Source organism: Asterias rubens, chromosome 20, assembly GCF_902459465.1.
Source record: "Asterias rubens chromosome 20, eAstRub1.3, whole genome shotgun sequence".
NCBI lineage: Eukaryota > Metazoa > Echinodermata > Asteroidea > Forcipulatida > Asteriidae > Asterias > Asterias rubens.
In genome coordinates, this window is record NC_047081.1 from 5,165 (window position 1) to 290,706 (window position 285,542).

At 38.6% G+C, this 285,542-nt stretch overlaps 21 protein-coding genes and 1 long non-coding RNA gene across 33 annotated transcripts; 7 read left to right on the plus strand and 15 right to left on the minus strand.

Annotated features, from left to right (window-relative positions):
• Positions 1-619: 619 nt before the first annotated feature.
• Positions 620-9,144, minus strand: LOC117303731. Of its 4 annotated transcripts, XR_004520538.1 has the most exons (6): positions 8,980-9,144; positions 8,291-8,358; positions 5,441-5,522; positions 3,705-3,883; positions 3,055-3,419; positions 620-2,927 (listed from the first exon to the last, which is right to left on the minus strand). It is a non-coding gene; the product is annotated as an uncharacterized LOC117303731 (long non-coding RNA). The 4 variants fall into 4 exon arrangements; XR_004520539.1 differs by lacking the exons at positions 8,291-8,358; positions 8,980-9,144 and adding an exon at positions 7,421-7,628 and having other exon boundaries at positions 3,714-3,883; XR_004520536.1 differs by lacking the exons at positions 8,291-8,358; positions 8,980-9,144 and adding an exon at positions 7,421-7,627.
• A 4,157-nt stretch (positions 9,145-13,301) lies between these two features.
• LOC117303730 (DNA-binding transcriptional regulator BolA-like) lies at positions 13,302-16,863 on the plus strand. The gene is made up of 4 exons (XM_033788032.1): positions 13,302-13,554; positions 14,324-14,457; positions 15,095-15,280; positions 15,403-16,863. Exons 1-4 carry the CDS (start codon positions 13,536-13,538, stop codon positions 15,505-15,507), a joined length of 444 nt encoding a protein of 147 aa, XP_033643923.1. The 5' UTR covers positions 13,302-13,535; the 3' UTR covers positions 15,508-16,863.
• A 392-nt stretch (positions 16,864-17,255) lies between these two features.
• Positions 17,256-38,138, minus strand: LOC117304061 (A disintegrin and metalloproteinase with thrombospondin motifs 3-like). The gene is made up of 23 exons (XM_033788548.1): positions 37,990-38,138; positions 35,368-35,416; positions 33,949-34,364; positions 33,542-33,695; positions 32,482-32,684; positions 32,160-32,243; positions 31,692-31,839; positions 31,164-31,269; positions 30,503-30,646; positions 28,645-28,777; positions 24,192-24,305; positions 23,749-23,888; positions 23,534-23,597; positions 23,070-23,181; positions 22,804-22,937; positions 22,376-22,496; positions 21,891-21,971; positions 21,494-21,648; positions 20,793-21,006; positions 19,972-20,107; positions 18,498-19,167; positions 18,014-18,155; positions 17,256-17,839 (listed from the first exon to the last, which is right to left on the minus strand). Exons 1-23 carry the CDS (start codon positions 38,077-38,079, stop codon positions 17,616-17,618), a joined length of 3,834 nt encoding a protein of 1,277 aa, XP_033644439.1. The 5' UTR covers positions 38,080-38,138; the 3' UTR covers positions 17,256-17,615.
• Positions 38,139-40,324: 2,186 nt separating this feature from the next.
• Positions 40,325-50,207, minus strand: LOC117304082 (A disintegrin and metalloproteinase with thrombospondin motifs 3-like). The gene is made up of 19 exons (XM_033788578.1): positions 49,660-50,207; positions 48,468-48,516; positions 47,895-48,310; positions 47,622-47,778; positions 46,576-46,787; positions 46,349-46,432; positions 45,821-45,947; positions 45,283-45,388; positions 44,860-44,997; positions 44,591-44,723; positions 44,282-44,395; positions 43,916-44,052; positions 43,456-43,519; positions 42,968-43,076; positions 42,703-42,836; positions 42,320-42,440; positions 42,087-42,167; positions 41,797-41,948; positions 40,325-41,517 (listed from the first exon to the last, which is right to left on the minus strand). Exons 1-19 carry the CDS (start codon positions 49,711-49,713, stop codon positions 41,245-41,247), a joined length of 2,661 nt encoding a protein of 886 aa, XP_033644469.1. The 5' UTR covers positions 49,714-50,207; the 3' UTR covers positions 40,325-41,244.
• Positions 50,208-52,176: 1,969 nt separating this feature from the next.
• On the minus strand, positions 52,177-59,020 carry LOC117304068 (gelsolin-like protein 2). The gene is made up of 11 exons (XM_033788559.1): positions 58,900-59,020; positions 56,714-56,891; positions 56,512-56,607; positions 56,071-56,142; positions 55,842-55,969; positions 55,442-55,550; positions 55,030-55,140; positions 54,687-54,859; positions 54,276-54,351; positions 54,077-54,172; positions 52,177-53,523 (listed from the first exon to the last, which is right to left on the minus strand). Exons 2-11 carry the CDS (start codon positions 56,873-56,875, stop codon positions 53,431-53,433), a joined length of 1,116 nt encoding a protein of 371 aa, XP_033644450.1. The 5' UTR covers positions 56,876-56,891; positions 58,900-59,020; the 3' UTR covers positions 52,177-53,430.
• A 2,337-nt stretch (positions 59,021-61,357) lies between these two features.
• Positions 61,358-68,607, minus strand: LOC117304115 (gelsolin-like protein 2). The gene is made up of 11 exons (XM_033788616.1): positions 68,470-68,607; positions 67,460-67,616; positions 66,990-67,085; positions 66,730-66,795; positions 66,339-66,466; positions 65,800-65,908; positions 65,118-65,228; positions 64,733-64,905; positions 64,410-64,488; positions 62,065-62,160; positions 61,358-61,848 (listed from the first exon to the last, which is right to left on the minus strand). Exons 2-11 carry the CDS (start codon positions 67,595-67,597, stop codon positions 61,756-61,758), a joined length of 1,089 nt encoding a protein of 362 aa, XP_033644507.1. The 5' UTR covers positions 67,598-67,616; positions 68,470-68,607; the 3' UTR covers positions 61,358-61,755.
• A 483-nt stretch (positions 68,608-69,090) lies between these two features.
• Positions 69,091-90,832, minus strand: LOC117303716 (gelsolin-like protein 2). Of its 3 annotated transcripts, none has more exons than XM_033788011.1 (10): positions 90,726-90,832; positions 77,804-78,107; positions 77,549-77,614; positions 76,872-76,999; positions 76,204-76,312; positions 75,621-75,731; positions 74,569-74,732; positions 73,530-73,611; positions 72,870-72,965; positions 69,091-72,474 (listed from the first exon to the last, which is right to left on the minus strand). In XM_033788011.1, the coding sequence occupies exons 2-10, from the start codon at positions 78,044-78,046 to the stop codon at positions 72,379-72,381; spliced, it is 1,095 nt and encodes a 364-aa protein (XP_033643902.1). In that variant the 5' UTR covers positions 78,047-78,107; positions 90,726-90,832; the 3' UTR covers positions 69,091-72,378. The 3 variants fall into 3 exon arrangements, with proteins under 3 accessions (XP_033643902.1, XP_033643901.1, XP_033643903.1); XM_033788010.1 differs by having other exon boundaries at positions 90,715-90,822; XM_033788012.1 differs by lacking the exon at positions 90,726-90,832 and adding an exon at positions 81,524-81,627.
• Positions 90,833-91,722: 890 nt separating this feature from the next.
• On the minus strand, positions 91,723-113,818 carry LOC117303591 (protein ZGRF1-like). Of its 3 annotated transcripts, none has more exons than XM_033787796.1 (23): positions 113,677-113,818; positions 113,219-113,359; positions 112,747-113,004; positions 111,224-112,361; positions 102,599-102,693; positions 101,992-102,130; positions 101,602-101,840; positions 101,071-101,259; positions 100,701-100,800; positions 100,458-100,604; positions 100,028-100,142; positions 99,680-99,782; positions 99,400-99,535; positions 97,017-97,185; positions 96,521-96,598; positions 96,189-96,402; positions 95,135-95,320; positions 94,878-95,006; positions 94,182-94,393; positions 93,712-93,840; positions 93,463-93,572; positions 92,940-93,167; positions 91,723-92,673 (listed from the first exon to the last, which is right to left on the minus strand). In XM_033787796.1, exons 1-23 carry the CDS (start codon positions 113,704-113,706, stop codon positions 92,402-92,404), a joined length of 4,557 nt encoding a protein of 1,518 aa, XP_033643687.1. In that variant the 5' UTR covers positions 113,707-113,818; the 3' UTR covers positions 91,723-92,401. The 3 variants fall into 3 exon arrangements, with proteins under 3 accessions (XP_033643687.1, XP_033643686.1, XP_033643688.1); XM_033787795.1 differs by having other exon boundaries at positions 102,599-102,696; XM_033787797.1 differs by lacking the exons at positions 111,224-112,361; positions 112,747-113,004; positions 113,219-113,359; positions 113,677-113,818 and adding an exon at positions 103,056-103,870.
• Positions 113,819-114,366: 548 nt separating this feature from the next.
• LOC117303595 (28S ribosomal protein S24-A, mitochondrial-like) lies at positions 114,367-116,567 on the plus strand. Its single transcript, XM_033787801.1, has 3 exons — positions 114,367-114,472; positions 115,092-115,269; positions 115,793-116,567. Exons 1-3 carry the CDS (start codon positions 114,401-114,403, stop codon positions 116,074-116,076), a joined length of 534 nt encoding a protein of 177 aa, XP_033643692.1. The 5' UTR covers positions 114,367-114,400; the 3' UTR covers positions 116,077-116,567.
• A 238-nt stretch (positions 116,568-116,805) lies between these two features.
• LOC117303594 (SPARC-like) lies at positions 116,806-122,004 on the minus strand. The gene is made up of 6 exons (XM_033787800.1): positions 121,773-122,004; positions 119,206-119,350; positions 118,357-118,590; positions 117,936-118,155; positions 117,582-117,730; positions 116,806-117,397 (listed from the first exon to the last, which is right to left on the minus strand). The coding sequence occupies exons 1-6, from the start codon at positions 121,845-121,847 to the stop codon at positions 117,381-117,383; spliced, it is 840 nt and encodes a 279-aa protein (XP_033643691.1). The 5' UTR covers positions 121,848-122,004; the 3' UTR covers positions 116,806-117,380.
• A 143-nt stretch (positions 122,005-122,147) lies between these two features.
• On the minus strand, positions 122,148-157,043 carry LOC117303592 (tachykinin-like peptides receptor 99D). Of its 2 annotated transcripts, none has more exons than XM_033787798.1 (7): positions 156,651-157,043; positions 139,726-140,654; positions 129,246-129,659; positions 127,579-127,788; positions 126,071-126,190; positions 125,722-125,846; positions 122,148-124,785 (listed from the first exon to the last, which is right to left on the minus strand). In XM_033787798.1, the coding sequence occupies exons 2-7, from the start codon at positions 140,185-140,187 to the stop codon at positions 124,743-124,745; spliced, it is 1,374 nt and encodes a 457-aa protein (XP_033643689.1). In that variant the 5' UTR covers positions 140,188-140,654; positions 156,651-157,043; the 3' UTR covers positions 122,148-124,742. The 2 variants fall into 2 exon arrangements, with proteins under 2 accessions (XP_033643689.1, XP_033643690.1); XM_033787799.1 differs by lacking the exon at positions 156,651-157,043 and adding an exon at positions 141,539-141,598.
• Positions 157,044-164,380: 7,337 nt separating this feature from the next.
• LOC117303659 (long-chain-fatty-acid--CoA ligase 1-like) lies at positions 164,381-181,144 on the minus strand. The gene is made up of 20 exons (XM_033787901.1): positions 180,850-181,144; positions 180,215-180,306; positions 179,975-180,092; positions 179,495-179,562; positions 178,531-178,632; positions 177,809-177,908; positions 176,630-176,802; positions 175,897-175,929; positions 175,558-175,683; positions 174,976-175,059; positions 174,357-174,491; positions 173,588-173,673; positions 172,616-172,667; positions 169,556-169,651; positions 168,455-168,616; positions 168,047-168,163; positions 167,290-167,433; positions 166,715-166,816; positions 166,021-166,092; positions 164,381-165,390 (listed from the first exon to the last, which is right to left on the minus strand). Exons 2-20 carry the CDS (start codon positions 180,296-180,298, stop codon positions 165,253-165,255), a joined length of 1,992 nt encoding a protein of 663 aa, XP_033643792.1. The 5' UTR covers positions 180,299-180,306; positions 180,850-181,144; the 3' UTR covers positions 164,381-165,252.
• A 1,704-nt stretch (positions 181,145-182,848) lies between these two features.
• LOC117303660 (acyl-CoA desaturase-like) lies at positions 182,849-190,471 on the minus strand. The gene is made up of 5 exons (XM_033787902.1): positions 190,273-190,471; positions 186,032-186,323; positions 185,598-185,728; positions 184,887-185,092; positions 182,849-184,652 (listed from the first exon to the last, which is right to left on the minus strand). The coding sequence occupies exons 2-5, from the start codon at positions 186,294-186,296 to the stop codon at positions 184,214-184,216; spliced, it is 1,041 nt and encodes a 346-aa protein (XP_033643793.1). The 5' UTR covers positions 186,297-186,323; positions 190,273-190,471; the 3' UTR covers positions 182,849-184,213.
• Positions 190,472-193,628: 3,157 nt separating this feature from the next.
• Positions 193,629-197,739, plus strand: LOC117303900 (acyl-CoA desaturase-like). Its single transcript, XM_033788348.1, has 5 exons — positions 193,629-194,011; positions 194,734-195,002; positions 195,850-195,980; positions 196,429-196,634; positions 196,823-197,739. Exons 2-5 carry the CDS (start codon positions 194,756-194,758, stop codon positions 197,259-197,261), a joined length of 1,023 nt encoding a protein of 340 aa, XP_033644239.1. The 5' UTR covers positions 193,629-194,011; positions 194,734-194,755; the 3' UTR covers positions 197,262-197,739.
• A 2,495-nt stretch (positions 197,740-200,234) lies between these two features.
• On the plus strand, positions 200,235-206,308 carry LOC117303717 (cytochrome P450 1A1-like). The gene is made up of 9 exons (XM_033788013.1): positions 200,235-200,391; positions 200,867-201,046; positions 201,514-201,604; positions 202,074-202,232; positions 202,714-202,922; positions 203,214-203,339; positions 203,775-204,014; positions 204,358-204,456; positions 204,867-206,308. The coding sequence occupies exons 1-9, from the start codon at positions 200,235-200,237 to the stop codon at positions 205,127-205,129; spliced, it is 1,524 nt and encodes a 507-aa protein (XP_033643904.1). The 3' UTR covers positions 205,130-206,308.
• A 52-nt stretch (positions 206,309-206,360) lies between these two features.
• Positions 206,361-211,507, minus strand: LOC117303783 (steroid 17-alpha-hydroxylase/17,20 lyase-like). Its single transcript, XM_033788139.1, has 9 exons — positions 211,057-211,507; positions 210,346-210,525; positions 209,673-209,766; positions 209,292-209,450; positions 208,964-209,172; positions 208,555-208,680; positions 207,977-208,216; positions 207,317-207,415; positions 206,361-206,863 (listed from the first exon to the last, which is right to left on the minus strand). The coding sequence occupies exons 1-9, from the start codon at positions 211,202-211,204 to the stop codon at positions 206,592-206,594; spliced, it is 1,527 nt and encodes a 508-aa protein (XP_033644030.1). The 5' UTR covers positions 211,205-211,507; the 3' UTR covers positions 206,361-206,591.
• Positions 211,508-215,342: 3,835 nt separating this feature from the next.
• On the minus strand, positions 215,343-217,667 carry LOC117303930 (leucine-rich repeats and immunoglobulin-like domains protein 2). Its single transcript, XM_033788395.1, has one exon. The coding sequence runs from the start codon at positions 217,665-217,667 to the stop codon at positions 215,343-215,345; it is 2,325 nt and encodes a 774-aa protein (XP_033644286.1).
• Positions 217,668-220,497: 2,830 nt separating this feature from the next.
• LOC117303845 (gastrotropin-like) lies at positions 220,498-223,501 on the plus strand. Its single transcript, XM_033788233.1, has 3 exons — positions 220,498-220,543; positions 222,444-222,665; positions 223,291-223,501. Exons 2-3 carry the CDS (start codon positions 222,467-222,469, stop codon positions 223,488-223,490), a joined length of 399 nt encoding a protein of 132 aa, XP_033644124.1. The 5' UTR covers positions 220,498-220,543; positions 222,444-222,466; the 3' UTR covers positions 223,491-223,501.
• Positions 223,502-223,562: 61 nt separating this feature from the next.
• On the minus strand, positions 223,563-228,598 carry LOC117303844 (phenazine biosynthesis-like domain-containing protein 1). Its single transcript, XM_033788232.1, has 8 exons — positions 228,449-228,598; positions 227,729-227,828; positions 227,164-227,372; positions 226,920-226,949; positions 226,435-226,523; positions 225,974-226,167; positions 225,640-225,702; positions 223,563-224,316 (listed from the first exon to the last, which is right to left on the minus strand). Exons 1-8 carry the CDS (start codon positions 228,575-228,577, stop codon positions 224,204-224,206), a joined length of 927 nt encoding a protein of 308 aa, XP_033644123.1. The 5' UTR covers positions 228,578-228,598; the 3' UTR covers positions 223,563-224,203.
• Positions 228,599-228,963: 365 nt separating this feature from the next.
• On the minus strand, positions 228,964-242,465 carry LOC117303952 (calcium uptake protein 1, mitochondrial-like). 2 transcript variants are annotated; one of them, XM_033788420.1, is made up of 12 exons: positions 242,377-242,465; positions 241,942-242,138; positions 241,394-241,526; positions 241,104-241,266; positions 240,927-240,964; positions 233,910-234,021; positions 233,517-233,599; positions 232,907-233,104; positions 231,888-232,037; positions 231,356-231,464; positions 230,793-230,882; positions 228,964-230,468 (listed from the first exon to the last, which is right to left on the minus strand). In XM_033788420.1, exons 2-12 carry the CDS (start codon positions 242,112-242,114, stop codon positions 230,311-230,313), a joined length of 1,407 nt encoding a protein of 468 aa, XP_033644311.1. In that variant the 5' UTR covers positions 242,115-242,138; positions 242,377-242,465; the 3' UTR covers positions 228,964-230,310. The 2 variants fall into 2 exon arrangements, with proteins under 2 accessions (XP_033644311.1, XP_033644312.1); XM_033788421.1 differs by having other exon boundaries at positions 242,319-242,381.
• A 149-nt stretch (positions 242,466-242,614) lies between these two features.
• Positions 242,615-260,205, plus strand: LOC117303855 (calcium uniporter protein, mitochondrial-like). Its single transcript, XM_033788249.1, has 8 exons — positions 242,615-242,712; positions 243,444-243,516; positions 248,236-248,406; positions 250,695-250,799; positions 255,375-255,535; positions 255,897-256,100; positions 256,996-257,112; positions 257,415-260,205. Exons 1-8 carry the CDS (start codon positions 242,626-242,628, stop codon positions 257,499-257,501), a joined length of 1,005 nt encoding a protein of 334 aa, XP_033644140.1. The 5' UTR covers positions 242,615-242,625; the 3' UTR covers positions 257,502-260,205.
• Positions 260,206-261,162: 957 nt separating this feature from the next.
• Positions 261,163-277,419, plus strand: LOC117303893 (protein transport protein Sec31A-like). Of its 3 annotated transcripts, none has more exons than XM_033788336.1 (20): positions 261,163-261,331; positions 263,642-263,854; positions 264,486-264,639; positions 265,229-265,366; positions 265,614-265,754; positions 266,127-266,269; positions 266,523-266,802; positions 267,170-267,298; positions 267,484-267,693; positions 268,061-268,297; positions 268,604-268,742; positions 269,114-269,292; positions 269,689-269,815; positions 270,155-270,303; positions 270,669-270,980; positions 271,251-271,769; positions 274,704-274,919; positions 275,732-275,842; positions 276,462-276,533; positions 276,806-277,419. In XM_033788336.1, exons 2-20 carry the CDS (start codon positions 263,652-263,654, stop codon positions 276,983-276,985), a joined length of 3,639 nt encoding a protein of 1,212 aa, XP_033644227.1. In that variant the 5' UTR covers positions 261,163-261,331; positions 263,642-263,651; the 3' UTR covers positions 276,986-277,419. The 3 variants fall into 3 exon arrangements, with proteins under 3 accessions (XP_033644227.1, XP_033644229.1, XP_033644228.1); XM_033788338.1 differs by having other exon boundaries at positions 274,704-274,841; XM_033788337.1 differs by having other exon boundaries at positions 271,254-271,769.
• The last annotated feature ends 8,123 nt before the right edge of the window (positions 277,420-285,542 follow it).

A 285,542-nucleotide genomic window follows, 5' to 3' on the forward strand; every position in this document is an offset into this window, starting at 1 on the left:
CAGTTGGTGTATCTCAACATATGCATAAAATAAAAAAACCTGTAAACATTCGAGCTCAATCGGTCGTCGAAGTAGAGAGATAATAATGAAAGAAAAAACACACTTGTCATACGAAGTTGTGTGCTTTCAGATGCTTAATTTGAGACTTCAAATTCTAAATCTGATGTTTCGAAATCAAATTTGTGGAAAATGACTTCTTTCTCAAAAACTATGGCACTTCAGAGGGAGCCATTTCTCACAATGTTTTATACAACCAACTTCTCCCAATTACTCGTTACCAAGTAAGGTTTTATGCTAATAATTATTCTGAGTAATTACCAGTAGTGTCCACTGCCTTTAAGTGATTGATAGTTATGGTAATAGGCATTAATAGGGCCTACTAAAAATAATTAGGCTACAAGACAACACCAGTATGAAAACAAGGAGTTGCTACATAGATTGGTTTTGACCTCATCGCAAATACTTGGTACGCATGCATAGCGATCAAGTTTGACTGCGAGCTGGATCAGCATGCACCTCGTTCAACAGTAAGCGCTTTGCAAAAGAATTTGCGAAAAGGTCTTTGATGACATTAGTTAACAACAGGGTGGACCACGTGAAGGTTGTCATCTTCCACCCCACAACAGTTAAAGGGATCATAATACATCCAAGTTTGTAACCATTACAACAATTGCTTCTTTGAAATGTTACCCCCCTTTGATACCTAGCCTACGGAGTGAAAAACCAGAGATAACAAATACTCTGGAAAACCCCACTTAAACTTATCTATAATAACTATGACTTCAGAAATGCTTTCAATTGTTCAATTAAAGTTGTTGACCATGATTATGCGGTTAAAGAAAATTTTATATACAGTACCGTTTTCTTGCAGTAAAACCAATTAATTACTTTCCTTTGTTTAAGATTAGATACATTACATAATTTCAATCAATATCCTATATCGGAAGTCATTACTATAGTGGCTAGCTCCCTTTGTCTGCAGAGTGAAGAAACACTCTTGTGAGAAAGTACTCTTGAAAACCCTGATATTAGCATCAAATAGCTATCTACATAGGCGAATATCAAACTTGTCAACAATTTTGAATTAAAAAAAACCATGTTAACAAGTACTCTCAACTATAAAACTGTTGTGAATGGTATATCACAATATACCAATCTCAGTGTGGCATTTTTGGCACAAAATTAACACCAGATAATAAAACTAATGTCATGTCCTTTGTATAAAATTAAAAAAACATAATTAACGAGCAATCTCAACTATTGCAAGGTATAAAGAATATCAATACCGAGTGTGACATTAATGCAACACAATTAACAATAGATAATATAAATGTTGTGACCTTTGTTATAACCATTGTAATTAATTAATATAACAACTAGTACTCAGTGCCCGGCGAACAGCGCCCTCTATTGAGCAAAAACTCAACATCATGCACAAATTAATGCCTACCTAGCTCGTAACAATGAACATTGTAATTAATTAGCATAACAATGAGGACTCAAACACCCTCAAGTAACACAGTACAATGTCATGACCATTGTAATTTAAACCCTCAATAACAGTTATTGAACCCAATGTGAGTCACAATATTTACATGTCCTTAAATAATAACTAATACAAAAAAAAACATGGTGGCCACCATGTGGGGGTACCCCCAGAACACTAATAATATTGTTTGGATGAATAACGGAACAACACAATAAAAGGTACCATTCATATTTAATACAATATTCAAATTCAGTAAAAGTAAAACTAAATTTTATTAGTTTGTAATGTTAAACCACTCATATACACTTCTTGACAAGCTTGTTGTCTTTATATTTGTAATGAGTTTGCCCTATTGTTTCATAATTGTAATGAGCAATTGCATTACAAATTTACATAACTTGTTTCATGCTTGTAATGCAGTACTTCATTACGCACTTGAAACTTTGACATACTTGCAATGAGGTATTTCATTGCAAGAATGTTTTGCATGAGTGTAATGAAATACCTCATTACAAACATGCAACATTAAAAATGTGAATACATTAACTTGTAAGGAATTATCTCATTACAAGTTATTACGTATTCTGTCTACAAAATAAGTTGAACAAGGCAGCTTGAAGCAGGAACTTCATCACATCAAGACATCACTACAACTCAACGACTAAATAAAAGACCTTCAATTCCTGCAGCCAGCCCAAGCATTCCTCCACACAAGTAGACAAAAGTCCGCAGTTCAAGGCTACCATCACCCTTCCATACATCGACCATGCATCTCACAAGCTCCAACAAATCGTCAGCCAAGCTCAACCCAGAAACAAACAAGATTCAAACATCACTTCACACAGAAGACCAGCATTCCCTCCGAATGCGATGACACATAGAGGAGACCTGCTGCATTCATATCCATGAGAATCAAGAAACATCAAGCACACGGCAGTCTGGGACACCATGACAAATCAGCCTTGATCAAACACTCACACAAACAAAGGGTCTTTTCAGAGCCAACACTCACACAAAAGAGTGTACCCACAAGTTAAATATACATATTTATAGTTTCTTCCTATTTCTCTTCACCATGCAAAGCTTCAAACAATACTAATATTCAAGTCATTGTTCCACAATAAGAAAACTTTGTTGTGTAAGTGAGTTCAATCTGCAGATGAATCCGGCTGATCATGCTGTAATATCAAGATCCATTGGAAGATTTGTTCAATGTTGTTCATGCTCTTGGAACGACTACTCAATGGTCGAAGTACATCCTTAGTAACAGTCGAAGCTGGTACCACCAATTTGGATACAACCTTAGATGAGGGCAGTCATCATGAAGAAATAGTCCTCCTTTACAAAGACTGTGTTGAAGCAACAGTTTTATTGGTGCTGCATACCGTGGCTCAGCATCTTGTCGTAACCAACTCTTAGTTGTTCCACTCTGTTCATCCTGTAATATATGATATAAAACAAAATTGAAACAAAAAGATTTGTAAGTTCAATTTTTGTGTTTAAGCAAAGTTTATTTTCCGCACGTTAATGGATTTCTCAGATTTATTAGCTAAAAGAGATCTTACCTTCAAGGATCCTGGTAAGTAGTTGTAGATATACTTGATGTATATCTCCTCAAGCCATGACGTATCTATCTTTGTGTTGTGATGTCACATCTTCATGGTCCATGTTGACAGGATGGGAGAAAAGTAGTCATCACAATAACCTGTATGTAAGTAGTAGTTGAGCGACAGGTTGTCTTTAGCTGACGCCATCTTGGGAACCTCTGATGGCGGCCTTCAACGCCCCCGTCCAGCATCAGCATCTTAAGCTCAGTTGTTTCTGGTTGTGTGCTGTGTCCTTCAGCCGATCTAAGAATGTTACATCAATGGCCATTGGTAGCATTCTTGTATAGGCGCCATCTAGCGGATGACCTCTAGGGGAGCGCCATCTGAAAGAAAGTTGTTTTCACATCAGTACAAACCATATAGAGACTAATATAATGTAATCATCTGATGATCATTACGGAACTACTCCTTCAAAATCAAATCACAAAATTAGCTCAAAAATTAAGTTCAAACACTACTTTTCATGACAAGGTTTGAAGTTTCTGTCATCTCAAAGAGGTAGACTGTTAAAAAGATTGATGCAACAAACTCTCTGCACAATTCTTTCAAGTTATGTTATTCCATGTGTAAAAACTGTTTTAGTTTCTTGTGAAAACAAGTATGGTTACCATTATTACATCTGTTGTTGATCCATTAGACTGCAATGCATTCTCTCATCCACCAGGGAGACAGGAACACTCCTCTATGAAGCCAGGCAACCAGCGGTTGTCTTCTTGGTCATCGACGGATGGAAGTCACCAGTACGAACGCAGACGCCATTGATGTGCAGTTTTCATTGGACTCCGTACTTCACAGGCAGTTGGTTTCGCATTTCACCATTGCAGTAAATAAAAGACAAAAAATAGATACATTCAGAAAATGCACTTCCAAATAGAGTTATTCCATTTAGTTTGGGAATAATTTAGGTCAACATAAATGTGGGTTTTGAGTTTTTCGATCATTTTATTCGTTAGGGTTTATTTCTTTGAATTTTTAGAGTCAAATATTTCTCATCAACTCGTTTGTCTGCATTTAGCAAATCGTAAAATAAATTGTAAATTTTTCGTTAAACTTTGATGAACACTTATGAACACATCAGAGGAAAGAAAGGAATGTTTAGGTTTTGTTAGGGGTTAAATTGCATGGTTTATTGAGCTAGTTTTGTTTGGGCATTCAAAATAAGCCACATTAAGTTTTCAAAAGCACTTTTTTACGACTTAATACTTATGGACAGTAATAACTTATACTGTTTTTTACTTTCTTAAGTCGTCTTACCTGGAAACTTGCATCCTCAGACCATAAGACACCCTCGTCCTCCTTCCATGATCCTTGGTAGCCATTATCCTTGTGACATCACCTGTATATGGAGAATCATTCAACAACTGCATCACTAAGTTAGTTCAAAAATTGAGTTCAGTCGCTGCTTTTCAACAACAAGTTTGAACTATTTATGTCATCTCAAAGACATCGATTGTTGTAAAAAGATTGACGCAACAAACTTTCTGCGCAATCCTTTAAAGTTATGTTATTACATGTGTAAAATCTGTTTTAGTTTCATGTCAAAACAAATATAGTTGCCATTATTACATCTGTTGTTGATCCATCAGACTGCAATGCATTCTCTCAACCACCAGGGAGACAGGAACACTCCTCTATGAAGCCAGGAACCAGCGGTTGTCTTCTTGGTCATCGGCGGATGGACATCACCAGCACGAACGCAGACGCCATTGATGTGCAGTTTTCATTGGACTCCATACTTCACAGGCAGTTGGTTTCGCATTTCACCATTGCAGTAAATAAAGGACAAAAAATAGATACATTCAGAAAATGCACTTCCAAATAGAATTATTCCATTTAGTTTGGGAATAATTTAGGTCAACATAAATGTGGGTTTGAGTTTTTCAATCATATTATTCGTTAGGGTTTATTTCTTTGAATTTTTAGAGTCAAATATTTCTCATCAACTCGTTTGTCTGCATTTAGCAAATCGTAAAATAAACTGTAAATTTTTCGTTAAACTTTGATGAACACTGATGAACACATCAGAGGAAAGAAAGGACAGGCATGAGAATGGAGTTTCAAAAAAAAGAAGGAAAAGTATTTGGTAAAAAAAAAGAGACGAAATTGCGATGGCGAAGCCTGCGAGCGCAAAGCGCGAAGCCATTATGGCGTGGGGTCCGGGGCCCGCTTTAGGGCCCCGGATGTTTAGGTTTTGTTAAGGGTTAAACTGCATGGTTTTATTGAGCTAGTTTTGTTTGGGCATTTAAAATAAGCCACATTTAGTTTTCAAAAGCACTTTTTTACGACTTAATACTTATGGACAGTAATAACTTGTACTGTTTTTTACTTTCTTAAGTCGTCTTACCTGGAAACTTGCATCCTCAGACCATAAGACACCCTCGTCCTCCTTTCATGATCCTTGGTAGCCATTATCCTTGTGACATCACCTGTATATGGAGAATCATTCAACAACTGCATCATTAAGTTAGTTCAAAAATTGAGTTCAGTCGCTGCTTTTCAACAACAAGTTTGAACTATTTATGTCATCTCAAAGACATCGATTGTTGTAAAAAGATTGACGCAACAAACTTTCTGCGCAATCCTTTAAAGGCAGTAGACACTATTGGTAATTACTCAAAATAATTATTAACATTAAACCTTTCTTGGTGACAAGTAATGGGGAGAGGTTGGTGGTATAAAACATTGTTAGAAACAGGTCCCTCTGAAGTGCCATAGTTTTGGAGAAAGAAGTAATTTTCTACGAATTTGATTTCGAGACCTCAAGTTTAGAACTTTAGGTCGTAAAATCAACCATCTAAACGCACACAACTTCGTGTGACAAGGGTGTTTTCTTCTTTCATTACTATCTCGCAACTTTGATGACCGATTGAGCTCAAATTTTCACAGGTTTGTTATTTTATGCGTATGTTGAGATACACCAACTGTGAAGACTAGTCTTTGACAATATTACCAATAGTGTCCACTGCCTTTAAAGTTATGTTATTACATGTGTAAAATCTGTTTTAGTTTCCTGTCAAAACAAATATAGTTGCCATTATTACATCTGTTGTTGATCCATTAGACTGCAATGCATTCTCTCATCCACCAGGGAGAGGAACACTCCTCTATGAAGCCAGGCAACCAGCGGTTGTCTTCTTGGTCATCTGCGGATGGACGTCACCAGCGGGAACGCAGACGCCATTGATGTGCAGTTTTCATTGGACTCCGTACTTCACAGGCAGTTGGTTTCGCATTTCACCATTGCAGTAAATAAAAGACAAAAAATAGATACATTCAGAAAATGCACTTCCAAATAGAATTATTCCATTTAGTTTGGGAATAATTTAGGTCAACATAAATGTGGGTTTGAGTTTTTCAATCATTTTATTCGTTAGGGTTTATTTCTTTGAATTTTTAGAGTCAAATATTTCTCATCAACTTGTTTGTCTGCATTTAGCAAATCGTAAAATAAATTGTAAATTTTTCGTTAAACTTTGATGAACACTTAGAGGAAAGAAAAGAATGTTTAGGTTCTGTTAAAGGAACGTTACAGAATTGGTAAGAAACAAAAACCGTGAAGATCACAGATTTACATAAAACTTACATGGTCTAATGATGATGATAGTAGAAAGTATCCCTTGAAATATTTCTGTCTGAAATTTCATATTTGATGAGAAATAAATAATCTCATTTCGCGTTTGGAGTTTATCGCTCAAGAGCGTTTTATTCATTTTTGTTTTGGCATCAATGTTTTACTAGCAAAACCAATTCTGTAATGTTCCTTAAAGGGTTAAACTGCATGGTTTTATTGAGCTAGTTTTGTTTGGCCATTCAAAATAAGCCACATTAAGTTTTCAAAAGCACTTTTTTTACGACTTAATAATAATAATAATAAAGGAAACTTATAATGCGCCATGTCTGTGACACTCCTGGCGCAGGAACCCTAACAAAGCTAACAAGTGAAGGAACTAATTAATACTTATGGACAGTGATAACTTATACTGTTTTTTACTTTCTTAAGTCGTCTTACCTGGAAACTTGCATCCTCAGACCATAAGACACCCTCGTCCTCCTTCCATGATCCTTGGTAGCCATTATCCTTGTGACATCACCTGTATATGGAGAATCATTCAACAACTACGTCACTAAGTTAGTTCAAAAGTTGAGTTCAGTCGCTGCTTTTCAGCAACAAGTTTGAACTATTTATGTCATCTCAAAGACATCGATTGTTTTAGAAAGATTGACGCAACAAACTTTCTGCGCAATCCTTTAAAGTTATGTTATTACATGTTTAAAATCTGTTTTACTTTCATGTCAAAACAAATATAGTTGCCATAATTATTACATCTGTTGTTGATCCATCAGACTGCAATGCATTCTCTCATCGACCAGGGAGACAGGAACACTCCTCTATGAAGCCAGGAACCAGCGGTTGTCTTCTTGATCATCGGCGGATGGACATCACCAGCACAATCGCAGACGGTATTGATGTGCAGTTTTCATTGGACTCCGTACTTCACAGGCAGTTGGTTTCGCATTTCACCATTGCAGTAAATAAAAGACAAAAAATAGATACATTCAGACAGTAATAACTTATACTGTATTTTACTTTCTTAAGTCATCTTACCTGGAAACTTGCATCCTCAGACCATAAGACACCCTCGTCCTCCTTCCATGATCCTTGGTAGCCATTGTCCTTGTGACATCACCTGTATATGGAGAATCATTCAATAACTGCATTCAATTAAAACCACAAAATTAGCTCAATCACTGAGTTAATGTAACATGACATCATCGGACATTAAAAAAATGTGTCTGTACATTCCCAAGAGGAATTTCTGTGTCAGTCAAATTAACTCAGATGTAATGCCCTTTGGATTGAATGATCAGAGTTTCAAAATGAAATGAACAATTTATGTACAACAATTTATCGACCATGTATTTCAATGATATCCACTATTGTTTTATTTCTATACAAAAAATTGTTGGGCATCAGACATAATGGCATTTTACACCATTACAATATGAAGTCAGAGACCCTTCCCCCAAATAAACAATTTTATTGAAAAATAGTGAATCGCAAAGCTCAATTTGACCTTTGCAGGAGCCCCTCTTTAACATAAATTAACAAATTATCATCATTTCAGGAAAATTCTTTACAAATTATGGTCCTGAATGAAATTCCAAACTATTAACATCATGAAAACAAACTTACCCTCAGGTTGTATTCCTGAACTTTTAAATGAGTGTCGTTTCCTCACAGCATACCTCCGCTCACCACAGCTGAAGAACATGAAACATAAAAGATGTTGAAGGGCTTCAAACAAAATGGCATTTTACACAATTATAATATGAAGTCAGAGACCCTCCCCCCAAAAAACAAAAAAAAAAGAACTCAACAATTTTCATATAAATTCGAAAAGTAGTGAAGCGCAAAACTCAATTTGACATTTTTCTTTGCAGGAGGCTCTCTTTTAAGCAATAGCACATCATCGATAAAACAGTATTTTCCAAAGACCCACACTTCGTGTATCACAACTTGTACACAAACCTGTGAAAATTTAGGCTCAATCAGTCATTAGAGTCGGGAAAAAATAACAGGAAAATAATGTGTTTATAATAAATCAGTTGTTCTCGATATTGAGAATTGATAATTGTATTAATGTCTTCTCAAAAAGTAAAGCATTTCATGGAATAATATTTCACAGGGAAGTCTTTAACCATTACCTTCTGTAAACCCTGTGAGTTATTTTTAAATCAGTGAACTTTAATTTGTTGTTCTGTTCAGAAAGTGTTCATTGGCTATAACAAAAATTAACAAAATATCATCATTTCAGGATTTTTTTTTACAATTTTGGTCCTGCATGAACTTCCAAACTATAAACATCCTGAACATAAACTTACCTTCAGGTTCTATTCCTGAACTTTAAAATGTGTAAGTGTTGTTTTCCTCACAGCAACCTCCGCTCACCACAGCTCCAATGAAGTCTTCATGGCCCTGGAATGACTGGTGCAGTTTCCATTGGACTCCATATTGCGTATTCCAATGGCAGTTGGCTCCGCATTTCACCATTGCAGTAAATAAAGAACAGAAAACACATACATTCAGAAAATGCACCTCCTAACAGAATTATTCCATTTAGTTTGGGAATATTTCAGGTGCATATAAATGGTGTGAGTGGTTGTTACATGACAAGTGACTGATAACGGATGGTGTGGAGTTATAGATGGAGTACGTTCTCGCTGTCGTTGAACGAACCCCTGATTGTTAAGATGTAACATGCAAGCATGGAAATGAGCTTAGTAGATTTTAAAGTGATGGTGTAGATGGGAGTGAGCTTGTTATTCATGCAGTTTGGTGCAGGTTTGATGTTAGAGTGAATAAATGGTGATAATAATATACCTTTAGGGTGGACGTAATCCCTCTGTGCCGTAATACCACGGGATTACAGTGGTTGCAGGGTCTGTCATGAGAGAGCATGTAGATGAGAAGGACTCCATCCAAGGTTCTCAATCTCAGTCACTGCATGTTGGGAAACAAAGGTAACATTCTATAAGTTGTGAAACATGTTTGACAACATCAGAGTAAAAGATGGTAGCTCCAGTGGTTAGAGAGTAGTTTTAGAACGAGGGGCAAGGTGCTAAATAAAGTACTTTAACGAGACTGAATGCATTGGAATACCATCTACATGTAAACTTGCTTATAATGCGTGTGACATGTAATTGTATTTTTGGTGCATTTACATTTCTTGTTTTCCTGCCGTTATCATTCACAAAAACTACTAAGCATGTAGAGCGAATTTCTCAAGAACTACAGCACCTCAGATAGTAATATTTTTAGGAAAGCTTTACACAATCATTATCTTTGGTGTAAGTTAAATGTAAATCTGCGGACATTGTCTTTTGTGTTACCAAAAGTATCCAAATGCTTTAATTTTTAAATAGAAGTAAAGATCACACACTTTGTGTAAGCTTTAAAAAAAATATCCAGGGTCTTTCAAAGGGTGCAAAGATCTTACATGTAGCAACTACGGTTCTCAAGATATATTTTTTGGTAAATACTTAAACATTGATTTAAAGTTATAACGTCATCTTATTCCAAAACTTGTTAAATTTCATTGCCACACTGAGGTCTAAGTTCAAAGTGAAACCCTAGCCTTTTTGGATCACAAACTAAGCGCTTGAATCCAGAATCCATAACCATCCATATACTATAAAAAAAACGTGTGTGTAGGCTTCTAACGAAACTTGTCTCATTAACATTATTTTTAAGAGTGACCACTAACTGTTTAACTTTCTTTTATTAACCAGTCTTAAAAAGATCAGGTTTCAAAGAAGTTTGACAAAGATCGGTTTCCCGTAAGCAGCCCATTCCACATGCAGGATTGTAAATGAATGATCGCTGGGAGTATTTGGTTTTGGCAAAGTTGTTTCTGTAAATTAAAAGATATCACACCAGACACTATCCACTGTGATACCATCCAAAATCTCATTGAACGCAGGAGTTGGCTGAAATTTAATTGTTTCTCTTTTGTGAACCATCCAATTCACCTTGGGGCATTTTTTTCTTCACCTGGGCTCTGTGACTTTCACTATGGTTTCAAGGAATGCTCCCCATCCAAGACCTTTTAAATTGTTGACTAATTCTCTGAAATGTAATTTCACACTTCCCCAATTCCATGGCCTCATTTGCTCATGCTATGTCATGCTCTACTCCAAATGTAAACAAGCACAGTATGTTGGACACTGCTGGACCATAGAGCTAGGACCCTAGCTCTATGGCTGGACACAGTACTGCTGATCTTAAACAAGGTGAAGGCTTACCAATAAACCACTTATCACTCAGGTTGACTTCCCCTCATTAAACAGTAATCTATCTGGCTGTGTTTATGTAGCCATATTAGGAGGGTTTGGCAGTACATCACAGTGAAAATAATTTAAAACTAAGGTTATGGCTAGTTAGCAGAGAACTCCATGAAAACAAGGTCAAAAGGGATTGTAAAAGACAATTTCAAGGAGAATGATGAACTAGAAGAAGATTTCATAGTGAGAGCATGTCAACCGCAGAGTTTCTGTACAGTGTTTTTACTTAATACATGGAGGTATGCATTAGCCCACAAAGATAACCTGGAGTGGTTCGAATCCCCAGCCGTGCCACTTGTGTCCTTAAAAGCAAGACACTTAACTTTGTTAAGTTAACCATCCGAAGGACAATTGCTTTGTCCTTCGGATGGGACGTTAAAGGCAGTGGACACTATTGGTAATTACTCAAAATAATTATTAGCATAAAGAGGTTAATGGTATAAAACATTGTGAGAAACGGCTCCCTCTAAAGTGCCATAATTTTCAAGAAAGAAGTAATTTTCCACGAATTTGATCACGAGACCTAAGATTTAGAACTTGAGGTCTCGAAATCAACCATAAAACGAACATAACTTCGTGTGACAAGGGTGGTTTTTTTTCTTTCATTATTATCTCGCAAGTTAGATGACCGTTTGAGCTCAAATTTTCACAAGTTTGTTATTTTATGCATTTGTTGAGATACACCAACTGTGAAGGGTAGTCTTTGACAATTACCAATAGCGTCCACTGCCTTAAAGAATCTTATTGTATTTACTATAGACAAGAGACACAATTTTATAATCCAATGTTATGCTCAAAAAGTAAAGTGGATGACATTTATGTATCAATGTTTGGACTATTATCAGGCAGGCTACATTAGAACTTGTAAACTTCAAATAATTAGATGTTAAATTGAAGGAAAAAACAGAGATGAGGCAGACACAATAAGAAACTTAGTCTTAAACTTAAAACAATTCAACGAGGGGGAGGCATATGTTAACTAACGAGGGTGAAAATTGGGTGAGCATTTGTTTGCTACTTCTTTTTTTGCAGGGATAATTTTCTGGACCAACGCGGCTGAGCTCACTGTGAGAACAAACAACATAGAGAACAGACTAATTGCCAGATGCAGTTTTATTTAAATAAGAATTCCAGGAGTGTGAAGGGCAAAACGTTTCCTAGCCCACCTTGTTGAGCTGTAAATGGCTTGTATTTGTATTTATTTTTTCGTTATTTTGTTTCCTTAATATATATAGTAAAATATATAAAAAAATAGTGACAATTGAATCACCTAGCAAATGTTTTAATTTTTAATATTAATGAGGGCTAAAACAACATTCTCCATGATACAGGGCACATGGCTTATTTCAGTCTCTGTATTTATTTCACAGAATGCTCAGCAGAATAGTCACAAGATCTGATCCTCGTAAAATGTAAGCTAAAAAGTTTTTGAGAAAACTTTTCCAGAGGGCAATTTTTCTTTATATGGCCCAACATTGTGACCAAATGTTGTACCTTGTAAAAAGTTGTAGAAACGCCTAAGCACTAAATTTGCATTTGCAAGTGCAACTAACGAGTGGAGCCTTACATGGTTCTAAGTTTTGGTCAAGGGATAGCAGACTCTTTGCTTGGCAAGTCAAAACCATGGTCAAACCACAAACAATTTATTTAGAGACTGTTTTTACATCAAGCACGAGAGGTAACAGATTTGCCGGGATTATAGGGACACCTTGAAAACAGGACGTCCTGATACGAGAAGAAGCATTTACATGTAGACGGCGAACACAGCATTTACTAACGTAGCACAGCATAGCACATGGTGCACAGGAAAACAAGGCAAAATACTCCCATAAATATTAAGTAGTATCTAACTAACTTCAGTCATCTACCTTACTTTAAAGTTACTATCCGCATCCTGCCACAACCACCCTTACCGTAGCTTAGCGTTGAGTCAACTGGTCAACCACGCTGCCAGAGTTTTAACAAAAGTGAAAGAAATCTGAACGGAAATTTCCACTGAATCACGTGCTAACAGAAAAGAAAAAGAACTTACGTAATACTTTTACAACTGGGTAAATCATCAAAACAAAGGCTCATAGTCGAGGGGTAGAAAACTCCACATGATAACAACAAACAAAAGCTGGGCCCGAAGATATGCATGCTGTATTTATGAATGATTTCAATAGATGGATAATAGCTTTCTGATTGGTCTGCTCTGTGTGACGTAGTATGTCACGTACACATCCAGGGGTCAATTTCATGAATACTGCTCAGCAGGTTTGTCTGCTTCTGATTGGATGGCCATGGATCCTATTTTGTCACAAATTCTTAATGGGATTTCGTGTGTTAAATGCCCTCCATTAAGAACTGTGCAGGTAAAAATACCAAGATCTGATTAGTCGACAGCTCTCGAGGTGGTTTCCTTGTTTTGTCACAAATTAATTGCCAATGGGATTTAAAAGCCGTATGATTTTACCTGTGAGTGCGCCACCATGCACCGACATTGAGTGACCGGCCCTTGAGGGCGCCCTATGTTATTGTTGATGATGTACAAAATGAATGGTTGATTTATACCTCCATAGTTTCCAGACACAGATTCTACACTTGTAATTGTACCGATGTCTAAGTCTCAACAAGGTGAGACATAATATGGAGGAAAATATGGACCTGGATTATTCCTTACCAATTCGTAGCTATAACCAGCTATATTATACACAGCTCACCGAGACTGGCTGAGATACAGTCTAGTGTATTCATATGAATCACATAGTTGTAATATATAATGGTATTCCATTATTCAACTTGTTGTGTTGTTTGTTGATTTTCCATCCTTCTCCTTGTCCGCCTAGTGACCTTCACTTTTAGAAGCGGATCCTTAGATGCTTTTAGGGACCTTGACTGTGTACCCCCGATACTCAAACAAAGTCAAGTTTGGGCTCAATTTTATGGCTCTGCTTTGTGCTTACCGCCGAATCGGAGGAGTCCAACCGCTGGGCTGGGTTAATAATCAAATGCTGGGCATGATATTTGCAAATGAATACCTGAATACAGCCAGCTACATGTAACTTGCAATTGTCGTGATTTTGTAGAAAAAATATGTAATGGATTAATGGCTTGCAATATTTTATACTTTTAAAAATAATGATAATTAACATCCGCACAAGCACGACAAGCAACGATAGCAAACAATTTATGAAATTGTTGGTGGCTTGACTCGCCAGCTGACATGGCTAAAGGCAAGTAAAGAAACTTCTTACTTTATAGTACAAAAGAGTAGTACGATACATGCACATTATTTTTGCTTCGGTGTACAACAGTCGTGCCAGTATTTATATGTTATTGACTCTTCTTTACAAAAGTTGGGGAGCTTCTCACTATTTCCCTTTTTATGATTTTCCTGTTACAGTTTCCAGAGTTCTATTCAGAGCATTACAAGGAACCTTAAAACAACCAAAGCAAGTGCTGATCCGCTACATTAGTATGGACACACAATGGCCGGTACAGGCAAGCATAATAAAGAAGTTGACCGACAGTTTTCAGGTGAGTAAACTTTGATAAGACATCAACCCTACTGCCTAGAGGTTGTATTATCAAACCATCCACCCCAACCCTCGCTTCAAACTGAATCCAATGTGAGTATTGATAAGACATCAACCCTACTGCCCAGAACAAGTTCGAGTGAGGCACTATAGTCGACCATTGGTTGATTTTGCCTGGTGCCCAGGATGTATTCAATGCATAGGTAATTATGGAACATTGACCAGTGGTTGACAAATGGTCGCCACCCGAACTTGCAACTAGATGTTGTATTATCAAACCATTCACCCCAACCCTTGCTTCAAACTGACTCCAATGCGAGTAAATTTTTATTAGACATCAACCCCACTGCCTAGATTTTTAGAGGTTGTACTATCAAACCATCCACCCCAACCCTCCCTTCAAATTGAATCCAATGCGTGTATTGATATAAAAGACATCAACCCTACTGCCTAGATGTTGTATTATCAAACCATACACCCCAACGCTCCCTTCAAATTGAATCCCAACCACTACTAATTACACAAGAGTCTCTTTAAAACTACCTCACCTGTGATGAGTATTGGCACTTTCAGCTAAGTTAAAGGTCACATGCATGCTTTGTCAAGTGGTAAAGGTCAAAATGGTTGTTTTCTTGCAGCCAAGTCATCTGGACGTTATCAATGAGAGCTTTATGCACAATGTACCCAGAGGCTCCGAAACACACTTTAAAGTAGTCGTTGTGTCAAACAGGTTTGACCAAGAGAGTTTACTGAAGAGGCATCGTCTCATCAATGAGGTACTACAGGAAGAATTACAAGGGTCAGTCCATGCTTTATCAATCCAGGTTAGTGATTTAATTACTTTGTTATTAATATCATGTCACGCAGGAATGAGCAATAATTTGGGTCAAGTTACATGTCATATACAACATCCACTATTTACATCCTTGGTTTTCTCCACCTGTAGGCCAAGACACCCTTACAGTGGTCCCAGAATGCATCTCCAACACAGTCACCTCCTTGCCTGGGTGGAATGGCCAGGGAAAAAACACAACACTCTGAAGGAAGATGACCTAGAGATTGTACAACCTTTATAAATGACTGATTGCAGTGAACTTCATTGTTCTATTAATTATTCCCTTGTCTGAAGCGAAGCTCTGTGGTGTAGCACTAGAACAAAGAAAACCTGGCCCAAGCATTGCCCCATTGTTTAAAATTCTTGCGTTTAAGTTGATGTGCAGAAAGGCACACACACTGGGATTTTGTGTAAAGGCACAAACACTGGGATTTTACGCACAAACAGAAGTATTGTAAAACAAATTTAATCTCCAATGTACCTCATTTAAGAAACCAAGTCTACCTGCCTCTACTTAATTGCAAGGCATTTCCTATTTGGGGTTTTCCTCAGACATCTGAAGCTGTTTGTCTCCCATTCATCGTGTTATAGAATGCCTGTGCTTTTGGTTGTGTAATAAATATCAAAAATAATAATGTTCAAGATTTAGATTATCAGAATAAATGGACAAATATTGATATGTAAGAAAGGTTTGAAGGTTTCAGTGGTGTGTATTTAATTAAGCACAACAGCGACTTCAACAAAAGCATTTTTTGGGTACAATAAAAAACAGCTGATAAGTGAAACCCATTGAAGTCCGGCCAATTAAATTAGGTTGCACACATGTCTTGTTTTGAAAGTGTGTGCAATCTTAATTAATCAAATCATTATCTTATTATCTTGTCCCTTCATGCCAAAACATGCTGTACATTGTACATTATTTACACAATACTTGAATTGTGGATTCATTCCATTGATGTAAACAATCTGAAAAATACAATATAATGGTACCATCTTCACATCACATTAGTTAAATCAGACACATTATAATCAAATATAAAACACAAATACAACTATGTACCGCTGCTTTTGCATATAGGCTTTTAATTGCATTTCAAAATACAGCATTATATACTTAATTTTATTTTTAAAAGCCATGCATATACACTGTAGTAATAATTTTGCAAACAGCAAGAACATTACAAGTTCAGCTTTAAAACATTACATTAATAAAATATCAGTTTTTAATAACGATTTCCAAGTGGCATGGGAAGAAATACAAAGTGGGTTAATAATGATAAGGTAATTATGTACAAAAGTTGTGAGTTTCTAAACAAAATTCTTTTCACGGAAAAGAAAAAAATAATTGAAGGTTTCACCAGGTCCATTTTGTATAAACACACAAAGAAAAGAGGTTTCAAATTCATCCACACACTGTTGGCAAGGTTACTTGAAGCTTCTATGTAAATATTATTTACACATTCACCCGATTACATTTTAGCTTATAGGGTCTGGGTTCTTTTGTAGGACAAAAAACACAATGTCCACAGATTTACATTGAACTTAGCGCCATTGGACACTTTCCGTTAACAGTATTGTCCAAGGCCCACACTTCTTGTATCACAACTTATATAAAATAACAAACCTGTGAAAATTTAGGCTCAATCGGTCAATCGGAGTCGGGAGAAAATAACAGGAAAACTCGCCCTTGTTTCCGCACGTTTCGCCGTGTCATGACATGTGTTTCAAATAAATCCGTAATTCTTGATATCCGTAATTCTCGATATCGAGAATTGATATTGTTTTAATGTTCTCTCAAAAAGTAAAGCATTTCATGGAATAATATTGCAAGAGAAGTCTTTCACCATTACCTTCTGTAAACCCTGTAAATTATTTGTTAATCTGTGAACTTTTATTTTGTTTTCTGTAACGTAAGTGTCCAATGGCTTTAAACAGTTTGAAGAAAATATTAGTAGAAAGCTTCCCTGAAAATATTACTTGCTGGGGTGCTGTAGTTTTTGAGAAATGAGTAAAACAATGTCAGGAAAACAATTTTTGTCTCGGTGACCACGAGTCAAAAAGTTAATGTAAATCTGTGGACATTGTGTTTGGTGTTTAAAAAGTACCCATCCTTAAAATTGCAATGAAATTAAGTACCATGAAAAAGAAAACCATTTGGATTGCTCAGCACAAAGGACTCATTTGCATAAGGTGGGCCATTTCAATCATACTCTGCTGGTTAGTTTAACTCGATTTACAAATAAAGATGTTCAAACTAAATTGGTCTTCGTATGCTAAAAAATAAGAATAAAGATAATGGAGGAAAACTTTGTTTTGCATGTCATCTACAGTTGTCTCCTTCCAGATCGTCCACGGCCTTTCTTCTTTTTCTTCTTCTTCTTTTTCTTTTCCTGAGGGTTTACTTCTACAGTGGTTTCTTTCTCTTGTTGATTTTGTTCTTGCTCTTCACAAGTTGTACAGCAAACATCACTATAGTTAGGCAAATTGCAGTACGTGCGGAATGAATCAGGGTTACAGATAACACTCTGCAGAGGAGTACACACATTTTCTACAAGTTTGGGGGAAAACAATATCAATCAAATTTAAGTTAATGAGGGTTTAAAACAACCACATGTGATCTAGATCAATCCAAGTATAACAGGTTTGATTTTACATTTACAACAATAAAACATTCACAGTTTGAAGTATTTAGGGCTTGTGAACTGTAGCAATGTATTCCTACCTTCTACAGGGCACTCTCCAAGATTGCAGGGACTTGTGTCCATTGGTCGATCTTCAAAACAATTAAATTCTTCCGGATTATCTGTAGGGGCTCCACACATAACTGTACGACTCATGAACCCATCTCCGCAAGTGACGGTACACTGCAAGAAATGGAGTAAAACTCTTTCAAGAAGCTTCAACCCAAAATAACAAAACTTTGGGAAGTGACACTGGTTTTTTAATTATTAAGATTTTATACTCAAATAGTAAGCCACAAGGGCCAGTTTCCCTTGTCTTTTATTATTTGGTATTTTAAATAAGAAACCACACCCCCCGAAGGTGAACCCTGGCTGCTTCCCTGACTACATGCAGGCCCAGTATGTTTATCCAGCTGGAGGTTCTTGGTTCAAATCCTGCTCTAAGTCAATTTGTCTCCGTTCAACCCTTATTAAACAAGATTTAATACTGTGATGTAGTTAAACAATAAACAGTCTGGTACTTACACTAGACCAATCCCCAATACTCCAGAATGCTGGACAAAGTTCCTGGTTGCAATTCTGACGAGTCGCTGGCTTCTCCTCAATACACCTCTCAGCTGCAGTAGATGACACCTTTCTACCATTTTTTTTTATACAGCGTACCCCTCGTGATTGGACACCATTAGAACCACAGGTATGAGAGCACGGGTTCCATTCATCTACTTGCCACTTAAAGACAGGTTTCTTCTTTCCTCCTCCTGATGGTTTAAAGGGTTTCTTTGTCACTGTAGGAGTGGTTGGTGGTCGAGTTGTTCTTATAGTTGTCGTTGGTGGAACTGTGGTTGTCATTTTGGTGGTAGTCTGCATTGTTGTTGGAGGCTGAGTTGTAGTGGGAGGCTGGGTTGTAGTTTTCTGGGTTGTAGTGGGAGGCTGGGTTGAAGTTTGCTGGGTTGTGGTGGGAGGCTGGGTTGTAGTTTGCTGGGTTGTTGTTGGAGGCTTTGTTGTAGTTTGCTGGGTTGTTGTTGGAGGCTTTGTTGTAGTTTGCTGGGTTGTGGTGGTACGCTGTGTTGTAGTGGTACGCTGTGTTGTAGTTTGCTGGGTTGTTGTAGTTGCAGGCAGAGTAGTTGTGATAAGCTTAGATGTGGCAGGTTGTGGCATTTGGGTTGTAACTAAAGGGGCTGTTTCTGGTTCAATTCTTCACAAATGGGGAAAGCAAACAAAGTCTGATTTTAAACAAATTTTGTGTTTTTCTGTTTTCCAGAGGGAGAAAAAATAGAGTACCTAGACAAACACACTATGAGAGAACCAAAGTTACATAAAATATGATTGACCATAGCTTTGAATCTAATAGGGTCAGAAAAGCAAATGTGGGGTGCTTTATGCACTACCCATGTTATCCATAAATATAACATTATATTAATTGTGATGCTTTAAGAGGCATAACTGGATTGATAAGGCACATATTATTATTATTAAAGACCTCATACTCAAACATTTAAAAGGTAGCAACCTCTTATTGAATTTAGAGGCTTCCAGAGTAAACATTGTACAGGCTTTAATTGGCTTTGGGGGACTTTTTATAACATCTTAATGATGTTCTAATGGCAAAAAAATTTGGAAATCAAATTACATTAGGAACATTAATGCGTAATACACAATTGACCACAAGGAAAATGAGAGGCTTCTAGCTTACATAGTTTCATGACAGGATTGTTGATTGCAAGGTTTCTTGGATGCCTTAGGGTTGTAGCTGCCTTGTCCACAAAAGGTTTTCTTCACTTACATTAGGAACATTAATGCGTAATACACAATTGACCACAAGGAAAATGAGAGGCTTCTAGCTTACATAGTTTCATGACAGGATTGTTGATTGCAAGGTTTCTTGGATGCCTTAGGGTTGTAGCTGCCCTGTCCACAAAAGGTTTTCTTCACTTACATTAGGAACATTAATGCGTAATACACAATTGACCACAAGGAAAATGAGAGGCTTCTAGCTTACATAGTTTCATCACAGGATTGTTGATTGCAAGGTTTCTTGGATGCCTTAGGGTTGTAGCTGCCCTGTCCACAAAAGGTTTTCTTCACTCTTGAGTCATCACTGTTCTTAATACACTGGAAGCTATGGAAAGAGAAACCTACACAAAAAGAAAACCCAAAGTAAAAGGATTAATCTCAATCATTCTGATTTGATTGAAACTTCTTTTGAACAATATTGTCTGTTTTTGTATCTTCACATCTGGTTATTAGTTACAGCCTCTTATATGGAATGACAGCAACATCCACAGTTTTCCTAAAAGGCATCCAAGACAGCGTGCAGCATGCTGTATTGTCCTGCAGAAGCCCAAGATCTGATGAGCACATCACACCGCTCCTTCAATTCCTTCACTGTCTTCCCATTACCAAGGGAATCAAATTCAAAGTCTTTCTTTTGCTTGTTTTAAAAGTCAGAAAATAGTCTCGCTCCTACTTATCTTCAGAACCTTATTTCAAACAAATCCCGCAGTTCTTGCAATCTACGTTAATCTTCATGTGATAGAGCATTCACAGTCAGAGCTAAAACTTTATAGAACAATCTCCCTCTTCACATCCGTCAGATATCGCTTCTTGAATGCTTCAAAGCCATGGTACAAACTCATTTAATTTGATGCCAAGTCTATTATTCAATTTGTGTTTATTCGTAGATGCTCTTGTACAGCACTTTGAAACTTTTGTAAAAGATGCTTTATAAAGTATTGTTATTATCAAAATTAAACACTTATTTTCACACATCATCCTTCCACGACTCTTTCCCACTATAAACACTCACAAATATTCCCTTACCTCCACCACAAGTTTGAGTACACCGAGTCCATCCCATATCCTGCCAAATAAACTCCACTTCTAGTATAGGAACATGAGGGGGATCTGTAACAACAGCAGGCGCTGATAAAATATGTACAGAGGCCGTTTGTTCTGTATTAGTAGAATCAGCAGTTTTCTCTATATAGTAGCTATAGGTTATGTTGATAGGTTTGCTGTTCTTTTTCCAGAAAACCTAAAAAGGGATAATAATTATAATAATAATAACATGCATTTATAAAAGCGCTTAATGCAGGGTGTCTAAGCGCTGAAACATACAGTAATTAGTAAGACAATAAAGTGTACGGCAACAATTTTAAGAGGGATGAACTAGCTGAACTGAACAAGCTGATGATTCACATTTTAAAAATTGTAAAAACTGCTGTCAGGAAACTTGAGTCATAATTATGTGCTTTTAAGGTGGAGGGTTATTATTCATCACAAAACTTAAAAACTTTAAAGGAAATGCAAACTAAATGTTGTACCCATAAAGAAACATAACCAAAAGGGAAACTGACCAGGTAAATTTTTAAATGATTTTTTGGGGTTAAATAAAGAAAAATTAACTCGAGCAGGATTCGAACGAAAGACCTCTGGATTAACTTTCCGGTGCTCTACCTGAGCTATCTAGAAACATGGCAGAATTTACACAAATTACAATCTGTAAAAGAAGTTTTATTTACCAACAAATCCAGATCTGCTTGAAGTGGCCCAACAGTAAAGAGTCTATCCTCATCAGGGGCATAAACAAATCTAGCTCTGCCTTCAATAAAAGAATGTGGTCCAGACTGGGTGCTACGAGCATTCAGTATGTAAGACTTGTCGGCTTTTCTTAATGCTGAACAAAAAATCAATACAAAAAACAACTATCACATCCAGGTTGAAGACTTATTTTTGAGGAATATTAATTTATACATCAAGCATAAAATAACCAATGAATCCAATTAAGTTGTGATTCACACAATCTGTGTAAGAGTCCAGTAACCTCCTTGCAAGTCCACAAAGTGTTTTACTTGCAAACATGAGCAAACTTTACTACAGTTATAGAAAACCTTCAAACCAAAATAGTTTAAAACTCACCAATAAAGCTATCCGTGTGTGTGTTTTCCCTGACGTCGACATAGCGTGACCCAGCAGGTAATGCATCAATCTGTTGATACTCTACAAGCAAGCAAGATAATATAAAGAGAACGTTACGGTACCTTGATTCTGGCCATCAATAATACACAGAATAAAGCTACACCCTCAATGACAAATATAGTAAGAAAGTATTGGGACCCAACTTTGGGGAAACAAAAATGTTAGATCAGTTTGGAATATGATTTCATTTATTTTTCCCCTGAGGTTTTTTACAAATAATTATTTTGTTCAAAAATAAAGATGTAGCTATAAAGTTTTCAACCTTTATTGACTTCTACTTTTTCCACACTGATCAAGTTTCCTTGGTAAAGCGTTATCTTCGGAGTTCTATTAGGGTTTTTTATGAATCAAATATCAAGAAAATTTGATAATACACTTTGATAAAAAAAAGGGTGGCTTTCAAACAATATTATAGCTTCTCTTACTTTTCTTTGGCTCACTGTAAAAATGTTTCTGAATGAAGTTACACTGGCTACTATCTCCTTCACATATTCCACATCTGTCTTCGACTTTGCTTGAATCAACAACTTTGTCACATCCTAGTTTCTGTGATTGATAGATAAGAACATTATTTCACATTTTACTGATAGTTGCATATACCATAGCTTGAAAGGAAAGTAAAAGAAATGTTGTTTTTATATTAAATAACTTGTCCTTTATTTAATATTCTAAAGAGACACTCATTCAAATGACAAGTTCAAGGTTTAAAAAAAAATGATTACCCTCTCTCAAACACTAATTCACTTAGCATTTTGGACCACACACATTTCAGTCTCAAATTGAGCACAACTTATTTCATGTGTTATGCTCTCACTTGAAGTTTGGAGGGTTTGATCAAGTAATAGCTTCTTACCACACATTGGCCTTGTACACAGATACTGTGATGGTCATCATATGAACAAGGTGTTCCATCCGTCACATTGTAGTCCGTCACAACAACATCTTCTGTCTTACTGGAGATGCATGTTAATCGACACTGTAATGTTTCTATGGCAACAAAGTAAACGGAAAACAAGTAGTCTGTTTAATAAAACATATTTTAAAAATTCCACACAGCAGTAAGATTATTTTTATAAGTTCAATTTTAACTTGGGGATTACTCCTATAACAGTGACTTACTATTTCTATTCTCAAATGGGAGCCATGAGTGAATTGTTGATCTGTGAGTAAAGCTGGCTAGATTGTCTTCACACTGCTTAGCTCTTCTGTCTTCCAAATCACCAACACATTTCTAAAATAAATATCATGCAAATGATAAACAAAATAATAATCAAATCAGAATAAAAATGGACTTCACAGAAATTCCATTTTGAATAAATTTGTAGGTGTATAGTTCTTTTGCTGTGTATATTTTGAGAAGATTTTAGAACTTCAGGAACTTCCCGTCTCTCATGAGCTGTGCTGAGCCTGATCCAAATCTATGACATGGTCTAGATCAGTAGAGCGTTTGACTTTGATTTGTCATAATCCCCTCTTCTGCCTTGTGCTTCACGTTCTTACAGCCTTTTATTAAGGTCTCTACCAGCCTCGCCTATAAAAACACTTTCCTTTAGACAATAGCTTAATTGAGATTGAACATTTACCTTGGTATTACACAGACGGTATTCATAAGATTCTCCTTTGCAGTCTTTTCCTCCATGAGAGGGCCTACAAAGATAAACAAAATATTTTGAATAGATCTCAGACATTCCAAAGTTCATTATTAACCCCAAAAATGGCGTGGACATTTCTTAATCTGTAGTTAATTAAATACAGACCAAGAAACATGTATCAAAATGTTAGAGAATTAAATACTCACGCTGGGTTATCACATTTCCTAATTCTGACTTCAACACCAACATCACATGGGTAGGAGCAATCACTCCATTGGGACCATTTACTCCACTCCCCATTCTGTCGGCCCATGTCTCTATAAACACAGATTCCTTGAATGCACCACTAAACACAAACATAGAAACTGGTTACTCACACTTTATGGTTTCAAATACACATAATATAACTGCATCTATTTTTGGAAGTGTGTTTATTGCCACAATTGAACCATGTGAGGCACCACAACCAACATCCCTTTTTAACATAACAAAAATTATATCAACATCTTATACTCCTTTGAGGCATTGTTGGTACTACACAATACCTACAAAAACTATTGAAGGAGCTGATAACAGGTGCAGCACCTATCAACATCCACCCGCTAACCCCCATTTAAGTCTTTGCTAATTAAAGAACAAGCATTCTTACCTTGTCGCTACCACAAGCAGACCCATCCAGTGCTGGTCCCTTCTTGGTACGACAGTACTGGGGATCCCAGGGATCAATACACCATAATTGATGACAAGATTTAGATTCCTCTGGCTGCAAACAAAGTTAGTGAACACAGATTGAGCAATGAGTTCGACAATGAGTTCGTCAGTTTGACAATAACATCATCTCTCTTATCAATAAAATAGGAAGTTGTGTACCATAAAAACAGATGAATAAAAGCCCTTTTATACTTGTATTCATTGAGATGATGGTTGTGATCACAGCGTTGGTCAATATGATTTGAATTTGGATTCAGGCACAATCTTCTGCCAAACAGAGAAACGCTTCATTGGTTCTGTTCAATTTAAAATACATAATTATACTCAACAACAGCTATGAATGTTACCACAAAACTTCCAGTAATATAAAAACCTGGAAATGTACTCTTCTTAAAGAAAAAAATCACCAATGGTTAAAAAACACAAAATAATAATGGAAAACAAAACCAAAGTGAACTTTAAGCACAAAATGATCTATAGGCGTAGTACACTATAGTAAACATTGTTGGTTTGACTGACTGATGCACATTTACAAGAGGTTTCTGTTAGACCAATTTAGTTACACTTTAGCCTAGGTAGACCTTGCTGTTCAAAGGTCAGGAACCGATGAATTTAACACATTATGAAAAATCTGGAAAATAATTTGCAGTTGAAAACCTCTTCAAAGAAATTCACAGCCCTGAAATTTACTTGAAAAGGTTCATCCCTGTTTCCCAGGTTGTAGTCGTTTTGGAATTTGTTTAACACTTTTTTTTTTTTTTTGGGGGGGGGGGTTATGGAAGAAGTGGGACATAGTTTCAGTTATTTTTCTGGAGAGAGTATGTTGATTGATATGTGAACCCCAACAAACTGCAATTCCCACAACGTATTAGTATGTATGTGATAACGAAATTACATAGGAGAGCCAAAGTGTGACTCTGGCTATTTATAAACCCCACAGTTTTTGCCACTGATTATCAATTAAGGTTATTTATCAAATAAAAAATGCTTTTGCCAGTGAAAGAGCTGTCACTCTCTAAAATGAAGTTACATAAACTAAAAAAAAAAACTGTAAAATTCTACACTAGCTCAGGTCAAGCCCCATCAGAGTAAAACTACTTCAATTCATGCACAGAAACATACATTGAGACTACCATTTTCAAAGGAAATATATAGGCGAAAAGAAAGATTATGTTATTACATTGCAAAATGGGAAAAACTTCTCTCATTTGAAGTTGCAGTTTGAATGCAGATTAGGTTGCGAAATACAATACAAAATTGTGGAACTAAAAACTTGAACATATAAAAACAGAAATAAACATCAATATTTCCCAGGCTCCAATGTCTAAAGCTGCTAAGCGATGAAATTTTGCTCAGCACGTACCATAAATAGGTTAGCAATATTTTACTTTAGAAGCCATACATATTTTAATAAAATATTTCATGCAGGGAATCATGCGATGAAATTAAAATCATAACGTGTTGAGAGAAATGCAAAGCTGTAATGAAATAATCTGTTGTGAGATTAACATGCACCATACATAATGTGCAAGCCTGATTTGTCTGATAATGCGCTGTGAGAACAAAGACCCTGTAAAAAGGACTCTATTAGGACATCCTTAAACAAGATGATCATGAGCAGGTAATTAAGAACCACTTGAGGCCCTTTCATGTCAGTGCAAACTTATGACAATGTTCTTGTGTAGATTTCTGCTTGAGGAAAATCTTTTCACTTAGCAACTCAGTGAGATTGGGCCCACATATAACGGACCTTACTTTTCTCAAAAGAGGGCATTTGGAAGGGTCTACATTGGTGTCATCAGCCAGACTGGTTAAGAATTGTGTGACCCTGCAAAAAAGCCTCAGCACTTGCCGGTGGGCTCGCTGTCAGGTGAAAAATATCAGCTTTATTGAATAAGTTTGTTATCTTTTGAATAGCAGTTTGAAGTGACACAGTGATTGAGAAGAGTGTTTATGGTATATCAAAACAAATAAACAAGCTACATGATCATGCAAGTAAGCAAGTAAGCATGCATCTCCTAAAACCAACCCTTAATGCAACCCCACCCTGACAACAAAATAAATAAATAAATGAAAAACAATTCAAACAAACTAAAAAAAGTATTATAATAATAATTGACAAAATTTTTACAAAAGTGTGGAAGAGAGAAATTAACATTAAAGTGTATAAGGCAAAAAGCATTTAGTTTGACATAGATTCAGTTATAGCAACTGAATGACAAGGTCTATTTTAGATTTTAGTTTGTCTTCATCGCCTTTTTGTTTATTGTAAGAGCGCAAACTTTTGGTTTTTGTTTAAAAAGGGTAGGAGTTTACTGTCACAACAATTTAAGCAACTTTGAATACAGTGGGGACTGGTTGACTAGTCTTGACTGAAGTCACCTTTGACATAACCTATGTCACTTTTGACGTGAATTATCACCCTTGATGACCAGCCTTCATAAATCATCACTATCGGGATAAACATACGTTACCGTGGTTATACACTCAACTGCTTACAAGTTATTTCACACAAGGGGATGAGGAGAGTCCACACTTACAAGTTTTAACTAGCTTGTTTTATTGAAAGGGAATTTATTGTGTTTAAAAAGCTTCATATATCATCAATAGTGACAACTAGAAAAAGAACATAAAAACTAATAAATTCACTAATTGGACTTGTGAAACATGTTGATTGCTTGATTTTAAATTCACTCATTTTTTTGAACTAATTAAGTACACACTAATGAAGCTCACTCCAAAGTCCCAGTGGAATAACACAATGACAAGGGGAAGTAATTCCTCGCCCCGCCTATAAACCCCAATGAATGACCGTGCTGGGTGCCAAATATCAAAGCAAAGATGGTTAGAAACAAAATATTTAGATAACAAGTTCCCTGTAACACTGCATTAGTTTTTCCTATTTCCTTTAAAGCAATAAACAACACCTGTCAATGACAGGTACAGGTTGGTATAAACAATGATGATGACATTTATCGGTATCACGATGAGGGGACATTTATTGGTATCACGATGAGGGGACATTTATTGGTATCACGATGAGGGGACATTTATTGGTATCACGATGAGGGGACATTTATCGGTATCACGATGAGGGGACATTTATTGGCAGAAACCAAAGCATACTTTATATTATTTGTCCACCTGTTAAAAACAAACAAGTGAAAACATATTTATGTGCTCAACATGTGTTAAATGTTGGTAATCCTGATGGTAGGAATGTTTCATGATACAAATTTCTTTCAGCCTTTGAGAAAGACTCTGCTAGGGTTGAAACTTCAGGCTATTGTTTTTATTTATACCATATGGGTCTTTGATTGGTAAGCTGTTTGCAACAGAAAATTCTATTTTCTCACAATCCAATATTAGAAGAGTGGAATTGTGTAAGCTTGAAAATTTAAAAAGCTCAGGGAGACATGATTTGCCATAGGTCAACAGTGCCCCAAAACAAATCAACACTTAATGTTGAATTGCTTGTTGGTGAAATGAACTGTCACATCATTATTATTTTTTTTCTTATTCTCAAACTTAAACAAAAATGTGCGGGGAATAAATGGGTCCCAATTTTCTAATACTATTGCACACTATGGAAACATCTTCTATAAGATTTTGTCAAATTAAACTTCCTTTAAAAAAAAACTTAAAAAAAAACATAGTATAATAATTTGTGGGGGTCAACTCTGACTACAAAGAAGAAAAGTGGAGCAAGGGTTTCCAGACCTTGTTACAGAATTCCAAAATGAAATGTTAGTATCAATGACATCATTAAATTACCAATTACTAGAATACCAGGAACGATGATCAAAATAACAAAAACTTGAGTCATACCGTTTATTCGAAACAGCTGGACCTTTTCAAGGAAAACTCTCATGCACCCACAAAAGTCCTTATTTCGAGGATATTTTAACATTAACTGATTTCATTCCTTTCTTGTAACGCACAGTGTCTCTGAATAATACCCTCATACTTTGGGAATGTATTAACAACAATGTTTTACAAGCTCTGCAGTCTTGTTCATTTTGGTTCATAGTTTTAATAAGGTGTTTAAGCATGTCCTGGTCAGAGGCAAACAAAAAAACAGCAGGAAAAAAAAACAATAACAAGAAAACTTTGTTTTTGTTTTTAGATTAAACAAATAAATCACAGCCACTCACAAACATTATTTTATCTGAAGAGTAACAGACAAAACATGTCAACTCAAATTTTGAAATGAGCTAGTTCCATTAAAATCTGATCGACTGAAATAATTAAAATACACTTATTTTCCATAAAAAAAATATATAGACTGAGAGGAATAATCCTGGATATGCAAAATTTCCAATTATGGCAGAGTGGTTTCAATATTTGCAGTCAGGAAAGAAGAGGGGAAAAGAGGAAATAAGAATACTTACAGTTCCACAAAGTTCAAATTCTTCACCAAAGTCAAATTTACACTGATCATTCATATCGTACCATTCCCCTGGATATCCATCTAACTCTGGAAGGCCACTTTCAAATGGAGAATCCTCTAAACAGGTGTAAGCTCTGAAGGAAAATGGATCAACAGTTTATTATTGCATCAAGAAATCAGTGGTTTCAAGCTAGTCTTCTAAATCTGAACAAAGTTAATTCTTCAAGATAAAAGAAATATATTCATTTGATGTTTATGACTGACATCATTTAATACACTCAAAAGTTTCCAGCACTGTGTCATTAACTTTTCTGAATCAACATTTCATCTAAAAGAAAAAAAAACACCAAAGGCGGAACATTCTTGAAAGTAATTGTTAATGATGTTCATGTCTTTATTGGAGAATGTGGGAGCTTACTAACACAGACTCTCAGATTGCTTCTGTATAACACAAGAGTCGCACTGCAATGGTTCTCCGACCATCTTGCTAATAGACACCAGTTTACTTCTATAAAGGGTTGCTATTCTGTTCGCTTAAATATTAAGCATGGTGTTCCTCAGGGCTCAATCCTTGGGCCGCTCCTATTTCTTCTGTACATTAATGATCTCTATTGCTCATCCAACCTTCTTTCTTTCACATTGTTTGCAGATGATACAACTATTTTCTACTCTAATCGTCAACTTTCCTCCTTATTTAACACTCTCAACACTGAATTATGTCAGGTCTCTCTTTGGTTTAAGGCAAACAAACTTTCCATAAACCATGCCAAAACAAATTTCATCTTCTTCTTTAAGTCTCATCGCTCTGTAGACATCAATTTACCTCCAGTGATCATTGACGATATTGCAATAACCAGAGTTTCTTCAACTAAATTTCTTGGGGTCATTATCGACCAAAAACTATCTTGGTCTGAGCATATCTCTTCTGTCAATAAAGTCGTCTGTCGTAATTCTGGCGTTATCTCCAAGATACGTCATTTCCTGCCTGCCTCTTCGCTTGTTCTTCTTTACAATACCCTTATATCTTTCCTTACCTAAATTACTGTAACATTGTCTGGGCATGTGTGAATACTACCAGATTGCGCTCTGTGGCTATTTCTCAAAAAAGGCTATTCGCATCTGTACTTACTCTTCTTACAGAGAACATTCAGCACCTTTTTTCGCACAATTGCACACTCTCACTGTCGCTGATATTAATAAGCTCCATACTGGGATATTTATGTTTAAATTTAATAATAATCTTCTTCCCGACGTCATCTCTTCCTTCTTCACGTCTGTTAAGCAAACTCACAGCTACTCCACTAGATCCTGCACTAATCTTTATGTTCCATTCACTCGCACCACTTACTCTATGAACACAATCCGCTTCTTTGGTCCTCGTGTGTGGAATGCCATAGATGAACGCATTAGATCTAAGCGGTGCGTGAGTCTTTTTAAGTCTGCTTTCAAACGTGACATTATCTCCCATTATGTATCCTAGTTTCCCATCCTATGTAATTGAACCACATCCATCTCTTCAATACTTGTCTTATTTATTTTCAGCTTAAACTGTTCTGCCATCTTGTCACTTCTATTACAAATTTGTTGTGTTATGTATTATCTGTATGTCTGTCTGTCTGTCTGTCTGTCTGTCTGTCTGTCTGTCTGTCTGTTTGGTTGTCTTGTTTTCTGGTCTGTCTGGCTGTTTTTTTACAAGCTTATATGCTTACCAAAACGGCCCTGTACTCTATTTATTTATTCATGTTTACTCTTACTTAAAGAAATGTTTTGCTTTACTCCGTAATACATATAACTGTTGTTATTCTTTTATGAGAGTATGGAAATAAATGTATCCTTGAATTGAATTGAACTGAACTCACCTAAGGTATCGAAGAAGTTCTGCATTACTGCATTCTGACCAGAAATGATTATTGTAAGTTGAAATGACGACAGGTGCCATAATGGAGCCAAGATAGGGATCCTCTGTACAAGTATTTCCAGATCCATCGTGCTCCATACCAAATCTACAAACATAAAATGCCATGACACAAATGTAATGTAAAGGGTTTCTACATACATAATAGTAACTGCATTGTTATTTCCATGTGTTTCAAATACTTCATATGAAGGGCATTGTCAATATGTTCTTATTTCCTCAGTGGCCTTGGAGCGAGTCCTGTTCCAGTGTCAATAGGCCCTTACAGGTTCAAGCTGCATATATGGTGCATATTATTCAGTAAGGTGGTAGTATATCTTACCCCTTAAATGGATAGACATTATTCACACTGAAAATAACTACAATTTAAAAACCATGCCCATTTTTCAATATGTAAGCCATTGATCTAGACACTACCAACACACAAAACGGTGTTGTTTATTTGTGTAAGTAATGGTAACAAATAAAAATGGAATAATAACAAAGAGAGCTTGTTATATAAATTTCTTTTGACCCATTTTTTTTGTCAACAATACTAAAATATTGAAATAATGAGAGCTTGAGTTCCTTTAAGACAATTGTCCCTGATACTAGTGATGACTTACACATGTCCAGCTTCGTGTGCGACCACAAAGGACGACAGTAGACCCTCGTCTCTAGCAAGGGCACAGCTTCTTCTCATATCACACATTCCAGTCACTGGAGCATAACCTACAAGTATTAAATATTGATATTTCAAAACTTTCTAGCTTCATAATTCTGATAATTGGTAAGTAAAGATGAGGGGGCTAAAAACCTGCAGTAGTTTAGGAAGGGCTTAAGAGCACAACTAAGGTCTGGGACCAATACAAAACAAAACTTAATGATTTCTTGAAATAGTAAAATTTTTATCAATTGTTTATTTTCTTTTAGTACTTAGTTATTTGCTTTTTCCCCCTTGTGCTTTCTTGATTTCTTATAACTTTTCAGATCTCTGCAATTTAATAAGGACTATAATGAGTGGGGTTCAAGTCTTTCTTCAAGCAGAGCTTAAGGTATTTTCTGTGAACTCCCAACAGGCAACCAGTATCTAGCAATGTTACAGAGACCATGACAATGTTTGAGATGAGAGAAAGAAAGAAAGACGTTCTTACCTGCTGGTCCGAAATCTAATCTGGTAATAAATGCAGCTAAATCATGGTGGTTTGCAGAGTTTTCATCTCGAACAGTCTGTGTTGATGACCAACGGCAGATATGAGCTAAACTTGCCTGTGCTTGACGCTCTACAACCATGCTGGCAGACTGAAATAAACAAACAACAGATGGAGAATTATTGGTTGATCAAGACTGGTTTTTTGTACATCCAGAATGTACAAAACAAGGGTAACAAAGAATGCCTTTTGGGGTCTTTCAAAACATTTTCTACATCGAAAAACAAAAATTTGAATCGATTTGATAAAAGTATGAAATGGTTCAATGAAAAAGTGGCCAATTAACCAGGAACTACTTATGATGCAAAATGCCTGCAATACTTTTAGTAGTCAAAATGAAAATAACTTCTCTTGTATCTAATAAATGTTATCATTTCTCTCAAAACACAAAGTCTTAAAAAGTTAACAAACCTGTTCATAGCTTAGAAGGATGATCCTTGATGCAGCAAATTGGATATCAGCTGACATGGAGTCATGATGGTAAGCCATATTGACCTGAATGATGAAAACCATAGTGGGATGGTTTAATGTTGACTACAGGTCAAACAAATCAAATGTTGATTTCAGCTAGTTTAGCAACTGATAGACTGATTCAAATTTATCTATTTTTACTTTGTTTCCTTTTGGGATTGATGTCCTTTTCTATAAGTTGTTGTTAACTGTCAGATAAATTCAATTAATTTTTATATAACCTTAATATTGGCAATTGTGATTTATTTATGGCAATACGTACAATAGTCAACATGGTAAGAAGATAGGTTGGCACATAGTCTATCCCATGAAAACTTGTCATAGAGTAGTCAGCAGTAAGAAGTGTCTCAACAAAGTGTTTCTGTCCTGGATCTCCAGCCCGTCGTCTCTCACGTTCTGAACTTGAGAAGGGTTCCTCTTGGGATATATTCCTCTCTGGGGTGTCATGGTGCAGGTCAAAGGTCACTAAAACAAAATTTGATAACCATATTTAGAGCCTCACAGTATACTGGCCTTGATCTCCACTCTAGGTAACACAATTAGTAGTCAAAGTCAAGTATAGGGCGAGCCAAGCTTCATTGTATACCAGTGATATCTCATGTTGAACACATTAAAAGGAAACTGCTTGCTCTCGACCATCTGAGCCTAAATTCATGATTAGTAATCATTGTCAAGTATTCGCAAGCCAAGCTTCATTGGTTACCAGCGGTATCTCATCATGTTAATAAACACATTTAAAGGAAACTGCTTGCTCTCAACCACCTGATCCTAAATTCATTATTAGTAGTCATAGTCAAGTATTGGGCGAGCCAAGCTTCATTGGTTACCAGTGATATTTCATCTTGAACACATTTAAAGGAACCTGCTTGCCCTCTCTGAGCCCAATTTCATAAAGTTGTTGAACAAAAATACTGTTTGACAGATTTCTTTGCTCAGCTAAAAATTACTGGGGCACCAGTCACAATAATGTAAACTTAGCACAATTTTGGCTGGTTACCCATTCTGTTAAGCAATACTCTTCTGTGCTTAGCATTAAAGGCTGACATGGGCCAAGCAAACACTGCCTGATGAACCTGCAGTAAGCAGGTGGTTATCTCCTAATCAGGACTACTTGGGATTAATCAGACCAAGGGATTGGATTCACAAACAATTCACAACCCTCTGAGCTTTACCATCAAACAAATCAATTTAACAATTCATCAACACAGAAGAGATCTATAGTTGTGGACACTGTATAGAATGTAGTGTTACAACTAATCAACCAATCTTCAGCATGAACAGATCTAGAATGTCTGAATTGATTAGAAAAATGATCGTCTTACAATCTGCCATGAGCTTTGTTGACTCTAGGGTGAAGTCTTTGGTTCTGTACATGATGTGAAGATGACCCTCAGAGATATTGGCCCCAGATTGACCAATAGTAGACACCAATGGTTCAATGATAAATTCTTCATCACCAGTTTTTATGAAACCGCTCTGTAAAATTAAGGAAAAAATGTAGTGTTGATTATATACTAATTAAAGCGATTACAAAAGTCAGGATTATAGCACTTTTTTGTGAAAAGAAAAAAGTTGAGGTTAGTTATTAAGCCACTCAAAACTATTAATAGGTTTGAATAAAGAAACTTTGGATCGGACAAAACAATTGTGCCAATGCCAAATCAATCCTTTGTTTCTAATAGAGGTCACAAAGAAAGAAAAAAGAGAACAGGTAAATAAATGCACTTACCAATCCATCACAATTGCTAATAGCAACTGAAGATCGTGGACTGTTATCTACACCACCAGAATAGAAGCAAAGTGTATTCGGTCTATAAACTTTCTTGGTACCATCTTCTTTATGCAACTCAACCTTCATCTTAGGTGTTACAATAAATCGATTCCTGGTAACATTTAAGCGGATCTCAACACCAAATGCATCCACTCTGAAGTGATGTTTGAGCCCTTGGCTGTCATCTTCAGGAGCACTTCGTTGGTAGCGTGATCTCCCATCTCTGTTTAGAAGAGTGTCTCTTTTAGCACGCTCATAAACATCTTTTTCCTCTTCTTTTGAAGTTGACAGGTCATGACTTAAGAACTGCCCATCTGGGGTTGATCTGTATGGCTGGACTACTTCATAATGTGAAAGTTTTGACAGAAGATGATCTGTGTAATAGAAAGCAATATATACTTGAAAATGTTTGTTTTTGTGCAAAAACATGAGTACTGGGAGCACTTTTTATTCAGACTCTGAGTATTTCTGTCAGGTTTTTTTCTTTCTAACTAGCCCAATTAAATCTTTTGGCCTCTATTTTTGCATAAATAAATTTGTATACATTAAATTAAAATATTTAAAATGAACAATTATTGAACCAACCAATAGGCCTAGTACACTTATTTGGCACTAGATAAATCTGTAATGAGGGTCTGAAACCCTTTAAAGAATCTTGAATGTTCAAAAGGGTGCACTGCTTAACGATAAAGAATTAAATGTTTTTTTCCCAAATTCTTTATATATTATTTATCTTCTAACAGTTACCTCAGCTTATACATTATTGTCCACTAGACTATAGATGGTTTAGCATCATACAACTTAGTGGCACAAACGTCAATAAGTAATCCCAGTTAGCTCAAAAGCTTGTTTCTCCATGGTTTCTCCTACAGTGCATGTTCTAGCATTAGATTGCTATAATGCACAGTTGCAAACATTTCAGTTGTTGGAGAGGATATGAGCCACTATTTCTTATGCACAAACTTTTGAAAGTTCTTTTTCTGAAACTGTTTAATAAAGTAAAGTGGCTATTAAGAGCTTGATGTTGTTGGGATACTTATTTCAAGGCCATTATTTGTGTACCTCAACACCTCCTTTAAGATGTAGGGCTTTACATTGCAGATTGAAATCCTTTCTCATTGTTCACTTTCCATACAAAGAGATCTACTTACAACAACAATACAAGTTAACTACTGGTTGATTAACTGTTAAACAAGTGTGAAAAGTCAGTACAGGTTTTCATCCTCTTGCAAAGACTTGGTTGAAATCATTGCTTGGTTTTCAGTTTTGATGTTGGTATTTAACTTTAAGAAGTTTAGCAATCTAAACTTTTAAGAGTTTCAAGGACACAATTACTACACAAGGTTTGGTTATGAAAACTTATCGAATTATACTTACAGTGTTTTTTCTGCAGTGGTAAATTGTTTGGAATACTGGCTCCCGAAACCTGAAAAGAAATAATAATTGATGTCGTTAAAAGCTTTATTTACAACAATTCTGGAATACTTTTCTGGAACACTTTTCAGGAAAGTTTAATGTAACTTGTAAGACTAAATGAAACACTTGTTTAAAGTTGGTAGCAAATCTTTGAAGATCAATAATAGTACCTCTTTTTTTGTAAAATAAAAAATATTAAAGTTATTCTCAAGATAAAACAAATTATTTAACATTATTTTCTGATTAGGATGCCTTATTCAAGGACATCGTTTACTTGGCAACGACTCTCCATAAAGTTACAGGAATTAAGGTAAGCTTGGGTGATATCGATTTATTTTATTCATGATATATCGCCGACAATATATCGCGATATTCGATATAATCGCGATTAATGAAATTTGACATCATCAGTCTTAAAACTCCAAGTGAAAGTTGTAGAAGAGACAGTCCTAGCATAAGAGAGGTGTTCTAATGACCTATTCTTCTGGTTTTACTCCAAACCTATGGGGTACAAGATGTCTCAGCTAGCAAATACATCGCGATATTTAATCGATATATCGATATATTGCGATTACCGCGATATATCGATATTTCGATTAAAACTAAATCCATCCGATATCGAAATCGTGTCCAAATTAATATCGCGATATTCGATAATATCGTGATATCGCCCAAGCTTAACAGGAATTCCACTCAATCAGTGACGAAAGCAATGTCACTTTCTAAGAAACCTGGCATAACCATAAGCTTTGAAAGTCAACATAATGACAAGTCAACAACAAATCAAACCTCCTCATTTCAAACTCACGGTGGCTAGACAACTTCCTGAGAATGACGAACATCTATCAAAAATTCCTCGAACAAGTTGTAACACAATACAACTTTAATTGAACTATTTGTTAAATTGATAATTTTTTTCTTGGCAAAGATTACCAGAGAAATTACTGAATTGACAAAACAAGTCACTGATAGAGACAACTGCCTGGCATTGATCAAGGAAAATACTTGTTATAAATAATCTGGATGAACAATGATGAAATCCACCAAATCAATGTTGCACTATCGATCTTTAATTCTCATAGTCATATTACCACAAGGAGTTAGAACATTGACATGACTTCATCATGTTCTTACTTGTAGGTGCAGGACACCAATTCCCAGTAAATTGAATCATTTGAAAGCTAGGCACTTGAAGAAAGGTCAGTGACTGATCTTTGTTGACTATCTTATCCTTGAAATTAAAGACCAAAGGATAGAGGTCCTTCAAAACACATTCCATGATTAATGAAGTGAACATATCCAGGAAATCACAAGTTTTCCTAATCTGTGACATGCTTATCATGCTTTACTAAGAACATAGTAAATTTGATAGTCTTGGAAAAAATGTTCAGCTTGCAGACATTTCACATAAATGCAAGCCACAACAACATTATTCATAAACTTACATGACTCAATTCCTACAGTTTCCTAAGGTATTACACCGTTTGTATAAGCATCGATCCATCTTCATGAAATCAAATGAAAACCAGAATAGAGAACTGACAACACTATTTCCAGTGTAACTGTATACAACTGACTACCATAATATGACAGGAATTAACTTTTCTTTCAATACATTTCTTATCTTGTAAACTCTGTGGAAATAAAGACTTTGACAACTTAAAAAAAAAAGCAAATTACTTTTGGGAAAATTCCTAACCTTGCATGGCCCCATGGTACAAGTGGTAATCATTCAATCTAATCCGAAACACATGGATCTTAGCAGGGAACCTTGCAAGTACAACTTATCTTAGCAGGGAACCTTGCAAGTACAACTTTTCCAATTAATTTTGTGTAATGTTTAAAAACCAAACCAGGGCTATGAGGTACGAGTTCCGATGACAATGCAATAGAGATGTGAACAAACCTCCTTAAGGAATGACAAATCAAGAGTTAATTAGGCCTATAAGACTTAGAGAGTTATGATGATAAGGCTGATGCTTCACTAACTTTACTACGATCCCTAATATATAGTTTCCCAAAACAGGCTGATACTTGTTTTAAGAGAACGGTTTACTTATTACGATGTGCTACTTCTGTGTGCCATCATGTCTAAAAGAAATTCACCAACACACAACTTCTATAAAACTTTCACTGGTTTTGCCCATTCCTCCAGACTCGCATACATACAACCATAAAGTCCTTGCTCCATGATACAACTATAGAGCTAGGTCCAGCACCTCAATGAAATACTCTCCTCAACAGGGGATTTTCACATGCAAGATAGGCCACCTCTTTGGATCTGCCTCCAACCGTCTACCTCCATGCTCCAACCAAGATTAAACAACATTGGATACGTCCTTGAATTGTACTGTCCTTGATTCATTGACCAATCAATTAAAAATGACAGAACTACAGTAAACCAACGTACAGCGAATCCAAAACAATAGTGTGACTCCAAACTAAACAAACGAGTATGCCTATACTGCATTCTTACCCATGGGTCCAGCACAGTAGGTAAATCCACGACGACTCTTCTGAGCTCACTGACAACAGGTCCCAAAAGTGGTAATAAGTTACAAACACAGCTAGTTTATTACTCACCCTTAAAGTATCAGCAGTGAGGTGTAAAACAATGCCAACTATTGACAACAGTTGCAGTTGGCTCCACGTAGAAAATACCCTCAATACCATACTGCTAAGAATCCTGTACTTTCTCCAATAACTTTCTCCCTTGTGCTGCAACAATCTAATCTCAATTCTGCTGACTGGTATAATAGCTTGTGCTGCTGTGTGTATGACGTAGCTCGAAGGTTAAAATGACGTCTCCTGGGGTTATGGTTTATGACACGACTGCATTGACCAATCAGCAGAGCCAACCATTCTGTCAAGTTAGTTAAGTCAGTTGGTGACGGTGACCCTTTGACTAGCTTGACAGACACAGTTGCTACTCACCCCCCCCCCCCCCGCCCAACTTCCCGCCTGTGTGAAATGAGTTTGAGGGTGAGCATGTTCGAAAAACTCCTAAAATTGTACAACTGAAATCGTCTAAAATTAGTTTTGTGTATAATATAACATTATTTGGATATTTATGTTAATAATGAATATCCAGAATTTCCCCTTAGTTACGCCATTTATTATTCGCAAAAGGTCAACGAACGTTTTGAGAGTAGAGCCTAAATGAATCAAGAGCCTTACTCACGTTTTATACAAAGTAGTCGCATTTGATCCTTCTTTTTGCCAACACAATAAGCCCACTTTAAACGCCATTTGACTTCTTGCGAACGTATAATGTTCTTTCTGAAGAGGCCGACTTATTGTGAAGATGCCCCCTTAGATCTAAAGATACAATACCCAGAGATTATCAGTTTCCGGTTGGATAAGGGTTTGTAAAGTTTCGAGTATCGTGATTGTGTAGAAAGAAGATCCACGCTTTGTAATTCAGCTCATACAAAATGCAGCTCTGGCATAAAAGAAACCCTGGGTTTTACAGCGAGTGTTACTGCCCCTGTCGCATGCAATTATGTCCTCTATGCAATGCTATCCGGAGGACACTACTGCATATGCAATAATATCCGCCGTAGCAATAATGTCCGCCGGACGGTTTTGCATACGCAATCGTGTCCGCTCGGACGCTGCTGCATAATGCAATTGTGTCCGCCCGGACACATTTGCATATGCAGTTGTGTCCACCGGACGGTTCTTGCACAGCCCCGGACACGATTGCATATGCAAAAGTGTCCGGAGCGGACAGTATTGCATGGCGGCACAATTGCATCTGACACCCCTCTGCGGTCTCTAGACCAACACTCACCAGTAATTTAAAGCAAAATTTACTTAATTTTCCTCATAAAGACCCGCCATTGAGAACGGATTTACTGTCACAGAATTGTGTTTTAAAATTTAACCATTGTCAGTTAATAACATTTTAATTTTATTTTCTTCTTCTCAATTTAAATTAGTTGCTTTATTGAAAACTTGAGCCTACACAATCAACGCGATTATAATGGCAAGGCCAAGGGATCCTCTTTATGATCCATCAGCATTTTGATCCATCAGCAATTTAGATTAGACTTATGTAGTTTTAGTTCAAAACCGGATTGAAGGTGGACAGAATCGTTGCAAGATGTCTAGAAAAGGCAAGTGACTACTTGCTGCTTGGAAATAGCGCCCTCTACGTAACTTTAAAACAATGGTTTTGCTACAAGATTGCAACGCGATCACTGCGCCGGATGGTGGGTGAATTAGTGAAACCCTTCGGAGAAAAACTACTACCCACTTTGGCAAGCGAAGTGGGCAGACGTAAACTTTCTCACCCAGCCAGTGCAGCTGGGTAAATAGGACTACTCACCCACTCACATGTTTAACATAATTAGGCCAACTTTCTGACGAAAGACTTCTGAGAAGTATTTCTGTAATTTGTGGCTTTTAGGAAACTCTTGAAACAAAACACCACATTATTTATAGTGTGCGTGTTACCGCGAGGAAATAAGGGCACTTAAATCAATCCAAACTAAGGAAATAATACTCTCCCATTTGCAATCGTGGTTAATGCGTCAGGATGGGCTGGAGGGGAAACTATAGACCACGCAATGTCCCCATGTCTATTTTCTTTACTATTTTACTGAGGTTATAGTATAACCACACCACATTTCCCTTCAATGCTAACATATTTCTACTCTACAATATGAATCGCTTTGGAGGGGCCTATACCGCCACAGCGGGGTGGGGGCAGAAGGCGCCGTTGTTGTTCAATCGTTCAATGTCCACCAGTTTATGTCTGCCAAACGTTTCAAAATCGGAAGTAAACGAATCCGTAAATGATTGACCGGTAGCATATCATGTCTTATTATTGCTTCCCAATATTTATGTGACCCAAATATTTAAAACATTGCGTTTTTAAATAAAACACCAAACAAACTGCCGAAGGAGGGCGCACTTATTCGACTCTTACATTTTTATTAATAATGCTGCTCTAATTTTTCATGAGAGTACAAACATTAGGGAGAGACAGCTTGCTTTAAAGTGTCAAGTTTTGTTTACTTTTGAAATAAAACAAACACGTTACAAAAAGATACACTATTATTATTGGCCTATTAACTGGTATACACATTTTGTACGAAGAATGTTTGAACCTTAAATTTGAATTTAAAAATCCAACATTGATCGTCAATAAAGATACAATATAATTTTATGATGATTATTATTACAGACAGTTTATATTATCTTCTCATGATTATTATAACAAAAGCTGTTGTTGTTGCTGTAGGCCTAATAAGCACATATCGCTACCATACTCAATGGACTCCTCACTGACGTCACAAGGCAACTTTCAGCAGCTACTGGTGAAAGTTTTACCACATTTTTTAACAAAGCACAACCCGGGTTACATTTCATGCCTCTTCTGCTCATTACGTATAAAGCAGGGAGGTAGAATTAGCGGTCACCGCTCTTATGGTGGCAACAAACTATTGATATATGCGAATTCGTTATTCATGCAACTAGGAATACTAAAAGCATTGTTATTTTCCTTTTGAGCTGAAACACACAATTTGCATTAACCCTGAAGGGGTAACCTTTACCACATAATGCTGCAGGTAAAGCAGTGTCCTTAAATTGTTCTTCTTCGACCATGAACCTTTATTGAATCATATTGGATGACAATCGGTTTTCTTCATAACTGAAGATGTTTTTCCTGCGTAATGGGTGACTTTTCGGACGTAGGTGGCAGCAGACTTACTAGGTAAATGCATTGTTCTCGTATTATAATAATGGCATGTTCACAGATTAACGTAAGCAATAGAAATACTACTTGGTAAGTCTGCTGCCGCCCCAGCACTCCAAAGTCTCATATATTGCTTAGGGTTTGATTAGCTTTTTCTTGAGCCACCGAAGAGTTGTAGGGTCCCCGGACCTCTCCATGGTTTTGATGTGATCATTGCGTTTGATTCTCGGCGATCGTTGTGCATCATCAGTAGAGGATACCTGAAGTTTATTGGTCAGACTAGTCAACGGTTTGGTTAAAGGAACTTCACGTTGTCCTGCAGCATCTAAAGCAGTGGGTTCATCGCTGATACGCAAATAGTAACTGTAAGTTACATTTACAGGCTTTGTGTCATTTGTCCAAAAGATCTGTGTAGGAAAAACAGAATGACGAAAATGATTTGTTTGAACAGATTGGCATACAAATACTAAAGGCCATGCGCACTAATTCTGCTTGGTGGGAACATCTCCCAATCCTGAAAAATGTAAATGGCAGTTCACGGAGAAGTGTTAACCGCTAACAATCAAAATCATACAAAATAACAAAGTATAATCGTTATGCATTAAATTGTGCCTAATGACAGACCTAACATTGTCCCATATTGACAAAAATACTATCGCTTAATGACAGAGGCAAATGTATTTTACCATCAGCATGAGGTCGGAATGAGTTGGTCCAGCAGATTGAAGGAGCTCAGTTTCCTTTGAATAGACAAATCGGGCGCCACCCCAGACAAATTCTGGTCGTCCCCAGTATCTGCCTCCAGAATTGAGAATGTACGTTTTGCCGGTTCTGAGAGCTGCATATGTTAAACAATGAAACGTGATCATACGAAAAATTAATGCAATTTAGTAGCTCCATCTATTAATATGTTGGGCAATAATTATGTTTTGTTCAAAGTTTCCGACAAAGTTCATGTTACCAACGTGTCTCTTACCCAGAAAATGTCTTGTGTCGGTTTCCTCTTTCACGACTATGTTGTACGCTCCAGCAGGTAAAGTATCTATCCGCTGATATCCTAAAAGGTAGGTGAGAAGGATGACAAGTTGTTGGTTAACTTGGAAAGTCACGAAGTGTAAATTCACATAAAATAGTCCTCAGCTGTTCTCACACATTGAGATAGTGAACTTTCTACAGTATTTCCTGCATTTTATTAAAAAATTGTCTTACGTTTTTTAGGTGACTTTGTGAACTCCTTTTGTACATACGTACAGTGACTGTTATCTCCTTTGCAAACACCACATTTATCCGCCTTGTTCTTCGAACGAAGGCGTTTGTCGCATCCAAATTTCTGCAACCAATCATGAACAGAGAAAGTGTCAAACATCTTCGATTGTAATGTGAGACTTTAGAACGCTAGGTGGCAGCAGTTTTCCGTTGTTTACGTAGTTGCGATAACAATGGATTTACCTGGTAAGTTTGCTGCAACATAGTATCCAAAAAGTCCCCCATTTCGTTAAGTCTAATTGTTGCTATTTTTATTGTGAGCCTTGTCAACATGTTATTTCATGATTTAGTTTTATTTAGTAAGAATTAATTTATGAAAAACTTACAACGCACTGACCCCGAACACAGATATTATCAGGATCTTCATATGAGCATGGGGTACCATCGGTTACCATGTACGGGGTACCAAGGATGTCCAGGGTCTTGTCTGCGATACAAGTCAGCCTACACTGCATGGACTCTGAAAAACAATCCATTGTCACGAAAAAAAAACATTTCAAAAAGTCGCTGATTCACTTTGTCCACATTGTTTAAAAACTGAGTAAGATAAAAACCATATTAATTTGGACTCATAGAATGATATTTACGAACCATTTCTTCCTTCATATGGACTCCAAGTGTGTGGTTTGCCATTGATCAAGACGGCAGCAAGGTGATCTTGGCACTGCTCAGCCCGCCTATCCACACCCTCGGTGCACGGCTAATTGGAATACATATATGAAAGCAAGAGATAATTGACGAGTATTTGTTTCACCACATAATAAAAATAATAAACAACACTTAATAGAGCACCGGTATCCGCCCCAGGAAGGCGCTCATGGCGCCCAATCACTCAATATCAGGTTAAGAAGAACATCAATATGCAAGATAACATGTTTTTTGTATTTAAAAAAAAAAAAAAATCAATGAGAACTTTCAATATTTGTATGTAGACAAAAATATAAATACAAACAAAACAATCCTGTATTGACATTATTAAAACATGAAGCTACCTTGTTTGAAATCATTACAAATTAATTAATTGTTACACTGCACCAACACATTGAACATTCATTGAGCTCTCTCTCTCTCTCTCTCACCTGTTTGTTGCAAAGTTTGAAGAGAAACGATTTCCCTGTGCATTCCTTCCCTCCATACGCAGGTCTGTAATGGACAAGATTATATTTAGAACAACTCTAATGCAGCCTGTAGTTGGTCTGATTAATATTAGGCCTACTTTGGAAATTGGATTAATGTTCAGTAGCTATCTAAAATGAGAATATTTCCGGAAAGGTAATTACCCAGGATGTTATATACTCTAATCGTGTTTTTAATAGAGTTGACATATTATCATTATGTTTAAGAATACATGAATTTTATTTAGGTTGGGCGATTTGATAGGTTAGGCGCATTTAAAGAAGACTGCAGCATCCCACAATGATCGGTTTAAAATAATGACCTTTTGAGCTTACATGGCCTTTTGAGCACTTAATTTCTGAGTAACTAAGATAGAAAGTTGGAATCGATGTAAGGGTTACAAATGATCGTAGTCCTCCAAACCTTGGATTGTCACATTTCCGTTGCCTTGTCTTGACTCCGGTCGCACATTCATACGAACATGGCCCCCAACTTGACCATTTCCCCCATTTGCCATTCCTTTTAGGAGGTTTCTCTTTACAGTCACCCTTCATACACCACTAAAGAAGAAATTATTAAAAATACTTACAATTAGTATATAAAAAAAATGTATGGCAAGGTTAGATTTGAAATCATGACCCTTCTCATTTTAGGGTCCAAAAAAGCCCCCCCCCCCCCAAGATAAGAAGGTGCACAAATTAAAAAGATTATCTGTCACTTCTCACAATAATTGAGCAATTCTTGTAATGACCCTCATTTAATGAGACACAATAGACGTGTTATTGTTACCTGATTACCGTAGCCACACGCTGAGCCGTCTAGTGCCGGTGTTGGGTAGTCCTTACATATCCACGGGTTATGATGATCAGAACATTTGAACATACAGGTATTAAAATCCTGTGGCTGAAAAAAACATGTGAAACCAAAATTAATAGTTTTTATGTCAAACTAATAGTTTCAACAAAAGTTAAGGAGAATTTTAAGCAAATGCAATATCATAATTTAAAGTAAACCAGTCAAAATGTGAATAATTTATATTAACGTTTGTGCTAATAAAAAAGAAATCTTAATCCTAAAAATTTCCGAATGATAACTCACCATACCACACTGCCTTGAGTTTTCTCCATAAGAAAGTTTACATTGTCTTTCTATTGAGTACAACTCTCCTGGATACTCTGCAACTTCTTGAACACTTTTACTAAACGGACTATCCTCAATACAAGGATAAATCCTAAACAGATTTAAAAACAGAAATATTCATTATTATACACTGAAAACTGATCACAAACCATGAATAGTCAAACAAACGGGTTCTAAAGTAATTATTTTTATTTCTTAATTGAATTATGTTATTTGTTTCTTTTTACCTTAGGTGTTTCTTGAGGTATTTGACGCTACAATTTGACCAGTAATAATCATGATATGTAGATAATATCAATGGACTCATGATTGATGTTAAGTACGGCTCACAATTGTTGTCATCTCCATCATGTTCAATACCTAAGCTGTAATTAGAGAACGCAATAATAAAGATGTTTTTATAACTCACGCATTCAAAAAGCAGATTCATGAGAAATAATTATCTTGCGGTTACAACCATGTATAAGACCTCATTTTACGGAGTGTTGGTGCTGACAAGAGCCGGCTTGGTCTCGACGTTTCGACCAGCAAACTCTGCTCGTCTTCAGGAGATATTTTATGGATCGTCACTATTGAAAAAGAGAATCAATGCCGATAAGCTAACCAACAAGACAGTCAGAACTAGATAACGGTACTCGTTGCTAACTTACACGTGTGCTGCTTCGTGTGCCATGATGAAAGCTGATATAAGACCTTGATCACTAGTAATCGAACTACTCCAATAACTCATACACATCGATGACAGTGGAGCAAAACCTTCATTGGATACAAGAATAAGAATTAGAAACCAGTCAGCAATATAAAAACATTGTCAACACATCGGTTGTTTGGTCTTTAAAGTTTTCTCAACAAGAATTAACACCAACACTCCGTAAAATGAGGTCCTTTTGTATTATTATTGTATATTTCTAGCTTTAATTTTCCCGTTAGCTTACTTAATCGTTTATATTTACTTTGTGAAGCGCTTAGAAACTTATTTTTAGTATGAAGCGCTATATAAATGTAATCATTATTATTATTATTAATTACATTTAGTTTAACTTGTCAAAAGTGTTTGATCCGAGGCATTTAAAAGTATGCATGCTTCGGTTGACTACCTTATTATTTTGTTTTATTATGAACTATGGCCTGCTACATAATGCCAAGGAGTGGATAGGGAATTGGGTAAGGTTTCTTATATCCACTCACCTGCTGGGCCGAAGTTAGTTCTAGTTATGAATGAAGCATAGTCATGGTCTCCTGAGCTTATAGATGAAACCCACTGGAATACATTGGATAAACTCTCTCTGTAGTTGCCCTCTACGATCACATCCGACTGGGGGGGGGGATACAAATTAACTTTAAGTAGGATTTCAAACTTTGCATGGTGGAAGTATAATAAAGTGAGGTTTGCGGTCATCTATTTTGAGTGTTGACCTTAGGAAGAACCCGTGTGTGACAACCCAACATTTCAATCAGTATATGCTCTAATCGTCTTCAGGAGAAGACTGGACTCTGTTGCTTGATGCTGCGTAACTACTGCCGTAGCAACATGCACCATCATGAAGACGTTCCAAACATACCGTGGTTGAATGTTGGGTTGACAACCTCAAAACCAATGCTCCGCAAACCTCACTTAGCAAACTTTCTTTATTCTAAGCAAGATTAATGCTTTCATTATTATTACAGAAAGAGAATAATAAATAGGTTAATATTTAAACAGTGGTATTTGCTTACCTGCTCTTCATTTAAGACTATAATCTTGGTGGCAATAAACTGGAGATTCACTGGCATTGTTTCATGTTTGTAAGCATTATTCATCTGATGGTAAGAACAAACAACTTGTACATCTTTATTTACCGTTAAAGCCAGACCAGTTTTGGCCCATCGTGGTTGATGGTGGTGTAGGGGTATGTGTGTGTGTGTGTGTGGGGGGGGGGTGTATATATTAAATGCATACTTACAATATTCAACATGGAGAGTAAGTAGGTATGCAGTTCATCCACACCATGGTAGGAAGCAACAGAGTGATCAACAGCAATCAATGTCTCCACAACAAAAGGTTTCTCTGAATCGAAAGCTTTACGTTTCTGATGAGGAAGGTTGGCAGTACTCTTTGTAAACCTACTCCCCATCTCGTACAGAGTTATTGTATCTCGAGTTTGATCTATATTAACTGTAAGTAAAAAAGTAGAAATTACTGATTACACGATCGCTATATAGTTAAGCGCTCTCATTAATGATCAAAGTACAAAGCTAATAATAACACGTCATCAAACAATTTACCAGCTTACAAAAATTCACATCTGCAGTTATTCTTAAATGTTCCTCTCGAACGACCAAAATGCATTCTCTGGAAGCAGAATAATAGTCACTGATCATTAAATATAATTCTGTTTTACTAACTTTTTCTCTTTATTCAGCCATTATCAACCTGTTTAAATTGTAAGCAATCTGTTGATTAGCACAAGCTGCTAAAACGTTTAAGCCAGCAGTGTGAATAATGATGGTTAGACGCAGTTGGCCAAAACAATTTATTTACGAGAATTGATATGCGAACTCTTTCAAGCTGTGAAAATGGTGCAAGAAATGTAGTTTCGGTCTCTAATTTGATTAAAGACCACTGATGGTGGTCCGGGTGACGTTAATAACCTTTGCCGCCAGCTAAACCCTCAACTTAGGTGTCAGTGATCGAATTAAAGACATTTTACCCTAGATACGCCTCAGATTTCAAGCATGGGACGTGAAGATACATAAATTGGTTACAATTTTTCTTTTATTAGTTCTTAAAATGATTGTGTTAGACACAGCGTCTGCCGTTATTCCTTCTGGGTTACAAAGTGAAAGACATGACGTCTTCTATCTGACCAGGTCCCGTTTGAAAGTTTGTTTTGGTCTTTTTGCAAGTGCGACAACGGCGAACAATACTATTTTCTTTCTCACGACTTTCCTCATATAAAATGAAAGCTAGGATGAAAACATGTTTTCTTGGAAGTGAAATTAAACTTACAGAAAGTATCGACTTGTGCTGAGGCGACTTTGAAGTCTTTGGCTCTATACATGATGTGAAGATGCCCTTCAGTAATATTGAATATCGATTGGTTGGCAACTGTAGATGTTAATGGTTCAATGATGTACTCCTCACTTTCAGCTCTAATTGAACCACTCTGGAAACAAACAAATCAAACAAACATAAGACTCAAGAGACATTGATGTTTAAATTTGGAAACTTTATTAACATATTCATGAATATTGATGAACAATAGGGAGAGCGTCAACCTACCAAACCATCGCAGTTACTAACAGCGACTGATGAACTGATAGCACCTTTAACTTTACCAGTATAGAAACACAATGTGTTAGGTCGAAACACAAACTTGCTACCGTCTCCCTTGTACCTCTCAACTCTCATTTTCGGCGATACCAAATATCGATTCCTTGTAACATTCAACATCATTCGAGATCCGAAAGCATCGACCCGAAAATGATGAAATATTGGTTTGTCTGCTACGTCATCGTCGGTACTCCTCGTGTCACGATGCGCATTCTTACTGCGCAAAGAACGCTTTTTGGCTTCATGGTAGATGTGTCGTTCCTCTTCCTTCGCCGTTGCTAGGTCGTTGCTAAGGAAGCCACCATCTTGCGTTGAGCGGTAAGGTCGGATAAGTTCGTAGTGTGAGAGCTTTGAGAGCAAGTGCTCTGTAGGGAAACACACAAAACAACACCACCAGAATTATTAGGCTAACCCTATCATTCGTTTTCTAACCCGTAAGTTAATACACATTTACAACAGCTAATTATTTATTAAGTGGTATTACGTTTATTGTAATGTCTTAAAACACTTTTTTTTACTCACGATGTTTTTCGCTCAAATTCAACTGGTTAAGAACACTGTCTCCCTGCACCTGTGAAAACAAGTTGCAAAATATTAATATCAATACATTGTGGCATAAAAGTAAATTGGCCATTGCCAAGATGTGTTTAATAACCACATTGCCATTCCACGAAGCGTAATTATAGGCATGGGACGGTATAACTTCACCGTCCCCCGATTTGCGTTTAATTGAATATGTGCATTCTCAAAATGGAAACCGGAATAGTTGTATACAACAATACATTATAAAGCTAACTAGGTCTAATCTTACTTGTACATTTTCTTCTGCCCCTCTAACCAAAATGCTGCTTCGTATCACGAGGTTATCATGATGGCCTAGAGGTTGAATTAGATAGTTTAGTATTTAAAGAAGGGAAGGAAGAGAATGATTACTGTTTCCCACTTGTGATCTCTAGTGAGGGAACAGAGGGGTTTCAAATGGCATCAAATAAAGTCATCTTCTGTCAGTAATACCCTCAAAGGTCACTTAAAACGGGTAAAGGCCCGGAAAGTGGGGGTAAGGGGAGGGAGAAGGGGGGGGGGGGGCAGGGGCATGCGAAAGAGACCCGTTGTCATGGATTTCACAGAAGAGGTGGTTGGAAACTCAAAGTGTGAGTTTCAGAAAGCATGGCAATATCTCTAAACGCTGAAATCAAACAAACTATCATATCTACTTATTATGCGTATCCCATCTAATAAAAGGGCCTACCTATCCATGTATATAGGCGTACCCATCCCCATCTATTAGGCACATCTCATCTATAAAGAGGCGTACACAATTAATAATAACAATGAAATAAAAACACCACATTCAAGATTAATCTTAGAGGGTTTTATTCGTCAAGTAGAATATTTTTAGGCATATTTACAAACTATTCTAACGGTTTATTGAAAGAGAGACGCGTGTGTAACGCAAGTCTTCTGTTAATTGTTAGACGGGGGGGGGGGGGAAATTATCACTTGTTTGTCAATAAACTTTTATGCTAAGGTCGTGAAAGAATGTAAGCTGAATACCACGTAATATGTTGTTTTCAGCTTATAGTCTTATTTCTTGAATAAAAATCCCATTACAGAAAATTACGCTTCATATAAAAGGTATTATAATAAATGTATAGATCGAGAACAGTGTGTTAACCTCAACATCAATGAGTACAATTTATCAAAAACGACTTACCTGGGTCAAGATGGAGACGAAGCTGAGAAGAAGTGGTATGAGCTGCCTGTCCATCCTTGTCTATGATGAACCAAAGCAAGATGGCCTTTTGTTTCACCTTGAACTACCAGTGCCAGTTTGTTTACTTGTCTGTCGGGCACGTACGACTACCGGTCTGTGCAGTAAAAACAGGCTACTGCCGAGAGGTCTATTGGTCCCAGAGGGAAAGTTGCTTAACCCCTTGAGAGGTCCGTATAAGGGTGCGCCAATCAACACTCAGAAGACTTTATAGGAGGCTTAAAGTGGTGCCAACTTGGCCAGCGTCTGCCATTCCTTCATGTATAACTCCATGCTATGATGTAGTGTAAGCGGATTGAACTGTCGCGTCAGCGTAGCCCACTGCCAACATGAGGAAAAAGCACCCAGTACTAGAGGCAATTTGATCTAAAAGACTACACCATCCCTCAGTATTAGACGATAACGGATATAGACGCTTAAGGTACAATGTGATTTAGTTTCATGTTAGACATTCAACTATTATGATTTGACACAATGGGATATCATAACGGATATTACAACACCTGTGCCTGAGAATGGTCGCAGGTCTACCTATAACTATTAACCTCTTGCTTCAACCCCATGGGGCTTTACAATAATGATATAATGAACCCACGGGGACGAAATCTCACTCGGGTCACCCTGGGGATGGTTTTAACCCTGAGGGTCATTGGAGCATGATTGGAGTGAATAAGAAGAACTAGGTCAACTATTAGGCTGACAGACGTTTCTCATCTTATTGAGAGTAGTCTACACCATTGTTTCAAGAATACGGGGGGGGGGGCTGTATTAACATTATTAACATATTAATATGTAAACTATAATTGCGGTCAGGGCCGATGATTTAAAGAGGTTGGAGTGGAAGTTGGTTTGACCTGATGATGGGTTACATTAAGTAATTTGAAAGTTTTGATTAAAGACCACGAAAACGAAATTTATCTTGTCTCAAAACATGAAGTCTTCAATAGCTATAATGATGTTCCTTTAACAATAATGGCTACTTACTATGGCCGCAGGCCGTGTGTGTGGGCGCTTAGGCATTAGTGAGTCATAATGCAAAGCTGTGCATACATATCAGTCTGGTATCTGTATCCGTTAGGACCAGACTACGTGTGGGTTTATAATGTCATTCTCAACCATCCGCCCCCCCCCCCCCCCCCGAAATCCCCCCCCCCCCAAAGAAAAAAAAAAAAAAAAAAAAAAAAAACATGTATAAACGTTTTAACTCGTACAATTTAAAGCGCGAAAAAAATGAACAGAAAGCCACTCTGTCAAAAAAATAAAATTAAAAAACAAAAAAAAAAACACGAAAAGTAAAGATAGCCCAATTGTTGAAAAGATTTAATTAAAAATAGAGCAGGGGTTGACGAGCAGGATCAATAACATCGACTTAAAAAGTACGCTTGATTTGAAGATTGTCTCAGGAATTTGGAAGTAATTATGATTCAAGACAAGCAATAATGCCCGATTTGTGTTTCCTTATGACAGGAAGAAGTATTTCCCGCTATAAAACGTCTCAACTGCATATAATCGCCTCGCTGTTGTTAAAACTTATATTTATGGATTCAATTTGTTCCACCTCGATGTGGACAAGGAGGAAGTGTGTGACGTCATTACCCATACGTCAATCTTAGGCCGTGTCCGAAACGGCGACTTTGGCTACAGCTACGGCTAGATCGCGCGCGTCTGCCTATTCTTCAACACTGTAGACGCGCTGATCTAGACGTAGCTGTAGCCGAAGTCGTCGTTTCGGACACGGCCTTATAGGCTCAGGCAGAGAGGGCGTGCTCCAAAGGCACGCAATCAGTAGACTTGGTCTCAGGACCTTTGCACCCAAATGAATCAATTTATCATCCTTGCTTCGAATACGTCCGGACTAGTACAGACTAAATGGGGTATAAAGTAAAGTAAACAATAATTATTGTAAACATTATGAGTACCCATTATAAGGATAGTTCTGGATAAACCTCAACCCTAATAATATTGTGTGCTCGATCGTCAAGGGGATTGGTAATTAAATGACGTATAGGTCAACATACAACACATTCTGAGAATATAGAATCAGCAATGGCTCTGGCTACGATAATAAAAAAAAACAGAGGACTTACATTTCTGCAGTGTACGGACTCCAGAAGGCAGGTTTCATGCTGTGGCTTCTATCAAATTAACAGTCAAGCACATCAACACACATGAAATGTTAATAATACGGCCATCTTGCAATCGTAGTAATCCAGGAGCACGGCAGCTAGCAAAATCCACCACAGGAAAGTTTCACTTGAATGAGTTTCACTTGATTACGTAATACGTCCAAGGAAAAAGTTCTATAGGTGCATTTGAACTGGATTTTTTTGTTATGTAAATTCCATGACGACACTTATTAAACTCCCCCATGCATGATCACTTTCTACATGCAATTGTGCACACGCTCAGGAAATCTCAAGAACGAACAAAGAAAATGAAAACAAACAGAGAGAATTAAACTATAAGAACAATAACAACTATTGTCACATTCATTTTAATCCATAGTCTCTATTGGTGCACTCATTGATTTAAATAATTGCGTCTAATCTAATTCTTTTATTTTGATCTCTTATAAATTCAGATTGTTCATAACTGTCTGATTCTTATTTAAAATCAAAAGTTATTATACATCGTTACTATGAGCCTCAATGAATAAATGAATAAATAAGTTAGAGCTATATAAATAATGTATTGATATCATATAAGTTAGTCTGTAAGACACTTTCGGTGTTTGTGTTTATTTGGGTGTGTTTGTTTGTTGTGGTGCTTATTGCTTTATTGAAAGTAGAACTTAATGCACTGACTCGAGCGCAACGGTATACTTTTTTTGAGTTTGCGAGAGCTTCGATGAAATAGCGACTCCTGAAAATTGATTTGTAGGACCTTTTTCTGTTAAATTGCCAAAACGACTCAGTAAATGGTTGTTTTTATTGCAAGAGTTGTGCCTTGTTTGTGTGTAAACTAGTATACAATTTTGTCCATTTTCTGAAATGGAACGTAAAATATTTTAATGGCAAATTTGTTTGTGCGGTGTTAATTTTTTGTTTTATATTGTGTGGTGAATTACATTATTGTAATAATGCACAAAATACATTGGCCTTCTTCATATAGGCAAAACATTTGCACCTCACTGAAGTGTCTAAATATAACTATCTACCTCTGTATGCCAATTATTTTAGTAATAGCCACACAATTTACACAATTTTAATAAAGCCAATTGTGGTGAATGAACAATAATGGCTTATTAAAAACGACAATTAAACTGACTAAAAGTTGTCTGTATGATATTGACCCAAGTTTACCATTGATTACAAAGCACTTGATTGGACATGAGAACAAAAGAAGTCCATATAAATGAACTTGAAACACGTTGTGGACTTACACACGTCCATATAGTGCTTGTTTACAGTGTTAATGAATGTGTACGTCAAAGGAATGTCCACAGAGTGATTCCAACACAGAGCTGTTCAGTTTGCAGGCATTATCTCCCCAATGCAATTTGGGGAGAAAAGTACTACAACAAACTTAAGATAGAAAAACCCACTGATGTTATGGAAATCAACAAGGTCGGCCTTCGGTAACCTGGTGTGGAAGGGCCGAGAACTAAATGGGAATAACTTTCGAACGGTAGAGGGCAGCAGATACAAGAATAAAGTAAAGGGTTATGTGCGACAAGTCGGCAAACCATCCGACAATGCTCATGATGGCTACGATTTAAGACAGAGCCTTGAAGAATTCCGGCTTCTCGTGTCCCTCATTGAGGCACGTGATGGGAATAAATGGATGAGGAGTATCCTGCAGATATTTCTGTAATAAAAGGGAAAAGAAAAAAACAAAAAATAAAATGGAGAAAGTGACATAAAACTACAATGGTCCCGATGCAATTAGGTTTTCTTCAAAATCATTTTAGCGAATCAATTCATCCTCATTGAATGCTTAGTGTGATCTGAATATTCAAGCTTACGTGGGCATATGAATGCTTATTGTGATCTGAATATTCAAGCTTACGTGGGCATATGAATGCTTAGTGTGATCTGAATATTCAAGCTTACGTGGGCATATGAATGCTTAGTGTGATCTGAATATTCAAGCTTACGTGGGCATATGAATGCTTAGTGTGATCTGAATATTCAAGCTTACGTGGGCATATGAATGCTTAGTGTGATCTGAATATTCAAGCTTACGTGGGCATATGAATGCTTAGTGTGATCTGAATATTCAAGCTTACGTGGGCATATGAATGCTTAGTGTGATCTGAATATTCAAGCTTACGTGGGCATATGAATGCTTAGTGTGATCTGAATATTCAAGCTTACGTGGGCATATGAATGCTTAGTGTGATCTGAATATTCAAGCTTACGTGGGCATATGAAAAGGCGTTCCTCTTCTCAGTGGTATCGGCTCCTTTTCCGACCCAGACGTAAAGCTCCTTCGTGTTGTCCAAAATGAAGACATCCTGTTTGGAACATTAAGTGGATAAAACCAAGTATTAATGAAAGAACACCAACATGCACGGAATATAATATGGTTTCTCAGTTCATATTATTGGTTAAACTCACCGATGAATCAAGCTTTGACTTTGGCAAAGTTCCCTCAGCCTCCTTGGTGAAATAAAGCTTGTCGGTGTTTTTCAACCTGTTCACACGGGATACAAGAGGAATAAGAGGGTACACAATTGACAACCATTATGAAAAGCTACATAATTGAAGAAACAATGTTACACATAGGTTCGAGCTCATGTTGTTTAATAAGATAAACTCAACTTTTAATACAGAAAGTTGTTATAAATAATCCAGGCCACAATGAAATCATTTAACTTTTAGTTATAAACTTCTTGGAATTGATAACAAACGAACTTCGATAAAGTAATGCTGATTGCTGAACCCAAGACACTATCTAGAGAAAGGCCTTAAACTGCGATTACCAAAATGTTTCTCGAGACATCGAACTACAAACTAACATGAAAGTACCTGAAGAGGGCGGGCTTTGAGTTGTCCACTCCCACAGCAAAGTCTTCTTCATCCAAAGGATCATCAGCCAAAGCTTTCATGAATTGATGATCTGGTCCTACTCGGGCAGATTCCAGAACCTGACTAGTTGCTTTACCACGAATACCCTTCAATTTCTGCAAGTGCTGCATAGCCTATTATAAAGACAGGTGTTTTTGAAAAAAAAAAAACTTTTAGTTGATGTTAAATTTGTCTTAAAACAGTAATGTCATAAATCAAACTGAAACTAGGCAAAGTTGTGAACAGAGCATGCACCAATTTGTTTAACCAATCCATCTTATCGGACTCTATGAGAAAGGCTTACCTTTGTTTTCTCGTCCTTGTTGGCAGTCTCACCATTCCATTGGAAGATCTTCAATCCAAGATCCAAAATGAAGACATCACTTGAATCCAGTACGTGTTTGTTCAGAGGTCTCTGTTGGAAATCATTCATCATGTATTAACAAAACACGTCTCCCCAGCTCGTCTAGTAAAACTGATTTATAGCAAACCATGACTATTACATTTTATGCTAAACGTTCTCAATCAATAATTGCGTCTTCTGAATTGTTTCGTAATTAATAATTGGAACAGAAGTCAAAACTGTCTCGAAAAGCGGGAATTTCTAAGGTGTATAAAGAGATAGATGTAAATGGCACTACGGAATAAAGCTTGTTCTAGTACCCCAGGTTAGAGTGTAAAGTTGGGACTTTGGCTAAACCTTGAAGATCTCATACCTCTCTAAGAGTGACGTTCTTCTTAGCTCCCTTGAACTGCAACAAACGAGGGGTGTAGTTCTTAGGTCCAACGTGTCTGAAGCCAGTATCGGCACCACCCTCCATCTTACTACAACAAAACAAAATTAGTACTTTATTAAACAATATTGTGTTTCCAAACAACACTTAAAATTTTACCACTATTATAATTATTTTAATGAATGCAAGGTTAAGAAAGGCACCACAAGTGGGACGCAAAGGACCCGGTCAAGGGGGGGGGGGTGCCCCATGGATTTGAAACCCCTCAAAGCTGACGTATTTCTTAAGTTTCATAACATTTAAAATAAAAATTGAATTCTTTGTGAAATCCACTCCAGGTATTGGTTTAATATTATTGTTTCTCTATTGTTAGTGACCTTACGTTATTACAGCGAAGTAAGTCTTGAATAAATCGGACTCATAATCCATAACTTCACGATGCTGGACGGGTTTATCATCCAGAAGATGGTCCAACTCGACCGTCTTATAGGCTGCTGTACCGTACTCATCCTGCAACATAAAAATAGCAACATAAAAATAGCAAACTAATATCATCACGAGACCAAAACAAAGTGCAAAACTTACAACCAACCAACGAAGTTGTTTCTTACCTGAGTTGAATATTGACCGATCCAAAAGTGTACGTCATATAGCAGCTCCTCGGACTTGGAATCGGGCTTTTTCTGAGCGATTTCAAGAAAAGCAAATTGTCAATGAATAGACATTAGAATCACAAATAGATTATCGAAAATGCTTATGAATAAATTGTTCTGAGGAGTCGAGACATTCATCTTTATTATATTGTCCTTTAAACAAAAAGGTAACTTCCCAAATTTAAAGGATTGTTCCAAGTCGCTAAAAAGAAATTTATTGAAAATTGGTTGAGAAAATGCTGTTCATATAGTAGGCCAATGAAAGCGGCCGTTGTTTGAATAATAAATAGTTTGCGATCATAGTGTTGTGAGAGCTATTTTTCATGTTCAATTGTTATTAATTGCAAAAAGAAACTGCATTTTTTAAGTTTTTAGTATTTTGAAGAAGTTGTATCTTACATAAGTGTTAAGGATGATGTAAGAGTCTCCATTGAAGAAGCTGCCATAATCCTCCTTAGGCCAATGCTCCACCTTGAACTTATTGATGCGCCACACCTTCAAATAAAAGTCATGACAAAAGCAAGTTAAGTAAAACACCCAAACATTATTGAGGTATATTAGAACGTTTATAAGCTGGATGAAGAAGTGGAGAGTTAATGACCTGCAATCCGGGTTTCAGTCCAGCTCCTTTCCATGCCGCCTCAGTCTGAGCAGATTCTTTCTTGATGGACTTCTCAGTGTCTGACCCAAAGAGAGCAAGATTGGAGTCTTTCCAGTCATACTTCTTGGCCTTTACTAGACCGCGGGTTGGTGGAGCTGCCATGGTTACAGAACAGGGACTAGAAGAGGAAAATAATAGACATTACGTTTAAAAATATCTTCAACAAAAACTGATTCGTCAAATCAACATTAATATTATAATTAAATGTAAGCATGTCGGTTCAACAGCCGTGAGCAAGAGTTTGGGATATGGGATGGCTGTGATGATAGAAGACTTGATGGGAGTCAATAATGGCAATTGCTTCAAGACAGCTCACTCAGTCATACCTCAAACTCAGCATCAAGACACCTCCCATGGTCATACCTCTAGGTCATACATTAGAGCAAAGACCAGACCCGGTCAATCTCAAGATAGAATCGGGAAGCCTACGAAATTGCTGACATTTTTGTCACAGTAGTCATCACTTCCATGCTGGGATATTAGGAAAACAGATGTGAAGATGTACCCACACCGGCATTTGATTCTAACTTAATCATTTAAATCGTTTCGAATTATGTCAATTTTCTAGCTTGTTATTTAGCTTGAATACAAGTAGTAAACCAAAATGGAAATTGTCTGGATATATGTTTTAAATAATTTAGGTTTTAAACAAACCGAAATCTCAATTGGGCATCAGAAGTTGCAAGAAAAGAATGACAAACAAAAACTACCAGACTTTGTAAGGGGTGACTTTATACGTGGCGACTCTGTAAGGGGGTCACTTTGTAAGGGGTGATTTTGTAAGGGGTAACTTTGTAAGGGGGTAACTTTGTAAGGGGTGACTTTGTAAGGTGTGAGTTTGTAAGGGGTTGACTTAATGTCGACCCATGGCAAAATCGCGCCCTATAGCAACAAAGTCGCCCCTTACAAAGCCGCCCCATGACTTTTTATGGTCATTAATTTTTGGAGTTATTACCAAAGGTACTCCCTCACTATGTGACTCAATATAAGTGATTATTTGTTTTCATTGAACAGCTCACTTGAAAAACAATACGGTATGAAAACAAATAAAAACGATGTCACATGGGAACACAACTTGCCGGTGCCACGTTCAAGGATACACTTTTGCTGAAACCATAATAGCTTGAAGACACGACCAGACTTTGATTTCACTTTGCGACGAATTCCATTTCAAAGCACGTACTAAATGACCTAATATGGTAATTGGGTGCGGGTTACCATTCTGGAAGAAGCTTAGGTCTCATCCAGACCCCCCCCCCCCTCCAATTTGTGTGCATCGAGGTCACGATTCCCGTCTCAAACGAATCATGTTACAAAATGCGGTAACATAAAGGTCAGAATTATTCCACTTTCATGGAATATTTCACGAAAGAAAACAACTTTTAAAAACAACTTCTGCATGACCAGAATTTCGGGAAAAGTAATTTGTAAATAAAATGACCAGTTTTTAAACAAATTACTTTCAAAGTCCTATGTCTAAAAGTTTGTTTCTTGACGTCGAGCCTTTTGATGACGAACTAATATTATATACACCTAAAAGCAAAGCATGAGTGGGCGACAAATAACAGAAGGGGAGTACAACTTTTGTTTTCACCATCGCACAACTGTGTTTGTTTTTTATCTTTAAAAGACAGTCGCTTACTCCAAAATTTTAAAGAAAACAAATTATACTAAATTATAAATATTATTGTATAGGGGTAGGTGCAAGAGCTTTCTTGTTTGGTTTAGAAGAGGCTGGTCTTTTATTCTGTCTCCAAAAAGTTACGTTAGTTTCACAGTATTGTAACCATTTATTAATGTGTATATCTTGTAGTGGAGATTTTATTGAGTCCGACACATCCGCGATGCAGTTTTTAAAGTTTGTCCGGCTCGGGTGTTTTAAATATTATGTACCGCTGATTTAAAATAATAAATAAATAACTTTTAAATAAATAAATAACATACTGCCACGCCCCGCCTCTCTTCTTGCACAGAAAGCAAAAACCCCCTCATTAGCTCTATGTCCAAAATTATGAGCAAATATTTAATGTGAAAATCAAATCATTAAATACCAACTTTAACTTACAAAAATGCCGCCATCAGTCTGGTAATTAGAAACTTTTATACTGCTTTGTTAAAGTACATACCTTCTGGAGAAAGACGAGATCAGTTGAAGTAAAGATTTGTGGACTGCTTCCTCTACCAGCCAGAATCAAAACACTCAGACCAACTGCAGTGACAAGAAACCAACGCCCTGGAGCTGCAAGATTTGGCGCTGTGCAATTATGACATATTATATTTTAAGATGGTCCCTTAAATATCAGAAATGTGGAACCCAACGCTAAGGTATGGCCGGCAGATTGGACAATAAACCAATCCTGCCTTGAAAAGCAACAATCTTTGATTTTGTTTAACCATTTTTCGATTGTTTTAGTCTATAGATAAAGATGATACAATAAAACTCTAACATGGGACAATTTCATTTCAAAATGAGATATCGCCTAGAATGCAGAGCGATTATGTCCACGCAGGGAGAACAATCCCCAATATGAATACACAATCTGAGAAACGTTTCAAACAGTAACTCTTCTTAGATTCATTTTTTTAGATCATAACTGATGTTTTTTGTTTTATACATAACCACATTACTTCGAAGTTTTTTCAAAATGCCTTATATCGAAAGCTACTGTATAGGCTTCTAATAACCAAAGGTTTATTGGTATTAATTAAGAGTGATTATTAAACATCCCTTAAATGAGGTTCACACACAACATACCATCGCTCAAGACCCAAATAAATTTGTTCTAAACTTTTAAATAGACAAGTTTTGCCTTCCATACCGATATGGATATACAGAGAATGTCTGTTGCATTCCGATCTCGAGGCACATGTTTAAAGTATCTCTCAATCTTACTCTGTTAATGGATCCCTTCATGCTCATGAATTATGTATAATTGTATGGTGACAAAATCAAATCTTAGCCAACCAAATCGTTGATTTTCAGAAGAGGCATAAAAGAGGAGCTATAAAAACCGTTCATTTAAATACAATCACAGCAAATTGGATTGAATAAATGAGCACCCGATAGCAGGGGATGTAAAAACTGTTAAGTTGTTAAATAGAAAAAAATACAAATAGAAAATTCTTCATTTTGTGATTAAGCACTCGTCAATGGATTTTTCTGTCCACGTTTCGGCGAGCGCACTATAGAGATTATCTGCATCATAAACAACAATACAATTAAATGACAAGTACATTTTACAAACAATCAGTGACAAAATAGTTTTTGTTTTGTTGGACAACCTTTTTCCTTTAATACCAAATAAAATCCGATATGACATAAATTAATAGCAAAATATATATAACTAAAGCTTCCTACACACCGGGTTCCAATAAATTGACCTACCTTGTTAAAGTTTGACCTACAAGCGGCTAGGCTTTCAAATTAAGTTAAAAAGTGAAAAGTAACTGTTATGGTGATAATTATAAGTCGTGCATTCAGTGCATCAAAATAATGGGGAGTGAGTAGTTAGTTGAACCATTTTAATTTGTTAAAGATCCTTATAATTTATGCGCATTATGTGTAATAATCAGTAATAGGATTTCTTCTTACCAGTGCAAAGAAGCAAACTTCAAAATAAGCTCCAAACATTCAGGATAGGTTCCATGCCATTCACAGCAATAATAATTAGAATATCAAATAATAAGACTATAGTTTCATGCAAGACCTGGATACGTGAGGCATGGAGGATCACTTAATTGGAATGTATTTTCCTTCAAAGCAAAATTGTTCTGAGATTTGGTTTAGACTTTACATAACTTTCATGAAGATTTTAAGTACATCATTTCTTTAAAATTACTCTGATAATTGTATGGCAAGTAGCACTTTTAAAGTTTACCTAAGGCAATCATGATTATGTTTCTTTTAAAAAAGTTATTTAATTTACAAACATGTGTATTCTTCTAGAAAAGATTGTGTACCTTTAAAACATTCCCCTTTAATGTCACAAACTTGTTTATAAGGCACTTACGCGGAAGTATTTAGCAAAAATTATCAACAGATTCGTTGCTTTTTTCTTTACATCAATTTCCGATAGTAAACACAGCTTGCTCGGCCAACAGTTGCAAGAGGAACCAAAACAAAAGAAACTAAAACAAATTACCTACAAAAATAAATGGATGAATGTCTCAAAATTAAACCTCCCCACATAAAAGTGTAAAACCGTGGAATGTCTGTTACATGAGTGAACTTTAGAATCATACATGGTTGTGATGGTACTTTGGTTAATTGCAAATGATAAAATAAGTCCCACATTTGTTAGGGATACATTTGAACATTTCTTATCTGGTACAAAAATAAAAGTAAATTTTTCACTCTGTTACCCTGGGAAACCAGACGTTTTCAATTTTTGGGGTGTGGGGGAACGGATACAATTTGGGAGTTATCTTTAAATGTATCTAACTGTTCATTTGGACATTTTGAAAGTTGGATAAGATGCTGGGTTGTTTTTTTTATTTTATTTTTTTATTTTTTTTTCTTATTTATTTATTATTATTATTATTATTATTATTATTATTTTTTTTTTTTTTTGGGGGGGGGGGGGGGGGGGGGGGGGGTGGTTTACTACTGTAGTGGTACACCACTACCTGTAGTGGTGTCTTACTATCTCAACAGTCGTAGGGCCATTGGTGGAAATGTGAACAAGTTGCAAATGGAAGACATTGTGTAATTAGTTTATCCGCTCTTTGAGTGGAGGTTGGAGGTTGGAGGGAGATTTCTTAAAATGGCAAAGTGCTAACAATATATATCTAAGATGAGTTGTACCATGAAAATAAAAACATGTATTTCTTTATTACACAGACTACAATTAATGCTCCCCTTTTCACCTTCAAGAAATAACTACTGTTGTTCCTTTCCTTAACCAAAAGCTTAGCGATTATTTTGCCTTCAACTTTACAAGGCATTCTCATGCATTATTTTAGCCTCAACTCTACTAATCATCCTAAGGCATGATTTTAGCAAATAGTGCCGTCTCTTTTCCTTCACTCACCACAGTGACTGGAACAAGGGGATGCTGGGTCTTCATCAAGTAGTTCTGAAATAGAACAATAGAAAAAATCATTCAAATATTTGGCATTGGCGTATTGAGAAAAGAAAACCAACTTGTTTAAATACAATCGGCTAGGGGCCTACTTGTGCCCTCATCTACAAAATGGAAATATCAAATGTAACCATGACAAGATTAATACTATTTATTGAACAACGCAAGCAATTCAAATGAGCGCTTTGTTCCGTTGTAAAAAATACTTACATGGGCATAAGACATGGCATTTTTCCTCTCATCAGTACTTGCTGCTTGTCCAATCCATGCAAACAACTGCTTTCCATCATCAACAAGAAACACATCCTGGTTGAGAGAAAAAAAATATAGACAGAGTTAGAGATACAGATGGATTAAAGAGAAAACCCAAACTAAGATAAGTCTTGATGTCTAACTGGGTAATAGAACCACAACATGTCTAGTAATAATCCTTGACCAGGTGACGAGAAATGAAAGGAGGACACATAGACAGAGTTAGAGATAGAGATGGATTAAAGAGAAAACCCAAACTAAGATAAGTCTTGATGTCTAACTGGGTAATAGAACCACAACATGTCTAGTAATAATCCTTGACCAGGTGACGAGAAATGAAAGGAGGACACATAGACAGAGTTAGAGATAGAGATGGATTAAAGAGAAAACCCAAACTAAGATAAGTCTTGGTGTCTAACTGGGTAATAGAACCACAACATGTCTAGTAATAATCCTTGACCAGGTGACGAGAATGGAAAGGAGGACACATAGACAGAGTTAGAGAAAGAGATGGATTAAAGAGAAAACCCAAACTAAGATAAGTCTTGATGTCTAACTGGGTAATAGAACCACAACATGTCTAGTAATAATCCTTGACCAGGTGACGAGAGATGAAAGGGGGAAACACAGGGATTATTAAGGTCCAGTCTAAAAGTTGTTCAATTGCATTTCTAAGCTTCAAAACAGTCCAGCTTCCAACAAAACTGTCTTGTAAAGGTTTACAGGAACACGAAGAGAGAGGGCATTCAATTAGAAGGTTTATAAGAAAATAAAGGGAAGGTCCTCCAGGAGAGGGCATTCAATAAGGAGGTGTATAGGAAAATAAAGGGAAGGTCCTCCAGGAGAGGGCATTCAATAAGGAGGTGTATAGGAAAATAAAGGGAAGGTCCTCCAGGAGAGGGCATTCAATAAGGAGGTGTATAGGAAAATAAAGGGAAGGTCCTCCAGGAGAGGGCATTCAATAAGGAGGTGTATAGGAAAATAAAGGGAAGGTCCTCCAGGAGAGGGCATTCAATAAGGAGGTGTATAGGAAAATAAAGGAAGGTCCTCCAGGAGAGGGCATTCAATAAGGAGGTGTATAGGAAAATAAAGGGAAGGTCCTCCAGGAGAGGGCATTCAATAAGGAGGTGTATAGGAAAATAAAGGAAGGTCCTCCAGGAGAGGGCATTCAATAAGGAGGTGTATAGGAAAATAAAGGGAAGGTCCTCCAGGAGAGGGCATTCAATAAGGAGGTGTATAGGAAAATAAAGGAAGGTCCTCCAGGAGAGGGCATTCAATAAGGAGGTGTATAGGAAAATAAAGGGAAGGTCCTCCAGGAGAGGGCATTCAATAAGGAGGTGTATAGGAAAATAAAGGAAGGTCCTCCAGGAGAGGGCATTCAATAAGGAGGTGTATAGGAAAATAAAGGGAAGGTCCTCCAGGAGAGGGCATTCAATAAGGAGGTGTATAGGAAAATAAAGGGAAGGTCCTCCAGGAGAGGGCATTCAATAAGGAGGTGTATAGGAAAATAAAGGGAAGGTCCTCCAGGAGAGGGCATTCAATAAGGAGGTGTATAGGAAAATAAAGGAAGGTCCTCCAGGAGAGGGCATTCAATAAGGAGGTGTATAGGAAAATAAAGGGAAGGTCCTCCAGGAGAGGGCATTCAATTAGGAGGTGTATAGGAAAATAAAGGGAAGGTCCTCCAGGAGAGGGCATTCAATAAGGAGGTGTATAGGAAAATAAAGGGAAGGTCCTCCAGGAGAGGGCATTCAATAAGGAGGTGTATAGGAAAATAAAGGGAAGGTCCTCCAGGAGAGGGCATTCAATAAGGAGGTGTATAGGAAAATAAAGGGAAGGTCCTCCAGGAGAGGGCATTCAATAAGGAGGTGTATAGGAAAATAAAGGGAAGGTCCTCCAGGAGAGGGCATTCAATAAGGAGGTGTATAGGAAAATAAAGGGAAGGTCCTCCAGGAGAGGGCATTCAATAAGGAGGTGTATAGGAAAATAAAGGGAAGGTCCTCCAGGAGAGGGCATTCAATAAGGAGGTGTATAGGAAAATAAAGGGAAGGTCCTCCAGGAGAGGGCATTCAATAAGGAGGTGTATAGGAAAATAAAGGGAAGGTCCTCCAGGAGAGGGCATTCAATAAGGAGGTGTATAGGAAAATAAAGGGAAGGTCCTCCAGGAGAGGGCATTCAATAAGGAGGTGTATAGGAAATAAAGGGAAGGTCCTCCGGGAGACTGGTTGGTTTTTATCCTTTACTTTCTCTACTTCTCCATATTCAACCAGAACCCAATAAGGAGGAGACAAAAGATAACAACATACCTTGGAACTCAGGAAGCTCTTGGAGAGTTTGCCTTCAGATACAAGACTCATCTCTAGGTGACCAGTCTCGTCAGAAACACTACAGTATAACAGAACAAATAAAACACAATTATGGTATGGAAATATTCACTCATCTATTCTGTAAGTAACATTAAGTATCACTAACAGATTAAGAGAAAAGGGAATAAGAGCAAGTTGTTACTGCAAACCTAAAACCATAAAAGAATAGACAATAATGAGTTATAACTTTACACTACAGTTTTCCTCTGCGGATTTCTCTTTGATAAGTATATAAAAAGGATAAATATCTCAGATCACATTACCGGAAAATGGCTGGAGTGAAACTGTCATCAGCTTGCTCAGCCCCCTCAGATAAATCCTCCTCCGAGAGACTTGAGTAGAACTTATGGGTGGAGGAAACGTCACCTTCATCCAGAGTTTCAACTTTTGGTTTACCGCCACGCTCGGATTTCAGTTGCTGCAGATACTGAACAGCCTGTCATGAATAAAACAATGTGTAACTTCATCAAAATGGCATCAGTATTTTCATAATGTTTTAATGTACTGGTGAAATGTTATGACACCAGCAAAAGAGTTATTTGTAATGTAGGTATATAAGAAGGAGATGGTGAAATGTTATGACAGGTACATTGCCAGCAAAAGGGTAATTTGTAATGTCGATGTAGGTTTATAAGAAGTAGATGGTACCTTAAACTTCTCATCTTTGTTGGCTCCTTTTCCGTTCCATTGATAGATCTCCAACCCAAGATCCAGAATGAAGACATCATCCGACTTGAGAGAAAACTTGGACAGGGGTCTCTGCAATAAATAAAAAGGGTCAACAATAAATGCATTTACTTTTATCCACAAACCAACACCCAAAAAGCTTCACACAAGCGTCAGTACTGGTGCAACTGTACATAAATATTACATCCCAATTGTAGGGAATAATGCACATGTACAGTGACTCTGGTTACAAGGTCACTTGCATTTGTCAATATGTCTTTACAATAGAAACGTTGTGGCGCAGCTATATCAAAGGAAAAACAACAGTTGTTTAGGTTATGAAACATTAACATCAATAGTTGTTAGTCTTGAAAATTACAAGTTTGTTTGTGAACTTTGTAGGCCTAAATTTGCTTTTGCATGTTTTGGAGCTCCTGCATGGTAATCATTAACCAAGACTGGTCTCCAAAGTAACTGTTTAGCAAATGAAACAATATATTTTAGAAAAAACGTTTGATTTGCTGATTTTTTACTTATTTGTTCAAATTTATACATATTTTTCACTTGGCAATGTTTCGATGATTGTGGATATGAAATTGCAATAAAAGACATTATAGTACCCAGCTGAAGAAACACAAACATTAATATTTGAACAGATTTATACCTCTTTTGTTACGATACTTTTTCTGGTTCCACTGAAATGAAGGAGTCTTGGCTGATACTCTTCAGGCTTCACATGACGAAATCCAGTGTCTGCTCCTCCATTCATCAAGCTGTACAAATTAGAAATAGTATAATAATTCTCCCTCAACTGAAACTCAACAAAGAACAAAAGAACCCAAAAGCCAAAGCACTGTTATAAAGTAATTCAATCTAGTTAAATGCCATTTTCACACTGTATCTCTTATCCATGTGGAATACAGCCCCATTGAGACCACAGTACTTGTTTACACCATGGTTACCCCAGCCCACTTTCACTGTGTTCCTATTACAGGGGGTTCCTTTTACCGCTAACCCACTACTCCAGAACAGGGATGGCTATTCCCTACAGGGTATGCCCATTTACCAGGGCAGGTAAGCGATCATAGGGTGAAAAGGCCGGCTGTTATTCCCCAGGGAGAAAGCCCCGGTGAATAGAGTAGTGTGAAAAGGGCTTATGCCCTCTGTTGTAAATCAGACAATTCAAATAGGAAATAGACTTACTTGAGGGTTTGGAAATATGACATGAACATTGCCGATTCATGGTTCATAACTTCACGATGCTGCACTGGTTTATCATCAAGAAACGTGTCTAACTCCACTGTCTTGTAGGCAGCGGTCCCATACTCATCCTGTCAAATACATAACAATCAAACAGACCAAATCAAGTTATCTTTTACCTCATGTATGTTCAAATTTCCAAAGATGAAACCTACTTTGTTTCTATGTATCTCATCGGTTTAACATTGGAAAAACCTACTGGTGAAACCTATCCTTGAAACAAATGGATTTTATATAAAACAAAACATTGTCCCTGCAACCTCAGCATTGAAACCAACACTATAACAAGTGATAATGCAGATTTGTCTTCTGAATTCACATTAATCAAACTGACCTGTGAAGATGATGCTCCAATCCAGAAGTGAACATCATAAAGCAGTTGGTCATTCTCAGGTTCTTTCTACAAATAAGACACACACAATACTACTCGTTAAAAGTGTCCGACAAGCAGGTACTAACTTAACTGACATTATTTTGGTTAAAGACTTGGGATCTCCTGTTTAAGATGAGCATTTTAAGAAAAGTGAATAGAAACATGAAGTGGGGCCATTAAGCTGAAAGGTGCAAGAGAAAATAATGTCTTAATTTACTTACGTAAGTATTCAAGATGATGTAGGAATCACCATCATAGAAGCTTCCATAGTCTTCCTTGGGCCAGTGGGTAACTTTAAACTTCACGATACGCCAAATCTAAAACAAAATATTGAAACACACAAATTGTAGATTTATTAATATAGTGATCGATGAAGCTGTTCTTGACCTCAGTTATTTTGTAAAACTCATTTATTGTCCATTGTCCCCTTCAAGGCATCTAATGGAGTAGTTTTTGCTTAATAAAAGATCACATTGTTTTTTTATGTAACTATTTAGTTTTGGACTGACAACATTAGTCGACTAAACAGAAATAACATGCATGAGCTAACGACAACAGCTCTGGACAGGGAGGCTTGGGGAGAGTTAGTTTCTCAGACCACAACGGGATGGCGGATGCCCTAATGGAGAGAGAGTTAGTTGAAGTGCTACCACTACCTTCCCTTTTTCCCTTAACATTCTCCTTAATTTACCTGAAGTCCAACTTTTTCCCCAGCTCCTTTCCAGGCTGGTTCAGATTCAGCCGATTCTTTCTTGACTTGTTTCTCAGTGTCTGAGCCAAACAGAGCAAGATTCGAATCATTCCAGTCGTAAGTCTTGGCCTTCTGCATTCTCAGGTTTTAGTGATTCCTATTGCAAAGGGTTAACAGAGGTACAATGAAGTTTTATATTTTATCACTCAGAAAATGTTTATTCCCAGCATGTGTTAAACTTAACAAATTAATTTTATTGTTTGATGTAGGGCTACTTGACCTAACAAGTCCATTTCAATTCAAAACAAAACTTCATCTGTGCATTGACATAATAGTTTGAAAGATTCCCCCAGGTCCCGGGCATTCACCACACCTCCATGGCCACACCAACATGCATTTAAATTCAATGTGTGTGGGGGTGGAGGGGGGGGGGGGGTGCTTCGCTTTCTACCATTGTGTAAAGTGCAAATGTATAGTGCAATGTCATGTGTATTCATTTCTCTATGGTGGTTAATTTTGTCAAACATTGTGGGGAGGTCTATCCTCTATGGGTCATGTAGGTTATCAGCAGACTGCACTTAGCAGACTGCATAAGTAAATCAATCAGTATACATTCTATAGCAAGGAGGTCTGCATATTAAATAGGCAAATGCACACTGCACACTGCACAGATGAGATTTAATTTAATTTATAAACTCATCGATTTATAAAATAAAATGTAGTATTGTGTCCTTAGTCCCATAGATAATAATGAATATAGCTCGATGTCGGGTCTAACAAGAAATAATTCTCCAGATTCAAACCAATTCCATGGGTTAAATTCGTCGTAGAGCTCGACATGGATAAATCATGTTTCGAATTCGATGTTTTAGTCTTGCCCAAAATAAAGTTTGTTTCCCTCAAATCAACAGAATCAGTGAAGTCCATGTATTGTAATGAACTTTTCTACAAACTAAACATCTTTCGGAGAGGCACCTATACACCTCCATGGATGAAGAAAACGTACTCACCTGTTTTATAAAGTCAAGTTTCAACGAACTGAAAGAAGGTCCTATGCTGAGCTACTTCGTCTTACAGTGTTATGACGCGTCCGATACCCCTTGGCTTTGATGCTTTGGTAAAGGTCGAGCTGGGACAACCACTGCCTGCTGTTGTACTATGCGCATGCACCTGTTATTGCAGTGCGCACTAACCATACAGACCGTATGCCAACACAACCAAAGCCAACGCCCATCAATTACGTCATGTATGGAATGTTGCAAACAACAACTTAATAGTAAATGGTTCAATATACTGTGGTCCGGTTGCGGGGGTTAGGCTTGGGGAAGTCGAGGGGAATTATTATGGAAAACAAACATCATTCTTTTGATAAAGAGTTTCTGCACAATGCTCGCTTTTGCTACAGGTTCTATTTGCAGGAACTTTATTGTACAACCCACGGAGCAATCTAACCCATTATTGACAAAATGATTCAGATAACATGTGCCGCCTACTAGGTTTTATGATAATAATAAATAATAATAATAAGACATGTAATAAGCACATATCCACCCTGCTGGGTGTTCAAGGCACAAAATAGTTATCGAAACACTAAAAAGGGGTTGATATAAAAGTTAGTCGTGACAACAGAGTCTTGTGGGTTTCTTGGCAATTTATATGCCTTTATTTATCACAGAATTTGGCTTCGTTTATAACAAGCTACATTATGTGCACATGATCATGGCTCAATTGGTTCTAAATTAAAGTGATGTCTAAAAAGACTAAACTTTCGTCATAGTCGTGATTTACCTTGCATATGAAAGTGAACCCAAAGAAACACAGCTTTTAAAACTGTGAATAGGAAAATATTCTAAGCTACATGTCTGGTGGTTGATAATTATGTAATCGAGATTGAAAAACAAATACAGTACAAATTTGATTAAACAGAACACTTATGATACAAGAATAATTATGTATATTATATATATATATGACTATCCAATTACATGATTGTGTAAAGATCCTATTTATTAAAAAATATGACAATAGGAAATTAAAGTTTGCCTTCTCAGCAGTAAGAACTAATAGAAGAATCGCTCAGGCTTTAGACTAAACTGTAGGCTTACATGGCTATAGGCATGTGATGGCACAGATGGGTCTCAAGATTTCATATTCTACAAAGAAACATCTTAATGAAAGTGGGGAAGTCCTTGAGGCACAAGACAAAACCAAGTCGCAGAAAACTAGAGTAATGGAAGACAACAATAACATGATCAGATGTTTTTTCAAATTTGCTCTAAAAGAAATCGGAGGTTTCTTTGCAAAATGTGTTAATTTGAGTGTGTTTGGTTTTGACCTAAACTTGAACCAATTTGAACTAATGACTGAAAGTAAAGATTTCCATCTACTAGAATCCTTAGGATCAACGCAAATACAAACTAAAAGCCAAGTGAAGAAAAGAAATAACACAACTTTCACAACAATTGTTGTCGTACAAGATATATTTGGGATTGTCATTCATCATAATAAACAATGTTGTCATGTTATGAGCACTATATACAATGTATAATGCTAACCTAATGAGAAATTTATATTTGAAAATAAATGGAATGCTGAATTTGAGTTGTATTTGATCAACAGCTTGATAAAAATGATAAAGGAATGTAATGAAGTGCTAATATTATTATTGAGCCTCCAAACAACTAGATAAAGACTGACTAAGATTTTGATTAGTTAAGGAAAAGGGAATTGTCTTAAAAAGAGAACATGTTAGCAGCAATAATTTGGCCAAGTACTCAGTTGTGTGTATATGCAATAAAACACTACACTTAATGTAACTACATTGTATATCAAGCTGGTGGTTGATCATAAGCACAAAGCAACAAGAGTCAACATTCAAATATTAAAGAGATACCAAGCAGAAATACAACTTCTTGACAAGTTTTGAATGTTGTTAAAGAGATACCAAGCAGAAATACAACTTCTTGACAAGTTTTGAATGTTATTAAAGAGATACCAAGCAGAAATACAACTTCTTGACAAGTTTTTAATGTTACAACCAATAATACAGGGTTATCAATCATAAGTCACAGATCTGACAAGCATGACGTTTTTAAATCATAAACAATTTACCATTGTATTTAGTACATAGTTTATAAAGTTTGACCACAAACCAGTAAAGTGCCGTTTTATTTAAGACAATAGTCTCCACCAACGACTTATGTGACTTTTGATTTTCCACTAATGAGTGTTAACCCTCTAAGGTTTTATTTTGCTGGGACTTTCCAAAATATTCAAATTAAATCTCTCTTTCTATCAGCTCATCAAGTTTCAAGGTGGATGAGCATGCCATAAATACCGCCCTCTATTGAAAAAGTTGTCACAAATTTAATGAACAACTTTTTAAAGATACTTTACTTCAGTTAACTACAAACTACTACTGGTTAAAACGTCTACAGTATATGTTGGCCATTTGTATCCTAAAATATGTGGAAAAGGTAATCAAAAAGCAAGAAACAATACTCTTTCAAAAACATCACATAAACATCAAAATAAAATCTCATAAAATATTTTTCGATAGGAAATTAGAATAAAAGAAAGACAATTTTGAAACAAATCTTTTACAGAACTAGATAGAGCTTGATTTCTAAAATAAAACGATTTCAAACACAAAACTACAACTACTTTATATAATTATGATGATTGATAAAGCCAAACAGTGGAAATAATATATTCTTTGCACTTAAGCAATTGAGTATATTTTTGCAAGCAGAAGTTTTATTTCATATTTACATTATAACCCTTACCATATTCCTTTTGGGAAACAACAAATCAAATTATTTAAAAAAGTCTTTTAAAGTATAATGATGGGAATTTATCTCTCATTAAGAAATATTACATTTGTTCTAGAAAATGTTTTTAATAACAATTGTTTGCACCTTCTTTGCACCTTCAAATAAAAATAAGTCCTGAAACAACTTTTTATAACAAGTTACGGATTATGTGTACAATAATAATAAATGTTACCTCATTACAAAACTGCGATTGTCGGTCTTACTTAATGCAGTTTATAACAATTTATAACAATTGTGCAAGTTCTAAGAACACATGATTGTTGATTTGCATATCAATTCATAGTAATACATTCATTCCAGTATATTTAAACATTTTGAATTATAGATGAAAATACATGATTTGTAGCGCAAAGATCAGGTGTAGACAAAGTAGGAAAATTTCACTGCCAGCTTTTAATGGATAACAAGACATTATCAGTTATAAAAAATATATGACAAGATAAACACCAGGCACTTCACCATAGAGCTGGTAAGCAGAAAACAGTTTATCAAGTTTATTTGCTTACCAAAAACTGTGTAAGTAACCTGTTATAAACTCTTCATAAATCCAATTGCATTTTAGCTGGTGACTTGCTTTTTTTGCTTAGCAGCTAAGCCAAATGACTCCATAAAGCTATTAAGCAAAAATTATTGATTACATCAAGTTTAAGATGGTTATTGATTCCAACTAGTATACATTGCATGGTAATTTGGCTCGCTGCTTAGCCGTTTGATGAAACTGGGCCCAATATCATGACTCTGCTCAACGTAAGCAAAGAATCAGCACTTATTGAAGCAGGGAATTCCGCACTTATGTCAAGCGTATTTCAAAGGTTAGCAGGGAATTTCTGTTTGTGGACAAGCATACTATGTATTTTTCGCTTAAACAGCTAGCACAGAAATTTGGTGCTTGCACAGTAAGCGTAGAATGGTGATCGTAAGCGTAGAATGGTGATCATAAGCACAGAATTCAACGGTAAGCAGAGCCATGAAATGGGACTATCGTTTGTAGAGAGATAATGAGAAGTCAGAGCCCTTTTGGATATAATATCACATTATCATTAGTCCTTGATTCGTACTCAGTAATTTCTCTTTACCTGACTGCATTTATGCTGTGGTTGCAGACATAAAAGACTTTGATTCTTGTCCTTGCTTAAAAACAGTGACTGGTAGTAAAGGATGACCTGTGCTCTTTAGATAGTTCTGTCAAACAAACAAAAAAGGCGTATAACATTAAATACGCAGAGCATTAAACAGTTACCAATTACAACAATGAGACTTTGTGAAAGACCATTCAAGGTTCAAATTGTGCCTTCAATATTAATTCAGTCTATTCTTTACATTGTTCTTTCTCATAGATCTGTATTTTTTATGTACACACATTCAAGGGGTCTCCATCCACCAAGCTCGCTTTTAGGAGACCTCCACTTCATCTATTAAGGTGTTTTCTCATGTAATGTTATATTTTGTCATTTTAAATGATTGAGTGGAAAAAATTGAACAATGAACTTAAAGATAAATAAAACACAGAAAACCACAACAAAAACTTAATTGATAGCAATCCTCTGTTTCCTACATTATTGGTCTAAGATACTTACGTGTGCATATGTCATAGCATTCTGTTTCTCTTGGGGACTTGCTCCCTTGCCAACCCAGACAAAGCAATCTTTTGTTGTATCAAGGATGAAGACATCCTAATATAAAAAACAAAAACAACAAATGTAAAAATAAAAATGGCAAACTTAATGAACAATAATTGGGATAGGCAGGCATAATGCTTGTAACTGACTATTGGCATAAACTGACATAAAATATTTGATTAATGTTGGCATTGATATTGTGCTTTTAATCCAGAATGCTCCAAAATGAACTGTCATCATTAATTAAAAGAGTTCTTCTTAAAATACTCAAAGAATTTTTAAGAGCAACATGCAACCTAATATCAGTAATCATAGAGTACATTTATTCAGAAATCGTGCATTTTCTATGAAGTTATGCCAACCGTAAATAAAATAAAACGGCGCTTAAGGTAACAGGGAGTTACGCATTTACGTGAAGCCCATTTCATAGGTTAGCAGGGCATTTTTGCCTGTGCGATTGTGTACTCCACATGGCTAGTCATTCTTCGTTACACAGCTAGCGCAGACATTTGGTGCTTGCACTGTAAGCGAGGAATGATGATCACAAGTGCGTAATTCTGCGGTAAGCAGAGACATGAAATTTAGCTTAGATGGAAGTAGAAGATCTTGTTGACATACCTCAGGAGAAAGATTGCTCCGACTCAGTGTTCCTTCATTCTGAACTGTGGAAAACTCAAGCTGTCCGGAGTTATCTGACAACCTGACAAGAAAAATATATAAGTAAATCAACTTGTGGCTTCTTTGCAAACTTGAAGAGAATATCTAATGAGTTCCGAGATTGTTCAAAGTTTGTGAAATAATGGCAAGTAGAGGTTTCAGCACACTAACTCTAACAAACATGATGGCAAGAGGAAGTCCAACAGAATACCAGATATGATGTAATCATTTGCTAATATTAATAGTCAGCCAAACAGACACAGTTTGGATTTTTGGATTTACAGATCAAGAAAACAGGTTTGGTCAAAGTCCTGTAAAACCCAACTATTCCCACTTTGAAGATGTTACTGGGACTGGGGATGGATGATAGATACGTCACTGTGGTAAAACCCAACTATTCCCACTTTGAAGATGTTACTGGGACTGGGGATGGATGATAGATACGTCACTGTGGTAAAACCCAACTATTCCCACTTTGAAGATGTTACTGGGACTGGGGATGGATGATAGATACGTCACTGTAGTCTAAGGGTTACACTGCAGGACTTGCAATTACCAGGTTGTGAGTTTGAAGACTAGAGTAAGTATTGTAAGTATTCATAACATAGACGTTAAACCAATGTTTGGCATTTATATCCCGTTGTGGGAGCTCCCTTGAAGGGAAGATCATCTAAACAACCAAACAAACAAACAAACAAACATGGCTTACTTGAACATGGAAGGAACTGATGTAGTGTCTGGCTTATCATCAGCACTACTCTCAGATGAAGCTGTTTGTGGAATATCTTCAAAGCATCAATGTCCCATACTCACAAACAACCAAACAACCAAACAAACAAACATGGCTTACTTGAACATAGAAGGAACTGATGTAGTGTCTGGTTCATCATCAGCACTACTCTCAGATGAAGCGACTTGTGAAAATATCTTCAAAGCATCGATGTCCCTTACTCACAAACAACCAAACAAACAACCAAACAAACAAACAAACATGGCTTACTTGAACATAGAAGGAACTGATGTAGTGTCTGGTTCATCATCAGCACTGCTCTCAGATGAAGCTGTTTGTGGAATATCTTCAAAGCATCGATGTCCCATACTCTCTACAGTCTCAGATGTAGCCTTCCCTCGTGTGTTCTTAATCTCCTGAATCCGGGAAATTCCCTGCAAGCCACCAAAAAACAATAACAATAAATGGAATGAATGGAGCTCAGAACACCAACCCAAAGCAATCAGCAGCTGATGTCACCAAACGCTAGGATTAATCCGATCTCGTGTTAGGTTAGTAACTCATCCTAACTTAAGATGGGTTCAATGCGTCCGAATGTCTGTGAACATGTAACTTGACTCATCCTAAGTCCCTAAGATTAATACTAGGTTAGGATGAGTTTTGTGAAATTGCTGGCAGCACCGAGCCATACAGTTCCTTGAATTTGGCGAGGAAAAAATAAACTCTTTACAAAATGTAGAGTGTCATGGCTGAGTGGTTAAGAGCATCGAATTCAAGTTCTGGTGCGTTTTCACCGGAGTGTGGGTTCGAATCCCGGTCGTGACACTTGTGTCCTTGAGCAAGATACTTTACTATAATTGCTTCTCTTCACCCAGGGGTATAAATGGGTACCTGCGAGGGTAGAGGTTGATATTGTGAATGAAAAAGCCTTTGGAGCGATATAAACTGTTGCCCAGGTTGTATACTCCCAAGGGAGCTGAGAAACATTAAAAAGGGATGTTATTGGCCCTATGACCAGGGCACTAATGTAAAGCGCTTAGAGAATTAAGTGTTAGTTATTAGGCGCTATATAAATCGAAAGTTATGTTAAAATGCAAATGTTGCTAAGACAAAGTAACATAAAGTTAAGAATGAATGCATCAACACAGACAACAAAAATATAATAATAATTTTCACAAATGCAGATGGTGCCTAAGATAACTCAAAAGTCTCATCCATGAGCCACATACTCTCAGGCAGATATCACTCCGTGCAACAGTATACACATTACTAAGACAATACATTTTGATCCAATTATGGTTCATTCCTATGAGACAACTTACCTTGTATTTCTCCATAGCATTGCAAGTACTTCCACAAAACAAGTAGAGTTTATTTCCCTTGTCAATAATGTACACATCATCATCCGTGACATTGGCCATACAGAATGGAACCTAAATTAATCAACAAGAGAAAAAGGTTACATTTATTACAAACAAGTAAACATTTGAGGTCGCCCTAAGCTGCGCTGGATAGACAATATGACGAGGAGAAGTAGAAGTGTAGGAGAGCTGAGAAGAGTAGGGAATGAAAGAGAACAGGTGATGGCGGTGACTCCAGGAGTCCGTCACAATTACAATTGCAAGTCTTTGCTGAATGATGAATGATGAAGTAAATGATTTGAAGTGATGTCTATCAAACAAACTTCTTCATTAAAATAACTTATCAAAGAAATTAAAAAGAATTGACTGATTAGAACACATGTTTTTGTTGTACAATATTTTCTTTGAAACGAAAGGCACCTATTGTGGTAAACATACAGTGTTACATGGATGGCATGTTTAATGTACACAGGAGGATTGCCAGAATAAATTCTCTGAGAATCAAAGTTTGTTGTGAAGACCAACTTGAGTTTCTTAGACTGACCTCAGTGACTTGGACTTTCTTAGATGAGCCTGAAACTTTAAGGAGTCTTGGTTTGTACTGTTCTGGTTCCACATGGTTGAAGCCTGTGTCTACTCCACCATCCATTAAGCTGTTAAGAAAACGCAGTATTATAATCATTATTATTTATTGTCATCTTCATCACTCAGTCATTAGAGACAATTATTGTAATACAGTACAAAGGGCCAAAAATGTTCCTTTCTCTGCTTAAATAAGAGACCATTCTGTGTATACCAATAGTCCCAAAAAACATTCTGTGTATTTTAAGTCTCACCAATAATCTCATTTAGCAAGAGGCAAATTGATTGACTTAGTTAAACATGTGGTTTTTTGTTTCAACTTTGACACAAAGTTTTTGTGAAAGCCCCCCTGTAATTTCCTGCGGACAAGACATGGCTTATCTGAATTTCAAAGGTTAAAATAAATTACTACACTTTAAATGTTAATCCTTGAACCTTGTTTCAATGATTGTGGGATACTGCGCCTTTAACGCTGAGCGCCTTACAAGCAGGAAATTACGATCACAAGAGGCTACCTGTATGTAACCAAAAACAAACATTTCATCAATTAGGATAATAGGGAGTCAGGCCCATGCTATCATCGTAAAAGTCTACCATTTGGACCAAAATTTACCATTTGGATAAACTTACGTGAGGCTCTTGAAGTAAGATTTAAAAAGTGAAGATTCGTTGCGTGCAACTTCACGATGTTGGACTGGTCTATCATCAAGAAGGGTGTCCAACTCTACTGTCTTGTAAGCAGCGGTACCATACTCATCCTAACAGGGTGGATGGAAATACAATAATGTTAAAAGGGTAAAGTAACATCCAGCAACAGAGTCCAGAAGTCTCCTCAAGATGATCAGAGCATAGTGGTTGAAACGTTGAGTCGGTAAACCACCGGTTCTTTTCAGAATCAACACTACACAAAAGAGATATTCACATGGTGTTACCGCAAACCTCCCTTAGTTATAAATACTTCCACTATGCAACCATTCAGTTTCAAATCCTACTTAAAGGGGTAAAGGGAAAAATGGGGGCCAAAGAAGTCACAATGTATCGTACTTATATTATAGCAGATTAAAATGGGTTTGAGTGAATGAATTGGGTTTTAGTTTGTTGTAGGGTCATGGTGAGTGATAATTGGTTTACATGACAGTGTGAGCTACTATTTCCTATCTGAATCAATCAATCAATCAAGCTACTGACTGCCAACATAGGGCTGGATAGCTAAGTTAGTAGAGCACCTGGTACATTAATCTGGAGGTAGTTGGTTCAATTCCTGCTCCAGTCAATTTTTCTTTCTTCGACTCCAAACTTATACATACCTGAGATGACTCTGAACCAATCCAGAAATGTACATCATACTTCAGAATATCTTCTCCTGGATCTTTCTGTAAAGAAATTTCAAATAAAACATGTTTAAGAGAGGGTGCGGTTTTGGTACTTATTAGATATCACATAAAATCCAGTTAGGTTTAAGTTGATGATGGCATCAATTTCTGGAAGGACCCCATTATGATCTTGGATTTATTTCTTACCCTACATTGCTTTGGACTAAAATGCTTTAAGCAAAGACTTACATAGGTATTGAGCAGAATGTAAGAGTCTCCATTGAAGAAGTTTCCATATTCCTCCTTTGGCCAATGCTCGACCTTGAACTTATTGATGCGCCAGATCTGCATTCCAACCTTTTCTCCAGCTCCTTCCCAAGCAGGCTCAGATTCAGCAGATTCTTTCTTGACTTGCTTCTCAGTATCGGACCCAAACATAGCAAGATTGGAATCCTTCCAGTCGTACTTCTTGGCTTTGATCATCCCAGACATGGTGGTTATTTGTCAGGTAAAAAACTTCAAATCAGCAAAACTTCAAATCAAAGAATCAAATCTGAAATCAAATAAAAAACCTGATTAAATGTCATAATGCGTACCTACAGTAAAAACAATTTTCCTGTCAAATTTAACCTAAAAACGACCCCAAAACCCAAACAATTGCAGGACAACATTAAATTCCTAAAGTATACAAACAAGAAGTTCAAACCTTTCTAACCTATCAATTCAACATGAACAATAATGTTTTGTTTTTTTTAATTCCAATGTGTGGCCACAAGAAATTTGTGTTTGTTGTTACTACCTTACATGAATGAATGAATGAATCATACTCCATGTAGATCCCCTGTCCAAAATATGAATGAAAAGGAAACACACATTTCAACCACAACTAGTAAAGTGTAAGATCTATTTGAATTATACACGGTACCAGCAGTATTCAACACAATTGTTCGTTCTCCTTCAATCGTGCCAAGGTTAACAACCAGATATAAACAAAAGAGAAGTTTAAATTAAAGACCTTTAATATGTGTTGACCATCTTACATAGACCCCAGCTGGTCTATAGAGAGACAATTATAGAACTGAAATGAAATCTGCCTTATTTATAATGATTACAATCACATGATGTGACTATTGATGCTGATAGGGTGCAAAGATGACACCTGTTCAGAAGAGGTGTGGCTCTATCAGGATAGTCACTCCGTCACATCATTGGGATTTAACAAATCAACTTACACATAATGAACCCCAAATTGGATGTTAGTACAGGGCACAATTCATAGAGCTGCTTAAGCACACTAAGTAGCTAAGCACAACACTATTATGCTTACCAGAATAAGGTCACTTGCCAAATATACAATGTGCCAACACAGTTAAATCAGAAACGGTATCCTACTGTAGCATACATGTACAGTGTTATTATAGTAAAACTCCCCTCTGATTCAAACTCTACATTATCATAAAACAAATAGAGTCTTATTGAAGAGGAAATGTTGTCAATAAAATACAAAAAACAGTCCAAGTTTGGTTGTGTGAAAGTGTAGCTAACTAGCTAAAAGGAAGGAAATTGGACCCGTTCCCGGGTGCCAATCTAGAGTTGTAGCAGGAAGACATTTGTTATTTGACAATGTAAGTAGGTCATCAGGGTGTAACAGTGCTCATGATAATGTGTGGGTAGGAAATGCCCATATTTATGAGTTTTGTTGTGTTTTAGTATGCTGCAATGTACAATGTACTGTGTGCATGCTGTTGTAATGTACATTATAAGCAATGCATGCATGCATGCGGTGCAGTGCATATTGAGTGTGTTTATCATTGATGATATCGTAAATACGAACATGCAATATTTATGTTAAGCTGACAGACAAATAAGAGCTTTTGTAGCAACAACTACTTCATTAGATGCTACAAAAGCTCACTGCAGTTTACTACAAGAGACCAATATTAGAGTGTTTCTGTGAAACAATCCAAGCAGTTAAATTACTAACTCTTTGAAGTGATAATGGAACCATGAAGGGAAAACAACACTAGTCAGAAAAGCACCAGAATGACAAGTGAATTAGGGCTGACCTTTGCCACATTTATAAAAATGACTAAAAATAGCCGTTAGACCGCCTCCTTGACAACGAAGCATAGACAGAGTACATGTTTGTCGTTTGTCTGTGGTGACTCAAGGCGACTCAAGGCGTACTGTAGCATCCCCATCCTGAGTGGATTGAGTCATCCATAAAGAGGCTAGTGATGTTACCTTAGCAACAACAACACACTATAGGCATTTACAAATTAGTCTTCTACTAGGCATGTTATTTACTCTGGATGGATGAGATGTGGCAGTAACAGATTCCTAATACTACATGTACAGTTCCTTACTAATGGCAATATTTTAAATTGCATGTAAAAAAACACACATTTCACCCGCATTCATAAAACATAAAAAAAACTTGTTAACATAACTTTGACAAGTACATGTAGACTTTGACTACTCTGGCAGGCACAATACTGCACAGGTCATATGGGAAAGTTGACAGTTTGTGTCATAATTTCCACATAAATCCAAGAATTAGCACAAGTTGATAAGAACTAGACAGTGCAATCTCCATAAAATATAAGATGTTTTATTTCTTCCACTAAGCTGTGTACAAATCATGCCTGCAGGAAGTCTAGGCTCTGTGGCTATTTTGTAATCGTGTGATGTCACAGGTCACATCGTCTATACATGTACTTGTCAGAATTTGTTTTTAAATGACAATGTAATTTTTTAGTTTGATGTACATACATGTAGGCCTATGCTTGCTCTGTTTTAACACTTTTAAGTAAACAGAAAAAGCTGTAAAACCTGACACTTTAAGACAAATTGAGCACTTCCATCTTAAATTGTTGGTGTGTATTTCCCAGATATGTGCTATAATCACCACCAAGAAAAATAGCCCACTGCACCCAACAACTGCCATGTTGCACTGTGCTTTTGCTGTGGTGCACTCTACAAGGTTCCAATACATATTGACATTTTCCTCCTAGAAGTGCCCCTCTGCTAGATGATGGAAATTGCTGTACCCCTTCAAGAGTGAAGGTCAAGGCCTGTCCTTGTAGGAATACTGCCAATCAAAATAGTCTTTGTTTCCATTTATAAAAACCCAAACTCCCTCCTACATAATCTGTGGGTTCAGGTCACTAAGATGCCAACACGTTCGGTAGTGAAAAGAACCACTAACCATAAAACGCCCACTCCTACTGTCCTAAGGAAACGCTTTTGGAAAACACCCAAGCTAATTCATGCCCCAAAATGGCTTGTTGAGTACTTGTCAACACCAGTGTTTTGTTTACATCCTGTTCGAGTGTGTGGATGTCCAAAAAACAAAACAACAAATCTGTAAACAGTTTGTTTATATTCAACAACTTTGAGCTTTAAAATAAGCAACAAGATGACTAAATCTTTCTGTATGAGTGTGTTCCAAATTGGTTAAAGTGGTGGTGCATGGATTATTCAAACTTTAAAAGATAGAATTGCAAAATTATGTTGAATGGAAGTGAAGTTCTGACATCTAGAACTGATACAATTGATATCTATGTAATTACCCTGATCAAGCTGCCTTGAGTTTAACATAGACCGAAACACTGAAAAGGCTTTATTAGTACATTATGTGTAACATAGGATTATAAATGTAGTAAGTAGAAGGTACTCAACAAAATTACATTATTAAAACAATAGTCTCAACAACCAAGTGCTCACAACTGAACAAAATGTTTTTTCCAGTACACTGCATGCACATTATACATGTAAAACCGGGTGTCTTCATTTGGCAAACCTTTATGAAGTTAATCAATTCCAGAAATAGTAACTATGAGCAGTGAGTAATGTATTTGTTTACATGCACAGACTAAGTGAAATAATTCTACTATAACTTGCCTGTTTTCATTAAATACAGGGAAGTAGATTAGAAACTAAAGTATAACTAAATCATGCCATGCTTACCACTATGTGTGTAGTTCCTCCTTGCAACCAGTACTGAATGACTATCTCTAAAGTAATACAGCAAACACCACAATGCTCACAATCACTACAAAAGTCAATTCCAAAAAAGGATGGGCTGCCGGCGGCCGGTGCCCACTCATCGGCCGGTACCCTCAGCCTTCACCCCTTCAGGGTTGATTTAACCTAACTTTGCCTGGTTGCCATAGAGACAGGAAATTCAAGGCAGTGTCTACATAGAGTCTTATTTCCTCATCCTGCTACTATGTGTCACTCTCTAGGCCAAAGGTTAAAGGGGTACATCCATAAGGACTAAACTCACTAAACTAACTCTAATTCAAAGGTTACTAAGTGTCAATTACTAGGGTCAAAATCCTTCAAGTAAACTCCTAGTGCTTGAAAGCGTTTCAATCTTTAAAAACTCACACTCTAACATAAGCATATTTCTAGAAATAACACAAACTTTTCAGCTAAAAAATGTTTGCCAATTTGTCTAATAATGTAACTGATTCTAGCCATCTATTTTAAAGGAAGTTTCAGACTGTAGAGAATGGTACAAAGGTTTACTTAAAATATGCTAATATCAATATTGCATTAAATCCCTATCAGTTTGTTTAACAATCATGTGGACAAACTGTGTAAAGAAGTAACATACATACTTTAGGTATTAGTGTTTATTACATTATGAATATCGGTCACACAGGAAATAACTACATGTAGGCCCACCTGTTTTATACACAGCTTATATATGGAGAAAAAGCAATACATTGTTAGTGTTCTTTACATGGTACAAATTTATGCTTCAATAATAGTACACAACTCTACATCACTAATAAACAAGAACATATTTGGTTTATTTGTGTCAATGAATGAAAGACTAATTTAAGATTTTAATCTCTTTAGACAGTCTTTATCAACGTAGTCGGTGTTTCCTCCCACTCAGCCACAAAAATACTTCATACACAAATACTACAGGGCAGGATTTATGCACGCACACCGTTCTAGCAAACACGGCTACTCCTACTTACCTTGTACAGGGTGTCGTCAATCAAAGTATTATACCCATTTTGTTTGGGGTACAAACCCATTTATTGACTAGGTAGAATGTCAAGGTATGCCAAGGCCTTGTAAGGTCAAATTAAATTATTCATATTGAATCACCTTACTATGGTGGTTCTGCTTCACTTCAAAATACTTTAGAAAGAGAAGAACAGTTAAATGTAGGCCTACGTGGACTTCAAATTGTTACTATGAGTATTGTGCTATGAGTAAATGTATTATGCCAACCACAAAAATGACTGCGATAAAAGTGCTTGATCTCGATAACTTTCTTAAACTCACTTTATTGTGCCTTTCCTCCAGGGGTAAAGGTCTCGGTGATACAATGTGTTTTTGTCCATGTGTATGTTTACACTCAACATCTCTTTGTGATCATACAACATATCAAATAGTGGTGTACATTTTACAAAACTACATGGAACAGTCGATGGGTACATTGTTGCAGAATAACAAAACCCTTCCCTTCTTTTGATTTAATGTTTTCTCTCTACAATTTTGAATGGTCGTGAAGAATGATCTTGAATATTTTAAATGATGAAGAGTTCTTCTTTTATCATAACAACTGTTTGCAAAACAAGACTTGATAACTGAGATATAATCAACTGTTATTTGTTGAACACTATGAAAACTTTAAGCTTTAGATTCAATGTTGTTCACTCTACAAAGACCCTAACGACAGGACATTGTCAAGGACACGCTCCAGGGTTCCAGGACGTTATATGACCTTCTAAATCCCAAAACGGAAATCAGCTTAAATCCAGGAAAAGTGGCCAAACCCGTTAAAGTCTATGAGATATCTTGTTATTGTATAAACTCATGTGGTATTTTGTTGTTAGTAAGCTGCAGACATTTATAATTAATCAATCTAATCGTACCCATAAGAAGTTCCATTTCAATTGCTGCGTGTCAGGCATAATGCCAGACATCAGCCACGCAGGTTGTCATGTTGTACACATGTTACTCTTCTTACATTGTTATCCTTCATACTTCAAAACCCTCGGAAGGAAATTGGCTGTTAGTTGCAGACATTGCAAAGGTTGGTTACTCAAGCACACAGTACTGACATTATACATGTAGACATATCCAGTTGATCTTTTAGTTTTCATCATAAGCCTCTTGTCTGTCTATATGTACAATATGGATATGAAATCTTATATGTTCACTAGGGTGGCATTTCACTTTCAGGTTGAGCCGCTACTACTACTATCAAGGAAATGTAAACCTGTAATAATCATTTTAAAAACAGGTAGGCGGAAGGAAAGCAGATTCAGGAAATTTAAACTTTAAAGGGAGGACACAAATTATTCCTCATACCAGTCTTTGTTCGAAATAAAAAAAACGCCTGGAAATACGGACAGCTCTCTTGACATGACTGAAAAACAATTTAATAACCTTTGGCAAAGAGAATAATGTTCTTTGAAGGTCGAGTATTAGTATTTGTCACAATAGCCACTAATAATGAATTTCAATTATGTTCATTATTAGCTTCTGAAATGGTTTCTGATTCTGACATAATAACCAATTAATTCGGGATTGAAAGATACAGAAATATTATGGAGACTGCTAACCCCTAGACATGCTAGATAATTAGCTCAAGTTGTTTGAGCACCGGTATGTTAATTTAGAGGTTGTTGGTTCAAATCTCGCTAAAGTCATTTTTTAACCCTTGATATTTAACCAATTACACAGAGTGTGTTTGACTGAATATTATGCTGGCTGCTCTTTTTAAAACAAATACTTCCAAAACCCCCCTACACTTGAACTGTTCAAGTACAAAATCTAAAACATCCACATGGTAATATCAATCTATCCTGCAACATCAAATTTAAACTTGACATCAATTTAGCAAGGGTCCCTTGCTTAAATTTAGCATGGTGACAACATTGCACCTCAAGTAAAAGGATAATAATGTTTGTCAATAAAGGACAGCAAATTTAACATGATTTCACAAGGGACCGTGTTAAACCTTGGACAGTCTATGCTAAAATAAAGCAAGGGACAGGGACCCCTGCTAAATTGCTGTCATATGAAAAGGGTTTTACATCCTCATTTTAGGTTTAGAGAAAAATAGACAAATCTCAGCTGTTCCGGACCGACAGAGTTTTGCCTCATGGACCCGTCCCATCATGAATGACTAGTCCTTGTTGATTTCTATCCGATCTTAATAAAAAACGCCCAACTTACAGGCACTTGTCTCCTAGCAACAGTGTATACATTCAAAGATTAGTAACGACCTAATTTGAAAGCTGATATTAGTGAAAAACAGATGCTGTCTGAATTCTAGATGTGAATCTCGTAAGACTCAAGTGGTGACGTTATCACATCTTGAATATTACTTGTCTTTAAATTGGCTGAAAGCTGGTGAATACATATTCAGTACATGTATGCCTATAGAGCAAACGCATTTGATAGGGCTACGTAATTCAAAACAAGTGTAACATTACCCAGTGTACATGGTGTAAGGTTCAGCTTATTAATTGATCTCATTCACATACATTCAGTAGATAGAGTGAATGTCAATTATCAGTCATACAAATGCCAGTAAATGTTTTGGGTTAAGATACAAAGAACACATGTTGTTGAGAATCTATGCAAAAGTACAGAGCATTATACACGTACATGTACTTTACTAACACATTGCCAAATAAACATACCAGTATGAAATACTGGTATGAAATACTGGTATGAAATACTGGTATGAAATACTGGTATGAAATACTGGTATGAAATACTGGTATGAAATACTGGTATGAAATACTGGTATGAAATACTGGTATGAAATACTGGTATGAAATACTGGTATGAAATACTGGTATGAAATACTGGTATGAAATACTGGTATGAAATACTGGTTATCATTATGTACATCCATGATTGTAAAGCTAACCAAGTGCTGGTACATGTACATGCAGTAAGCTAACTGATACAGATCTTAAGTGTTCTATACTTTTATTTTATATTTGGCTGAGTGTTATAAGACAAACAATCATTAACACCTGCAACTTGTAAGTTTAACATCCTAGGTCAATAAATGACAACCTGACACATTAATCACTCGGAACAGAACCATATCTGTAGGTTATCTACACTAACTGCAGGGTATACTTTGAACTGAATAGAACTATAATGTCAGTTGTATGCAGCATCGCTGTTTGTTGTATGGGCGTGAACATATCATCCACTCTGCAAGCACCAAGCACAGACTCCAAAGTTCAAAGTAAAAATCAAGTCAATTGTCATATCAGTCAATGTAACTAAATGAAATCTATACAGCAATCATACGAAGGTTCAATCACTAGTACTGCTAACAAATATCATCCTCCACAATGAACTCACATGCATTATTCAATATTATTACCATCTATGGTACCATGATTGCTTTAATACAATCAACTAGGTACCAAATATTACTGGAGTTGATTTCAATACTAGTCATTCCACTGGGTAAGTCTACTTTTATTCACACAGTGCTTCTAGTACATTAATACTTTAACAAACAGTAAGTTTTCAATTAATATACTACAAAGCTATCAGTTACATCAACTGGAATATTTATATCAAAACAAACTAAAACATAACTTGTCCCACTTTTGCACATGTACACACCCACCTACACGACTATACCTTCACAATCACTGGTTTGTTCAAAAACCTCAGCAAGTTTTTTGTACTTCCTGTTTGCCAATTGTACATCCAAGGGACGTCTTCCGCCCGTTATTTTCCAATAAACTGTTTTCTGTTTTTCACACCGTGACTAGAGATTTACCTTGCTCATAATTCTGGGCAGGAAAAGTCGTCTCAGTTGTCAACCTCTACCGAGTAAAGCGTTCCATAAGGACAATCAGGTGTACACACCTTGCATGGGGTCATTCCTTCAGGCAGATATTGGGTTTTATATTACAATGTGTGATGGCATAGAATCATTCAAGAAGGTATTGGCCAATGCCCTAGTTGCTTCCAATTGGTCAATTATTATTTAAATACAATCTACAGTATTTATAAGAACATTTCAAAAACGATTTAATAGTTGTGTACTATAGATCAACTTCATTGACATGGATTAGCTTTCATGTAATGACTCAACTAACCTCGCCAGGAAGTCAGTGCAAGTTCTACATAAATGCCAGGCTTCTGTTCTTGTCAAAAATGAGTGTTCTCTTTCCTTTAGATCTAGAAGTTAAAAAGACTCCGGAACACAACATTTGTGAGTGCTTAATACGATACGAGGCTAACTCCCTTTAGACCTTGTTTTCAAAAGTTAATTACTTACTTACTTAATTCATTGGCATTGTTAAACATCCAAAAAGATTCAAGTAATCTTGTTTTCTTCAAATATGTAGATAAGGTACAATAAATATAATTTTCTTGTTGTACCATGGATAGCAGTACGGTATTTGCAACAGGAATTGTCTCTACTTATGTTTTCCGACAAAATTCAATATAATTAAGACAGAAATTGTTCCCGTCTGTGAGGTAACTCAGGCGTAAACTTCACTCTGAAACAAATATTAGAAATCGTCACGCATGCATGGCAAGAGCGAGACCTAGAAAAAACAAAATAGCAGATGATATTTTCATTACTTCGAGGTCAAGACAGCCACAGTTGGAACAATAAGGAATGACGCATACATTTCATATGATTTTATATGAAACTAATAGCATTCTACTCAAATTTTACAAATGGAGCATTCAATACATCCTCATTGTTTTACAAATGGAGCATTCAATACATCCTCATTGTTTTGACTCTGTATACTCCATGCAGGCTTTGAACTTTGATCTTTCAACGGCAATTTCTCTGTGATAAAGGGGCACTTTTATTGCAAAGGGCACCGCAGCAAAAGTACAGAGCACCACAGCAATTGCTGAGGCCTGTAAATGTTACAGAACATTTACATTTTGCAATTTCCGTCTAAAGGGGGACAATCTAGCATTCCAAACTATAACAACTTTACCAAAATAGCCACCATCAATTGTGATACACGTTACCTTACAATGTACATGTATGAAATACAAGCTTTGAGAGCTACATGCATTTACTGTTTAGAAAGGATGGGCTCCACTGGTTTTTACTCAAACTGAAATCCTTCAGATGCTTACTACGCTGTACGTGATACAAATAATAAAAACATCAGCCCCTTCAGTCAATGGGCTTTCATGCGTTACTTTAATCTTGCAGCCTCACACATGTCAAAAAGCCCAAACCTGACATAAATCAAAATTGAAGGTTACATTTTTGTGTGGTGGTTCTGAATGGGAGTTAAGAAATTATTAGTTGTGGAGACGGAAGTGTTGTAATTTTGATGTGGGTAGTATAGATGTTGTTATCGTCCATGAGTCAGACTTCCTATCAGATTATGAATATGTTCAAATTAATCAGAGGGAAAACCATGAAGCAAAACCCCCAAAATTGCATACTAAGTAGGGCAAATGTAAGCCTGAAGGTTTGCGTTTGATAAGGGAACCTTTTAGTTACCATGTTCCTTATTACTTACTTTGTTGCAACTTCCATCAATTTGGGTACACATCCCCTGCACATCCACACTTATTTCTGCAGACTGGGTGAATTACACATTTAAATAACTTTGCACCCACACTAATCCGTGCTTACTGGGTCCACATCCCCCTTGGTACACATTCCCTGCACATCAACACAAAGGGGTGCAGGATAGAAAGTCCAAACTTTTCCATGCAGTACCACCAAAGAGACTTCAGGGGGCCTTGGACCAGTCAGTGACCATACTTAGGAAAGTTACTTGCCTCGGACCAGTCAGTGACCAACCTACCCCAGACCAGTCAGTGACCAACCTGCCCCAGACCAGTCAGTGACCAACCTGCCCCAGACCAGTCAGTAACCATTAGGAAGGTAACCTGCCCCAGACCAGTCAGTGACCAACCTGTCCAAGACCAGTCAGTGACCAACCTGTCCCAGACCAGTCAGTGACCATTAGGAAGATAACCTGCCCCAGACTAGGCAGTGACTAACCTGCCCCAGACCAGTCAGTGACCAACCTGCCCCAGACCAGTCAGTGACCAACCTGCCATAGACCAGTCAGTGACCATTAGGAAGATAACCTGCTCCAGACCAGGCAGTAACCAACCTGCCCCAGACCAGTTAGTGACCAACCTGCCCCAGACCAGTCAGTGACCAACCTGCCCTAGACCAGTCAGTGACCACTAGGAAGATAACCTGCCCCAGACCAGGCAGTAACCAACCTGCCCCAGACCAGTTAGTGACCAACCTGCCCCTGACCAGTCAGTGACCAACCTGCCCTAGACCAGTCAGTGACCATTAGGAAGATAACCTGCCCCAGACCAGGCAGTAACCAACCTGCCCCAGACCAGTTAGTGACCAACCTGCCCCAGACCAGTCAGTGACCAACCTGCCATAGACTAGTCAGTGACCATTAGGAAGATAACCTGCCCCAGACCAGGCAATAACCAACCTGCCCCAGACCAGTTAGTGACCAACCTGCCCAAGACCAGTCAGTGACATACTGTTGACACTGAATATTTACACAGTTATATGAGTGGGCTTGCCTGAATATGATGTTACAAAGGTTGCGCTAATAACTATGGGTGTGATCGCAAAGTACACACTACAGTAGATAGTAATGGATGACCTTTGTACTTCAAATAATGTGAGTTTGTTGCAGCATGGATGAAGGTACGTACATGTACAGTTGCAGTTGGTGAATAATTTACATTCAGATCACAATTAGGTGACAAAGTCACGCGGAAAGAGCTTCAGCCTGTCCACAAATTAGTGCATTGTCATGCATGGAATATATTATTTTGCAAATAAATAATACTTCATATGTAGACAGGTGCAATCAATTTTAATGTAAAGATGTACAAATTAAATGTACATTATATGTTAGATAGACTTGTGCAACACATAAAGTTGAACTACATACGTAAGAACATTGCCAACAAACACCAACTTGGAGGCAAAATCTGTAGATTAGGCCTCAGCTTTATGTTTAAATCAAGCATCCAGAGGACTAAAATCAGAGTTCATATCAGAAAGTTCAAGATCTTTCAAAGTGTCCAGTCAATACGTCATTGTCTTGTCTTTGACTAACTATTATTTGAGATGACGTATCTTGCTCTCATTCTACTGTTGAAGCAGTAAACTTTTTATAATATTATTATTACAGTCAATAGTTAAGACCAAGTGTATTTAAAAATCACTACGATTGAGCCCTCGCACACAATGCGTAACACACCATGGAACAATCATTATACGAGTGTCTTCTATTTTTGTCTTATTTGGACTCTGAGTCAATTCCTTTGAAAACACCTTGAATCCCAAAATGGCAGAGAGGATGCATGTCATTCTAAGTTTCAACATGGAGGAGCGTTATTTTGAAACTTGAATTACAATATTTTAAGTGATTAGCACAGTACTGATAGTATGCACTCATATAGTACTTTTGGTAGCATGCATCAATGTAGAATTAATTTGAACTTTTTTATTTATCAATTTTTATTAATAAATATAAAAGGCATTGGGAAAACTGTCAGTATTGACTGCCACTTTTTCTCAAATTTCATTATAAAAGTTAAATTTAAAACAAAATTACAAAACAAAAGAATCATTTACGATTTGACTTTTTGGGGATACAAATTCCTATTTCATAACTGTAACAGACATAATGAATGAAAGTGGCAGTCAAATACAGAAGTGTTATACCACTATCTATTTTGATTTTGAACACCCACCAAATCAAAAAGCTAATCATTCCTGATCCTGGCACCACTTTTGTTAAATACAATTCATTTTTAATTACCATGTCACAGCGAATGAAAAAGTGGTGGCAGAATACATACATTTCCCCAGCACAAGTTTGGCTAAAGTGGCAACCCAAAGTTCGCGTCCAGCTCTTGAGTTGAGTCTTTTGGACTGATGTTTGGACCAATCGATTGCCAAGGCCCCGGGGGGCAATGCGTCGAGTACACGGCGGCCACCAGCGGCGACCACACACAGGTGGTTTCACGTACCGCATACCTGTGAATATAAAATGCCTACCCAATCTGTCCCAAAATACCCCTCGAAAATCTACAATACGACGTTATTAACACATTGACACATACACTACATTAATGAGAATCATCGAATGATGTAGACTTACAGGAAAATTACCTTTACTACTCTGTAAAGTTGGATAAAATCCGGAGGAAATTGGAGATTTGAAGAAGTCCAGCGTTTCGACTCCACAAGGCAATCAGAAGAGGATAGGCTACGGTGTGTAGTCAATTGCGTATCGTATGAATGTAGAGGGCAGTGTAGCGAAAAGCTGCAAGCCACTTGCCGTGTCATAGAAAAATGTATGGCAGCAGAGAGGCAAGGGCAAAAAGGAGGGGGCGTTGTATTTGCTTAATGGGGGGGTGTTTTAAAGATGCTAGTTATTCTGAATGGAATTTGTTAGTCATCGATTATAACAAAGTATGGAAAAACAAGTAAAGTAAAATACAAAAGCATAACAACGCTTAACTATGAATTGTGTGCTTACGCTGGTTTTCGCTTACCTGTTCAACAAACATTGGACTGTGGAAATTGTTTTTTGGGTTGGGCTGTGAGAAACTTATGGGGCGAGGGGGGGGGGGGTGTTGATAGAGGCAAGCTTAAATTTAAGGTGCCAAATATGATTGTTGATGCAAATTTGTACAGCTAAAAGAATCTTTCTCAAGCTGGGGGTATTGCAATGGTTTGGTGATACGGGTAGGTGCGTTGCATGCAGGAGCATAGGGGTAAAGAGAGTAACTGGGGGGGGGGGGGGGGGGGATTTTGAGAAACCTTATTATTGATTCTTGTGGCCTGTTAACCTTGGACTAGCCCATTATAGAAGTCAATAAATTGTTTTAGACAACCCAGAGCACTGGCCTTGCAAATTTTAATATCTTTCATGTTTAACAATAAACTGTAAATTCTATACATCAAGGTGTAACTTAAATATTTAATCCGTGAATAATTATGCATTAATTGTAAAACATGAAAGGTTATTGCAAAGTATATATTACGTTTTTTTTTATAATTTATTTTTATTCTGATGTGTGATAGTCATTATATACAATAACAACCCCCCCCCCAAAAAAAAAAAAAAAACCTGGTGGGATTCGAACCCTCCCCCCCCCCCACATGTCCGGTACAAGAGGCCAATTAGAATCATATTACTAGTGGATGTGCTCCAAACAATGTTGTTGATGGTATAAATTGGGATACCAATCTGCTTTTTGCCGATGTTTTGGGTTCCCACCCAGCTGTGTTTTAGTTATCCCGGCATTGACTATTGCTTATCATACATCAGTTAACAGTAAAACTAGAAACAATATTTGTGATCCTCAGTTCACATATAAATGTAACCACAAACATTCCCCCAAAATGCGAAGAAATATATACAAAATGAAGTGCAATGGAAAACACTTAGTATGCAATTATACTTTAATCACTTGTAGCAGTGTCCGTTGCTAACAGGATCCCAGCTGGCCTCTTGTTACTAGGCAATTAGTTTGGTGGTCTAACGGTTAAGATATCTTCTCTACAATGAAGAGCCTTGGCTTCAAATCCCAAGACAGTAACCTAAGGTTTTCCCCACAGGGCATGAACAGAAAAAGAATTATCATTACTAACCTCTTGGTTAGAGTTTTAATGTCTTCATATCAGCGGCCCAATAAGGGTTAAGGTTTTGTGTTTTTCCCCTCATATTATATCCCTCAAAACAATTTTCATTCCTAAAACTTTTTGAAAACTGCAGAACTCTTAAAAATGAATAACTAACTATTTTGAATATTTAACCAATGTCATGAATTATTCAGATGCTATTCTAAGATGTCCTCCAACCCTCCAATGTCAAAACATGGAGGATGTTCCTTCGTGAAGCTATCCTCAGACTCGGACTCTTCCACTCCTGAGAGGGGGGAGTAGCTTGGGCTGATGTTGCACAATGCACTCACACCAACTTGTGACTCCTCAAGTTTGCTGTCCTTAAGAACGGAATCCTCCACTTCATAAAACGGAGAGAAGCTTGGGCTTTCATTGTGAAGGGATGACTCCGTTGGCAGGTGGGGTAGCTCCGATGTTTCAAGAAGGCCTAGAAGACAAAGTAAACATTTAATTTTCAAAGCGCTTTTATGACAAATCAAATCCCTGAATAAAATTAAAAAATCAGTAAACAATCTGCTGATCAGCAACACAGAGATTGAGTCTTGCTGGCTTGACTTCTCGGCCACGACACCCACTTTTGAGCTATCCTGCTTACAGACATACAGACAGAAAGCAGGAAAACAAATAAGCAAGTATACATAAACCTCCTTGGTAGATGGGGAGGGAATAATCAGAATTTGTCTTTACACTTACACTTGTTACTGAATGTTTGTCCTTGAGGGTCTTTGCTGACCACCCCTGCTGTTTGGCAACTAGTCTCCTTCTCAACTTCTTCAAGTTCTGTTGATGTTTCTTGACTAGCCTTACTTCTCTGTCCTTGTTTCTGGCTCTTAGTCTCCTCCTCCAGCTTTTGTAGTTCCTCAAGCTTCGGTGTCCACTCCTTGACAAAACCTTTTGATGTTTGAATGCCATTTTCTGCATCTAACATTATATACAACAAATAATAGTTACACCATCTATAATAAAACTTGGAGAGGAATGGACTCAATAAACTCAGATGGATTATACACAAAAACATTTCAGAAAAACATTCTGTATTTTGCATTAGGGATTATGTGTGAGAAGTGAAGTGGTCTTCAAAAGCTATCTTCTCGACTTTGACAGTGTCTCAGAATGAAATATTTCTGTGAGAATTGGTACATGTAATATTAGTGTGATTTCAGATTGAACAACTTATTTCATTTTAAAAAGCCTGTTAATTTTGTTACTGATTTACCTTTGCACAGATTGATGACTTGGCTCCACAGGTTGTTAGCCAACAACATCCGAAGATTTCCAACAATAAACAGGTGGTTTTTAGATCTCGTCAGAGCCACATTGGTCCTCCTTTTATGAAAAAACGATGAAAGTATGATAGGGTATGAAAAAGATAGTGCTCTTTGGTATTCAGAGGGTTAACATACTCTCTACATCATCACAAACAAAGAAATTCATAAATATTATTATTTACAAAGTGGTTCCTTACTTATCTGAGTCTGCAAAACCCATATAGTCAGTCCGGACACAAGACAAGATGATGACACTTTTCTCTCCTCCCTGAAACGCATCTACTGTAGAGATCTGGATTGCTTTGATACCTTTCTGATTAGCAAGCCTAAAGAAGATTGGGTTTAGGAAGAGAAGCTTTCATTATGGCTCCAATAAGATGTATGAATAATTAATTGATGTGTTTCTCTTAAAGATCTGAAACACAGGTAATTCTTAGCTCAATGGTCGTCTAAGCTTCGCAACAAACTTAGGATAGTACATCTCTTAAAATTGAATATGCAATACTTGGACCAGGCGCTTCTGGATAATATGCACAACTACAAAGAATATATATGAAAACCCAAAACATTGTACCATTGCAGTTATGGTGGTGATTAATGCTACCACCAAGTGAGTGTTTTGCACAGTGTAATAGTGTATGCTATGATAGACTTAAAACTTTCTTACTTGCTGTCCTGTAGCATCATGCTAATCTTCATTGTCTGGGCTTTATACAGCGTTATAACTCCAACATCTCCAGCTTCAACTCCCAATGACATCAATACATCAATCAAGTAGATAACAAAGGAAGCCTCTTCTTCATTGAAGAAACTCCCATCTCTAGCACAGCATTCCTTACCACTAGGAACGCTGAAGAAACACAGAGTTGGCAAGGATGCCTGTGGAAGAATCAAGCAAATCATCAGGGGTGTTTAAAAATCTTTTTGTAAGCAAGTTAGCCCAAACAAGGCTAAAAGACATTTTTTGTATAAAGGGGCTACAAGAAGAAAAACTATTAAAATAATAATAATAATATTAATAATAATAATAATAATAATAATAATGCTAACAATAATAATAATAATAATAATAATATTAATAATGGAGTCTTATACAGCGCCAGTATCCGCCACAAAAAGGCGCACACTCATGTGAAAAATAACCCAGAGGAGCTGAAGGTATTAATTGACATTACATGAAACATTGAAGATTATATGATGCTAGGAAACATGCACCAGGCAAGGTGTTTTGTTTGAGATTCAAAATGGGCCTCAGGTCATTTTGACAAGACTCCTTATTACAATGTTTGAACACTTCCCCAAATTGCATCAATTTCTCAAAGCTTGAGACCTTAAACAAACCGCTAAACATCATCTTACTTACAGTCAGTGGAGGTCTATCTTCAGCTACAACTCCATCTTCAAGTTGTTGATTGTAGAACAAACAATTGGCAATAGCACTGATCCTTGGGTGGCATCTATACTGGGTCCGCAACAGTATTGGTTCATAGCCCTACAAGCAATAAATCAATGAATCAATAAATCTTTTAATCAATCAATCAATCAATCACTAAACAATTCAATACATTTAATGCAGACTGAAAAGAGAGCAGTAATAGAAAATATTAATTTGACTCTTGCCTGGTGGATAAGTCTGTTGAATAGCGTCTGCTCCAATCCGTAGCTATGAGCAGCCTCCGACCCTTGAATCGTTGGGTCTAACTGCTTAGGATCTCCTACTAGGACTAACTTCTCACATTGGAATCTAGCAATGGGAAGCATAGATGAAGGTTCTGTCATCTGACTGCATTCATCTAGAAGGATGACCTAATGGAGAGAAAGATAAATACTCAGAGATATAGATATTTGAAAGTGTGACATCAAGATTTACTGGTTGGCTATCTTACAACTAAACTATCTATCTTCGTTTAGGGGTATCAGTCAGAAGCCAATCAATCGTTTAGGGGTATCAGTCAGAAGCCATTCAATCTTACACAGCTCCGACTCTATCCCAAAATAACCCCAAATGAGGTGGAAAAATGCAAATATGAATGCTTTGATATGTACATCAATGTTTTTATGAGAGAACGCCTGACATGACAAGGCCAGATGGCCACTTCAAGGTAAGGACTACACTTAACTACCACCAGGGGCACGTTGCCACCTACTCCTTGGGCTGAAACCAGGTTACCCCCTTCACAGTCTGTAAGGATGTAGGCTAGGGTTTCATACACTAGGAGCCTGGCTGCTAGAGCAGAATGCACTAGGAGAGGGCTACTGTCACCAGGGGCACGTTGCCACCTACTTCTAGGGTTGAAACCAGGTTACCCCCTTCACAGTCTGTAAGGATGTAGGCTAGGGTTTCATACACTAGGAGCCTGGCTGCTAGAGCAGAATGCACTAGGAGAGGGCTACTGTCACCAGGGGCACGTTGCCACCTACTTCTAGGGTTGAAACCAGGTTACCCCATTCACAGTCTGTAAGGATGTAGGCTAGGGTTTCATACACTAGGAGCCTGGCTGCTAGAGCAGAATGTATTACCCTCCCAACTTTTAAGAAGCGATAATGGTTAGTGCTTTGCTAACGAGCTCAGGTGTCACGACAGGAATTCGAACCCACACTGACAACATAGATCTAGACCGCTCGGCCATGACACACCACAAAGGTTAGTTATGCCCTAATACCAATCACTTACAGGGAAGATGAGCTTGCTCATGCAAGGAAATGTACAAGCAGCACATGTAACTCCAACCACCTTGACGCTGCTTAGTAAGTCTCGATTCTGTCCGAGTCGTTGTCTCTCTAGACTCCTTCGTATCTGGCTTTTCTCAGTTGGAGTCAAGTCAGTCTTCAGCATCTCATACAGGTCTTTAATCTCCTGGCTGTCTTTCTTATCTGAGGCATGAACACTGATCAGAACCAAGAAAATGAAAGAAAAATTAGAAAGGATGGGAAGGGGCGGATATATCTGATATTCCGACATTATCAAATTAGAATAAGCCATGAATGAATGAATGATATGCTTACCTGTAAGGGAGAATTGGCTTAGCAATCTTCCTAAGACTTCCAACTCGAATGAAATCCTCAAAGCCAAGACCTAAAAGTCTGAAAAAGAATCAAGACAAAATCACAAGACATTTATTGGGCTATACCATGAGTAGATGGGGAGTAGTTTAGAGAAGGATGGATTGGTAGCCATCCTACCAGTATTGGGAGTGGCTACCAATGTTAGGAATGGCTATTAGCAAAACAACAAACTTATGTAGTTACAATGTGAACTCACTAATTATGAAGATCCTATCATTAAAAATCATCCAGAGAAGTGAAAATTGAACATCCTACAAATCACCATTGCTTATTTCAATTGCCGCAAGCGTAACAAGCTTGCATTAAACATGCACAAAAACCATAACAAAACATGATATGTTATCCCTGTGTTTACTGAAAAACCTGTGGATAGAATTACTTTTATCTTCCAAAATCAATTGTGTACTTTCCCTCGGACCACAATAAAGCTACCTACACTAATAGGATCCTGTCTACAGCTACATTTGTGGTGGATGCTATGAGGAGTTTCCATGGTGATCGCTGAGATACTGCTTCTGGGTTCTGCTCCTCACTAAGCTTGAAGAGTTTGACAAGAAACAAGACAATAACAGCAAGAAGAAAGCTCTTACCGGCACCAAAGACACCTACAGTTAGAAATCAAAGTATGTATCAAACTTTACTACGGCCAAACCAATGACAGCAAGAAGAAAGCTCTTACCGGCACCAAAGCCACCTAGAGTTAGAAATCAAAGTATGTATCAAACTTCACAAGAGCTCATTTTCAAAGAGCTCCATAGCCAAGTCTTACAACTAGGAATCTTGCAAGGGAGCATTTCAAAAGTCAGAAAACACATGAGGTGCAAAAACACGTTCCTAAGGTAAGGCCTACCCCTGCAATCCAGTGCCTAGTCAGAACAATCTGCTTACCCTCGACATTGTGTCGAACTATTGGTACATTCCTACAACAAACATTTAAATTAAAAAAATGGATTGAAGTTTAGATCCTAAAGCTTAAAGTCAAACAGTTGCAGTTCTTACCATGGATAAGAGTAACAGGTTCAGGGTTGGGGTTGTCGTTACTAGTCTGTTGAAACAGTTCTTACCATGGATACAAGTAACAGGTTCAGGGTTAGGGTTGTCGTTACTAGTCTGTTGAAACAGTTCTTACCATGGATAAGAGTAACAGGTTCAGGGTTGGGGTTGTCGTTACTAGTCTGTTGAAACAGTTCTTACCATGGATAAGAGTAACAGGTTTAGGGTTGGGGTTGACGTTACTAGTCTGTTGAAACAGTTCTTACCATGGATAAGAGTTACAGGTTCAGGGTTGGGGTTGACGTTACTAGTCTGTTGAAACAGTTCTTACCATGGATAAGAGTAACAGGTTCAGGGTTGGGGTTGTCGTTACTAGTCTGTTGAAACAGTTCTTACCATGGATAAGAGTAACAGGTTCAGGGTTGGGGTTGACGTTACTAGTCTGTTGAAACAGTTCTTACCATGGATAAGAGTAACAGGTTCAGGGTTGGGGTTGACGTTACTAGTCTGTTGAAACAGTTCTTACCATGGATACAAGTAACAGGTTCAGGGTTGGGGTTGTCATTACTAGTCTGTTGAAACAGTTCTTACCATGGATACAAGTAACAGCTTCAGGGTTGGGGTTGACGTTACTAGTCTGTTGAAACAGTTCTTACCATGGATACAAGTAACAGGTTCAGGGTTAGGGTTGTCATTACTAGTCTGTTGAAACAGTTCTTACCATGGATACAAGTAACAGCTTCAGGGTTGGGGTTGACGTTACTAGTCTGTTGAAACAGTTCTTACCATGGATACAAGTAACAGGTTCAGGGTTAGGGTTGTCATTACTAGTCTGTTGAAACAGTTCTTACCATGGATACAAGTAACAGCTTCAGGGTTGGGGTTGACGTTACTAGTCTGTTGAAACAGTTCTTACCATGGATAAGAGTAACAGGTTCAGGGTTGGGGTTGTCGTTACTAGTCTGTTGAAACAGTTCTTACCATGGATAAGAGTAACAGGTTTAGGGTTGGGGTTGACGTTACTAGTCTGTTGAAACAGTTCTTACCATGGATAAGAGTAACAGGTTCAGGGTTGGGGTTGACGTTACTAGTCTGTTGAAACAGTTCTTACCATGGATACAAGTAACAGGTTCAGGGTTAGGGTTGTCATTACTAGTCTGTTGAAACAGTTCTTACCATGGATACAAGTAACAGCTTCAGGGTTGGGGTTGACGTTACTAGTCTGTTGAAACAGTTCTTACCATGGATAAGAGTAACAGGTTCAGGGTTGGGGTTGACGTTACTAGTCTGTTGAAACAGTTCTTACCATGGATAAGAGTAACAGGTTTAGGGTTGGGGTTGACGTTACTAGTCTGTTGAAACAGTTCTTACCATGGATAAGAGTAACAGGTTCAGGGTTGGGGTTGACGTTACTAGTCTGTTGAAACAGTTCTTACCATGGATACAAGTAACAGGTTCAGGGTTGGGGTTGTCATTACTAGTCTGTTGAAACAGTTCTTACCATGGATAAGAGTAACAGGTTTAGGGTTGGGGTTGACGTTACTAGTCTGTTGAAACAGTTCTTACCATGGATAAGAGTAACAGGTTCAGGGTTGGGGTTGACGTTACTAGTCTGTTGAAACAGTTCTTACCATGGATAAGAGTAACAGGTTTAGGGTTGGGGTTGACGTTACTAGTCTGTTGAAACAGTTCTTACCATGGATAAGAGTAACAGGTTCAGGGTTGGGGTTGTCGTTACTAGTCTGTTGAAACAGTTCTTACCATGGATACAAGTAACAGGTTCAGGGTTGGGGTTGACGTTACTAGTCTGTTGAAACAGTTCTTACCATGGATAAGAGTAACAGGTTCAGGGTTGGGGTTGTCGTTACTAGTCTGTTGAAACATCTTTGCTACTCTTCTTAAAGCCTTTGCTTGGTCAGTGTTCAGTTTGTATGTCTCTATCATAAGTGTAGCAATGTGATCCTGAAACAAGATACAAAGATTCAAAGCAGGAGTATTAAGTCCAACCAATCTAACGCATCAGACTCGGTTCTTTATCAATTGCGACTAGAGCAGAAGCCAAAGCTGTGTTTCAAATAAGGATCTATGGTCATTAAGTATACTTACAATTTCTTGTGGAGGGTAGTTCAGGAATTTAGACTGACTCTGAGCTTGAGCTGGTGACTTGAATGTCGACAGTCTTGATTGAGTGATAGGTTGATTGTCCGACCTTAATATCAATTACACCAAACAGAACAAAGTAAGATCTGAAGCTTTGATCAGTATGCAAAAGACTTCTCAAAGATAACTTGCGGATTAACATGGCCACAGTGGATTTTCAAACCTGCAAGATTAGATATCCCCAAGAAGCCTCATAACTTTGAGGGGATACTCGATGCCACAGACTAGCCACCCAAACCCTGTGGATTTGCTGACACAAAGTCAATTAAAATGATGAAGAGAGATCAAACTTACCTATTGATGAGAGACTGTAGTATCGGCACTGATGTAGAATTGACATGTTCCTTTAGATTACTCAGACATACCAGCTCTGAACTCGCATTACAGGCAAGGATGGCATGTACAGTACCTGAAAATAATCATCAACTTAGTCAATATAGTCATTGAGTCTGAGCTCCAAATCCAACTCTATAAGTTTGAGTCCGAGTCAAGGTTTGAGTCATTGGTCATCATGGATCAAAGATGACTCGATTTAGAGTCATGCCATTTACCACCTTGTGTATGGATTCTAGCCCCGACCCGATTGAAGGGGTTTCCCCCATACAGGTTTTACACCCACATCTAAAACTAAATACTGCTGTAGCCTCTCCAATACATCCAGTTATTGGCACTAGAGCACTTAATTCTCTTAGGGTATCACAAACAAGTTGAAAACAATATTTACATGGTGACGGCCAATTGGAAGTAGAATAACACGCTAGTGGCTCTATCTCAACATCATTATTAGACGACGGACCATGGTAGACACTCTTGGCAAGAAAAGTTGACCTGGGGTCAAAGGTTAGGTCCTTGGAAATTACCCAGATGTCATCTACGGTTCAACAAAGAAACTGAAAGTCAGTAAAATATGAGGATATATGATGATATAGAAATAAAAGGCCATAGAATATAGAAGGTAAGACGTTACCTTTGCCATAGGAAGTTGATGCTTCTTTCCATGATAGATTCAAGTACAGCTTCTTCTTTGTGCTTTTCATCATTTGTTGTTTGCGTTTTATTGCCCAAGCCTGGAATAACAGAAATTAGCAAGTCATCAAATATCATCATGAACATTTACTTTCAATTCTATTTCCCACCTTTAACTTTGATGGATTCAGTTCTACAGTCATATAATGTCATTGTGGTGCTGTGATTGTATTTTGACAACTTTTAGGGCAAATGTCCCTCCATGGTCTACTACAGAGAGTTCACTGTAGTGTGACCCACCAGTAATGAACTGAAAAATGGAGTCTAAGACAAATTTGACAAATAACATTATAGAAATATAAGGAACTTACTGGTGCGCCAGGCAACATGGAGTTATATGAACAAGTTCTCCGGAATTCACAACCGTAGTACAGGCGAACATTTTGACTCTTGAAGAACGTCATCGCTGCATTGGGCTCCATTAGGGATATCTTGGTGCTACTTGATCCCTTAGCATCACTGGATGGGTCCGATTTAAACTGATCTGCCCACAGGAAAAACTGCATCAAGACGATGAAAAGAGCAAGGGGATCAGGGTTTCAGACGGAAAGGATTAGTTTCAATTTATTGTTAATTGGGAGACAACCAACATAGGGCTAGATAGCCGTTGGTAGCGGGCTCTCGCTAATCCATCAGTTTAAAGACCAGCTCCAGTAAATTTGCCCTCGTTCAACCACAAATGATTGTTCAACTACAAATTAAAGAAGAATTTTACAACGATGACATCATAATTACATAAGGTAAAGAAGTAACATGGTTTTCTAAAATCCTGTTTGTAGAATGGGGCTAAACAGTGATGGAGCTTGAATATAAGATTTTGGAATGTTATTTTATGAACACACCTTGCATTGGTTGGAACGAGGCGCACTACAAGCATAGAAGAATCTGCCTTTGTTCTTGCCTTCCTTCTTAACACACACCATCTTAGCAGCATTGCCATGGTTACACTGAGGAGCGCGGCTGGCTTGAGGGTTATCAATGGAGGCTAGCGGCGTTGAGGAGTCAAGGCATTGGGTATCAACTTTATTTCTGGCTGTGTGGAAGCGTTGACCAAGGTTGAACAAGATGAGATTAAGATGCTCTGTAGTCAAATAATCATCAGAATAAAATTACCGTCAACCCTTAAACACACTAGCTGATTAAAATCCTATACTGCATATTACATATTCTGCAATTTGGGTTTTCATGGCACATAGTTTAAAATGTTTAATAAAAAAGTGCTGTCAGTTTACCTTTGAGAGCTGATGTGAAGACTTGTTTATAAGAAGCTACTGATGGGAAGGAAGGAGGGATTTGGACTTGACGTTTGAGGGAGGCAACACCCTGAACTTCACCTGCTGAGGGAAAGAACAATTCCCCACTGACGCTTCTCTGAAAGTCAAACAAAAACATCCAACAAACATCATTAACTCTTCAACTGGTTGTGGACTTTTCTCGTAGTCAAATGCGGGAGTGAGGGGACAAGTTTAACAGCTGCTTGGAAAAGTTTAACTATTCTGCTTAATTGTCTCATCTGGTAACCGATCAAACCGTATGTTTTCTGTTTGTTCTGGTTCTGTTCCTGATTCTCCATGAAGTGGTTTATAAGAGTCAATTCTCTGTACTGGTTATGAAAGTTTTGACCTTTTGCAAATCCAAAATAATTATCATTGCGCTTTACACACAAAATTATGGCAAACTGCAATGTGATATCATATGAATAACTATATTTATACAGTCAACCCTCCAACTGTCTGACCGTTCAATCATCCACTGTGGTTTAGAAAGATAGATGCATGTATGCCAGCCTGCGATAAGTCATTTAATGATTGAATCTATCAGTATTATCTCTGTTCTCACCCCTGATGAAAGTAAACTCTGTCCAGCTATTGATGAAGTAGGATTCTTGAAGCCCTTGTATTGTTGCCTCGCTAAAAACTGTAAAGACAAGCCCTCTGCTGAAATCATCAAGAAAACATTAGAAGTGTGAACAATCTATGACCACATCAGTCCGATAAAAACAACAGTTCATAAAGGTTAATATTGCAATACTCCTGGAAAAGGGTGTAAGGCTCTATGCCCTTTTTCTCAGGACACAAAACAAATAACAAGATTCGATTCAAATCTATGTTTTTAACCTAGTATTTGGTTCCCACTTTCCTAACTGGTAAACTTATCAAAAGACAGCCAGGTTTTCATATGAATGCAAATAAAGACGTAAAGTCTTGTAACAGCCCGAGCACAGAAAAACCCCAGTATATCATGGCATATGTGACATGACACATTAATATCAGATGGCACATCTAGAGGACATCACCTGTACAGTCTGGGTAATTATAAGTGTTGCTTGGTGTACTGGATGGGCTGATGGTACCCTGCTGGTCCAACCAGTTACTATTGTTGCCTGTAGATACATCTCTCCCTGCCTTAATGCTGAGATTCTGATTGTAAGATGCTTCGTTCTGATGAGGAGTGCTCATCTCTTGTCTCAATTTGAAGAGACTCCGAGTGAAGTCAGAGATGCTATCATCTTCTACAAAGATCTTTGGTGTATTGAACTGATTTTTGGCTTTGCATGGTCTCCACTTTGAGGGACTTTGACGAATCTTAGGGCTGTAAGTATATTGTCTCCATTTACAGGGACTTGTAGAAACATCCGGGCTGTAAGCATCTTGAAGTGAAGATGACAAATTGCTGTGTATATTAGATTGATTTAGGCCTCCATCTTGTCTCAATTTACAGGGACTTCCAGAAAAGTCTGCAGTAGTAGCATCTTGAATTGATGATTGCAAGATGTTCTGCAACTCAGATTGACATTCGAGATTGTCTTGCCTCCCTTTAGATGGACTTTGCCAAACCTTCAGCCTGTTGGTGTCTTCATAAGTAGATCCCAAGATGTTCCGCAATTGAGTTTGGACATCATCCCGTCTCCAATTAGGGGAATATGGAGGTACCAGGCCAGTAACATCTTGCTGTCTACAGATATCTTCCATCAACTGCTTGTCATAGCTTTGGTTGTATCCATTGTGATCCTGTCTCCAGATACAGGGGCGTGAGATGGTAGATTCATTGTGGGCTATATCTTCCATTAGCTGTTTGTCATAGCTTTGGTTGTATCCATTGTGATCCTGTCTCCAGATACAGGGGCGTGAGATGGTAGATTCATTGTGGGCTATATCTTCCTTCAACTGCTTGTCATAGGTTTGGTTGTATCCATTGTGATCCTGTCTCCAGATACAGGGGCGTGAGATGGTAGATTCATTGTGGGCTATATCTTCCTTCAACTGTTTGTCATAGGTTTGGTTGTATCCATTGTGATCCTGTCTCCAGATACAGGGGCGTGAGATGGTAGATTCATTGTGGGCTATATCTTCCATTAGCTGTTTGTCATAGCTTTGGTTGTATCCATTGTGATCCTGTCTCCAGATACAGGGGCGTGAGATGGTAGATTCATTGTGGGCTATATCTTCCTTCAACTGCTTGTCATAGGTTTGGTTGTATCCATTGTGATCCTGTCTCCAGATACAGGGGCGTGAGATGGTAGATTCATTGTGGGCTGTATCTTCCATTAGCTGTTTGTCATAGCTTTGGTTGTATCCATTGTGATCCTGTCTCCAGATACAGGGGCGTGAGATGGTAGATTCATTGTGGGCTATATCTTCCTTCAACTGCTTGTCATAGGTTTGGTTGTATCCATTGTGATCCTGTCTCCAGATACAGGGGCGTGAGATGGTAGATTCATTGTGGGCTGTATCTTCCATTAGCTGTTTGTCATAGCTTTGGTTGTATCCATTGTGATCCTGTCTCCAGATACAGGGGCGTGAGATGGTAGATTCATTGTGGGCTATATCTTCCATTAGCTGTTTGTCATAGGTTTGGTTGTATCCATTGTGATCCTGTCTCCAGATACAGGGGCGTGAGATGGTAGATTCATTGTGGGCTATATCTTCCTTCAACTGCTTGTCATAGGTTTGGTTGTATCCATTGTGATCCTGTCTCCAGATACAGGGGCGTGAGATGGTAGATTCATTGTGGGCTATATCTTCCTTCAACTGCTTGTCATAGGTTTGGTTGTATCCATTGTGATCCTGTCTCCAGATACAGGGGCGTGAGATGGTAGATTCATTGTGGGCTATATCTTCCATCAACTGCTTGTCATAGCTTTGGTTGTATCCATTGTGATCCTGTCTCCAGATACAGGGGCGTGAGATGGTAGATTCATTGTGGGCTATATCTTCCATTAGCTGTTTGTCATAGGTTTGGTTGTATCCATTGTGATCCTGTCTCCAGATACAGGGGCGTGAGATGGTAGATTCATTGTGGGCTATATCTTCCATTAGCTGTTTGTCATAGGTTTGGTTGTATCCATTGTGATCCTGTCTCCAGATACAGGGGCGTGAGATGGTAGATTCATTGTGGGCTATATCTTCCATCAACTGTTTGTCATAGGTTTGGTTGTATCCATTGTGATCCTGTCTCCAGATACAGGGGCGTGAGATGGTAGATTCATTGTGGGCTATATCTTCCATCAACTGCTTGTCATAGGTTTGGTTGTATCCATTGTGATCCTGTCTCCAGATACAGGGGCGTGAGATGGTAGATTCATTGTGGGCTATATCTTCCATCAACTGTTTGTCATAGGTTTGGTTGTATCCATTGTGATCCTGTCTCCAGATACAGGGGCGTGAGATGGTAGATTCATTGTGGGCTATATCTTCCTTCAACTGCTTGTCATAGGTTTGGTTGTATCCATTGTGATCCTGTCTCCAGATACAGGGGCGTGAGATGGTAGATTCATTGTGGGCTATATCTTCCTTCAACTGCTTGTCATAGCTTTGGTTGTATCCATTGTGATCCTGTCTCCAGATACAGGGGCGTGAGATGGTAGATTCATTGTGGGCTATATCTTCCTTCAACTGCTTGTCATAGCTTTGGTTGTATCCATTGTGATCCTGTCTCCAGATACAGGGGCGTGAGATGGTAGATTCATTGTGGGCTATATCTTCCATCAACTGCTTGTCATAGGTTTGGTTGTATCCATTGTGATCCTGTCTCCAGATACAGGGGCGTGAGATGGTAGATTCATTGTGGGCTATATCTTCCATCAACTGTTTGTCATAGGTTTGGTTGTATCCATTGTGATCCTGTCTCCAGATACAGGGGCGTGAGATGGTAGATTCATTGTGGGCTATATCTTCCTTCAACTGCTTGTCATAGGTTTGGTTGTATCCATTGTGATCCTGTCTCCAGATACAGGGGCGTGAGATGGTAGATTCATTGTGGGCTATATCTTCCATCAACTGTTTGTCATAGGTTTGGTTGTATCCATTGTGATCCTGTCTCCAGATACAGGGGCGTGAGATGGTAGATTCATTGTGGGCTATATCTTCCATCAACTGCTTGTCATAGGTTTGGTTGTATCCATTGTGATCCTGTCTCCAGATACAGGGGCGTGAGATGGTAGATTTGTATCCATTGTGATCCTGTCTCCAGATACAGGGGCGTGAGATGGTAGATTCATTGTGGGCTATATCTTCCTTCAACTGCTTGTCATAGGTTTGGTTGTATCCATTGTGATCCTGTCTCCAGATACAGGGGCGTGAGATGGTAGATTCATTGTGGGCTATATCTTCCTTCAACTGCTTGTCATAGGTTTGGTTGTATCCATTGTGATCCTGTCTCCAGATACAGGGGCGTGAGATGGTAGATTCATTGTGGGCTATATCTTCCTTCAACTGCTTGTCATAGGTTTGGTTGTATCCATTGTGATCCTGTCTCCAGATACAGGGGCGTGAGATGGTAGATTCATTGTGGGCTATATCTTCCATCAACTGCTTGTCATAGGTTTGGTTGTATCTGTAGTGGAGTTGTCCTGGTGCAACATTCTTGTCAGTTAGTGTAGAGATGAATGGAAAGGATTCAGTTGTTGCAGTATAACTAGGATACAATATATCGGATGTTAAAGTTGAATCAAGAATTACCTCAGATCCAAACATATCTACTGCCTCTTTCTCTGTGGTGTATGAAGAAAGATTCATTTCAGATCTTGAATGAAGAGTGTCCGATTCTTTTTCTTTGAAGAATGTCTCCCAATGTGGAAGATGCTCTGATGCTTCTTTCCATTGCTCATCTTTAGCTCCATCCTCATCACACGGCAATGTTGGTACTTGAGGTCTTGCCTGGATGGGAGTGGAGTATCCTCCATCTTGGGAAGCGACAGGGAATTGTTGCCGTCTTGCACTGGCTTGGTATAGGGTTGCAGCTGGAGGCCTTCTGCGTACCGTTCCACTCGACACAGGGTCATTCCAGTAATTCTCTCTCTTTCTCTTTTTAGGTTTCTGCAGGGAGATAAGCATATATGTTTTAATGATCAATTTTAGTTTAGAAATACAAACAAATGTAGAGAATGATTCATTTTAAAACCAAATATTGGATGTACACATGAGTGAGTTGTTAAAATATAATCATGAGATGAAACCTGGACTATTCCATTTTACATCTGCTCAGGACTCAGACAGCACCGAGTTTACAGTGCATATCGCACATCGGTGTAAAGGTAAAAAACCCAAACTAATAGAATCACCTTGTCACTGAGTCTTGGGATGCATCCTTCAGCAGACACATCCTCCTCATTAAAAGGACCCCTCCTCAGCTGAGATGGATGAGGCAACGACGGATGAGGTAACGATGGATGAAGTAACGATGAGTAAGGATCGATGCATCCTTCGGGAGACATATCCTCATCATTAGAAGGTCCCCTCTTCAGCTGAGATGGATGAGATACCGCTGGATGAGGTAACGATGGGTCAGGTAACGATGAGTAATGAACGATGTATCCTTCTGGAGATGTTGTCTGCTCCCTGAGAGGTACTCTCGCTACAGATTCATCATCTGATGGGTAAAATTGAGTCGCATGTTTAAATATTTTCCTGTATGTTTACAGTGTGTAAGCAATAATATAAGCAGATGGCGCGTTGTCATACCGCACCACACCGGCACCTTCAAATGGCTCATACGAATGTTACAAATATTCACCAGCATCACAAAATACCATCTCAAAATACAACCTTGCCCGAAAGTCTTAATGTACAACATAGACTTAATGCATTATTGATAATCAGAAAGTTGTAAAAACTATTAACAACGCTGTCTGTATTATCATGACAATTTTGTGAGGTTACTGATTTTAAAGTTGGGATTTTGTAATACCAAAAAATAATTACAAATAATTCTTTTAGGAGATTGAACTATTCCCACCTCCTTGTGATATCACATGAATGGTAACATTTGTACTTTACTTATTTTACATGATAGCTTCTAATTTACTCACCTCTTATGTCGAGCAATGGCTGACTGGATTGTGGATATCTGTCAATCATCTGATGGTCTTTTGGGATCATCCAGCGATCAAGGCAACTCTCTGATTCACATCGGCTTGAAGATTCTTGATCTATCATCTCTGTGTGATCTTCATTGATGATTTCATCTAAGAGTACTTCTGCCTCTTGATGAATGGAATGAAGGAATGAGGAGCAAGGTCTGGAGGCAGACGGGGACCAAGGACTCGAGGGAGAATCTCTCTTGTTGTTTGTTGACATTGGCAGCCACTGAGGATTTACAGAAATCCCAGCATCGTTGTACCAGTCATGGTTGGGCATCGCTGGAGATAAAGTTACTGCTTTTTGAGTTTGGAAGTTTTCAAACAGACTCCCTGAGCATCTGCCATCAGAATTTTGTTGAAAATGATTCTGATTGCCATGTGAGAAACGTTGACCTGTTTCAAAAAACTGTGGTGAAGTTGATTGACAGAAGTCCTCTTCTGTATTTTGAGTCTTGATTCTCAGCATAGGGTTTTGTTCATCTTCATTTAGATCAATATTTTCTGAGTATTTTACTGCTGTTCCTTGATTGAAATAATCCATCTCTGTTTTATGCGACACCATTTCTGTCTTACTCCTCCTTGCCACTCCTCTCAACTTAATTGGGTTAAAGAAAGAAACATCCTGAGACCGCTTAGAAATGGGAGAGCAGATTGGAGGAATGACATCAATAGTATGGCTTCCCATCTGAACTTCAGGAACAAGCAACATTTCACCACTTATGTTTTCGCTCATCCTCTTTAGAATATTTGAGTGGAAGAATCCTTTTATGTCTCTTCGCTGTGGAGTCTTACGCTGGACGTATTTATCTTGAGACACTGTCAGATGATCAGCATTGAATCGGTCTTGATCAACAGGTACGCATTGTTCTGTTGGACTACTACTACTCTCTGCCCAGGTCCGTTGGTTCTTAGACTCAGCTTCTAACTGTGGACTTACTCTGCTTTGTTGTTGATGTAATCCATAGCTCGATACCTCATTCTCTTGTCTGTTCTCTACAAGTAGGTTCATCCTTGGCACAACTTCTTGTTTACCTTGATCCCAAATTCCAGTTATAGGCAGTGTAATGGTCAATTGAGGCACGACACAATCGCTAGTCTCTCCTAGTTCTTGACTTGACGTACAATCCATGTTTCTCAGCCACTCCTCAACGGGATACTGGGAGAGGGTTTTCCCGTCTTCATTAACCATCTTGATGCGTTTATCTTCACGGTAATGAGGGAACTCAGAAGTGGGAACCTGGGATTGGTATTGGATGATTTTAAGATCACCATCTCTGTCTATAATTTCAGCAGGAGCCTCGTTGCTACAGTTAGGCTTGGGTGATGCTCTGGCATTCTCTGAAGTTAAAGGTAAAGACAATAGAGCATCTTCTCCTGTATCTGGCATCTTATTCTGCATCACAGAATCTTCAGTAGTTGCATCTTGTGAAGAAACAGGTGGGTGACGCTTTTGCTCATTTTCTTGAAAGTGGTTTCTTGACTTCCATGATGATTCAAAGCCTGTTGTTAACTCATCAGTGCATTCGGCACACATGTCCTGTAGTGTGTTACTCAACTCAACTCCACAAAGGGTGCAGACTATTTTAGAGTCCGTTATCTCAGCAATGGTTGTGTCTGAAGTTTCGGAATCTGTACTTGGGATGTCAATAACCAGTTCACTTGGGTCATTCTCAGTGTTCTCACAATTATCCTGGCTAGCTGGGTTATCACCATCATCCTGATTACTAACATCCTGCTTGTTACTACTCTGATCACCATGGTTTCCCTCATCAAGACTGTTACTAGCAGCATGGTTACTACAATCTTGGTTTATCTCATCACTATGGTTGCCATTATCCAAAGGGTTGTTCTCACCATGGTTGTTACTTTCCTCCCTGTCACCCTGGTTACAATTACCCTGGTTACTACAATCTTGATTTATCTCATTACCATGGTTGCCAACAGCTTGACTGTTACCATCACCATTGTTTACATCACCATGGTTACTACAATCCTGTTTTGTCTCATCACCATGGTTACTACAATCCTGGTTTATCTCATCATCATGAAAGCCATCATCCTGACTAATACTATCACCATGGTTGGTACTATCCTCACCACTGTCACCCTGGTTACTGTCACCCTGGTTTAACACGCTACCATCTTGGTTACAATGAACATGGTTTATCTCATCATTACAGCTACTGGCATCATCAACATGCGCCCTAATATGGATCCTATTAGTTTGGTTCTTATCCTGGTTCCCATTATTCTGGTTCCCATTATTCTGGTTCTGGTTTTCCTGATTTTCAGTTCCGTCGTCTTTCATAACATCAATCTGGTTCTCAGTTTGGTTTCCATAATCCTGGTTCTTCTTATCTACATCAATATTGCTAATCTGGTGTTCATCACCCTGATTCCTAGTCTGGTCCCCAGTCTGGTTCCTACTATCCTGGTTCTTCCCATCTTCATCCATATCTTCACACTGATTCCTAGTCTGGTCCCCAGTCTGGCTCCTACTATCCTGGTTCTTTCTATCTACATTCATTTCATCATCCTGGTTCCTACAATCCTGGTTCATCCTATCTACATCCATATCATCATTCTGATCCCTAGTCTGGTTCCTACCACCTTGGTTCCTCAGACCTAGGGTAAAAACAGCATCCAGGTGGTTTATTTCTTCCTGGCTTTTATCCTCTTGGTTTCTTATGTCTGATTTTTTGTGAAAGTTCTGTAAGTCCTCATTCTGTTCTCGGTTCTCCTCAGCCAAAATCTTCTGAAGACTCGAACCATTGTATTGCTCAACCTCATGTACTGTCAAAGAAAGTTAAGTTTCTGTTTCTATACATATGTAGGTCAGTAATGTTAAAAAACATTATTTATAAACCGACTTAATGTATCTAACTACCAAGTAAATATTATCCCCGCCCCCTAATGAGTTTTCCTAGGCATAATTGCTAACTGTTCGGAACTCTATTTTGGAAACTGTAAAGAAAATGAAGGAAACCCTGGCAATCAAGCTGAATAAAAGAACTGTTTCAAAGAAATTAAATCAACTTGTTTTTGGTTGAACTAGTGCTAAATATCCTTCTGTTTTTAAATGTTATCGTATGGCCTATGCTTACGTTTTTCCGTTGATCCAACAAGGACCGATTTGTTGGACTCCACAAGCTTTGATGGCTTATGCAAGTTGTTAGGAATTGCTTCATTGCCTTGCACTGTTTCATGACTGCATCTTCCAAGCATTTCATGTGTTATCCTTGATGAGTTGACATCAGGGTCAGCAGCAGATAACGGATTGATACATGAAACAGCAGTAGATACATCTACCTGTCCCAAAAGCTCCATTACATCAATGTCTTCAATGAAGAGTTGTTCGACAGGCGTTACAGAGGGTGACTCTGAGACTGTTCCATGACACTGTGTTTTAAGATCTGCTCTGCCTGCATGAGGCAATGTTTCACTCACTTTAGGCATCCAGTCTGAGTCTAACTGTTTGATTGGGGGCTTGAACTTTCCACTTCCTTTTCCGAGAAGTGCTAGAATCTGTGAGGTGCTCCTCTTTCCCACTGATGATAGAGATGGCTTAATGATAGCTGGTGTGTTGTGGGATTGATCAGAGTTATGGACAGGGGACAAGGAAGTTTCTTCAGGGGACAATAAAAGACAATCTTTACTTTCAATCTGATGCTTTCTATAAAGCTGTTCATTGATCACTAATCCCTCCTGCGTATCTGCACTTTCAATTTTATCATCCCCAAAATTTCGCTTGTGGATTGAATTTACAGTGTTCTTCTTCTCTGGTATTCTCTCTGCCCCTGCAAAAGTTCCCTGGCCATTATAAGAGCTGGGAGCATCTACACATACAGCAACATCTCCTAAGCGGTCATTGTTGGGTGTGTCCACATTATAACACGCTGGGGGACTGTCCTCCATTGTTAATGGTAATATGTAGCTATGGTTCTCATTAGTTTGATACATGTATGGTTGCGATTGATCATTTAGACTCATGGATGGAGCGTTTGATACTTGCTTTATCTCCTGACTTCCATGGACAGCATCTTCCAGGTCCCTGCCGTTATTCAAACCTTCGGTATCGTTAGAGAAGGGGCTTCTGAAGAGGGGGACTCTCTTTCCTCCAAGACGGGGGATGTTTTCCATTCCTGGTCTTCCTCCGAGGGAGATAGAACTAGGCAGTCCTGTTTGAACATCGTCATTTGCTGGTGCAAGTTTTTGGACGACTTGCCTTGGAACTGTAAAACCCTGTCAGAAAGAAAATCATTTAGTATGAGAATTATTGGTAACTTTTATTATTATAGTACACAAAAAAACAGACTTGAAAGCAAAATAAGTTGCTTAAAAGCAACTCTAAATGCAGATTTTTGAGGCACCATTACTGTCCCTTTGAAAACATTTCATTGCACTGGTTTTCAACCACCACAGATCGCCTAGCTTACTGATCATGTAGTGTAATGCAAAGTGATTCTTGGCCCATATAAGCCTACATGAAGATAGAATTCCATGGTAAGCAGCGCTGTACAATTGGGCCCATCTAGAACAAGACAGTCCAAAACAAATACCAAAGACAAACACCAAAATGATTTTGTCACTTCATTCATCAAGATATTTTCAATCCTGTCCAACTTACAGTTCTTTTCCTTTTTAAAGGAACTCTTATTCGATGTTGGAAGTCTGGTTTTGGCAGCTGCTGCTGCTGTTGTTGTTGTTGTTGTTGTTGCTGCTGCTGTTGCTGCTGCTGGTGCTGCTGTTGTTGAAGCTGCTGCTGTTGTTGGCTTCGCTGAACCCCTTCACTGCCCCAATTTTCCTTACTACCAGACGCCGATGGTTTCTCTTCTTCTATAGTGATTAAATATCTCTCACTCTCAAGTTCCTCACCGATGACTACCTACAACAAAATTGAAAAAAAAATCAACTTGACCCATAAACCCTGTGTTTAAGGCAAAATTAGGTGTTTTATGATTGACAGTGATTGACAGTCTCATGATTGACAGTCTCATGATAAAAACAAGGGGAAAATCTGATGAAATGTTACTTGCCTGAACTAATATCAATACATTTATGTACCTTTAATTCTTGATTTTAATCAATCAATGCCATACCTGTTTTGGTTTCACAAACACAGCATCTAATTTACACCCTTTGTCATCATAGAGGACTGCTCTAGAAGCTTGATGGCTCACTTTAAGAATGCCGTCCTGCCATCTTTTACTTTTCTTTGTCTTCTGGTGTGTGTACAACACCTGGTTGGGGAGGGTAGAAAATCTTAAGTTTAGTCATCATACTGTATTGGACACACAAATCAAACTTTTAAATCAGGGAGAAAATTCGCTGCTGATTCTTCTCTTTGTTAATTTTGCAAGAAATCTACTAAATTTTATAATATTTAACATTGTTCATGTTTGATCTTTTGTTTTATACTATTTATGAAGATAAATAACACCACCAGCTTTTTAACTTTTTTACAAAAACGATACCGATTTCATACGGGCATGATGACGGGAGAAACGCCACCACCACACACTGACTTTTGTGTTAAATTTTAACACTACACACTTACAATAAACTCTCTTTGATTGTCGCTCGCCATTATTATCCAGTGAAAAAGTCAACAATAAAAGTGTCACCCACAGACTTCTGAAATTCTTGTTTTGCCTTTTCTTTGGAACGAACAAAATAAATCTCTGTTCAAGCGTCGCGCCATCTTGTCTACTTTTTTTACTCTCTTGAAGCAGTGCATTGTGGGATCCGTCCCTACGACTTTTTTTTTTTTATCCCGACCTTAGAAATGTCCCAACTGTTGGCCTCAGTCCCAACGGGACGTCCCAACTATAGTTGGATCCAAAGATCTGTAACCAACTAGTCTTGGTGGAAGACCTTCTCATGTTGATTTGTCACAATTATATTAACGTGGAGGGCGCTGTCACTCACAACCACTCGGCAACACGACCACTCCCACGTGCAGCGAGAGCGGTTAGCGCCCTCCACGTTGAGAAATTGTGACAAATTTACACGGGACAAGACTAGTTGGCTACAGATCTCTAGATCCCAACTATAGTTTTAGCCGTACCAACTGTGACACTCAAGTTGGGACCAGCCCAACTACAGTTAGGATAGACCTTATCGCAAATACCAATGCGCACGCGCAGACTGTTGAATGAGGTGCATTGTGGGATATATATGGATCAAATTTGGATACCAGCAAGACCACAATGCACCTAATTCCTAGCTTTACGCGCGCGCCCCGGTATTTGCGAAAAAGAACAGCGCCTCACACGTCGTATATGCAAGAGCCGTTTATTGGGTATTCCAAGATGGCGGCGCCCATGTCCAGAATTTTATCACGACTGATTGTGGTTCGTATTTGCATTATTTCCTCTAAATCAAACGCTGGTAGAGGACATTGAAGTATCCAATTTGTTTAAGTTGTCCGTCTTTGCCGCTAGTAAATGCATATGATTTCAAATTACATGTCAAAATGACCATATTTCTTACTTTTCTCTTTTTTTTCCCACTGATCACTCATCAGTTTAAGTATCACTGTTCAAATTTGTTCATCATTGAGCACACACTCAGCGGCGAGTAGCGAGCTTATTAGTTTCTAAATTCCATTTGCCCAACTCGAACATGCCCACCCACTGTACTGCCAGCCAATGTTGAATGTGTCACATTAAGTTAACTCCCATCATACATAACATTTATTATTACAAAATGTAATTAGTTAAGCAAAAGTCACCGATTCAAGGGCCGATTGTTCATTTGGATGATGAATTGGGTCATCTATAATTATGAGTGATCTTGTGAATATGGGCCTACATTCGTTTTTCATTTTACGTTCTTTATTCTATATCTTGGCACATTCACTACCAAATCCTATCATCATAATCATGGATGAAGAGTAGACCATGCATAAATACACATGAATATTCAATACATCATGATATTCAGTGTTCTAATTGAAAATTTTTCACCCAGAGTCAACACATCAAAAGCATCAATCTACCAGTCAGATGTTTGCAAACGACTGCAATATGCCATAAGTCTGTTGCTGCACGAGTGAAAGTAAGCAAGGGAGAGAAGCCAATCACATATGAGCAGGCAAACCCACCGTTTCAGATCGGCGTTAGAAAGGGATGGAATTCACAACACACATGTAAGTCATGCATTTGCGTTTGGGTACTGAACTGGAAGTCTGTTAAGTTATTCCGTTTCTCCTGTAGATTATTATTTGATATTTAAACAGTGATCCCAGTACTTGCTGCCACTTACATACTATGTTGTATCTTAAGCCTTGGCAAGATCCCTAGCTGTATGGCAGTGTAGGGATGGAACCTCTCAAACAAAGAATTGAACAAATAGCATGACCAGCAACATCAGGCTACATACTTTGGTTGTAATTCAGAGGTCAGAGGTTCAAACCTTCTTCGTATTAATGGTTCTTTCTAATGAGGTTTGCAGAGGCACCATGTAAATAAAACTCTCTTTAATAGTTGAGTTGTTGAGGTGTAGATTTAAACTACTCTGTGGCTATATTTCAGTGATGCTCTGATCATCTTCAGGAGACTTATCTTAGTTTCAAATCCTACATTTGTCTTTGTTGATTCAAAATTGATATAAATTTCCAAAAGCAGTTTCCCACTGGTGTTAATTCCTTTAACTTTTGCTTTAATTTCCAGCGAATCTTATGGATGAGAATGGTGCTGCAGATCGATCCCTGGAAGATCTTTTCCTTAGGAAATTTATTTATGGAACTTTCCACGGTTGCTTATCAACAGATCTTATCATCAAGCGACGCGCCAATCAGATCATCATCGTAGCAATTATGCTCCGGAATATCGCTCCCCAGAAATTCTACTTCCTGATTGGTTATTCTGAGGAGCTGCTCTCCAATTGGTTCAAATGTCCTGTCAAAATGGAAATTCAAATAACCGATGACAGGCCTATATACAAATGGATCTGAAAAAGTCGTCCTCATTCTAAACAATGTTTAAGCCATTAATAAAAAATAGGGAATAACATTGCTGTTCTAGGAGTGGGTAACACAGACAAATTGGCGCAAGTAGCTTCTTATTCACATTTTTAGTTTTAATACTCCAAGTCCTACTTACTCCTGAGTGATGAAAAGCAATCAGGATTCGATCCCCCTTCATGTTTAGGCATGAAGTGATGTGAAGTAATGATTTTTTTTATGTGGATAATTTGGAAATAATTTGCAGCCGTGTAGTATTTGTACGGCAAACCTTATCACTGTTAAAGGAGAGCGCTGTGGACAATATCATAATATCTCTGAATCATTGAATGCTTTTACTGGCAATTTACTGGCATTAAATTCTGTACAATTACATGTACACGTGTACATGTATTGCCAAGTTGTTTCAAACTACATGTAGTTACTAGAGAGTTTTGCCAATGTGTATTTCAAAAATGAATAAATAACACTATTGATCTTTACTTAACTCCTAACTGTTTTGTTTGATTGTTTGAGGTGATGTTGTGTGTTGTCGTTTTTTTTTCATCGGGCAGATATGTATTTCTTCTTTACCCTGGGGAAACCTCTCAGTGAAATACTGTTTGATAGTGTCTAAACCAGTATGTACATTAGGTCATTCTTTTCAATAAACTTATTCCCGAAGTGACTCAGGAAATGCATGAATAGATAAACAAATAAATATAAAGACACAACAAACAATGTCAATGCTGAATTTTAATTAAAACTTAACTAAAACATCAAACCATTCGACACTACAGGATGCAGGTTTAGGAGTTGCACTAAACAGCTGTTCTATGATGCAAGTTTAAATTTAAAGCCCCGGCAATAACTTCATTGCTAGAAACGCATACACAGCTATTCTGGTAAAAGTCGGAACCAACTTTTATTTTGCAAAACTGTGTAGCAGCCAAAAAGTTGAAATAACAATTTAAGGCGTCGTATTAACACAAATAATTTGGGGCACAATGTTTGAGGTAAAATCTGAACATCGGTTAAAAAAAGACTTTAAATAAAAACGGACAGTTCCAGCCTGCTATTTTATAATACAAATAATAGTTTCAAAATTCACGCAAGGGGAGCATCTTATCTACTTTGCCACCAATGTTTTAGTAATATGAAGATTAGTTGGCTGAAAACAGTGTTTTTGTTTTTTTGTTTCAATGCATGCACAAGTTAAAAGGTCAAGCTAAAAACGTAATAGTAATTATACTTCAGTTAGCACCATAATGACGAGTTGTTCCAAAAAATAGCACTCTCAGATAAGTTTGCTGCACTTAGTACTGTATTTCATCTGGAAAAAAGAAGAAAGGGAAACATAATAATACAGCGAAAACAGAGCGTTATTTATGATAACAAAATATTAAGTATTTGATTTGGCGGTAAATTTGCAGTGATTTGCGGTTTGATAAGAGTGCCGGAAACAATCAGAACCGTAAATTTAAAGTGTCCCACACCCATTATTTCATATTCCTTACCTTCGGTGAGTCCCATACATTTTCCCCATTCGATGATGGAGATCAGATCATCGTCGTTGGTATCGCACCCGGCTATGAACGCATCGGTGCAAGGTTCCATGGGAAGAAGTTGGGCGCGCATGGGTAGTAGCTCCTCATCGCTCAAGTGGCTAAAACGGATTAAACAAAACTCAACATCACTGTTTATGTCGACATATAACGCCAAAACCACCAACTTTGTATGCTCCGAGGAGACAAGAAAACTTAAGGTCTGGTTATTTCGATAATTTATGACGTGCGCTAATGCGAACCAACATCTTTGTACAAAATAATAAAATAATTTTTGAGAATCCAGGCGTGATTTTTTGTACTTACTAGTCTGTCGGTGAAACATCCATGTTGAAGAACTTCCAATGAAGTGGGCGCCGCCATGGTTTATCTTCATCCATAGACTCCTCCTCGAGCCGTTTCTCATCATCGTCAAGACCGCCATTTTCTTCCTTTCGCTCAGCCAGGTCGCGCATGACCTCCAAGAACCAAGTGCGCATGCGTTCAGGGAAGTTGATGAGGTCGATGGGGTTGCATTGTTCCATTACTGGAGTATGAAAACAAAACATTATGTAACAATAAACAGTTGTTTCAACTGCTATTAAGCTTCTCTCCAAGACTTGTTCTCATTGGGGGAAACAACATGTCTCAACAACCTTGGGGGCAACTGATTAATGTGCTCAGGAAAGAAAACTCTTAAGCTTTTCGCAACTTTATTACGGTCCTTTAAAATGAAAACAAATCTTACTTTTGCAGGGGCCAAAATAGTCCAAGTGTTCGCCGTCCATATCTCTGGGGTTGACGCACTTTTGTCGGAACAGCTCGCACTGACTCGGGTAGGTGACGTTGTTCGTGCTGCAGACTCGTACGAACGGATCCCTGTCGTCTTCAACGCACATTTCAGCACAATCGCAGTAAGGAGCCCCGTCATTATCGATAAAGCAGGACTTGCCAGGGGCGCATTCGAGAGAGCTACACTTATCTGTAATTAGACCACACACAAGGAATATGGAATTTAAAAAACTGGTTTTATAGCAGTCAGGATAAAGGGATGGCTTCAGGAATAAGCATGTATGCTTAGCCTACCAATCCAGTTTTCCTCAATCACAAACAACAAAAGATGGCAACGAGCCGAACAAGGATAAAAATGATTGACGAATCAAGCTTAGGGATTAAAAATCGTAATGAATATTTAATTCAGGCATGTAAAAACAGCTGTTATTTTGTTCAATGACTGTTCTGGACTATATCTGCAGAAAAGAACAAAACAAAGAACTTTACTTGTTCCTCAAACCTCGCCATGGCTTAGCCTAGAACTGAGAAACCACGCAAACAACTTTTACTTATTTATAGCATGTACACTGTACATGTATCTCCATTGGCAATGAAGTAAATCATCTGTTCACAGAAGTTATTACACAAAGTTTCAATCTATTTCAAGAACTATGATGATGTAAGAAAGAGTTTGAAGTGTTTTAATATTGGTGTCAAGTCCACTTCAGACGAAATAAATTGACGTGTTTATGTGTTAAAGACTCTGATTGGGTCGAAACGTCAGGCCATAAAAGCAAGAACCACTAATTCCATAATTTCTTGCCATCGACATCATTGATAGTTTCTGCTACATCTTCCGGCCTGTATCCATTGATGCTGTAGATCTGCTCCTCTTTGCTGTATGTCAATGACTCCAAAGCCTTCTTAGCATTAACCAACTCATGGCGGGCAGCTTTGAGCTCTTGATTCTAAGAATAATAGATTAAAATCGAAAATCATGTTAAGAACATTTATAGCAGGGTAAAAGATTTCTGAAAGATCTCTCTGAATCCCTCACAAATATACTATAAGCCGACGTTCGGTAAAACCTTTTAATGCCATAACGAAAACCTCAGTGATAGACATCAAGGCATTATTTGAAATATTATCCTTTTAAGCTGAGTTGTAATTGAGAAACATTCAAATTTTGTTTTTGATACGTATAATAATGAGTAGAGCAAGGACATACTCAACTACAGAGTTCAACAACTCTGTTTTGCAGGGATTTGGTTTGGGTGAACTTTTTCCTCAACTTTTTATTAAACATTATTTTACGTTTCGTAATCACTCTTAAAACTAATGCCAATAAAGACGCATTGTTTGGGTGGAAGTATCACAATTTTTGAGAAAACATTTTACTTTGAAGAAATAGAGCTATGAAAACAGATATTATTGTTATGCCACAAAGTTTGAATGAGAAACATTATGTCAGATACAACATTTTCGGGCCGTTGTTTTTATCTTCGTAGACATAATTCGTTCCGAATTTTCGGCAAAACCTCTAAAACGCAACCACCTTATGAAATGATCTGTTTACAGGTTATGTAAGACTGTCTGTGTTTAGATACGAGTTACATTATAACATTGTAGCATTATAACATATTATTTAACCTCTCCCGATTATTATAAGCATTTTGAAACAATATCTTAAACCGCAAACCTTGCAAGCATCAAAAGGTTCAGTCTTATGATTTATTGTCTGGATTAAGCTAGCTCGAGGGCCGACGTGGGCTTAAGAAATATGAATAACTACTTCCACACCCACACAAAGACACCAGATGCTGTCACTGAACAATATTGCATGAGTTGTTTTGCCGTCAACACGTTTGGCACGAGATCCGGGTTTTTGCACTTCAGTCTTTAGACAGAATTGGGGAAAGTTTTGAAGTACATGTATCTATATAGGATTTGAGAAATTGCATGATATGTAGTTTTAAAGTAGGTGCTTGAAACTGATAGACGGTGACTAGTAGCTTTCTTGTTTTAACCAAATTAATTGTATTATCCATCCCCTTAATTTCCACCAAATTCTTAGCCTATAGTACTTGGGGATCTTAGCTCATTATTCACAGACAGACTTCGGCACCCAGCCGTGACCACAGATTGAGTGGGGTGACCTCCGAGTTCGACCCCGCACACTGCCTGCTGGGATTAAAGTTTGCATTTCATCAGGCCCAGCCGCAAAAGTCATATCACCATGGCAACAGACATAATGAACTTTGGAAACTTTTCGAGAAGAAACATCAAGGGAAGAGCTTACAAAACTTACAAAATGCTGGGAATTTATGTGGGGGCTTAGGAGTCAACATAAGTCACTATGTTAACTATCAGTCCCGAATTCAACATTTGTTTCCTAATTATGAATATGAATGAACAAAAGACCCACAAACGACATTTGACCCGACCGTGACCTCACAGTTTGGATGCCGCAGCAGGTATTGCTCACCCCAGAAAAATGTGGTGCGCCGGTGGTGGCCATGCAAATTTGCAACTCAGCCGTCTCAGCGTGCCTACCATTCGCAAAAATAAATGGCTAGGTGTTTCATACAAAACTGAGGAAGGAATGTACACCCATACACCACACTAGCCATTCAGAAATGTTTTCTAGGCCTTTAGCCAAGTTTACAGCCCATTTCTTTATTAGTTCTACTCTACCTCCATGGTTATGTAAAGAACAAGCATACCAAAACAGAGTAGATACGCACTGTGTTACCACAAACTGATTATTTCACCTGTAAAGGCTCAAGGGTAGGAATTATATGCAAGAGTGAACACAGCACATTAACCAATTAACTTTGCAGACTCAGTAATTGGTAAACAAACCAATTATCATTTGTTCCTTTAATACCCCCACTTAGTGTGCTTAGTGTGTATTAGCATGGAATAATTATGTTCTTCCTCCATGGTATAAGCGCGTAGTGCGCAAACAAGTTTTTAAGAGGTTGGATGTTATCCTTACTGGTCTTAAGAAAAATATTTATACCTCCATGGTCTGAGTAAAACCACTGTGGACAAAAGCCAAACACTTGCAGTTTCGTTTGATTCTATCGTGGCTTCTAAAATACAGATTCCTTAAGAAACTCTCATCATAATACTCTCAGTTAAATCCTTGATTCGAATATTGAGTTACTGTGGATTATTTCCTTTGATGAATATAGTCTTCGAAAACAATTTTGGGACCACGCAAACCTTTGGGGCTTTCGTCTCAAATTAAAGTAATTAACAACCAACTTCTTAAAAGGGCAATAATGTATTATTGGACTTATTGAACGGTCCTTTCGCTGTTTCTATACTTTAATACATTAGAACGCCGGTGACTGTTGCCGGTCACTTCATAAATAAATAACATACCTTCGTTTTATGTCTGCTGGCAAGTGCAACAGCGACCAGAGAGAGAATAAGAATAAACTTCGTCATCACAGCCATGTTGTCCCTCACTCTAATAAGTATAGTTTATACCTCTAGTGGCTTGTTCCGAAGCTCTAAGAAAGAAGACAAGACTCCCAGTGAAACAATCTCCGTCTTCACTGCCAGCAACACCCCACAGCCTACCAAGTTGAAGTTGCCTACCCGAGTGGTTTCTACTAGTCTGGACTGGTCTGAGCCGGCTTGCGACCCGAAGGGGGGTGTCCTCACAAACTGCTCACTCAAGCAGTTTTGGTGCCTGCCTAATGACGCAGTTTCTTTGTGTATGTGCAGTGGACGGGGTAAAAGAATTAACATGGGCGTATGGGGGACTTCAAGATGAGGGATAGATTTCCTGAAATTGTACACAGATAACAACACAAGTAGGCATAACAATTTCTGACTATTCCTTTATTCCATTGCTTCTTTTTGGTGTGACCAAATTTCCTTCATGTTTTGCCCAAAATTCGCACTATGGAAAAAATGACGTCATAAATAGGCCTAAAAATTGCGTGAAATTTGCCAAAAGTGAAAAAATTTACTCAAACCAAAACAAGAATGACAAAACCTAACAAAGAATGTTGTTCATGTGGCATTTTATGCTTAAGCAGGATTAAAACCTGAATGAAGGAATATCATTTTAAACAAATGTGGATATTTAACCTGTGACATTGCGGGAAGAAAGCTCCTCACTGTGGAAGGGGACACACATTTTTGTTGTTCAGGCGGGGGGGGGGGGGGGGCTATTGAATGGAAACATTTGGTACATTCTGTCAGTCTGTTTGGGGGAGGGTGCTGCCCTCGCCCTCCGGCTACGCAACTGGGGCACACCTATCAATTAAATATGGGCCTACTTGACTTTGTGCTGAACATTACTTGGCCTAATAACTTCACGATAACTTGGCAGGAAGTATATAGCATGCCCATTATTACTTGTTATTACCAAGTGCCATGGTCAAAAATTAAACATGAAACAACAACTTTCAATTTTTATCTTTCTTCAATGTCAATTTAATATTTGATAAAGTTTAATTCTACAAAAGGTTCAAGCAGAAGTTTTAAACTTTGTACTGTGAACGTTAATGACATTCTAGGCGTTTAGGCCTGTTTCTTATGAAGGGAGTATTTTTGATTTAGAAGTACAGTTATCGCAAAAAAAACTTGCCCTTTTCCAGCTATATGGTTGCTGGTCCCTGATTAAAATAATCAGCTGGTTCAAACGAAAACTCATTTGTATTTTTTAATTAGTTATTAAACTTTGACGGATGGAAATTATTTTAACCACTTCCTGTGACACATGAACATAGCTAATTAAAAGTTAATTATTAATCATGAGATTCAGCTTTGAATTATTTTGAACACAAATTATTTACAGCAACAACCTTGCAGCCAAGACTAGTTTATGATAGACTGTGTAAACAACTTCATAATGTTTCTGAATGTAACTATTTACAAAAATATTAATATAGTATGTCATTACTTCACTGTATAATAATGATATATAACTGTATACATGAAAACACATTGCCAATATACCGTAATATACAATTCTTATAGAAATATTAACAAAAGCAGTACAGGTTGTATAATATCTATTTTAAGCAGTATAAAGCCGTTTATATATATCAAATATAACACAAGATTTTCATATAATTCACATCAGGTAAAAAAAAAAAAAATCAGCGTTAATACACATTCTTCATCCTTCCTATCCTCTGTTTTGGTTCAGTTCAGCCTTCACTCTGTAAACAACAACAACAACAACAACAACAACAACATTGTTCTCTGATTTGACAATCCTTTCTCTTGGCCCCAGTGATTACACACATTAACTACAATGTGTAATGCCTTTCGGGCAGCCAGTAACTACAATTTAACGAAAGTCAAGACGGAACAAAATTGTATTCAAGATCCGCTCCGTGAAAAAAACAGAATAATTCATATGTGCATGTATAACGTAAATCTGGGTACTACTAAACATACCCACAATTTCAACTAAATCTCATTCTCACATCATACGGACCACTCGTTGACTTGATTTACAAAACAAAAAAACAAGTGAAACCGACTGTTTCATGTTGGACCAGGGATAACGTGAGCTTGTGATTAACAAAATCGAAGTGATCCTTGACAACATTCCTCACTTTTCGAACTCATCTTAGAGTAAAGTACTGATTCATGTTACAGTTTCAGTTCAGACATTCACTCAACCAAGAACATACTTTGCATTTTACGCCAACATACTTCAAAGGTTACACCGATACACTGTTGAACGCTAGGTGGCGGTATAATGTACATATTACATTCATGCACCCATTATATTATTTTAACATTAAAAAAACCTTTAAATTTAAAACTCCAAGTACACTTATGGATGAGTATATTTTGGCTTATGTACATTTAAGATCATTGTTAAATTAATATTCAAATTGTAAATTAGGTTGTAGCTTTACAACGTTGATAAACACATTGGTTGTGACGTCATAGTGGAATGCTTATAATTATTAATACAACCACTTCGAAGAACAATCTGAGATTTGAGTCGAATATCTTTGAACCATAAGCAGAAAATGTTGCTTTATGAATAATTTGCATGCTTAAGTACCTCATGCATAAACATAAAAACATAGAGCAAAAGGGGCGTAACTCGTTAAGGGTTCACAATATGTTTTTAAGAATTCGCAGGATGGCAATCTGTAAGAACAATGTATCCGTAAACGGATTGTCAATCCGTAAAAAAAAAACCGGTTTATTAATCCGTACGTAATTCTATGACGGATTTGTTCTTGGCACTAGGGATTGTGTATAGTTGTATTTAGGCCCTAGTATTTTCTACTCGAAATTTACTTATTTAAAAACTGAAGAAAAACAAACTCGGAAATTGAGGAAGAAGGTTTCAATGACGTCATTATAACCTCATGGTGAGTAGTCATCAACCAGGAGTTGACCTGTTCCGTTCCTGTTAGTGACGTCATACAAAAAAATACAGTAATTTTAAAACAAAGCTTGCAATTTATTCCAATTATTGTTTCCGTTGATAAATCTGAAAAAGAGACTAGGACCACTCGCGTTATCTTGATATCAAACCAAAATCCTTATTACCGCTAAATCACAATTGAAGGAAGGCAGGACACTATTGGTAGTTGTTGTATAATTGTTAGCATACAAACTTACTTGTCAACAAGCAATAAATTTTGTCCAAAATTTGTCATGTTGGGATACACCGAGTGGGAATACTGGTCTCTGACAATAATTGCCAAAGTTGCCCAGTGCCTGTAAGTTCAGAGCTAAACAGAGGTCAAAATAAGGCCTAGGATTTGAGTGTTCGTTGTTGTTCTGTTTAAACCAAGTCTAAAGCCAATATTCATTTCCCTCTAAAATGTTTTGTAAAAGCTTATAGAAATGTACGTCAAGACAGTGACGTAAATGAAAGCTGAAGAAAAAGGAAAGATCAACTTTGTTGTTAAACAAAAAAAATCTATTTTTGTTTAAAATGCAGGCAAGTATAATTTTTATAAACCGAAAACAAATCCAAGCGGATTGGAATTTTGTTGCTGTCTGTAAACACGTTGTTGATCAAGGGTTGGGTCTTAGCGAAGTAGTTTTTTTTTTGTCTTCTAGATTATTGCCTGTCGGCGATTGCCCCCCCCCCCTTCATTATAAACGCTTACTTCTGTTATTCAACGAGCTTTATACTTTAGTTTAGCCCCCTCAATCATGTCTTATAATAGTGACCCTTCACTTTTTCCCGCTAAGTTTTTCAACCACAATATATTTTCCAGTACTAAAGGTGTTCGTTTGGTTTGTTTGAATGTAGCACAGTACAATGTGCAGTCTAGTCTGGCACCCTGGCTTAACCGGCGTAAAAGGTGTGAGCGGACTGATATCTACTTACGGTGTGTATGTTCTTTCATTCCAAGTAGTGCCGCTTCCTATTCGTTCTAGAGCTTGCTGGTCACGTGGTGCGAAGCCATTCGGTCTTGTCATTCCGCCAATCTTACTGGACCTCTGTTGCGTAAACTTCAAGAAATAAAAACAAACATTTACATTAGGAACGATACCAGCCTGTGTAAAAATGGTTTTATGTGGCAAGGTTCTGAAAGCCGGTATCTGGCGTTATTCTCGAGCCTCGAAGTGTAAGTCAAGTCGATCTCATTGCCGTCTACGTTAGGGCGCTTTACTCGTGACGTCATGCACACAGAGTGTTTTATAAGGATTGTTTGAATCATGTGTGTAACACTTACCAGTGATGAGGATCGAGTGGTGAGGCTTGATGTTGTGCTCAGTCGACTCCTGAGACGTCTACGTTGACTTAACTTTTCAGTGCATGGACCACACCGCTGAAATAACCGCCTCAAATCAGCCTGGAATACAGGAGAAAAAGTAACACTATATAGAGTAAAACAAATAATGTATTCAAAGAGTGTATGACATTTACGGGTAAAGCACTCAAGTTTACGTGCTTCAAACACGCATTGGTTTAAGGTAAAACCAAAATAAAGAAGCCGTTGTTTAGCATTTACTTTGGATCAAAAAATGTCGAGAGAATGCTAACGAGGTGTTCAATGATTTTGGTAGATTTGGGAGTGAAAACAAACCAGAAGAGAAAGCCTATGCAATCAAGCCCATGCACCAATCCACACCCTCCTTCACACCTCTTCCTATGCAATCGAGCCCATACACAAACCCACATCCCTCCTTCACACCTCTTCTCTACAAAACTTTTTTTTTTCGCAACCCAATTTGCCGCTGCCTCCACAAAAAAATTGACTGTTTGTCACACCCACGTTTACTTGTGTAAAACCAAGCTCCCTTGAGATCGCGTTGCGGGCTCCTGTAAACAGATCTGGGCAGCTAAATGCATAGCGATGTTTTTAAATCGAAGTGAATCTTGATTGATTAAAAACGTTGTATCCATAAACAACTGCGTTTAAATTCGTAGCCTAATAAGGCAACAGAAAAACACCGACTTTTAATTCGTCTTGAGTTATTTGTATATATCTCGCCTACCCGTATTATCATAACAATAATTGTTCACATTTTCAGGAAGGGGCTTTCTGGAGATGATATAGTTTAGGAGTTCGCTGCAGTTTCGGTCAGGAGCTAGGCATGTGTGACCTCGGCAGTTGCTTTCAGCTTGTTTATAGTGTTGTGGTATCTCTGAGTTATCTGTGACTGCTAAAGTTGCTTTCAGTCGTGTAACTGATCACCCGATTCGACAAGTCTCTTTTATTTAAAAGAACATTAATATACAACATCGAATTCCCAAGGCGCTTTCGATGAAAAATAGTCCCTCTTTAAAAATCAGTCTCATTGGTCGAGTATAGAGTTTCTTCTGATAAACCGGGAGAGAAGAATACACACAAAAACACGACGCCAAGTCCTACTCAATCTTAGAAAAAAGGCATTGCAGAATTCCTTAGTGGTCACTTTTCCCGGAAGTTGCTGATTTTATCCAATCTATGTCTTGATTAATGCTTTATCTGACATAACTCCCAGGAGACTAGACTTACCCTCAAGTCGCTCGGCCAACTCTTCCAAATGGATTATCAAGATTGCCATTCAGAACCAAATAAATAACCTACTGCTTCCTTACATACCGACTAATCATTCAAGGAGATAAATAAAGGTTTAGGAAAGAGTAGAACATCATTAATTTCAAGCTCAAAAATGTCAAGCCGACTCACTAGGGAAATAGTGTGCCATTGGCGTTTCACACTCCCCTACGACGCAGGCCTCAGTGAATACTCACCCGGAAATTGTCATTGAAGAAACCGAAGACGATTGGATTCATGAAGCTATTTGCCATGCCGAGCCAATGACCACAAAAGAAGTAGACGAAGAAGAAGTTTGGGTACAGACTGACTAATTTAAAGTTGGTGATGACGATCAGAAGATAGAGGTAGAGGGGGAACCACGAACCAATGAAGAGAAAGACGATCACTACTAACATCTTAATCACCTGAAATAGAGAACAAAGGATTGGCTAATAATTCAAGAAACACCACCAACATCCACACAGCTTTGTGTTGTGCGCTGTGTGGATTTGTTCTGTACAATTAGGACAGATAACACTGTGTGGACATGAAGTCCACATTATGTTTCAAGTCCCTACTTTATGTTTCAAGTCTTTTGGTCTCAATCTCACGTCAACATTTCGTACGTGCATCAAAATACCCAACCCCACAGTATACAATCTTCATGTGGTAAGGGTTGGTATAGCTATAATTCGCAATATAGGTTTATGCTAATTTGATTCATTAATCCGCTCATGAATAATCAAACCCGACGTATCCATTACAAAATGCCGTGCCTGGGAGCTCAAGTCACCCTGTAAGTTCTTAGCTTGAGGGGTCGTTTGGACTCGCTACCCTGGTTTGATCTTTTGATCTTTATCAAGGCCGGTGAGGCAGGAGATTCTGTCTCCCGGATATTTTGTCTCACGGAAAAGAACGATTAAATAAAGAGGGTGTCGAGCGCCGGAGGGTTTTTAAATAATTCGGATTTCATAAAAGTTGTATTCTTTTCAATTGCATCGCTGCAGCAGGTCAACTAACTCTGCATAATGTTTTATTTCTCTTATTTGAAGAGAAGAATATTCACGTTATTCCGCCAAATACATGTACTTTGGATTTTTGCCATAATATTATGCAGATTGTCAAAGACGGGTTTTTTTTCTTTTCACTATTAAAAAAAAAATCCAGGCCTATACGTGTGTAAATGGTTGGTGCACCACTGCGTTGTTGACTGTTATTCGTGAAAAGATTTCCCAAGATAGTCAGACCAAATCAAAGACATTGCAACTGTATAGAATTTGGACTCAATCTTCACATTGCATTCTGAAGAATCTTCCACAAGAAATCCAAGTGGGGTGTGGGGGGGCGGATAGAGAGATAGAGGGAGAGGGGAGAAGCAAAAAGCTACGCAAAGTCGCCCCTAGAAAGCTCGCCCCCTACATGTTCAAACTCGCCCCCTAACAATGTCTCCCCACATATTCTCCCACTTGCTGGGGGCGACTTTGCCGGAGGGCGAGATTACTTGTTTTCCAGACTGTGACGTTGCTTTGTGTAATAAGCCGAAGGCAGAGTACGCTAGTGACAATACGTTTGATTTGTCCATTGGTCACAACGGGATCAGAATGGTACCAACTCACGAACACAAAAGGAAAGAAAGTTTCATGTCAGGGTGATCTCTTAAAAGCTGCGGGGCATTTCTGCAGTTCTAATCAGCAGGAAGAATAAAAGGTAACTCCATATGACGGGATTCAAAAAGGTTTTCGGGATAACTGAACAAACCTCGTTAAATCTTTGAATAAATGCACAAAATAGTGAATATCCTGACGTCTTGACTTCCTTGAGTCTTTCTCTTAGGCTAAGTTGCATTTATACCATTGGGTCATTTTCAGTTTTTTCAACCTACCCTTCTTTTGGCTTTCTGGTGGCAAGCATCTCTCAAATGATCGGCGTTCCCAGGTAGATTCCGTCCCCAGAGTTTCCGTCCAACCACACTATAAGTGAATGAGAATATGACCAGGGGGACGACGTAAGTTGCACCCATATTAAAGATCTCGTAGCCAAACTCGAGGTTGGCATCTGGCCAGTGCTCGGTACAGACCGTTAGCTGGCGCTCTCCGTAACACCACTCGTAACGTTTCGACCTCGCTAGAATCAGTTGGACCATTCCCATCATACAAGACGCCAACCAGATACCCGAAATGACGAGGATGGTTTTTGTGTTAGACCTGGCCATACGTGCCTTTAGAGGGCGCACTACTGCAAAATAACGGTCCACGCTGACTGCAGTTAATGTGAAGACACTCACGCAGATAACAACCTAAAAAATACAAAAATAAAAAACATCAATATTCTGCCATTTTTAAATCTTTGAAAATAGCTTGCCCTAGGAAAAACCTTTGATGTCCTTAAAGCAAATATCTTTCTAACATATTCTGACTATGTGCCTGTGTGACTTTTGCTGACGTTAAAGGCATCCACAAAAAATCTAAAATATTTCCCATATTTTCTCGTTTTTCAACCACGTGACTCTTGAAATGATTGACAAATGAATGCCTAACAGATGATACAATAAATCAAACACGAACAAAATGTCATTCGAGCTACATGCAGGTATTCAGAGCAAAACTTTAAGAGTCCTTTTACATACAAGTTTTCTCACTTATGATATCGAGCTATAGTTTTCATATACCGCCTCCGGCAGGAACCGACCTGGCATGTAATTACTCCAACCTGACGATTACGGACTCGGATTCCACCGTCTTTAGGAGTCGATACCCTTGATCTAGTTAACACCTGTTTCGACAACACTCACAACCCTAAGTGTTTCCGAACAATATGATGTTTCCCAGCAGGGTATCTGGGAGGAAGGTGAAAACAGAACCTGACACTCCAAGTGACGGGACAGTGGCAACATCCGACAATTTACGTCATTCGATGAAAAAAGAACCATCGCTCAAATTGAGGTGAACCTCACACTGTTTAAAACTTCTCAGAAAACGTATGAACCTCATCTAATCCAACAGGTTCCAATGTAACAATCTGTGACCAACTTTTACCCCCCCCCCCCACAACCCGCCCACAGTTTGGCCATAAACACGCGAGGCACTGAACGTTAACAATCAAATTGTTTTAATATTAGGTGTGAAGGGAACCTAATTTTCGTGCTTTCGATCGCGAAGGTAACAATTATCTTTCACTCCCGCAGCAATCCCATCTCTTTCTATAATATTGTACACATCTCTCCAACGCTCCTTCATTTTTTGGGACGTTCAGGAAACCTGAGTAGTGCTACAACAAACACCTCTCAGTTCTCAACATCTTTGATGTTTAACGCCTACCTCAATACAGATAAAGGTCTACAGAGATTTTATTTATCTATTTATAAAACCACCAAAGGCTCGTGTTCCATTTCCCCAAAGTTTCCTTAAATCCGAACTAAAAATCCGAACCGCGTTGAAGATTAATTGAACTCAGTAAATGGCTCGAATTACGTCGTGTGTTTCTTTAATAGTGGGTCCGTGTTAATGTGTACGGGTTGCGCATTAAGAGCCAGTTTGGGCTACTTTGGGCTGTGCTCCCCAGTCGATGACTCGGCGCCCTTTAGACGTACCTTCGCTGATGGAGGCGTGAAGCTCACATCTCAGGTTTCAAATACACGATCGAATCACTTAAGATTCGCACATATTTAAGATCCGTTCGGGTGAATTTTGACGATTGTTAAGACTAGTCTCCGCTTTCTATGTTCAGATACAATTAACTTTGTGATTTGTTCAACCTTTTCATTGTGGTTATTGACAACAGATTATAGTGACGTCAACGTGTGCTGACTGTGTTTAGAATGACGTGTTGGTGCCCCTTGTTTTATTGTAGAAAAATAAGCACTTCTTACAAAACAAACCGCCAAGTTGGGAATCACTTAATCGCATTTTGATATCTTTATTTTGTGCTGCTGCCGTGGGAGACTATCAAAGTATAAACGTAAATAAAACCATCACTTGAACAAAAATAATCCTCAAACAACTCCGACTGTCTCGGTGTTATCATCCATTGTGGCTTCGAGTGGTACATTTATTATATAAATATTTGCTCTATGGTTTAAATTCGTCTCGGGTAAAAGAACGATCCGAAGATCGCCTCGGGAGATCAGCACAGTGCGAAATACAAACAGTCAAGTTTGTATAACGCCACAGTCAACCTTTTCTACTGTGAGAAACTGAAATTACTACGGATACAACACCGTGGTTGCTGCAAGTATAATACATTGGTTGATGATAAGGTGAAAGTACATTGCTTGCTAACAAACTAAGCAAAATAAATAAAAATACCAGTCAAAACGTACATCACATGGCAGTTCAGCTGGTAACGTGTTTCTACGTACATCACATACCAGTTGAGCTGGTAACCTGTTTCTGCATACATCACCAGTTGAGCTGGTAACCTGTTTCTGCGTACATCACATACCAGTTGAGCTGGTAAACCTGTTTCTGCATACATCACACACCAGTTGAGCTGGTAACCTGTTTCTGCAAAGCAATATTTGCTGGCAAATTTGTAGCTTGTGTGCCCTTAACTTGTGTGTTTTTAATGAGTTTTTGTAATAGGGCCATGCAGCTTTTAAATAATATCTCTCATTCAGAATTTGTTATACAATGGTTGTTTTGTGGCATTCACTGTAGTAATATTATTCGATAATCACTTTCTACAGTTTTTCTTTTACATTAGCACATCCGTTCAATAAACTCACCGTCGCTACTCACACTATTCTTTCATTTCGTTTCTTTCATCACAATATTGTTCTCCTGAGATTGATAAGAAAGTATAACTCTCATCAAATATTTCATCAATCTTAAGATGAATGAAGGCTGCTTCTGAGCTACAGAAACTCTCATCGGAGACTCTGTTTCCTCGGAATCTTGTTTCAAAGTGATGAAACAAAACAAATCCCAAAACAGAGAAGGTTTAGAAACTGGAATCAAGAGGAGTTAAAGAATTCCCTAAAGTAGTAAGGATTGAGGCAAGGCTATCGGCAACATTAATATTGTCTTTCTTTTCTTAAAGGTATTAAGATAATTAAAGTCAATGGTTTAGGGAAAATGAAACGAACTTAAAAACGTGACCATTGATAATAGTGTCGGAAAAAAGACTGGTCCCTGTAATAATGAGCAGAGTGGCTTACATATACGGTTGTTATTGTATACATGGATTACACAGTCTTGTTATCAACAAATTGACATCAAGGTGACAAATTAAGAATAGGGGCGCAATTGTTGACAATAATTATTCAGCTATAATGTTGATGATTGATATCGAATGCATGGTACATCGCAGATTGACAACACGAATTCTTAAACGAGAATCTGAAAACAATTGGCTTGTCGTTAAACGCAAGTACTCAGTACACCCCGTCACTACATAATAAATAATATTGAGCAGCTCAAACTGTGAGTGGCTTCGTAACTGAATATCAGTTTACGACAAAAATAGCGTTTCCCTAGGAGAAGTGTTCCTAGGGGCAACGTCCGCTCTCTTCCCCGGGCAGATCGCTGCCTTTTCCCATCAGTAGTCCCAACCAATCGGCTCATCAAATGCATCCCGTTAAATATCCAAACATTGCAAAGCGCATTGTACACACAGATTACCCGTTAAAAAAACGAGCTGCAAGTTTAGAAATTCTAAACGTGGATTATTTTCCTCTTTTGCTACACTTTATGTGTGTTGAAGTAGACAACTGAGTAGAGGGTGGGATAAAGTTACTGTTCCTTACCATAAATGAGGTGTTTTTCTGGTTCTAGGACACTCCATTTCCATTTTCTACTTTAAACTGTTGCTAAGATGTCGTGCACTTTAGTTTGCTCACTTGTTTGTTATCTTATCTCTGTGTGTCATGTTCAGTACGGCTCGCAGTGGGTTCACACGCAGGTGCGAGTGTCCCGTTGATACGAATATTATTCCATAATGGACAGACGCCCGTCCAATATTAAATTTCAAAAACAAAAACTTAACTGCAGAGTCGAGTAGGGGGTTATGTACATAGTGTAGTCAACGGGCCCTTTTCGAAACCACGTCTCGGCTGGGCCTTAGACTCCGCTAGTTATTTAGAAAACAAGCGCTTCCCTTTGTAATTACGGGTCTGCAACCACTTGGACGCATAGCCCTAGCCGGAGCCCAAACTCAAATCGTAGTTTCGAAAAGACCATAATAGCGACGTGCAACAAGTTTGAGTTAAGCAATCTATTAAAACATTCAGACTTGCAATGGAAGCAAAATGGATGGGGGAAAAGTTTGTGTAGAAAGTGAGCATGCCTGAGAATGATTTGGAGCAGTTCTTATTGTAGATAACAGCTACAAATTGATGTTTTGCTCCCGTTGGAAAACGTAACAAAATTCCCCGACTTCCTCAACTATTAAGTTATTCAATGCCTGTTTAATGTTTAAATTGTTTTGTTTTTTAAACTGGCGGCTGTAGATAAATGGAAATGTAATACAGTGCACACGATTACGACCCTTTAAACTTGTAGATTATTCGTCAGTATCGTAGTCTTCTATATGTTAATCTACCGTTAATCTAGTCAGGTTTGCGGAATTTGATTTGGTAAATTAAAATATTTTCCTCGCTGTTTTGACCTGAAATGGGGTCTTTCACCTTTAGGGTCCTTCGTTCACGGACATTTTTCTTTCTTCTATTTTTTATTATTTATTTTTTACGTGTAGTATAGAACAGCTTATTTTATGTTTTCATAAGTAAATTTGTAATAATTTGGGTTTGTACAAAGAAGGGGATTTTGAACCTGCGACCACCGAGTCAAGGCGGGGCGCTCTACCAACTCAGCCATCTAACCAGTATATTGCATTGCTACTGTCATTGGGAGGATTGTAAGTCATCTAGCCAGTATATTGCATTGCTACTGTCATTGGGAGGATTGGAAGTCATCTAGCCAGTATATTGCATTGCTACTGTCATTGGGAGGATTGGAAGTCATCTAGCCAGTATATTGCATTGCTACTGTCATTGGGAGGATTGGAAGTCATCTAGCCAGTATATTGCATTGCTACTGTCATTGGGAGGATTGGAAGTCATCTAGCCAGTATATTGCATTGCTACTGTCATTGGGAGGATTGGAAGTCATCTAGCCAGTATATTGCATGGCTACTGTCATTGGGAGGATTGGAAGTTGAGCTTGGGCTGTAAAGACTGTGCGTATAAGAAGATGATATTGTCAATTTGTGTTTTAGTGGTCTCCCAATTCTGTCGATATCTTTGTTCGGGGTGCCACTCGGACGCCATTATCGGTCATATCTAGAGGAGTTCCATTTTGACGTGTTCATTTATAACCCGAGGGTGCTTGCTATGGGTTTACAATAAACTTAGAGATTCACAAAGTAGCTCGGGTATCAATTTACAGCACTGCCTATAACATATCCTTTCGTCATATTTTATAATATGATTGCCTGTATAACCAAGTAAAGGGTTTGGAGCTATATTAAGTTGCCTGTTAGCCAACCAATCTTGTTTGGTGGATAAATGACAAGACGAGGTAAAGTAAATACTAGGGTATAATATCACTGGATGTATAATATGAGTGTGTATCCCTGGCGTGAGATTGAGTTACTAACAGTGGTGTTTGAATAACCGTTTCCCAGTCTTGTTTAGTCTTGGAATAGACGCTTACTGCAAACTTGACTGTTTGCTTAAATCGAGGATATAGGAGTTGTGTATGTCAATCTGTAATTGAAAATGATATATTTGGGTATTTCGCCGATGGGTACAGTTGGAGAAGAAAGCAACAACTACTAATACTTTATTGGTGACTGGTTAACTGTATTGACGGACTTGTGGCAAGCCTACTTTATAACACTACGGTGTCCAATTCAGGCCACTTCGCTGCAGCTCTAATTCAAATTACTGACTTCTGTCACGACCACGACACATGACATGCACGCATGGCTTGGACAGGTTTCGTGAGTTTTGCGCTCACTGAAAAACATCGACTTGTGGCGAGACTAATCTCATATCACTACGGTTTCTTATCTTTTCGCTTCAGACAAATTGTTGATTTCTATCACGTCTGCATATGGCACGTATCTTGCAATCCAAGTCAGCGCGTGGCTTTTGAGTGTTTGCATTCTGTGTAACGTTTACTCTACGAGGTGCCAAAGTTGGTTTGCGTCATTGCACACAAGTCCTGTTTGCAACACGTCATCACCGCGTGTGTGTTAAAGTTCAAATAAAAACGGTTATAGCTCAACAAAACCGCTGGAATAAAGTGCCCTTTAGTAAAACAAAAGAAAGGGTGTTTTGAACCCAGCGAGTTGACCTTTGATGACGTAGTTTTCGCCAATTTTTAAATTTGGCGCGCGGATACGCCATCATTTGTGCCCCCTCCCCCCTCCCCCACCTAACGAATGTTTTTACCATCGATTGTCTAAATGGGAATTGAATAACCTCATTGTGACAACAAAATCCTTCACAAATAAATCAACTATTTATTATAGTTTTTCTGACCTACTTGGTAGAAAACAGGTCCCAATATTTTACCTGGATTCCCTGTTCGTAAAAGTTTGGTGATACAAACGAAACAATCACTCTAATATCATGAATTAAGATTCAATTTAGAGCTAGGGAAATTCATGTCATATCATGTTACTTCATCAGTCCATACCGCTCCATTGAGTGGCAATAAAATAAGGCCGAAAACATTGCATCATGAGTTAGAAACACATTGTTGTTCTTTTATGTTGGCTCACAACGCGTCCGACTTCGGCCGCTGCCCCCCCCCCCCCCCCCCCCCCCCACGGCCCTGGTGGGAAAGTTTGCAGCGTAGAGAGGGTCAACAGCTTGTCGGAAGCTAGACGGTGCAAATCTTAAGCACAAGGAGTCCTTAAAGTGTAACGCAACCCATCTTTGAAGGGCCATTTCCCCTCTCCACCTCCCAAAAAGGAGGTCAAGAAAACGGGCAGCCGAAACACTTCAAGGTTCGCAATAAGATTCTGGGAACGTGACATGTAACCTCCCTTTAGGGGTATTGGGCCTCATGGTCCCTCAACATCATCACCCCCAACAAACAAACAAACCAAGTGTGCCAGCATTGTGACCCGTCAGTCTCATTTATCTTGACTGGTCACTCCTTATACAACAACTCGTCGCTTTGTCAGCTTGAAACTGTGCACACAATATTCATCATTGCAAAATCTTAAGCGAGTCTTAAGCACCCATCTTTAAAGTTGATTTAAATACAAATTATTCTGAAAGGCCGTGGGGTAAGTTAAGCCGATGAGCTTTGTACATCGGTAAAGCTTGACAATTTAATACGGTTTGGTTTTTTTGGAATAAGTCTTTTTTAAATTAGCCATAGCTTGTGCTTGTTTCATGGCACGCGAAGCCATCCCATCATTGAAGGATTACTTGTCTAAAATTAATAGTAAAGATAATCTTGAAAGATAATCTTGGTTAGGGGAGGGGGGGAGATGGGTTTACTTGCCCGAAACATAACCCAGAGACAAATATAAGTAAAACGATTTCTAATCATCGTTTCCGGCCTCATCCTGGAGGCAAAACATTTCTCCTGTCGACGAGTGGAGCACCGCAGCTCGAAACGTCAACAACTAACCTTTCAGAACCATATAAAATATCATTCTGTGTCATGGCTTATGTATAGGACCTTTCTTTTCTGTCATCTCAATTACTACTGTACTCGGGGGTTACGCGTTTCAAGTTTCATCACCACTTAGAGAAATGGGGAGGGTGGAACGTCTGGACAAACAAAAACATGATTTGAAAATTAAAGTCATTCCGAATTGGTTTTAAATGTCATTCAAATTCACTGAGCATTTCATATCATCCTTGATCGCACGTCGAAGCAAACAGACCGTGTAAAGTGCCAAGAAACATAAAAGATGAACAAATAAAGGGGAAGCTAGCGAGAAGTAAAATGAAAAAATATTTCCCCAGAAGGTTGAAGCTGATAACTTATTCCAATGTTTTTGTTTTTCGGTTTAGCTTGTGTAAATTACTTGAGGCTACGCGTCTATACGACTGAATAATTTAATATTTTGACATTTAACTGTGCTGAAAGCAATTATCACCCCAAATAATTTCTGGATTGTTGTTCTAACAATTCATCTGGAATAATGTTTTTCTAATTCATAGAGGGAAACGGTGCATCCAGGGGGATGAGGACCACTAGGGGATCGAGGTTGCCCAGAGGGCTTGTCGATTTAAAAACAATTGTATTTATCTGATATTTTATATGATAGGAAGAGAAAGAGAGCATCAACTAAAAAACCTACTCTCCGAAGCCAAAGGCCCCCGCCCGACCCACACACTCGCACACTAATATATTTCATTATTTCTGTCGACCAATACTGATTTGAGGTCTTCTCTTTTCTCTCCCATTGGTTTGCAACGCCCGAATTGGTTTTCTACCTGTAAGCGAATTGAGGGCGCCCTTACTCTCCAAAACACCCTGCTACCTTATGTTAAAGTCCTCTGTTTCAACAGGCTTAGAAAAGCTCATTCAAAAACATTTATATCGACTTTGTTTCCCATTGTTTGGACGCAAATGTTTTCTTCAAGGCAAAGTATCCTTTTGTTGCTGCAACCGTTCGATTGTTTTGATCCTAGATATAAAATAAATTACAATAAAAGTTAATTAAAAAACATCTGAAGGCTTCATTAAATTTTTGTGATATTGCCACGCAGGAAAGACAGTCCCTCACCGAAAACACAATTGGGAAGTTCGTGGGCTAACATCAAATAGGTAGTGGGAGTCCGCACAACCGTATGTTATTAGCTTAGTCATAAATCATTCATGCAGCCAAACGCAATCAACCCCAAACACCAGAATGTTTCAGTATTGTAGGAGATTGCCGTAAATTGGACAATCCAGTCGGCAGTATGTTTGAGGTCAGTTAACTTGAGTTTATACAAGGTTTGTCCCACTTAACGGAGAGGAGTGTGATAGGGACCTTGTGTTAATGATTGGGCTGGGCTGGCGTATGTTTTAGGGACATTGTAAAAGTATGTATGGTGAATGCCCAGCCATGTATAACGAACAATATGGTAGCCTTTCCCTTTACCACAGTGTTATAGTGGGTAATTAAGTCACATTATGTAACGCGATCTATCGCGTTACTTTGGGTGTATTGAATACAAGTTACATTGGCCACTAGTCACACGTAACGTGCGTTACTCATCACTGACTGATGAGTAACTCATGTTACAATACAATATCATGCATTACATTGGTCACGTGTTACTCCATCTCATTGGCCACTAGTCACACGTAACGTGCGTTACTCATCACTGACTGATGAGTAACTCATGTTACAATACAATATCATGCATTACATTGGTCACGTGTTACTCCATCTCATAGATCAAGTGTTACTCACGTTACATTGATGACGTGTAACTCACGTAACACTAACAATACGTCCAAGCATGGAGGAAGAAACCCTCCATGGTCCAGGCATGAAAGAATATTCAGAAAACACAATCTGATTCTCATACTCAAATTTTGGGCCATAAAAACTCATGTTTTGTTCCATACCGCATGACTTCGAAGTGAATCGCTTTTTACTTGAACCGAAAGTTGTTATTACCATTAGTTTTACGTGTTTTCACGTTTGTTGTACTACTCATTTATTCAGTCGTCTTGGTAAGTAAGCTATATAACCTTTCTACAAGATGAGACGACATGTTTGGTCATAAACAAGTCGACACACCATCCTGGTGAAACATTGCAGTAAGTCTACTTCATTTACTTGAATGGATTAAATCATTGTTTGGATGGCACTCACAGAGCTCCGTAGAGCAAGATTCAATTACGTCGTTGCTGAGACTCAAAGAGATTGTCAAAATTGCCTTGGTGAAAATTCAATTATACGAAGTCTCAATGTTTTAAGAAGAGAACTTTCATTCAAACCTTTCGACCAACAAACTGATTTCATTCAATTAACGGAGTGGCGTTTTAGTGAAAACAGACTGAACGGTAATGTTTTTCAGGGTCTGACAAGACAGATCTAACCTTTAAGAATTTAAAAAGAAAGATAACTAATGTGTTGTTTGGAAGAAAAATTAGCACACTCGTGCAGAACATAGTTTCCAAGAAATACATTTATGTCAACTGTCTTTAGAATACCCCCCCCCCCCACCCTCCCGCTACCCCCCCCCCCTCCACAAGGTCTCAAACAGTTAGTTTTTGGTGCCCGGCTTTGTAGGCCTGTTTGGAAATAGTTGCCACCTAAAGATCATTATCAAGTATATGGAAAACTTAGAAGGGGCACTAAGGCCAATACCAGGGCAATACCAGGGCAATAAAGGTCTCTGTAACCGTTTTACAAAAACGGAAGAAATAATTGATTAAATATAAAACTGAACTAACCTGCTGAATGAAGAACACAAACGTACATGGGAAGGCACCGAAGACCCAATCTTCATTCATGATGTAGACAAATGTAAACGGCATACAGACTATTGCAGTTAGGAGATCAGCTACCGCTAGATTCACCAAGAAATGGTTGAGATCAGTCTTAGCTCTCGCTGAGAAGCCAAGTACAGCAATCACGATCACGTTACCGACAACAGAGAGGAAAATAGTCAAGGAGTACACGGCGATAATCAACGAGCGCGCGGTGCTGTCTTGAATTCCGTACTCCAAGTCGCAATAATCATCCCCTACCTCGCTACTCATGGGTGTAGTGGGGCCTCCCGACGCGTTGACACCCATCACATCGTAAGAGCTGTTCGCAGACTGGTGGTAACGAGGATGGGTGAAGTTTGCTTTCATAATATCATCCAATGCAGTGCCGAAAATGACTGGCAGGAGTTTTTCTTCGGCAGCCATGTTTGAACTGAGAGGAACCTTCAGTCCAAAATATCTCAGTCAGTTTCCTTCAACTACGTTGAACATCGATTGTACATCGATGGTAAAGTAAGCAGTATATCTGAAGATGTGGGATGCTCTGAAATGAGCGAACCTTTATGCAAGAACGTCCTCAGTTCAAACTGAAGTGTCGTGATATTCAAGTGAAGAAAACACGCCTCTCTCTCCACACACGCAGCTAAAAGACGTTCACGTCAAGTGATTGGGATACTGCGCGCAAGTCAAGTAGATCGTCCGATGTTATGGTGTCCCTTTATAAGATTGAAGTTTGATGCATTATTGCTCCTCTTCGTCGTGAAGTCATCCCGTTGCTATGACAACATGACTATAATTATGTTCCATTTTGGCCCAAGGGTGTATGGATTATAACTCTCGCTAACGCTCTATGGAGGAGCCTGGGGGTATCGAAGCAACAGTTTGAGGTTAACCTGCAAAGGGGAAATTAATAAGTATAAAAAAAGACATGAGATAACTGGATTAGGTGTTATACGCCATTTTTCGTTAAAACGAGCCACTGCTTAACCATCATTTGAGTAGCTTTATTCTGAAAACTGGAATGATGTGCTTGTAATACTCAACGTTTCAAGCCGAATGTTGTGCTTGTAGTCGGGGGACTGCTCGAAATCAACTAGAGACGAGGCTTAGTTTCTTCTATTGATATCACGTCTCTAGATTGCAATCTTGTCGCCCTGACGACCAACATAACATACTCTTAGGAACAAAAACTCAAGGAAATTATTGACAGTATGTCAGTGCAAATCTAGTATTTATTTATTCTAAAATGTTCAGACATTTACACAAGGAATACAAGTTGAACAGGGGCTGTCAAGGTTTTATACAAAAGCATGATAACTATCATCCAAAGATGTGTGCACTCCAGACCACTGCAAAGTGCAAACGATAAAAATAACACAATGTACTTATGACGGTGGGCGGAAAGGAAAACTAGAAGGAATTGCTGGTGGTACAAACACTGAATGTGACACTAAGGCCGTGTCCGAAACGGCGACTTTGGCTACAGCTACGGCTAGATCGCGCGCGTCTGCCTATTCTTCAACACTGGTAGACGCGCTGATCTAGACGTAGCTGTAGCCGAAGTCGTCGTTTCGGACACAGCCATAGTATGTCACTTAGAACGTTTGTCTGAAGGGCCGTCACAGATTTGTCCTTCGAAAATATTTTACTAGAATAGGCCTAAGAGCAATTTTTAAAATGGCTGTCGTTATTTACCCTTTCTACCTATAATTATTTCCAATGGCCGAACCTATGATTACCTTACGGCCAAATATCTTTCTAATGCTATTTCTCATACCTTTCTCATGACTTCTCGCTGTCCCATTCAGAAAACAAAGCAATCATTATTTCTCATGACTTCTCGCTGTCCCATTCAGAGAACAAAGCAATCATTATTTCTCATGACTTCTCGCTGTCCCATTCAGAGAACAAAGCAATCATTATTTCTCATGACTTCTCGCTGTCCCATTCAGAAAACAAGACAATCATTATTTCTCATGACTTCTCGCTGTCCCATTCAGAGAACAAAGCAATCATTATTTCTCATGACTTCTCGCTGTCCCATTCAGAAAACAAGACAATCATTATTTCTCATGACTTCTCGCTGTCCCATTCAGAGAACAAAGCAATCATTATTTCTCATGACTTCTCGCTGTCCCATTCAGAGAACAAAGCAATCATTATTTCTCATGACTTCTCGCTGTCCCATTCAGAAAACAAAGCAATCATTATTTCTCATGACTTCTCGCTGTCCCATTCAGAGAACAAAGCAATAATTATTTCTCATGACTTCTCGCTGTCCCATTCAGAAAACAAAGCAATCATTATTTCTCATGACTTCTCGCTGTCCCATTCAGAGAACAAAGCAATCATTATTTCTCATGACTTCTCGCTGTCCCATTCAGAAAACAAAGCAATCATTATTTCTCATGACTTTTCGCTGTCCCATTCAGAGAACAAAGCAATCATTATTTCCCATGACTTCTCGCTGTCCCATTCAGAGAACAAAGCAATCATTATTTCTCATGACTTCTCGCTGTCCCATTCAGAAAACAAAGCAATCATTATTTCTCATGACTTCTCGCTGTCCCATTCAGAGAACAAAGCAATCATTATTTCTCATGACTTCTCGCTGTCCCATTCAGAGAACAAAGCAATCATTATTTCTCATGACTTCTCGCTGTCCCATTCAGAGAACAAAGCAATCATTATTTCTCATGACTTCTCGCTGTCCCATTCAGAGAACAAAGCAATCATTATTTTGTAACTTCCAAGACCAGGAACGGAACCTACACTTTGAGACAAAGATCGACCCGGGGCACCGAGAACATTCGGCCCAAGACAGTTCAAGACAGGAACTGTCCAAGACAAGTGTTAATCATAAATGCTAATATCTCCTGTATTCATGGGGGTTTCATCGTAAATGCTAATCATCTCCTGCATTCATGGGGGATTCAGAACCCTCAATCCCCGTATATTATTATTACTCATTTTGTTATGAAAGCAAAGCAAACATGAACCGTCAATGTGAATGCAAATAACACAAGTTCGTTTGATAAGACCGAGCTAGTAATACCTTACGAATATAAAATAGATTTTTATTGCAATTTGAAATACTAGAATGCGTTTTAATTTCGTTTGAGAGATCAGGGTGGCTTTATTCACACAGGAACAGGCGACTTTCAAGCTTTGATTAGCGCTGCAGAACGTTTGATTATTTTACTCAATGCTCATAAATATCAGTAACACAAAGGTGATCATTTTATTATATCTCCCCAACCATTGGTTCGGTAACATTATGACCGTGGTTCGGTAGGGTCGGAGGCAGCCAGAACACGTGATGAGCAGAATGTTGGAGAGCCGCTTAGTACAACGAGAGAGCCAATTTGCACAAATCACCCCCTGAGACTTTCAAGCATGCGCGGCCTTCATCTATCTTCTTTTGTTCTCTGAAATGTCATCTTCAAAGCTGGAGCAACAACATTGTCTGTCACCTTCTTGCAGACTAACGAGATTCAGAAAGACACTTCCCCAAGTTATCTGGAGCAGTAAACAGATAATTTATTTATTGCCATATTTTTACTTGTGGGTTACATAGCAACCTGTATCCATACTACAGACCTCTCTGCCGACCCCATAGTCAGGTCAAAGAAAGAATGGGATGTGCTAAGATTGCAAAATGAGGCTTGAATTATGTTGATGCACAAAATATAATGGATCAGAACTGATCAGAATTAGGTTAGTGGGATAAGTGCCCTAGCCATCCGGGCAGAGTTTTAAGTCTCAAACATAGTCAGTACGGTTTCCGGGTAAAATAATTATTAGACTTCCGCCTGGTGTATCTGCTCATGGGCATCAAAGCGCCCCTCCCCCCCCCCCCCCCCTTCAACTCATAATCGCAGCTACTTCCAGATCCAACTTTGAATTAATCATGACTTCCTCTGGAATTATTTCCAGACAAAATTAAAGCCTGAAGTAGAAATGAAATTCTTGGAAGGAAAGCGCCAATAGTAATACGATTCTTAAAGGCCCTGGTGAACACGACGTTTGGTAATTACTCTCTGAACCTCTGAAGTAACATAGTTTTAGAGAAAAGGGTAATTTCTCACTAATCCGAGATCTTGAGACCTGAAGCCTTTCTTAAGCACCAGAAAGCGCATAAATTAATGGTGTGCAACAAGGTGTTATTTCCTTCATTTTATTTAATCTATAATTGTTGCAACTCCAATGAGACAAATGTGCATAGATTTGTTATTTTATGCATAATTTGGGATACACCAAGGGGGATACTGGTCTTTGACAATTTACTAAACGTGTCTTTAAAGGTGAAGTATTGATCATCATTTAGTTCTGAAGTTCACAGGAATAAAAAGGTTCATATCAGACACAAAACGTTAAGCAGAGAAATATTTCCACCTGAAAAATAAAAACCTGTTAAAGTCGATACACACTTCATTTTCATAAGTCATTACCAAAAGTATACCCTTTAATCTATGGACTTGATCTAAAACTAAACATGTATCGACAAACATGGTGGGAGATGGTGTATTCGTTTGGTCCCGTACAGGGTCCCGTATGAAGGTGTGATTGCGTAATCTTCCAAGCAGGAGAATTGCGCCCTCCTTCTTCTTAATGCGTATTGTCTGTAGCTAGGAGGCTCTAGGTTTAATGCTTCTTGGCATTAATTCACAACGGATTAAATGTGTTGGAATGAAGTGGAAGTAGTCAGGTGCTTAGTTGCAGTGAACAATAAAGTAAAGACGTCTGGGGACACAACTTGTGTAGTTGACATACCTAGACGGGACTGGGTTACAAACCTGACTCGATTTGTGTTAATTTGGATATAAATGGCGCCGACGGCGAGCCACATTAAAACACGGTGTGCAGCAATCAATTTGCGCTTATAGTTTTACATTAAGACAGGTATGACGTACTGAACAGTCGATATCTTGGAATCGCCGATGAGGTGATTTGGGGGGTCGGGGTTGGAGTTAGGGATGGGGTCGGGGAGGGGCGGGGTGGAGGTTTGGGGGATTATTTTTTGCTCATTTAGTTGAAACATCATCATGGTACACGAATGTGCCGATCAGAATTACCGTTTTTACAAGAAAATTGGCTGGTTCAAATCTCGTGTAACTCACACTAAATCACATGATGTTGTTGCCTTCACACTGTGTTCGTGTGACTAGTGGTAACGTACTGTATCCAACAGTATTCGTCTTCGAGAAAGACTCTGCTCGAGTTGAAACTTCAAGCCATCAACTATTTTCAGTAAAGAGTATCCGCCTGCACGCGAGGTTTGCAAGTTTTCATTTACGTTTTGCATTAATTTCATCTCAGTCTTGAAACTGATAAAATTGTTCCTTCTTCGATAACTTATAATTCTTGATGCACTTTTTTAACGCTGAATCATGTCTTTTCATTTTTGTTTCCTCTATTTTGGTGGTTTACATAGTTAGAAAAAAATATTCCTTAAGCCTAGGCCTATAAACCATTTCTAAACAAAAAGCTAAAAGTTAAACTCAACTAAAATGAGGTTGTATTCATAATTTATACAGGTTTTATACAATGAAAATATTTTAGAAGGAGAAAAAAAAGACAATTTCCAGTTCAGATGCAATGTGCAATGTGATATTTTTATTTATTGTTGCTGTTTTAATGTCTACGGTTCATGTATGTTTTGTGCTATTTTTAATAACTGTATTTTAATGTGCAAATCGAGAAAGTGATTTTCATGCTGGGCATGACGAATACAAATCTAATCTAATCTAATCTAATCTAATTTGTGCTATTTTTAATAACTGTATTTTAATGTGCAAATCGAGAAAGTGATTTTCATGCTGGGCATGACGAATACAAATCTAATCTAATCTAATCTAATCTAATTTCCAGTTCAGATGTGACACAACGTATTGGTTTGTAACCGCTGAAGTCACTTGTTATTTGGTTATCCGGTTACGGCTATTCGATACTAGAAATCAATGAGTCTGCAAAAAACACTACACTTCACATTTGCTTCCAGGAAAAAACAACGTAAAAGAAGAAGAAGTGGATGAGTTCGCTACTCGAAACATGAAACTAGCCCAGGGGAAAGGTATTTTATTCCCAAAAATTCTTGCAATTTTTTCCTTCAATATTTCACGGACGATCATCTCGGAAATTGTTGGCGCCAAAAACCATCAATCATCCCTGAAACAACGTACACGCCAACTTTAAGTAATCCAGCCAGAAAGCATATAGGGGGGGTAAAATTCCAATCCTTGTGTTTCTGATCAGCAGGGTGTGAGTTCGGGTCCCAGTCGTGACTCAATGTGTCCTTGAGCAAGACACTTAACTGGGACGTAGGCTGTAGTGGTCCCGTGTGGTGTACAATGTACGTTAAAGAACCTAGTGCAATTAACGCCAAAGAGATGTGGTTTGTTGAGTCAAAATGAAGTTCCAGCTGTATTTTGCTAGTCCCATTAACTTATTCTTTTTATTTTTAGTTTAAAGCAATGCTTCAAAGCAAATACGGAACTAACTGTCATTTTCATACATCAACGGTAAATTTACAAACTTCGATACCTCTTATGTTGGCCAAACACTACAAGAATTAAGGTGTTTCTTATTAATAAATTTTATAATGGTTAAGGGAAAGTCCCAAGATGGATGTGATGACAAATGATAAACGATGTATCATCAGGTCGAGTGAGTACATGACAGCTCTTTATGACTGGGGGGGGGGGGGGGGGGCGGATGTGCCAAGCAAACAGAACCCACATTAAACACAATTATTTGCTAGATTTGTTGGCGTCGGGGTGAGCTCACAATAATTTCCTCGGATGGGATGACAAATTTTGTTTTTCTGGGAAATTAAATTAAGAGTAATATATCTGGTTCATCACAGATTTATCCCTTAAAAATATAGGTTCTTATAGCATAACAATCCATACTACTCATCCATCAAATTATAACATTTTTGAAAGCTGCTTGTTTTATTTTTCCAAAACGCAAGTATACGACAGCTTTATATATAAATATCGTTCTCCATATTCTCTGAGACTGTGTACCTTACTCCATGGTTGTTTAATCAAAGGCACAATTCAACCAATTAATCAAGTTGCCAAACAGGTTTAAGATCCGAGCTTTAACTTTAATAGGTTTGTCCTTCCCTTGATGTAACAGTGGGGTTTGAAAGTGTGGATTTATTTGTAACTGTCTTGTTTAGACAATTAACAAATGTTGACTTTATGTTTTAAGCCTTATCATTGGATTTTCATGATAATTATTGCCATATTTCATTTATAATCAAGGACTGACACGTCAATACGGTGTATAGAACACGCCATCTGTAAAATAAATTAACCTTCTTATAGCAAACTATACATTTTAATATCCCACGAGACATGACATAGGTTGGCCGTCACCACACAGCCACGACCGTGCTTATCCACCGTATCAATACCATATAACTCAACCAAATATTTGCACCACCCGGGGCACACCCCTCCAACCCACGTGGGTCAAAATCAACTTGACCATTTGACCCACGTGAAAACCATCTCTCTTAATCAAACGGTCATTATCAGGTTATAGATTGGGTGATAAGTAATCCAGGATGGAGAGACCTCGCTTGACTGAACTAAAATGAGATTTTCAAAATAACAACAGCGTGATGCGTGAAAAGGGTCAAGTCAACTTGAAGGAGTTGGATTGGAAGAGAGACCGACTGAGTCCATGATCAAATAATCATCCGACATCTTCAATGTTTGATTTGATTTGGGTAACTATGGTGTGTTGCGACAATCTGGCTGAAACTAATCCCTTTCTGGTAACACCCGATGTGCATATATTGGATTATTTAGAGACCACTGTGTACACAAGAGTTAAAATTTCCCAAATGGCATGACTTGAAAATATTCAAAATACTATAAATACATCTCAATCCTCCAAATCACCTCATGGAATTAGTATGTAGGCAAATCACAACTGCATAAACGAGTACGTCACTGTGACGTAACTTCTCTCCCGATCGCAACTGACCAATCACATTGAGAGCTTAAGCATATTATTACATGGAATTGAACATAATGTGGAAGTTGGGTAAACCTTGCATTATATACCACCTGCCAGTAAAAATAGCAATTGAATAATGTTTTAAACATAAGGGGCATATGCAATAGAAATAATACAATACTTAATTAGTCGCTGGTATTAGTGGCAAAGTGATGTTATTGAAGATAAAAATTAACAAACGTAAAGCACCAGTGATACCGATTATAAGGAAAACCATCATGAACAAGTTTGTTTTTAGTGCACGTTTAAAATCGTTGACAGATGACGTATTGGGATTATAAGCGACAGAATGATTCTATATTATAAGCGACAGAATGATTCTATATTATAAGCGACAGAATGATTCTATATTATAAGCGACAGAATGATTCTATATTATAAGCGACAGAATGGTTCTATATTATAAGCGACAGAATGGTTCTATATTATAAGCGACAGAATGATTCTATTTCTAGCGACCACAGAAAATATGACCAAATTATTATCACTTGAACTGAACTTTAAAAATAGTAATAAATATGACCATTTTGATACAGCTATTAGTGGCAACATAATATATTAAATTTTGTGTCTCGCTATTCATTTTCAAAGAAACTGCGGTCAAATTTGACACTAAGTCTGTTAGACGCCAAAAACTAACGACGTTATCAGAACTAGCCCATATCATAAAGCGAATTACCGGATAGCACTTTGGTGTTTCTAGTCACACTCTGTGTGTGCCTAAGGATTGTAACGACACTCTCGGGTTATTCCTGGCTTACAACGATCTCTAACGGTCATGTATTAATGCGATTAAGCTATGGACAATTTGCCTTTAAGAAAATCTTATTAAAAGGGTAGGCCAGGCTGGAATGGATTGTGTCTAAAGGCCAAGGCATTACGAGGAGCTGTCGTCCAGTGAGCGGCTGCTACCCGTTCATCTATCACTTCACCCATCGATGGACCGAGGCATGTGAACTTACCACCCCCCCCCCCTTACCAACCCCTTACCCGCGGTCACACATTGTAGCCATCTCTATCATGGAGATACAAAATGACCACAAGCTGTCAGAATAACTGCAAGTAGTGAACAACTGCAAACGAAGTGGCGTATCCAGAGATGTTCATGGAGGGGGAGTGGCTTGAGAGAGGGGATGCGGCAAATAAACTAATTCGCGCTTCTAAACTTTACATAGACAAATAATTCACAAGAATGTGTAACGACAGTTATAGTCGTGCTAGAACTATACTATGATTGTAACAGAACGATTTCTATAATAGCTCCACCATATCTTCAAACCTTACTTACATGTCACCAATATCTTATTTACTCGTTTGTGATGCAAAATTTTGAAGTAAACAATTTACAATGAGTTTTGATTTCAGGGTTTCGGGCAATTCTTTTCCCTGCTTGACCATCAAACACGCCTGGTTCATCTCTATCAAATTAACAGAGCAGAACGGAATTCTTAGGCACCGTGAATGTCGCCTTTCTTCCATTTTCTTCCAAAAAGAAATCTGTCAAAACAAGCTCCGTACATCGAGTTGACACATCCCATCCACACTTTGTTTGCCCCCCCCCCCCCAACAAACACAAAACCATTTTCACAAAGTCAATTAGTCAAGATGCTCTGTGAGACAGCTCGGACTAATTGCGCATTGGCGGATAATGGAACGAAGATCCAAGGGTGTTAATAGAGAGATAGCTCGCGGTAAATCAACCACTTTGGCCCGGCGCGCTCCCGACCAGCAAAGCCCTCAATTCACCGGAGATCTTATACAGAAAGGTTTCTCTATGGATACCAAGGCTCTTTTCTTCCATACTGACACCGATACATGGACTCTAAACCAAAGCAACTAATGGACCAAGCCCCTCTTCTTATCTTTGACCCATCACTTCTAGAGTCAGAAGAAGTGTCAAGACGACATCCAATAATCTGTGTTTGCTCGTCCTTTTAAAAGAAGCCGGAGGAGGGAAACAAAGATCCGATCTTTGTTTGGAGACGTAATGGAAGATGGAAATTGACAACGTGACAACTCGATGACCTCAATGATGGAACAGCCATAAACCGATGGGTCAAATTACAGTCAAAACACCCGGCCTCTCATGCCATTAGACCACTTTCTTGGAGTATGATGGGGAGGGGGGGGGGGGGTTAGGTCCATATTTAGACAGTATTGATTTTGATTTCATTTGATTATTGGTGATCTAGAATGCGAACCATTTGATGTGTAACAGTTCTTGTTGAAAGGTGCAATCTTGTCACACAATTTAGAATTAAAGTTTCTGGGGTCTGTTTTAGAGTGAGTTACGAGATTTTTAAGGAACAAATCGTTTCAAACGGTAGGGATTATTTTCAGGAGCAAAAGTTTTCCAACATTGGTGATCCAAGGCTTTGTTTGATGTGGATAATAAGAATAAATGTATTATGGTGTGGAGTTTTGGCTTTGAAAAGATCTGCAGGTGTGGTTTCAAGAAACATAGGCAAGGAGGGTACATTGATCTTTATGTGAATAATTACTTTGAGGGAAACTGACAGAGTAGCGGTCATTCATAGCAACCCAAAGAGCCGAGAGAAAGGCGTCTTTCAAGAATGAAAGCAATCTTCATTTCTACATTTGTATATTTCGTTAAAGATATAGCAAAAGGTGCCTCGCCCTTAAGATAGTTACCAGAACGAAGTATCTGGTAAAAATTTACATAATTTGCTTGGCCACTTAAACAATTCCAGATATTTACATCAATAATTACTATATGAACCTTCATCTTTAAGATGGATAAAATGGTGACCGTCAAGATCGAGATTAAAACCTCACGCTGACCAACCTGAAAAGTTCAGCAGATGCGACCCGATTCCTAAGCTCCAACACCAACGAGTTACATCAACATAGTATGAAATAAATAATACAACCATCTGCCAACTTACGTTTGCACTATTTTGTTGAGTGACCGCCTGGAGGACCAACGCTGCAAGCTTTTTCTTGGAGATAGCTGGGTATTGTCATATTTAAGTGGTCTGGGTTGGTTGTCTGGGGGATAATGTTACTTAAAATGACATGAGACTTATTTGAAGAAGTGATAATACAGATATACGTGACTGGTGAGAGGTTGTCAATGGCTCTATATCGGTGGTGTGTGACAACTAGATTGTATTCTTTGTTGACATTACGCATTAGCTTCCACTCTCAGACGCACTTGTATACCACTGTACAAACCCTTGAAAGAAGTCTACCCAGATTAAGTTTCAGTTGACCAATCACAGTCACGGTAGCATCACGGGGCTATACACTCAGCCAATGGCTACGCTTGGATTGAATGACGTGCTTCAACAATTGTTTCTCACCGCACAGTTTTTTGCGTGTTTTCTTCAAGGTTGAGTCTATTTGAACCAAACACTGCGGGGCTTTGATGGGATTAATAACTACAGGTGTAAAATTAGCTTCCGTGTGTGAGAAACGAAACAGCCTTTGCAAAGAAACTCACACTAAGTCGCTCTTTTCAAGCGAAGGTCGACTTGGTTGTTAGTTGATCAACAGCTTGAGTTGTTTTCAGTGATGAAGCTCTACAAACTTTAAGCTCTCCAAGGGGATTTTACCACCTTCCCTTTAGAAACAAGTGGGTGTCTTGTCATTTCAGGCGGCCTGGGGTGTTTCATTGTAAATGGTGTGTGAGAATTGGAGCAGACAATCGTTTGCATGAAATTATAAACGCGACTATCTTTTAGACCTCTGGGGTTGAATGTGTAGAATTTGACAAATGATGTCTAATGAGTGAAACCGTTAAACTGTTTTAAAACACCAGAGGGCTTGTTTGTTCATGTAAAGACGAATTATTAAACTGTGACGAGATCTGTGGCTGCGAAGGTTCATTTAGAAATAGTAAACCCATTTATTTAGAAGAGCCCTTATACAGGGACATGTACAGATATTCTTGTTTAAAGGACGTGTACAAAATAAAGTATTTTGTTTGTTTGAAATAGTTTTATACAATGAAAACCGTATTTATAACGCGCCCTTAGCTATTATTGTTCTTTACAAAATAATTTCGTTCCTTAAAAAAAAAGAGAAAAAAATTTGTCAATTACGTTTGTTGCATATTGCGCAAGTTGTGTCAATTTTTTGTTTAATTTGAAATTTATATATGTATAATGTATTAGATGACAAACAAATATTGCCCCATTTTAATAGACCTTGGTTTGCGATTGTGCTCTGAAATTAATTAACATTAATGATGTTAAAAATGTAGATAAATCAATGACAGATACATAATGACATAACTGAGAAATTTATCATGATGGGGAATGTTCACCAAGGATGTCTAGTGGTTAATTAACCAGCCATGACACTCAATCCACAAATCAGAAGAGATTAAGAATAATAAACTCCTTAATTATTTGCACCCAAGAATGCGTTAATTAGTTCCGTTCTGAATCTCTGTAGATAGTTTGGAATGATTATTAAACGTTATTGATATTAAAACTATGGATTTAAAGGGGGGTGATGGGGTTCCAGACTATTAGCTCAATCCCATGGTCTGAATAGCCAAGATGGAAATGAACAATAACCTTTTGTCTTTGCCTTCTCTGCCTTCGCTTAGTCTTTGTGTATGTGTCTCCATCCTCTTGTGTTTAAACGGTAACCAGTCATTTCGCCCGCCCCCCCCCCCGGCTAAGTCGTCTCACAAAGTCGCCCCCAGCAAGCTCGCCCCTTTCATGTACAAACTCGCCCCTAACAATGTCGCCCCACAAAGTCGCCCCCGTTACTGGCCCAATACTTCCACTCATCTATCGTCTTTTTCATTGTTCATCTGCAATTGTTCATTCATTCTGTTCTCTCTCTTCACTTCTTTCTGCTTGACGTCTTCTGTTTGTTTTGTGTAGGCCCTAATTAAACGGCAGTAAGAAAAGGAACTGAAACACCATGTGGACATACACACGTCCACACAGTGTGCTGATGAATATAGGAGTTCACAGAGGAATATCCACACAGTGACTGCAACACAGAGCTTTTTATTGAGTGTGGGAGTAAAACATATTGACATTTTATGACATTTTTGACATCTCGTAAGCATAATTTCATAACACAAGAGGAACATCTTAATCTTCATCAATAAGTCATCCCTGCCTATTAAACACATCAACATTGCAAATTATGAACGACATCGTGTCCTCGTAGATCCAGAAATAACACATCTAGCGAATCGTAAATTATGTCCGATGTGCAGTTCGTTCGTCGGGGGATCGCAGCGTTTCCTCCACGGGCTTTCCAGCCAAAACCTCGGCCCAGTTTACTACCACCATGGTATGCCAGAACGAGACAAGATGTTTCGTATATTACTCAAGGTCTATATTAATCATACACCGTGGCTCAAGTATACGTTGTTGACCTCATAACCAAAACACATGTCATCCACACAGACTAAGGTCATCATCAACATTTCTCAATTAGTGAGACAACTCGACATTATAAATCACTGTCATAAACTGACATGTAATGTACATGACATAATAAAAAAGGAGGGGTGCACTTCTTTCCCATGCTTTATGGATAACAGCAGCTTTGAAAAGAAACAGAAACAACAACAACAACAACAACAACAACAACAACAGCAACAACAGCAACAACATCTCCTTTTTGCTTCTGTGGGTTGAGTCATAGCATTAAATGTTGATTTATCATACAAATTTAAATCAGTTTCACCAGTTTTAGGCGTGTTTATAGAATACTGTACAGAACTAATTTATTCTTTAAAATGAAGCATAAAAGAGCACGAACCGCTGACGGAATTTGCAAAGAATAGCTTGCTCGTATAAGCAATTTAGCCGAACCCCATAGGCCCTAAGATCAATTCATGTCATCTAAATTAGAATCTCGATTAATCTCGGCATTTCAATAACCCCCAGTTATTTTAATCGACAAACCAGAACTTGTTGATCAACAATATTACTCTAAACAATATTTCAAAGCACTTGCTGGCATTATATTAAAAGTTGGGCTAAAAATAAAGCGAAGATCCATCAAACAGTTTCGGACTCTTGTTATTCTTCCCTGGGGTGTTGAGAGAATAAAAATAGAAAGGTTTTGATCTGTAAACAGAGGAATGAAGCCATGTCACTAAGACACTGACCGTGCTTCCAAGCAATATGCGTACCAGTATAAGAAGTCTAATTACAGTGCGTCACTTAAAGATGTTCTCTCTTTGAAGTTTCATTCAACAAGATGTTGTACTGAAAGCATAGAGCTATATATATTGACTAGAGCGCTAACTTGCTCTGCGTTTTGAAGCCACCCTGGGCGCAGACATGTTTGATGTGTTGCGTGAATTCGGAATTTTAAGAGAACACACATTGCCGCGATTATTTTACATTCTGCGTGTGCGTATACGTACGCAAACGCAACTGTACACTCGCGCGCGTACGTCCGCGCTACGAAAACCGTAACTTCGACTTGATTGCCTTCCAAAAAAAAAGTAAACGCGCCTTTTAATCATGACGCACATGACGCTCGCAGTTTGTGCACTGATCAGCAGATTGTGCGTTCACATTTACTGCATTTTTTGCTTCGGTGGCACATAAAAAAGAACAAACGCACTATCATGCAAATAGCCGTGCAATTGCCGTACAAAATTTCAAGCTTTTGTATTGGTTTGTACATAAACATGGATGCGCCCACACGGCTTCAAAACCTTAGTGCGTGTATAACGGGGTGTTAGCTCTCTAGTCAATATATATAGCTCTATGACTGAAAGTCACCTTTAAGCGTGTTTAGCTAGGGCGTGACCCCATATTATTATGTCACTACGTAATACGCTTGCGCATTTGCTTCAAACGCGCAAACTTTTGGACCCAAAGCTGATAAACGTTTATGAGTACCAGTGAAAGGCTTCAACGTAACGAAAACGGTAAAATAAATTATTCAAACATTCACTAAAAATTGATCAACAGGTGAATTTGTTTGTTCTCCCCCTTAAAATCGGCTGTCGTTTGGAATAGAAACAGTTGCCTCAAAGAGTAAAACAAAAATAAGACTTTTGCAATTTTCATGGATTTAAGTATATCGTTCACATCTAGGGTCCATTTTCTAAAACCCTTCGGTTCAAAGTATTCCTGATTATGTTTCTATCTATTCAAGACCACTCGTGACTAAACCCTGCGGACAATAAGTCGATTTCTACACGATGGAAGACGTTACGGCCTGTAGGGTGGACACGTGTCCAGATGGCGTCAGTCGATTGAGTTTGCTGGGCGCTACAGGTGCACTCCCATGTTTATAGACAACCATATGAAAATATTTCCAATGTATAGAGAATTAATTGATGTTTGGGGTACTGTGAATGAGAACACCCTAAGGGGTGCTCAGATAAAAGCAAATGGAGAGACTCCGTGAGGCAATGGAGAGTTTGTCTTCAGGAGCAAGGATTATAACAATTTCGAGAATTCCAGTGGGGTTTGGTGATCCATGGAGGTAGAATTCTACCTCCATGGGTGATCCAAGCGATGGAAAGCTGTGGTTATAATCAGACTGGTTCTACCTTTAAATTGGCACTACAGCAACCAGCTGTGACGTCACAAAAAAGAGGACTCACGCAAAAAACCATTGAGACTAAAAACCATTACGAAACACGGATTAAAGCAGATGTCCAGACACCAAGAAGTTGCTACGGATATAAGACACTGGTTGCTATGGGTATAGTACATTGGTTGATATGGTAAGACACATTGGTTGCTATATATAGAATACAGATAGTTCGTCGCGCGTCGCACTTTTTTACGTTAAAAAGGGACATCATGTGACTCGCTCTCAACCAATCACGAGGCAGCAGGACAGAGTCTGAATCCAGCGACTTTGACTGCGGCTAGAAGGAAGCAAAGCCACAGCCGGAGCTAGTCATTCATGATGTGGTTCATTCATTACCAGATATGTTTCTCTGATACAGATTATTAAAAACAATGGTCTCTTATTTCATTTGTTAGCGTTTGTTAAGCGTCAACGTAAGAGATAAAAATTATCAATTTATTGAGTAACGAAACACCATGGGAAGTCCTTGCAGTTATCTTGGGTCAAAATAAAGCGTTAGAAAAGAGTAACCCGAGAGTGACGCGGTCGGTGGCCTGCTCATCGCAAGGTGTCAAAATTATCACTACGCAGTTCCTATGACTTCGCTTCTTTTTTGATGAATGATTATCGGTGTTGGAATATTATCTCTGTCTATAGAATAAGTGTTTATCTTCAAGATCGGATGTTTTAAACATAACTTATTAGGAAAACAGGGGGTGGGGGAAAGAAAGTTTGGACATGTTTCTAAGGATGGGCCAGAGGGGTTTAAGTTTACTCTAACACAGGGGAATGGATAATATTACAAGACCTTTTCTAGAAACTAGGTTTGGATATAAATAGGTGTTTGGATCGAGGGACGGAACGATCAAGGGGTCGTCGGAGTTATTTTTTATTCATAAAATAAAACAAGCTTTCGAGCCATGTATGCTCGGATGTTATGGGAAATCCGACACAAAGTTAAAAGGAATTTCTCTTGTGAACATATTTCGCTGACTAACTGGTCACGTGGTTTACACAGTTTAGCACTTCACACAAAGACGAATTGAAAAAGACAGCACATCAAATGGCATTCATTACGTAACATTTGCAGCCAAGTGCCAAACAACATAAATAAACTCAGGCCTAAAACTGCTGGCCTTTCGTCAATGAATTAACAGTGCGACCATTGAATTGGAACGATTGTGGGTTCGAATCCCACACAAGATGGCCGACTTCACTGTTTATTAGGCACAATATTAAGCAAATGGCTACATTAGCAACATTTAGTTGACGTTCAATCTAAGATTCTATAACTACTACTAGTGAAAAGAAATACTCACCAATGGTCAAATTGGTTGCCTGTCGGCCATTGACGTTGTCGGGTAAAACTGAAGTCTGCAACCGGCTGTAACTCTCTTCTCGAGAGTCAAAGAATCCTCGCTTCTAATTAACTGCTTGGACGTTCGTGAGAGATGGTCCGACAACTGCACACAGATTGATGAAATGTTTGTGTGTGTGGGTGCCTTACGCCAATCATCTCAGTCACTCTGCGAGTGCCATACGGTTACAGCACGGCGTGTAATAATGTCAGGAATTAAAACTGACCCTGTTTGTACTTGTGTCGGCTAAGTGTCGAGGGGCGACAGAACCCGACAAAATCTCACACAGGGAAGCTTCCAGTCTGGATGTTTTCTGACATCGAACCTTCCCTGATTGTGGGGCAATTTCGCGACATTCACGTCCAATCGCATCTCTGGTCACTCGGTAGCTTTTTGGTGACCGATAACGCTCCCGCGCCGCGCCGCAGGCGATGTTTTATTCATGAAACAGCCGTTGAGTTAGAAGCCATCGACGTCTCCATAGCTGAGACCTTACTCTATGCTGAGACCTAAATAAGTACTGGCTGGTCATAGTCCAATAGCCGAGATACAGTTTGCTTGATTGACTAAGAATTGCTCGTTCATCCTCAGCCATTTCTAGAACACCGAGGACTTCTTGTGTCAGGTTGAATTCAAACAGATGTAAGGCGCGATGTCTTCATAATTCTCAATCACTATCGTTACTATCGAATCACTATCGTATCACTATCACTTAATAGAAATTCTCATGAATCGTGTTTGTTTTACCCTACAATGCACAACGACACTTCTTGGGTCAAGATCCCTCTATGGTTCAAGGGTTCTCTATTAACTCATTCATAAGTAGGATTTGAAACTTTGCATGGTGGAAGTAAGATATAGACAAGTTTCCGGTAACACCATGTAATAACAATCTCTAAATGAGTTGGGGTGGTTCTGAAAAGAACCGTTGGATTAACTCGACGTTTCGATCAGTATGCTCTGATCGTCTTCTAATAACAATCTCTAAATGAGTTGGGGTGGTTCTGAAAAGAACCGTTGGATTAACTCGACGTTTCGATCAGCGTCCTAGACGATCAGAGCATACTGATCGAAACGTCGAGTTAATCCAACGGTTCTTTTCAGAACCACCCCAACTCATTTAGAGATTGTTATTACATGGTGTTACCGCAAACTTTTCTATAACTCATTCATGTTTATCCTGACCCCAGGATCCGGTTCAGTGATTCTGGGTCAAGGCCCGCAGGCAGCAGGTCTAGCTTTGCTTGAGCTGCTACAGGCCCATATGGGAGTTCTGTATTGTAGTGTTGTTTCTTGCTGGATAAATAATAATTATGGACTAATTTGAGTGTTTGGTCTAATTTACAGAGCTCCTGAAGCGCCATACATCACTTTAGACCACCAGTGTCGAGATATTTAACCTCTCCAAGTTCACTTGTTTTGTGCAAGAATTAAAAGTCAACGTGTGAACTTATTATCTTGCTTAGACGCTAGAGCAACACCATCTTAAAAGCAATGTAGGAAAGGTCTTAGAAAATGACGCGATTTCTCAGTCTGTAATCGGTCATCATAGAGTCTTTCTGGAAGGTGACATGATATCACAGCACCGAAAATGTCTAACAATGGCAGTTTACACGTGAGGTTGAGACTTGTCATCTTTTGCCACTTTTTATCAAAGCCCATCTTCCCAAACTTTACTTTGGTCACAACTTGAACTTAAAGGTAAATTCAGGTCGCGTGCTGTGTAGTAACCAACGACTTCATCCGCTCGCCAACAAACAGCGCGAAAATGTAGTTGATTTAAAATCACAACTCATGATTACCATGGGGATACAGGCGAATGTGCGAAGCAAATGCGTAAACAGAAATATTATAAACAAAACAGAGTTTATACTGTTGTTGTTTGTTGTTGTTGTTGTTGCTTCTTATCCATACAAACGTGACATCGGAATCATTGTTTGCTTTGCTTTCACCATTGCCGTGAAGTCAAAACCAGTAACTGTACATGAAAACACCATTGGACTTCAGTTTTCCATTAATAACTATTCAATGTTGTAAATTCACAACATTGGAAGGAAAAGACCGCGCGGCCTACAAAGACAGTATTTGGCTTGAGTAATGAGGATACCTGTGCGCAAAGATCTCCAATAACAGTTTGTGCTCTATTAAACTTGCAAATTGTTACCTTCATGCTCTCGACAGGTCCAGCAATTTCAGGACCTCTCAAGAAAGGGTGTCGAATTCCGTCTTTAGGACCCCCCTGACGTGTAAGGCGTAATGTTGTAGCCTAATTGATATGCATGAAAACTACAATTAAAACGAGGGTTTGTTTTTGTTCCACACGCGGGCCCCTATCCGCAAAAACATGAGAGTTTGATGTGCTAGGCCACACATGAGAGTTTGATGTGCGGGGCATACTAAGAAAAGCGACGCCATTAATACATAGCTGATCAGCTATACTTGAGATCATTAGTCGACGTTTCGAGATGTCTTCATCCTTACTCGATTTGTTCATTGACCTTGTCGGGGTTTTGGTTTGCTCTTTGTACACAAAACAAACACAAAAACAAACAAACAAACAAACAAACAAACAAAGAAAAAAACCAAAAAAACAATCAATACAAAAACAACCTTTTCATTTATTTATATGCATTAGTTTTTGGTGACAAAAGTCTGTTCAGTGTTTTGATCGAATGGCGTCAATGGTCACGTCAGCGTGCGTCAGATTTACGTAACCCGCCTTTTAGACTAGAATTGCAATTACGATCCTTTAGAAATGAAATGTGAGCGTTCCGAAAAATGTTTTAAAATTATGATACAGCATTTTTAAGCGATGTTTATAGATCTTTGTAAGTTGTTACATATCACTAATAATAAGAATGCAAATGAGCACCCGCTTGCATTTTCCATTATAATAACCCAAATATTAAAAAATATAAAAACAAATCCGTGTTATCAATGGTTGTATATTGCGATGATATAACTTTAAAGTGAGCAGTCAACTTTACTCTAGATTTTGAAGAGACCAAACAACACAAAGACCGTTTTAGACGCAATTATGAGTGCTGGTTGTTCACTCGTGATGCTACACTTTCTTGTGAGACTCATGTTTTATGTATTTAGGGCATTACGACTTCTTGCAGAATAGGGGCCTACAGAGCTACATGAATGTGTTAAACCGTGAATCCGTAAAATAGCGCCCGCCACGGCGTAAATCGGACCAGTGCGACAATCGAGACTTTCAACCTGCAGTGAAATAACCATAGACAGCAATTCACACAAGAAGAAAAAAAAAGTTTGTTAACCAAACGGTCACTTCCCTGACCCCCATAAACCTTGAACTTGTTTTTAAAAAGGAGATCTTGTACGGATAACAAGTACAATCAAAATCACGACACAACAACAAATAAACAAACATCAGTCCATGGACCCTATCAAAGCCCAATTAATTAATTGGTAAGCAAACATGACCAATGGTAAGCAGGAAAAAACTCCTCAATAAAGGTATGACGAAGGTACTACGAAAGTCTGTCGGTTAATTTCAAACCAGACTACCATTCATCTTTAAAATCTCGGATCTGTGAGCTGGAGTTTCAGGTCATTGCCATCAGCAAATCGTCTTCAATCTCAAAACGGTTAGATCAGGTTAAGGTTAGATTAGCTGGCCAATCGGTTCCAGTCAATGCTGACTTCATCATGCCCCCCCCCCCCCCTCGCATTAAGAAGCATTCCTCGGTGACAAGACGAGCCGGATTAGTTTGACGGATTCTCCGGCTAATGTAGAATGACATTAAGTGCAACACTCATACGGAACATTTCGCGCTAGCTACCCGGTACAATAAACAGAGAATGCTGGTTTTTGCGGAAACACGTCAGAAATTCTCGACTCATATTGATGCAGCTTTCAAGTTCCAGTCGATGTTGTGACAAGAGGAAGTTAATATCATTTCTGAGACAATGAACAGAAAAAGGGCTGACATTGATTGTAATAATACGTCATGATATTTGACGGCATCTGACATTTTCTGTGTCATGAACAGTTTGAAATGAATATTCGTGCAGGAAATTCATTGCAGACTCCTCGGTCAATAAAACTAATTTAGTTTGAATGGCAAGTTTACTTTTGATTTTTGAAACCGTTTGACTGTTCCAAGCTATGCCAACGTGCAGTTTTGAAAAGTTGGTTTCTTCTTTCTTTCTTTTTTAGGATATCACCGATTCCACGCAAGAACAGTCCGTATAAGACATACAAAGAAACATGTCTGACAGTTATGTTTCTCAACTTCAAAATGGGGGATAAAAACTGACATCTTTTTCCAAAACCATCATTTTAAGAGTAAGTAATTTTACTCGAAAAAGAACAACCGGCTTATATTCACTGCGTTTCTCGCTAGCTGTCTAGCACATCACACAGGAGTCACACTTTTCAGAATTTTTTTAGCAATACATGTAATTTGCTAGTAAGCAAAAGTAGTTGTCGTTTATGCCGGTTTATCGCTGCTTAAAAAAAGAGTTGCAATAAAGTTTCTCTTTGGTTTTGTTTCCAATCGTGTTCCCCTGTTTTCCCTTTCTTGTTGGGGTAAGAATGTTTTTTTGTGCAAAATATACGGAAAAACACAAAATGCGTTCTTCACGGTAAAGGGAGCACATTCAAGATGATTTAGAATCCAGAAGACTGTCATTCCGGGAAATGTCTGGGCACCAAAATGCCGGCACGAATGACTTCAACTTTCATGAACCGAGACAGGTCTAAGAATTAGATCAGCGTTGTTGTTGAATTGTCACTAGCCCGAAGAAACTCGAGACTCTTTGATCTGAAACCGCGCTTGGTTCAAGAAGATCCTCTTCAAGTCAAATTCTGCAATGGGGACAATTATTCCCAGCAAATGTCTGTCTAAGAAAGAAAAATATCAGTTGTACATTGACAAGTAATTTGTAAAGAGATATATCGTAAAACGGGAAGAGGTAACCGAGGGACACTCGGCGCCAAGACGAAAAAATAACGGTCCTACTCAGAGCTCAGTTATGGCGGACTCCCCCCCCCCCCCCCCCTGAAGTGCTGCTTTTTATCTCATATTCATAAGATAGTTCTTCACTTATACTCTCGACAAGGGAATGCATGGTTTGCCGAAACTGTCAAGTACCTCACTGGATGCCGGGAATAACTGAGAAATACCTTGGGGCATGTTTACAGTGAAGCTACAGGAAAGAACAGGAAACAATTCACCGAATGTGGATTGGTTGCCATTGGTTTCGCGTATTTGTACCGTGTGATATGAATAAAGAGAAGATCCCCATGAATGAAGAGACTCATTTTTCTTTAGATAAACGCCTTTAAAGTGAGAACAAAAAATAGTTTTATTCACGTAAAAATAATGTTAACTGGCATTTAATTAATGTGATACTCTTCGCGAGGAACCAAGACGCAATAAACTCTGCATTTCTAAAGATAAATGTTTGTGTCAGTTTGACTTGTGTAGCATTGAAATTCAGATATAAAATACAGGAATGAAAAGTTTCTCGAACAAAAACATTTTATTTTAATGTGGCGTTTTGTACTTTTATATGTTATTATCTACATTTTTAAAATTCATGCTTTTATTTTCTGTATTTTTATAAACATGTATGTTTTTTGTTGGAGGGGTCTGGGATGGCACGTCGCTTTGATGACAGTTTTTAAAACTTTTGCCTTACCCTGGACGGCCCCTGCCAACAAAGAATTACGTCCGAAGATTTAAAATAAATAAATAAATAAAATAAAACGCATAATTTGTAACGCGAGGTCATTGGATGTTGACAAAATTTGCACTCTAGAGAATTGCATCAAATCCAATAGCATAGAACATCATTATAAAGTAGGGTTAAAGACTTGTACTTTCACCCCATTGTCATAAAGACTACATGTATATCTATCAGAAAATGAGTGCATCACAAAACTGAGTTTGAGTTTAAGACAACCCCTTTAAAGCAACATTTGTACCTGAAAAGTTATTACCTCTAGTTATTAAGTTGATTCCAAACTGATGTCTACCAACTTCTGAATCTGGGGTAGTTCAATTCAATGTGTTTATATCAGTGCAATAAACGATATCAGATCAACTTTATACAAAACCGAATTGCTCCAGAGAAAGGGAAAAAAACGTACAAAGCCAACCGAAAATGAAATCAATTGAATATTCGCAACAGTCGAAATGACTCGTAATCAGTAGTACTTATTCGTCATCTTATGTTCCGTATTTCATTAATTGGTGGTCCCTGCGGGCAAAGAACAGACGAATAATTATTCTCTTTGGCGAAAAACGCATCCATACTAATTATCAACATACTTTAACTGAATTATCAGAACAGATGTCAATGATCCCCTTCTAACTGAACTTCCATGTTCTGTAGATTATCGATTCTGAATAATGTGTTTAGGGCGGAAGATATAGAATCGAATTAATTCGACTTTTCAATTAACCAGGACTCCGGCACATAGTCCAATGATTGCAATGTTTAATTGGTTTATATTTTTGTACTAAGAAAGGGGCCTTTGTCACAATCCTGGATTTTTTACGGTAGTCTACCACGTCACCAATGTGGTTTCTTGCCTGCCTGGAAATGTCATGTAATTCAATTAAATTATTTCTGTTACAGAGGTTTCAAGGTATGTTTTGAAAGCGCAGACACATGAAGTGTTCACCAAAATATAACAACGTGCAAAACGTTATGCCATAAGCTAATGTGAAAGCCAGTTTAAAGCAATGCCGCTTTATGGGCTAATAGTCAAGAATGAAACATAAATATCACCCAGGAGAGTTTCTACTTGTTAAAAAAATAAATATATGTACCAAGAACGTCGAAACCATCTACAAGTTGACCACATTTAGCGAGGTGACATTGGGTTAGAACTGCATCACCGAAACGGTACCACAGTAATATGGTCTCCATCATTACCCATGCAGGAGTTTTGGAAAGTTAAATTTACATGAACTTCAAATGATTTCTAATCAACCGGTCATTTATAAGTAAATAATTTCGCAGGATGCTTACTACCATTATCATCTTTAAAACAAGGGGTCTTTCGGATAGAATTAACCCTTTCTCGTATGACCCTACCTGAAAGCAAAGGAAAGTATACACAAACACTCTTTGAACTCAACTAGTAGAGTACATCTTATTTAACTTCAGAATATCATATTTGTATTAAACATTTCTACATCTCTAATATCATTCAACCTTCAAAATATATTTAATGTCAAACTTTTATTAAACTTTTGTAGTGTAGAGAATAATACAATATATAAAAAAAAACGCACATTTCAGCAGACACCCGAGTATTACAGATTAAAATTAATCTGAACAAACTGAGAAAGAAGACTTGGAAAATATTAGTAAAATTTACCCAAAATATACAAGTATTGTTACAAAAATTATATTTTGCCCTATGTTTTTCAGTCAACGAAATTGCTTTATACACTATAGCCATTAAACACTTTCGGCACAGAAAAAATAAAAGTTCACAGATTTACAAACAACTTACAGGGTTTACAGAAGGTAATGGTGAAAGACTTCCGCTGAAATACTATTCCATGAAATGCTTTACTTTTCGAGAAAACATTAAAACAATTATCAATCGAGAAATACAGATTTATTTTAAACACATGTCATGACACGTGAAACGTGCGGAAACAAGGGAGGGTTTTCCCCGTTATTTTCTCCCGACTCCGAGGACCGATTGAGCCTAAATTTTCACAGGTTTGTTATTTTTGTTACCTTTAGACAATACTGTTTACCGAAAGTGCCCAATGGCTTTGTTCAGCTAATAAAAGTCAAATACAAATCAAACAAACCTGAAAAATAAAATACCCTGAATACTACGGGAAATGTTATATAGAATATTGTTACCAAAATATTCAAAAATAAAGTCAATTTAACGCTAATAATATCATAAATCTTGAAGATCATTCTAATGGTTGAAGGCTTTATATTTCAATAACTCATCCACATTATAAATAATTAATTATGTTAAAGTTAATGTGAAAATCTCAAATTTTATGAATACAAAAATAGACATTACAAATTATCAGTTGATAAAAACTATGTCTGGCAGTGTGTTATCAGAACACTTTCTGGTATTGGTAAAATAACAAGAAATTAAAATGAACTTGCTGCTACAAAAAATGTATTTTTGCTCAGTCAAACCCTTACCTTAAAGTAACTTCTTCAAACGAACCGAAATAACAATGTAAGAAATATACTCAGAAAAATTGTGACGCTTCAAACTGGCCTGGATATGTAATACTAAATAAGGAATGTTTTAATAATAAAATAAGATCCAAATGAATGCTTCAAAATGAACGCTTCAAGCTGCCCTGAATATGTAATGCCAAATAAGGAATGTTTTAATAATAAAATGCAGTCAAAATGAACGAGGTATTTAAGTGGTAAATATTGAAAAACAAAAGTAAACAAAAATTGTTTACTGGTTTGTTACAAGACACACTTTGGCTAGGCCCTTTCTGCTGAGACAACAAGCGAGAATAATTCTAGCTTACTGTATGACAGTTTTTGCTTATTGTACTCACGTGACTTTGTACTCATATTACTCCAGATTATTATACAAGCTTTCAATCTGCTCAGCATAATGCTTCTTTAAGCATGGACGCTTTGATTTCATGGTAGGGGTCAGTAAGTTGTTCTCCACGCTGAAAAGCTCACTTTCAAGATATATATCCTTAACCTGAATTTTAAAGAAAAATAGTCAATACAATTTTAATCATGATAAAATTAAATGTGATTTTAGTGTGACTGCACACAAAACAGTTGCTGGCAGTGTAAGCACTTTATTTAATCCACCATAATATACTTAAACTGACAAATCTTTCGAAGTTTGAGATCGAGCGGCCATCTGGGTCACGAGAAAATAGTGAAAAACCGAATACACATTTGTAGGACATCGATGCAAAACAACAAATTAATAAAACGCTCACTGAGCGATAGGCTCCAAACGCGAAATTAGATAATTTATTTCTCATAAAGTATGACACTTCAGACAGAAATATTTCAAGGGATGTTTTCTACTATCCTCATTATTATACTGTGCAATTTGTAAGTATGTAGAAGGAAATACCCATGTAACCAAGTAAGGACGAAAAACCCAATCCACATGCAAGGTTCTGGTTTAAGGTGGGATTCGAACCAGAGTCTATAGAGGTGAAAGGCAGAGAAAGAAACCACTAAGCCAACCTTTTCCACCGCCATAAAAAAATAAAAAAACTATGGTATGGTATTTCTAAATTGTGGTAGTGTAGCTTCACAGAGGGCTTCAAGAAAATTTACTCTGCCCAATTGATAAAAAGTATGCACCTACCTGTTCAAAGCTATGCAGTTTGGCTTCTTTGCCAATCTTGACCATGTCCTCTAGAACCGCTTTCTTCACATCCTTGAGGGAAATAAGTCATGAAAAGTTCCTTGTCAATAAAAACCAAACTTAAACCACTGACTTTACCAAACACACTTGACTCAATACTCACCAGTATATAACTCTATTGTTATTTATTTGGGGAAGAATGAGAAACATTTACAAGAGTGGAACTTGAACTTCTGACCTCCGAATTAACATGCCGGTGCTTTACCAACTGAGCAATCTAGCCCTAATGATGGCAGTGTTCCTACTTTATCATTATCTTTGTTCAGGGGTGCCAGTCAGAAGCCATTCGACCAATAACTACTTTATAACCACAAACCAGAGATCACACCCAAGAGATCACAACCAAGTTTAAGATACGACCTGGGGAGGGAATCACCTTAAGGGATTGCACTTTTTATTGAGAAACAAGAAGGAAAACCGACAGGGTAAATTTGAGTTGAACAAAGACAAAGTGACGACAGTAGGATTTGAATCTGCAACCTCCATTTTATCGTGCTTGCACTCTGACAACTGAGCTATCTAGCCCTTATGTTGGTGGTCTCCTTATTTGTCTCTCTGTCTTTGAACTTTCGCCAGCTGATTGAATTCCGAACATGCAAAGTTTTAAATATTGCATTATTGTTTTGATATTTACCTTGTTTAAGCAGATTTCTTTGATGTCTCCTGCGACACCTTTACTCTTAGCGAGTTTTGGAATCACTTCTTCATCTGGTACAACAATCGCAATCAGACTCGCCTAAAGAAAACACAAACAACAACCACAATCAGACTCGCCTAATACAAATACAAACAACAACCGCAATCAGATTGATAATAAAAACACAAACAATAATCGCAATCAGACTCGCCTAATACAAATACAAACAACAACCGCAATCAGATTGATAATAAAAACACAAACAACAATCGCAATCAGACTCCCCTAATAAAAACACAAACAAGCTATTCAAAACTCAAGCTCTGTGAGCCACAGAAGTATATTGTACTAGATCACTTGGCCGTGAGGTTCCTTAGTGTATGCAAATGTTTCCAAACATAAACCTGTAAATGACAAAGATTGATTATTGCAGAACGAAGGCAATTATAAACAGGTGGAAATTTGCACCGGGGATAAAGAACATTAAGTTTTTGTTTCACTTTTGTACTATGTTCACTTTTAAAGTTGAAAAATTGAATTAGAAAACTACAAATATAAATCTGTGCATATACCTTAAGGCCGTCTCCATGTACAAAACACTGTGAGACAAACTCACTACGGATGTAGACATTCTCAATTTTCTCTGGAGCGATGTATTCACCCTGCGCCATTTTGAAGATGTGTTTCTTCCGGTCAATGATTGATAATTGTCCATTCTAAGCAGAAACAACGGGAATATTTACTCTTTAAAATGCTGTTCATTTCATGACTCAAAACTTCAATATTTCAATCAAATAAAAATCAAAAACTAGTATGCAAAGTGATTGTTGATGAATAAGTTCAAGGTTTTACTTGTAATTGGATTTTCTCTATATTTGCATGTAAAATTTGAATTTACTTGTACAAATTTAATGAGGTGTTGAACCAAACTTATTTGATTTGCATATGACATCACCAGGGCAAACAGCGCCCTCCTTGAGGACACTCTAGAGTCATCTACTAGAGTCTTCGCTGGTCCGTCTTTATCCATCAGCAAGGATTATACACGTATTTGTTTTACAGAACTGGTGATTTCATTGGATACAACCATTACATTGGATAAACAGGCCGTGACAGAAGCTTTCCATAGCTGTGTTTTGATTGGTCCGAGGTGATAATTGGCAGATGCATGCAGCATTTGTACATGTATGTAGGATTTGAACATGAATCTCCATTTGGAATGAATGCGAGGTCAGGGACAGGGATTGACAAAGGCTCAAGGTGAGTCTCTGGGGTAATTCATGAGCCTCAAATTGTGACGTCAGATGTTCAAGCTAATTCTATACTTACAGGCAGCCATTTTCCGATATCTCCCGTATGTAACCAACCATCTTCATCGATTGTTTCAGCAGTCTTCGCTGGTTCATTGAAGTATCCCTTGAACACCCCGAATCCTTTCAGGCAAATCTGTCCAGGATAACAACAAGTATGACAAGCTAGAAATATATGTTGTCATTTTGATTGTTATGCCTTTCTCCTTTTGATGGTGTTCTTGTGAAGAATATTTTGGTCAGTTAACAAACATTATGAGCTCCAAACCCAGTGGTCTTCAATACGAGCCCTGGACAGTGAATCTAAAGTATGGCACCCTGACTTATCACTCCTTTGGTCCAGTAAACAAACATTATGAGCTCCAAACCCAGTGGTCTTCAATACGAGCCCTGGACAGTGAATCTTAAGTATGGCACCCTGACTTACCTCTCCTTGGCAATCTTTAGCGTAATAGTCCATCTCAGGAACATCTTGTAGCTTATAGTACATGGATACCAGCGGACATCCGACATGGTTAGCACTCACATCGTTTAGAAGTGTTATGGTTGATACGCTACCAGACTCAGTCTGTCCGTAACCTTCAATTAACTGCAAACAACATAAACAGTGAGCTCTTTTTTAAGACAAATTATTTTGATTCATTATATTCTAGTTTCCCTTTGTTCAAGTGAAGTTTTTAAGTCAAGGCTGGACAAACAATCTGGGATGGATTTCACAAAGATGTAAGACTGGTCTTAGGAGGAGTTACTTATTGTAACAAAGAGTTTAGACTGGTCTTATTGAGTATCTCTAGTTAGGACAAGTTACTCATCCTAACAAAGAGTCACAAAGAGTTAAGATTAGTCTTATCTTGAGTATTTTGAGTTTGAGGTAGGATGAGTTACTCATTGTTAGGATGAGTTACTCATCCTAACAAAGAATCACAAAGCGTTAAGATTAGTCTTATCTCGATAAAGGACGAGTTACTCATCCTAACAAAGTGTTTAGACTGGTCTTATCTCGAGTATTTCGAGTTAGGACGAGTAACTCATCCTAACCAAGAGTCAAAAAGAGTTAAGATTATTCTTATCTTGAGATTAGGACGAGTTACTTGTCCTTGGATTTTAACAACTCTGGTAGTGCTTAAAGCCATTGGACTCTTTCGGTTCAGAAAAAAAAAAGTTCACAGATTTACAAATAACTTACAGGGTGTACAGAAGGCAATGGTGAAAGACTTCTCTTGAAATATTATTCCATGAAATGCTTTACTTTTTGAGAAAACAGCAAAACAATATAAATTCTCGTTAATGAGAATTACGGATTTATTTTAAACACATGTCATGACACGGCGAAACGCGCGGAAACAAGGGTGGGATTTTCCGTTGTTTTCTCCCGACTCCGATGACCGATTGAGCCTAAATTTTCACAGGTTTGTTATTTGATATAGAAGTTGTGGTACACAAAGTGTGGGCCTTGGACAACACTGTTTACCGAAAGGGTCCAATGGCTTTAACAAGAAAACTCAGAAGGATAACTGTGACTACTTACCGAAGCACCAAAAGCACATCTAAAGAACATCTTGACCTGATGGGAAACAGGAGCAGCACCAGTAGTGATAAACCGAACTCGCCCACCAGTCATCACCTAGTTTTAATATACAAATTAAATTATAATTGTTACTCAGTCTTAAGATTCATTCATGAAGACAGTCGCAAGCAGACATCAATTCCTAAAATTGTTTATGGATATAACCAGCCATTTGAGAGTTATGTGATTTGAGAGGCTGATCATCCTTTAATACTAGCAGCTGAGGTACTGAATGCAAAGGATGCCACAAGAACTTTTGGCAGCATGCTACATTGACAGATATAAGAGCACAAAGCACAGCCAGATATGGAAGGTTTGATTTTTCCTGAGGGGAGGAAGACCATTATAGGGCGGTGAGGTAAACCCTTGTGGCATAAGAGAAACCAAATGCACAACTTCAATCACATATAGCCCTAGCAGGAAATTGAACCAGTGCCAAATTAATGAGAGGCAGTCTTTAGGCACAAGCCACCTTAAACAGTTTCGAATCAAACGATGATAACTCAAACAGCGATAACTCAAACAGTGATAACTCAAACAGTGATAACTCAAATCACATATAGCCCTAGCAGGAAATTGAACCAGTGCCAAATTAATGAGAGGCAGTCTTTAGGCACAAGCCACCTTAAACAGTTTGGAATCAAACGATGATAACTCAAACAGCGATAACTCAAACAGTGATAACTCAAACGGTGATAACTCAAATCACATATAGCCCTAGCAGGAAATTGAACCAGGGCCACATTGATGAGAGGCAAGACTTTAGGCACAAGCCACCTTAAACAGTTTGGAATCAAACGATGATAACTTAAACAGCGATAACTCAAACAGTGATAACTCAAACGGTGATAACTCAAATCACATATAGCCCTAGGAGGAAATTGAACCAGTGCCAAATTAATGAGACGCAGTCTTTAGGCACAAGCCACCTTAAACAGTTTGGAATCAAACGATGATAACTCAAACAGCAATAACTCAAACAGTGATAACTCAAACGGTGATAACTCAAATCACATATAGCCCTAGCAGGAAATTGAACCAGGGCCACATTGATGAGAGGCAAGACTTTAGGCACAAGCCACCTTAAACAGTTTGGAATCAAACGATGATAACTTAAACAGCGATAACTCAAACAGTGATAACTCAAACGGTGATAACTCAAATCACATATAGCCCTAGGAGGAAATTGAACCAGTGCCAAATTAATGAGACGCAGTCTTTAGGCACAAGCCACCTTAAACAGTTTGGAATCAAACGATGATAACTTAAACAGCGATAACTCAAACAGTGATAACTCAAACGGTGATAACTCAAATCACATATAGCCCTAGCAGGAAATTGAACCAGTGCCAAATTAATGAGAGGCAGTCTTTAGGCACAAGCCACCTTAAACAGTTTGGAATCAAACGATGATAACTCAAACAGCGATAACTCAAACAGTGATAACTCAAACGGTGATAACTCAAATCACATATAGCCCTAGCAGGAAATTGAACCAGGGCCACATTGATGAGAGGCAAGACTTTAGGCACAAGCCACCTTAAACAGTTTGGAATCAAACGATGATAACTTAAACAGCGATAACTCAAACAGTGATAACTCAAACGGTGATAACTCAAATCACATATAGCCCTAGGAGGAAATTGAACCAGTGCCAAATTAATGAGACGCAGTCTTTAGGCACAAGCCACCTTAAACAGTTTGGAATCAAACGATGATAACTCAAACAGCGATAACTCAAACAGTGATAACTCAAACGGTGATAACTCAAATCACATATAGCCCTAGCAGGAAATTGAACCAGGGCCACATTGATGAGAGGCAAGACTTTAGGCACAAGCCACCTTAAACAGTTTGGAATCAAACGATGATAACTTAAACAGCGATAACTCAAACAGTGATAACTCAAACGGTGATAACTCAAATCACATATAGCCCTAGGAGGAAATTGAACCAGTGCCAAATTAATGAGAGGCAGTCTTTAGGCACAAGCCACCTTAAACAGTTTGGAATCAAACGATGATAACTTAAACAGCGATAACTCAAACAGTGATAACTCAAACGGTGATAACTCAAATCACATATAGCCCTAGCAGGAAATTGAACCACTGCCAAATTAATGAGAGGCAGTCTTTAGGCACAAGCCACCTTAAACAGTTTGGAATCAAACGATGATAACTTAAACAGCGATAACTCAAACAGTGATAACTCAAACGGTGATAACTCAAATCACATATAGCCCTAGCAGGAAATTGAACCACTGCCAAATTAATGAGAGGCAGTCTTTAGGCACAAGCCACCTTAAACAGTTTGGAATCAAACGATGATAACTCAAACAGCGATAACTCAAACAGTGATAACTCAAACGGTGATAACTCAAATCACATATAGCCCTAGCAGGAAATTGAACCAGTGCCAAATTAATGAGAGGCAGTCTTTAGGCACAAGCCACCTTAAACAGTTTCGAATCAAACGATGATAACTCAAACAGTGATAACTCAAACAGTGATAACTCAAATCACATATAGCCCTAGCAGGAAATTGAACCAGTGCCAAATTAATGAGAGGCAGTCTTTAGGCACAAGCCACCTTAAACAGTTTGGAATCAAACAATGATAACTCAAACAGTGATAACTCAAACAGTGATAACTCAAACGGTGATAACTCAAATCACATATAGCCCTAGCAGGAAATTGAACCAGGGCCACATTGATGAGAGGCAAGACTTTAGGCACAAGCCACCTTAAACAGTTTGGAATCAAACGATGATAACTCAAACAGTGATAACTCAAACGATGATAACTAAAACAGTGACAACTAAAACGATGATAACTCAAACAGTGATTACTCAAACAGTGATAACTCAACCAGAAACCCCTTTGAGCTTGCCCTCAAGTGCCATTACAGTATCCTTCATACATTACAACATCAATTCAAAAGTTCTACACTATTCACTTGAAAGCTAAACATGTCTTTTGTTACGTGCTGGATTCAGATGAACAGAAAACATTAGTTTCTCACCCGGATTTTTCGAAAGATTCTGTCCCAAAAGCCGTCATTTCTGAAAATTCCTCTGAAAAAAAATGCAGAATTTAATTTTAACTTTTTACAATTATTTGGTAAATGCTCTTTGTTTAACCAAAGGTAGTGAGGTTTGAATTGGAGGTAAGCTTGGGCAATATCTCGATATCATCGTAAATCGCGATACCATTTCTTAAACGATTACCATATTACCATATATGGTCTTGATTTTTTTGTTAATCGAATTATCGGTATATCATGGTTTTGATGAAGTATCACGATGTCTTCCTTGATTGAGACGTCTTGCAACCACAGCGGGCTGCTTAAAAAAAAAAAGTCCCAGAATCAACCCCAAAATTCCCAAATTACAAAAAATAACATCAAAGACTTTAGCGTGGTCTCTCACAGACACTTCAGAAGTAACACAATGTATTACCTCCCTTGTGGGAGCCTTGTGCGCCGCCTCACCACAGAACACAATGGGATCATATTACACAAACCACAACCCATCAACAACCGTTTTATTAATGAGAGGTCACCCCATGTGCATTATGGATGCTTATTGGTTAGCTAGAATGAAATGGGCAGGATATACACACATGTAAGAACAGTCATGACACTTTAAAAGACACTTTATGAGTGTAACTCATAGAGCTGTAACACCATGGGAAGACAGTACACCTCACAGATCCATACCTCGATTTGTAGTATTGAAGTATGAAAAATGAGCATAGTAAAATGTCAGAGTTTTACATTTCAAATGTAAATCGCGATTTAATTGAATATCGCGATACTTTTTTGAAGATATATTAAGGATAATAAAAGCAATATCGCCCAAGCTTAATTGGAGGGGCTGTTGATTTGTCAGTGGTGGATAGGTAGGGTGGCTCATTCTTCGTCAGGGCTTGATTTTGACAAGGGAACTTTGAAAACAATGTCTACATAATTTAGAAAATGAAACCAGTGTCATACCTTTCAAGTTCCTTGGTTTTTTTGCTCAGTGCTGTGTTCATAAGAAATTTCGCAACCATTCCTTTTTCTGCCACACCTTGTTGCACCTACGTACCAGCAAGAATATTTTGATTAAATTTGGTCGTATAGGAACAAGGCTGAATGCAAATTCTTGTTAATGACCTCAGGTTTATTGCAAATTTTCAGAGCACCCAGTATAATAAAAAGTTATAGCTTCAAATACACAGGTCCAAACTAATAAAACATTTTAAAGTATACCCTCATTTCACCATAACATAAAGAACTACTGGTCTTGAAAAATATAGGCTTTTCAGGCTTTATGAAGTTGGACCCTGCTTCTTAACTATCGGTCCCATATGAACAAAACAATAGTCAGTATTGAACCTATACATATTCAACCACAACCCTTTGCATACAATAATCAACGCTAACAATCTTTCAATCTGTGACTTTTACTCCCAGTCTGTCGTAGAATTTCGCAATTATTGATTAATGTATACATGTAGTTTGATTATTTCTTTTGCTTTTGATGTCTGTGAAGCAATGTTCGTGTATAAGGGATCTGCTTATGGTCTACGTTGCAGGGTGATATTTGCAATGACACAATGCCATGGATAACATTCATTGTAACTTCACAATCAGAGATTTCAACGAGTTGAAGTGTTTGAGTTCGAGTTGCTTTTCAGGATCATAGAAATTTAATTAAAAATAAAGCTGGTATAATCCTAAAGCCTTGTGTACAAATTAGATGAAAATGAAAATAGTTGACCTTGTCGTAGATTTTGTTCATGACCCTCGGAACACATGGAAACATTGTTGGTCTCAATTCTTTAATATCATCTAAAAGTTTCTTTGGATCTCCACGGAAGAAACCGATGCATCCGCCATTTATAAGTACAGTCACCTAGGAAGCAAGAACCATTTAAAATATTGACAAATATTAATAATAGTAGCTTCTTATATAGAGTTTAGGTCCGTCAAGCAGTGACGCTCATGGCGCTTCAACATTCACTGGGCCATTTCAACCGTCTCAGCTCCCTGGGGAGTATACAGCCTGTACTGTCAGAAAAAGAAGCGCACTAAGCTAATCAACCACAAGAACCATATCTGCCCTCGCAGGCACCCATATTTACCCCTGGGTGGAGAGAAGCAATGGTTAAGTGTCATGCTCAAGGACATAAGTGTCACGACCGGGATTCAAACCCACACTCTGCTGAACAGAAACAACCCTCCTATTACACTTTGATGTGATGTTTCCATTAGAAACCTTTGCAGACTATAATTCTGATTCAGAATGAGTGTTGCAATTTACAAGAAATTGATTTTACGATTCAATTAGTCTATATTTTTTGTCCTTTTTAAATTAAAATTATTGACATGATATTTACCTGTGACAGACGCTCATAGATATGAGCCAGTGGAAGGTAGGATATGTAGACATCATCTGTGCGTAGGTCCAACTTACTTGAGCTCTGACGAAAACAAAAAAGGGAATAAATATAAAGGGAATTTAGTTCCGACAAAACCAAAACAACAATTGGCGTCAGCCGAGTGTGTAAACAAAAAGGGAAGGTATACTTTTGGTAGTTACTCTTTCCTTAAGTAAAGGTTTGTATGTGCTGAGCAAGCTTTTGTGCTTACAGGCTTAAGAAAATTTGGCCCACAGAATATCTGGCCCAGAGAATTTCTATATTTAAGGTTTAAAACACAGCTTGATAATTGAGTCCATGCCTCATGCCATGTAATTTGCCCGCTAAGTTACATAAGCATAAATATCTATTTTTTATCTGTAGATTGTAGTAATATTTGCTATTATAGACTGATCTTGATACTGTGGACAAATAAACAAACTTGACTTGACTTGAACTTGAGTGCAGATTGCACATAGTTGATTTGAAACAAGCTGGAAGTTAAAAAAAAAAAACCATCGGCGTTCCACTTCCCGCTCGCATTTCTTGCGTAATACTCACCCCTCTGTGAATGAAGAATGCGTTTACGCATGCCAGGATGTTGCCATGGGTTAGTATAACACCCTTTGGTGTCCCTGTTGTACCACTAGTGTAGCAGATTGTGCTCACTGTCTCCCAGACTGGAGGCTGTAGAACAAGAAAACAAACACAGATTCAACAAAATCCAATTCAATCAAATTACAATCATACACTGTTTTATATTTTTATTGTTTCAATTACTGAGTTTTAATAGTAGAGCTTTGAATTCATGCCAATCAGAACAGTGATATAGAAGCCTTTTGACAAGATGCAAGAGCTATTCATACATCAAACACACAACAAAACTAGCTTTACACTTACCACTTTTTCTTGCCGATTATTTGCTCCAAGTTCCTGTCAAAAATTAATAATAAAAGCATTTCTAATTTCTCATCTTTTTACATTCCTTTTACACTTATAATAACGGTCTAGATACATTTGGACTAGAGAAAGCCCCTGAACCTCCTGGGTGTTACATTTCAGAGGATTCACAGACTCTTTGAGACGCAAAGAAAAATCACGACTGTATCAATGTTATAAAGAGCATGACCCAAAATGAACTTTAGCCCCAAAGCTAGGTCAGTTTCATGAGATAAGTTTGACCCCAACACCAGGTAATGCTGACTGTAGCAGTATGCCTAAGCAGTCAGATTCAAGTCTAAAATAGAGTCAAGTCTACATTAGACTTGAGTCAGTCTGCTAATGGCATACTGCTGCAGCGATCATGCACATTGGTCATTGTTTGATGGCGGGTTTGGACTCGGATCCGAGTCAAAATTTGACCTAGAATTAATTAAGTTTACGGGAGACAACACCCCAGCTAAAACGCTCTCAGCATCGCCATCAACTCCGGGAGGGGCCTAGATCCAGCCTCTGGCTAGAAGGGCCCAGAGGACGGCCAAGACCACTCTGGTCTCAACAACTGGCGAGCCAAGTGAAATCGACGGCAGACCCTTGCTGTCTCTGCGGCTGGTTGATTGATTGATTGATTGATTGATTGATTGATTGATTGGTTGCTTGATTGGTTGCTTGATTGTACGAGAGACCTGATTACCTCAACATCTGCAAACTGAAGTAGCTCAATGTTTTGACTTATTGCTTTCATTTTCATTTCCTCAGTAGCCTCTTCCATGATCACGATTTGCTTCAAGCCAGGCATTGATGCTGCTTGATCTAAAAGAATCTCAGCTCTTTTAGCTGTGTCACATACTACAAGACTAATTTCAACTACACACACAAAAACGAAAAAAAGGTTTCAATAATTAGTGGACAAAAATAATTAGTTTGACTCCATGTATTCTATCTTTCAATAGAAACTCTTCAAATGCTTCACACTTGATCATAATACTGGGTCTTACTTAACACCAGTATCTATCAATATTGTACGTGCACAGAGAAAAACAAGTTCAGGAATTTGTTGAGAATGAACTGTAATGTGAACCAGGTTTTGGTACAGTCCCTCTTTACAACATGTTTAAGTAGCATGGCTGGTGGGCAGCCTGCTTGCCTCTCACCACCGTGGCCCTGGTTCGATTCCCGGCTAGTGCCATGTGAGAATAAATGTGTGTCGGTTCTCTCCATGGTTGGTGGGCAGCCTGCTTGCCTCTCACCACCGTGGCCCTGGTTCGATTCCCGGCTAGTGCCATGTGAGAATAAATGTGTGTCGGTTCTCTCCATGGCTGGTGGGCAGCCTGCTTGCCTCTCACCACCGTGGCCCTGGTTCGATTCCCGGCTAGTGCCATGTGAGAATATGGTGGGTCCGTTCTCTCCATGGCTGGTGGGCAGCCTGCTTACCTCTCACCACCGTGGCCCTGGTTCGATTCCCGGCTAGTGCCATGTGAGAATAAATGTGTGTCGGTTCTCTCCATGGCTGGTGGGCAGCCTGCTTGCCTCTCACCACCGTGGCCCTGGTTCGATTCCCGGCTAGTGCCATGTGAGAATAAATGTGTGTCGGTTCTCTCCATGGCTGGTGGGCAGCCTGCTTACCGCTCACCACCGTGGCCCTGGCCCTGATTCCCCGCTAGTGCCATGTGAAAATAGATATGTGTCAGTTCTCTCCTGTACAACTAGGATTTTTCTCCAGACCTTTCGGCTTTCCTCCCTCTGGAAATATTGATCTATGCCTTCACAACGTTGCAGCAGCGTCCATTACGATTCAGTTTCTCAGCTTTGATATGATTATCCTGCCATATTATTGTTATATCATTAATATTTTGAAATAAGTTGATCAAACCTTGGTTAACGATGTGCTGACACACTACAGGTCCTAGTGTATCATAAAGAGGTACAACAACCATGGAGTACATACTACATCCCTGCTCGGTCAGAACCCACTGCAGTACAAACCAACATGAAAAAGAAAAAAAAATTACAATCAAATTTTCAAATGGCGTTTCTAAGATAACTGATAATTCCTAAGTTAATAGAGGTAGTTGCCTCCATGCCCAAATTCCATAAAGGTGTTAAGCAGAAAACACTGCTTGACAAATGTCTTTGGTAAGCATTAAGTGGGGCACCAGTCACATCAATGTAAACTTAATGTGATTTTGGCTGGTAACATGTTTCTGCTAAGCAATACTTTATGTGCCTAGCAAACTTTTGTGCTTACAGGCTTTATGAAATAGGGTCGTGGTCATTGCCTAAGTGCCCCTCTTGATTTACGTTTACTTCTATTTGATGCTCTTTACTTGGAAAACCCGCCTTGCCCTTACAAGAACAATCCATCGTGCTTGCCTTTCTTGTTGAGATGAGCTTGTGGTTCATGCAGCGACTGCTCTAGTGTACAAAGGGTCATGGGTTTGAATCCTACCCAAGAAAGTTTGGATGCTATTTATGCGTGTTGTGTCTTGGCCGAGTGCAATGGACTCCATCACAAAGATCCAGACAAAAGTGACTTGGATTCAACTTGAAACACACCTTGCCCAAAAGATATTATACTAGATGCCTTGGACTTGCCTCAACTCTATTCATACAGTAGATACCGATGTACGTGTCATTGCCAGCAGATAACCCCTTTTGGATCAAACCAGAACCGAAATTCATCGCCCGAGCGTATACCTAAGAGAAAAAGAAGTCATGATTTTTTTTCGGGATAAAAAATAACAGCTTCAGATTAATGAATTGTCTATATGGATGAATTGTCATACATAGGCCGTAATATACTTCAAAGTTTGTGCATATAAGCCCGACTATGGGGTAAAAAACTGTAGCAGTCCACCCCCCCCCCCCTACATCTGACTTTACACAACAGCATTTGAGAGAAAGCAACGTGACCCGGTTAGTTCCACCTCTGTGAATAACTGACAGCTACAGAAATTCTTTTAAATCCCAGCTGTCAAAGATTTAATGACAACATGATTGCATTTTGAAATGATTGTCTGTTCTTTAACCAATTTAATAAATATTTTATGTATATTGTGGAGAAACCTTTTATCAACAACATCTGGCTGGTCCCGATTTTGCATAAAATCATTTGTACAACATGTCATTTTAATATTTTGTTGCAATGCAACCTACAATGTGTTGTGTTTTTAAAGGCACTGGATACTATTGGTAATTGCTCAAAATAACTGTAAGCATAAAACTTACTTGTTAGAGATCAATGTAGAGCTATTGCTAGTGTAAAACATTGTGAGAAACGGCTCCCTCTGAAGTGACGTAGTTTTTGAGAAAGAAGTAATTTTCCACTGAAATATTTGAACCTGATTTTAAGACCTCAGAATTATTTTGAGGTCTTGAAATCAAGCACCTGAAAGCACACAACTTTGAGTGATAAGGGTGTTTTTTCATCCATTATCATCTCGCCACTTCGACGACCAATGGAGTTCAAATTCAAAGGTGTGTTATCTTCTACTTCTAAGCTCGGCAATAGGTGTCCTTAAACCCAAACAAACAAGTATTCAAAATAAATAAATAATACCTGCTCATAAGTTATCCAGCAGTATGGATGATTATCCATCGCCCTCCATCCAAGACATGGTGCATTTGCTGTGGATGATAAACAGGAACAGGAGTAAAATGGCAAGATAATAGAGGGTAACATTTAGAGAGAAAATACTGTCGTAAACTGGGCCCACTTATGGCTGTGCGTTAACTGATAGCAAAACATTTCAACGTCCATTTTGTTTAAGCAGTTTGTAACAGCTAATTCTCTTTTTCTCTTAGCATTAAGGGACCTTAAAAGGGGGCCTTTTGAAATCAAACCAGGTTACAAAACAAACAGATGCACGTTATGCCAATCACATCACAAAGGAAAACAATAACAAGTAAATCTTCCACAAGAAATCTGTATTTGGATTAAGAAACTGTCAGTAGGAGTTAATAATTTTATTAGTGACCATGGTCAAGTGGTCCCTTGGGTTGTTTCGAGTTTAGACCAGAGTCAAATTAATGAATTTACCAGAGAGTTTCAAGCCACGCATGAAACAGTCGTGTAGCGATTCAACTCCGTCGTAGAATCTTGAGATGAGCTTCCCATCTTTGACTAGTGGGGAAACGCGCACGTACTCTGTAGTTCCCTTTCAAAAAAAAAAAGTTGTAATATTTTGAAAAACGAGATACTGTGGAAGTATGATCTAAAGTTTGGGGTCTTGCAATTCCAGTTTAGGTATAAAACATAAACTCAATAATTTCAACTTACTGGTAGCTCTACTGACTGCTGTTTGGGATCAATATCCAGAAGTCCTAGCTTCTTAAGCTGTTCTGTCACTCCGCTACTGGCCATGACGGAATCTGTGGTAAAATCAGAGAATTTGGTTTATAGTTTGTAACTGTAGGATTATTTCATATGAAATTTTGCCGGATGCTTTTAAAAAAACTAATCTTTATTATTTTAGCATGCAGGCTTTAGTTAGGATTACCAAACAATTTCTTTAAGGGTTATCCATGAACCTCGTACCCTTGATTTAATTTAAACAAATTTAAATTCAAGCTCCAGCAGAAGTAAAAACATTTAATACAAATTTGTGCATATAGATACAGAGCAAGGTGCAGTGAAAATCTTTCTATCTATATAAAATCTAATTTCCACATGCACTGGTCATTCTCACTGCCAATAAAGTTCCCCTCTTTTGAGGGGGCGGGTCACTAAAGATGGTGCAAGCTTCTTGACTTTCATCAGAGCATGGATGGAGAACCTACTCCACGATCAGAACACATACTGAACGGTACCCATATTGAACTCTAGTCTAGGTCCATAAAGTTACAGGTTAAAATACTACAGTTTATTATTCACCTATTATCAACAAATAATGTGTTGCACTGCAGCGAGCTTACCTGCTTTTTTAAGCTTGTAGAATTCTAGAATTTGAAGGGGCGTGACACAACCTTCTGGACTTTCCGCCTCATAAAGTAAAATGCTACCGTGTGAGTGTGTAGACTCCAACCAACGCAACAAGTGACTGTAAACTGCAACTAGAGTGCTTGAATCCTAACCCATATCACACACACCCTAAAGCTATTGTAGGCCAATAATTGCACTGACCGTATTGATCTACACATACTACTGCTGAACAATGTCCAGCTAATCTGCACCGAAGTGAAGCCATCCATTGCTAGAGATATCCATAAAAAGAAAGCTGTAAACCCAAGCCATATTTCAAGGCCTTGCCGAAGCTTTGAATTGATTGTTATTTAAATTCGTGCCTTGTGACTGATCAAGAAAGACGACCACACTCGGCCTCGAAATCACATAGCGTTTATTGTACCGAACTGACAATAGGTGTTTTCATGGAGGTATGGTGAGACCATGGAGGTAGATGGAGGTAGAACCTAGAAGTGTTACTGTATAAAGCTGTGTTTATAACTGTATGAACTATGTTGAACCATGGAGTAATGTTGAACTATGGTTTGAACCATACAAAGCGTAGAGCAAGGAACAGACAAAGTGACACCATGGTGACACACCGACTCCAATGTTGAATGAATTCTATTAGAGCTACAACACACGTGCTTATTGTTTATATAACTGATAATCCAAAACAAGGTGTGCGGTTGCGTAATATTACGCAACCGCCCTCTACAGGTTGGGGACCTCCACACGCTGAGGTCACCCACGTGGCCCTCCTGCAACGTCTAGTTCTCATTTTAATTAATAATTATAAGCACATGCTGCGCCGCTGCGTAACCCTGTCTGTTCCTTGCTCTATGGTCTATCCAAAGCTTCTCACCAGCAATTATTACATTCTACACTTCCCCCAAGCCCCCTTCCTAAAAAACAAGGTGATACGAGAAACCATGAGAAACCCCCAAAATGTGTTCCAGCCCGCCAAATGACTAGTCTTGGTTCCAAGACCATTGGTGTTGCGCGGTCACACACAACCAACGTTCCGATCTATGCACGGCAAAAACTGTACACGCTTTGTAATGACCGAACGCTAGCGGGCGCTCTGTTTCTCTGATTATAGACCTTTTCGCAAATACTGGGGCGCGCGCGTAAAGCTTGGAATTAAGTGCATTGTGGTCCAGCTGGTATCCAAATTTGATCCATATCGATAAGGTCGCAAATACCAATGTGCAAGCGCACACTGTTGAATGAGGTCGATGTGGGATAGATATGGATCAAATTTGGATACCAGCTGGACCACAATAGACCTTATCGCAAATACCAATGCGCAAGCGCAGACTGTTGAATGAGGTGCATTGTGGGATAGATATGGATCAAATTTTGATACCAGCAAGACCACAATCCACCTAATTCCAAGCTTTACGCGCGCGCCCCGGTATTTGCGATAAGGTCTATGCACCTAATTCCAAGCTTTACGCGCGCGCCCCAGTATTTGCGAAAAGGTCGTGCCCGCTAGCGTTCGGTCATTACAGAGCGTGTACAGTTTTTGCCGTGCATAGATCGGAACGTTGGTTACGTGTGTGACCGCGCAACACCAATGGTCTTGGAACCAAGACTACCAAATGACGGACTCCCTTCTCACCGCAACCAAAGCCCGACTTCCCGACCCCTAGCACATACAACGCGCATCGCACTTAACCGCCATTTTGGGAGCCAAATGTACACAAAGAAATTGACTCCCAAAAAGGCAGACGCGCATTGTGCATCAGAGGTGCGTCTCGCTCTGTTCGAAGAGAGTTTGGCCAACACATGTGGTCTACAAAACAAAGTTCTAAAATGGTGGGAGGCCTAGCCCTTATTATGCAGTCTACTTCTTGTTGATAAACGAAAAAGGACAAGTTGTTTGTTGTGATGGATATACATGAAGTAATTATTAAAATTGCAGTGCTGACAAAAAATAACCACTCTCCATTGTATTTGGAACATTCGTGCAGTTTTTGTTTATTTTTATTTAGTATAGGCAATGTTGAAATAACAATAACAATAGTTAAACTATAAACGGTAGTACAACAACATACTGAAATGTTCCAAATTTGATATTTTCTCATAAAACGAAAAGAAAGTGAACGGTTTTTTTCACAGCTAATTAGGCACTTTTACATGACTTTCAAGTCTAAATCCCAATACTTTCAAAAAAGAAATAGATCAAGTTTATAGACATGTTCAAATGCTCTTGGCCACAAATTATTGGTGTGCAATGAATTTTGGGTTATTCTGAGCGAAAACACCTTTTTTTCAACATGACTTCTTTTGAAGTGATGCACCACACAACACGTATAAATACATGGAAGTAACATGAAACTACCGCTTAATTGTCTATTGTATCAACAGCAGTTTCATAGGTTTTCTTCTTCAAAATGGCACTTGTCCATGTTACTTTGATTTTTAGTGCACTTGAGTCTAACAGTGTAAGAATATAAGTTTAATATTAATAAAGTCTTAATGTTAAGAATAATATCTTAGTCCCAAAATTCAACATGGAAAAACTACAGCTTAAAATACAAGGCAAACATAAGGAGTTATCTAAGGCCGATATTCACATCAGAGTCGACAGACTTTTCAGTTTAATAACACTCACTTTTTCTTTTTCTGTTTTCAAACTTCGGATTTTGTTTGGACTAGCGATATCGAAATTAAAGCAGTTCCGGGAAATACGTCACAAGGGGAGTTTTCCCACCATCTTTATACCAAGTTTCTGTGAAACCTGTGAGCATTTTTATTTCAATCTTACCAATGCCAAGTTTAATAGTGAAATCTGTGAGCATTTACATTTCAATCTTACAATACCAAAGTACACACCAATTTAATACATTTAGAAATGTCACCAAATCGTTATAATATAAATATAGTAATGACAATTATAAGCCAGCCATGCCATCCTTTGGCAGGGTGCATTTATAAAAATGTGTTTCACTTTGGTTTGTTTTCGGTACTTTGGCTGTCACCATGAACATGATTTTAGCCAGAGTTTGTCGTTGTTTACAACTGTGAACTTATTGGATAAAATGTTTTTGCCGTTTCGCATTCTGTAGAGGAAGGCGCTGTTTTTGAACAACGTCATTATCAGCAATACACAATAATTCATCTTAAACACAAAAACATACACATACAAGTCAACTTTTGAAATCCAAACACATTTGCTTTGGAAAAACATATAATATAGCAAACCTTATCCTTAAATTAATCAAAGCTGTTTTACTAAGTTCCTTAAAAGACATGAAAAAATAACAGTAATGCTAGTACTCTTCTTATACAGCAGTACAAAAGCTGTAATTTTAACTAGAAAACGTGGGCTTAGTCGCATCCCACTCCTGCACCCAAAATGCCAGTGCGCTGCATCCTGGCTTGTATGACCTTTTTCGGCACTACCTTCCGCTCTGTGGCCTGGCCCAGGGTTGCCATCAGATCTATGAACATGGTTGTTATGTTGATCTTCCAGCCGAATTCCCCTGTCTTGTAATCCCATGGGAAGGTATGATGGTAGTTGTGCCAGCCTTCACCAACTGCCAAGGAGGACACGAATCTGTTCTCGGAAGGGTTGATGAAGCGATCGTAAGGCTTGTTCCCCCACAAGTGTGCTGCGCTGTTCACCAACCAGGTACAGTTGAGAGTGAAGCAGTAGCGTAGCAGCCCAGCTACGTAAAAGGCATTCCAGATGGATTCTCCCCAGCAGATCACCGGTACAGCAGTCGGTAAGATGAAACAGAAGAACAAAATCAACGGGAGATAGAACCTGCCATAAAACACCACAACAACATTACGAATTGGAATACAGCTAGTACCTGCCATAAAACACCACAACAACATTATGAATTGGAATACAGCTGTACCTGCCACAAAACACCACAACATTACGGATTGGAATACAGCTAGTACCTGCCACAAAACACCACAACAACATTACGAATTGGAATGCAACATTCATCGTTTAGCACTGACACACATTCAAAAAGTAACTCCTACTCACTTTCTTTGGTATTTCACCACTGGGTCATCCAAGAGGTCACGAAGATCAATTCTAGACCCTTTCTCGATCACCTTAGGATGTTTTCGGCAAAGGAGCCAGCCGACGTGAGCGAAGAAGAACCCTCTTGTGGCGTTGTGTGGATCGGCCTCGGTCTCCGAGTACTTGTGGTGAACCCGGTGGTCTCGTGACCAGTCGTAGATGTCATTCTGCAAATACAAAACGCTGCCTTAGTCACACTTGTTGGATTTATCATGGAGGTATTTCTACCTCTATGGATTTATCAATCATGTTCATCATTTGAGCTTTGTCGGTTACAATATTGTAATGGCTAATTGCCTTCAGACAAATGTCCATTTTGGGGTAGTTTTTTTTAGTTTGATAGACATGATGTTGTGATGTCTCATGTCATTAGATAAATAGAAAGACGGACAAGTGATTTGTAGTTTAGTGCTGGTTTGTGATCATGCTACGAACTATTAACTTAAACTGCGGAAGCTTTAAACAAGCCACATAAAGTTTAACGGTGGGGTTTTGTGACCGTTATCAAAAAACAAAATGTTGACTTTGCTGTGTGCAAGGCGCAATCAAGTGATGTCGACGGTTTGTGTTGTTTTGTTGAGTAATGCATTGTGATTCCACTGGCCCTGAATTTGTAGTTTCTGTTATACAAAAAAAAAAACACTGAGGGTGGGATTTTGGGTGTCTATTCACCTGGAGTGCTACGCAGTTGAACATTCCAAGGAGTATCCGTAGAGGGAGCTTTGCTTTGTATGTGCGATGAGCCCACAGCCGATGTGCTCCTGCTGTTATGCCAATACCACCGCAAAGATAAAGCCCGATAGCTGAAAAGACACAAACAATAAAATAACATGTCAATAATGGTTTAGTATTCTCCTTAGGAACGCACGTGTCGTGACCAAGAGATTGGAACACACACTCTGCTGATCGGCAGCATCAGAGCTAGAGTCCATAAAAGTCATGTTTTGTTCATAGTTTCATTTCATTTAATGTCTGCAATCAATTATTGTCCCACACAAACACGTGCATGTTTCCTGAATGAGCGTCCTAAAAGATGGATCACTTTTCAGTTTATTGTTGACGTCAGTTGGAGGAAAAAATGCAAATTTAAGAGCAAAGACACTTACCCCAAAGGAGCGTATTCGCTCGACACTTCCACGTCAGAAACAAGAAAGCATAGACGGACGCGATGTGCAACGCCGCCATAATAACAACGTTACGCCACACAATTCTTGTCGGGACTTTCACCCCATCTCCTAGCTGACTGTCGGCCATCTCCGCCGACTCTGTCCCCGGCATGTCGGTCTCACCATGCTCCTCTTGTACCTGCTCTGCGTTGCCTTCATCCGGGGTCAGCTCCACTGAAGAGTAGATGTGATTTCGTGGGGCCATTTTGAATTAGTGAATTCGCAAGTTATCCTATCGGAGACAAATAAAGATGTGCCTTAAATTTCCTCCGAAGAAAATGTATATCACGGAAACCGGGAGAATCTGTTTCTACGATTCGATCTTAGTAAAGTAACCACAATAATGGAATCGTTACTTTTCAATTGAAGCTTTGGTTTTAGACTCGATGTGCAGTAACATCCGAGTATGACACATGGGTTCATAGTCTGTCTGCTGATACCCGACTTCTGCAATTGGGTTTCATTATCTGGAATGTATTGATACTAATGATACATGCCTATTGGAAAAAGTTTATTCCCATTTATATGACGTCATCGTCGACAGTTGATTGAACTCGAGTTTCCATAGCAAACTAAGCATTTACTGAAAGAATCTCCGAAATGTATTTTTTAAGCAAAATAGCCATCGGGCATATTATATTGTGTTTTTCAAGTAAACACTTGAACTCTTCTCGATATGTGTTTCTATTTTGGACTCATATTAATGACGACTCGTGCAAAAAGAAAAAAGTTTAAGGTCAAATACACTCTGTGGTTCATTATTGGCGAATTGATGCGTAATTCATTGAGCGTTTTGTACTTTTTATTCCGAGGCAAAACGATATGTGCATATCAAACGCGTACAGCAGAAGGCTTATATCGGCATTGCATTACAGTGTCAGCTCTATAATTGCATTTCATCACGAACTTTTCCAGTATTGCATAAATGATCACGCAGATGGACAATCTGATGTGTTCCTTGTGCATGTACGGTCAAAACGGTAAATGGAATGCAATGCACGTGGCAGGCAAAGATTATATTTCTTGTGTATTAATAAAAATTTCCGTCTTGAAAGATGGAAAACCAGAATTTTGCAGATGTTAAACAATATTTCACAAAAATGAATCTTTTTTAAGCTAAAAGAATACAAACTGCTGAGGTGAAATTTCACAGGTTAATTTTATTGTGTAGAATTTATACATGTATAATCGAACGGTTCCCGAAACCGAATCATTAGATCTATACTTTGCCTCCGTGGATAAATTAACATACCTTCGTCTCTCAATTGTCGTTTCAAACTAACCCTGAATTAAAGAAACACGTTGCCTTCGGATCGGTCTATACAAAGCGTTTGTAACCGTTTGTTATAAACCGCAATGGTTGGATCAAAATGTTGTTAAAGTAGAATACAATGATCCACACAAGTTTGCCTCGAAATTGCGTGGTTTTCATTTTACTTTGCGAACTAATACGGTCGGCCATTTATGGGAGTCAAACATTTGACTCCCATGAATGGCCGACATTGGTGGTCGACGAGGTAAAAGGAAAACCGTACAATTTCTAGGCATGATTTTGTGGATCATTGTATTCTACTTTTACAGCATCTTTCTACCCATATGCATTTTATAGCAAACGGTTACAAACGCCTTTCAAAGGCCAACTCGACCAATCCAAGGCAACGTTATCCTTTAAATAAAACTATCGGCATTGGAATCGGTTTAACTCAGACCCTCAGACTATTGGGATCTTTTTGTAACTTCTCTTGGAAGGTCAGCCTGTATATTCACACTCAACCTTCGCAACCAACAATAGCCCACTCAAAATAATCACTCAACGAATTGTGATTGCTAGTTGCTACTACCCAACATTTTAAAGGGGAAAAGTGAGGCAGCACTAACAGTCTCAACAATATTACCAAAATGTTGGCTGGTGACCTATTTCTTTCAATGAGCAACACTAATTATCTATAAGCTCAAACAATCTTACCGAAATTGGAGAACCTAGAATTGCGTTGAAAGGTCCAATACACCTGCTATTCTCAGAGCGATTGGCAAATTATATCCACAACAGTTTTAGGGCTGAGCACAATTGCATGTTTTGTCTATACAGCAATAATTGTTAAGCGAAATTGCCGCATGGGCAGTCACACATCTTACATAACACACCTTGGTAAAAAATCAAAGGTAGGGTAATCTATAATGTACGTGTACTTAACAGCTTACAAATAGTTTTGTGCAAGGTTTTCGCGGGAGCCCACATAATTGCGTCATGCACCATTGCATGATCAGGCACAACCACTAGTATGTGTGTAAGGTCAGTCAACACTTAACAGCTAGGACCCCATTGGATAAGTAACATCGTACGACTACTTGTCAATGCCATCGTCTGATAAATATATATAACCTCATTATAACCTTTAGTTTCCCTACTGGTGGTGACGACATTTATTTACTCACTCGATATAATTTACGGAAACAAACAACTCAGGTTGAGAAATGTAAATAAAATGTCAAATAGATGCATTTAATGGGTATGCCATGGTATAGCAGATGTTGATAAAAGCGAAACAAAGTGAATTTATGCTGTAAATTCATCTGTAGGCCTACAGTGACTTTTCTGAAAACGATGGTCCTAAAATGAAACAACATGGGCTGACCTTCATGTACTCATGATTATGATAGGTTCAATGGGCATTTCAGGATTTTCAATGCACAATTTTTCTGGGTTTATTTTCAAGGGCAACAAATTACAGGTGGAACTTAAGTAGATCAAATAATCATGTCTGTAAACTGTCTAGTCTAATGGTAAACAAGTGTTGTCTGGGTCTGTTACCATGGCAACATGACCTTGAGCCCAACTAATTTAAAGTAGATTTATCATAAAAGAAATTGGTAGTGAACTAAAATAGTAAACACTTAAATACTTAATTTATACTGGCATATAAATGCTCGACACAACGTTTCAATGGAATCCCATAATTAAACATTCAAATCTAATTAATAAATGGTCGGACAAGAAATGCATGGACTATAGTAATATAATGTACATTTTAGTAACAGTTATGGTACAAAGTTAAAAGTACAGAGGCTCTTGACTCTTCTCAAAATTAAGTTTGAGCTTGTCAGTATAAAACTGTACTTTAATTTCACAACAATTCACAAGTTTACTTCAATGCCAAGTCAACAGGCAGATAAGCATACATTGCAAAGACTGATGTATTTTTCTTTTAAAACACCATGTGGAAATAATTTTACGACCTCGCCACCAACTTCCGGCCTTTTTTTTATTTTTTTTTTTTTCTTCTTTTTTGCACCTGAGGATGTTTTCAATCGATTGGGCTAGGATATAGTATCTAATTTACCTCAATGAGATATCCTTTTTTGTAAAAATTATTGAAAAAGTGGTGGTGCCATACGGAATGTTATCCAAAAATAACACTAATTTTTTAAAAACAGTTACAAATAATACTAATAATCTCTTTAAAAACAACTACATTTTGTGTTATTTTCACACCCCATAAATGTTGATTCTCTGTTTTAGGTGTGTTTTAATGTGACAACACCTCGGCCTATATGGTGTACATTTTAATACAGTGTTTTGCAGTATAGTTATATAGTACCCCTTGGAATCCTACCCCTTTTATTTTTTAACTTCCATGTACGATTATTATAACCAAACAGAGAAGAATTTAGATAGAACCCTGTAGTCAGAGGACAACAACTGCCCAGGAAATGAAACTCTACACTCCACTATTCTTCCCGACAATCCCACCTCCCCGGTCGGTTCTCCATTTCTTATATACCGAAGCACGGAGCTCTGGGCCCCACGAGCAGCAGCACAGTAAACGGTGCAACCAGACCAAGTCCATAAATGGCGATGTCTTTCTTCTTCATCAAGGTCAATCGAATTGATTAAATCCAGGGCAGTCTAGAAATGGCGGTTGTTGAAACAGCCAGTGTGCGTGAACCCCTAGCCTAGCCCTAACCATAGTTAATCCTACAACAAACACTGAATGTACGAGAGTACTTCAAGATTGTGGACATTGAATGTTGAAAACACTGTCCCGACTGTCAACATTATTATCCATGTATATTTCGCCACGACCTACGAATGTGATGTACATACATGTACATGACCAGTCAAATTTAATTGCTGCAAATAAGTCACACCATTTTAGTTAGGTTACATATTGAATATTTACCTTTTTCGATGTCAGTAATGTGGCAGTGCTGGTAATGTAGCATTTATCACCAAAATAAATAAAACGAAGCCGCGAAATGTGTGTATCGGATGCAAATCACTGCGCAAGTTCCAGAGTTTTATACTGCTGTTGCCAGCTGACTTTTGCGTCCTAAAATACCATGTATAATTTTGTGTAATACAGTGTACATACGATACAGCTGGGGTTGTACAAACCTAATGCATGTACACATGTACATCATGCATGCGCGCACATGATGCACGTCTTGTCTTTTTTAGCAGGCATCACGTGATTGTGACTATATTTGCATAATATATTAACTACTTTCACAGTGCATAGCTCACAGTGCTGGGCTGGTTCACGGTCATTCCCATCCTTAACGATGTTTCGTAAACAAGACGCCGGGTGCCAGCTGCAGTATGCTCCACCTACTGGGAATGGCGTGATGCGTGCCCATGAATGGTGCAGCGCGTGATGCTGATGTAATAGCTGTAAGCCAATCAGATGTTCCGTCACTGAATAAAAATAATAATAATGAGTTACATGTACAGAAACCGCGTGTGCACCGGAGGAAACACTGTCCTCGCCCATTTTATGGGAAATTAACATAAAACTATTCTGGAGGCCTAAGGAGGAGGATTCAAAAGAGGGCGCTCTATCAGACGTTTCTAGGCTGGGCTGCTGTCTTTGGACAAAGACAGGTCTCTATCTCTAGGTCCAGTGATTCCATACAATTGGACACATGTTGATATATTGCAGCGACATATTTTTTCTATCTGATAAAGTTTACAAAAAGATAAATATTAGTGATATGTGTTTATCTAGCGCTCAATACAGGGTTTCTAAGCATGAATGAAAAAGAAAGTAATTAAATACACGTACAAAATGACCATAACAAAGTATTAAAGTGGACAATTAACAAAAAATGACATAATTTTAAGTGAGATGAAATACCTGGACTTAACAAACTTTGATGGATCTAAATTAATGAGTTTTTCGTTCAGGTCTTAGATTCATTGTTGAATAATTGTTTTTAACTTATTCAAAGACTTCCGAAGTTGCTTGTAAAGTTCTATATCAATTACGCTCAGTACGAGTTCATTTGAAGTCGTACGTTTTTTCAGTTATTTATTATACCAAGGGTGCTTTTAACCGTGAGAGATAGTCTTTGAGTCACTTTTTTGTAATAGTACTTTCCATCTGTCTTTGGCTTCTTTAGGGAGCCACTTTGAGATTTGTGGCCCCCGGAGGCTGGATATATCCTCTATGTCCATCCAGGATTGACCTAAAGCATTATTTTGTTAAAAATTGTTTAACGATGGCAGAAATTAGGCAAAGGGATGTTTTCGATACGTAGTTGAAGTCATGGTGGGCAAGTAGGATATCGGACGTGAAATAAACGTTTTAAAATAATTATTCACTTTATGCAAATCGTTACCAATAAGATTTGCATAAAGTGAATAATTATTCCAAAACGTTTACCTCACGCTCGATTTCTGCAATACTTGCACACCATCACTACAACTACATACCCAAAATACCCCCTTCCCAAATTTCGAAAAAGGTGAATCATTTACAAGAAAACTAATATTTGTGCATGGAAATATCTATATAAGATACACCCATCCCGGGGGCCACGTATCACAAAGTGTCTCCCTAAGGAAGCTAAAGATAGATGCAAAACGTTAAATACTAATTCGCAAGCAAATGAAAAACTTCTTTATAAGAATAGGCACCCTCGGCTGTTCAGCATGGAAACCGTCATATAAACGGGATTCACTGTTTAAGAGAACAGCCGGGAGAAGCAGATTCGGAATGACCTGTATTTCAAGTGTATTGATTGCTGACAATACTAATGGGAAAAGTGATGACATAAAAAGTTTTTTATACCCAACCATTCATGACTCTACACTATCTTACGCTACATCACAGTAATAACAAAGGGCGCCCTCATGGCAAACCTACGCTCCATTGACCTTGCATTCATTTCACGTGGAGATTCGCAGTTTACACGTTTAAAACAAGGTTATGTTTAGGTCAAGTACAGCATTGCAATGTACTGCACATCCAATGAAGTCATTGTACCCATGAGATTGTTGTGTATGTAAAACCATTCCTCCCTCAGTGGTTGGTTAAACCAGGGCCATTCTCCATGTGGGGGATGACGGGTCAGTCTATAGCCACTTTCAGATTTGTGGCCCCCGGAGGCTGGATATATCCTCTATGTCCATCCAGGATTGACCTAAAGCATTATTTTTGTTAAAAATTGTTTAACGATGGCAGAATTTAGGCAAAGGGATGTTTTCGATACGTAGTTGAAGTCATGGTGGGCAAGTAGGATATCGGACGTGAAATAAACGTTTTAAAATAATTATTCACTTTATGCAAATCGTTACCAATAAGATTTGCATAAAGTGAATAATTATTCCAAAACGTTTACCTCACGCTCGATTTCTGCAATACTTGCACACCATCACTACAACTACGTACCCAAAATACCCCCTTCCCAAATTTCGAAAAAGGTGAATCATTTACAAGAAAACTAATATTTGTGCATGGAAATATCTTTATAAGATACATCCATCCCGGGGGCCACGTATCACAAAGTGGCTCCCTAAGGAAGCTAAAGATAGATGCAAACGTTAAATACTAATTCGCAAGCAAATGAAAAACTTCTTTATAAGAATAGGCCCCCTCGGCTGTTCAGCATGGAAACCGTCACATAAACGGGATTCACTGTTTATAGAACAGCCGGGAGAAGCAGATTCGGAATACTTGTTGTTTAAAATGACCTGTATTTCAAGTGTATTGATTGCTGACAATACTAATGGGAAAAGTGATGACATAAACAGTTTTTTATACCCAACCATTCATGACTCTACACTATCTTACGCTACATCACAGTAATAACAAAGGGCGCCCTCATGGCAAGCCTACGCTCCATTGACCTTGCATTCATTTCACGTGGAGATTCGCAGTTTACACGTATAAAACAAGGTTATGTTTAGGTCAAGTACAGCATTGCAATGTACTGCACATCCAATGAAGTCATTGTACCCATGAGATTATTGTGTATGTAAAACCAATTCTCCCTCAGTGGTTGGTGAAACCAGGGCCATTCTCCATGTGGGGGATGACGGGTCAGTCTATAGCCCAGCCCCCCCCCCCCACCCCCACCCCCGCCCCCAAGGATCAAATCAGTGACCGTGAACTCAATTGAGGTCACGGCTAGGCGCTCATAGACCGACTAGTCTCATGTGCAGCCTTTAAAGGGACGTTATTATAATAAACTATGTTAATATTATTCCATGCAGCTCCCGCTCGCTCTGACGGAAAACCCGTGACTCATAATCAAAGATCGTATAGTACGCGGCGCTATATTTTTGTCGTAGCCGGCATTTGGTGCACATTGAAACAGTGGAGTACGTCTAGGAAGTTACTTCATCCAAGTACAAAGTCCTGGTTTGCTTTCACTATCAACATAGAACAATAGTGTATATTATTGATCTGAGCTGAGTATGAACAGAGGTCAAGGGTTTTGGTGTACAAATGCTTTGGACGGAAGTGTGATTCTGAAGCTGTTGTTTTGAATTAACTACTGCGTGTTCAGTCTGCTGAAGGTGATTCCGGCGCATGCACAGTCGACGAGTGTCTCAATCTGCTCATTCAATAATCACATTACTGGATTCACTGGTCGCGAACATAACGGAGTAAAATTTTAATTTGGGACTGGAGACTGGTGAGTATTTTACATTGAAAGCCATGGCTTTTTGTGGTTTCAGTTGATATAAATATGTTTTAGGCCTGAGGTTTTTATGCGTTGAACCATGGTTAAACCATGGAGGGAGGAAATACATTGTTGAACATCCATTGTGAAGATCTGATGACTTGAGTCAGAACGTCTAAAAAAATGGATTCTGACTCGAAATCCAACATGTTAAAGATGCTATGTCAGATTTGACCCAAACATTTGATTTAAAATTCAATATATTTTGATGGGGGTCGAGAAAGTTACAAGCTTTCATTTGAGCCATTGCTCGAAAAAGTCCGCCAATTATTAGTAGCAGTGAAATAAAGTGCTCAAAATAAGTTTTTGTCGGGATCCCGACAATATATCACGTGACCAATTATTATGTGTTTTATAAGAAACGTTTTAAATTTTTGTCATGGTTCCTGACCATTAAAAGTAAAAGTTAAACTTGTTTTCGATAGAGCGGGTGAAACTCTTTGAAATACCATTCACTCAAAAAAAATCAATTTTTTAATGTTTGGGGCCAAAAATCTGACATAGCATCTTTAATTGTGTATAGTTATTTATTGCTACCAATTAAAATATTTCATCAAGGCCTACGGTCTCAATGTTTCATGTTTTAATTTTCTTTAATGGTGTCCGGTAAAGGCTCTTGCGTTGCACCCTTTTTTCAATAAGAACAAATCCTTTGTCTTACGAATTTTAAATAGGCCCGGTAGCAATTAATTCAAAATGGCGCCACGAAACCACATCTACTCCGGGATGGGATTGGCCCCAGACGACGGGACTACGGAAGATGTAACCGAGACAGACTCCGTTCAGACGGCCGAGCTGCTGGTAGACAAGCAGCCCGTTGAGGAAGACGTCCGGACAATAATAGTGTGGCGTAACGTCTTTATCATGGCCATGCTGCACATTGCAGCCGTGTATGCCTTCTTTGCACTGACGTGGAAGTGTATGGCATACACTCTCCTATGGGGTAATGTATACTGATAATGATGAACACTTAATAAAAGGGAAAGTCTACGTTTGCTAATCACTCGTAAAATTAATTAGTTTTCAGTTCAAAAACTACAGCAGCTTTTTAATACAAACGCATTTTGAGAAACATTTCACTTTGAAGTAATGTGCTTATGTAAAAAGATATCACCTTTGTTATGCCCCTAAAATTGTATCTGAGAAGTGTTACTGTTAGTTACGTTTCTCAGATTGTTTATTTACATGGAGAATTATTCTTCATGCGTTGACATTTAACATATTGGATCAAGATTTCGGCAATATCTCAAAAACGCAACTTTTTGAAATTAATATTTCACAGGTTTTATTAACATTGTATGTAGCATTAAAACAGTCGACCGCTTAAAAAAAGCCAAAGGTATACCTTCCCTTGAATAATATAAACCCAGCATTAAGATAATTAAACAGTAAAGACATTTGTAAAGCGCCTAATGCAAGCCTCTAAGGGCATAAAGAGAACAATAAAATATACAATGAGTGAAAGATACAATTACAAGTAAGCAGATTACTAAGCATCTTCAAACAATAAGTTTTAACAGAGGAGCAAACCCCTCCTTTATAGCAGTAAAGTGCACTATGGGCTATTTTTAATCTGCATTACAGAATACGTCATGACAAGTTATAGTTAGGTGTCTTGCTCAAGGGCACAGTTGCCATGACATTATGGAATCATTATTCAATAATTTACTCCAGTAATGTTGATACAAAACAACGTCTGGCATTTATAATAGTACTTTCATAATAACTTGTGCATATATATTAATGGTTAAAGTTAATTAATATCATTTATACAAATTTATTGTTTTCAGCTATTTGGCTTTATCTGTGCTCCGGCATTGGCATAACAGCAGGGGCACATCGGCTGTGGGCTCATCGCACATACAAAGCAAAGCTCCCTCTACGGATACTCCTTGGAATGTTTAACTCCATAGCACTCCAGGTGAATAAGACATGAACAAATCCCACACCAAGGTTTACAAGAAAAACCCAAATATTGGTCTCATACATGACATTTAATGAGTGACACTTTTAAGTTTCACCTTAGAAAATTGAATAACATTGTTTGAAAGACAACTTCACCAAGCCACCAAAAGTTGTATGGTGTTCCATGCACGATCCCATACAAAAACACAGTTAAGCAACTCAAATTGCGCTCAATCAAATGCCCTAAAGGTAGTAGTCGGTTCATTCACAGAATTATGAAAATTGACATCGGAAACACATTTTGTTTCAAAGCAAGCTGGGCTATGTAAAATATCGGTTACTGGGCAACTTGCAAACAGATTATTCTCTCTCGTCAAGAATCTTAGAAACTAGTTTGGACCTACAATTTAGTAACATCAACAAAAACGTGTCATTGAATATTATTTATTCATGCTGGTTTGCAGAATGACATCTACGAGTGGTCACGTGACCACCGGGTTCACCACAAGTACTCGGAGACCGAGGCCGATCCACACAACGCCACAAGAGGGTTCTTCTTCGCTCACGTCGGCTGGCTCCTTTGCCGAAAACATCCTAAGGTGATCGAAAAAGGGTCTAGAATTGATCTTCGTGACCTCTTGGATGACCCAGTGGTGAAATACCAAAGAAAGTGAGTAGGAGTTACTTTTTGAATGTGTGTCAGTGCTAAACGATGAATGTTGCATTCCAATTCGTAATGTTGTTGTGGTGTTTTATGGCAGGTACAGCTGTATTCCAATTCATAATGTTGTTGTGGTGTTTTGTGGCAGGTACTAGCTGTATTCCAATTCGTAATGTTGTTGTGGTGTTTTGTGGCAGGTTCTATCTCCCGTTGATTTTGTTCTTCTGTTTCATCTTACCGACCGCTGTACCGGTGATCTGCTGGGGAGAATCCATCTGGAATGCCTTTTACGTAGCTGGGCTGCTACGCTACTGCTTCACTCTCAACTGTACTTGGATGGTAAACAGCGCAGCCCACATGTGGGGGAACAAGCCTTATGATCGCTTCATCAACCCCTCAGAGAACATCATGGTGTCTGCCTTCGCTGGAGGAGAGGGTTGGCACAACTACCATCATACCTTCCCATGGGACTACAAGACCAGTGAGTTCGGTTTGAAGATCAACCTCACTACCATGTTCATAGATCTGATGGCAACCTTGGGCCAGGTCACAGAGCGGAAGACAGTGCCAGAGAAAACCATACTAGCCAGGATGCAGCGCACTGGCTCTTTGGGTGCGGGAGTGGGATGCGACTAAGTCCACAAACTTTGTCCTCTTTAATCTATGTATTGCTGTTTATAAAAAAGCAGTTGCATTTGGATTACTTTCATGTAAAATTAAAGAACATTATAAGTAATGCGTTGTCTAGTTAATATTTGACCGTATAAAAAATGCACAGTCTCCCGATTGCATAACGTGACGTCATGAAGATGTTGCAAACTGCTTCAGTGGTGTCAATTACCAACAATTTGAGAGAACGAACAAGTTTGCCACACACACTCGAGACATTGCACAAAATGAGCAGTTATTGTAGATTTTTAAAGTTTTTTGAGAATATGGCCAGTAATTCGACAGGCAGAGCCAAAATTTACAATTCCGTATTAAAGAATTGCTGTATATAAGTCAGGAACTTCTTAAATGTGTCGGAACTTTCACATTCTGTTCTATTTTTCTGTTTAAATTCTGTCTGATAATTTTCAGCGTTCCGGCCGGAGCCATTGCTGAAGTCATCAATTTAGACACGGCATGTAAGAATGAAAGTCGTCGAAGAAAGTCACCATTTTGATTAAGTTAAATTGTGGCTAGTGGTAGCCTTTACAAATGGGGAAAAAAATGTATATAGGAGTGCATGTATCTTGTATTGTAAATATTGCTGTATCTGCTATAGCTTCACGCGCTATATTCTCGTAGCTCAAATCGCTATATTAATCACGGGAACCTTTTTTTCTGTCAAACCACTTGAGTTGTTCAACACATCGACAATGTAAGTAAAACATGAACTCTTAAAGTAAAACATGCTGAATTGATTTCACGTGCTCTTTTAATGTTTGGAGCCGGTGTCGCATGCAATTAGGTCCTCTATGCAATACTATTCAGAGGACATTATTGCATATGCAATAATGTCCTCCGGACGGTTTGCATATGCAATCGTGTCCGCCCGGACGCTGCTACATAATGCAATTCTGTCCGCCCGGACACATTTGCCTATGCAGTTGTGTCCACCCCCGTGCAAAACCGTCCTTGAGTTAAATTAAATGCCCTTGGTCGACTGAACACGTTCGCCATTTTTTTTACAAGCTATCATAAAAATAATACGTGAATATTCATGCTGCATAAAGGCTACGTAGGTTCAGTGCAGGCACGCTCGCTTACGTTACGCGCGCACATACATACAGTCATGTACATGGGATGTCCACCGGACGGTTTTTGCATAGTCGTGGACACGATTGCATATGCAAAAGTGTCCGATGAGGACAGTTTTGCATGGCGGACTCAATTGCATCTGACAACGGCCAATGTGTATACAGAGGGCGTGACCTAAATAAGTTGAGTTGCGAAATTCGTTGTTTTTTGTCTCTAGTGTCTCAACTTAAAAGCACTATTGGTAATTGCTCAAAATATTTGTTAGCATAAAAACTTACTTGTTAGCGATCAATGGAGATAAGTTGATTGTATAAAACATTGTGAGAAACGGCTCCCTCTGTAGTAACGTCGTTTTCGAGAAAAAAGTTATTTCTCACTAAAATATTTGAACAGGATTTCGAAACCCTAGAATTTAATTTTGAGATCTCGAATTCAAGCATGCTGAAAGCACACAACTTCGTGTGACAAGGTTTTTCTTCCATTATTATCTCGCAACTTTGACGACCAATTGAGTTAATTTTTTTTCACAGGTTTGTTATTTTGTGCATAAATTATGTTTAGATACACCAAGTTACTGAGAAGACTGGTCTATGACAATTACCGAAGGTGTCCAGTGTCTTTAAATGTACTTACTTGTTAGTTGTTTACACTTTTTGAGGAGATGTTTTGTTTTATGTAGCTGGACACGAAAGGAATAAGTCATGTGTTCAATTCGTGGTTGCATTGCAATGATTAAAACAAAGTGATCGGCGTATTATGTAATGTGTCATTTGGATTATTCTGATTTGAGAAATAAAATTTAAAAAACTTCCAACTACGAGAAAGATCTGGACACAACGCACCCACCCCGGTTCAATGTACGTGTACTTGGCTTGCTATATCAATCATTACACTCCTAGTTTCGCCATCCAAGAGATGTCTCCCAAAAACCAATTTGTCAAAATTGTCTTTAAAACAACGTGGTAGGCCTTTTTTCATTTCAATCCAATGGGGTTCTTGCCCCGTACCTCGTACTTGAACCAACTAACTCTGCCCTACATTTGAAACAAAACAAATAACTGCTCAGTGGACCACCTATGATGAAGACAGACGACGACACCTTCTCACCATACCTATAAATTGTACCTCAAGTTCCGTTCCATTCAATCAATAATCACCATGATACTCTTGAACTTGGGAACATCTATTGTTAATTCACTGTTCCCATTGAGTGAAGTATTAGCATATGAATGCGTTGTATATAAAAATAGACTTGTGCAGGTCATTCAGATCAACCATTAGTAGTCGGGTTGAAAGAAGCATAGATAAGCCTGTGATATTGAACTTCGACCATGGCTCACAGCTCTGCCAATAATAACACTAGTCGTGGCTTTGCCTGTAAGCCAGGGCCTGTAAGCTAAAGCCATAACCTGTCACCGAGTCGATCTACACATTCCAAGCTGAACGCCGTCGACAAGCTGAACGCAAAACGAGGAGCAGTAGACCCAAATCAAAATAATGGTCAGGCCCATCTTGGAAGGGGATACAAGAAACAAAATCACTTTCATAAACCAATCATTCACCAATGAAAAACATACTTTCCAACTTTAAGAATCATTGATCTCCAAGTTTTTAAAGGGTTTGTGCAGGGGGGGGGGGGGGTTATGGGTGCATTTTGAACGATTCTAATCAGACCGTTTGAGGCCCGAAGATGGTTATTACAAAAAAGGAGGTTCGATACAATTGAAAAGATTATGATTTTACAGAATGTGTTATCGAATACTTTGATCAGACCAAATTGAGTCCAAAGGTTTAGAGTCGCTTCCAAGTGCGTGACAAAACACAGAGGCCAAGGCTGATATTAAGTAAATATTCAACAAATCCAAAATGGCTGCTTCTGGAGCCTCCCAACTCGGCCAAACAACAGCCTCCATTTTAATTGCGGTGTTTATTTTGGGTCTTTTTGCTTTCTATAAACGAACCAAGAGGCCGGCTGGCTTCCCGCCAGGGCCGAGTTCTCTGCCAATCTTTGGAAGCTTTCTGGGTAAATACTTAATTTACACATTTTGTAAAATGTATTTATTATTTATAATAATTAATACTAATCTGCAGGGTGTTAGGCTGCCATGGTCTTGTTTTGTGGCATGTTTGAAATCGCAGTGAATCCGTAGTTGATAACATAATTTTAACATAATGAGTAATGAAGCTGTCTTTTGCCCTTCTCCGATACTTTTTTTCTCATCATTGTAGTGTCCCAATAATTTAAATAAATAAAAGGAAAACTTGAAAGTAATAGCTCTGTGGTGGATGTCTATAATAACCGTCACAGTAACATGGTTTGTCAGAATAAAAGCCTATTGTTGTATGTCGACAATGATATTTGCAATTTTGTGTTGGCTCTTATTTTAGTTACGTTCCAACAAATGTTTAATTAGAATAAAAGAACTTCGATGACAACAATTTTGCGAAAGTGTTATTTGCCGAGAAATTGATCAAACAAAACTTTCCTTCCAAAACAGGATTCGGTTTCAACAAATCCCCCCATCAACTCTTTAGAGAACTTCACAAGAAATATGGCGACATTTACTCACTGAAGTTTGCGGGACAGAACACTGTGTTACTGAATAGCGCCGAGGTTGTAAAGGAAGCCTATGTGAAACACGCGGTAGAGTTTTCAGGACGAGGAAGGGCGTACGCTGGTATCAAATAGTTCTTATGGTTTTTATTATTCGGTTCATGTCAGCTTTAAGAAACATTACATAATTGGTTTTGCTCAGTGGCAGATAAGCACTTTATGTAATCCACCATATACATAAACTGACAAACCTGGAAAAGTTTGAGATCGATCGGCCATCTGAGTCACGAGAAAAGAGGGAAAAAACGATTAGATTTTGCATGACATCGATTTTAAAAGAAAACGAATAAAAAAGGCTCACTGAGCGATAAACTCCAAATAGGAAATTAGTTTTATGAATTTTTAATTAAAAATTTGATTTTTAGACAGAAATATTTCAAGGGATGTTTTCTACTATCATCATCATTAGACCGGGTAAGTTTTATGCAGTGATAGACGTTTTCTTTAATTCTCTGTTACAATCTGTTCAAAGTAAGTTCTTAGATTGGAATGCAATTTATTGATAGTTTGTTTTACTTTGATTTAATACAGTTGGATTGCTCACTGAAGGATTCAAAGATATAATATTCTCAGATGGGCCACAATGGAAATACCAGCGCAAACTTGCTCACAGCGTGTTCAGGTAAACTTCAATCCTTTAAACAAAGTAGCCTGTTGTTCTTTGAAGTTTTAAATTCGAAAGCATTTTATTACGTTAGTCGGAAAGGAACACAAACAAGGAGGTTTTTCTGTTCATAATGTTACCTTGAAAACTCAAAAATACTTGATTTGCAAGCCCTGGGAACTAATTGGGAAAAGCTACCCCTGCGTCGCCGAAGTTTACGGAAAATGTCTTGTATGCAATCGTGGCGGCAGTATTTGACAATCACTTTCTTGGCAACGCGGTCATTTTGAAAGCGCCATTTTTCGTCACAGAGCATCATTTCTGCCATTACGCGGAGTACTCAGCCAAAAGAGAGGTATGATCTATACGGCACGCTGCCACGATAGCGAGGCTGGTCGCGCTGCCCATAGCGAGGCTGGAGCTGAAGCCAAATACACCCATTCTATAAATCCATAACAGGGCATAGACGTGTTCTTCTAAATTCCAGACAATTCACACAACGTAAGCAGATGGAGAGGCTCGTCCATGATGTCACTCCTAAAATAGCCAGCGTACTTGATGCCTTTGGAGACAAACCATTCGCTCCAAAGTGGACAGTTTGCAAGATCGTGTATAACATTCTAGCCACATTTACCCTTGGGAAAAAGTAAGTATGTTCACTGATTTCTCTATTGGCCTATTACTAGGACACGCCCTCTAAACTGCATTTTTTTTTCTTAACCTCCGGAACTCTCAGATCCGTACGCAATGATTTTTGATTCATCAACGACTTCACTTTGTTCTTTTGATACCTTATGACGTCATCATTAGGGCGCCCTCTGATGAGCTTAAGAGAAGGTTTGCTTCGGGCCCATAAAAGCACGTGCGAACATACGTTGTCACTGTTTCGTAGTCGTTTCACTTCAGGTGTGATGACGTCATTGCATAAGGTACACTGTTTGGATTTTGATTCCATACGTCGTACATCAATCCTTGAATTTGTTTAGTAGGTGTTATTTGAAATAAGGAGTTTAATTTATTGCTATGCGTGCAAGGGCCAAGTCAAAGATTGCCACGACACGGTATAAAGGCATTGAAAGTCTCTGCTTAAAGCTAAACCAAATAAAATGCACTTTTATATTAAACAGGTACGAGTTAAACGATCCTGAGATTATGACGTACATTGATCTACGGAATACAGTGATGTACCAAGTCGGCAATGGCCAACCGGCTGACTACCTTCCAATCTTAAAATACATACCCATACCTTCGGTACTTAAATTCAAGAGACTCCTGAAATCGTTCCATCGCTTCTTCTACGATGAGTTCAACAACCACCGCGAAAGATTCGACCCTGGTAAGTCAAGAAAACACTAGACTTTACTCAAGTCCAAATCTAGTGAAAGTCCTTTTTATTTTCAGTCCCATCGCCTGACATCAGAAAACTCCCACAACCTATGGTCGGGACCACAATAGCTTCATTTTGACGGCGAATATATAGGGACCTCTCACACGAGAACGGGAACTGAATCAAGTCTAAGAAAACACTTGCACTCAGCAATAACACAACATGCCACACACCATTGGCCTACCAATATCGTTTCAAAGAATGAGAGTTGTCAACAAGATGTTTTGTTCCATTCTGCAGAAAACGTCGGTGACTTGTTTGATTTGCTGATATTAAAACAAAGTGAAGAGAAAGAAGCTGGAGAGGAACAGGCAGGCAAGCTGACGGATACACACATTGTGCAAATCGTCATGGATCTGTTGATTGGTACGGATAATGACGTCATTTTTTTAAAAACTGATTTTGGGTTGGCATAAGCGGGTCAGGGTATGGCTCGTGTGTAAAGCGCTTGTTGCCTCTCACTCACCACTGTGGCACTGGTTCTATTCCCAGCTACGGCCACAATGTGAGTAGAGTTGTGCGCTGGTTCTCTCACATGCCACAAAGGTTTTCTCCATGCCCTCCGATTTTCCTTCCTCCAAAAAAAAACACCTCAGACTATTTAGGGACTCTGGCTGATCTCGTTGGTTATGTGTCGACAGTGGCTGATTACCGAAGGCGTCTAGCTTCCTGCGGTTCGAACACCTGCTTAGCCTTGTCCTTCGTTAATTCGTGATCAAGGTTTTCAGCTGCAAAAGTTAGAGTGATTAGCGTCCCAAAAAGATGAATAATCTTTTATTAATATGTTTCGTTCTTTAACAGCTGGGACTGACACAGCCATTCACACTTTACACTGGGCCATAGCAGCCATGACAGAACATCCAGAAATCCAGGAGAATGTTGCCATGGAGATAGATGAGGTTGTAGGTCGTGATAGGCTGCCCTCTATTGACGATAAAGGCACTTTGCCATACACTGAGGCTACCATCTTGGAAGTATTCCGATTTGGTAGCGTGGTACCGATTGGTATACCTCATTCTGTAATGGCGGATACTTCATTGTGTGAGTACGTACAATAGGTATACATGTATCACTATGAGTAGGGTACCTAGCCTCCATTACAATTACAAGTTGTGCACAAGACTTCGGGTATCTGACCATTTTGTCATCCAAGTCTAATTCTAAAACAAAAAAGCCCCATATCAATCGTCAGAACAAACAAATACATATTATTAAATATATATCTAAACAAAAGAACTAAATACCGATCCCGACAGTGACTGGCACTATCCACCTGTATTCGCTTACATGGATCCACCATGTGCGTATATACTTGACTTCATCTTTGCATTATTGTATATCGATGTGTTTGCAACATTTAAGATTATACTATGTGCAATTTCAGGCGGATACAAGATTCCTAAAGGTACTTCAGTAATGATCAATCACCTCGCTTTGCATTACAATCCGACAGACTGGGCTGAACCCAACAAGTTCAAACCGGGTAAGCACCAACAACACCAGGCACTACCTGCTCTGAGTCATGGTCGAAGTTCAATCAGTCTTATCTTTTGCTTCTACTTCTTTCAACCGTAAACCCGTTTACTATAGTATATCCACCAACCACTGCCACTGGTTGGTGAACTCGGATAAAGAATTAGACCCTTTTTTAAAGCTGTAAGCAGACGTTTTCTGTCTTTTACCAACTTGCGTGACTCAACCAGCCCTGTACATCCGCTGCAGGGCATATGATAGACAAAGTTGTAATGGACGTGACCTGTATAACTGTTGTATAGGAATGATGAACATAGGTTTTACTGTTTACCAAATCTGTATTTCCCGCTTTTTTACAAATGCATTTGAATAATACAATTCATTATGTCATATAGTGGGTATTATTTCTTGCAATGTCAGAGCATTTCTTGGAAGACAACGGAGAGCTTCTAACCAAACTACCAGAGAGTTTTCTGCCCTTTAGCTGTGGACGTCGTTCATGCCTCGGTGAAGACTTCGCTAAGAAGGAGATCTTCCTACTCTTCACGTGGATGTTTAGCAGGTACACCTTCTATAAGGTACCAGGGAAGGAGTTGACGTCATTGCTTACGGCGACTTCCAACTCAGCGTTCAACCATCAGCCGAGTGATGAGTTACAGGTGTGCGTTAAGCGACGTTTTTAAAAGCCTGAACATCTCACGTCACACTTCGAGGGTCGTGAATAACGCCAGAGAGGGGTCTCTCGCCTAGGTCAATCCCCGCCCATCTTCACCTTTCACCTAGATTCATATGCAGACGACCGAAAGTGCAGCTGCCAAACGTCACCTCGGACCAATCAAAACACAGATTGAGAAGGCTTACGTCACTGCAAGTTTATCTAGTGAAATCACTGGTTCTGAAAAGCACTTGTCTTTTTATCCTTGCGGATAAAGACAGGGTATCACTCTACGTTTTAAAGTGGGTTTTTTTCGGGTTGAATTAAAGGGACACGTTGCCATCTGATCAAATTAATGCTATCCAAAACGGGCTGAAGGGGTCGAATAGTCTGGCCCTTTAAATGATTATTGGAAACAGTATAGCTTACTGATGTTGCACACTGTGTGCCAGATGTTCACAGCTTTCTGATAAAATACAACAATTCACTTCGCATTTTTTAAATATTCAAGTTTTTTTTTTATTGTTACCACAAAAGCCCATTATGTTTATAACATTATTTTATGATGACTACTAAAAAAATCTATGAAAAAAAATAAATTTGTTTCTGCTTTATAAAGATTTTTATTAAATCACAATATTATTATTCTCAGCAGTATTAATTGATTGGTTATATTGCATTACTAAACCCTGTGTTATCACTAATAGCAGCAACTAACTATTAGTAAAATTATGTCAATCGTAATAAATGCTTATCTAAAGAATTAATATGTATAAATTTTTCAATTGAAATAACATCCACTTCTTAAGGCCACACCATCATATACAATTCCAAATTTAAGAATGTTATACATAATGTTAAATTTGATATATTGCCAATTTCTATATGCCACACCAACTTGATAAAAGAAAGCAAACAATTATATTTCTAATAAGCTAAATTTAAAATAAACCGACAATGATTTCATTAGGTAATTGTGTTTGTTCCTAACTGTCCTCATGCCTATCACTCTATGTGTGCCACCACTGTGTCCCGTCAACACTTTGTGACTGGTATCCTCCTCATTAATGCGTAGCCAGAAATTTGTTCCCTAATATTTTCTGCTAAAGCATCTCTACGTTTTTATTCCTTCCTGAAAGCACACAAATTCTTCTAACAAGGGTGTTTTTTGTTTCATCATTTTCTTGCAACTTTGATGACCGATTGATGAGCCCAAATTTTCACAGGCTTGTTATTTTATGCTTTTGTTGGGATACACCAAGTGAGAAGACTGGTCTTCGACAATTACCAAACGTGTACCTTCCCTTTAAATGACTATACAAAAACAAATATTGATCTTTGCATGTGTTTAGTATGCACTGGCAGTTTTGTACAAAAACAAACCATGATAAACATTGATAAATCACACTTGATATCTTTGTACCAGAACAGTACTTTTTAAGCACAGTATTTTAGAAAACCGAAATCACACCTCAGAATAACAGGTTACTTTATTCAAACTCATAGCGCTTCTTAACACACACCTCCATACCGTCAAGAGGTTGGTGGACAAAGCCTGAAACAGTAGTCAGCTTCATCAGGGACTCCTCCTCCTTCCCTGGTACCTTGTAGAAGGTGTACCGGCCAAACAGCCATGTGAAGATAAGGAAGAGCTCCTTCTTAGCGAAGTCTTCACCAAGACAGACTCGTCGGCCAAGGCCGAACGGGAGGAAATTCTCGGGTAGTTTATCGGGAAGTTGACCGTTTTCATTCAAAAACCGCTCTGTCGAATAAAATAAGAACAAAATCTCTGAATATTTGTTATGTACCCTATTAGAGACTCTGTTCCCCCAGAGATTATGTCCCCCAGTATGGCGAACTGTGTCAGACTTCTTCTGATAGCGCCCCAGCTCATGGTAATTTCCCATATGGGGAACAGAAACTCCGCTAACACTAGCTATGAGAGCAATATTAATTTGAGGGATGAAACACAAAGCCCAAGGTAATGAATAATCATCCGCCGTGCTCTTTGAACCTGACAGATACAAAGCTATTTGGTCCAACCAATAATCATGCGCCATGCTTTTTGAACATAACGGATACCAAGCTGGTCCAACCTATAAGTCTATAATACAGGGAGCTCTATTCCTTCACAAGATATCTCGGGAGAGCATTTGGACTTTCCTGAATCTTTCATTAATTTAAACTGTATAGTCTCTAGACTAATCTAACTGACCTGGTTTAAACTGCTCAGGTTGGTCCCATTTCTCAGGGTCAAAGTGAAGACCTATGTGGTTGATCATCACCATCGTTCCTTTCTTAATCTTGTAACCATCTAATAAAGAAAAAGACAAGAATAATTTAGCTTCACAAAACGTATTAAAACTAACTCCACTTGTTTGTATAACACAAAAGACTAGTTGCTGCCTCAAAGTTGTCTTGTTTACATTGACAACTTCAAACTAGAGGGTGCTAATACATAACTAGTGGAACTAAGTGGGGCCCATCCCAAACCTACCCTTTTGAACCCTTGTTTAGGGCGATGGGGAGGGGGGGGGGGTAGGGCTAATGGGAGGGAAGTGTTAAGGGCGAATGGGAGGGGGTTTTAGGGTGAAGGGGAGGGTGGTGTTTAGGGCGATGGGGAGGGGGGTGTTTAGGGCTAATGGGAGGGAAGTGTTCAGGGCGAATGGGAGAGGGTGTTTAGGGCTAATGGGAGGGGGGTGTTTGGGTGATGAGGAGGCCGGCGTGTTTGGGGCAATGAGGTGGCCGGTGGTCTTAAGGGCAATGGGGGAGGGGGGGGGTTTAGGGCAATGGGGAGGGTGGTAATTGGAACGATTGGGGAGGGGGGAGGGGTAAGAACCAATAGAGAAGCATAATAAGGTTAACTCAAACTCACTCAGTGTAGTATCAACCAGTGTAGAATGTGGAACACCCAGTGGAGCAACTGAACCAAAGCGGAGAATCTCTAGTAAGGTAGCCTCCACATATGGCAAGTTGCCTTTATCGTCAAGAGAGGGCAGTCTATCACGACCAATGACATCATCAATCTCCTGGGCAATCCTCTCTTGGATTTTGGGATTCTCTGCCAGTGCAGCGACTGCCCAGTGAAGACTTAAGGTGGTGGTCTCGGTTCCGGCTATTTGACAACAAAATTATAATCATTGTAAATGTCAGAATTATTCCGTTTGCTAACTTGAACCCTGTTCCTTGCTCTTTGCTTGAACCTATGCGGAGAGTCTTCTTCTTTGAGAGCCCATTATTCCCGTTACTATACACTTTTGCTGACACAGCTAGTGTAAAAATTTCCCACTAACTCTGAAAGCAGAGAATGCTCACCAAGTCTAAAGAATTCTGCAGCCAGCAGAGCCATGAAATTGGGCCACAATCTCAAGGTGATCGCGATGATTGGAAAGACAATGAATACTTCATGCTTTTTCACTTTTTTTGGGGGTAGTAGTTTTTTTGTTTGCCTACCTCCAAACAAGTCCATGACAGTCTGAACAATGTGGGTGTCCGTCAGTAGCTTGGCCTCCTCCTCACCGGCCGCTATTGCCTCCTTCTGGGTCAGGATCAAAGTGTCAAAAAAGTCCTTGACATTTTCTAAAAAAAGGAAACAGGAATTGTTTTTTATAAAAGGATCTTATTATCGGTCAAATTTTCAAGCAAAGAAGAGAAAGTGTGTGAATCTGTTCAACTGTTACTTCACAGGCTGTGTATGGTACTACAACTATAATATTCACAGTATACAAACATATATTAAATATAGGACTCCATTGGCCATACCTAAAACATTCTATTTATATTACACTGTGACCCTTGACACTACAATGTGACCCTTGACATTACACTCTGACCCAACAAGAACAACTACTTGTTTGCATACCTGGGTCAAAATTTTCACGGTGCTTTTCAAACTCGCTGTAAAACAGCTTGAAAAACGCTTGGACCAACTTGTTCACTCGTCTATCAATCGGCAGTTTGACGTACTTCAAGATCGGAAAAAAATCCGAAGGCAGACCGTTGCCAAAAGCTTCAGTAGCTTCAGTATTAGCAGTGATGAATGCCATGAGGTCCGGGTCATTAGTTTTATATCTGTAGAAAATTAAGAGTTTTTTTACCGATAGATTATTGTTTTGACTGATCATTTTTTTCAACATAAAAAGGAACATTCTTTTTTGTGAAAAACAAAATCAAAATTTGCTTGAACTTACTGTTTTCCGAAGCACATTGTAGCAAGGATATTGTAAACTGCTTGCCCAATGGTATACTTTGGCGCAAAAGGCTTGTCTCCTTGTTCATCCAGAATTTTACCCACTTTCGGAGTCACTGCAAACACCAGCTTTTCCAATTCTTCCTTGCGGGTGAAACGTCTGAAATAGAAACATAAACAATGAACTGATAATTCTATCAACAACTTCCTTTATAAGTTTGTACACTGGGCAAGTGGTCACTAGGCCTGGGCTAGTGGCCACTAGGCCAAGGGGACTAGTGAAATTTACTACTCAAATAGTCGTGACTACACCACCTGTCGCAGTAGTCACCCAGGCCTAGCGACCACCCAATGTTTGTTTGAAAGAGGTAGAATGGCTTACCTAACGGCAGAGTGGGCTAGCTTTCGTTGAAATTTCCACTGTGGACCATAATCAGTGAAAACGATATCCTTATACCCCTCTGTGAACAGTTCCACTAAATTATAAAGAAGACAAATCAAAATAATTTATGTCATTAGCATAGTTTGAACAATTCAGTACCTTTTGTTTCTTTTGGTTTGTTTGTCTCCTTTATCTAGTCATAGGTCAAGTCTCAAGTGCTTACCTTAAAAGGTCAAGTCTCAGTCTTTCAGGTCAAGTGGTCAAGTCTAAAGTCTTCCAAGTCATGTATGATCTTGGTCCAAGTCCAAGCCCCCCAAGAATCCAACCTTAAAAGTGAGGAGCAAGCCTAAGAGCCATGTCACATGGGGCAATTTACGGGCAACAAGTTCCAGGCAATCTCCATGAAGAAAGGGAACTCACATTTGAATGATCGCCTCTTGTTCTCGTGGGTCATAAGATGATATACAAAGAATGACTAATGTGCTACCCAAGTGGTCCTGTAGCATGCAATGCAGTTGGTTGCCTCCAAGTCGCCTACAAAACATGCTCGTTTGATAAGGCCCTTAGACCCCATGTAACTCAGCTGAGATCAGAAGTAACAGAAAAGTCCAAAGTTTTCAAAGTTTTTAAAAACTATTTAATAAGACAGTGACTAAACCTAAGATGGACTTACTGGATTGTATCCGGGGTCGTCCTGCAAACTCTACAGCCTGATTGACCATTGCTTCTCTGATTACTTCAATGGTGTTCAAGACAACAACATTCCTCGATGCAAACTTCAAGGAAAATATGGTGCCATATTTCTGTCTCAGATCCGAAAAGACGTCAAAGACAGGCGTATTGGTCATGAAGGCTATACAAAGATAAAGAAAAGGTGTTACCAAAAGTTCCATTTTAAAGTTCAAGAAATGATCAATATTGAAGACATTTTCATACTGGGTCACCTTTGGGGGAAAGTGGTTTATCAGACTTGTTTTAAGTATTTTGTTCTTGGTACCAGTTATTTCTCTATGGTACCAGCATGATACCAGTTGAAGCAATATAGTAACTGTATGATGTTCTGGCTGGTTAACTACTTTTGCTAAGCAAAACTTTTTTTGTACTAAGCAAGTTTTTGTGCCAACAAATAAATAATACAACAATTTATAATGCGCATATATCCACCACAAGGACTGCTCAAGGCACCTAACGAGGTAAATTATTTAATTGATAGTACAAATAAATAAACACAATAAATTGAATACTTACAATGTTAATAACAACTGATATTAGTACACACCATACCATATAGAGCCTAGAGAGGCGGGTAGAGCATTCATAAAACCCAAGAACAGAATAAGTTAGTATCTGATTCCTCCATGATCTGATTAATAATAATGCTTACTGGTAATATTTCCCAGGATTGGGAAAGCAGTGGGTCCGGGCGGTGCACCAGCAGGCCTCTGGGTACTCATGTACAGCGCAATGACAGCCAGAGTAACCAACCCAACCAAAATGGTGGTTACGTTCAAATAGGCTTCGGTGTCAACCATCTTTAAAAAAAAACACCGTTCAACGTTCGTTCCAATTAACCAGCCAGGGGCAGCTGGTAAGGGTTTTATCAAGGGGTAGTGGGAAGCACAGACCACCTGAACCAAGAACTTTACTTTCAGTCAGTGTTGCACCTTCAAACTTCTTAAATAGTCGACTGGCAAATGCCCGTATGATGCAATATCTGTGGCTGCTGTGAGTTTCTTACGCAAGAGTACGTTGTATTGGGCTGCGATAAGCCCAAGTCTAGAATAATCTTTTGAGGTGACAGCCGATAAGAGCCACACGAAAATAATGTTTGTGGTACTAACACAACAGTGGATTACGTGGTGTACGTGTTCCTTCAACGACCACTTCATTGTAGCCTTTAATCGAGGCGCTCGCGGCTTCCTCAATGGAGCTTTGTGTGTTGACTGTAGCTCTATCATCAACAGACATGACCGCTGCCAAACCTGAACAAAGACTAATTTCATGTTTATTGGCAAAGGAAGCATAGAGGGCGCTAACGCTTTATTATGCAAATCAGCTTATAACAATGGTTGCACAATGGAGCCTTTTCGAAACCACAGCTTCGGCTTTAGGCTCCGTTCGTCTGAAGCCCTGAGCGTAGTAACGTCAAAACACGGCTAGCCTGAGCCGAATCCATAGCCGAAGCCGTGGTTTCGATAAGGGTCTATGATCGGCGTAACTGATGAGTGACATAATTTTCTCACAAAGCATGAATGATAAGGAGTACAACGAGAGGTTTGCGGAAACACCATGAATAAAACATAACTGATAAAAAAATTAAGTAATACTGCATGCCTTTTTTAAAGAGGCATTTGAAAATATTTAGGCTTGCTGACTCCCTGATCTCTTAACAGATTCGTTGAGTGGACCTTTGTCTTTATCTGAGTAAAAAAAAAGGGGCACAATTATTTAAAAATTCGTTGAGCACAAAAAAATAAGTTTGGCGCAGAAAAAAAAATTCTTGCTCAGGTAGCAGAAACGGGTCTCCTGCAAAAAGAATACCATGTAATGCATATTGCTTTTTAGTGAGTTCCTGCTTATTTCTGCTTAGCAGAACAAGGCTTTAAGAAGTTATGGGCCTGTGACGTCGAGGCCTCGGGGCACGTTGGCACTTCCACGTTGGCACTTCCACGTTGGCACTATCACGTTGGCACTGTACTACATTGGCTAATGCAATGTTGGCACTGGCAGTACACCACGTCGGGCACTAGATGACGCAATCAATATGCTCAGAGAAAGGTGTATTTATTCTATCATTTTATTCAAATGAGAATGTTTGACGATAGGATAGAAATATTTTAGATCCAACTGATTATTCAGTAATCTCTTCTTTTTTCACAGATCAGTTCAGTTCATACTTTTTTTAAAGACAACGATTTTAATTTCTTTGTGTACAAAACATCAATTTTGCTATCTATGTGACCCGTCGGGTTTCCTTTCATTGCTCAAAACAGGGGCGGATCCAGGATCCAGCTAGGGGGTAACCTTGTAAGGGGGTGACTTTGTAAGGGCTAAGGTGGTGACTTCGTCGACGACTATAAGGGGGTGACTTTGTAAGGGGGTAACTCTGTGAGTGGTGACTTTGTAAAGGGGGTAACTTTGTCAGGGGGTGACTTTGTAGGGGGTGACTTTGTAAGGGGGTGACTTTGTAAGGGGGGTGACTTTGTAAGGGTGACCACTTGTGGTCCACAATGAAGCAAAGTGTACAAGGAAGTCGTACTCCGGGTTATTTTACTGTTTTGATAACAAAATACCCAGTATGTAGTTTATTTTGTGTCGTGTCCCCCCCCCCTCCCCCCTTTCTCTCTTTTCTTTTTTCTCTCCCTCTCACTGACAGAAAGAGGGGGCTGCGCCCCCACGCCCCCCTGGATCCGCGTCTGCAAAATAATTATAGGATTCCAACGTGAGACTTAATTTCTAGTGTCCCTCTCCTCTCCTCTGATGACCACGCCCCCAGCAATGGTGGCACAACGTGCAGCCTATTAGGAGGACACTGAGACCGCTGCCAAAGGAGGCTTTGGTCGTGGCCGTTTGAATCGTTGATGAACAGATCGAGGTCATGAAACCAAAATCTGCCCATATAAGGTATCAATAATGAACCACAAGGGGTAGTGACTGATTGGGTACAAACACTCTTATATTGTGGGATTGACTCGGCAAAAAAATATGCTGTAAATGGAATTTAAGTTTGTATTTCTTAAAAGACAGAATCTCTCGTGTACACACGCGTAGCATGAGGTTCTTGCCGTGCCCCCCCCCCGTAACTCTGCCCCACCCCTCCCACCATACAATGAATTGTGCACCTTTTTTTAAATAGCGCCCTCTCTTGAATCAACCCCTTACCTTTCAGCCAATGATAATTCCCCAATAATAATAAGGGTGGGCAGAAACAGGCGGTATTTTGAGTGTTGCCGCTATAATGGGGACAGAATCTCGTGCCACACCGGGCTACGTACTTTTCATCCCATGGAAAGTTTTGGTCGGCTATGTTGTTTATTTTTTTAACTCAGGGGTTTGGATTACACAAATTAAACATTGAGAATAGGGTGGGTGTATCTTGGTCAAAGTGACACCCTCTGAACTTCCAGGCTGTTACATTTTGAAGGTAGTACAAAGTTGTATCCTGTTCTGTGAAATTAGAGGATTTGGGCGCGAAGTGCTACGAGGAGTGTCTTACGAGTGCTAGTGCGGATGACTCGTGCACAGTAGTCGTACGGGTGGGCGTTGACAGTGTATACGGATACAGTACAGGTGGGTTTACAGCGTCGTCTTTCGGAGTGAATAATGTGACTGCATTGAGCAAGGCTCATCGGTGTATGGGTAAAAACCAACATTAATATAATAGTTCAAGTAAATGACAATTACTTCACTTTGCATGCACCACATTGCACTTCATCGTAAATCAAAAGAACACATTAAAATTGAAGAGTTTTTATTACAGCAAAGCACAACCGACATACGGAATTCCTACAGTTTTTTATTGCTCAATTATTATGACCTATTAAATAGCCATTAACGCATTAAAACTAACACCATGTGTGATTAATTCCACACCTTTAAGTGTCATTTTATGAGCACCCTTTAGTCATTTCCAGTATGCGAAAGGTTATGGGGTCATTAGACTACACTGTATCTACAACATTGACACATTTGCATTAAGGATTTGTCTGAAGTTTGTGTTGCTTTGATCGATTAGAGCTTGGGATACAACGAGTAAACAAACGCAGCTTATCTATAGCGCTTGATGGTGGTGGAATCAAATATGCTGGGCACTATTTTATAGAGCTGTTTAAAGCAAAAATGTTGCTGAACAATTGTCTGCTAAGCAGAAATGAGCACGATACCAGTCACAAATTGTAAATGTGATATGGTAGTTTGGCTGCTAACCGATTTCTGGTAAGCATAATTTTATTATGCTTATACATGTAGCTACCTTTCGTGCTTAAGCAGCTCTATGAAATTGGGCACTGGTTTGGATACAGAAAAGTAGTTGAAGCAATTCAACAATTCAACAATAGATTACCATGAACAAGTTTGTCCTGAGAACATTGAATTATTAAAGAGCAAGGATTTATTGTAGCTACAAGGATACGAATGTGTTGTTGTTGAACGTAAATCGTGAGAGCAAACACAGAAAACAATAGATAGGTTTCCATGCCAACAAAGATAAATTGAGTTCAAACACACCGACCTTTGTATTAGGTGGTTTTACAACACTATGCATTGAGTTTGCTGGTGTGCTCGATGTACAATAACTCAATATTGTTGGCATTTGCTGTTAGTCCAAACTATTTCCTATTTTATGGAGAACAATTTACTATTAATGTTCCTATAGACTCATAAGTTAATACTTGATGAAGAAAGAGCTAAACGAACACCCAGTAAATTCAAAGTTCATTACCGAGTATGAAACAGAAAACTCAAAACAATGGACCCTGGTATACTTACAAGTGAATGTTAAAAGGGGACAACACAAACATGATCACAAAGTAAAAATAATTTAAACAAATCAGAGCAAACAGTACAAAAAAAAGTGATTGTGAATACAAATTTTGAACGCTAGGTGGCAGCAAACTAACCTGGTAAATTTCCCTCGTTTACATCTTGGAGAGAGTTATGAAAGAACTTTTATTAAGAGACGCTACCGATCTCTACTGCTTCATAGTCATCACAATCCCCATGTTCACTCAGGGACACCGTATTATCGTAAGCCGAAGATGGGTCTTCTTCATTGAAGGACGCAGTGTCCTCGTACCCATCCCCTTCATGGTCCTCGTACCCATCCCCTTCATGGTCCTCGTACCCATCTCCTTCATCCCCACCTGGCTCGACCTCCCCATCATCAACCACAGAATTCACATATCGCGATGAGTCCACAGAATCCATCCTACTCTTACGGTAGTCAATCTTAGCTTTAGAGGTTGTGATTGTTTGAGATCTTTTCTCAAGACGTTTACGGAGAAAGTAAGCAAGCACCACGGCTAGGAGAGTGAACATGACCGTAAGAAACATCGTTGGTAGGATGTAAGACGATGGTGAAGCAGGAGAACCAGGTTCTTCAGCTACTGTAAGACGGATCACAGCTTCATCAGTTTCCCCAAGCTCATTCATGACTCTACAAGTAAACAACCCTTGGTCTGATTTCTCAACTTTTATAATGTGTAAAGTCATTTCTTGAGTGATGAAATATCTCCCTTTCAGGTTAACATCAATCGGTGTACCGTTGGGATCCAACCATGAAGTACTGGGTGCTGGTATTCCTGTGGATTTACAAGGTAGAGTTACTGTGTCACAAGCTACCGTTTGGAGCGTTTTGAAGTCTAAAACAGCTAGAGGGGGCTCACACGCCAGATCGTGTGTTGCTAGATCTATGAGAGCGCGTCCTTCTAACCCTTGTGGTCCGTGACAAAGAGGGGTAGAGGACGGTGGATTGTTTTGCAGCCAGTCGCGTATGCTAGCCATTCTGCAGTCACACTGAAGCGGGTTGCCGAACAGCTCCAGCCGGGATAGGGTTGGGCTTCTTCCGACGATGGAATCTCCCGGTACGATCTCGATCTGATTCGAGCTTAAGTCCACAGTCTCCAGGTGACCACAGTGGCCCAAGATGCTACTGATATCACTGATGGAATTACGAGCAAGGAGCAAGATTCTCAAACCATCAACAAGTTGACAATCCTCCAAATCAAAGTTCTTAATGTTGTTGTTAGAGAAATTCATTGTGACGATCTGTGGTAGAAGGCGGAACATCTCCGAGTGGAGTTGAACCAGCTGATTCCCGGAGAGATCCAAGCGCTCCAGGGAGTCCAGCCCAAGGAAGTACTCTGGGTGAAGCTCGTTTATATTGCAGTTTGCGAGGGACAGAATCAACAGGTCGCCCTGGTTTCGGAAGACACCTCCAAATAAAGACGTCAAAGGATTCCAATCAAGGTACAAGTATCTAAGCATATTCAGATCTCTTAATGCAGACTCTGAGATGAAGAGTATCTGGTTGTTGGACACATGGAGCTCCGTTAGACTCAAGAAACCTCGAATGCTTTCAGAGGACAGGTTCTTTAGACTGTTTCCATCTGCATTCAGGACCTGGAGCTCTTCTGTCCACGACGGTGCCTGGATTAGGGAGTCGAGTGAGTTACCACGTATGCTTAGACTTTCCACATACGGGAAGCCATACCGTAAAGCATCTGTCAATACGTCCCAATCACGCAGTTCATTACTCTCTATAATGAATATGGAGGTGATTAGCATACCATTAGAATTACTAATACTTTGAACTTGATTATGGCTCAAAGAAAGCTTGTGGAACAACTTAGTATTCCCGAAATCATTATCGTAATCAAAAGTGCGAATGAAGTTGTTGTCTAGTTCAAGAGTGATATTACAATTTTGGCCACCGTTGAATAAAACTTTGACATTTGTTATTAAATTGAACTGCAAGCTTATTGACGCAGAGGGTGATACGTACATGCATAGCTCCAGCTTAATGGTACCATAGACTAAGTTTGAGTTCGCTGAGAGCCGTTCCAGAGAGCTACACCTCGGTACCTCAAGGCTCGTTATCAAGTTGGAGTCAAGTTGGAGGGTCTGCAGGGAGCGTAAGTTACAATCCGCGAGCAGAACCGAAATGGAGTTGTGTTGAACTGAAACTAGTGTCAGGTTCTCCATCTTCTCTGACGTCATTAGTGACGTGATGTCTGAGATGTTGTTCCAGTCCAAGATCAGTTTGGTTAATCCGGGGTTGAGATCGTCCGGATCTAAAGTATTGATAGAGTTGTGACGTAGATCCATTACGAGGGAATCCGGGTAGTTGTCAGGAACGCATCCGAGGTTCCGGTTAGAGCAGTCAGTCATTGCAGTCACGTGATCGTAATCACACTGTGCATGACAGCTTGATGCCTGGCAGAATCCAATAGGGATTTGTAGAAGAAGCAAAATCAAGATCAATTCCAAATACGGCATTTTGGCTTTCTGAAATGAAGCAAAAAAAAATCAATATTTTTACCATTATAAAACTATTTCCATATAGAATTAGATATAATTTATACGAATCTTATAGAAGGTAATTTCTGGTACCAAAAAAACCCGTACCACGCCCAACGTGTTACGTTTACCGTGTTTCATCACCATTTTCTTTTTGAGAGGATTAAGTCCCCCTAAAGAATTGATTAAATACTAAGAAGAAAAAAAAACTAATAAAGAGGTGAAATTTCCCAACACAATAAATGTTCCCAGAAACATGGTAACAACGCAACTAGGCCTACATTTCTTTGATAATCATAATTATAATATTCAACATATTCGAAAAACAATATAACTTTGTGAAAGGCAAATACTTACCGTGGTGGTAAAGGTTGACTGGATGAAAACAAGCGTAGCTGGAGTTTAACTTTCGAAGAAAATAATCGCTGGCAGAAAATAAGACAATCCGAATCGCAAGGACTGGCAAAATCCAGCAGTAGTTGAAGACCAAAGACTTAACTTTCAAGCAGACTATTCTAACGATTCGTTTCTTGTTCCAGAATTGTGCTTTTATGATGGAAGTCGTGACCCGATCCATTTCTTAACGAAGGACGAAAAACGTTTGTGTTTCTTTTTTGCAAACAAAGGTTTTTGGGAAATGTTGATGTACCCCTTTGGTTATGCTTTGATAAACTGGACTAGGATTCTTTTATCAACAAGGTCAATGGCAAATTCATGCACGATAAACTAAATATAACCCAAGTAGTCTTCAGTTATGATTACTGACCAAGAAACAATATTATTCAACCAGACGTTTGACACCTCTGTAGGGAATACAATATCTACTGGGTTAAATAACTTATGGGGAGGTATATTGTATGGTAATTTAAAGAAGTTATAATAATACGCCAACATATAGGGAGCTACCGTAAAAAGGTCACCGGCAAAAATAAAATATCTTGTGTACAGTTTGTGACAGATTTCTTGCTCTTTTTTGCTTGGCAGAAATTTGCGAAGCAATACTGCCAAGTGTGCTAGGGACGCTTTATAACTTTGTACCATGTGAACAAGAGAGAAATTAAAATGAATGTACTCTTCCCACAACATTTAAAGCACCGGCATTCGATTAATTAAGACGTAATTACTTCTAAAATTAATAACGAATTGAGTGTCTGCCAGTGATATTTTGACTGCGTACTTTGGCAATGGCTAGCAACATTTACTTCCAGAGCATTTGTTGCTATGGTTTGTGATTAAGTGTTTGAAAATGATTTCTTCCAAGATGAATTATGTACTCATCTGATAAACAAAGACACTAAGCCATCACCGTGAAGCTAGGCACTAGGTCAAAGGCCAAGAGCATTTGGTTGGTTATTTTCTTCCTCCATGGTTATATGCTAAGCTGTGAGTCATCATAGCAGTATCACTATTATAGAGAATTATATAACTGATAACACACAGCGTTGGTGTTTTGTTTGGCAGAGTAAACCCAGCACGTCGTCTATAGTATTCAACCAAATGCTACAACCCTATAACCACGAATGATATAGAGCATGTGTCAATCCATAACTGTATTTTAAAAGTAGGTTTGATATACTTATTTGTATAAAATGAGTGCCAAGATTTTTTTTTAACTCTGGATGTAAGTTTGTTGAATGTGTAAATCTGTTCAATGTTTTAGTAAACATTAAAAAATAAGCACGGCTCCGTTTTGAAGAAGCACTTTTGTGCAAAATCCTTGATAAATGGAAAATGCAACCTAAAGAGTTGATGTCAATATAGTTTCAACATGGAGCACTCGAGCTTAATAATGATACGTTCAGACTATCTGTCATGAAAGGCCCCATCCAGCCCTTCCCGTCACCAAACATAATTGTTTCTTTGATTTTAGCAATCGAAACAGGAATTAGACTGCGATAAATTTACACTCCCTGACAAACATCAACCTGATACAAAATGCAAAGCTTTCGACTAAGAATGTTCGGGAAGTTGTTTTGACTTTAGAGGTTATAATGTTTTTACCAACAGTTACCTTCCAATCCAGTACTCAGACTTTCATTTGCTTCGAAAGAAACATTAACAAAATTAACACGAAGGAGGCTTTAAAGACAAACTCAAGAGTTGATATTTGGGGACAGATCCAACCAAAAGCTCAAATCTATGCGTAATCTGAAGACTAACACAACTCCCATACACAATTTGCAGCAATCAAAACATGAATTAGCCTATGAATAATGTGAGCAAAATTCCTGGTAAACATCAACCATATAGTTTTTGTTTTCACTGAATCGCGAACACCTACTCTGATGATCATATATTAACAAATTGGTGTTGTGGTGCGTGTAAAAAGTTAGATATTATGAAAAAACATCTGTTGCAACAAAAAACAGTAATGAGCAGGTTGTTGAGGCAGACATATATTTGTTATCTGTTTGCTGTAACCATTTCAAGAACCAGACTTGAATTGTGAAGAAAAGCCTCCCTGCAGTTTATTGCCAATAAATGTATAGCAGTGATTTACGATGGTCGTATTTTTAAAAATATACGTTTATTACGTAACACTGTAACACATATTGCGAACTTTGTACGTGTATTCAAGAAGGAACTCAGAGTGAAAATACACACACGACAGAGGTCACCGTGTCACTAATAACTGTGTCACCAACAGAGGGAGGTTAAAGTCATAATGCCATCTCTTATCTTCACCGGTAGCCAATCAGAACACGGGGCGTGGTGACATGCTGGGTTCTGATTGGTCGGAAGCTTGAGGGTGTTGCTTATAAGAAGGAGTAGATTGGGAATTCAGGAGCAGCTCTCTCCAGCTAAACATCTTGAAAGTATCACGTCAACTGACTACTCTTTCTTCCCTACGAAAGGTAAGATACCGAACTCTTGATTTGTTGTTTCTTTCTCTGTACACTTTCTAAAGATACAGCCTTTCACATGAGTCATCTTCATCAATTCCTTATACCCTCAGGTTTTCGGCACCAATGCCTCTCTGCCCTCTAGTTAGGCAAACTCTCAGCTCATGTCCACTCTTTGATGGTGTATTTCCCTCGAGCTTCCGTCCTCCTTTCACTGTGCCTTGTGCAATATTATTTGCTATTTTCCAAGCAAGGTTCTGTTTCTTCTTGTTCTTATTGCATGTTGGATAACCCATGGAGGTAGAGATAGTAACCCAAACCGTCGAGCTGCAGTTTACCAGTGGTTTGGTTTACCAGTTGGCATGTTTTGTCGTCTTGTTACGTCGTATTGTTTCAAAGTTGAATTAAACCATGGAGGTAGAGCAAATGTACATTTGGAGAAGTTCTCATCTGGCAAGATGTGTTGTTTGATAAGCCTACTTGTTAACACTTCCAGTTTAAAGTATTTACTGCAGTAAAGTATGGGTGCAATGATATTTGCTACAAGGAAAACTGTTTGAAATAATGCGAGACTTGCGCGATTTATTTCTAAAGAAATTGGATTATAAGAGTGAAGACTCTACATCAAGTTTCATTCTCCTGAAATTTATTTTTTGCAAAAAGACATTTTCTTGATGAACCCTTTTCCGTGAAATGTAACACTTCATTCGGTTTGTTAAGAGTTTTTAGAAGTTACCAGTTGTTTTATAACTCCAAAACAAAAGCAAAGACGTCGACAAGCCCAAGGGCCAATGGGTAAACAAACACTCCCTGCTCCACTTAGCCCAAAGATACATTTAATCTTGTGCCCGATCTTCGCATTAAAATCACCATAATGACATTATGTTTGTTCTGTCAACTGGCAACTTTATAGGGATTACATCCACAAATCCCCTATAGACGGGAAGGCAAACTAATATATCAAAGGTGCGCTGTTTACTTTCAGTCATTATGTCAACATTAAGATATGGATAATCTTATAGAATGTGACAATTCATTAGAACATACATGTACATTGCTTGCTTTTGTCTTTTTACCATGGCAACACAAGTTATAGTTTATCATGAGGCAGTGTTTGTCGACTGGGTGAATCCCTTAATTAATGAATCATGTAATTACTACACTGTATATTAGTTTCCCCTTCTTGCTATTCTAGTTCTGAGTTGTCGTTTAGTTTCCCCTTCTTGCTATTCTAGTTCTGAGTTGTCGTTTAGTTTCCCCTTCTTGCTATTCTAGTTCTGAGTTGTCGTTTAGTTTCCCCTTCTTGCTATTCTAGTTCTGAGTTGTCGTTTAGTTTCCCCTTCTTGCTATTCTAGTTCTGAGTTGTCGTTTAGTTTCCCCTTCTTGCTATTCTAGTTCTGAGTTGTCGTTTAGTTTCCCCTTCTTGCTATTCTAGTTCTGAGTTGTCGTTTTTTGTGGATGCTTGGATTCTTCTCTTTCTATATCTAGGTTTCCATCTTGCAATTATCGTAAACATCAATCAAAAAGATGATATTCTAACTTATATTCTCTCGTCTTCTGTAAATTGCTTCAAGTGAAATATGAAATGGCTTTCATTCCATTGGACTTAAGTCAAATTCGCATCCCAAACACAATTTACGGTGATAGTGGTTTTACTGTACTCAAAACAAAACACAATTTACTGTGTGATAGTGGTTTTACTGTACTCAAAACAAAACACAATTTACTGTGTGATAGTGGTTTTACTGTACTCAAAACAAAACACAATTTACTGTGTGATAGTGGTTTTACTGTACTCAAAACAAAACACAATTTACTGTGTGAAACTGGTTTTACTTAACTCAAAACAAAACACAATTTACTGTGTGATAGTGGTTTTACTTAACTCAAAACAATCCTTCCTCTCTTACAGTTACCTAACTCATCTCAACCAACATGCCCTGTGACTTGAGCGGAAAGTGGGTGTATGCCAGCGGAGATGGTATGGATGCTCTATTGGACCTTCTTAAGGTACCGGCTGAGAAGCGTCCCACTGACCCCTCCTCTACCGTAGAGATCACCCAGAGTGGAGATGACTTCACTGTCAAGACAACCGCTGCTGATGGCAACTGCCGTGAGGCCAAGTTCACAATCGGTGAGTGTAACAATTTATCGTGATTTCCAGATTTATTCTTGTCTTGGGAAAACAAGGAATTGCATAAAGAAACTTAATTTAAGTTCATTTAAGTTTACTTCCACCCCCTCGGGCCTCCTTGTTAAACTTCTATTTAGGAGTACCAATACACTACAGTACAATCTTTAAAGGGCCTTGGCAATCTTTTACGGTCTTTATGAGTTTTGTTATTCTAAAAACAATTTGCAGTGTAACAATTTATTGTTTCAATCAGTTGGCCATGACGTCTCAAAGACTAAGTATCACCTCAATGCACACAGAGAGATGATTTCCGTAGCAAATCCTACTAAGATGGCATTCCATCAAGCAAAGTTTAAAATCCTACTTTAAAATGTTATAATAGTTCTTATGAGAGATCACCTAATATCACAAGGCCACAGGTGAGGGCTGCTTAATTGTCACCAGGGGCACGTTGCTACCTACTCCTTGGGCTGAAACAGGGTTACCCACTTCCTTCAGATGTTGGCATGGCTATCATCCACAAGAACCTTCCCTGGTAGAGCAGATTGCACTACCTTCACAACAATTAGTATTAATGTTACTATTATTCCAATTAATATCTATGATTGCATTTTCTTTTCTTCAGGTGTTGAGTTTTCCGACCCAGACATCAAGGCCCTCCGAGGGGTTGAGGTTAAAGCCACACCTTCCTGGGAGGGAGATAAGCTCGTCCTCAAAGGGTCTGGTGGAAACGGGACAGCGACCCGTGAGATCGTTGGAGGTCAACTAGTCATGAGCTTTGACATTATGGGAACCAAGGCAACAAGATTCTTCAACAAGGCATAAACATCATCAACAACTTCAGTCGAACATTTATGATCAGTACAAAATGAAAATGGTTTTATTCTATTATAAAATCATGTAAAAAATTACACAAGCCCTTTCACTCTATTACTTGTATATCTCATGAAGCTGTATAGCAATTTTGAAACGTTGAAATAAATCACACATTTTTGTACATGTATCAATGAATCATGTGTTTTAGTCAAATAATTATTGACTCAGTCGGACGTCTCCCTTTTAACTACTGACTAATTATATTTCACATCAAAACTTAGCATTGTCACAACTAGAATTTTGAAAAAAATGAGGGGGGGGGTGCAAACAGGGGCAAGGGCATAGATTTGGGGGCTTTTCTCCATTGCACTTGGGGGAGGGGGTCTGAAAGGGGGTGCTCTCACCCCCATCCCCAATCCCCACCCCCATCCCCAATGTTGGTTAAGCCACTGCAACTTGTTTTAAATACTTGAGTCCTACAACAGTCTTTGTTTAACAGAATGTATTCAATGAGTGACAACTATGGTCATCATAACCACTAATGTTGTAGTCAAGTTCACGACCTCCAAGGCCAAAGCCAAGTCCAAGTTCTGGGTCTCTGAGGTCAAGACCAATGCCAAGATCAACGCCGACACCACAGCAGTCGATCCAAAGTCGGCCTTTATACTTGTAACACTTGTTGAGGCAAGCCAAATAACCAAAGCAAGGGCCTGAATGATGTCCTAAATAGCAATTTCACCCTGAAGAACAACCGTAGCTCGTCCAAGTAGATCAACGCGCCCTTCATCCCGTATCCTCATCTCAATATCACCGCCCCTCTTTGAACACTGACGAGCTGTTAAAACACAATCATTGTACAATCATGACTTGGGTTGTCAGTAGAGGGCGCTCTTGAACAAAAATTTCACCAATTAAGTTGCAGAGTATCAACTTCACACACAAAACATCAGGTAGCAGTAGTAGACAAATCTGTTCCTATCAACATGGCGAGATCAATTTGATCTCATTGATTGTTTGATACAGAAATGTATCCTTATCAATGACAGTGAGTTCTCAGTCCTAATCAACTACGGTGAATCTCAAATCTCAATCCTACTCAACCATAAGTTTTTTGTCCTACTCGGCTAAAAATATCAAATCTCAATCCTAATTATCTGTACTGAGATTCCAAACTAACTCAGATTATGGTGAAAAGCAAATCCTACTCGATGAGTTGATCAGCGGCATCCTAACTTGGTGAGACCCTAATCCTACTGGGTGTTGGTGAGACCCTAATCCTACTGAGTGTTGGTGAGACCCTAATCCTACTGAGTGTTGGTGAGACCCTAATCCTACTGAGTGTTGGTGAGACCCTAATCCTACTGAGTGTTGGTGAGACCCTAATCCTACTGAGTGTTGGTGAGACCCTAATCCTACTGGGTGTTGGTGAGACCCTAATCCTACTGAGTGTTGGTGAGACCCTAATCCTACTGGGTGTTGGTGAGACCCTAATCCTACTGAGTGTTGGTGAGACCCTAATCCTACTGAGTGTTGGTGAGACCCTAATCCTACCGAGTGTTGGTGAGACCCTAATCCTACTGAGTGTTGGTGAGACCCTAATCCTACTGAGTGTTGGTGAGACCCTAATCCTACTGGGTGTTGGTGAGACCCTAATCCTACTGGGTGTTGGTGAGACCCTAATCCTACTGGGTGTTGGTGAGACCCTAATCCTACTGAGTGTTGGTGAGACCCTAATCCTACTGGGTGTTGGTGAGACCCTAATCCTACTGAGTGTTGGTGAGACCCTAGACCCTAGTCCCATTTTGTGATAGTGAGATCTTACCCTACACGGCAATCAGTCAGAATTCTACCAAACTTAAAGTGAGATCCAAACCCTACGAAACTCAGTGGTGAGTTTTGATCCTACTCAGTATTGTATACAACTAAATGTATCTCAATCATACTCGATGATAATGAGAACTCAATTCTACTCAGCAATAACAAAATCTGAATCATTTTCAGAGAACAATGTAATCTACGTTTACATTTCACGATGAAAACATTTCTTCATCTCACTCATTTGAGATCAACAGTAGCTTACATTTCAATTGTACGCCACTACTACTACCATTTTAAACATTTAGAAAGTATCAAATAAGATCAACATTTGAAATCTTACCATAAAGTTCTTTCTTGCTCAGTGTCTCTGCCCAGTAACCAGCTAAAACAGTGTGTGCAGAACCTGAACAAAAGATACAGTCAACATCTTTTTAATAACGGAATAAAAGAGTAGGTGACGAGGTCTTAAGTCGGCATTTAAAACTGGCAGGGATGTCCGTATGAGAAATGATCGAGCCTTACATATGGTGAGGGTGAGAGAAGCAAATTATGGTCAAGTTCTTTGTTCAAGGGGATACCATAATGATGACCTCTGTGCACAAGACGGTTCTGTCACAACATTATATTTATACAACAAGGTTATCTAAACTTTTCCAGTGTCTGGATCAACTAACCTGTAACAGGGTCTTCTGGGATACCATTCCACGGAGAAAAATACCTGGAGATGAAATCATACTGTCTGTCTGCTGCGCCCACGCCTCCGTTGTCACGGTTACCCTTCAGTGTCACTATAACACCCCGTACGTGAGAAGCATTAGGGGCAGCCATCATGGCTGTACAGTCTGGTTTCAGACTCTCCAAAGTGTCTCTGTAGAATAGGATAGAATAGTACATAACTTTGTTTAGACTGGTTGCTCTCTTTTGAAATGAAGGCATTTTATACCCATCTAGCCTCCCTAAGCAGAATTTGATTTCTATGACTGCTAAGCGACCCCCTTCCAAACCCACAGGCACATTGACATTCCCCTTGTAGCATGAAAAAACTTCAGTTTATAAGATCATATAGCATACTAATTGCCAACATTTAACGGCAAAAGTAACAATTCTCATTTTAAACACTTACGAATTCTAGTACCTTGTCTCAGAGTCCGAAAGTCTAAGCAGCAGTTTTTTAGTTGTTTCAGAATAAAAAACTTCTTGGGGTTTATAGTCACCAATGGTTACCTGTAAACAAATTGAGAAAAGTTGTCATTTTCAAATGTTCAACCACCAGTCCAATTATTAGTAGCACAAATATCCAATAGTATACTTTTGTACGATTCTATTGAACTTGGGGTTATACTAAACTGATATGTGGATCAGGGGGGGGGGACAATTTAGATTGACCCTAAACTAATTGCTAAGAGAAGTGTGATGTCATAAAATGAAGGTGATACTGACAACTTGTCCTAAGTGCTTTGTGAATTTTGAGCCAAGGCATCAAAATGGAAGATGAGCTTTTTGTTTATTGAGCAACATTTTAAGTAACTTACTCAAGGAGTTAGGGTTAAACAAAAGTATAAAAGAAAAATTGGATCAAACAAAATTTCATGATTGATAATTTATTTGAAGGAAACTTACCTGAATTAATTCTGATAGAGGTGCCTCATCCTAAACAAACCGAGAGAAAATAAAATATATAAATGTTTTTTAGCTCAAACTTTACTATAGGGTCCAACTTTTGCAGGGATTCCATCCGGTGCAGTTGTGTTTAGTCAGCCGTAGGGCAACAAGGGGCAGAAAAGGATGTTAGTCAAAATTGTTGTGGTTACGCTCTTTACTTGCAAATTTATGGAAAAGTATCTGAGAAAGTCTGAATAAATACCTCTTTTGATGGTTTATTTAGAGGGAAATCCAAGCCGATGGACTTCCCTTCTCGACTCGCTATCAGCTCCCCACTCTTGGATTGAAACCTGATGGAATCGCACCTGTTACCAACAACGTAAAACAAGGCTGCTGCAGATGCTAGGGTCGCATGGCCACAAAGATTGACCTCATTGGTGGGAGTGAACCAACGAATCTTCACCCGACTTACTGTATGAAAGAAAAAGGATGTTAATAGGCAACAGTATCCCATTACGTCAAATAAATGCACATCTAGTAACACGCCCCAGTACGCAGAGCATTTACACACATGTTTTGGGTTTTTTGTTTATGCAAGTCGCCAGACACACAAAGCCTGAAGGCCACTTCAAGGTGTGGGCTACAATTCAAGTATTTTTCCGGGGGTAGTTGCCACCTACTCCTGTGGCTGAAAAAGGGTTAACCCCTTTACAGTCCATACGGATGTAGGCTAGGGTATCATCAATTAGAAGCCTGGCTGGTAGAGCAGAAAGCACTACCTCCCCAACTTTACGAAAGTTACATAAATGATCGACTCTTGTATTTACCATTCTGAAATGATTCTTCCGGTTCGACCGACTGTAAATAAGCCGTCTCTGATAGATTCATCTCAGCTGCAATTTTCATCTTAGTCTCATCTGGAATATCCTAAGTAGACAAAAATCAATAAAAAATGTAAAGACAAAAATAAAATTGCTCCAGTAGTCACAGACAAGTTTATGTGTTCTAGATTAATCGATGTACATCATGAGACATGACTCCACATGACGAGTCAGGTCAGAGTGAATTAACAAAAGCTCATGATTTAGCCTTATACTTACAGGCCAACTTGCTTAGGACTACCTAGTACTCCAAATTTCCTACATTTTCCCAACAGCAGCAAGTCTCACTCATGCCCCCCCCCCCCAAAAAAAAAAAAAAAAATTAATAAATAAATAAATAAATAAATAAATAAATAAATAAATAAATAAATCATTATTCATTGTCAATTCACTTTCTCTTTCAGTCTTTGCTTTTTGGGAAGTACACCATTTTGATTTCATTCCTCTGTTGTGTTTACTACCTAAAACTTGTTAATATAATTAAAGTTAAGCTCACAATTTATAAGTCGTGACTTGCTCTATGTATGTAGGATGATAAAGTTTATGCTCGGTGCTTTGAAAGTTTGATTTAGTCTTGGACTATATCACTATTTTTTCTAAACGCCAACGTTTAGATTCTTTAGTAAAAAGAAAAAACATGACCTCAAACAAACACTGCTCCCTTACCTCATTTAGCAGGCAGATAGCAGCTGGGTTTCCAGCAAAAGGTATATCGGTGAATGCATCCACTGTCACCATTGGTAACCGTCCTTCTTGTCCAGAAACAGCAAAATTTCCAAACTTTTCGGCTGCCATTTTTTCAGACTCAACTTTTTACTTCTAAGCGCCGGGCAAATTTTTGAAGAGCGCGCCCTCGTCGTCGATCAAGCAGGGCAAATTTTTGAAGAGCGCCCTCAAACTTGAGGGCGGTCTTCACTTTTATTTACTTTTTTTCTGGAGGGGGCGGGTCATACGTTCATAACTGTTGTTAAAGGGCAGGGTGGTGAGTGGTGTAAACAAATTTCTAAGTTCTATAAAAAATCTTCTCTGAAAATAACAACTTGAACTTTTGTAAAGCTAATTATCTCTCTCATCCCCTTACCTTAAACATTATTATTATTATTGCTGGAGGGGTTATTGTTGTTGTTTGGGGGAGGGGGGAATATCAATGCTTCTTTTCTTGTACAAGGTACACATTTTTGATGGTCAATATTTCAATATTTTATTCACAACATGGTATATTACCACAATGAACATTGTAGTTCCTTCAACATACACTTAAAACCTCATCATTTTGGTCAAATTTGACAGAAATATTATTACATCAAATTGAAAAAGCTGTTTAATTAATTGTAACTTCATAAGTAGGGCAACACAACTGTAATTTTTAAGGATAACAATTAAAATATCCAAGAGTGTATTTTACATAAATAAACCATCGGTAAAATGTATGAATTATTGTGAAATATAAGCAAGTAAGGTTTGCGGTACTCTGTACAAGTGTAAGCTACCAATATAATCCAAACATATCCTCTATATCAGATCTGGACTTTCATCTTTGAGAGGGCAAGGCCATTTCCATTTTGAAAAAGTAAGCAAATCCGAAGAAGAAAAACAATTCCATTCACTGTTTCACCAAAAAGGTACAATTTCAGGAAACTGGTTAAATTGTATGTTTTTTACATTTTGTAAGTGTTATTTATATGTTTTGTATAGACAATCCTATCCACTAAAAAAAATAACTAACCATGACTTTTGGAGATAAATACAAAAGCATAAAGAGACATTGAAAGAAACAACACAAGAAAGTCTTATTTATGAATTAGTTCAATTTATAACTGTCATGACTTTCTAACTGATGATTTTGAGAATATGACTGGTTTTTAAAAGTCATATGAGAATGATAAATTAAGATTGAAGTGACAAACAAATACAATTTTCAGTTTAGGTTTCTATTGCAAAATAACTAGTTTATTGTAAGTTCCCTTCTACAATTAGTTACCAAGGGCATATCTTGGTGACTCTGACTAGAAACTAGTTAATTTTCACAAGTTCAATGACCAAAATAAAAAACAGAAAGAGTTTGTGACTTCTCTCTCCGCTTTGTTTTCTAAAATGTACAGCCTTCATTTTCTGATTTCAAAGTACTTTTAATACTGCAAAAAATGGTTAATGGCCTGATGTTTTAGCCCTAGCAGAGTCTTTCGTGAAGGCTCAATTCTATTAACAATATACTTCAACGTTTTGTTCTTTTTGACTTAATTGTTTTTTTTACAACTAAATTCGATGTCATTATTTCCAGAAGCCCCTTGACTCAGTGAGTCAAATCCTAAACTATTATAGTTGGCTTTTTTTTACAGGGTCGTAACACTATTGCTTAAGGATTTACAATTTACCACCAGATAGCGCCCTCATGTGATTAAGCATAACATCTATTCCAACTGCTGAAGATGGAGTTTCTAGCTTAGCAGCCACAGAGAATGCTTTGAGTTAGCTGATGAGCAGTAAAATTCAAGTAAGATAATAAAGAACATTGTAACCAGAATAGACTAGCTCCCAGTACTTGGGAATATCTGTGTTTTCCTGGCACATTTCCACATTGCATCCAAAATGCGTGAGAGGCCCAGCTCCTTAGACTTGTCCAGTCCTCTCTGTATTCGGTTTTTGACAACTCCTACGAATTCCTTGTTGCTTAACTTCCCATCATCTAGGAAATAAAAACAAAAAAGTGAAATAAATTGTGTTAGTTCAGAGATTTTGTATATATTGTGTGTTCATATACACTCTTTCTGAGATACTTAGTCAGGGCTGGTTCTAATCAAACACCTCTTTCAAGTGAGAGTGTTTCTCAACAATGCTACCAAACAATTGTTGTTTTTAATCAATCAGAAAAGATAGATAGATTCAAGTGGGTGCCTTGTTATGACGTACCAAGAGGAAGGCCTCTGATTGGTCATAAATAAATGTGCAGTTATCGTTGGTTAAAAGTAAACGTCAAGGTAATGTATTTCTGAAACGAGACCCTACTCACCATTTTCATCAAAGAGGGTAAATACAATGTCTAGTACCCTGTCTGTCAGCTGTACATGTGCAACCATGTTCCCAACATGCTTCAAGGTTTCTGTTCAAAGATGGATGGAAGTACCAATAAATGAAAACAGTCTGAATATCGAGAGCTTGAAGGACAAAAGCTTTGGGTTTTTTAAAGGTTTATTACTTTACTTTTGTATGCAAGTCGCCAGACACACAAGGCCTGAAGGCCATTTCAAGGAGTGGGCTACAATCAACTATTTTTCCAGGGGCTGTGCCACCTACTCCTGGGGCTGAAACAGGTTTACCCCCTTTACAGTCCATGCGTATGTAGGCTTGGGTATCATCCATCGGAAGCCTGGCTGGTAGAGCAGAAAGCACTACCTCCCCAATTTTACAAAGCAATCAACGTTAAATGTCTTGCTGAAGGACACAAGTGTCACAACCGGGACTTGAACCCACACTCTGTAGATCAAACACCAGAGCTTGAATCTGGTGCTCTTAGCCATGACACGTCATAAAAGCACAGAAACAGACCATAATTCCACAGAGTGAGTAGCTTACCTTGATCAATAGCTGCACCAGCCACGTGGTAAAATGATAACGCTGTATCTACATCATGTATGCTACTCAGAAAACGCTGAAGGTCCATAAACTCCTGCAGTGTGATTCCCTACAGTCAATAATACAAAGATGGTAAATGTGTAAATACCACCTTGCATAAAATACCCACTACTACACTGTTTGACATTTGGGACAATCTCTTGAATTGGCGCGTGATGACATGCATTGGGTCAATAAAGCCTATAAAAGGGCTTTACTAAAAAAGAAGTCCTAAACAATTATGAAATACCGAGTTCCACAAGGCACTCTGCATTTCTGTACAACCATTACCATATCATTGTGTTGATGAAATCCTATCCTATCTTGCATGAGGCATTCCTTGCAAAAATGTCAGATCTCAACAAATTTTTAGTAAGGCACAATTTTTGGCACTTTCCTGTGTCCATTTTGGGCTTCATAAAGATTTGTTTACAACCCCTTTAAGCAAATCTGAGAAACGTAGAGGTCAAAGTTGAAAAGTAAAGATACTTACATGTCCCTTTGCATCTTCGGCAAACTTCTTCTTGACCCTCTTCCTCATCCTTAATTTTCTTGGTTTTGGAATCTGATCGGCGTAGACCAGGAGGAAGTTAGCCAGGTTCAGCTCAGTGATTTTACCATTGATCGGCTCATAGCGTTCAAACTGTAAAAGAGAGAAAATGCAGTATGAAGTCCTTTTCTGCTTCCAGGGCCCAATTTCATCAAGCTGTTTAGCAGAAAATTCTACTTAGCAAATTTCTATGCTGAGCATAAACTGAGTGGGGCACCAATTTCAACAATGTTAAGTTTATGGAACTTTGGTTGGTAATCGATTTCTGTGCTTACATTTTCTGTGCTTCACCAGTTGTTATGCTTACAGGCTTCATGAAGTTGGGCCCTGATGTGAGCAAACATCACACCAATCCTGAACGATCTACTTTGGCTACCAACGAAGGACAGAATTATTTTCAAGATCCTTGCGTATGTCTATCACTCATCAAAATGCACTGCATCACAATATCTCTCAGAAAGACTCCAACCCTATCTTTTTTACCGCCAGTCTTTGAGATTTTAACCCCTGACCAAAACATCATGAGGTGAACGAGCGTTTACATCTGCTGCCCCATCATTAGCTTGTCGGATCATGTTTAACTTTCTCTTAGCTCTGTTCAAAACTTCTCTCAAGACTCATTATAAATGCTCGTTATAATTCTTTCTAGTGAAATTGTTAAATTTTGGCACCACTTTGAAGAAAAGGCACAGGTTGACCATGGTTTCTACCTCCATGGGTTGACCATGGTTTCTACCTCCACGGGTTGACCATGGTTTCTACCTCCACGGGTTGACCATGGTTTCTACCTCCATGGGTTGACCATGGTTTCTACCTCCACGGGTTGACCATGGTTTCTACCTCCACGGGTTGACCATGGTTTCTACCTCCACGGGTTGACCATGGTTTCTACCTCCACGGGTTGACCATGGTTTCTACCTCCACGGGTTGACCATGGTTTCTACCTCCACGGGTTGACCTACCTCCATTTTCAGAATCTCTTCCTTCAGATGTTTGTGAAATTTTCCAAAGGATTCAAAAGTCAACTTCTTGTCCAGGTTTGGGCCAAAGAAGAAAGTGTCGAGAGAGCTGTTGAAGGGTTTGTTCAGAGTGTTTCCAGTGGTCTTACGATCACGATGTTTCTTGCCTGTTGCTGTTTGAGCTCTGATGACATCCGTCACCTACAAGTGAGAACATTGGGGAAATATGAAGTTGTTAAATAGAGTGAATGGCTGCCTCTATTGATCTCAGCACTGAGGTGTGTATGCCTGTAATTTCCCACAGGACACGGTGGCAATGACCTCTGTTGCCCCTGGTATTGGCCTTGGTGCCCCAATGGACCATTCTTCAAGAACTATCAATTGAAAACTTAACTGTACACACAAGTGCTAAAGACCATGCGGGTGTCTTTACAAGACGCTGTAGTTTCATTGATAACAATAATATTTCATTGCTTAAAATGTTTCAGTGGAAATAATCACACAGGAAGTCCCAGTGACTGTTGCAAGAATCCCAGTGGCTGTTGGTTGAAACAACCTCCATAAATACTTCATGAAGTGTATTTCTAAAATCATGTTATGAAGATTTCCTCACCTGTTGGAATTCATCATAAGAAACATCGCCATCCCCGTTGATGTCAAAGAGACGAAAAGCTATCTCAAAATGTCTCTCGGGAGCTGTCAAATAAAACATACAAATGGTAAAAAAAAAAAAACTGGAAAACAATCTAACGTTTTTTACACACTATATCAAACATTATGTAAAATTACAAGTTTTAGATATTCTGATGTGATTTGTAGCAAGATCCGTAGCCGAGCTGTCTAGTTCATTGGACTTGAGTTCCAGCAGCCAAGTTGTAAATGTCTTAGGCCTGGTCACATTTCACGCAATTTGCGAAAAGGCAGCAAATTTTGTGCACAACAGAAAACAATACTGATTGTTGGCATCAATTGTAAAATATAACCACTGCTTTTAAAACAAACTTACTTGACAAGACTGTGATGAGAAACATGTAGTCAGCAAAGGAGATCAATCCGCACTCGCCCAACATCCCAAATATACTATCCTCTCCAAACTTCTGGTTCTTCAAGTTTAGTTTCTACACAACACAGAAAAGAATTTAAAGAAAATCAGTTAGTTCTTTCTTCAGTTACAAAGAACTAACTGTGTCAGTACTTCTCTGGAAATATAAGTGGAAAGAAATGCTTATAGATGCAGCAGTGTATAGATGCAGCAGTGTGTAGATGCAGCAGTGTATAGATTCAGCAGTGTGTAGATGCAGCAGTGTATAGATGCAGCAGTGTGTAGATGCAGCAGTGTGTAGATGCAGCAGTGTGTAGATGCAGCAGTGTATAGATGCAGCAGTGTATAGATGCAGCAGTGTGTAGATGCAGCAGTGTATAGATGCAGCAGTGTGTAGATGCAGCAGTGTATAGATGCAGCAGTGTATAGATGCAGCAGTGTGTAGATGCAGCAGTGTGTAGATGCAGCAGTGTATAGATGCAGCAGTGTATAGATGCAGCAGTGTATAGATTCAGCAGTGTATAGATGCAGCAGTGTGTAGATGCAGCAGTGTATAGATGCAGCAGTGTATAGATGCAGCAGTGTGTAGATGCAGCAGTGTATAGATGCAGCAGTGTATAGATGCAGCAGTGTGTAGATGCAGCAGTGTGTAGATGCAGCAGTGTGTAGATGCAGCAGTGTATAGATGCAGCAGTGTGTAGATGCAGCAGTGTGTAGATGCAGCAGTGTGTAGATTCAGCAGTGTATAGATGCAGCAGTGTGTAGATGCAGCAGTGTATAGATGCAGCAGTGTATAGATGCAGCAGTGTATAGATGCAGCAGTGTATAGATGCAGCAGTGTATAGATGCAGCAGTGTGTAGATGCAGCAGTGTATAGATGCAGCAGTGTGTAGATGCAGCAGTGTGTAGATGCAGCAGTGTGTAGATGCAGCAGTGTGTAGATGCAGCAGTGTGTAGATGCAGCAGTGTATAGATGCAGCAGTGTATAGATGCAGCAGTGTATAGATGCAGCAGTGTATAGATTCAGCAGTGTGTAGATGCAGCAGTGTATAGATGCAGCAGTGTATAGATGCAGCAGTGTGTAGATGCAGCAGTGTGTAGATGCAGCAGTGTATAGATTCAGCAGTGTGTAGATGCAGCAGTGTATAGATGCAGCAGTGTGTAGATGCAGCAGTGTATAGATGCAGCAGTGTATAGATGCAGCAGTGTATAGATGCAGCAGTGTATAGATGCAGCAGTGTATAGATGCAGCAGTGTGTAGATGCAGCATTGTGTAGATGCAGCAGTGTATAGATGCAGCAGTGTATAGATGCAGCAGTGTGTAGATGCAGCAGTGTATAGATGCAGCAGTGTATAGATGCAGCAGTGTATAGATGCAGCAGTGTGTAGATGCAGCAGTGTATAGATGCAGCAGTGTGTAGATGCAGCAGTGTGTAGATGCAGCAGTGTATAGATGCAGCAGTGTATAGATGCAGCAGTGTGTAGATGCAGCAGTGTATAGATGCAGCAGTGTATAGATGCAGCAGTGTGTAGATGCAGCAGTGTATAGATGCAGCAGTGTATAGATGCAGCAGTGTGTAGATGCAGCAGTGTATAGATGCAGCAGTGTATAGATGCAGCAGTGTGTAGATGCAGCAGTGTATAGATTCAGCAGTGTGTAGATGCAGCAGTGTATAGATGCAGCAGTGTGTAGATGCAGCAGTGTGTAGATGCAGCAGTGTGTAGATGCAGCAGTGTGTAGATGCAGCAGTGTATAGATGCAGCAGTGTGTAGATGCAGCAGTGTGTAGATGCAGCAGTGTATAGATGCAGCAGTGTGTAGATGCAGCAGTGTATAGATTCAGCAGTGTGTAGATGCAGCAGTGTATAGATGCAGCAGTGTGTAGATGCAGCAGTGTGTAGATGCAGCATTGTATAGATGCAGCAGTGTGTAGATGCAGCAGTGTATAGATGCAGCAGTGTGTAGATGCAGCAGTGTATAGATGCAGCAGTGTATAGATGCAGCAGTGTATAGATGCAGCAGTGTGTAGATGCAGCAGTGTATAGATGCAGCAGTGTATAGATGCAGCAGTGTGTAGATGCAGCAGTGTATAGATGCAGCAGTGTATAGATGCAGCAGTGTGTAGATGCAGCAGTGTATAGATGCAGCATTGTATAGATGCAGCAGTGTATAGATGCAGCAGTGTATAGATGCAGCAGTGTGTAGATGCAGCAGTGTATAGATGCAGCAGTGTATAGATGCAGCAGTGTATAGATGCAGCAGTGTGTAGATGCAGCAGTGTATAGATGCAGCAGTGTATAGATGCAGCAGTGTATAGATGCAGCAGTGTATAGATGCAGCAGTGTATAGATGCAGCAGTGTATAGATGCAGCAGTGTGTAGATGCAGCAGTGTATAGATGCAGCAGTGTGTAGATGCAGCATTGTGTAGATGCAGCATTGTGTAGATGCAGCAGTGTATAGATGCAGCAGTGTATAGATGCAGCAGTGTGTAGATGCAGCAGTGTATAGATGCAGCAGTGTATAGATTCAGCAGTGTGTAGATGCAGCAGTGTATAGATGCAGCAGTGTGTAGATGCAGCAGTGTGTAGATGCAGCAGTGTATAGATGCAGCAGTGTATAGATGCAGCAGTGTATAGATGCAGCAGTGTGTAGATGCAGCAGTGTGTAGATGCAGCAGTGTGTAGATGCAGCAGTGTATAGATGCAGCAGTGTATAGATGCAGCAGTGTGTAGATGCAGCAGTGTATAGATGCAGCAGTGTATAGATTCAGCAGTGTGTAGATGCAGCAGTGTATAGATGCAGCAGTGTGTAGATGCAGCAGTGTGTAGATGCAGCAGTGTGTAGATGCAGCAGTGTATAGATGCAGCAGTGTATAAATGCAGCAGTGTATAGATGCAGCAGTGTGTAGATGCAGCAGTGTGTAGATGCAGCAGTGTATAGATGCAGCAGTGTGTAGATGCAGCATTGTGTAGATGCAGCAGTGTATAGATGCAGCAGTGTATAGATGCATCAGTGTGTAGATGCAGCAGTGTGTAGATGCAGCAGTGTATAGATGCAGCAGTGTGTAGATGCAGCAGTGTGTAGATGCAGCAGTGTGTAGATGCAGCAGTGTATAGATGCAGCAGTGTGTAGATGCAGCAGTGTGTAGATGCAGCAGTGTATAGATGCAGCAGTGTGTAGATGCAGCATTGTGTAGATGCAGCAGTGTATAGATGCAGCAGTGTATAGATGCATCAGTGTGTAGATGCAGCAGTGTGTAGATGCAGCAGTGTATAGATGCAGCAGTGTGTAGATGCAGCAGTGTGTAGATGCAGCAGTGTGTAGATGCAGCAGTGTATAGATGCAGCAGTGTGTAGATGCAGCAGTGTGTAGATGCAGCAGTGTATAGATGCAGCAGTGTGTAGATGCAGCAGTGTATAGATGCAGCATTGTGTAGATGCAGCAGTGTATAGATGCAGCAGTGTGTAGATGCAGCAGTGTGTAGATGCAGCAGTGTGTAGATGCAGCAGTGTGTAGATGCAGCAGTGTGTAGATGCAGCAGTGTGTAGATGCAGCAGTGTATAGATGCAGCAGTGTGTAGATGCAGCATTGTGTAGATGCAGCAGTGTATAGATGCATCAGTGTGTAGATGCAGCAGTGTATAGATGCAGCATTGTGTAGATGCAGCAGTGTATAGATGCAGCAGTGTGTAGATGCAGCAGTGTGTAGATGCAGCAGTGTGTAGATGCAGCAGTGTGTAGATGCAGCAGTGTATAGATGCAGCAGTGTATAGATGCAGCAGTGTATAGATGCAGCAGTGTGTAGATGCAGCAGTGTATAGATGCAGCAGTGTATAGATGCAGCAGTGTGTAGATGCAGCATTGTGTAGATGCAGCAGTGTATAGATGCAGCAGTGTATAGATGCATCAGTGTGTAGATGCAGCAGTGTATAGATGCAGCATTGTGTAGATGCAGCAGTGTATAGATGCAGCAGTGTGTAGATGCAGCAGTGTGTAGATGCAGCAGTGTGTAGATGCAGCAGTGTGTAGATGCAGCAGTGTGTAGATGCAGCAGTGTGTAGATGCAGCAGTGTATAGATGCAGCAGTGTGTAGATGCAGCATTGTGTAGATGCAGCAGTGTATAGATGCATCAGTGTGTAGATGCAGCAGTGTATAGATGCAGCATTGTGTAGATGCAGCAGTGTATAGATGCAGCAGTGTGTAGATGCAGCAGTGTGTAGATGCAGCAGTGTGTAGATGCAGCAGTGTGTAGATGCAGCAGTGTATAGATGCAGCAGTGTGTAGATGCAGCAGTGTATAGATGCAGCAGTGTATAGATGCAGCAGTGTATAGATGCAGCAGTGTATAGATGCAGCAGTGTATAGATGCAGCAGTGTGTAGATGCAGCAGTGTATAGATGCAGCAGTGTATAGATGCAGCAGTGTGTAGATGCAGCAGTGTGTAGATGCAGCAGTGTATAGATGCAGCAGTGTGTAGATGCAGCAGTGTATAGATGCAGCAGTGTATAGATGCAGCAGTGTGTAGATGCAGCAGTGTATAGATGCAGCAGTGTGTAGATGCAGCAGTGTGTAGATGCAGCAGTGTATAGATGCAGCAGTGTGTAGATGCAGCAGTGTGTAGATGCAGCAGTGTATAGATGCAGCAGTGTGTAGATGCAGCAGTGTATAGATGCAGCAGTGTGTAGATGCAGCAGTGTATAGATGCAGCAGTGTATAGATGCAGCAGTGTATAGATGCAGCAGTGTGTAGATGCAGCAGTGTATAGATGCAGCAGTGTATAGATGCAGCAGTGTATAGATGCAGCAGTGTATAGATGCAGCAGTGTATAGATGCAGCAGTGTATAGATGCAGCAGTGTATAGATGCAGCAGTGTATAGATGCAGCATTGTGTAGATGCAGCAGTGTATAGATGCAGCAGTGTGTAGATGCAGCAGTGTGTAGATGCAGCAGTGTATAGATGCAGCAGTGTGTAGATGCAGCAGTGTATAGATTCAGCAGTGTGTAGATGCAGCAGTGTATAGATGCAGCAGTGTGTAGATGCAGCAGTGTATAGATGCAGCAGTGTATAGATGCAGCAGTGTATAGATGCAGCAGTGTATAGATGCATCAGTGTGTAGATGCAGCAGTGTATAGATGCAGCATTGTGTAGATGCAGCAGTGTATAGATGCAGCAGTGTATAGATGCAGCAGTGTATAGATGCAGCAGTGTATAGATGCAGCAGTGTATAGATGCAGCAGTGTATAGATGCATCAGTGTGTAGATGCAGCAGTGTATAGATGCAGCATTGTGTAGATGCAGCAGTGTATAGATGCAGCAGTGTGTAGATGCAGCAGTGTGTAGATGCAGCAGTGTGTAGATGCAGCAGTGTGTAGATGCAGCAGTGTATAGATGCAGCAGTGTATAGATGCAGCAGTGTATAGATGCAGCAGTGTATAGATGCAGCAGTGTATAGATGCAGCAGTGTGTAGATGCAGCAGTGTGTAGATGCAGCAGTGTATAGATGCAGCAGTGTGTAGATGCAGCAGTGTGTAGATGCAGCAGTGTATAGATGCAGCAGTGTATAGATGCAGCAGTGTATAGATGCAGCAGTGTGTAGATGCAGCAGTGTATAGATGCAGCAGTGTGTAGATGCAGCAGTGTGTAGATGCAGCAGTGTATAGATGCAGCAGTGTATAGATTCAGCATTGTGTAGATGCAGCAGTGTATAGATGCAGCAGTGTATAGATGCAGCAGTGTATAGATGCAGCAGTGTGTAGATGCAGCAGTGTATAGATGCAGCAGTGTGTAGATGCAGCAGTGTGTAGATGCAGCAGTGTATAGATGCAGCAGTGTGTAGATGCAGCAGTGTGTAGATGCAGCAGTGTATAGATGCAGCAGTGTATAGATGCAGCAGTGTGTAGATGCAGCAGTGTGTAGATGCAGCAGTGTTTAGATGCAGCAGTGTGTAGATGCAGCAGTGTATAGATGCAGCAGTGTGTAGATGCAGCAGTGTGTAGATGCAGCAGTGTATAGATGCAGCAGTGTGTAGATGCAGCAGTGTATAGATGCAGCAGTGTATAGATGCAGCAGTGTATAGATGCAGCAGTGTGTAGATGCAGCAGTGTATAGATGCAGCAGTGTGTAGATGCAGCAGTGTGTAGATGCAGCAGTGTATAGATGCAGCAGTGTATAGATGCATCAGTGTGTAGATGCAGCAGTGTATAGATGCAGCAGTGTGTAGATGCAGCAGTGTGTAGATGCAGCAGTGTATAGATGCAGCAGTGTATAGATGCATCAGTGTGTAGATGCAGCAGTGTGTAGATGCAGCATTGTGTAGATGCAGCAGTGTATAGATGCAGCAGTGTATAGATGCATCAGTGTGTAGATGCAGCAGTGTATAGATGCAGCAGTGTATAGATGCAGCAGTGTATAGATGCAGCAGTGTGTAGATGCAGCAGTGTATAGATGCAGCAGTGTATAGATGCAGCAGTGTATAGATGCAGCAGTGTATAGATGCAGCAGTGTATAGATGCAGCAGTGTATAGATGCAGCAGTGTATAGATGCAGCAGTGTATAGATGCAGCAGTGTATAGATGCAGCAGTGTTTAGATGCAGCAGTGTGTAGATGCAGCAGTGTATAGATGCAGCAGTGTGTAGATGCAGCAGTGTGTAGATGCAGCAGTGTGTAGATGCAGCAGTGTGTAGATGCAGCAGTGTATAGATGCAGCAGTGTATAGATGCAGCAGTGTATAGATGCAGCAGTGCATAGATGCATTCACCACAAAACATCATACTACTGGCTGGCTTAGTGCATCTATCATTCAAAACCACAGTAGATGATATTGAATGGTCAGAAATATGAAATCATATTGCATTAATAGATTATCCCTAGTGAGATCAGATACAGTACTAAGAATCTTTTACAAACTGAACTTTTACATTCACCAAACAACAATTTCATGGTCTGAAATAAAATTAGAATTCTAGAACTTTCCACATACCTTTGCTTCTACTCTCTTGAACTGATCTAGTCCCAGACCTTTTAACAAAAAGAGAACAAAATGGTTATGAGTGAAAGTTATTAGCATTCTTGGCAACAAGCCCCATAAGTTCAAGCCTAGTAGTGACTGAAGTTTGCAAGAGTTAATCCTTGATTAAGAATTATAAAGCAGTCTCACCTTCTGGTTGTTTCTCGTCTGGAGTGATGCTTCGTATGAAATCTTCTGCCGTCATAAAGATTTCTGAAATGCCATCATCCGTGAAAACCTTCAACGTTGCAAAGTAACGGAATATCTTGTCTGGAGTTGAGTAGGCACGAATGCGATTTTCATACTCGATAATCTTCATGACATAAAAAAATAAAAAAATATATTATTGTTCTCTGCTTTACAGATGTGACACATTATTCATATTTCTTTTACATCTTTCTGGTAAAAGCGAGATTAAGCTACTTAAAGTTAGGGTTTACCTTTCTATCTCTGAATCCAGGTCCTTTCTTTTTCTTCTCAACTTCTTCTCCTTCCTCAACACTCTGGTCCTCTGCTGCCATAGCAACATCTTCTTCTGATTTCTGCACCTCTTGGGCATGTATCGTCTGTGCCCTGAGACCAAAATAGTATTCATCATCAGTACATTAAATAAAATGTTTTAAACCTCAAAGAAAACAGAGATCAATGGAACAGCATTCACAGTATTTGTAAGTATTGCTGATTATCTGTCATCTATTCCAAGTTTTTTCCGGGCAAGTCTAAATCTTTCTTGGCAAATCTTTTTTAGAGCAAGTCTTTAGTCCATTTTCGCCAAGTCTTACACTCGGGTTACCAACTCTCTGCTCTGTTTTTTTTTTTGGTATAAAAGAATTCTCATCCAGCATGTCCAGTTTTATCGGACGCAACCCCACTCATCACCACCCCAACCTCGACCCCGCCCCCCTTTTACTGGTATCCTCCCTGACCCTTGAGTCCTTAACTTTCACGAAATCAGTCACAATCATTAGGCACGGCCTAAAGTGCTAACCTTTCCCACATGATCGCTGCGGTAACCACACCAGCCCCGCCCCCAAAGAGGGACAAGATGTGTTTGATACGAGATGGAGACTGGGTGACGACACTAGGGGGCGCACTTGACAGGCTCCTCCATCGCTGCTGAACGAGGACTTGAAGGGTCCGTCGTGCTACAGATCTGAACATCCTGTTTGGAAACCGTCACTTCACCTAATCCATCAATAAAGATTATACGATTGAAACAACATTTAATGATGAGCTAAACAAAATAAAAGTAAATTTTACAACTATATTTTCGGTTACAAAATATCACCATTATAAATAAGCAAGTAAACCATCTACGCACATGAAATACCCTCAGAATACACAATGAAAAACCATCAAACCTACATTGTGTATAACAAACATTTCAATTCCGTTGTTAGAGAGTTAAAAGGGTGAATTGTACCTGATCAAAACATCACCACAACCCGTCCAAAGTGTGCATTTCTCTTCTCTGTACTTTGTTAAATGGTACCCTTTTCAAAATTAAGTTTACTACACATAGTAAATAGGTAATTTTTGTTATTGAATTGGGGTACCAGTCTAAATGGGCAGGGTGTTATGTCTGGTTCATCTGCCTCTAATTCAGCCACTGTGCATTCTATGCGCTCGAGGTATAGCGGAAGAACCAGACTACAACCAACTTGACAGCAAAATGGCGTTCAGATCCATCTTCCGTTTGGACCGCTGCAAACAACAAGCATTTTTTGCTTTTTCTGCTCTCTCAAAAGCTGGCAAAAGGGTAAGAAATAATATTTCTTTAGTCGGAGATATTATTTACTAGAAATTCTGGTTAATAGAACTGTTCTTTGCAACTAAAAATAAATATATCTGTATCACAAACACACACGAACGACGGATAACGATATAAAAAACTTAAAAATGGGAAAGCCGGTGGCCCAGTCATATTGTTTGAAACAGCTAATTCTATTTTCTCAATTATTATTTCTCGTTCTTTTCAGGGAAAAGTTGCCGTATGGCGCCACCACTTTTTCATTCGATATGAAATAATATAGTAGTATCTAATTTACCTCAATGAATATCCCTTTTTGTTTTTGTAAAATTGAGTGAAAAAGTGGTGGCGCCATACGGAAAGTTATTCCATGTTCAGTTAAAATTTTCATTTCAATTATAAAAACATTAATATTAGACTTAAATTAAAAATTAAAAACATACATTTGTTTAAATTAGATAGAATACTATACTACACATTTTTTACTCATCTCTGTAGTCTTCAAAACTGCAATTTACAATGTTCTGTCTTATAATTATCATTTGTTGAGCGAGGGACAGGGACACACCCTCTAAATGGGCGGGTGGGCGGGGCTTAGTGGATCCACTCATGAGGTTTGTTACACCATGGAACTATTACTTAGCTCCATGGTTACACACTATACAAACCTCATAGTTCTAGGAGTATAGTGGTCCAATCTTGTCTCTGATGCATTTCTTGATTTTTCTTTAATTTCTCAGGATGCTCATCGATTCCTACCTGGGAGTTTAAGACTTTGTGCAGCGGCTTACTGTTCAGCACCAAGCGATAATGGTGAGATACAGTCTGCATTATGTAATGTGAAGCAATAGAAGCAATTGCCCCCATGCCCTGCCCCCAATTGCCCTCCATGCCCCCTGCCCTGGTCATTGCCTCAATGCCCCTTGTCATTGCCTCAATGCCCCTTGTCATTGCCTTTAGATTGTCCTTGAAGGATCTCATTATAGAGGTGCCTGCCCTACAATTGTATACCAAAGGATATACTGTCCTTTTATGTAGTTTAGCTCACTAACAACCACTCTTTAATCAACCACTCTGTAATAGCCTTGAATCAGCATTCATAAAAACCTAAGACAGTTCATCCATTCTGATTGGTCGCATCCACGAGGGGTTGTTTGAACGGATGATATAACAAAAGTAAAAAGCTTGCACCTGTGCTTATAAGACAGTATCTTCATTCCTATTGGTCGAGAGCAACGGCTGGAACAGTTGTGCCACATCACGCGATACCATTTTATAGCTGGAGGGGTGTTGTGTTGAAATAAAACATTGAACAATACAGTTTTTGCATTATTTTACTTTTTGACCAACATTTTTTGATGTTTTTTGACCGAAAAGGTATTTTTGAATGGGAATCAAAGTGTGTTGAATCGATTTTCAACTAGTGGTTTAAACCCGCCGAGGCCTGGTCCTTGATAATTTACCTCGACTTCATCTCGGTAAAATTATCAAGCACCAGGCCTCGGCGGGTTTAAACCACTAGTTGAAAACCTCTTCACCACGCATTGATTCCCTTATTAGCAGTCCTACCCTTTGTTGTTTTCCAAAAGCAAACGGTAGAACTATGCATTTCTTTGCGTACTGTACACCGTGTGCACGTACATGTAGTGTTGTGGTGAATTAATATTTATTACACTGGTCATTAAACTTAATCACCCGTTACGTTCATGGACAGAAACTTTTTGTGGAAGTGACTGCATTGGATGCAAATTGCTCATCATAATTTGAAATAACAAAAATTATAATACAGTGCTCGAAATTTACACTAAATGAGTATTGAGTAGATCTCGTAAGTCCAACATCCACAAATTTGCATTTATGATCGTGCCCAACTCATATATTAACCAGTAGATACTTACTGACAGTGTGTACAAGTCTCCTCTTAAATTATTCAAAATTGTGCAAATAATATGAATCCAGTTTGCTGGGTCGTGGTTAAATACATCACATGTTGCCAAGGTCTCAAAAAAGTCCTCTTGAAAACTCAAATTTAAAATTCTAATGAATCAAGAGTTGTTGGGTCTACACAATAGACGCATCCTAGGCACTCTGGCTTCCCTGTCGCTACACCTGCATATTACATAAATGTGTCAAGCAGTCAGTGTGCTAACTGTACAACAAACTGTTAGAGATTCATGAATGTAGTGAATTAATCAAATAATGTTTAAAGGCAAAGTTTCAACTCCTACTTAAAGGCAAAATGATGTCTTCCTTGCTCAATGATTGTATTTGTGTACATCAGTCCTTCACTGACCAGCCAAACCTGTAAATCCTGTAAAGGTATTACTTTTAAACTATGGAATGAACACTCAGTTCATTATATTGCCTGTCCAGTTGAGATGCATACAGTGTTAAAGGCAGTGGATACTATTGGTAATTGTCAAAGACTAGCCTTCACAGTTGGTGTATCTCAACTATGCATAAAATAACAAACCTGTGAAAATTTGAGCTCAATCGGTCATCAAAGTTGCGAGATTATAATGAACGAAGAAAACACCCTTGTCACACAAAGTTGTGTGCGTTTAGATGGTTGATTTCGAGACCTCAAGTTCTAAATCTGAGGTCTCAAAATCAAATTCGTGGAAAATTACTTCTTTCTCGAAAACTATGGCACTTCAGAGGGAGCCGTTTCTCACAATGTTTCATACCATCAACCTCTCCCCATTACTTGTCACCAAGAAAGGTTTTATGCTAATATTTATTTTGATTAATTATCAATAGTGTCCACTGCCTTTGAGGACCCAAAACAGAATTTGTTTTTTTTTGTTTTTCCAAAAGCCTGACTTGTTTTAAAAATAGCAATGGTATTGAGCATTCTGTAAAATAAGTATCTGAAACCTTTAAAAAAAAATATCATGTTAAAAAAAATCTGACTCTACAAAGCAACATTTGGGTATTCCTGTTTGAATTCTGCCTTAAAATGGGCAAGAGATGACGTGACCTACTGTCACCTCACTTGAACGTGGGTAGAGAAAATGTGTTGGAGTGAAAAACAAACAAGTTAAAAACCATGGCTTCAAAAGGAGCTTGCAGACATCCTTGACACACTTACATCATAGAGAAAGGACAACGCTTACATTTAACTGTAAGCATCCAGAACACTGCAATTTCTGGCAGTGCTTCCTTTAAATTTAATCACATACTCATAAATTCCATATCGGTCTGCCTCAAGCAAAATGTCAATCATCTACAAGTCCCCGGAAATAAATTGAAGCTTTTAAGAATTTGTAATAAGTCTGGCTCTTTTTTTTCACCCGTTTGAAAAGCAAGTGTTTTATTTCTATGTTGGGTAAGGGAATTTGACAAAGCTTGCGAAAGCAGTAATTTAGTTGGGTTTGTGGGGAGCATTAACAGGCCTATAAGGGCCATGTACAGAGTCTCCCATGAGTGAAAGGCACCTGTACATCTATGAGCAAAAAGGTCAAATTCTGCTTAGGGCATCAAGGCAATCCAATAGCCAGCATCGTTAAGGGAAATGGCCTCCTCCGTAGCCTTGGTGTTTTAAAAAAAAGTCTTTCAAGAGTATGCACGTTAGCTTTTCATGTCTAACTGCCATAAACCTCTTTCTTAACGTGGAGCAATTATTATACAAATATTGGAGCATAAGAGTGCATTGTTGCAGAATGTATTTTCACAAGTTTGCAATGATATGACCTTGCCGTGTTTTAACAAACGGGCGGGGAAGTGCAATACATAATTGGCAAACTATAGAATGACAAGGGTCTGTGTGTGCAATATAAAAAAAAAATTAAGTCTGGAGGTTTTCAATAATTTGTTTCATTTTTAAAATATTAAATACGTTTGTACACTTTTTTTTTAATTGTCCTTTAAACCACACAAAATTTTCAAAATGAACTTGCTGTAAAACAAACTCTGTAATTTCTAAAGCGGAACAATTTGTAAAAAAATTAGACATACTTGCTTACCTTGGTCTGCCTTATTTGTACTGATTACAGTTGCCATGGTAACATGACACTTGTGTCAATATGTCCAGTTTGTCAGTGAGTTTCTGTGTATTGGATTTATAATTAATTGGTTCTCAACATGATAGGCTAAATAATCAGTTTAATACGGTCTGATCTAAATGTTTTGATATCAGAATTGAACATCAGGGTCAAGAATATATTAATTTGTGTTTTTGCCTTACAGTGATGTGTACAACAGTGCTAACACACATTAGTGTACATGGTGACAGGGTTCAACCTAAAATAATATTCTTTATCCCTGATTGCAAATTTAACATCTATAGTAGGAAATATTTGGTTTAGCCTGTGTCATGAGCATTGTTCGTCATGAGCAAGTTCGCACAATGACTGTGTGCCAACTAGCGGCTGATATTAACTGAAACTGCCTGCTGTTTCTTCCATAAAGTAATTTTATTTTCAGCAACAATATTCCACAAACAAAATTTGTGTGATTGATGTACAAGTAATGTGAGTGGTACTGGAGCAATGGGAGACTTTCTGGGACGATAGAGGGCAGCAGACTTACCGGGTAAATCCATTGTTCTCAGAATTATGTGCATGTTCAGAACTACGTAAACAATGGAAATTTACCCGGTATGTCTGCTGCCACCTAGCGTTGGAAAGTCTCCTATTAAGCGAAGTCTAGGATCAATCTGGTTTAACAAAAAAATCATCGGAAATCCTCATAAATCTGTTGTGTTGTTTCAGGCGTGAACTAAGTAAGCCACTTAAAAGCCAATGGCTACATTGTGTTGTTTCAGGCGTGAACTAAGTAAGCCACTTAAAAGCCAATGCCTATATTGTGTACATTGTACATTTATACTGTGCTAGTGTCAATCCTGCCAGTTCATCTTAAAACAAACATGTAAAAGCAATTAGTAGTGTCGTGTACATAGGTTTACTGTAGTTGCTGTAAGTATTTACTTTTGACAGGATGGCATGTATTTTACTGTAGTTGCTGTAAGTGTTTACTTTTGACAGGATGGCATGTATTTTACTGTAGTTGCTGTAAGTGTTTACTTTTGACAGGATGGCATGTATTTTACTGTAGTTGCTGTAAGTGTTTACTTTTGACAGGATGGCATGTATTTTTCTTAGGCTATATAACCATGCCACACATCACGTACTTTCTTTGATCCTTCGTGTGATAAGCGTTCATGAGCGTAAAGTGATCAACTTTTTAAAGCTACACCACTTGTCTTGGCCTTTGTGCCCCCTTAAAATATATTCATAACTTTCCGTGTATTTAAATAGAAGAGCCTGTTGCAAAATGACTTGGTGTTTCTCATTTAAAGATGACATTCTATGACCGATTTTCTCAAGACAGAGAAAACTTGTTTTAAGAAGAGCCTGTTGCAATTAAAAATGCTGTAGCCTAATTCTATTCAAAGATATTCTAGGACTGTCAAAAAACACCTACAAATATTTTAAGAATTGAGTATTTTTTAAATAATTATGTGTGCATCAATACTTTGACTTAATGTTTGTCTATTTGTTTATTTGTTTGTTTGTTTGTTATTCCCTACAGGTGTGCAGTGTGAGTACCAGAATGGTCTCCCTGTCCTACTCGTACCTCTGCCCTCAAGACGAGAACGCTGCCAGTTTACCCTGAAACCCGTAACAGAGACAGTCGGTGACTTCATCAATCATGTTAAAGCTGAAGATGGGGGAGTGGATAGGGCAGGAATATACAACGAAGGTACGCACAATGTTTGATGACATTTATATATAACAAAGGTCCTTCTTTATCCACAACATCAGCCACAAGATGTGGAGTCTTCGTTAACTCATTTTTATGGTAGAAGAAAAAAGCAAGACAAACTATTACCGCAGTGTACCTCACCATACAATGCCCCAAATCCCATGTGTTAACCTTCATACTTGTATCATAAAAAAAAAAAACTGTCAGCCATTTGAAACCATTTAGTTGCAGAGGTTGTGCGTGGCTGCACAATTGTATTAAACTACTGTGTACTTTTTAATAATAAATTCACCACATGTTATCCAATTGTCAGCTAGCGGAGCTCTTCTGTCATTCAAAACCGATAGTGGCTGATATTGACCGGCCTGGCTGTACAAGTCGATACTGTTGCCTCAATTTACGCATAAATTTAACATTATTAGCTTTATGCTCCAACTGAATGACACAAATTCTGATGATTTTGGGGGCTGTCACACACAACGCAATAGATCTTTCCAATGAAGTTGAATCACACATTATGTGCAATTTAACACCTCTGGTTGGCAATATGAGGGAACATTGTCCCTCCTGTTTGGTACTGAGTACCCCCTTTGGCATGCAGTGCAATTTGTTGCCTCAAAGTTGTACACATTTGGTTGAAAATCTCTCTGCTATTTAAGACTGATTCTGACTGCACAATATCCCCCTACAGCTCTTTTGTTTTGTTGTTAATACAATTAGAATTATCCACAGTTTGGTAAAGCTGGCAATCTAGCAGGTATACCAGCAATACTGTTCATTAACCAGCAACATTTTGTTTGCCATTTCTTTAAAACTGACATTAAGGGGATCATACATCTTAGAGAAAAATTCTTCTCTGAATGAGAAAATTCTTTCTGATGCTCTAGTTCAATTGACGAAATAAAATGCTATTGATACCAATGCTCATTACACGATTCCAAGTAGCCTATTGCCACTAGGCATGCTCAGTCTTCTAGAGGTTCTGACATACTCGAGACTGCGGCAGGTCTTGGAGGGTTTGAATCCCGAGACTGCGGCAGGTCTTGGAGGGTTTGAATCCCAGCTGAGTAGCATACATATTTCTCTCCTTAGGACCAAGAAAGCAACGAGTACTCGGTGCTTATCACACATTGGTACTTAAGGGTTTTTATTTTAACAGGTTTGTTTTTTCATAATGTTTGGGTCAGAACACAAAGTGCAGATCGTGGTCTTTGACAATTTACACATTTTTCCCAGGTGAAATTACGAAGAGCGGTTTAATGTTTCATCCATGTTTTATCATGTTATCAATATTCCTGCTCATTTCTACTGCTGCAAGCCAAATAATTTCAAATAATTACATTTTCCTCAACTCTGACAGTTTTTCAGATTGGGATAATTCTCTGGAGGATAAGTTCTGCCGCGATCTTTAAACCAGTGAGGATTGAATCTTCCTTTATTTATGGCCAACACTGTAGTTTGCCTCTAATAAAACGACAAAGTGCATGCCACAGGCTGACTGTTTGTATTATATGATTCCCAGCTGTGAGTTATGACTCATGCAAATAGCCAATGAAGAACGGTTCATCACAAGGGAATTTTAGTTGTCTCACCTTGAATGTCAGTCCTATATTAGGGTGACATATCCACTAAAACAAACAAAGTACAGAGAGTGGGTAAATATTTGTTTGGAATGTAAGACGCTGTTTTATTTTCGAAAGGTTAACTAATTGTGATTGTACTATGTCCTGTGTATTTTAGTTACTTGTTCTTGGTATATTTATGAAGTTGTAGTCACAATGGCAAAGAGTGAATTAACATTGAATAATTTGCTATGTAACGTTCAGTTTTTTTGGTGTTTTTTTTTCACTCATTTTTTTAAGTTAAAAACTTTACTTCAGAGAGACAGATGAAAAATGCATAATCTGGGTCTAACTTCAAGACTATGTTTTCTGCGGAATTCTGCGCTTACGGTGCCCTTTTAAGAACATAGTTCTATCAATTCATAGAGAAGGGACCACACTCTCTAGGTGATATAGGTCAATAATTCAACAGTATGCAGAGCCAGAAAATTGCATTCGGTTTGGGGCCAATTTTCATGGAGCTGCTTATTAGCCACAAACAAAAACTGATCAGTTATTTGGCTTCCAAGTACCAAAAAGCCCATAGCAGGGCTGGAAATGGCTTGTACTTAAATGCTCATGATGTGACCTACATCCACTTATGTTGCAGCTGCCATAGTTACTGTACTTTAGCCAGTCTGGCATATAGATTCTAATTAAACATTCGCTATTTGTGTCTTGTAGAAGGAGTGAAGATTGCTAAATCTACAAGCATCGATGTTCTGATGAGAAATCCATTCACGTTAACAATCAACGATGATTCCTTCAGGGTTGATCCTCCAGAGTTAGGTAAGAAACCTACAGACTCTTCTAATTTAATATTGAAGCCATCTTGCTACAGTATGTAATCCAATGTAACCATAATGAGGCTCAGAGGAAAGTTTAGTCTGGCTCCTGATGATATGAGAAATGAGATTTCTTTCTCACTGTGTATATACATGTATGGAGCCATTTGATCTGCATAACTGAACAACACTCAAGAAAAGTGGGTGTGTTTTGGGTTTTTTGGTGTTTTTTTAGTGCTCATTAAATGTTGTTATTATTTTTACTATGTATTTTTTTACTACATTTTATACATATATATGTATATTTTTTTATTAACTTATTTATTGTCATTACCGGTATTATTATTATTTTGTTAATTTATTTTCAAGGTGCCCGGATAGATTGCATTAAAGTTGACTGCCATTAGAAGATTAAGCCCAATTTAATTTATTGCTATTTGGCAGAGCACATGGAGTAAGATGAACATATCATTCAGCAATCAATATTATCGTATCGAGGAATGGGTAGTCAGAGGGGAAGCGATCTAGGGGGTTGTTCCTAGAGGAGACTTCGTCTTGAAGACTGATTAGCATGACGTGCACGCCACTTACGGGTTATTGCATTGGGGAGAGTCCTGAGATACCCAACAGTACAGACATCAGTCCTTCCCCCTTCAAGATCTATCAATAAGGTTTGAGGTTACGACAAAGTGAGACCCAAAACAGCTTAAAGGAGTACTGCATCTAAACATTTTCATCCTTAAATGTTTACCGAACACACCATTACAACCCACATATGATAGTTTCATTTAATTCTGTTGTTACATTTAAGTGAAAAACAATTAAAACGGGAAATTGTTTTACCGGAGAAACTTGAGATGTGGAAAAATAGTTATTTGCCAGAATATTTGATTGTTTGGAAAAAGTTGAGTTAACAGATATAAAAATCATATATTAAAATCAAAAATTGTAAGTGGGTAAAAAAAAAAGTTGACTGTACACTGTAGGTTCTGAAGGTATCCATTTCTTTACCTGAATACCGGTAAATTATTCTCACTGACATTTTGGGAATTTAATTGAATAGAGATTTTAAGCGGCTTAATCCAGACAAGCTTAATCTTCACTAATCCTCCCCATGAGCCCTGTAGATTCTAAGGATTAGGTGTGGCTTTAATACTGCCTGGCTTGGATTCTGGCCTGTTGAAATTTATTTTATGTTTATTGTTTTAGTTTGTTATCAAATCATTCAGAGCTGCTTGCCATTCCCGACTTTGCGGAATTCTTTGCAGAATTTTAATTACAACTTGGTAAGGGATTGAATCCCAAATACAAACACCTAAATCACTTTGCAACCTCCTTATAAAACAAGCTGACAATCTCCCTTTAAAACTAATTTTTATGAAGGTGCTACCTTATCTCCCTACTTCGGCTGGCACCCGCTCACAAGAAAAATATTACTCCCGCATGAATTCACGCCTGCCAATATTTTTTTCTGGACACGATGATGATTATTTTATCGACTGAGCCAATAGTCAGGTGTTTGCCGTCATCTGGATTGTTGAATTCCGTCAGGTTGGGCCTCTTGGTGGTTTTATTCTCAGGAAAGGGAAGAGAGGGAGGCGTCTTGTAGGTCAGGGAGCTTTTGCTTGTTTCTCTAGACAGCATTGGACATAAATTCAATTTAATTAAGAAAAATTTCTTGGATGTCAAGCAAACAAATTTGATTCACAGCTTTTCTGCAAGCATATCTTTAGGTTTTTTTCTGGGTCTGGGAATATTAAGGCCTCCAGGGCAGCGTTTCGTTATTTGTGGATATGATATGGCAAAATTCTTCAGAATTACATCTAATTCAACTTAATTTCTAGGTGAACTTCTATAGAGAAAATGACAATGGCTCTGGAATATTTTGCTGGCACTCTTGCTCTTATTATCAACCATGGAGCAAGAAATCACTCTAACGTTGGCTGTCTACTACACCAATCAGTTTCCCTCCTGGTCTATTACTGTACTGCCTAATTTAATAGTTAATGGCCTGACGTTTTGACCCTAGCTTTCTTGAATGCTAAATGACACCACAACATCTATAAACAGGTAGATTGGTGTAATACAAGCAGTGAAGAGGAAATAAATGCAACTTGAGGGAAAGGAAGAACACAGACAGACAATTAAAGGATGAACAATGAACAATGAGACAAAGGGGGAAACGAAAGGAGATGGTTTAAGAAGCTGAACAACATCCATTAAAGGAAGAGCAAGAATTACTAAATAAGCCAGAGGGAATTATGACCGGTAATCATTTCCTTCTTGGATGTTCAGAGCAAGAGGTTAAATAGTCTGGAGGCACCTTATTCATAGTTTCTCCCTAACAAGATAAACAGTCTGCTATAGGCTGCTTAAAAAAAATTCCTGCATTCTGTGTAATATATATACTTGAGTCGCCTGCTGTAGAATGCTCGGCCATGTCACTCCACCACCATTAAATTTTATTTTGTTTTGTTAGATTGTAAGATACAAGGTCATGTAATTATTTCCCTGGCAATAGTGCACATAACAATCTTCCTCAAGCTGTGGGTAGTTTTTAACCTTGTGGGTCAATTCAATTTGAAGTACAATAGTGTATAGTTTTCATCTCATGAATTGTTTTTGCTCCAAAGTTTGTTTGTTTTTTTTTTTTGTTTTTTTTCTGTTAGTTATCCCATTGACTATCTCCTCATCCAAACCAGAAACTGAACCTTCAAAATTTGTTTCTGTATTGTGTTTTCCAGTCCCCTTTGGCTAACATTACAATCCATCAGCTTTACTGTCCACTGCTGATAACCAAAAAGGAATGCTAAAAGCTAAAATAGATGAAAACGTGTCTGTTCTGAGGAGAATAAGCATGCTCCGTCCGGCAATCAATATAAGCATGATCAATGGATGACAGTACAGCGCAGTTGTCCTTTCACACAAGTACATTTTGTAAAATGTTACAACCATGCTACAATTTAGCAGGGGACCATTGCTAAATTGCTCTTGTGTGAAAGGGGCTATAGACTACAGTGAACTGACTCAAGTCGAAAATAACTAAAACAACATTCAAAGCAAGTTTCACATGGCTAAACTTCTTAAAACATAAAGTAATCATGTATAAGAAAAGCACAAAAAAACCTTGCTTGATTGTTAGCCCCCGTTGTATAGTTCACCTTTGATCATCTACATGTATTGGCCTTAGTGCCCTTTCAAAATACTCCCAAACACTTCAGATTGCCCAGAAGTGCTGCCCTGTGTAAAACAAATTAGCCATGCCCCTTCAAAGATGAAATTCCAGGCCCAGGGGGCATCATTTGAATTAGGAGCTCAGCCATGTCAGTAGAAATCCCTGAAAAAACAAGCTCCAAAAAGTACATTACAATATGCTTCATTTACTGTGAAGCACCCCAAGTCGTTCCTTGCTCTATGGTCTGTCCAATAACAGTATTCCCTGGGTAGTTCGCTAATACATGGAAATACAATTAGAGACATTGGATCTGGGGAATTAAAGGTTGGATGCATCATTGGTGTTTGGAAAGCTCTATTAGTAGGAGCATAGAATAAGACTATCAGTCACTAACGGGTTCCATTGTCTTTGTAGTTTGTTTGTTTGTTTGTCTGAATAATCTTCCCATCAAGGGAACTCGGCAAACTCCCACAAGGAGATATGAACACCAAGCTGGCAACAACCAATCTCTCTCACACAAACATCGGTTTAATGACTAAAAGTATTCCTAATTATAAATTGGTGTTTGATCAGCAGAGTGTGGGTTCGAGTCCTGGTCTTGACACTTGTGTCCTTAAGCAAGACAAACCGTGATTGCTTCGTAAAGTTAGGGAGGTAGTGCTTTCGGCTCTACCAGCCAGGCTTCTGATGGATGATACCCAAGCCTACATCCGTATGGACTGTAAAGGGGGTAACCCTGTTTCAGTCCCAGGAGTAGATGTCAAAGGCGCCTGGAAATAAAAAAAGATTGTAGCCCACACCTTTAATTAGTAGCCTTCAGGCCTTGTGTGTCTGGCGACTTGCATCAACAAAATATTAAAACAATCTATTGGAAAATGATTGCATCTCCAAACAGTTCTTGACCTTAGAGTTTCTCTTTAAGTGAGTACAATCCTGTGGCATCCTGCAACTTAAATCTCAGCATGCTATCACAGACTAAAAGGATCTGTCTACAGAAGGCAGTTAAAAACAGATGGGGTTGCTTTGATCGCAAACGCTCACTTTAATTGAACTCATCATCTTCGTCTTTGTCTGTAAATGCATTTTATTATAAGTGATCATTAGCAGATGTTGACTTGGCAATCAGACAATAGCGACAAAGAAAAGAACTGTCAATTATTAAAAATCATGAAATTATTTTTGAAACTGTGATTTTATTATAAAAGTTGGGACACAACAAGTTTTGTACTTTTAAATGTTTGTTGCAATACGTATGAGTGTGTTTAAAGCCAGATTGGTACTGCATTATTTAATTTTGAATGATAAGTGAGTCACATTTTATAGTACCTCTTTGAAAAACAAAGTTTATTTTAAAGAGGAAAGAAAATCAATATGTAAAGTGATTGACTTTTATCGTTGCTACAGTGAAGCTAATCAGTGAAGATGCGAGAACGATGGCAGATGTCAAGTCTATGATCTATCAGCTTTATTCTACTCTTCACGTCGAGCAACATCAACTAGAGAAAGAGAAAGATCTACGAGGACAACTGGAGAATCTCAAAGTAGAAATAGAACCCATGGAAAAGGTAGGTACTCAAAATATGGCCCTTCTAGTAGATGATAAAAAACAGCCCAGTGTGTCCCATAGACTTTGTATCATGCCTTCACCCTCTTGGTCATGTTCCCTGTATCCAACAACAGTAACAGATGCTAAGTTTCATGTCACAAAAAGGAACCAGAGTATTTTTCCTTCCAGCCTCGCTTTGGTTTCATTGGTTTGAATGGGAGAAAAACCAAGATGGCCACCCCATGACAAAGGTCTATACAAAAGCTTCTCCTGCCTTCCTAGACTTCTTGGAAGAATCTTTGAAACAGATTTTATGTTCCAACTTCCATACCCCCAACCAAAGCAGCTTTCAATCCATTGAATTTCAATTATAATTTCAGCTAAGATTAGATTTGGAAGTGAAAGCCGCCCGTAATGCCAACATGTGGGTGTGGGGCGGACTGGGTTACATGGGACTTCAATTTGGACTCCTAGCTCGACTGACTTGGTGGGAATACTCCTGGGATATTGTGGAACCTATCACATACTTTGTGACGTACGGTGGAATGATCTTCATGTATGGTTACTTTGTTCTGACCAGACAGGTAAGTCAAACTTCAGACACTCTCTAATCTTGATAATCCAACAAAGACAATGATCAGTTGTAACTCACACATTTTGATGTAACATACTGCTATCAATATTTTATTTTAACTTTTTTTATGCAAGTCGCCAGACACACAAGGCCTGAAGGCCACTTCAAGGGGTGGGCTACAAGTACTTTTTCCAGAGGCCTTTGCCACCTACTCAAAGGCTGAAACAGGGTTACCCGCCTTTACAGTCCATACGGATGTACGCTTGGGTATCATCAGTTCGAAGCCTGGCCGGTAGGGCAGAAAGCACTACCTCCCCAATGTTACCTAGCAAGTGTCATGACCGAGATTCGAACCCACACCCTGCTGATCAAACACCAGAGCTTGAATCCGGTGCTCTTAACCGCTTGGCCATGACACGCCAAGGATATGACTACCTTGACCTCTCATTGCGATTTATATGCGGGGGTCCGTTTCTCTCTCGAGCGCATGATTGAGCCAATGACTAGTTAAATATGTTGTTGGGCAAATGAGATTCGTTTCATCAGTCGATGCTGAGCATTGTATGATGGCATTCCGTTGCTGTATGCAGCTCCTCCTGTTGCAGGTCAGAGTCCCAGCACAAGGTGTCCACATAGTTGGTCTGTGGCCTGCCACGGGAACAGTGTCAGTGAGTAGGGGCCCATAGCACCAACCTGCTCACTGCCAGCTCAGTATGTCTGAGGCAGTGACCTGCTTATCTCACTCAGCCTTCTTGTCCTAATCTTCGTGCTTACTCTAGTTAGTCCACCGTAGAGCTCCTGGTTTGTGATATGCCTGTCCCAATGAATTTGTTTTATACAACGAAGCATTGTTGTGTTGCATGAGATCACTTAATGACGTTGAATTTCTCTTTGTCTTCTTGTAGGAATATACTAATCCAGACGCAAAAGATCGACAGCACCTCCTTAGCTTTCATAGGTTTGCCAAGAAACAAAAATTGGACATCGAGAAATACAACCAACTCAGGGACCAAATAACACAGGTAAAATTTGTAGACTATTTAAATATGTGACTACTATGATGTCATTACTTGGTTGGGACTGTTGGCAGAAGAAACAAACATAATCAGTCTACAACCCACAATAACCAGTTTCAGACAACCAAAAGAGATGCTAGTCTGCTGCCCTCTATGTTGTCTACTGATCAGTTAAGAAAGTTTTTGAAACTATGCTTTGCCATTGTTGCTTACAATATAAACAGGCCTTAGTCTGCTGCCCTCTACAGTCTATGGGGTGTTTCCAAAGGTTTGGTTCTAATCTTTTTTTTGATTGGGTTTATTTCCAGCTGGAAATGGATCTTGGAAGACTACGCGACCCCTTGACCCTTCACCTCCCAATCACACCGCCCCCAGCAGAGAAGATAGAAGAATGATTGTACCCTTCTCGTAGACATTACTAACAACATTTGAAAACATGAAGGTATCGGAAAACTAAAAAACTTATCCTACAAAAGAGTGTATGAATCAAAGGCACAACCAAGTGCCCCTAGTGTGATTCAAACCCATAACGTACGACATTCTAGAATATATGCTTAATGCATTCTGAGCACTGTGTGAAAAAACCCTCTGGCAGCCTGTTTGGGATTTGAACCCACAGTTTGTGGCACATTCTAAAGCAAATATCGTCACCATTTTTTCATTTATAAAACTTAAAAGCTTGTACCCAAATGCCTACAGCTGCCGCAAAACAAACCACTGATTTACTCTCATTAACCATGTGCATGTACAAAGCCGGAGCGACTTGTATATAAACCAGTTTATAAACAGTTTTTAAACTGATTTGCTGCATATAATGAAAATGGACTGATTTGATTCAAAGATAATTGTTTTATAAAGCACAAACAGGGTGTGTTAAAAATGTTTAAGAACATAATAAATATTATTGTAACGGGGGCCAATTTCATTGGGCCGCTTAAGACAAAATATTGCTAAGCAGAAATTAACAGGATACTTGTCCCAAATTGTACATGCAACATGTGATTTAGGTTGGTAACCTTATTGTGGTAAGTAACAATGTTTTCTGCTGAAGTGGCTCCATGAAGTTGGGGTCTAAAGATGATTTGTAAATAGTTAACAATATGAAAAGAATTGGTCTCTAATAAGTGCCAGTGGGTTTGTTTGGAAATGAATAACATGACATGGTCCAATATTTGGCTTTACTATTAATCCATGTACTATTAAAATATGGAAATATAGGTAATTATATATCTGATTATTGAACTTTTGTAGTGATGAAATTAAAATTTTTATATCTAAATGTGTTCGTAGATTAGTTATAATTCAATTTCTAAGAAAAAGTAACGCAAGATGCGAAGCAGAAATGTTTGTGGTGAGCATTTACTTAAACTAAGAAAACATTTAAATTCTACTGCAGTTTGGCTGGTAAAGAATTTTAACCTCTTCTGCAAAATAAGATTTAGAGAGCTAAAAATTAAGTTCATAAGAAGCAGCGAAAATGAAAAGACTAGTTAGGTAAGCAGAAACAACATTTGCTAAGCAACTTGTACCAGCTAAAACACCATGTGATATACTGTGTGTGTGACTGGGTTTCTGCAAATATCTGCTCATTGAAAACTTGCTTAGCTTAGCAATATATCCTGCCATTAAAATTAATTCCGAGGTCTACAACAAAAATTGCAGGTTTTTTTTTCCAGCCTCCTTTAAGTTGGTATGGTGAAGTTAAAAAACTCTTTCCTGTTGGTCAGTTTAAGTTTTTCTTTTTCTTGTAGATTTTTCTTCCCGATCTAAATTTGTTCCCCATTAAAAAAGTTTCTCTCAAAGTTGTTCATTCAATGCCTTGATAAAAAAATCATTTGTACAGTTTTTTTCTTACAGATATTAATTATTACTTTTCAAATATTAACTAGTTGTGTGTTACAAATATTTTATGCAATAGTAATTCCATTTGCAGGAACATTAAACATATTATTGCCAGAAATCAGAATTGTTATGAGAAATAATTGTGTAATCATTAGAATGTTGAATGCACTTACAGTATAGGTATTGCTATGAAATAATTTAACACATTTTCACAAGGTTTTTAATTCAGAAGTTTGTTATGATAGTTTTTCAATTTTGTGATCGCCTTCTTTAGAGCGTTGTATGGGAACCATCTAAGGGGTACTTAAGATGCAACATGGGATTAATTTTCGCTCCAATTATAGAATTAAATTCTGGTACAGCTAAAAGCCATGTTGAACAACTTCAGACCCAGTCTGGATGAAGCAACTTTAGCCATAGATCTGACTAATGCAGCTCCAACTTTAGGCAATTGCTTCAAAAGATTGGCTGAAAAACACTTTTGAAGCAGTTTGATCAACTTTCAATTCTCACAATTGTAAATGTAAATGATTGAAGATACAAAGTGGTCTGGGAAAAGAGTTTTTAATTGTCAGGTACTATTTACCATATTTATTTGTGTACTTTCTTTTAATTATAGATTATTAACATTTTGTTAATTTTGAATATATAAAGTGATGGTGAAAACTTTATTTATTTATATTTAGACAATTTGATGCATAGTATACGAGACAAGTAAGATTTGAAGTGGTGTGTGTAGAACTATTCAACAAAACAGTTGACTAGTTTATGTCAACCAACACCCAACATTTGTGCATGATTAAGGACTGTGTGTACACAGTGCTAGTTTCATGTTCCTGTGGGCTGCTCAGCTGGGATTCTAACCCCCAACCACTTAAGTCTAGGGTAGATGTTTTCACCTTTAGACCACTCAGCATGGCCAATGAAAAGAGGATAGTTCAAATTAGTTTCTTGTAAAAATGTTTATTAAGAACTGATTCAAATATTTGTTTTAATTGAATGAAGAAAACAACCATCCACTACCATTAGGTCCAATAGTCGTTTAAAAGTTCAATTAACCTTTCAAAGTTTTGTCTGAACATTTACTTCGTTTGAACTTTCAGCTTAAAATAGTTATATATTGGAGGCAAATGTACACATGTAAGTTTATCTGTAAAAATTAACTTGGATTTATTACTGACATTGTAATTAGTCCACTCTTTTCAACTTTTCTCCTTATAAGATAAATAAAGAAATAAAATTGACAAAACTTTTTCAAACAAATTTATGTTTACTTGGTGAAGTTATTTAGGAACGCTTGGCTTATTTTCATAAAGTAAAAGTATCTCGACTGTGTCAATGTAGTTGCTGGAACCACATGACACATTTAAAGCATGTTTATCTCCATGTTTAAAGCAAGTAAATTCAATTCCCACTTTGCGCAGCCCCAGTGCCTTGCCCCGCCCCTCCCGTCCCATGTTGTACATTAATTTGTCACTAGAGGGCGGTATACAAGATGAGTGGTCTCGTGGCTTTGTGAAACTATTCAGGAATACTTGGCTTGTTTTCATAAGTGAAAGTGCCAAAGTGTCCAATGTACATGTAATTGCTGGAACCACATGATACATTATGATTATACTTAGCAAGTAATATAAAGCAAATCCACACTTTGCTCGGCCCCAGCGCCTTGCCCCGCCCCTCCCATGTTGAACAAAGTAAGTTGTCACTAGAGGGCGGTATACAATATGAGTGGTCCCCAACATTTAAAAAAAAAATTTAAGAAGTAAAAAAAGGTGTGCAACAATGGTACATTTTGACTGTTGCGTTATATAACATATTTAGAACTCTTGTCCGACAATATTGAGTCCTACCATAATCTTTTTTTTTTTTTTAATTCGGAAGATACAACTATTACACAAAACCTCTTGAAATCGGCACTCTCCGAAAAACAGTAGATTTCTACAGAGGCTCCATGATTTCTACATCCATGATAAAACACTCTCCATAAGAATTTGTCGCAAACAAACAACATTGCTTTTTTTAATTATCAACCAAAAAACCTTAAACATTGCTGTTGAACTGGGTCACAAATATTTGAGAAGAACCATCCTCCATGGAAGAACAAACAAAATAATAACAAAACTTTTGACCTATTTCATCTTTAATTATTTCCTCCACGTGTCACACGCATGCGCAAACCACAGATCGTAATGAATTGTGGGTATGTTGTGTATGCCACGTTGATGCAGTTGACAGGATACAAATGCCGGCAAAATCGTTGATTTTTCGGCTTTTTAGGATCAACCTTGTAACACACTGTGTCGATTTAGGGACTTCAACAATTACTGGTAGTATATAATTTATCAGTCGGATAGAACTATTGGATAGAGGGTGGTTCTGAAGGGTGAGTATGTTAACGTTTTGTTGGAAATTTATGAAGTTATTTTTTGCAACGTAATTTCAATGCAGTTTTGACCGGGAGCCGACTCCGTGTGTGTTCAAATGGCTAATGCCGGTTGGATTGATTTTATCCATTAGTTTATACAGGGCGGTATTTGGAAATTCTATGCATGAAAGCAAATGAGATTGTAGAACCTAGGTCTCCAAAAAAAGCAGGGAGTGCCAAAAAAAAATGCTCCAAAATCTATTTTATTGCCACAATTGTCATTGATTAGGCAGTTCCATCACCTCCATGGTTCCATCCATCATACATGGAGGTAGAATTGGTTCCATCAAGTTGATTTCACGTGTACCAAAACACACACACACACAGCCCCGAAAAAAAAGAACGAAATATATTAAATCATAACTCACATTTTGTACAACTCACAACTATCAGACTTGACAGCAGGTAGGAGCATTCTCTCCTCGTGCTTACATTTCAAAAATATTTGAAATCGGATGAATAGTTTCGGAGATATTGTAAAAAATAGAGAGCAACGACAAAAACCGGAGGCTTGGCCTCGCGTGCAGCGCCCATTCGTTTGTGCATGACGTCACCTATGAACCCCGTGGACTACGGATTTCGGAAATCTTCGGAAAGCGCCGAAGAAGCCCGAAGACGTTTTTTTGCGATGAGGGAGCACATCTTTACACAAAATGAGATAACGATTACATCATCGTGTAGCCAATAAAATTCTGCACATGGTACATCTAGTCGCATAGCTTTTACCATAAAAACCTATTTTTGTCGGCGTTTTCCGTTTTTTGAATCAAGATTTCTTCCAGAGACAATCATCATAATTGAATGCGACTTTGTCAGTGCTAATTCCCATGTTTAACTTTTAAATTTGGTGTAATTTGATTATGTTTTCTTCTCCCTCCAAGAGGTTTTGTTCAACCATTTCTTGCAAAGTTGTCCTAAATACGCACGATTGTACATGTACTTCTGTACATCTTTGTGTTTCCGTGATGTGCCACCACAAGAGGGCGTGTGTTACAATAAGTTTGATAGGCCGGGGCTCTAGTATTATGTTTCGTCTTGGTTGGGGGAAAGCTGCCCGATCTTGTTTTTGATAATTTCCACGTTCTGAATTGATAATAACAGACTGCTCATCTTGAGTCAAAAGAAACTAGTATTTATTATCTATTTTTAAGGCCTATACTAATTGAAACGAAAGTAGAACAAAAAAATTGATTGTATTGTAGCCACTAGTTTTTAGAAATTGTCTTTGTAAATATAATAACAATAATAATCGATGTGTACCAATGCCTTCATCCTCAAGTTTTTTAAAGATTGTTCTGAGTATTTGTTTACTGTATTAATGCTACAATTTTAAATCAAAGGATCAACTGATCTTAAATTAAAGAAAACATTCCAGTCATAAACTCTTCAATTTTATTCCATTCTGGTTAATTTAATAATGCTATTTGTTGACATAATTAATAAAGAATATTCACACAAACACCTGCAAAACTTAACACATATTTAATTTTTATAGTTAACAATTTCCCCCACGATCCCGCTCCTCAGTTTGATTCACAAAATATCACTTTTTGCCATTCATAAAAATCATTACTAGCGCCGCGCAGCACAGTTTGTAAACCTCCCCATTGATAGAGGGCGCTCTATAGTGCGCCCTGTATTGCCATAGGCTGTGCATTAAACTTGGCCGTAGCCGATATGAAGAAAAACATAACAATTGAACTTGAACACAGGTACGTTTTTTGCACGATCCACGCTCATTAATAACGGTATATCTCTGCAACCAAACATCCGATTTCAAAATTTTAAATTGATTTTTACTCCTTAGAATACACCTTAACAGACCACATCTTGTCAGAGAAAAAAATCATCTGCATTAAATTTCACTGAAACTGCCTACATTGATTGTAATTTTTGTCAACTCAAGGAAATCTTTCTTACTTGGGGGGGGGGGGGGCAGGGCAGTTAATTATTCTATATTTATAGATAGCCATGATTGTTATTAATCAAAACATCCCATCTGAGGAGATTAAGCAGTAACAAACCAGAAGCAGAACCTCTTGAGTAGTAGAAGCAGTTTATTATATATTTTTTAAAGTGCATGTTTACATTTTTAGAATAGATTTACACTTACAGTCATCTGTGACTGACAAAAACCAGAGAAAATGGCGACAAAAGCTGTTGAGTTTACTGGTTGTGTACTATTAATTTAAAGGTCACACAATTACGTGCGAAATATTTATAATAAGCTTCAATATTTGTGTTTATTTAATTTATTAAAATCACTAGGAATTACAGGATGAAAGTTAAAGAGATCAGCAGGACTGCTAACATAGCATGGAGTCCTGCCCAGCAGTACCCTGTTTATGTTGCTGCTGGGACTGCAGCCCAACAGCTAGATGCTACCTTCAGCACCAGTGCAGCACTTGAGATCTACGCCTTGGATCTAGCCGACGCTTCGGTTGATATGCAGTTGAAATCTACCCTCAAAACTGAACACAGGTATGTTGTCTTTGTAAAGTAAAAGGAATAACAGTCAAACTTTATAGCTGCTTGAACAGAAAGTTGTTTGCTAAGCAGAAATGAGCAGGATACCAGTCACAAATTGTGTGTGACATTGTATTTTAGCTGGTAACATTATTCTGGTAAGCATTGTTTTGTTGTGCTTTGCTACTTCTTGTGCTCAAGCAGCTCTATGCTGGTCGCTTATTCATCAGGGTGTGGGTTCAAATCCCGGTCAAGACCTTTGTGTCCTTGAGCAGGACACTTCTAACTATAATTGCTTCTCTCCACCCAGGGGTAAATGGGTACCTTATAGAGGGCAGAGATGGTTCTTGTGATTGATTTAGCTTAGTGGCGCATATTTGTTGCACAGGCTGTATACTCCCCAGGGAGCTGAGATGGTATAAGAAATTAAACAAATGGCCCAGTAACTAGGGGTAATAATGTTAGGGTGTCACTGAGTGACGAATGTGAACACTATATTCCCTATAATTAATTATTATTATGAGACCTTATTTGAGGTACATTTACTCAAAGAACCAATGAAGGTATATCCGGAACCACATTTTTAAAACTACTTTGCAACTAATTAATACTTCTTGGTTAACTTTTTGATTGTTGTCGTTGATAGATTCCATAAAGTTGTATGGGGAAACTACGGCATGGGGAATGAGACAAAGCCGAGTGGCATTATCGTTGGAGGCACAGACAGTGGAGTGATTCATATCTACGATGCTGCAAAGCTTTTAAACAACGAAGAGGCCTCTATCTCAGTTATAGAAAAGGTAAGGAAGATGTACAGAGAGATCCAATATTGATTGAACTTGGAGACACATTGGGCTTGTTATGAAAATGGTAAATTAAATTATTTCATCTGAAATGCCCTTGTTAATTGGAAATCATTTTAGAATGTGAAACAAATTTACATCTTCAAAATTCACCTCAAGATGAGTTTTGGAGATCGAAATTGATTTGATGGTTTATCGTAAAAGTTTTTTAACTTCAAGATGAGTTTTGAAGATTCAAATTATGAGGTGTCTGTTTGTGAATACTGTGGTCCAATAATGCGTTTGCTACCCGCGTCTCCTTGTTGATTGTGGCTGAATTCAACTCTCTTGATGAAAATACTGTGAAAAATTGTTGTTGTCTTCTCAACAAGTAGCCACTGAATTAAGATGAAACTCTCACAGGTGGCTGTAAAGTATTGTATCTTTACAACAAGTAGCCACTGAATTAAGATGAAACTCTCACAGGTGGCTGTAAAGTATTGTATCTTTACAACAAGTAGCCACTGAATTAAGATGAAACTCTCACAGGTGGCTGTAAAGTATTGTATCTTTCCTAATCTAGGACCATTCCTTTCATTTTGTTCAGCATACAGGCTCGGTGAAAGCCCTTGACCTCAACCCATTCCAGCCAAACCTCTTAGCGTCAGGAGCCAGCGAATCAGAGATCTATATTTGGGATTTGAATAACTTAACCACACCCATGACCCCAGGTGCCAAATCAGTGGTGAGTAATTGTTCAAAGCATGACTCTAATTAGGTTTTTTAAGGACCTTTTACTTCTTGTTTTTTTTTATATATTCCTATATTTTCTTAGCTTTTTATTTATTGTTTGCTTCATTGGCTCCTTTGCGTTGTTTGTTTTTGTATAGTTTGTTTTATTATTATTATTATTATTTTAGTAGTTTCTTTAAGGACAATATAATTTTTAAAAACATTTTCCAAGCATTAATTTGTTTTTAACTGATTCACAGCCAACAGATGAGATCAGTTGTGTGGCTTGGAATCGTCAGGTTCAATACATCCTGGCATCAACGAACCCTGGAGGGCGCTGTGTGGTATGGGATCTGCGCAAGAACGAACCAATCATCAAAGTCACTGATCACAGCAAGAGGGTAAGGGTTTTGGGTTTTGTATACAGGGGTGCGGCGGTCGTATTCAATAACTGTTTGGTTACTGGCCACTGATTAACCGATGGCAAATTGAACCGAACCAGTTATTGGTTACTACCACCAAAACACGCCCAAGTGTTCCCTGTTTTGTCCAGATTAAATTCAAATAGCCTGGAACTCAGAGTTCAGTCTTGGTTCCTTGTCGTGTTGACTTGTATTTAATATGCAGCAGAAGCCTGGCACCCAGAAGTTTGATAATGCTTGCATTGTGTTTATACCTTAGAAACTGCATATTATGCAAAGCAGTAGCTTGTCTTCCAGAGTTTGGTCTTACATCTAACTCTTGATCATGTGTACATTTTATCATTCCTTTAGATTCAATGTAAAGCAGTAGCCTGGCACCCAGACGTTGCAACACAGATGGCACTAGCCTCTGAAGATGACCATTCACCAGTTGTTCAGATTTGGGATCTTAGATTCGCTACATCCCCCCTAAAGGTTCTTGAAAATCATCAAAGGTAGGTTGATATTTGTGGGCGTGTCTACATGTATGATATTTTTGCATTATTTATATTCTGGTACTACCCATGGGGATTAAGTTTTGAAGCACCAGGTAGAATTTTTTGGAGAGTAACATCTTCAAAAAGAAACAGGCTAAACCAAAAACATGTGTAAAAGTGGTTAACGATTTAAAATAAACACGAGGAAATTCCAGCTTGAAGCACCAGTATTGTGAAAGTTTTTTAATCACTGTCGCTGTTGATTTTCCAGGGGAGTACTCTCCATTGCCTGGTGTCGCCAGGATCCAGATCTTCTGCTGAGTTGTGGTAAAGACAATCGTATCCTCTGCTGGAACCCCAACAGCTCAGTCCCAGGAGGTGAGGTTGTTTATGAGCTACCTACTTCATCTCAGTGGAGCTTTGACGTACAATGGTGTCCACGCAACCCGGCAGTCATCGCTAGCTCATCATTTGATGGTCATGTAATGTTTTACTCCTTGATGGGCGGGGGAAAGGGGGATGAGCAATTGCAGCAACGCCAAGCTGACAAGGTAAGTTCATCTCCTTAAAATAGCCAAAAATATACCTGTTTCGTGTTTCAATCTGCCTTAAATTTTATCCTATCACAGCATGCAAAAGAATGATACATTTCTCTTTGTGCCAGTAACTCCTCGAGGCGGGCTACAACCCGAAGCCTTAGATCTCCCAGGGTCATTCTCAGAATCCTCGCTGTTCCCAAAAGCGCCGCTCTCTGCTACAAATCTATCCTCACATTTGTTCCTATTTCATCTAGATGTTTCCCCAGTGATTTTGGAATGGTGCCAAGTGCTCCAACAACCACGGGTACTACTTTCACTTCCACTCCCCAAATTTAGCCAGGACTTGAGTATTAACTGTCGTTTTTCTTTGTACATTTAGCTTGCATCTTCCTTTCCTGACACTGCTGGCTTTAATCAACCTCAGCAATCATCCCAACAATCAGCTGAACCCCAAGTCTTGAAGAAACCTCCAAAGTGGCTAAGACGACCTGTAGGAGCAACGTTTGGGGTAAGGGACTACTAGATTCTATTATTTTAGTTTTTGGGGAAAATTGTGAGATGAAATTCAAAGACAAAATTTTTTTTTTGGGTTGGTTTTTTTTGGGGGGGGAGGTGGGGAGTTATTCATACATGACAGTTAAACGGCTTGTGCTTCTAGAAAATGTGCTCAAATGATTTATATTCCTTTCTCAGTTTGGTGGGAAACTTGTGTCCTTCGAGGTCTCCAAACAGCAACCTTTGAGTCGTGTTTACATCAGCCAGGTCGTCACGGAAACAGAGCTTGTCAATCGCTCCAACGCCCTGGAGGAGTCTTTGACCAACAGGAAGTTTGTTGACTTCTGCAATACGAAGGTTGCCATGGCAAAAGACAGTATGGAGTCACAAATATGGAAATTCATGAAGGTAAGTAAACAATTGCAGCTAATCATAGATAGCTCAGGTGGTAGAGCACCGGCACGTTATTCTGAAGGTCACGGATTTAAAATTAAAAAAAAATAACTATTACAGGATTTGAACCAACTTCCTCTGGATTAACAAGCCTCACTCTACCAACTGAGCTATCTAGCCGTGTGTTTAAGCGGTCTCCCTATATGGTCAATATGTTTTGTTCAGGGGTGACAAAGATATTAAGAAAACACGGAGACTGACAACAGAGGGCTAGATAGCTCGGATGGTTGAGCACTGGCACAGTAAACCTGAGGTCATTGGTTCAAACCCTGCTCTGGTAAAGTTTTCAATAATCAAATGCTAATTTGATCTTTTAATTCAGGCGAGCTTTGAGAAGGAACCACGCCCACATTTCGTCTCCCTCCTTGGCTTTGATTCAGACGAGCTTGCCAGGAAGGTTGCTCTAGCAACAGGAGCACCTACCGGATTGACCAATGGGATGCCGGGAGCGGTGGATGCCGAGGAATTAGCCGAGAGGATGGAGAATCTTGATGTAGGGTTCTCGGGGTCAGAGGCCACACTAGGGAGCGGGACCGGGTCACCTGCAGTAGGGTCAAAGGTCAGTGAACTTTTCAAAAACAACTTTGATTTAACTGTGCACTGAAATTCAACTAATCACCCGTAGTAACTGGAAGTCAGTGGCGTATACCAAAATGCCAAGATGGAACTGAAACAGCTGCAAGCTTTTACAAAACTCCACTCGACCGTAATTGGTCAAAGTAAGATTTGTAATCCTTAACTGTGATCCATACCATGAATGTGGAAAGTCTGTGACTTTTGTTGCATTTTTAGATTCAAAGTATGAACTGAAACAATCCTTGAGAAGATTTCACTGATAATTGTTTCATCCCGATGTTTAATTTAGACACCAAGTGACATGACAGGAGACTCTGACGGAGCAGCAGCATTTGATGCCATAGCGGCTGGTGGACCTGTGGAGGTTGAAAACCAAATAGATGAAGAGCCAAGAGCTGCGTCTCCTTTCACTATATCCAAGAAAGAAGGTGAGGTTTATGAGGCCATAGATCAATCAATCAATCAATCAATCAATCAATCAATCAAGCAGTTTCACATTTGAGCTGGTTTTGGAACAAATACTCAGAGAATATTTATCTCATTTTTGGTAATACTACAATAATCAAGGGCATTGAAAGATGTTTGAATTGATCAGTTTAAATTAAAACTGCAGTGATGTTGTTATTATTCCAAACCATCAGACTTGTATGGTCTTAAGTTTACTGGCCCGATGCTAAAATCACTGGCCTTGGGCTTGTGGTCCACCATTAATTCCAAGCCCTGCACAGTTTTTACCACTCATTGGAGTTAAACCGGCTTAATATGCTTCTTTATTCCTAACTTGCTATTTCTGTTTCAGATACTGAGGGTCTGATAAGTCAAGCCGTTCTTACAGGAAACTTTGAAGCAGCTGTTGAGATGTGTCTCCATAACGACCGAATGGCGGACGCCATCTTATTAGCTATTGCTGGAGGGCCAGAACTTCTTGCTAGAACACAACGAAAATACTTCAAGAAGACCAAGAGTAATATCTCAAGGGTAGGTTACAGAAATCAAGGTTAACCCTCTTACTAGATGTCTGCTTCTCGCAAGGGGCTTGAACTGACAGGACCTACAGTCTTATGACCAATTGAAATTATAAATGAGCACTTTAGTTTTTAAAGATTTGCTCATAAGTTTTTCAGTGACTGGCCAGCAGGACAATTGAGCTTGTCATGTTACTAGTCTACCAGCTATTTCACTGTTCCAGGAAAACGCTGGTCATTACGAACAAGCCACCATCTATGCATGATTGCAGCAATACTCAAATATTATTTATTTTTGTAAATATTTAAGTTCCTGATCTTTCAATTTTTATCCAATCTCATCCCTCTTAAGCTGTTGATTGGTTTTATTTGATGCTAATTCTTGATACTTTCCTATGTTTTCCTTCAGTTGATATCATCAATTGTAACGAAGGATCTATCGGACATTGTGGATTGTTGTGATCTTGAGAACTGGAAGGAAACACTGACAGCGTTGCTTACCTATGCATCGGTCAAAGATTTCTCAACGTTATGTGGTGAGTTTCTCAAGACTTTGTAATAATACAGCATTTTCAGGGCATTTTAAGGCACCGGAATAGGTCAATCAAAGAATTCTCAAATTTGTTCATAGGCCAATCTAAAAAGGTGTGCTTTAAGAGAGTTTTGGTAATTTGAAATGTTGTGTGAGTCTCTTATATATTTAAGCAAAGAGTTCTAGAGGTAGGGGGCAGTGTTAGAAAAGGCCCTAGCACCATAAAGTGGCAAGGCCAGTCCAGGAACAAACTGTAGCTGCCCGATGACCTCAGACCTGGACCGATGAAGTTTTCATTCGCAAAGTTCACAAAATCATAACGTTGTTCTTGTCTCCGATTCAGATACTCTCGGAGGTCGACTGGAGTCCCAAGATGACACTGATCTCTCCGCTGAAGCTTGTTTGTGCTATATCTGCTCAGGAAATGTAGATAGACTTGTTGCTTGCTGGGCTAAGATGATGCATGGGGCAAACTCACCTCTTAACCTACAGGTAAAAATGTCTAGTCCTCCAAATATATCTGCTACCTTTTCTTTCATTTAGCAAAATAATATCGGCCCAGAGTTGGTGAAGAGTTGCCACACTTAAATTGAACACAAACAAGAAAGAAAAGAGAAAAAAGTACACTGCTGTATAATCAACTGCAAATCAATGTCTTGTAATGGTAATTTTAGGTGCTGCAGTCTATGAAATTTTACACACGAAAAAAAAGCGGGACACAATATTTTATTGTTAGATAAGGTGGGACAACAACATGGGACAATTACAAAGGTGTACATGTTCATTGGGTTTAATGTCGCTTAGTTTTTTACATGCCAGCAGGCTGGTTTAACAAACTCCCCACTTCTGTCTTTAAGGATCTGGTTGAGAAGGTGATGATCCTGAGGAAGGCGCTTCAACTAAAGACAGGCAACGGGACAGAGGTAACCTCTCCAATCCTAGCCGAGAAGCTCACCAGCTACGCTGAGCTGCTCGCTGCTCAGGGGAACATGTCCTCCGCAACGGGATACCTCGGGGATTCGAATCAGCCTAAGATACAGGAGTTGAGAGAAAGACTGTACCGAGCGCAGGGAATGGCGTCTGGTGTAGTTGTTCAGAAGAGTACGCTTGGAGTGGCACCCACAAGGCAGTCAACGGCAGAACAGCCTCAGAGATCTCCGTTCAGTAGGGTAAGTAACTCTACTTCAGAAGTTTTATCAAATGTTAGGGTACTCAGGTTTATGTTTTTAACTGTTGTTTACAGTAGGGCTGTCGTGCACTTTGAGCAATGTCCAGTGCTGAAGAGCTTAAGAGCTGCGTTCTTGCTGGACCGAGTCATCTGTACCAAAATCACTGGGCAGGCTTGAGACGTTGTATGGCCTTGACTTGATTAATTGTTAAAAGGTTTTCATTAAGTGATTTTTCACTCTCTCTCTTTCGTTGTTCTTTGATCAACCCAGCAGAATGTCTCTAACTCATTTAAAACAACGACTGTCTCCAGTAGTCAGTACTATACATCCCAAGTTAGTGCCACACCTCAGACGACCAATTACAACTACAACCAACCCACTCAACAACCAGTTCAACCCCAGGCAGCTGCCGGCGACGCCTCAGGCAGACAGCGTAATTCTAGCGGTGGTAACCTCAACGCTAATCTCTCTGGTCCGCGTCAGTATCCAGACTACCAACAAGCCGGTATGCAACAGTATTACCACCATGAACCTACACAGGAGCAGCTACTGCAGCAACGGAGAGATCAGTTTCCCAACCCCAGTGTCTACAACCCGGCAGATTACAAGACAGCCTCACCCGCAGCACCACAGGGGTTAGCTGGTTACCCACAACGGCAACAGCCAACGAGTGCACCACCAGCAGCCCCAACAGGGTATCAGCCCAACATGGCAACCCCTGTCCCCGCTTCATTGAAACCTAAGGCAGTTGTTGGAGCTTGGAACGATCCTCCATTAATCAAACCAAAGGTAAGTTATTCTTTTTTTAACAAGATTTTCCAGCAAATATGAGAGATCTTCTTGTGTCCAAGGGAAGTCCACTTTTTTTCAGATACACTGTTGATTCATTTTTCGATTACTGGCATCCAATGAATGGGCATAAAAAATGCTAAACTAATGAACAGACTGGACGAAACTGCGCAGATGCAATGTTGAGTCCGAGTCCAAGCCCCTGGGTCATATTGATCAGTCCAAATCTAGTTCATGAGATGCAGTCGGTTAAGTTTGTGTCGCTGTTCACTTAATTTTATCTTTCGGGAAGAAATCATGCTGAGCTTTCTAGGAGCCAAGTTCTACTAGCCTGCTCGGTTACTTTAAAGACAAGTTCTACTAGCCTGCTCGGTTACTTTAAAGACAAGTTCTACTAGCCTGCTCGGTTACTTTAAAGACAAGTTCTACTAGCCTGCTCGGTTACTTTAAAGACAAGTTCTACTAGCCTGCTCGGTTACTTTAAAGACAAGTTCTACTAGCCTGCACGGTTACTTTAAAGACAAGTTCTACTAGCCTACACGGTTACTTTAAAGACAAGTTTTACTAGGCTGCACGGTTACTTTAAAGACAAGTTTTACTAGCCTGCACGGTTACTTTAAAGACAAGTTCTACTAGCCTACACGGTTACTTTAAAGACAAGTTTTACTAGCCTGCACGGTTACTTTAAAGACAAGTTTTACTAGCCTGCACGGTTACTTTAAAGACAAGTTCTACTAGCCTGCACGGTTACTTTAAAGACAAGTTCTACTAGCCTGCACGGTTACTTTAAAGACAAGTTCTACTAGCCTGCTCGGTTACTTTAAAGACAAGTTCTACTAGCCTGCTCGGTTACTTTAAAGACAAGTTCTACTAGCCTGCTCGGTTACTTTAAAGACAAGTTCTACTAGCCTGCTCGGTTACTTTAAAGACAAGTTCTACTAGCCTGCACGGTTACTTTAAAGACAAGTTCTACTAGCCTACACGGTTACTTTAAAGACAAGTTTTACTAGGCTGCACGGTTACTTTAAAGACAAGTTTTACTAGCCTGCACGGTTACTTTAAAGACAAGTTCTACTAGCCTACACGGTTACTTTAAAGACAAGTTTTACTAGCCTGCACGGTTACTTTAAAGACAAGTTTTACTAGCCTGCACGGTTACTTTAAAGACAAGTTCTACTAGCCTGCACGGTTACTTTAAAGACAAGTTCTACTAGCCTGCACGGTTACTTTAAAGACAAGTTCTACTAGCCTGCTCGGTTACTTTAAAGACAAGTTCTACTAGCCTGCTCGGTTACTTTAAAGACAAGTTTTACTAGCCTGCACGGTTACTTTAAAGACAAGTTTTACTAGCCTGCACGGTTACTTTAAAGACAAGTTTTACTAGCCTGCACGGTTACTTTAAAGACAAGTTTTACTAGCCTGCACGGTTACTTTAAAGACAAGTTTTACTAGCCTGCACGGTTACTTTAAAGACAAGTTTTACTAGCCTGCACGGTTACTTTAAAGACAAGTTTTACTAGCCTGCTCGGTTACTTTAAAGACAAGTTTTACTAGCCTGCTCGGTTACTTTAAAGACAAGTTCTACTAGCCTGCTCGGTTACTTTAAAGACAAGTTTTACTAGCCTGCACGGTTACTTTAAAGACAATTTTTACTAGCCTACACGATTACTTTAAAGACAAGTTTTACTAGCCTACACGGTTACTTTAAAGACAAGTTTTACTAGGCTGCTCGGTTACTTTAAAGACAAGTTCTACTAGCCTGCGCGGTTACTTTAAAGACAAGTTCTACTAGCCTGCTCGGTTACTTTAAAGACAAGTTTTACTAGCCTGCTCGGTTACTTTAAAGACAAGTTCTACTAGCCTGCTCGGTTACTTTAAAGACAAGTTCTACTAGCCTGCTCGGTTACTTTAAAGACAAGTTCTACTAGCCTGCTCGGTTACTTTAAAGACAAGTTCTACTAGCCTGCTTGGTTACTTTAAAGACAAGTTTTACTAGCCTGCTCGGTTACTTTAAAGACAAGTTCTACTAGCCTGCTCGGTTACTTTAAAGACAAGTTCTACTAGCCTGCTCGGTTACTTTAAAGACAAGTTCTACTAGCCTGCTCGGTTACTTTAAAGACAAGTTCTACTAGCCTGCTCGGTTACTTTAAAGACAAGTTCTACTAGCCTGCTCGGTTACTTTAAAGACAAGTTTTACTAGCCTACACGATTACTTTAAAGACAAGTTTTACTAGCCTGCTCGGTTACTTTAAAGACAAGTTCTACTAGCCTACACGGTTACTTTAAAGACAAGTTCTACTAGCCTACACGGTTACTTTAAAGACAAGTTTTACTAGCCTGCACGGTTACTTTAAAGACAAGTTTTACTAGGCTGCACGGTTACTTTAAAGACAAGTTTTACTAGGCTGCTCGGTTACTTTAAAGACAAGTTTTACTAGGCTGCACGGTTACTTTAAAGACAAGTTTTACTAGCCTGCACGGTTACTTTAAAGACAAGTTTTACTAGGCTGCACGGTTACTTTAAAGACAAGTTTTACTAGGCTGCTCGGTTACTTTAAAGACAAGTTCTACTAGCCTGCTCGGTTACTTTAAAGACAAGTTCTACTAGCCTGCACGGTTACTTTAAAGACAAGTTTTACTAGGCTGCACGGTTACTTTAAAGACAAGTTTTACTAGCCTGCACGGTTACTTTAAAGACAAGTTTTACTAGGCTGCACGGTTACTTTAAAGACAAGTTTTACTAGGCTGCTGGTTTATCTGTTCGGAGCCTGGTTTTGACTAGCTTACCAGTCTACCTGAGAGACAAATTAAACTAGACCGCCCATGTTTGACTAGCTCGCAGATTTTTGGGACTAGTGTTTTCACCTTTCGCTAGTTATTAAACCAAGCTGTGTTGTCTCTAACATGTATTCACAAATTTTTTCATTTTGACAGGAACAGAAAAGTTACGTTGCCCCTGAACCCATCATGGCACCCATTATAGGATCAGTGCAGGAGACTCCACCCGAATCGCCCTCAGCGGTACCCGGTAACCCAGGGGTATACAACCCAGCCATGGTCCCTAATCAGCAGGTATATGCTAATAACAGCATGTATAACCAGCCTATGGGTAACCCACTTCCATCTGCACAAAATGCTCAATTTGCAAAGGTAATATTTTCACTAACATCATGGTAATCTTTAATGCTAATTATCACTTAGGTTCAACAAGATCATATTGCGTCAAGTGGTCAATAATCCTCCCTTATTTAACTCTCAGCTTGCTAATCTTTGATGGTCTCAGTGTTCCCTAACTGTAACAAATACTAATATTCATTCTGGGCCTGACTCTTTGTGTCCTCCTTTCGTTTAATTCTGAAGCATGGTCGCACAAGATATTGAAAGGTACAGCGTTCTTAAACACACTAACCCCCTCTTGGTTCATTAACGTGTACAAGGATCATTCATCACTCTGTAACATAAAAACACTCAAACTGTTAATGGTATGCCTGATCCCTTGTAACGTTCACAAACAAAAAATAGTTTTTGCCTCCCTGTTTGAGTATGTATCAAAAAAATATGTATAGTCAACCCTAGTTATAAAGCACTGTTATAGAGCACTGTTATAAAGAGATTCTGCTTATAAAGAGATTCTGCTTATAAAGAGATTCTGCTTATAAAGAGATTCTGCTTATAAAGAGATTCTGCTTATAAAGAGATTCTGCTTATAAAGAGATTCTGCTTATAAAGAGATTCTGCTTATAAAGAGATTCTGCTTATAAAGAGATTCTGCTTATAAAGAGATTCTGCTTATAAAGAATACATTCTCAAGTCCTGAATCTCATTTCTGCTTAGTGTTTCTTTTTTTTGCTGTCCTCTTATAACAATACTCCTGTTATAAAAGGTCATTTGGCCAGTCCCAGCGATCTTCTCTAATGAGAGCTAAATGTATATTTTTTTCAAACTGATTTTGTCTTCCTTAGGCTCCAGAGCCAGAGACACCAAAAGCACCCATTCCTGCCGAGCACCAGTATTTGGTTGAGACGTACGATGCTCTGGTTAAACGATGTCAAGAAGCAGCTGGTAGTAATCCGGTATGTATAAGGGCCAGTAACACTAACCTTTCTATCAATCCAATAAAAACCAAGCTGGCTGATCCATTATAGTACCGGGTATTTTTTGCTAATGAAACCAATCAATCAATCAACCGCAGAGACAGCAAGGGTCTGTCGCGCCAATCTCCTGTGTACACGTCCTACACCTCATGCCACATGTGGTCGATTTCGCTAGGCTGGCCAAGTTGTTGGGCCCAGGATGATCGAGGGCGGCCTCTGGGTCTCTTCCAGCCAGGAGCTGGTGCTAGGCCTCCCCTGGAGTTGATGGCGATACTTGGAGCTTTTTTTAGCTGGGAAGGGAGCCTTAAAAAGCTACTTGCACTGCATGACTGTAGTTACATGAAGGCCATGACTTATGTTGTCCTGGTCTTTGGCGTTGTCATAGTGCCCCTTCAAAAGTGACCATACTTTTTAAGATTTCCAAATGAAATTGCCCTTTGCAAAATGAAAATGGCCTTGCCCTCTAAAAGATTAAATTCCCGAGCTGTGATGTACAAGGACATGAGAGGCTATGACCTCTGTTGCCCTCTGGTCTTGGCCTTAGACCCCCTTCAAAAGTTTCCCATAGAAAACTAATTTTCAATTATTTTTATTGCAGCAAATGAAGCGAAAACTGGAAGACGTTATTAAGAAGTTGGGAATTCTCTACGACAAACTACGAGAAGGAATGGTGAGTGAAATTTGCAAACATAATAATAGAAGTGGATGCTACTGGAGTAGTAACAATTGGCGTGTCACGGCCAAACGGATAAGAGCACCAGATTCATGCTCTGGGGCGGGTTGCAATAAAACAGTCAAAGTCAGCGGTCTAAGACCAGTCAGTTATAGCCAGCTTAGACGGTCTTAGCTTAGTCAGTCAAGCCTGTTGCAATAAGCCGGCATTCTGGAATTTGGGTCTTAACAATTGATTCAAGTTTTGGTTTTGGTTTTTTCATTTTTCAGTTATCACCAATGATCTTAAGTGGTCTTCATGAGATTGCTCAAGGCATCCTAACCTATGATTACCAGACGGGTCTCTCCGTTCACAAACGTCTCGTCTCCAGCGTCTACTTCTCTGAGATCAGCACCTTCATGCCGGGTCTTAAAGTCCTACTTCAGGTCGCTGTTCAACTTAGAGTATGATCATTGGTCTATTTGTACCATGTGATTGATTCCAATTGGTTCAAGCATACCATGTAACATGATCACATGGGAACTTTAATCGATAGATGAACCTGATTGGTTACTGAGGATCATGTGATCTTTTCTGATTGGTTTATTACCAGAAAACCTCATTAAATACGTACGCCGATTTGGTTGATTTCCACCATGTGATCCACTCTTAAAGGTTTGATTGGTCGTATATTGTAAGCTTATTGTAAAGTCCCCGTTAAGAGCCAAATATTTTTTAACGTAACTATCTTTTAGTGTTTTTGGTGTCAAATTCGTACATTCTCTGTTGCAATTCTTCCATTCTATGTGCCGATAGCTTTTTTTAATGGAAAAATGAAAAAAGCTTTGAAAAACACTGTTGCTTTTACTCAAAATGCCCCACACCCATCAACTGAATGTTTTGTTTGATTGAGGTCCACACCACTGACCTGATTATGCATTACATGGAATCAAGCAAACCAACAGTTTGGGTGTTGAGCTATATTGTATAGCAACGGGTTTTGTAAAAGTGGCAGAATCCTAGTAAATCACTCACTGGCATTGGGGTTAAAAGTGCCTGTAAGGTTTGGAAGGTTAAATAATGAACACTTTGATATCATACAAATATATTTATCTGGTTATTATATAAAATCTAGGTCTGAGATGGGCAGAGATGGTTTCTCCAAGTCAAGAACAATGCATACCTTTGAAGTTCAGTAACAATTTGCCAAAGGTGCTGATAATATAATGTTAGATAAATAAATAAATTGCAAATAAACTTCTAATCACTGTTTATTGTAAAAAGGAAAATATGAAATGAATCCATTTGAATTTGTTACTTGACTTCATTAAAGGAGAATAAATATTTATAAAGCACACAGCAATTTTGCTTGAAGTCTTTTTTCGTTTGCACTCCACGAATATGCTAGCGAAGATAAACTCAAAATTGTTTAAGTAAAGGAAAGAAAGTTGGCGTACTTTTAAACACCAATGGCTGTGCCTTTTGATTGATTTATTTATTATTTTTAGTATTTTTAAGCGGAACACTTCCTTGGTTCAGTGATGAATGTTCTCGACATTGTCATGATCGGTATCCACCTCTGGGGGATTTTCTGTTTATTTAATGTTCAGTAAACCGCTTCAACTTTATTCAGAACAAATGTTCACCTTTGAAGGAAAAAGAAATTAATCAAATTTTCAGTGAAGCTTGTTAGTGTTTAGTTTACCACATTGTCCATTGTTAAAAACGTGCAAGCATAGAATAGGGTCCAAAAGTTTTATTTTTAAATAAGCGTCTTGTTTTACTTGCCTATAAATTTGGATGGAATGTTATTGTTGTTGCCTTTTGTTTATGTCTCATTTATGTGTAACCTTTTTAACGATTCAAAATGTCATGGTAACCAAGAACTGTAAAAGCTTATACTGTGAAAACCTAAACTGCCAAGTTCTTACCCAAATACTTGTTCGATTAACCCCTCTCTTCCGAAGTGACACACTTCAAAGAAACTTGGCGTAAAAATTAATAATTATTGATTTCATGTTCTTAATGTTTGTCAATAACTGTGTTTTTAATGGTAAATCAAATAAGAACTTGCATTCAAACTGTTTACTTTTGAACAAGTGCAAACATAAATGCATTCTCAATGTCTATCATGATTCTATGGGACACAAAAACGTTTTATGGTTTTTGTCCGACATCATAAAATGTAAATATGTGTACAAAAAGCATAGAGTAAAACAAAAGGCAAATTTATCTGTGGTATCCGTGGAAACAAATTAAGGATGTTCCTAAAATGGATTGTAATGAAATTGTGGACATTAAAGCAGTTTGTTTTTTATGATATAATTGTGCTTTGTCAGACAAACATTTTATTGACTGTGAAGGTTGCTAATGATAATAAAATAACTACACGTACTTGGAAACCATCTAAAATAGCATGTCAAAATGTATCTTGCTCCTTTTTGCTTGTAGCAGAACATTTTTAAGCAATATTTTCTACTTAATAAACGGCTCTATTATATTGGACCCTTGTGTTGGCATAATCAAAACAATGGAACAAAAGACACTAGTTGCTTTGGTCGTAATTAATCTGCTTAGAAAGCAGTAGTTCTGTGAAATTGGGCACAGGTAACCACCAGCGAAAGCTCTATAAAGTTTTCACTGTTGCCACTCACTTTTTGCTCTTGAAATATTTGCTAAGCAGATTTTGTTTTGCTATTAAACAGCTATCCAATTTTTTAACAATAACACTTTCACTTCATGGTGTGTTGAAATTTTTAAAGTTATGGATTTACGTTGTGCTTGTGCATGCACGACATTGGAGCAACGTCATATTATGTTTTCACACCTTTCATTTGTTGGTATTTTATTGAATATTCAGAAGCTAGTATGGCGGGCAAAGTAAATCAAAAATATTATTCAATTAGTACTTAACAAATTTAATTACATTTTTGTCCTAAAGCATTATGGCTACTATATTAGAATCCAGAGATATCATAAGGCATGAAAGTAAAACACCCCACCCCCCTTGATGCACTCACACTTCATAACAATCCGTTTTCCCCCATTTTGTAAAATTAAGTGAGATGTCAGCCCCCCCCCCCCCCGTAATTATCTATCTTTATTATTAGATGTCCCTTGCTCCACATTTTTCATCACAAACCTTCTTTATAAAAACAATTAAATTTTCATTCCATGGAATAGTCGCGGGGGTTTCCCTACTAGTCTTCAGACTGACGGAATAATGCGAATATTGATTTAGAAGAAAGAGGTCGCCCTTTCATTTGTGTCATCCACAGACATGCACATGCGCATTCAGCCTCCCCTCCACACAAAAAGCAAAATGTCGTCTGCTCACACGTCGTCAACATCGTCTTCAAAATCAAATGTTTTCATGTAAAGGCAAGTTTTTATCCAGAATTGTGTATATAAATAACAAAGTGCATAACCTAATGTGCATCTCTTTATTAGAATATATTATTTAAAAAGGAAGATTTGCTGGACGTTTTACTCTGGCGACTTTTGAGGAAACTGTCGTGCGACTCTGCTCCCACTGGGAGTCCCAGTGTCTATACAGCACAACCGTCACAACACAAGTCATAATCAAAATTACATGATCAATTAATGAGTAACGTGCGTTGTTTGCAGCGTTTTTTCACCCTCGGAAATGTTTTCTCTCCGAATTGCCTCAAAATTTAACCAAAGGAAGTTCGTCATGTGTAAAAGACAGTCTCCAAGTTACAGGTTGCTGGAACAATAGAATGGGTCTCACACACTCATTTTAACCTTGATTTTAAACCGTCGTACTATCCGAAATGAGGCATTATCTCAAAAAGTAGCCATCGTAGACGACTAAAACCAAGATTTTCCTGCTCCTCGCCCTCTAATACACCTAGGTATGAAATTTCAGGCGATGTGGAAGACACCAATTTCGGCCGATTTTTGAAAAAACGACAAGGGGGTAAGCTTGACGTTTTTTCAGCCTCGGAAACATTTTCTCTCCGAATTGCCTCAAAATTTAACCAAAGGAAGTTCGTCATGTGTTAAAGGCAATCTCCAAGTTACAGATTGCTGGAACAATAGGATGGGTCTCAAATATTCATTTTAACCTTGATTTTAAACCGTCGTACTATCCGAAATGAGGCATTATCTCAAAAAGTAGCCATCGTAGACGACTAAAACCAAGATTTTCTTAAGTAGGATTTGAAACTTTGCATGGTGGAAGTAAGATATAGAAAAGTTTGCGGTAACACCATGTAATAACAATTTCTAAATGAGTTGGGGTGGTTCTGAAAAGAACCGTTGGATTAACTCGACGTTTCGATCAGTATGCTCTGATCGTCTTCTGGAGAATGCTGGTTGGGGTGGTTCTGAAAAGAACCGTTGGATTAACTCGACGTTTCGATCAGTATGCTCTGATCGTCTTCTGGAGAATGCTGGTTGGGGTGGTTCTGAAAAGAACCGTTGGATTAACTCGACGTTTCGATCAGTTTGCTCTGATCGTCTTCTGGAGAATGCAAGAATTTTCTTGCTCCTCGCCCCCAATTACACCCAGGTATGAAATTTCAGGCGATGTGGAAGACAACAATTTCGGCCGATTTTTGAAAAAACGACAAGGGGGTAAGCTTGACGTTTTTTCAGCCTCGGAAACATTTTCTCTCCGAATTGCCTCAAAATTTAACCAAAGGAAGTTCGTCATGTGTAAAAGGCAGTCTCCAAGTTACAGGTTGCTGGAACAATAGGATGGGTCTGAAATATTCATTTTAACCTTGATTTTAAACCGTCGTACTATCCGAAATGAGGCATTATCTCAAAAAGTAGCCATCGTAGACGACTAAAACCAAGATTTTCTTGCTCCTCGCCCCCAATTACACCTAGGTATGAAATTTCAGGCGATTTGGAAGACAAAAGTTTCGGCCGATTTTTGAAAAAACGACAAGGGGGTAAGCTTGACGTTTTTTCAGCCTCGGAAACATTTTCTCTCCGAATTGCCTCAAAATTTAACCAAAGGAAGTTCGTCATGTGTAAAAGACAGTCTCCAAGTTACAGGTTGCTGGAACAATAGGATGGGTCTGAAATATTCATTTTAACCTTGATTTTAAACCGTCGTACTATCCGAAATGAGGCATTATCTCAAAAAGTAGCCATCGTAGACGACTAAAACCAAGATTTTCTTGCTCCTCGCCCCCAATTACACCTAGGTATGAAATTTCAGGCGATTTGGAAGACAAAAGTTTCAGCCGATTTTTGAAAAAACCACAAGGGGGTAAGCTTGACGTTTTTTCAGCCTCGGAAACATTTTCTCTCCGAATTGCCTCAAAATTTAACCAAAGGAAGTTCGTCATGTGTAAAAGACAGTCTCCAAGTTACAGGTTGCTGGAACAATAGGATGGGTCTGAAATATTCATTTAAACCTTGATTTTAAACCTTCGTACTATCCGAAATGAGGCATTATCTCAAAAAGTAGCCATCGTAGACGACTAAAACCAAGATTTTCTTGCTCCTCGCCCTCTAATACACCTAGGTATGAAATTTCAGGCGATTTGGAAGACAAAAGTTTCGGCCGATTTTTGAAAAAACGACAAGGGGGTAAGCTTGACGTTTTTTCAGCCTCGGAAATGTTTTCTCTCCGAATTGCCTCAAAATTTAACCAAAGGAAGTTCGTCATGTGTAAAAGACAGTCTCCAAGTTACAGGTTGCTGGAACAATAGGATGGGTCTGAAATATTCATTTTAACCTTGATTTTAAACCGTCGTACTATCCGAAATGAGGCATTATCTCAAAAAGTAGCCATCGTAGACGACTAAAACCAAGATTTTCTTGCTCCTCGCCCCCAATTACACCTAGGTATGAAATTTCAGGCGATTTGGAAGACAAAAGTTTCGGCCGATTTTTGAAAAAACGACAAGGGGGTAAGCTTGACGTTTTTTCAGCCTCGGAAACATTTTCTCTCCGAATTGCCTCAAAATTTAACCAAAGGAAGTTCGTCATGTGTAAAAGACAGTCTCCAAGTTACAGGTTGCTGGAACAATAGGATGGGTCTCAAATATTCATTTTAATCTGGATTTTAAACCGTCGTATTATCCGAAATGAGGCATTATCTAAAAAAGTAGCCATCGTAGACGACTAAAACCAAGATTTTCTTGCTCCTCGCCCCCAATTACACCTAGGTATGAAATTTCAGGCGATTTGGAAGACAAAAGTTTCGGCCGATTTTTGAAAAAAAGACAAGGGGTAAGCTTGACGTTTTTTCAGCCTCGGAAACATTTTCTCTCCGAATTGCCTCAAAATTTAACCAAAGGAAGTTCGTCATGTGTAAAAGACAGTCTCTAAGTTACAGGTTGCTGGAACAATAGGATGGGTCTCAAATATTCATTTTAACCTTGATTTTAAACCGTCGTACTATCCGAAATGAGGCATTATCTCAAAAAGTAGCCATCGTAGACGACTAAAACCAAGATTTTCTTGCTCCTCGCCCCCCAATTACACCTAGGTATGAAATTTCAGGCGATTTGGGAGACAAAAGTTTCGGCCGATTTTTGAAAAAACGACAAGGGGGTAAGCTTGACGTTTTTTTCAGCCTCGGAAACATTTTCTCTCCGAATTGCCTCAAAATTTAACCAAAGGAAGTTCGTCATGTGTAAAAGACAGTCTCCAAGTTACAGGTTGCTGGAACAATAGGATGGGTCTCAAATATTAATTTTAACCTCTCTGGAGGCACTGCTATATCAACAAGTAAGCGACATTGCGACAAGAACACGAATAGTCGGGTACCCTATAGTTGGTCTTATAACCCATGCTTCGTACCCAGTAATTTACCGCGTACACATGTATTCAAAATGATCTCCAACCATGCAGTTGACTCTGGCTGTCTCCGTGGACGATATTTAGAGCCTTTTTCATGTAGTTTTAATCTTCAGGGAACTGTTCAGGCAAGACTAATGTGTACTCGTTTATTCTGATTCAATATAAAGTCGTTCAAACCCATGGTAAAAGCAATGTTTGTGATTTGTTTGTTTCTATTAGCTATGGGTCTACACTCCGTTAGCTGGTATGCTGGTTAACTGTGCACAACACAATGGGTATGGTGTGTTATTGCTCAATATAATTCTCTGTTATAGTTGGTAGGCCTGTAGGTTGCTGTTTTCCCGTTGGTTATTCGGAGATTAAAACAAATCGGCCAGAAATTGGTGGTGAGGTCGTAAAATTGTGTCAATCTAATTATTCACTGCATACAATTGTACAGCCTATCTATGGCAATGCTTTGATGTTGTACCCTGGATTTAAAACTTTGCATGGTGGAAATACGATATGGACAGGTTTGCGGTAACACCATGCAATGACTATCATCTCTAAATATGGGGTGGTTCTGAAAATAACCGTTGGTTTCAATTGACGTTTCGGTCAGTATTCTCTGATCGCCTTTGGAGAAAAAACAAAATTCTTTTACGATGCACAAACACTTGACGTTTAAATTTTAAGTTTAATGATTTTAATTATTTAAATAAATACAAATAAATAAAAAGTTGCTGCTTAAAATAAATTTGAATGTGTATGTCAATTATTGTCTGAATTCTTTTTATATTGATTTAAAGAGCAGTCATAATGTGAAATGTAGAAACTCAAACATTAAACAAATATTGAATTAAAACATAAAGAATACTCCGTCCCGTGTCTTATTTAGAGTTCAATTTCCTTAGACTATCAAATATTTATTACATATAATAATAAATGGTTTTGTTGGTCACATTGTTACGCCCCCTGTTTGAATATGCCTCCCCCCCCCCATTCGCCCGATTTGCCCGGCTTCTAGAGACTTTTTCAATCGCTGATATTTTCTCAGTATTTTAGTCCCGTGCATTTTATTTATCTCAAACACCGTCGAATTTGTGCATGCATCAACTCTGTTGTACCCAGTCCCAATCTTTACATTACCTGGGGTACTATGGCATCGGGAAATCCTTGTAAAACACGCGAGTGGAAGGCACTCGCTGTATACGTTTTGATTTAAAGTTGTCCACTCTAAGGTTTATAATTAAACTTGAACCCATTGTTCATAAGAAGAGCGGTGGCCCAGTGGTAGAGCTCCGGATTCTGAGCGCAAAGGTACTGAGTTCGAGCCACGGCGTGTGTCTTTTTCTACGCGTAAGAACATCGGTTTAAGCGGAACCCTATGGCATAGGGAAATCCTTGCTTTATACCTAATAAATAACATGCGAGTGGAAGGCACCCGCTATTACGTTTTGATTTAAAGTTGAATTCATTCTAAGGTTTATATTTAAACTCGAACCTTTTGTTATGAAGAAGGACAGTGGCACAGTGGTAGGGCTCTGGACTCTGAAGCCAAAGGTGCTGGGTTCGAACCCCGGTGTGTGTTCTTTTTCTACTGCGTTGAAGAACATTGGTTTACGCGGTACCCTACGGCATAGGGAAATAATTGCTTAACCCCTAATCAATAATTAATGCGAGTGGAAGGCATAAGTTACAATATGTTTTGATTTAAAGTTGTTCATTCTAGGGTATAACATTAAACTCGAACGCAAATGAAGTAAGAGTAGTAGTGGCCCAATGGAAGGGCTCCGGGCTCTACACCAAGTGGTACGGGGTTCGAACCCCGGTCTGTGTTCTTTTTCTACGCTTGAGAACATTGGTTTGCGCGGTTCCCTATGGCATAGGGAAATCCTTGCTTTACACTTTATAAATAATTTGCGAGTGGAAGGCATAAGCTATAATTCGTTTTGATTTGAAATTGTTTATTCTAGGGTATAACATTAAACTCGAACGCAAATGAAGTAAGAGTAGTAGTGGCCCAATGGAAGGGCTCCGGGCTCTACACCCAATGGTACGGGGTTCGATTCCCGATTTGTGTTCTTTTAGTATGCTTGAGAACATTGGTTTGCGCGGTATCCTATGGCATAGGGAAATCCTTGCTTTACACTTGTAAGTAATTTGCGAGTGGAAGGCATAAGCTATAATACGTTTTGATTTAAAGTTGTTCATTCTAAGGTATAACATTAAACTCGAACGCAAATGAAGTAAGAGTAGTAG

Excerpts from the sequence above, each read along its gene's own strand:
- LOC117304115 (XM_033788616.1), bottom strand. The coding sequence starts at position 67,597 with ATGCAGAAGGCCAAGACTTACGACTGGAATGATTCGAATCTTGCTCTG. Across the intron at positions 66,796-66,989 it reads ACATCATCTTGAATACTTAC|AAAGAACCTGAGAATGACCA; the intron begins GTAAGTAAATTA and ends TCTTATTTGTAG. Across the intron at positions 62,161-64,409 it reads AGAGCTTCCTGAGTTCCAAG|GATGTGTTTCTTGTTGATGA; the intron begins GTATGTTGTTAT and ends TCTCTCAACCAG.
- LOC117303855 (XM_033788249.1), top strand. The coding sequence starts at position 242,626 with ATGGCGTTCAGATCCATCTTCCGTTTGGACCGCTGCAAACAACAAGCA. Across the intron at positions 255,536-255,896 it reads AAATAGAACCCATGGAAAAG|CTAAGATTAGATTTGGAAGT; the intron begins GTAGGTACTCAA and ends TTATAATTTCAG. Across the intron at positions 256,101-256,995 it reads ACTTTGTTCTGACCAGACAG|GAATATACTAATCCAGACGC; the intron begins GTAAGTCAAACT and ends GTCTTCTTGTAG.
- LOC117304082 (XM_033788578.1), bottom strand. The coding sequence starts at position 49,713 with ATGGACAGGCAGCTCATACCACTTCTTCTCAGCTTCGTCTCCATCTTG. Across the intron at positions 44,998-45,282 it reads GCACACGAAGCAGCACACGT|CTTAGGTATTGAACATGATG; the intron begins GTAAGTTAGCAA and ends CTCTAATTACAG. Across the intron at positions 42,441-42,702 it reads GTGTTCGGGGTCAGTGCGTT|AAATTTGGATGCGACAAACG; the intron begins GTAAGTTTTTCA and ends GATTGGTTGCAG.
- LOC117303591 (XM_033787795.1), bottom strand. The coding sequence starts at position 113,706 with ATGGCGAGCGACAATCAAAGAGAGTTTATT. Across the intron at positions 95,321-96,188 it reads TGAGCAAGCTCATCTTCCCT|GTCATCCTTCTAGATGAATG; the intron begins GTAAGTGATTGG and ends TCTCTCCATTAG. Across the intron at positions 95,007-95,134 it reads TCAACAGACTTATCCACCAG|GGCTATGAACCAATACTGTT; the intron begins GCAAGAGTCAAA and ends TATTGCTTGTAG.
- LOC117304061 (XM_033788548.1), bottom strand. The coding sequence starts at position 38,079 with ATGGTATTGAGGGTATTTTCTACGTGGAGCCAACTGCAACTGTTGTCA. Across the intron at positions 30,647-31,163 it reads GCACACGAAGCTGGACATGT|ATTTGGTATGGAGCACGATG; the intron begins GTAAGTCATCAC and ends TTATGTTTGTAG. Across the intron at positions 23,182-23,533 it reads ACCGTCTGTGTAATACCAAG|AAATGTGTTGGTGATTTGGA; the intron begins GTAAATGTTCAA and ends TATTTATTTTAG.
- LOC117303952 (XM_033788420.1), bottom strand. The coding sequence starts at position 242,114 with ATGTTCAGATCTGTAGCACGACGGACCCTTCAAGTCCTCGTTCAGCAG. Across the intron at positions 233,600-233,909 it reads TCTCATCACAGTCTTGTCAA|CTCCCGAGAGACATTTTGAG; the intron begins GTAAGTTTGTTT and ends TTTATTTGACAG. Across the intron at positions 231,465-231,887 it reads CCGAAGATGCAAAGGGACAT|GGAATCACACTGCAGGAGTT; the intron begins GTAAGTATCTTT and ends TATTGACTGTAG.
- LOC117303930 (XM_033788395.1), bottom strand. The coding sequence starts at position 217,667 with ATGCCGTATTTGGAATTGATCTTGATTTTGCTTCTTCTACAAATCCCT.
- LOC117303783 (XM_033788139.1), bottom strand. The coding sequence starts at position 211,204 with ATGGTTGACACCGAAGCCTATTTGAACGTAACCACCATTTTGGTTGGG. Across the intron at positions 209,173-209,291 it reads ACAATGTGCTTCGGAAAACA|ATATAAAACTAATGACCCGG; the intron begins GTAAGTTCAAGC and ends AATTTTCTACAG. Across the intron at positions 206,864-207,316 it reads ACCTGAGCAGTTTAAACCAG|AGCGGTTTTTGAATGAAAAC; the intron begins GTCAGTTAGATT and ends TTTATTCGACAG.
- LOC117303716 (XM_033788011.1), bottom strand. The coding sequence starts at position 78,046 with ATGTCTGGGATGATCAAAGCCAAGAAGTACGACTGGAAGGATTCCAAT. Across the intron at positions 73,612-74,568 it reads TCAGTTCCTTCTATGTTCAA|GTTGTCAGATAACTCCGGAC; the intron begins GTAAGCCATGTT and ends TTTTCTTGTCAG. Across the intron at positions 72,966-73,529 it reads GGAGCAATCTTTCTCCTGAG|GATGTCTTCATCCTTGATAC; the intron begins GTATGTCAACAA and ends TTTTTATATTAG.
- LOC117303592 (XM_033787798.1), bottom strand. The coding sequence starts at position 140,187 with ATGGCTGCCGAAGAAAAACTCCTGCCAGTCATTTTCGGCACTGCATTG. Across the intron at positions 125,847-126,070 it reads CCACTCGATCCTCATCACTG|TTTACGCAACAGAGGTCCAG; the intron begins GTAAGTGTTACA and ends TATTTCTTGAAG. Across the intron at positions 124,786-125,721 it reads AATGAAAGAACATACACACC|GAACGGAACAGGTCAACTCC; the intron begins GTAAGTAGATAT and ends CGTCACTAACAG.
- LOC117304068 (XM_033788559.1), bottom strand. The coding sequence starts at position 56,875 with ATGGCAGCTCCACCAACCCGCGGTCTAGTAAAGGCCAAGAAGTATGAC. Across the intron at positions 54,352-54,686 it reads TCAAAGCCCGCCCTCTTCAG|GTTGAAAAACACCGACAAGC; the intron begins GTACTTTCATGT and ends CCGTGTGAACAG. Across the intron at positions 54,173-54,275 it reads AGTCAAAGCTTGATTCATCG|GATGTCTTCATTTTGGACAA; the intron begins GTGAGTTTAACC and ends TGTTCCAAACAG.
- LOC117303594 (XM_033787800.1), bottom strand. The coding sequence starts at position 121,847 with ATGGCTGTGATGACGAAGTTTATTCTTATTCTCTCTCTGGTCGCTGTT. Across the intron at positions 118,591-119,205 it reads AACTATCAATGATGTCGATG|ATAAGTGTAGCTCTCTCGAA; the intron begins GCAAGAAATTAT and ends GTCTAATTACAG. Across the intron at positions 118,156-118,356 it reads CTATTTTGGCCCCTGCAAAA|TAATGGAACAATGCAACCCC; the intron begins GTAAGATTTGTT and ends TTCATACTCCAG.
- LOC117303900 (XM_033788348.1), top strand. The coding sequence starts at position 194,756 with ATGGCGCCACGAAACCACATCTACTCCGGGATGGGATTGGCCCCAGAC. Across the intron at positions 195,003-195,849 it reads GGCATACACTCTCCTATGGG|CTATTTGGCTTTATCTGTGC; the intron begins GTAATGTATACT and ends TATTGTTTTCAG. Across the intron at positions 195,981-196,428 it reads TTAACTCCATAGCACTCCAG|AATGACATCTACGAGTGGTC; the intron begins GTGAATAAGACA and ends GCTGGTTTGCAG.
- LOC117303730 (XM_033788032.1), top strand. Across the intron at positions 14,458-15,094 it reads AGTTGACCGACAGTTTTCAG|CCAAGTCATCTGGACGTTAT; the intron begins GTGAGTAAACTT and ends GTTTTCTTGCAG. Across the intron at positions 15,281-15,402 it reads TCCATGCTTTATCAATCCAG|GCCAAGACACCCTTACAGTG; the intron begins GTTAGTGATTTA and ends CTCCACCTGTAG.
- LOC117303844 (XM_033788232.1), bottom strand. The coding sequence starts at position 228,577 with ATGGCAGCCGAAAAGTTTGGAAATTTTGCTGTTTCTGGACAAGAAGGA. Across the intron at positions 226,524-226,919 it reads CTCTATCAGAATTAATTCAG|GTAACCATTGGTGACTATAA; the intron begins GTAAGTTTCCTT and ends ATTTGTTTACAG. Across the intron at positions 226,168-226,434 it reads CTTTCGGACTCTGAGACAAG|AGACACTTTGGAGAGTCTGA; the intron begins GTACTAGAATTC and ends CCTATTCTACAG.
- LOC117303717 (XM_033788013.1), top strand. The coding sequence starts at position 200,235 with ATGGCTGCTTCTGGAGCCTCCCAACTCGGCCAAACAACAGCCTCCATT. Across the intron at positions 201,605-202,073 it reads CTTGCTCACAGCGTGTTCAG|ACAATTCACACAACGTAAGC; the intron begins GTAAACTTCAAT and ends TCTAAATTCCAG. Across the intron at positions 204,457-204,866 it reads ACCCAACAAGTTCAAACCGG|AGCATTTCTTGGAAGACAAC; the intron begins GTAAGCACCAAC and ends TTGCAATGTCAG.
- LOC117303659 (XM_033787901.1), bottom strand. The coding sequence starts at position 180,298 with ATGGCCAGTAGCGGAGTGACAGAACAGCTTAAGAAGCTAGGACTTCTG. Across the intron at positions 180,093-180,214 it reads AGCAGTCAGTAGAGCTACCA|GGAACTACAGAGTACGTGCG; the intron begins GTAAGTTGAAAT and ends TTTTTTTGAAAG. Across the intron at positions 178,633-179,494 it reads GCTGGATAACTTATGAGCAG|GTATACGCTCGGGCGATGAA; the intron begins GTATTATTTATT and ends TTTTTCTCTTAG.
- LOC117303845 (XM_033788233.1), top strand. The coding sequence starts at position 222,467 with ATGCCCTGTGACTTGAGCGGAAAGTGGGTGTATGCCAGCGGAGATGGT. Across the intron at positions 222,666-223,290 it reads TGAGGCCAAGTTCACAATCG|GTGTTGAGTTTTCCGACCCA; the intron begins GTGAGTGTAACA and ends TCTTTTCTTCAG.
- LOC117303893 (XM_033788336.1), top strand. The coding sequence starts at position 263,652 with ATGAAAGTTAAAGAGATCAGCAGGACTGCTAACATAGCATGGAGTCCT. Across the intron at positions 266,270-266,522 it reads GTTCTTGAAAATCATCAAAG|GGGAGTACTCTCCATTGCCT; the intron begins GTAGGTTGATAT and ends TTGATTTTCCAG. Across the intron at positions 267,694-268,060 it reads AAATATGGAAATTCATGAAG|GCGAGCTTTGAGAAGGAACC; the intron begins GTAAGTAAACAA and ends CTTTTAATTCAG.
- LOC117303660 (XM_033787902.1), bottom strand. The coding sequence starts at position 186,296 with ATGGCCCCACGAAATCACATCTACTCTTCAGTGGAGCTGACCCCGGAT. Across the intron at positions 185,729-186,031 it reads AGCGAATACGCTCCTTTGGG|CTATCGGGCTTTATCTTTGC; the intron begins GTAAGTGTCTTT and ends GTGTCTTTTCAG. Across the intron at positions 184,653-184,886 it reads GTGGTGAAATACCAAAGAAA|GTTCTATCTCCCGTTGATTT; the intron begins GTGAGTAGGAGT and ends GTTTTATGGCAG.
- LOC117303595 (XM_033787801.1), top strand. The coding sequence starts at position 114,401 with ATGCAAGAGCCGTTTATTGGGTATTCCAAGATGGCGGCGCCCATGTCC. Across the intron at positions 114,473-115,091 it reads TTTTATCACGACTGATTGTG|AGTCAACACATCAAAAGCAT; the intron begins GTTCGTATTTGC and ends TTTTTCACCCAG. Across the intron at positions 115,270-115,792 it reads ATGGAATTCACAACACACAT|CGAATCTTATGGATGAGAAT; the intron begins GTAAGTCATGCA and ends TTTAATTTCCAG.